Below are 288,358 nucleotides of genomic sequence, written 5' to 3' on the forward strand. Positions count from 1 at the left end.
ATCGCTACTTCAGATATATTTTTCATCGCTACTGGTACGGGGGGGGGGTATTTGCATAAATGGAGCGGGGGCATACATTCATTAATTAAGTTTCAGAGGAAGTAAAGTTAATTAAGAAGACCAACCTAGAAAAGGTCGCAATTATTTCATCTGCGTCTTTTAAGCAGGAAATGTTGATGGATAAGGTAAAATATGTTAAATATAAACCCTGTAAATTAGAACTGAGGGATGTGTTACGCATCGAGACGCCCAAGTAAACGCCTTAACGAGAACAAAGTCTTAAAATGAAATAGTCTTCCCATCTCAGACCATTTTTTCAGGGCCTATAGCTGCATCATGAGTTTCAGCTTAACTATTCTGTGTGCTGTCGTGTTACTTTTTGGTCTCAGTGATGGTGCATGCAAACATACACCTGCTGAATTCCGTATTGACAGAGGTAAGGAAGATATTTCTTCTGATTTTTTTTCTGGAGTAGTGTCATTTCTGACATAATTTATTTTATCAAATAAACTCTGCAATATGACTACTTTGCAGAGTTTATTTGATAAAATAAATTATGTTAGAAAGGACAGTAGCAAACTGTAGGAGAAAATTCTCAATTTTTTCCAGGCAAGGCAATATATACGATAGAGCACAAAATAAGCAGATAAAATGTTATCAACTGATCCAAATGGAAAACAAAGGATGTATTTGTTTTTTTTTTTTAAATAACTTTTTTTTTTCATTTTTACTCTTAATTTTTTCTCTGTAATGTTAAAGCAGAACCTCATATTTTCAGGTAGCTTTTTGATGTGTGTGCTAATATCTATTGAGAAAACCCTATCATTGTGCTTGAAGATAACTTTCAAATAAAACACCATGCATAATTGTCATACATTAAAATAAAAAAATTATTTAAATCCATAACATGTTATCCACAAAAGTGTGAAGATAATTCTTAGGTTTATCAATAGGCGAAAATTCAGCTATCACAAACCCCCTAAAAGGTAAACATTCCTTACTGTAAATATATTATCGAATCTGTAAATTGAATGAAACTTTCGTTAATTTTTCTTCAAATGTGTCATATTACAAAAAGTCAACGGCCGAACTGAATTTTAAACTATTTTTCGATAATGTATGTAGTAATTATTCATTTTTAGTAATAAAACCAAGTCATTCGAACTATACCGAATTGTCATCCTCGAACAGAATAATAGCGTGCCGTGTTTCAGTTTGTAAAGTGGCCAGATATCATCCTTAATTTTTATGATCCAAATACTTAAAAAACAGAAATGGTTCATTATTTAATGGAAACTAACCTAACAAAATAATAACAATGCTCTATAGATACTGAGTATCGAATAAAAGACGATAACTTAGAAGTATACATGAAAATGCCGTTGAAATAAAATTTTCAAACTAAGGTTTATTTTAATTCTTTTTTACAATGTAGTTTGTTCATAAAAATGTTCATTAATTCAGTTTTTTGTTGTTTATCTCGAAATGGCACTGTGCAGAATGAAATTATTAAAAAGAAAATAGAAAAAAAGGAATATTTCTTTATTTGAAGATGTTACGCCTCGTACATTCTAGTAGTTGCTCTTTCAGAAACTGCATGCATTAGAATACTTTATCAATAAAAAAGGAAAAGGTACCCACTGTATAATTTAAGGTTTTGTTGTCTACTGCATGTATTTTGAACAGAAAAGAAGTTTCGTTGGAATTCAAGATTTAGAAAGCTAGTCAAAGTAGCAACTGCATGAAAACAGTTCCTTATATATTGTTGTTTTATTTTTTAGTTTAAAATTTTTAAGTTTGGTAGGTGACATATGTCCCTCCCACAATTCAATATTTTTTAATAAAAATCCCACCATACTCTTCTCTTGAAAATCCTACATCTGCCCTGGTAATCCCACAGAATTCTCATACAAAAATCAAAATGTAATACATTTCAATATTCATGAACTGTTTGATTGTGAAAACAAAGAATATATTTGGGATAACAAACATTTTCTTCGTATTATAAATAATAATTGATATTATAGTTTTTGTATTTTGTTTTTGGAAAATAATTCACATTAACTTATACGGAAAACTTATGTTTTGCGCGGTTGCAATACATGTATATAACGTTACGTAATGTAACGTAACAAGGAAATGAAAAGGTATTTTTTTTAATATCATATGAGACAAAGATGAGGCAAATTAATACTGAAGATTGATAAAAATTTTATTATTATTGATATTTGCACCTGTAATTTAAAAAAAATATGTATAGCACATTCCTCTGTAATTTAACATGGGTTGATCTGATCTGTTTTTCCGAGGAGAAGGATGTGTTGTGGAAAATATGCTATCTTCTCAAAACATTTGTTCTGAGTGTTTAGAATATTGATAGGAATGGAGTAAACGATCATCCTTCAAACTTACTTTTATTTTAAGGGAAAAAAAGAAATGACGACATTGGTGACATTTCACAGCCGAGTGCATGCGCACCGCATATTATTTTTTCTTCTTTTTTTGTAAATTATGTGCCCATTCCCTTATATTGTCCGCATGATGTAATATTTGCATATTCATCTCGATAATTCATTTATATTCTATTGCATTAATTTCCATGAGCATTCTTGGGGATGATGTATCTTTTCTAACAACAAACAACATTAACATATTTCAAAGATAATTTCAACACCTCTGGTGAGGAAAGTGTAACCAAGACCCGAAAAATTGACTTTTTATTGTGTAACTAGCAACATATTGTAAATTCTTCATCAATCTTAAAATGCCAAACTTTGACCCATTATAATACTAAGCAATCTTTAAATTAAAAATAAATCACCTCATTTACAAATCATGACAAACTTTGTCTCCATGGCTTACTGAAGAGAAACATTACATTCAATCAAAATCTTGGCTTTCTTTTTGAAGTTTCTATTTCTGGACAAATTGTTCGACTCGACCCTATTTTTGCGAGAATATAGCTATAATAATATTTCCATTTCTAACTTTTTTTTCTCTGTGATAACTCTGTGAAAGTTATATAGCGGAGTTGTTTTCTTGATAATTCTTCCGGAATGTAAATTAGGCAGGTCGATAGGTCAGGAGCTAAGGAGGTCTAATATGCATGCAAATCTCGTGCGCATCTGTCACTGTGTCTGACGCTAAGGAGGCCAAATATGCATGTAAATCTCGTGCGGCTGCCTTTGTGTTTGACATTGAAATTGGCAGGGAAGTCCTCGTGTAATTTAAATCTCTGACTACATTTTTAAAATCTAAATCTACATTTTTATTTCACAATGAAATGGAAATATAAAGAATCACTGTCTAGTTAGTATAGTATGCCAGGGACATCAACGATAGTGGGAAACATGGGATAATTTATGCATAACGGGCTTCGACCGTTATGCAAATTATCCAATGTTTCCCACTATCGTTGATGCCCTTGCATACTGTTCTAACTAGACAGTGATTCCTTAAATATACTGGTGTAATTACAAATGCATGTATATACTGAAAACATGCCGACCGGTCACACCCGCCGTGTGCACTTTGACACGAGTGGACAAACAAAAAAAATCCGTTGACAATTGAGTGTGTAAAAAAAGTCTAACGATAATTATTGCAAAGCGTCAGTCAATACTCAACTGAATGGTAGACAGTCAGTAGGTGCTGACAAGGTCATTGTATCGACCGCAGAACTTATGAAATGATGAATTTAAACGAGACTCTTATATCCTTATTTCATCAACTTGTTTATCAATAGCTTGTCTCGTTTAAGAAATTGTTCGTAGGTAGAGCATGCTCTTGCGAATCCATTCAACATAAGACATAAACTTTATGCAGCTAGGTGATAAGGGTTTATTAGGCCAGTTGTCGATATTAACGTCGAATTTAGAACGCTTGTCATAAAGGTTGTTGCTAGATTACCATAAACGTTAATAAGTAACAGATATGTCAGACTCTGTGGTATCTTTTATTTATAGGGATTCCGATATACCGGGTATATCGAGTTAAAATCTATAAAAGGAACTTGTTAATTGAAAATATATACGTCGTCTTTTTATCTTTTTTCCTCATGCATTTTGAATAATTCTGCTTTTTATGATTACAAATTTAAAGTCTGCTAAGAACGCAGTTCGGGGGTACAGTGTATATTACATGAACTTATTTGAGACAATTGAATATGCAGAATTGCATGGAACTTAAAATTATTTGAAAACATGATATACATGTACCGGTATTCTTAAGAATGCTAATTTGTCCTTTTATAAATAAAATTTGGTAAAAGATAAAAACGAATATTTCTATTTTGATTACTTTTTTTCAGCCAGGAATGAGTTTGTTGTCTTTTGTTCACACCGAGGGGTAGAATGGTCCCGTGGTTTGGTACATTTTGATGAACACTGTGAGAGATGCTACTGTAGCGGATTTGTCAAGCAGTGTTGCGAGTAAGTACCTCATCAAAGAGAAATTCTTCTGTATCAGAGGTAGAATTTAATTAAGATGACAATTTATTGAAAACTGGACGATATTAAACTTACGCTAAATTTCTATTAATTTCAGACGTAATGATTAATTTTCCTTTATTTTGTCTCTCAATCATCAACTTTAATTCAGTCTACTAACATAATTCTTAAAAGTGGACACAGATTCAAATCTGGACATGTACTTTAAATAAACTCCGAAAATGCTTTATTTCCTTTACAAGCACTTCCGAAAATATACTGTGTACAACATATTGCCAGAATTACATTAGATATGTTAATTTCTTATACTTAAAAAATAATTTCATCTGTTTTTCTCTCTCCTATTTGTAGAGCTCGTGAGGTAGCGGGAGTTACAACGATCCCCGGATGTGTACAAGAGATGCGCGGATGTAAAATGGAGTTCTACAGATACATGTATGGCATTAAAATAAACTGTCGTACAGGCCAACCTTTTGAGGATATAATTGGTTATTGAAAAAAACTCTTCTGTGGTATATTTTCATCTTTTTTAATTGTTTATACATTTTGTTATAGAATAAAGTTGATATTTGACTACTTAACTGCTTTACTTATGTTTGTATTAGTTTCAAAGTCCACCCAAAAACCTGACTATTTGAACATTATGGGTGTTTTGGTGGGAGAGAAAGAGAGAGATAATTTCAAGTCTTTGGCGCCAAAAATCGTCATGGCTCATTATGACGTCACTGCATTGTGACGTATCATTACCTTGAGCAAGGTGTGATAACTTATCCAGATTTCCAAGAAATAATCTTTTTGTGCTATATAAACTTTTTTTAAAGAATAAAATACTTTTAAATACATTTATTGGTGTTTCTCACCTAGATTAGTAATTTAAAAAATGTATCCTTGATTTCAGAGGTATGAAAATTAAATAATGAAACGATTTGATTTTCACTGCTATATAAAAATTTGTTGCTTTTTGGAAACATTTAATTCATTTTGTCACTCTACAACAATTAATGTATAAAACTGAATAAAAACTTTTAAAATAAAAAATAAATAAGAAGACAGCTGAAATTTATTTGCACTCCTTTCGCAATCATTAATATGCACTTTTCTCTTTTTTCTTGATGAATTGCGCAAACATGTTACATGAAAGATTTACCGTAAAGGTTAGAAGAGACGGATGGCGAGACATGCATCAAGGAGAGCAGAGGATCAATAGCTGCTGTTTTAAAAGAGACCTTAACCACGAGGCCTCTTCTGAGGAGGTCTGAGAAATGAACTCACTAAGTTTCAGCTTGTTGGTGCTCTGTACAGTGTCATTATTTTTCTGGCACACTGATGGCGCATGTAGGTTCTGGATGAAGAGGATTCAATTCGGCACAGGTAAGACGTATTCCTAGCACTTCTCTAGATATTACAAGGTTGTAATAATAAAATAAATAAATAATAATAATTTTTGGCTGTCATATGTTTATGGTTTCCTGGAAATGAACCTTAGCTTTTAAAGGACGCGATTCTCTAAAAATAATAATTATAATAATATATATTTAAGGCTAAAAAGCAACAAATGAAAAAAAAATCACTCAAAACAATGTACTACCAAGGCACTTTTATATTCAGCGCAAAATATGATTCATTTAGAGGTAAGAATGAAAAAGGCTAATGAAAATTAAAATCCATCCATAAGGCATGAGAGCAGATGCAGAAATTTTTTTTTCTTCTTTTTTTTTTCATTTTATACCTGAGGCTGAAGCACATGAGTAAGCAATATTGAGTACCCATGATAAACATTGTTAATCTTTAACAATAACTTACGACCAAGAAAACCGCATGGATTAAAATAAACCTTGTTAACTGTACTTGAATTTTGTTTTTTACTTGGCAATCAGTTTTTCTTTCTTTCTTTTTTTTTTACGAAACGCTTACTACTGTAGAGCAGAAAGGGAAGTTTTACTGTTCGTATCGTGGAGAAAAATGGTCAAATGGAGTGATGTTGTTCCCTGAAGTATGCGAAGGGTGTGAATGTAGAGGCAACATGATGATATGCTGCGAGTGAGTACAATAGCAGGATCTTTGGTAACAATGGCCGAAATATTTTGTAACCATGATCATTAAAACTATTCGTAAAAAGTTGTTAATCTATTTGTATGATGATGTATTTGATTAATAAGGTCAGGACAAATTTCCATAATTTAACAGAAGGACCCCAACAAATAATCTTCCTTAAAATTAATTCTTCAATTAAATAAAATATAATAATTTCTTATCTTCAATTTTCCAGTGTAATCGCCTTTAAAATAGATATCATACTTCTACTTATATAAAATTATTTAATGTTTTGTAAACGAAAAATCAAACACACATATTCTTAATCTGTACCGAATTTTGATCAGTATTTTCCTTTTAATCTAACGATTTTATTATATATATATATATTATTTTTGTAGTGTGATTTCTGGTTATTTCTTATATTGCGACATTGCATCGTATTGAATTGATTGATTGATTGTATACTGTTTAACGTCCTCTCGAAAATTTTTCACTCATATGGAGACGCCACCACTTGCCGGTGGAGAGCTGCTTTGTCCTATACTCGGCACTGAGGACCATTGGGCAGGGAGGAATCTTTTTCGTGTCAGCACCTACTGCGACACGTGACCTTGGTTTATACGGTCTCATCCGAAGGACCGGTCTCCACGTCCCACAAAAGAGATTCGAACCCGCGACGTAAGGATCAACTCCTTACTTCCCGACTCTAGAGCAGACGCTCTAACCACTGCTCCACGCAGGCGACGTACGCGTATCGAATTGAAAGGACGACGAAATAAGATGGAAGGGGGGAGGGGGGTAAATTATACAGACTACCTTATTTTGAAGAACGTGAATTTCAAGTGATCTTATCGGATGATTTCTAATTGTTGTTTTTTGTTCTTTTTTATTCCAACTAAACTTGTTTGAGGATGATAATCGATTTGTTATGTACATGATACTTAAGCAAATGTAATTTATTCCTTGGTATCATAATGGCAAATATCTAAAACATCGGTAGGAAGTCTACATTAAGAAATCTTACCGTACTCTCAGAAAGTGGTGGAAATTTGGCTCTAGTTTATAGATCCCTTTGGGGGGGGGGGCATATTTAATCATAGCATCTTATTTCAGTTAAAGAAATCGCTTTTCTTTTTGTGCAAACTACATGCATTAATTAGACTACATCTTCCTGTAGCTATCATCCATCTCACTTTCATGTATCAGAGTTTCATTAGAATTTCCAAAGAATGATACTGAAAAGATCTTACAGTGGCTATATGACTATCTTAAGCCTTCCCTGATTAAACAATCCTGATTTAATTCCTTTATACCATGTCATAAAGATGGTGTTATTTTTTAATCCCTAGCATTGGTACTGCTGCAAATGCCGGGGAATACGAGGGCTGTACCAAGGTGAGCCGAAAATGTGAAGTCCGCTACTACAAGATGGTGAACGGACAGAAGTTGGACTGCTTCTCTGATCTACCATTTGACGAGAACTTCTGGCTTAAATAAATATGATGAAGCCTTTTTGTTGTATTCTAAATATTTTTGCAATTTGAAGTAGATACAATGAAAATTACAAAGCATTTGTTCTTTGATTGTAAGAATTTACCTAAAGCTATTCTCCTGATTTAACACTAACATTAAACATAACGTCCTTTCAATCATAGTTTTTGATGTCTGTTTTGAAAAACATTTTATTCTATTAAAACTAATGTACACTACTAAAAAAATCGAGCTGATCAATGATTTTAAAAAAGTTTATTTCTGAAAAATAAATTTTGTCACCTAGACATTCATAACAAAACCGGTATGTATTGCTTACATAGCAAACAACAGTTACTGTACATTCATTCTTCATAAAAAAGACATTACGGCTACATTGCGAAACAATGAAAAAAATGACTAATGGCCATTCTGGAGTGAATGGCATGATCAAATGTTCATACTCCATACAAGTACACCAATAAATGGATCAAGACTTCAGTATGTACATGGATTTATCAGATTAAAGCTATTTTTGAAGAACTATTGCAAGTGTCACAACAGTATTCAATTTTGCTATATATTCTTACCAAAAATGTGCAACTCTGAGTAGGTGGTATTCATTGAAAACAAACTTTTGAGAAGTTTCCTTTTCAGATCTTGTAGAACAATTTTTTATAAAGATTTTAGTACCAAAAAATACACAGCCACCCAGCTAGGCACGCAAGTTTGTTTTGTTCAAAGTTAAGCAGTGCTTGAAAATCAAGTCCAGGACCTAATCGCTCCCAACTCAAATATAGTAGATAGAAAAATCAGCCCTAAATGATAATGAATCTGGTCAATACAGGAAGTTAACATATTTGTTTTTCATCCCATAAAACAATTCAGTCTCATGCCAAAATATCAAAATCAAAGGGGGGGGGGATTCAGGAATTTTGCGTCAGTCATGATGATCAAGTGTAATAACTGTAATGACACCCCCATGGTCTCATGATTTATGTACATATGTAGCAGAAAAAAACAAATGAAACATCTAACAGACAACAAGGCCTACAGTGAGCAAATTAATACCTTGTTATCTGGAACCATATGGAGCAAAACAATTTTTTTTAAATACAGTCATACTTGTCTAATATGAACACAGCTGGTTCCACAAAAATACATGTAGACTGGATTAGACAAAATTAAAGATCAGACATATCTACCAACTGAATTTACTAAAAGTTATCTCTATATTCAGCAAGATTTCGGAATACACAACACCTGGATTAGTCTATTTGACAAGCTTCTCTGTATCTGAATGCAACATGAAATGAATAACTAGTGTAGATGATTGATTGAACACTCATAGATGGATGAATGGACATTTACTGTTTCACAATCCAGCCAAAATAAAGAAATATCAAATACATCACAGTATTATCGTCTCATTGAATGCGTGCCAGTCTTTCAGGTCAATTCTACTACAGCTAGCCCAGATACAAATAATCTGCTGTCAGGAAAACATGATTTTAAACAAGCCTGGATCTCCAAATTCACGATAAAATAATTTGAATCTTTTGGTCAGTTACCCAGCTGCAGCATCTGGAGATGTTTCTGAACATCTGTAAAATGTAACAATGTTTGTTTTAAGATTGTTATTTATTTATTTCTATAAAATTAATACATCTTACAAATTGCATTATATGCAGTGGGACAGTATATTTCCATGTAGAACCACAGATGACTCTACTTACCCATTCCTGGAGGAGCATAACCTCTGCCTTTAGGAAGTTTCAGCGTCGGATCAACAGTTCCCATGATTCCTCTTCCTCTTCCAGTGACTTCTGAAAGACAAACACAACTCTCCATCAATTACTCTATAAAAGATTTATATTTCATGGCCCTTAACTAGTATTTCTTGAAAACATTTTAAGAAAGTCTTACTGAACTGTGTTAGTATGTCACAGTATCTATTACAGTTATAATACAATATATAATATGTATAATACAATTGTTTGTTTGTTGTTTAACATTCTTCTTGAGAATTCTTTACACAATTGGTGATCAAACACTTGCCAGTGGCCGGCTGCAAATTTCGAACTGTACTTGACACTCAGGGCCATTGAGCAGTGCAAGAACTTTTTGATGCCAGTATCCATTGCAACACAGGATATCAGTTTATACAGTCTCATCTGAATGACCTGTCTTTTTGTCCCACAGTGGGATTCAACCTATTGACATAAAGATAACCTGCTGGTTATTTTTTGCTGGTGGAATAACTAACTTCTCTGGGGTGGAGCAGTGAACTTGTTGCTTATTTGTTGCTTCAGGGGAGCAGTTAACCTGCTGGTTATTTGTTGCTGTGCAATTACTAACCTCTCTGATGTACAGCAGTTAACCTGCTGGTTATTTATTTCCACGGAATTACTAACCTCTCTGAAGTGGAGCAGTTAACCTGCTAATTATCTGTTGCTGTGAAATAACTAACCTCTCTGAGGGGAGCAATTAATTAACCTACTAATTATTCGTTGCTGTGGAATTACTAACCTCTCTGAGGGGGAGCAGTTAACCTGCTGGGTATTTGTTGCTGCGGAATTTGTGGCCTGACTGGAGGTTCCATTGCCTTAAACCCTGGGGGTACAGTAGAGGCTGGTCCCCTAGGGGCTTGAATGTTTTGTAGACTTTGTGATATACTGTTTAACGTCTAGAACAAAGAAGGAGCCATTGTCTAATTAAATTCCATAAAATAAACTTCAGTAGTGAAAATTCAATAATTTTACATTCAATTCTTTTAATCAGAAGTTATCAAACAGCTTTAGAAAGAAAGCTTTTTGAAATGAACAAGCTATACTGCATTCTGAGAAATGGAATCAAATGCAAAACAATATCTTCACCTTTCAAAGACTTTTACACGATATTTCACATCATTTTAAAACAAATATCAATTCTTACTGGTTTGGGGGATTCCTCTTTAACCCAAGCTGCTGGAGGAACAGGAGCTGAACTGGGATCTGGGGCCATAGCTCGCCCTGCAAACTTCTGTCCTGCTGTTGATATAAGAAGTGTTATGAGTAAAACTTGCAGTGCTTTACATTTGCATTTGATTTTCCTTTCAATCTTTTTCTTCAATTTTCAAACCAAAAACATAAAATTTGATGAACATCTTTTCTTGTTTTCATACCTGGCTGCTGGACATGACTTAGAGGAACTCCTCTCCCAATGCCCACTCCTTGTAATCCGCTCCCCCTTCCAAGGCCTGGAAAATCCCCAGCACCGGAGGTAAACCCTACAGCAGTGGCACCTGCTACACCTCCCATACCACGGCCCAGTGAGGGAAACTCTGTCTGGGTAGCTGTAGGGGGTGGAGGTTTGGAGGGAATAGGGGTCCCAGACCACATGCCTCGTCCCATATTTGCTGCTTTAGGCTTTTGCTGTTCTGCCCATGGATCTCTGGGTGCTGGTGCCATATTTACTATTCAAAATATATCAAAGGTTATGTACTTCTTAATCTATGAATGTTGTTATAATGTTCAAAGTTCAAAAGTAATCAATGAGATCGAGTTGAACTTTATGCAGCTGAACATAGTGAATTTGTCTGATGACAACAGAAATGTTTTACCTGGGAGATGAGGACGTCTAAGGGAGGTCATAGACTGATTGTCATCATCACTCTCATCTGAACTTTCATCTTTAAAATTCTTCTGGAAGAGAGTGTAGTATTATTATTTAAACAATAAAATGCTTTCTTTGTTTGTTATTACTGGAATTAACGGAAGCAGCTGTTGCAGAAAAATTACATAACCAGAAATAACGAACAAAGAAAGACATTTTATTGTTTATATTTACATCTGTTTAAATAATCATTTAAAGTAGGATTAAAAAGATTAATTATTGTACATGTATTAATGATGCGAACATCTTTATACGTTTCATTGATGGAACAGCCACTGATCAAGAAATCTGAACAGGCGACATGCCTACTGTAGTTCATGCAGTGATTAATGTAATGGGTTTTCTTAAGAAATACGAGGGGCTATCAAAAAGTTTGTAGACTAGCGCCATAAAATTAAAACCGCTTTAGGTACATCAATGAATTTTAAAATACTTAGTTATCATCATCTTTTCTATCTATAGAATAAACCACAAATCATAAATTTGATTTTTAAATACATCAGTAAAGTTTTTGTAAGCAATCCTATGTCAAGGCGGTGCAGCCTCGAAAACCACGTTTTTCGACCTAAATGTAACTAAGATAAACTATTTTGATATGAACATTTGACATCCAAAAATCCTGTTAATTCAGGTATGTGTTGGGACACTATTGTTCCGTAAAATATGGAATTTTTACCTCATTCTGGAAGTTCTATGAAATTTTATTGTAAATTTTACATGGAGTATCCAAACAAATATTGCCTTGAAAATGACGCCAAAAGGGGGGAGGAGTTTCATTTTTCAACATTCTATAAAGTTTTGCCCCTGGGATAACTGGTATACACCTAGGAAATGTTTAAACTGGCTACGGAGAAATAATTTGCATCCAGATTACTTGTCTTTTTAATGTCAAAATAGATTCAGAGAGAAACGGGGATGTAAAGTTAATATGGAGTCCTAGTCAATGTTTGAAAAATCTATCACGTCAAATAATGACGTTGATATGTGTTTTAGATTTACTGAACTCCAAAAAAACAAAATATGCTGGCACAATCAAGCGAGGATCTCTCCAAATGTATAAATCCATTTGCAATAATATATGCATTGAAAGCTGCTGTTCATGATATTGTAAAGGCGTATTAAGAAAAGGACAGGTTGAAGTCCATACTCAGCTCTAGGGAATCTCATCAAAATAAATGTACGAGGAAGAAGCGGACATTGAAAAATAATGACGTTGTCGGACGTCATGCAACTAAGCGGCGACGGCGCCTGGTGATCATATAATGTCGTTTTTATTTTATAATAATTTGGGAAATAATGAACGTATCAAGCTAAAATTTTCAACATTTCTTTATTTTTTGTTGTTTTATGTTCCTTATAAATTTTGTAAGCTCAGACTACATAGTACTAATTTTATAGCCTCAGTCCACGAACTTTTTGATAACCCCTCGTAAAGGAGAAAATATTCAGTGGATGTAAATATACAGTTTTCATACTTCTGACTAGTATTTACTGATAAAGACTAAGATACTAGAAAGATGCTCAAGGCTTGTAATACAAAGATGCTCAAAATTTCAAATTTTGCAAATACCTTTTGTTTCTTATAACAATTTTAACGTGAAGTACAATAGTCTCTCATGCACAATTATATACAGTAGAGACTCGCTATTACGGTGACGGTTTTATACGATAGAACACTTATTACGTTGTAAATTCAAAGCACAAATCCATTTCTTAACAAATCTATACAAAAAAGAACTGTTTATTACGATGTCCAAAATCGCCAGGTCTCAGTAATACGATGTAAAAATTCTGTCAAAAATCTTTTCACTCCATGTTTATTCAGTGTTGATTGCTGGTAGACACTTAAGGAGACGCTAAATAAACATTGGAACACCTGTGCTCTGAGAGAGTGTTAACTAACAGGGCAGTTTGGTGATTAGTGACGCTTGATTGCACCCACCTGGACTGTTCCAGCGAGCCCAGCAGATTTGGAGATGTGCCAAAGCCATTGTTAAACAATTAAAGTTGACTCATAAACCTAGCTTCTTCTTTATCTATCACTGTAATTCTTTTTTTTTTTTTAATTCTTTTATTCTTTATTTCATACTTAGTTTAATAAATTAATTAAATAAATAAAAGGTTATATTTAATATTATGCATGTATGCTGTACACAGGTACACATAATGTGTAATTTCGTTTGCAAATAAACTGCGTAAATAAACAGCTTGGGTATCAAACATAATTTGGACAAATTTTGAACTCCACTACAAACGTTTTAACAGCTTGGGTAGTGGCTTGGACTACCTCTCAGTTGTCAGCAGAAATACAAATCGATAATTGCTGAACTGCTAATTGACCTCTGTTCAGTAATTAAAAACAAATTATTTTGACAGATTGCTTGTCTATTTACTTTGACCTTTTTATTTGAATAAAAAAAATGTTGTTGTTTATTTAGAAATGACTTTTAATTGAATACAAAGAGAATAAAATAATCAGAATTATGGTTGTTGTTTATATAGAAATGACTATGACTACGAAGACATTGAAATTTTCACGAACGCATTATCTGGACAGAAACGAAAGTGAAAGTACATGTTACAGAAAATGGCGGCAATTAAAGGAAGATTGTCAAAGTTTCTATTAAAAAATGTGCTCTATGCTTTTACTAAGATGGAAAAAGAAGAAATAGCATCATGAAAATAAGTTTTAAAGATAAGTAATCAATGAATTAAGTGTATATGGCATATTGGAGAAGAATTTGAGCATGAAAAGGAGACAGAAGGAGAGAAATATACCCCCTAATACAAGAACACGTTTTCCAAATGATGTTTTACTGGATTTTATAGGGAACTTTTATTACGTTGCCCTCGGTATTACGATATTTTACCGTGACAAAGTGAACATCGTAACAACGGGTCTCTACTGTACATAATTTTAATGCACAGCAAATTTGATAAAAATGATTATTTTCAGCTAACCAAGAGCAGAATGTCTAAAGGCTTACACAGAAATACAAATGATTATTACCTTAGCTAGTGCACTGTAACTGTTGCTCTGTTTTATTGGAGACTTTTCAAACCTCTGATTCTGGGATGGTACTTTCACTTTCATTGAAGACGGTGGAAGAGCTACCACTGGGTTGTCTGTCCGGACGGGAAGATGTCTGTTGGTCAGTTCTATCTTCAACAGGCCACAAAAACTGTCTGAGATAGCATACCTGATCAAAATACAAAGGTCCAAATGAGATAGCATACCTGTCAGATCAAAGAATAAAGGTCCAAATGACATAGCAACAGATGTCAAAAATAAATAGGAAGCTGAAGGAGGATCAATAGGAACCAACTAAAGACTAAACACATCAAAAGCAACAAATTCTGATCCTTTATACTTAAGTTTCACATATTGAAATTTTAGATAGTTCTTCATGCGTAAAAAAAACAACTCACGAATATCTTTGAATAATCCCCAGTGAGCAGTATTTACATTCCAGTTCTTCATGGTAATCACATCTAAAATGTAAAAACAGCGCTACAACAATGGAAACAAGCTTCATCTTTCAACATGTACCCAGTAATTTGAGTCTGTAAATCTTCACTTTTTTACACAATGACAAATGACCAAAAATGTTCAGATGTAAATTGCTGGTAACAGATTTTTCAGTTGAGCTAGTAATTTTACTGCTGTCATTAGCCCAATTTTTTTTAACTTAGCATTCCTGTTAATAATACCTTGTTTTTGGCTCATAATCCCAAGAATTTGAAGTGAGCAATTCTATAACTCTTGTCTTTGATACAGAATGACCTAAGTGTTGATAAAGGTCTGTGACCATGCCCTCCAATTCGTAAACTTTCTTCAGTCGGTTCGGGATTCCTAGACAGGCTCTCCCATGAATCCATTCCAAACAATAGGCCGTTTCTTTGATGTCATTACCCTATAAAGCAAAGCAACATTCATCATTACTTTATGACAACACATACTACAAGCTAAAGACAAACATGAATCACAGAAGTAAATTCAGTGTTTATATCTTTTATTAATCTTTTTCATATCTATAATAATAATAATAATAATAATAAAACTTTATTTAAAGAAGGTAACCTGGTTAGTGCATGCACTATTCTTCCCCAGGGCCCTATATATATATATATATATATATATATATATATATATATATATATATATATATATATATATCAAATACAAAAAATATATACACTTCGTCAAGATACAATTCATCATAATTATATACAATTAAGTAATAGGTTTGAGGAATTACAATCACTGAATTATGAATAGAGTGTTCAAATACAGACATATATTAACAATAACAGTACAATATACAATATTCAAATGATTTTACGACCACTGATAATGTAATTTTCCACATTATGCTTGAATGTTTGTAGAGATTGAGAGAATCTAATGTGTTGGGGAAGTTTATTCCATAGATGTACACCTGAATACTGAAAAGAGGTCTTGAATAAGTTTGTACGAAATTTTAGTAACTTGAGATCATAATTAGATTCAGATCGCAGGTTATAAGAAGTTGAAGACTGAAATTCAAATAAGTTACGAAGATATTCGGGAGTCATTCCACCGAAAATTTTGTATAATAATATGTATTTGTATAGATCAACTAGTTCATAAACTGTTAACCACCCAAGTTTCTCAAACAGTGGTTTAGAAGAAGAATCAGGACTTGCGTCTAGGATAATCCTTGCTGCCCTTTTCTGTAATTTGAATAGTCTGTCCATGTCCTGCTTGGGGGCATTACCCCAAACAGTCAAGCAATAGTTAATAGATGGTAAAATATAAGCATTGTAATAAAGTTTCCTTGTATTAAGAGGGAGAAATTTCTTAATCCTACGAAGCGTAAATAACTTATAATTAATCGTTTTACAAACTGAGTCAATATGATTTGCATACTGTAACTTATCATCAATATGTACACCAAGAATTTTTCCAGTTTCAACAATTTCAATTGTTTTGTCTGAGGCATAAAGTTGTAAATTTGGATTATCTAATTTTAATTTTCTTTGCTTTGTTCCCATTAACATACATTTTGTTTTATCTACATTTAAAACCATTTGATTTTGAGCACACCATTTTTCAATCTAACAAAGATCTGCATTTAGCGTATTTTCTAAACATCGTGCATTATGATTATTTGAATATAGAGTAACATCATCAGCAAACATATCAATATTTGAATTGTTTACATGTAATGGAAGGTCATTTATGTACAATAAAAATAAAAGAGGGCCCAGAATTGACCCTTGTGGCACTCCTGCTGTGACGGGTTGAATATTGGAGACACATGTTCCAAATTTAACACACTGGGTCCTGTCGTAAAGATACGACTTAAACCATTTTATAGCTGTTTGGTCAAATTTGTAATGAATTAATTTCTCTAGAAGAATATCATGATTCACCAAATCAAAAGCTTTACTAAAATCTATAAATGTAATGCCGATTAGTTCACCACGATCCATTGCATTAAGCCAACTTTCTGTTAGTTTTGTAAGTGAAGTTTGACAAGAATGGAGTTCCCTAAATCCCGACTGGGATTGTGTTATATAGTAGATCAAATTCATTAGTGAAGTTTTGTATTAGCTTAGCTACATGTTTTTCTATCAGTTTAGATATAGTTGGTAAAATAGAAATAGGACGATAATTATTCGGGTCAGCTTTGTCACCTTTCTTAAAAATAGGTGTTACTTTGGCTTGTTTTAAATTTGTCGGGAAAATACCACTTTCTATGCTAGCATTAATAAGATTAAGATGTACCAACCAGACAATAAAATGGAGGGTATTCGGGTTTCTCTCCATTAGGATTTACAAAATTCTCTAATTGGATCCATAATCCTCTGTAATTGGAATCGGCATTCTCAAAATTTTCCATCGGAATTTTATGGTAATCCTCACCTTTTTAAATAAATTAAAATGTACAATCCACAAAAATAAACTATAATTCATAACTGATTAAATAAGGTATAAAATTTTTTTGGCAAAAGATTAGGAATAAATTGCATTACAATATTCTTACTTTTTTCTTTACAAACTCCTTTATATCCCAGTGGAATTCTTCCTGTAAAAATAGACATAGGTAGTCAAAGATCATCTCCACAAATGTTACATCTAAGAGAGGCAAAATCTAAAACCATATTTATAAAGTTACAGTAAATTACATCCCTAGATACAACTGCTCCAAAAACTGGGACATTAAGGCCAAGGGTATAGACTAAGCATTTTGGAGGTAAGTTAAAAATGCACTCAGAAAAAGTAGTGAGAGACAAAGTTTTGATATCTTTCTCAAAGTAATGCAGTTAGCCCTTTCATTACCGCTGTCAATCAAACTGCCAAACAAAATTGCCAAAGACTTTTTAATGTTACTCATTCTACACAATTAAGTTAAAACCATTTAAATTTAAAACGATCATGTTTATAAATTCAAAGAGTAAAATGCATTCTATCATCTCACTTAACTGCACACTTTGTTTTCCTATACCGTATAGCGAGTTTTCTTGGCGGGTGTAAAATTTGGCGGTTTGCCTGCTTAAAGGTATGCGAAAAATTTTGGCGTAATTTATTTTAGCAGATGCAGGGTTTCAGCTTTTTGCAGATGGACACTAAAAAGAGAACTAACTATTTCAGCGATTAAAATTTTAGCAGACTATCATCAATACGCCAAAATTAGCACCCCAATAAAATAACCTAAAATAAAATAATATGGTATACACATGTTCTTTACCTGGTTCTATAAATCTGTGGAGTTTTTTACTTATGCCTCGCTTGATGCTGTATTCAATTACGCCGATTTCTGCTGGCAAATAATGGCCATCATCAGTCATACACAGTGTTTGGAAGTTGATTAAATAAAACACCTCATTTGCAACCTCTGAAAAGAAATTGTGTTTAATTTATTGTAATGAAAAGTATAAGATATAAATATAATTAAATCAAAAGTCTAAAATTCTAAGTGCTAGTTTATGAATGTATTGACATGAAACCCTATGAATCTGAACCATAAAGTCTTTATTTTCCTTATTCTAATCCATACATTAAATAAATGCCAGCTGACCTTCTCCAGGGGGCCATTTTTCTCGGACAGACATCCTCTGCTTTAGTCTCAGCTGATCAGTCTCAGCTTCTACATCTACACGTTCCTAGAATGGATCACTTTGTATGTAAAATAATATCATATTTGCTTAGAATATGCAGCATGTTACACAAGGCCAAAAAATGATGATCAGTCAAGAGCTTTACCTCATGTTCCTATACAGCATATAAACCATTATTGCACAGTTTCAGAACACTTACCGAGAGCAGTTTTCCTTGGTTGTCCATTCTGTAGCAATCACCACTAGCTCCTTTCATTTGCTTTTTATATTCCTTAGCCCTTTGATCATATACTGCCCTCTCTTTATCCGTAAGAGCCTATATTCAAAATAAATGCATGATTGAAATTCTGCACAATTAAAAAATGGACATGCAGGGACTGGCAAATAGATTCATAAGGCACTTGTCCAAAGGCAAGTACATGGTCAAGATACACTTGCCCTACCTGAATTTTTGCTTGCCCTACCACAAACTTATACTGTGTTTATAAATTAAAAAAAAAAAAAAGAGGAAGACCAATACTGATGAGTAGATCAAGCAAGCCCCTATGCCCAGCTTTAAATCTTTAGCTTACATATTGATTTTATTTTTGGCAAGTCATAATTAAAGATTAGGTAATCCTTAAATTTTTTTTTTTGCGGTAAATCAACCGACTCACAAAAATCTGCCCAACTCAAACTTGTTTATCACTATTCAAGGTATGAATTTTTTTTGTAGCTGGCTACAAGTAGCTCCTAAACATGCCCAATTTAAACCTTTTTTTGTATACAGTACCCTGATTGGGTTTTAGCTTTGTATGAAGCATGGCAGTACCAAAGTGTAACACTCTAAATAAAATTCAACTCATTGAGTCGTATGGAAGAAGAAGATTGATTGATTGATTGTATATTGTTTAACGTCCCTCTTGAGAATTTTTCACTCATAATGGAGACGCCACCAATTGCTGATGGAGAGCTGCACATTTTGTCCTATACTCGGCACTCAGGGCCATTGAGCAGGCAGTGATCTTTTTCATGCCAGCACCTACTGCGAAAAACCTACTAAACCTCGGTTTATACGGTCTCATCAGAAGGACTGGTCAGGTCTCCACGTCCCACAGTGGGATTCGGACCCGCGACATAAGGATCAACTCTTTACTTCGTGACTTTAGAGCAGACTCTCTAACCACTGCGCCACGCTGGCGACAAGGAGAGGAAGATAAGATAAATAGGCAATGAATTTTTTGGGGGTTTATACCCCACTTTCAATTTGCTTCCGACGCCTATGTTTAGGCAATGTCTAAATTTGAGTAGATTAAAACAACAAAAAACAAAATTTCATGATAGAGGATATAGAATCAACAATTTATCTTTTATGCAGCACATGCCAGGACTGCAAATAAATTAGGCTTATACAAAATTAATAAAGTACCTTCCATCGAGGGTGTGCAATGGGAACAACGTCTTGGATTCCATTAGGAAAAACACGTCCTTCTTTTCTAAGCGATGGCTCGATGTCCTTCATGAAAAAGTAAAACCCATTTCTCGCAGGTTTCTTCGGCATGATGCCTATCTTTATCCTCCAAACCCCGCGTGTTCGGAAAAAATCTTTCGCCTGACAATCGCGGGAAATGAATCAGTGTTACGCTATTGTATGCATGCCGATCCCGATGAGAATTAAACAGAATAGACCCCAATCTCTCACCAGAGGGCGTTTTACGCATCCGCTCCAACACGTGTAAGCGGAGCGCGCCCTCTGGTGAGAGATTGGAATAGACCCCAAAGTCACTTACTACATAAAAAAAAAAATTGTTCATCGATTTATTTAACTTATGCATGCCTTTCTTCTCATAAATCACTGACTACTTTATCACTTTCATAACAAAGGCGCACCAAGATTAAAAAGACAGTCACAAATATTTTTTATGTAGGTAAACTAAAAAGAAACTAGCAATTTACTTTTTATTACTTTAAATAAATCTGTACATAAAATTCATTGAACGGAAATTATAGGTTTTAAAGCTCTTTACTATGGTCAATAAATTGTCAATAATATATACATTACACATGCTCTTTATTCATATCCAAAAAGAAAAAAAAAGATACAGTAGTAAGTTATTAATATATCGAAGGGAGATCCGCTATTTGATTGGGATCTCGAGGGTGATTGGGAGATTCTTCCTGTTTATTTGACCAATCTTTAAGAATAATTCTTAATTAAATCCAAACAAAAATTCAATTTGGTGACATAATCAATTGTAAAAGATGATTTCTTGGGTTCTGTGATGCTATAAACATTCATTTAAATATAAATGAAAATAAATGAATAAATAATTACACATGTAGGTATATTATTCATAACTTTTCAAAAGTTATGGCAAATGTTAAAGTTTTTTTAAAAGCAGGTCAAACCAGGCACGTAGCAACGGGGGGGGGGGGGGGGGGGGGGGCAGGGGGCCTGCCCCCCCCCCCCAATTTTTTTCCCAACATTACCTGTACTATTGAAAATGTTCATTGAATTGTTGGTTGCCCCCCACCCCCCACCCCCACTTCTTACCACAGTAAAGGGATATCAAGGAATTGTAGTATTGTATGCAAAAAAAATTGAAGTCAAAGAAAGTTGGCATTGAAAAAAGTTGGCCACTACCCCCCCCCCCCCCCCCCCCAGCCTCGAAAATAGGATTTTCGAGTTTGGGCAATTCCCCCCCCCCCTTTTTTTTACTTGTCAACTTTTACAGGTAATGAAAAAAAAAAATCATCTCTGGCTCCCCCCCCCCCCACTTTCAAAAACGATGCTACGTGCCTGCAAACTCAGAGGTCAAGTTAAAGAGTAAAAAAAAATATGTCGATCCTTATAGAAAGATCTTGTCACAATAAATATACACGTGACGTATTGATTTCAAGCTTTAGCAATGACTGTTCAAAAGTTTGTGAAAATTTAAAGATTAAAAAAATTGAGCAAAAGTGGGTCCATCTCCAAGGTCAATGCCAAATATATTGGCACCCAGATTTTATTACAAGGAATACATATGTCAAATATGAAAGTCATAGCTCCAACCAATCAAAAGTTATGGGCAAGGTTAAAGTTTTGCGGACAAATAGACAGACAAACAAACAGGCAGACGGTCATGATGAAGACTAACACCCCTCATCGATTCATCGATTACGGAGGCATAAAAATACGGCCGTGGTTACCGTTGGCGGATCTAAGTTACTAGAAATTTTTAATGGGGCCAAACACAACCAAACATTTGATTATTTTAAAATGTATATGCCTGTAATTTAATGTAACCACTGAAAAGCAATATTGTATATTTAGATTCTATTATAAATCCTCAAAATACAGAGAAGATTCTCGACCTCTGAGTCACTTCAAACCTTTCTGTGCAATTTTACAGCAAGCCTCATTTGTTTAATCTATTGTAAAAACAGTATATTTTGTATTGTATAAAATCGTTCTTTTTGAATAGAAAGTATTAATTACAAATATTAAATCTGCAAAATGGATGAAACTGGATCCCCGCTTGAAACTCTTCCTGTAGTAGGTCCAATCAAACAAATGGTTTTGCATATTTATTTTCCTCTTGTTCGGCGCAGAGATCCAATGAAAAGATAAAAATTACGGATGGCTGAACACAGACAAAATGAGCATAATTTATTGACGTGCAGATTTTATGATCCGTTTTGTTTACATTTAAAGCTACTGACTTGACATGGATAGTATTTTGCACCAATAAAAGCAATGTCGTGAATAAATAAACTCAATTCAAACATGGTGACAATAAAAAGATGGAGGTCTATTTTCAATGTGACAAACAGGATGTACTTATTAGGAGTTTTATCCGTTCTTGTTCTATATCAGCTTTGGGACCAGAATCGTCAGTTGTCCAAATTTTCCAACTCTTTCAGAAGGATAAAAAGGGATATGTTCTACTTCTTTAACCCCACCATTCTCGTGAATATTAATACCAGTTATCCAGACCGAAAAGTTGAAAGTCATGTTGACCAACAAAACTACGTCTTTCAGTCCAGTCATATTCGCAGGACAAAAACCGGAAGAAGAATAGCAAGACCTTTTTCGTGTAATTCTTGTTTTGTTCACAACTTTGACTATGTTTTAAACAACAGAGACATTTGTAATACAAATAATGGCGATGCTTCTATTTGGGTTGTTATCCTGATCTTTAGCACACATGCAAATTTTAACAGAAGAAAAGCTTTGAGAGAAACATGGCTTCTACCATCTAGGCGTAATCTAGGCAACTTTCGTTATGCTTTTCTTTTAGGAATGTCTCAAAACAACAGTTTACAATTGGAACTTGAGAAAGAAAGTGCAATTCATAAAGATATTGTTCAAGAAAATTTTATTGACAGTTATTTTAACCTCACCTATAAAGCAGTAATGGCGATGAAATGGGTCAGCACGTACTGCAATGAGGCTCAGTATATGATGAAGACAGACGATGATATGTATGTAAACACGGATTCTCTAAAAATTGCTCTTGATCAGTATGAGGACCTTTTATATGAATCCATTGGAGGATATTGCTGGACGAGGGCAACTCCTCTGAGACAAAGAAGTTCTAAATGGTACGCATCGTACCGGATGTATCCACAGAAGATCTATCCGGGTTTCTGTTCCGGAACCGGATATGTAACTTCGGTTCACATGGCTAGGAAATTGTTTGAGATTTCCCCTCATGTTCCCTTCTTCCACCTAGAGGATGTGTATATGGGGCTTTGTGTCTATGCTCTTGGTCTGACCGTGACTTCGATCAAGGGGTTCAATTTAGACCGGGTCCCCCTAGGTTGTGACTATAAAAGCAAGGCAGTGATTACTTCACACCAACTAGAACCGCCTCATCTTATTTCAATATGGCATTTAAATTGTTAAAAATAAGTTGTCAAAACACCTGGCCTGGGGGCCATAAAACTTAGACGGGCTCACTTTTGATCTCAGTCTTACTTTTACCAAAGGAATATTAAGTGGAAAAGTGAGACTGAGATCAAGTGAGCTCGTCTAAGTTTTATGGCCCCCAAGCCAGCTCTTGCCATGAAAAGAAAATTATAGACTGGTCTGCAGAATTGTTTATGGAATATAGAAAATACTTACAGATATATGTGATGAGAATATACGACAGAGAGGCGGCATAAGACATGGAAAGCACGGCTCTTTGTACATACGTGTATGTTAGTGGCATTTACTATCTTGATTACCTCTAGTCCATGTATTATGAAAACCAAAGAGTCGTTCTCGTGAATATTGCAATTGTCAAAGTCTAAAAGAGTCTTTGCTTTTGACGGTACATAAAAGAAAAAGAAATTCAGAATTGGTTCAGGTTGATTTTTTTTCTTGAACCTCCACTTTCTTCTAAAGCTGGCCCACATGTACGTCTGTCTATCACATTTATTCCTAAAACTACTCTTATTTTAAGTACTCCTTGTTTGGCATTTGATTGGTGATGCCTTCAACATGTGCAAAAAGTTTTTAAATTTTCACTTTTAATCTTGGTGTCAAATGGGCTTAAAAAGAATGCTTTTCTACAAACACAATGGCTCCCTGAACTCCTTACATTTTTCACAGAAGCCAAATCATATTTTGAAATGTGATGTAAAGTGTCCTGAAGCGTGCAACAATATTTTGGGATTTTGTTTGTACCCTAGGGGGTTAATTAAATGTCCTACAAAACCCTCTCCTGAACTCCACTTATTTTTTGGAGTAGTGATTCATATTTTTGACTGTGTAAATTGGCAGTATCTGTAAGTGTGCAATAAGGATTTGGAATTTCGATTTTCATCACACCAGAAGGGTCCGGGGGGGGGGGGGGGGGTCAAAAAGGATCGTTTTTTATACAAAAACCTGGTTCCTTAAACTGCTCTTTCAATTTTGCAAGTTGTCTATTCATGATTTGGAATTAAGGTGATTCAAAGTCTTGTAGGATTTTGATATTAATATTCAAGGGACAGCCAATGGTCGAAAAAAAATGCTTTAAATTCCTTGAACTCTACTTACATTTTTCACAGTTTTGGAAGAAGTCCGAGTGTGTTCATTTAGGTTTCGGAATTCTGATTTTCATCCTGGGGCAACTTGGGTTGAAAGCCTCCCTTTTGTAAACTATATAATTTTTGTGACTTCTTAGTATTGTTATCAAAATAGGATTGTGAATACATTTAAAACGCCGAAATGTGGCTGGGTATTTCTGTTTTATGACTACAACTCTTTTAAGGGTCATTGATACTCTGATAAGAGAGATAACTCTTAATGACATAAATGTCTATTATTCCTTTATAGATTTGCCAAGTTGAAGTGTCTTTTTTGTCCAATTTTGCCCCGCAAGCTATGCTATAATTGTCAGTATTTTGCTTGTATAATATATATATTTCTTTTGGAAAATCAGTAAGGTTCAAGCTGCATTTTTTTATATGAGTGAGCAGAGGGTTTATGAACCTTAAAACTATACAATGTCTCATTGATTCCATTTGTATTCTTAAGACAATCACATTTGTACTATTTTAAATAGGTACAAACAGATAGACAAACTAGACTTGAAATTATGTTTCTCCATTTTTTTTGGGTAAGAAATCTGGTTTCTTGCAACCGGCATCGAATATATGTGAAGCTAAAATTGTCTGAAGCTCTGTGAATAGATTAAACTAAGCTAATTATATACATGACTTTGTAATTAGACCTTGACTATATGAACATTTTATTAGTAACTTTAAATGACAAACTCCATAAATTACTTAATTATTTTACTAGATATGGCATTACATTGTGTAATAATTAAACGGCTTATCAGTCTCGCGTAAGAATGAAGTAAAATGATGTAAGGCGATTAATACTGCAAAGAATTTTTTTTAGAAGAAATAGAATGATTATTTAACCACAAAGTCAATAATATGTATTTTTAAAGAGAAACATTATTGAACGACAAAATCTTTGGAAACACTAATGAACACAGAACACTCTTCAAAATTTTTGTGGAATTACTAAAAAGTAACATGGGAGTTCCGCAAACATCCCGTAGTGCTTCAGACGTCGTACCTCGCAAAAAAACAAGTCGTGAGCTGGCGTATATAAGTGCACTGAACATTAACAAGTCCCATATCGGTAAGTACTCTGTCTCTTTTAGTTAATTAAACCATTTCATAGTACCATGGAATAAAAAAAAATACAATTAACGACTGTAAAATCATATTGAAGCTTACATTTGTCAATTCCGTATCAATTTTTTTTCAAACACTACAAAAATCCCATCTTTTATTAGTACTTTCTCAATTAACGCTTAGGGATATCCGATCTGTAGTCAGGCAGGATAACTCTTCATTTTATGATTTAATTCAAAAAGTATCAGAATGAAGCTTGAAATGGATATCTTTTCATGCAACAACATTCGTCTCAATGTTTTTAATTTAAGTTTTTAGAAACGGTCTTATAAAAGTTAATATTTGTACTCCATAAACATATTAGAAGAAATCAAATTTCCTATAATCTAGCCGTAATATAAGTACCAAAATTTATTAGCTTGATATGAAATTAGAGGTGATTGAGGAGTTTTACAATGATAGAAAATGCTTTATATATACACTAAAGTAGGGAAAATGTAGAAGTCCTTGGTATACGTAAGTTATAAATTAAAATTAAATCCAAGATAAACAAACAAGTTCACGTTTAATTTTTACACTCTGTTGTATAAATCAAATGTAAACTTCGTTGTTTGTTTATCTTGGATTTAATTTTAATTTACACTAAATTATACATGTGTATGCATTTATAATTATTGAAGTAAACAGAAGAAACTTATGTTCCATGCTTAAAAAAAATCATGATTTATTTTTTCAAAAGCTACCTATACTGTATAATTTTTATCCTAAAATGTATTTGTTGATCAATTTGCAGTTGGAAAATGCAAAAAGTATGTGTTTTTATTTGCATTTCCTGAAAATTTATTGGAGATTTACTAATTTTCCCTATATAATATGATTAATTTTAAAAATGAAGTTCGAATTCATTACTTTGAGAATTCAGAGACATTTTTATGTGATTTTTTAAAAATTATTCACTGTCTGATTTTCAGAACCCGGGGATTGGACTACCTTAATAAATTCAGTACAAGTTGTTCCTCCGTGTATTGGTTTAATATGATGATAAAAACTATGCACTCTAAAAATATATCAAATAAGCATATAAATTAAAATTTTAAAAAGTTAATTATATATATAGTACTCAAACGAATTTGAAGAAATCTAGTTTTCTAGCTCTCTTTTGTAGGTGAAATCGTGTCTGGGCGGAATATAACAGAAACTAAGCTACTGGAAACCCGACTGGAACTTCTAGAAAAAGACAAACGAGTTTTGGAAAGGGAACACTTTTGGAAGCAGAGACAATTCTTCATAGACAAAGTGTTTGACAAGGATCGCCGTCTAAAGTGAGTGACAATAGATCCTTTACTGTGCCTTAATCGGCAATATATCAACTAGATTTATGTTTATATAAATAACTTGAATAGTATTATTTTCCCCATTAAATAAAGAAATGTTGTAAGATTTAGTAACAATAAAATAACGTGTACAATAGAACGCAAAGAGTGATATACAAAAATCTGGTATCCCCTACTGAATCCCTTTATGCAGGTGTTCCACAAGGCTCTGTATTAGGTCCTTTGTTATTTTTAATTTATGTGAATGATATAGCTGATAAGATGTCAAGCTTCTGTAGACTTTTTGCTGACGATAACAGTTTGCAGTATGCATTTAAATGTGTCAAATCTATAGAAAGTCATCTGAATGATGATCTTTTATCTCTTGAAGAGTGGTCTAAAAAATGGCAGCTCGGATTGTTACTGGACTAACTATGATTGCCTCTAGAGACTCTTTGAATTTTGAAACAGGCTGGGAACCACTCAGCGACAGACGCATGATCCAAAGATTAAATACCATGTACAAAATTCACAATGATCTAGTACCAGATTACCTATCTGAGATTATACCAGATATGCAATGTAATGCTTCTGCATATACAACAAGAAACTCACAAAATTATAGTATACCCATATGTAAATTGCAAACTTGCAAATCATCATTTGTACCAACTGTAATAAATGAGTGGAATTCCTTACCGCTAAAACCCCTGTCACACCAGGGCTGCGTCCTCACGGCGACTGCACGACGTCCTGAAAAAATGCAAAACGCCGAGGTGATCGCAGTAGAGTCTCCTACAGCGCCGTGACAACGCGGCGAGATCTCCACTGAACGCCGTAGGGTCGCATAGGGTCTCCTAGAACGCCAGTGGACGGCGATCACTTTGGGCATGCACAAAGTACGCGCCGTGTGATCGCGGTCTGATAAGAACGCAGTAGAAACGTAGTATGATCGCCGTAGCAGCGCGGTGAGATCTCCAACAACGTAGTGGGAGCTCCGTACGAACGCCGTGAAGACGCACATGATCGCGGCACGAACGCAGTGATAGTAAACTGCGCTTCCACGGAGACCTCACGGAGTTGTCGCGGAGTCCTTGGAGATGTCACTGCGTTTCTAACTCGTTCTTACGGCGCTTCTAATGAGATTTATCGTCTTGTGAATTTTTCGACGGCGACTACACGGCGACAGCACGGAGTTGTCACTGAGATCATTGCGCGCCCATGGCGTCTCCACAGCGTCCGTTTGCGATCACAATGCGCTTTCACGGCGTTGTTAGAGCGCTGTCAGCCAACTCACAAAAACAAAAGCAATGGGATCATATTTGATCAACAATAATTCAAACGTATTTGTTGCACTGGGAGCATTAATTTTTTAAGGATAAATAACACAAACAAACTTTTTTCAGAAATCAGCATTATTTCTCATAGATTTACATTTAAATTGACAACCTGAATAATGTTTACCAAGTAGAATGGGAGAATTTTTTAAGATTTTGTCATAAAGTTAAAAAATCGTGCAAAATTTTGTATGGAATTATATAGAAGGCAAAATAAAATCTCAAATCTAAGCACCAAGGAAAACCTACGATTTCTTTATATTTCAGGGATTTATTATTTATATCAATACAAATCAAAATCAGTCAAAAAATATATATCAACCCGCGCATGCATTTTTTGTTTGTGGTAAGTACCCTTAAGTGAAAAAAATGGAAGATAGAATTACACCAGAACTTGTTCTGTTGTTTCAATTAAATTTTGTAGAAAACTTTTCAGTGTGTTTATTCATTTATTTATTTTTTTTTTTACATTCACAATAAAATCAAAGAAAATCTAACAACGCATCTGAACCGATAAAATTGAAAAAAAAAGCAGTTTAATCATTAAATTAAATTATTAAAATAGAACATTTTTTGATTATTAAGAATATTTATTAGAAGTCTTTTCATCGTGTAACTTGAGTCTTTAAACAAAAATGTTTTACATTCCTTCTGAATATATATCAATGAATATAGAACGCATTGTGAACGTATTGTGAACGCAACCAGCGCAGTGAGAACGCCGTGAACACGAGGTGAAAACTCCTAACGCGCCGTGAAAACTCCGCGGAAGCGCAGTCAATCGCCGAGAGATTTCCATGGAAACGCAGTAGAACGCCGTGAGATCGCCGTAGAATCGCGTCCGTCGCCGTAGGGACGCCGTGACACCTTCATATTGTGAAAATTTTACATAAATTTGTGCAATTTCCCTGCGATTCCACGGCGATTATAAAAATTTAACAACGCCGTAATGACTCCGTGTGAACGCAGCTTGGTGTGACAGGGCCTTAAATACCAGACTTTCGAGCTCTTTGTCTACTTTCAAAAGTAAAATTAAACAAAAAATAACAGAAGCTCCGCCTTATTTCAATTTCGGTAAAAGACGCAACAATATACTGCATACACGGCTTAGGCACAACTGCTGATCTTTATAGATGTAATATAATATCTAGTCCACTATGCTCCTGATACACATCAATTTTTTTTTCTCCTGACCAACTACAACGAGGCCAGGAAAGAGTTTTTCGATAAGTTCTTGAGATTTAATAAAGTCCATATTGTTGACATTCAGACTTTACTCTGGGGGGATACATCACTAAGTATTGCTGAAAATGAATATCTATTTTCTATTGTACATTCTTATATTCAGCATTCTGGTAGATTTAACTGATTGTACTCATTTTTTAAAATTATTTGTATAAACAGTAGCAGTATATATATGTCCACAATGAGAGTTTATTTGATTTACTTGTAATCTATTTTGTACAAACTGTTGAACACTTCTAATTCATCCTGTTATAATATCTCATGTAGGGAGAGGGCGATTTAAGTTTTTAGAACTTGTGCCCAATCCCATTGTATATATTTAGTACAATAAAATATGTTCAAATCAACGTGCACAATTTGTTAAGGTAGAGAATTCTATTTTTCTGAAGATTACAGAGAATTGTTACTTAATTTGATATCTTCTTTTTTTGACTTAGGTATGCCGGTATTGCCAATAAGATTTCCGAGGAAAAGAAGAAACACGTGAAAAGCATTGAATCGTCCAAAACACCTGCTAAACTTCCTAGCATTTCTAAGTCTGCAAAATATGACGTAAGATTTTACTTCATGTAATTTTTTTTCACACAATTGACATACAGATTATGTATCGCACGATTTATCTTTTGCATTTTTTAATTAGGTTTCACTAACTAAGCATTTCTTTCCGGGAAAAATTGATCACAGAAAGAGCGTTAATTACAAACTGGTACAACATGGACAAGAGAAGCTAATGGCTGCCGTGAGAGCATTTCAAGCTGCACTAGAAATTCGAAAACGTTATTTGGAGAGAAAGAGAAATGAAGGTCTTGAGGAAGAACAGAATAGTGAATTGGTAGATGAAGGTGACGAAGGCAAGAGTAACAGTGAAGGCGGTACTGATGATTCCAATGACAAGTCCATCTCCGAAATTCAAAAAAGCAAGTTCATTAAATACGTTGTGAAAAATTGGAGAAACTATAAAAAATCAGAAACACACCCGACGCCAACAAACAGTAGCTCAAAAGAAAAGACAATAAAACAAGTAAGAAATCGCAAAATGTCCCAAGATGGAGAGATGCTTGGCAACCGGACACGTGACCGTCGACGTCACTCCTTGGTGAGGACTGATGAGGACAAATTGCTACTTAAACTGGCCATGACTCTCCCTCCAAACGTTATGTCGGAGGCTAACGACAAGTTATCAGACCTGAGCTCTGTGTTGGGGTTCTCCTCACGCAATGAGAGACTCCGCCAGCAGGCGGCGAGTGTCCTACACCGACCCGTCCTCACCGACCAAAGATTTGTCAACCTCCAGAAAACGTTAATTAGGTCATCAACAACTCACTACTGATGTTTGAATGGCGATGGAAATAAAACTTAATGATATAAGTTTTGCCCTCATTTACCCATAATATCTGAAGTTTTCAAATAAGAATAATAATCGTTTTAACTGATAAAGTATGAATGTAGGAAGTACATGTATTAACATCGTGTTGTTTTGTTTTATAGAAATGTTTATTAGTACAAAGTTCATAAAACTGTCAGTTTACAATGCACTTTTGGTACTGAATGAATACATTTTAAACTTAAATTCAAGACAATACAAAACTAAGAGCCAACGCATGCAAACCAAAGAGGATATGTATGCATGTTGATGATATGCAAATCAATAAAAACTTTAATTGTGCCAAATATTTGTCTTTAACTTGTTCATGTTGTTTCTAAAGTCATTTAAGCTACCCTTTTGTAAATAATGTTAATCTAACAACCGAGCTTTATGATAAACGTGATGACTAACTTTTCAATCGTCAACTTCCCTTACTTATGCAGCAATGTACCTCTAACACCTGCATACGGGGTTTATTTCTATTAGTTGATTCGATACGCAAGACCATGCTCTACACCAGTCCGAAATATCTTACGTTTCCCAGGCTTTTTTACGATTTGGATATTTTTAACGTGCCAGGAAAACGTCAGAACCGGTTCCATTGCAAAAACTGTGGAAATTTCGCCATCTCAAACCAGAGTTGATTTTCAATACTTTCAAACCGAACTAAATGTCGAAATAAGATTTTATCCAAAGCACATTTCTTCTGGTATTCACCAATATTGATGAAAAGAAAATAAGACTCCAAATTTCGATGCAGGTCTTGCAAGATTTAAAAATGCAAGAAATGAAAGCAGATCTGGACAGTCTGGGAAAATGTTTTAACAGATTGTTTATTTTTTAAATGATTGATAATAATGACGTTGGTAAGTACCAAAAGTATTGTTTATTGTTTCATTGATGAGTTGTGAATTTGACATTTGATTCGATTCGCAAGTCTCGAAAATCGACTCGAGAATGCCGCTTCAGGTTGAGGGCGGCGATTTCCCAGTTTTTGTAATGGCGCCGGTTCTGACGTTTTCCTGGCACGTAAAATATCAAAATCGTAAAAAAAGCGTGGAAAACGTAAAACATTTCGGACTAGCTCTTCGTTTGAAAGAAATTAATTTTTGACAAAGAAGTTGATGAAACAAAAATATCAGCTGTATCGTTTAAGTCATCATTTTGTGGATACAATGACCTTATCAGCAAATGCTGATTTTCATACTAATTGTTAGGCCATAATTTTTACACTGAATTGTCGACGGATTTTTCCATTTTTCCCGATTATTACAAGGAGCGCATGGCGGGTTGACCGGTCGGCAGGGGATGTTAACTCCTGAATGGCACCTGAGTCCACCTCTAGATCTGATGTTTTGAAGGTCCGTGTTTGCTCTGTCCAAATTTTATATTGATTAATGGACTTAAATTGAGCTTGAATACTGTTTGTTTTCTCCATATATTTTATTAATATCCTTTTTTATTTCATCAACATCTATGGACATTTGTTTTGCTCTGATAAGCATAATACAAGTAGACTACCTATACAATAAGGCATATCTAAATTTAAATATGTCATTTTAAAATTGATAATCAGAATACTGACATTTAATCTAGGTTAAAACATATGACATATACATCCTATAACTTAAAGGTTTTTGAAATAATTAAATCATACATCAATTTCAATGGTCGTTCAAATGGAAGAGGAAATTTTACATGCATTCAATATTTTCGAGGAATATAGAATAACACCACAATATTGACCTACAAAAGAAATACGTGATTGAAGGGAAAGGAAGTGAAGTTTTTGAGTGATTAACCTCGATAAGAATTCCCCCGAGATGTCGCCACTTGTTCACCTTTCGTGCAAGATTTAAAATTTACACCTTATCAATTATCATAAGTACTGAGATGACAAAGAGTGAGAGGTCTCAGTCAATCACATGTCTATTAATTGATAAATAAATTATACTGTCATTTCATTAATATATAATAAGTATCGCATGTTTGAAAGAATTCAATAAATATGAAATGTGCATTTTCCCTGTTCAATTTTAAATCCTTCTATAAATTAATTTAAAAATATCGATGCTATGCCGAGAAAAAAAATCGATCTTAAATTCTGATCAAATCCCTAAGCATCGCAAAGACGAAGCAAAGGTTCAGGAAATCTCAGAATTTTTAAACTTGAGATTCTTTAAATTAAAGAACACTCTATGTACACTTCACACTCTTAAAACAAAGGGATCTTCAAAGACCCTCTGGTCACAAAAATGGATTTTCCCCAGAAATTATTTAAAATTTGTCAAAAAAGAAAATCAAAATTAAATGTAAGTTAATTTAGAAACCCACATATTTCGAGAAAAAAAATCATTGTCGAAGATGAAAATAGCAGTGTAGATTTCAATATTAATTTGACTTTAGATCACTCTAACTGGACAAAAATGCAAAGGGAATTGGAACTCTCTAGTGTGTATGATATACATGTACTAGTACGTAGAAGGTCATAATTAAAAAGTCAAGCCGTCAATAAATAAAATCACAGAACCGCAATTTTTCCCCTTCATTTTATTATTAATAAACCAAAACCCAGTTACAAAAAAAGCCAAGAAATCTGAACAGACAAAAAATTAATGAAATCTTTGTCCATTTAAGCTTAATTAAGGAATGTGCATGTACTACTGTCGATGCACTATATTTCAATGATATCATTATCAAAGAATTAAAAGCAAAAATGGATTTTCATTAGCATTGTTAAGCATATTGATGAAAGCACTCATAGGACCCAAAGAATATCTTTGAAAGACAATGTCAATTAATATTTGCAATGTTTCTAATTAACATAAATTTCGTGCATCTAATAACTTTTTTCATACTTTCCCTATACCGGCCTCCCTCTCGTGTCGTACATAAATTAATCACAGAGAAAAAACAAGATATTTAACAGAATAACAAAATCTCAGATGCGCATTTGTTTATTTTGTGTTGAGCATTTGCCATGGAGGGACATAAATTAGTTGCACTACTTTTCCTTATCTGTGTGGATCTTCATTATTCCTTGACCCAGGACACACAACTTCTGGGACCCGCTAACCTTGATAGTAAGTAATCCATGGCAAACATATCCCCCCTGCTGAAGCAAGTGTTATGTAGATTAATAATTTAATTGGAGCTTAATATATGTATCAATATTGAGGTAAGTATGCATGCTATTGTTTTTTCTGGAAAAAAATCCAAATGATCAACAACTGAATTAAAAATTCTTTAACGAAAAATTAAGGACTCTGTAGGATGTCACACAAGTATACTGTAGATTTTTTTTAAACACTCAAATGATTTATCAAGTATTTATTATCTTCATGTATCACAGTTACAGAATGAAAAGCAAAGGTTTTCCCGAATTAATTATTCAAATTCTGCAGATTACATAATGACACTAAGTGGGCGATGACAAATAAATGAAATAATTAAAAGGTTTTAAAATCTTGCTTCATTAATACGAAGGTCGACAAAGAAAGCAGTTTATTTGTAATGAAATTTCTCCAATAAAACCCCACAAACATTCCACATACAAGTAAAGTTTCAATGTCCCTTGTTCACACGAAACATAGTCTCTAGAAACACCATGTTGTAAAAACTAATTGCTTGATTACATTTTAAATCGTTGCTTACACAAGAGAGTTTAAACAAAATGCAAAACTTAATGAGCTGTATGTAGTAACAATGTTACATCACATTAGATAATTGTCGGGCGTTAAATGTCCACAAATATTTTGCTGACCAGACTTTCTGGAAGAAGTACATGTATATGGAGAAAACGAACGTTATTAAAGTTAAAAAGTCTATCCAAACAATACAAATCAGGAGCAGAGCAAACACGGGTCTCTAAAACATCAGAGGTGGGATCAGGTGTCATGGAGGAGTGAGCATCCCTTGCTAGTCACTAGTCACACCTTGTTTGTACTCATTGTTATGATCAAGAAAAACGGTCGACAACTCAGTGAAAATTAAATAATGAACATCAACCTGTGTGAAAAACATCAGTCAGCATTTCACTCAGGGAAAGGTTGTATTCGCTGACAAGGTCATCGTATCGCCTAGCTGCAGAACTGTAGCTCTCAGAAAAAATATATATTGATAGACTAGAGAGCTACAGTGCCACCCATTGAAAAAACTGTATATCTATTGCGCTCAAAAAAGTGCGCTGTTTCTGGATTAATTGTTCAAAATTCTTACCTCAATTGCAAAAAAAGCTAGATTTCAATAAATTCCTTACTCCTCTATCAATTACTTTTGTAGTTTACATCTGTACGAAGCGCGTTGGACCGAATAATCTTGCAAACCAAAATGGCAGTATAGATAGGCGAAATTTTCGATGATCTCAATTTACGGACCAGGAGGGCTATTAAAAACAATTATAAGGAATGTTTTGTTGTGGAAACAGTGAAAGATTATGTTAGGAACACACGGTTAGTAATATTTTGAAATGACGGTTTTAAATACATAGAGAAATAAATCGAAAAGCAGCGCACTTTTTTGTGCGCAATAAATATACAATTTTTCCATGGGTGGCACTGTAGCTCTCCAGTCTATCAATATATATTTTTCGGAGAGCTACAGTTCTGCAGCTACGTATCGCCGCAAAAAAAATGACTTCAAACTAGACTGTTGATATCCATGTTTCCTCAACTTGTTTGTCAATAGCTTGTCTCGTTTTAGAAATTATCCATACATCCTCGAATCACCCGAGACACTTAAGCCCCATAAACAGGTGATAAGGGTATACATGTATTGCTAAATAACTGAGGGGGATTTTCTTACTATTGAAAAGTTGAAGTTAAGACATTTATCATAAAGCTTGATTGTTTTAAAGTTACCACTATAGTCTTTTTTAACAGACTCTGTGGTATCTTATATTTCGTGCTCAATGGGATATATCGAGTCGACATACGAGTAGAAGTAACTATTGTTGATATGATGATACACTGTACATCGTCGATACCATGTATATCTAAATGTCGAGTTGAAGGCCACGACTTGTGTTTTCTTGTTAAGATGTTTTTGAATAAATTTTGCTTCATAGGACTACAAAATATACGTCTGCTTTTTGAGCAGGAGAGTAAAAATTTCTTTAAAACAACAAATTGCTTAATATTTTCAATGATATTCACGTACAGTTTCATATAATTTAATCTACTTGTATTTCATATACTTTTTAAAAATATATATCTATGACAAAGTAATGTGTAAAAAAGCTTAAAATACTGCCTATGATTCACTTAAATCGAAACGATATCAAATTGTACAGTATAATACAAATGAATTGAATACATTTTTAGTTTAGATACAGGCACTTGTCTTTGGAATAAAGTTATTGATTTGAGCACCAGATAATACATTAAAGTAATGAATTAATCATTTATATCTACATCTAATGAAAGCTAACAACTTTTTAAATGATTGAATTTTGAAAAAAAGTGTATGGGAAAATGAATTATAAAAGGTTGATAGGCGCAATTAATCGAAGACAAAATGGCATAAAATTTATGACTTAGCATGTAAATATATAGGTGATTAAGACAGTTTTTTTGTAATCAAATCCTTAATTGAATCTTATCTATCTTTGCTAGATAAAATGATTTTTGTGTGTTTATATGATTTCAAAATTCTTGATATATGTTTCCTAAATATAAAATTTCGTCAAAAATAATGCTAACAATATAACAAAACTGAACCTAAATGTAAATCGTAAACAAATTAAAACAGTTTTTTTTCATTAATCAAAGAAAAAAATATGCAGAGATATATATTCTTATAGTGTTGCCAATGGCTAGTTTACTCAGTCCCCCTAAAATAAACATAGATAAATCACGAATGGACCGTGGTAAACAGACATTTATTCATTTTGACTGGCTTTAGCTTTAAACAGAGAAGTTCGGAGACATCTTCTGTCAACCATTACACGAGAGTTGTCGACCGTGAAACAGATGATAGATTCCATGCAGCCAAAGATGGCAGATTGTCAGAATAAGACGCATGCGCTGTTGGGAGACTGCATCCACTGTGTCAATGATTTATGCCAAAACAGGTTATACAAACTTATGTTTAAAGCTATTAATTCATACATTTGATTTGTTGGTCAAAATCAGCAATCGAACCCTTTCGACAAAAGATTATATCAAAGTTTCTCTTACATTAGAAATGTGACTATTAAAATCAACAGCCTACTAGTATTTTCGTTAATTATAAAAAAGAAATGACGTCATCTAAAATAAGGTTCATTTCCCCTGATTATGTGCATTTGTAAAAATTCTGTTGGAAAACATCCATTCCAGTACCACTTTACTAATTTGACCATTGGCTCAGCAATGATTATGCACATACAATATACATAATTAATTCTCCTCGTTGGAATCCGACCGGCGACACTCGCCCAATAGTCTGAATTGCTAAAATATCGAGGAAATGTCAAGAATAAAGCATAATTTATTTACTAAGATATGATATTTTTTGGTTACAGAATCAGGAAGTGCCGGGGGATCACGAAAGTTGTTCTTCCTGCCGCAGGGGGCGTCTCGGTCTCCAACCACCAGAACGAGGCTGGAGAATCCATAGTTAAGATCTGCAGCATCCTACGCGATAACTCCAGGTCATGCCAGACGATCATGAACCCCGATGGTATCATGGTCTCATCCATTTCTAGCATGGGAAATAATCTACAGGTATATAAAAGAACAGAAATATACAAAACATATTTCTTTGATAAAATTCTTTTAAATTGTATTTTTTTTTTTTGGTTTACCCAACTAATATTTAAAAAAAAAACAAGGTCAAGGGTCAGATATCATAGCATGCTCGGAAATATCTTATTACAGAATATGCAAATGTCAAATATGAAAGCTCTATCTATTGTCAATCAAAAGATGAAAGAAAATAATAGCACTTTTGAAAGATGGGTCAAACGTCAAGGTTCAAGGTCACGGGATCAAAAAATCATTGTGTATTTAGAAAGGTCTTGTCAATGGTAATATACACGTGAAATCCCTATCTCTTCTCATTCAAAAGTTATGACCAAGGTTTTAATAAAGTAACACAATGAGTCAAAATCATGTTTTTCTTTTAAGATATCTGTAGCATAAAAAGAAAGACTTGTGAAAATTTTGAGTATATAGCGAAGATATGACAATAAAACTGCACTGTAAAGCAAGAAAAGACTGCACATTATAAGTGCCAGAAAATCGAAGGTTGTATCTACCGTTTCGTTGTTTTCGTGTATTTCAAGGTCACGCCACTTATATTTTTAGCTCAAACTTGTAAACAAACATTCAACTGGAGCATGCAAAGGTGAGAAATATATTCCAACAACCTTTTTCAAGAGATTGCATCAAATTGTTGGTCTACTTACATTCATCCCTGGGTACTTGAGACCATGGTAACTATGGTAACTTTTCTGCGCACGCGTACAATAGGGAGGAAGAAGTAAATGCAATATTTTCGCTATGGAGCAAACTGAAATTATTTTTACTTTTATTTTTCTCCATAAAAATAGATTTTTTAGGTTCTGAAATCTGTACTTTTCTGAAACCTAATACTTTTAGGAATTGAACAAAATTTACTCGGGTCATGCAAAAATTCTACGTTTATCAATTTTCCCCTTTGTGCGTCACAGTTTCTCTTTAAGTTTTTGAAAAGTAGGCCAAACTTCAAGGTCAAGATCACGAGGTCAAAATCATAGTGTATTTAAAAGGTCTTGTCACTGGTAATATGCATGTTTAATATGAAATTCATATCTCTTCTCATTCAAAAGATAGGAGCAAGGTTCAAGTTTTTGTGACAGACGGACAGACTGCCAGACGTACAGACTGACAGACGGACAGATTAGATTTAATGTCCCATCGCTTTAACGAATAAAATTCGAGAAAGTATGGCGAAAAAACATAAAAGTACATGTTCTAATTTCAAAACATCGAAACAACATAACATTGAATGACAAATGACAAATGAGATCCCTTCTCTAGAAAACACAAGAAACGACCAATCTTATTGTGTAAAATAGATAAAAACAGTACCAACCACATTAAGTGTGACGCAATTCTACATCAAATAAACTGGTTTTAATTATACAAATAAACAGGATGTTAAAGAATTAATCCCGTTTTCTATTCATTTTAATAGGTGCATCTGCAAAGTGCTGTAAATGACCTTGGCGGAAACGTTGGAACGTTTGTCAATGGGATGCAGACTTTCATTGGTGGGTTCAGTCCATCAAAATCCTCCCTCAATGCTTCAGAATGGGAAGCCCTGCAACGGGCTGGAGAACAGTATGGGCGGATTGCCAACGAAATGGGACAACAGGTGAAAAGGACAAACCGCCTTAACTTTCACCAAGCTTTTTAGATATTATTTTTTAAAGAAAAGTTTTCTTTTTGTTTTAAAGCATCAAATAATGAGGAATTTATTTAATCGTAGTCGTTGTAACAGTAATGCCCAAATTTTCCAGTGAAAATGTTATATTTAAACTATTAAAAAATGCTTTAAAATTTCTAAATACAGAACATTACTTTTATATCAGATGGCTCAAATGGGTATGGAAATGGGTCGTTCAATGAACAATTTTGCCCATGGAATGAACCAAGGAATGAACCAAATGGCGATGGGATTAACAGACATGTTCAACAACATGGCTGCCAGTTTTGGACAATGGAACGTTCCAAATGGCGTCCCAAGCGTTGTCAACATCAACTCGCAAATACCAGGCAACTCACACACTGTAGTTAACATTAACTCTAACATAGGATCATATCAAGACCCAGTTGTCCAGAGTCCAGCCAATATCCAGCAGATTGATATGCATTTGCCTGAATATCCATCAGCAGTGAACATAAATTCTCAGATCCACACACAAAACAACATACCCAACTCAGCAAAATCCCTTCACAATACCCAGTCTGTCTCGTCTTCAAATGTCGTGAGGATAAATGATAAAGTTTACCGACAGAAGAATAGCAATGTTCCGCATGTCTTAAATATCGATACACACATTCAGAACAAAAATGGTAAAATTCCACGAAATCAGAACGTCAACATAAACATGGGACAATCTTTTGGACCATTTGACGGACATGCGTTTGCAGCTAATATGAATAATTACATGACCAATCTCTTTAGTAAGTTCCAGTCATCACTTTTTCGAAGATGACAATTTTTATAACGCACAATGCTACAAAATTAGCGTTTTATATACGCGCTTTCCTCTTTTAGGTAACATCTTCGGAAGGAAAAAGCGAGCAGTTCCTTCTTTTGAACCAACATCAACAACTTCTGCTACACCTAGTCTGAAACGGTTTAAAGTATCCAGCAGACGATCGCGAAGAAGAAAATCAAAATCAGGAAAGTCAAAAACGAGGAAGAATTTCTCAACTACCACCACTACGCCTGCGCCAGTCAGCCCAGAAACAGCACCTAAAACTGCGGCGGCACCCACCACAACCCCGTCACAAGCCACTCCAGCAGTAAAAGTTCACTCAGATCAACTCGCCTCTCAACTCGAGCAGACCATTGTTGACCGTTTTACGCAACCAAGCAAAGAAACCCCAAAAGTATTATTACATCCATTTATTATTCCAAAATCAGCTTCAAAAGCATAAATTATGTCTTTCCAAAAGTTGGTATATTGCTTATAAATGCAGTAATATATCTTTTTGTTGATAGGTAACAACCGTTGTAATTGATCCACCAAAGACGTCAGAACTATCATTTGATCCAGAGGTTATTTCACAAAAGCTCGGAACAACAGAGAAAATCCCCAACTCGCACGACGATTCTCCCGCCCTGCAGGCACTGTTAGGCGTTATCCTGCCAGAGGAAGCTTACGATTTCCCAGTGCAGTCCTCTACAGTGGCTCCTATCACGCCCATTAGCCTTGGACTGGAGGATCTGTTCAAGTCTATGACTGTTCCACCAAATGTTGAGAGTTCATCCGATGTTCCAGACTGTGGAACTATAGTTATCGATCCAGATTCATGTGCTAGATATAAGTCTCAATGTGCAACTTGTGCCAACTACATCGACAAAAATAAGGGAGATATTCTTCAGAAAGGTATTAAAAGTCTTTTTGGTTGTTGGTAATTTCATAGACTTTGTTTATCATCAGGTGACAATACTCTAGTATTGTGTCCTGCGTTCTATTTAATTTACTTAACGAGGCAGTATAGTGTTGCATGTTCTGTAATGCAGAATTTTGTACAACTGACACTTTCTACCGTAAAGCGGGTTTTTTTAGCGGGTGTAAAAGTTAGCGTTATATTCGTTAAAGGATATGCCAATAATCTATTTTACGGATATGGAGTTCCATGACATTGCAAACCAAGATATACGTAAATAGATCACATCTTAAGTTAAAAACAAATTCGTATACCGGTGCAGACGGCAGACAAAGTTTGAATAGATCTTTTTTTCACCTAGAATTAATACGCAAAGTTGTGTCACCACCATTTCTTCCACAGAGAAACTATTGTTTCAGTTTAAATCAGTAGCATGTTTTTAGCAATTTAAGCCAAAAAAGTCTGCTTAGTATTTATGAGGAAAAAATAGCCAACTTCTACCAACATTTATTTAAATAACATCAATCGGAATTCTATATCAATGTTTGATAGAAATTTCGGAAAACTTGAACTAATGGCATGATAGAGAAAACTGATTTTACTCAACACAAAATGTAAATCAGACTAAGTTTGACAGCGTTGAATACAATATACGACATTCTAAGTAATAGTCATTTGTCGAGTTTGACAGATCCTTAATTACACGACATTTTTCTAGCTAAATAGTATGAGACTGGTTTTAATTAAAATATACTTTAATAAATTATTGGCGCACTTGGGAACAAGGTTAAGCATCAAGGTATTATCACTCTTATTTTTCAAGACAATTTTTGTTCTTTGAATAAATCGTTTTGGCTTAAATTGCCATATTTTGGACAGTGAGGAGCTACCATGCAATGGCAAAAACACCTTCTATAGATATCAGTATCACAGTATAGGTGTTTAAGAAATAGATATATTAATTTTTGTTGTTTCAAACAGTTTGTGGTACAAGAATCGTAAAGAATGGAAATAAATTGACGGAGAAGCTAGAGAAACTCAACGAAGTTTATGATCAAGTGATATCCTCCTCCAATTTTATCACAGAGGTGAGATTTTCTCCCGATATAATGAAAATGTTCAGTGTAAAGAAGCACTACAAAATATGCCAAAGATCATCTTCGACTGTATGACTTAAAATAATATTTTGTTGGTTTTTGTTTTTTAGGTTGAATTTCAAAGGTCAAACATCGACCCCGTGACCTTAACGGTCCCAGATATGAAGGTCAGGGCACTAGTGAGAGGAAAGCCTCTCCGATTTTCCTCTAAAGCTCCCCTGTATGTGTTCGATATGGCAAAAACTGCGACGACATTATCTAAGCAAATTTGGCAATACTGGTCCCCAAACCACTACAAAACACCATAGCATAGTCAGCGAGAGCATGCGCAGTAGACATGTGAAAGAGACTGCTCGGATGGTTAGGGGTTCCATTCCGTGAGATGGCCCTTATCTTTAAGACACTTTTAAAGATTTATTTATTTTATTGCGAATGTGTAAGTACATGTATTTAAAGTTGTACAGTTAACAAGAGGAAGAGAGACGATTTTATGATGATTCCGATCCTTAAAGGAACAAGGTTGTGTTTTATTGTTTTATGTTTATTTATTTTATTTGTTGATCATTGTATAATAAACATAGAGAACTCTCCACGTACTTTTTTTATCCAGCAGTCAATAAAAATCAGTACTTCTGAATGCTTCAGTATAATTAATTTAATTGAATTTTTCCGATCAAGATTTAGAAGTAAATAATTTTCATATCTTATCTAGAAAAAAAACATTATTTTTTTCAAAATCAATCAGAATAATGTTTCTGTTAAGAACAGTAATTTTTCGATGAACAGAAGTTGAATACAGTTTTTATATTCCTGTAATCCAAGATTCTGGGGGTTAATAGGTCTTTGTCTAGTAGTCTGAATATCTGCAAATTCTTACCCTCACCGTACGCTGATTTTTGAATGGTTGGTGCAAGGGCTTTCATATTTCGTAATGTATTCATTGTGTCTTAAACCCTTCTTCAGGCAACAGTATTTCAACCTCTTCTAGGCCTGGAGTTTGACCTTCTTTAGAAAACTTTTTCCTCGTCTACGTTTTATAAACGGTTGGTACTAAGACTTTCGTATTTCACATGAAAATTCCTTGTGAAGAGACTTTTCTGAGTTTCAATATTTTTGACCTCATGGCTTAGATCTCGGAATTTGAGCTACTTTTGAAAAAAATACTTTGGCTACCATCTGCCATTCGCGAAAATTTTTGCAAACACATCTTGCACAACATGTCATTCGCATGAATAATTTGTGATAGGACTGAAATCATCAAATTACCATCCATATATAGAGAAAATACAGCAAACTGAAATTAAGTGATTTAAAAAACAAATAAACTCAACAGAGCATGTTGAATATCTACATAATATACTTTCATATTCAATTCGTTATTGCCTTGGGCTGTTTAAGTACATTTGAATGACACTTTTTAAGTTTAATTATCCGATCATCTGCACACATGTTAATACTAAATGTAAAAGTAGATAACGCAGGCAGACATTCAAGAATCCTTTATCGGCATGGGAACATTTTTTCGGATTTATTTCTTATCATCCGTTCCGTAAATTCTTATCACTTCTGCTAACCTAAGTACTATATGTGTAACACTCGTAATTTGATAGAATGTGTAAGTATTATTGCTTGAGTCTGCAATGCCCGTCTTGAGAGCTGCTTTGCTGATCGAGTGACAACCAACAATGGCGGCAACATTTTCGGTTTTGGATTACTGCTTGTTCGCTGCCGTTCTTCTTGTGTCTGCAGTAGTGGGACTCTACTATTTTCTCAAAGAAAAGTTTGGGAAGAAGGAGATGACAGCAGACGACCTGTTGATGGGAGGACGAGATATGGGCGTGTTTCCAGTAGCCATGTCTTTGGTTGCTAGTTACATGTCGGCAATCACTGTTCTTGGTTTGTATCCTTCACAGCAACATTACCAAATCATAATGACAGAGATTTTCAGAAAGAATTCGTTATAAAGTATCTGAAAAGAAACAAAGATATCGGTATTTCTTCTTTTACAGGGGTACCAACCGAAATGTACGTTTATGGTACACAATATTTTCTCGTGGGATTTTCCGGGCTGATGACCTATCCAGCCACTTGTTTTATTTTTCTTCCATTTTTTCACAACCTTGGACTCACCAGTGCATATCAGGTATGATAGTGTTGGGATCCATTGCACTAACACAGTAAACGTCCCGAATAGAACTTACTTCCGTCTTTTAAATGGACTGTTCGAAGATACTAAGGCAAGTCCTTGCTTAGATTCTTCAATATCTTCATACTGACTTGTAGAGATATTTTAAATATGACAACAACTGTTGCATCCAAACTTTCCATCATCTATAAGATATTGTTATTTTAGAATGCTTGTTGTCAACATTTCAGTGCAATCTACAGACTTTGATTGTAAAGTTTGAATTGGTTCATGATCTTAAGACTAGTTCCTCAACTATCTGTTGGAATAATTATGGGCACAAATTGTGCTTCCATTTTGTTTTATTTATGAAGTAGAATTTGTTTTAATACTTCTATATTAGGGAAAAAAAAGTCTTTCTGTAGCGTTCTATTTGACATTAGAATATATCGACAACGTCTTACATATAACAATACTTATTTTCATTCTTTTATCAAACAAATATACCGGTATCTCACTGAAATCAAGAAAAACATCCATAGAATCAGCAACAATTCTTTAATATTTGAACGTTTTACTTACTGGCTTAACGTTTATGGCAAAATAACTTTGTGATAAATCGGATAAATTATATTTAAATAACTCTCCATTTCTGGAAACAATAATTCTACAGCCAACTGTATGTCTCCCATCTGATTCGCTGATGTGCCCTTTGTTGTTCTGTTTTTTAATCATATGAGGAAATCTGCAGTCAACCTATGACTGATAATGCAATGTGTCTTGAACTTTAGTACCTGGAGCTCCGGTTCAACCGATGGACAAGATGTCTTGCTTCTTTCGTGTTCGTCCTCGAAATGGTAAGACTTTTTTTTTTTATCAAAGTTAACTAAATTTTCTTAAGTCTTGAAATAAATCCTAATGAATTCTTTCACTTTTAGATTTTATACATGGCTGTGGTTTTATATGCACCTGCACTCGCTCTCAATCAAGGTAGGTACGTTAACTATTTGTTACATTGTTGCATTTGGTTAGTTCCAAGTAAAGCAAAGAAAATCCATCTGCTTCGATATGATGCCTTTTTCAGTCCAGCTCAATTTTCTTTCTTTTGGAGAATTTTCTTTGAGCGATAATAGTTCGATAGGTTGCTGATCATTTGAATGTTCATTTTAGTGACTGGGCTATCTTTGTGGGGTTCTATTGTCAGTGTCGGTGTCGTGGTGACATTTTACACCTCTTTGGTAAGCAGTTCTTTTTTACTTTTCTTTTGGAAAATAGAATATTATGTCAGAAAATGTAGACTGTGTATAATTATTTATTGACTTTAGGATAAAGTTTCTCTTTGATGTGTAGGGTGGGCTACGAGCCGTGGTCTGGACGGACACGTTTCAGACATTTGTTGTTGTCGGAGGACTGATCGGGATCATTATCATGGGTAGTAATAAACTGGGAGGAATAGGAGAAGTGTGGCGGATCTCACAAGAGGGACAAAGGATAAAGTTTTTCGAGTAAGCCTATATAAAAAGATGTTAAAAGGCAGTTTTTAATGCGATTCATAGAATTCAAAGTTTTGTCCAAGAAATAATATGCTTGAGCTAAATATCAAGTCAGAGAACTACTAATTTTGCATGTATAAATAAAGTACTTATAAACGGACTAAATGGAAAATATCAAAATGTTCCTCTTTCGCTACAGTTTTGACTTCAGTCCTTTCAAGCGCTGTACATTCTGGGGCCTCATTGTTGGAAGCTTTATTGGTCAACTGACAATATACGGATCCAGCCAGACCATGCTACAGCGTTATATGAGTATAAGCAATGTGCGCAAGTCACAACTGTACGTCACATCCGGTATTTTTTAAATATGGGCATTGAAGGGTGTATCTATTTCAAACTTAAGTTGACTTTATTTGCTCTTCAGTGCACTGTTCGTAAGTCTACCCACCACTATTCTTCTCGTAGCGTTAGTCTGTGTGGCAGGTCTTGTTATATACGCTACTTATCATGCGTGTGATCCTCTACTTGATGGAAAAATTATATCAAGAGACCAGGTAAAATTTATCGAATTTTTTGTTTAAGTTGAAAAAGTGGAAACAAGTGAAATATCCAAATGTCAAATTCATAAATGTACTCGGTACATACATGTAATAGTCCTACTATTTTGAATTTCCTCTTCCTTTTCTTTCAAGTTGTTGCCTTATTACGTGATGGAGTCACTTGGGGGAATACCAGGTGTCCCAGGCATATTTGTCGCCTGTATTTTCAGTGCATCTTTGAGGTAGCTTTTGGTTTTTAATCACTTTCTAACAAGCTGTTGCCTTATCAAATGAAAAATTAGGATATTTCATCTCCTCTTAGCTCCATCTCCTCTTGTTTGAATGCTGTATCAATCACAATTCTGGAAGATCTAGTCAAGCCAGCCATGGAGTACTTTGACAAGACAATGTGCATGCAAACAGAGGCAAGACTGGCCAAGTTTTTAGGTAGGATAGCCCCCCCCCCCCTCCGCAAATGAAGCCTACAGATATTTAGGCCATTTGAACTTTTATTTCCTTCATTTACTTATAAAGTACTAGTATTCTAAATACAGCTACAATTTTAATTTCAGGAATATTGAGTGGAGTCCTTGTTATAGCATTTGCCTTCCTGTGTACAATTCTTGGTTCTACTGTGTTGCAGGTGTGTCTTTCTCTTGTTTTGATCAATCAATCAATTGATTTGAAAGATTTTCGAGTTTCTTCTATAATTGTTTTCACTTACAGATAATGATAAGTGTCTTTGGATTGGCAGGTGGTCCTCTGTTAGGTGTGATTGTACTGGGAATGTTCTTTCCTTGTGTAAATGGCAAGGCAAGTTACAATGAACAATTTTGATCAAGATACAACAATTTGAAAAAAAAAATTCTTAAAAAATCAACGTATTACTAATCCAATCAACAGGGTGCCTTTGCAGCATTGATCCTTAGCACAGTAATAATGTTCTGGATTGTGATTGGTTCCTTTGTCTACGAAGTACCTATGCCCGTTCTTCCCTTTTCAACAGAGGGTTGTTTAGCTGAAGAAAGCACTGTGTCTTACGTTTTCAATGCATTCACCACTCACATCAGCGATTTAAATCACGTGATTCCTCAAACAGTAACAACGACACTTGCACCGTGGATAGAATGGTAGAAATTTTATTTTGTATTTTCAGAGAACATCTGTTGCTCTTTTCCACAATAATTGCTCACTACATATAACAAGTTCAGAACTTTGATTTTCCCATATTTTTTTAAAAAGTAAATAGTATTACTAGTACCTTTGTTTAAAACAGGATTGTTTTGAATTTCTAATTTACGTGTATCTCAAGAACATCATTACAATTTTTGGAAATATTTTTGACAATTTGAATTGAGGTTTCCCCTCTTTTAGATTTACTTTAAATTATCTTCAGGTCCGGTTTTAAGATGATCTACAGTATCTCCTTTCTCTGGTACCCCACTGTGGCCCTGTTTGTCGCTCTGGTGGTCGGCATTGTCGTCAGCTGTGTCACTGGTTAGTTAATCCTCAACAAGGTCGTGCTTCTAACATCAATTTTTTTACATTTTATATGAGGTATAAAAAGTTAGATAAGATATATATTTACAAGGATTGAAATGATCGCTTTTATTCTGAAGGTTGGACAAAACAGCCAATAAGCTCCCGGTTTGTGTACCCTGTTGCAGAAAAGTTATGTTGCTGTTTTCCTTATCGCGCTAGACTAAAGTGTGATAAGCTTTTTACATATGTAAGACAATTTACCCATTTAGAAGTATATTATTTCATTCGCATTCAATAATGTAAACAAGTTGTGTGGATAATGTTTTTGAATAACAAATATGCAAGAAACTTCTTTGTACTTAGCAGAGCATTCAAGTTTATCTCCATGTTAAACATACTGTATTTGTCTGTAGAATGTACTCTCTCCTGGTGGAGAGGAATTGTTAACAGATGAAGAAGATGAAGATGTTAATTCCTCAAAATCTCTGAAAATGTGTTCCCGGGAGACGGCCAGACTTCTTCCCAGGGAAACAAATAGAATGGACAGTTTTGAAGCGGAATTGGACGTTACGACTCCTGTCTAAAACAAGATTTTTTTAATGTGGTGCTTGACTCGGCTGTTTGTTTGATGATGTTTCTGTGGAAGCTTGAGTTTGTTGATTGAATTGTACGTGTCAAGGGGCTCTTGCGCCAAATATTCTCGTTTTACAGTATGTGAGGATTTTATAATAAATGTGTGTGTGCTTTAAAATCGATTTGAATGTTCACCTGGCTGTTCCCTCACCCCGAGGAAACGAAAGGAAAACTTAAATACACACATGGACATAAAACACAGATATATCTATGTCAAGAATTGATTTTTGTGTCCTGGAAAATAAGATTTTGAATAAAAGAAGATGGAAAGGGTATCAACTTATTTTAGTTTTTTGATCCATCATTCACAGGATTTTAGAGTCGGTGTATTTTCTTTGGCGGATTTTTCGCATTTGGGATCAATTTCTACTCAATACTTGTAATTGACCAATGAAAACTAAAACATATGGACAAATGATGAGCAGTTTTGTGTTTTGGATTGATCCAAAATAATTTACCTCTCATTTATGAGTTCTTGCACTTGAGTAAACTCGGAAATATTCCATTTTTAACTTTGTATATCAACACCTGCATGTACATTGTTTTCCCTTCTTCTTTAAGCTTCTGTCGTAGTTATTTCTGGGGAAGTTTTGTGATAAATAGTTGACAATTCATGATACCTTCTTTTTTTAATAAATACAAGTAAGTAAACTAATGCAAGAAATATCCTTTCCAAATTAAGGGCTTGCCTTTGTGTGCGGCCAAGTGAGAATTACTGAATATAAAAGCCTTCATACCTTTTAAATAAAGGCTTGCTAACACTTAAAATCTGGTCAATCTCTCTTCATAATGAAAATCATCTTTGGGTATATGCAGCCTAATGCATTGACACATCCAGGAATTTGCTGCTATAAAGTGCGCAGTGAATCAAAACCTTTCTTAATATCCAGTCAATGTTTACTTAACTTTTGAAACTTTTGGTGTTTATCGTTAGTCAATTCCAACAGAAACAATATTGCATTCTAGTCCAGTGCAGTAAGTGTAGTTAAATTCTTATTAAGATGAGCAGGATCATTTCTCTGGCAAATGGAAAAATCCACTAGTCAGCAAGGACAAGTTTTCCTTTCTTCTGGATGTTTTGTCCACACCAAAACTTGTCGGTTGATGAAAAATCATCAATACACAACTTTGTCGAAAAGTCTTTCGACACAATTACTGATGATAGTTAATTTTGATTCCTATCAAAGGAAACAAATATTTTTAAAAAATGTGAATTACCAGCAATCCCACCAAGTATGTTCCTTTTCAATTCCAGAACACAAAATAGGAATAATATTCATATTTTGAATTTCATTCCGAAACAAATTGACTGAATGGTCAATTTGCTAGGCATTACAGTGTGTTGCATTCTAGTGCAGCAGAGTGCAGTATCGTTCAATAATACTTTCATTTCAACAAGCACAATTGAAACTATTCCCCCACCATCCACCCTCCAAACACAGCCTATATATACATTTTTACCTTGGGAATGATTGTCAGTTGTGAAATTTGCATAATGTTAGTTTGTTACAAAGTTCGATAATTCAAATTATGGCCCTTTGAACAACGTAGATGAAACGATCTTTGCTCTCTGCTTTATATTATGCAAATGTTCAGTAAATGTTAACAGGTGGCAAGTTTGTAAACTATATAAGACTTTAGAAAGTGATTTTCAGAATGAACATGTGCCAAAGTTAGATTGACTAACAGTAATGTCATGTGTTAAATTAACTTTGAATGTGAGTTCATATCACTAAATAAGTACAAGCAGTATTGAAAAGCGCGTTGGATTGTTCTACACTGAATATCAACGATTTGCTAGATTGCATCTAAAATCTATATTTTAAAAGGAGAATCAATTAGCTTGCAATTGAAAGAACTTAACTCTGCACAAAATTACCTCTTCATGTTTCGTATATACCCAATCAGTTTTTTGATATTAAAAATAAATCAGCAAAAGTAACCATTGTTTTTGATTAGAATTAAAAGAACTTCACTCAACACAAAATTTTCTCTGGATGTTTTGCATATACCAAATTAGTTTTCGATATTTGAAAATCAGCAAAAGTAACCGTTGTTCTGATAAGACCTCAGCTCTAAGTACGAGGGTTGTCCGTAAAGTTCGTGGACACCACTGATGATTACTGACAGACATTGATAAAATATATGAAACAGTTATTTTCATTTAATTCATGTTTCATTTTATAAATATGCAAGTTTTCGACAAAAACAAAGCACAAATAGTTATATTTTTATCAGATACAAAAAAGACACACACTCATACCTGGAGCACTAAAACAAAAATTCTTGACGTTACCCGACGTCAAAAGCTTAATACGAGCATATGTAACTTTTCTATACATAGTCACTGTTTAACAAAATGCATTTCTTATGTCGCTTTAAAAATAAAAAAAAATGTGCACAAAATGTTCAAGTTTCATACTAAAATAACATTTAACAATGCCTATTTCACATCCTGCAATCATCCAATCTCTGTCCGCATAAAGACGATTTTATTTAGGGAAATACGGTAAAGTCACGTTACGAAATTCATTTTTTACAGCACTGCAATCTAGAATGATGGTTTTCCTTCACGCATGTCATCCTGTAAACTGTTCCTTCTGTCCGAAAATATTATATGCCACTTAAGGTCAGACCACACGTTCCTCAAAAATATATAATTTTTCCTAAGAATTTGTCATTGAAATATAGGTACTTAAACAACTTTCCTCACAAAAAATTAGGGTACCTTACCAGGCATTTGGCCAAGATACCACAGGGTCATATTTCTTATTTAGCCTTTATGGGTAATCTTGTAAATTGCCTATAACACAATTTTTGGTGTACTTATATTTAAAAACATTTTGAAAACAAATTAGAATTCAGAAGAGTGTAACAAATATGAATAATTTTTGATGTAATACCAAGAGATACAAAACATATATTTGAGGAACGTGTCATCTGACCTTAAATACTAATGAACGGCTTCTTTTATTGTGTTTTCCCGACTGTTTTGGTCTCTGTAGGTGTTTTTCCGATGTCTACGCAGAATTATATCACTGCTCACTGCTCCACCTATTCCGAAAACATCCCTTTTTTGAACAATTTCGATCCTGTATTAATATGTTGTAACTTTGCTCAGCCAATTTGAAACTTTGAACGTTCAGATTTTGCAGGTTTGACGTGATAACTTCTGTCAACATCAAAATATAAAATTCTTTCAGATTTTTGCAGAATTTTATAAAATACAAATGAAATTTATAAAATGATAAATAATTTTTTAATTAAAATTTTGCGGTGCTCCGGGTCTCCATTCCAAGTCAATTTATGAAGTCATAATTGTAATTAAGCATTTGGAATTGGATAAAATTTTACATTTTTCAATTCACATTTAGTAAAGGATTAGAAATATGCTAATTATGAATATCAATGACACAACTTTTATTTAATTTTTAGCCTGTCCACGAACTTTACGGACAACCCTCGTACTGTTATAAGAATACATTTCCTTTCCCTTACCGGTGCATATCTGCATCATTCTCACAGCTTCTACCCATCAGTCAAACACGAGAATTCTATCTTGTCTTATCAAACTAGTCGTTTGACCACAGAAGAGAAAACAGAAATACGGTTTATCATATCAATCAATCTCGACATAAGTACTGGGTTGTTAATTTGGATTATATCAAAGACAATACGATTACCAGAAAACATGAGTAAAACATTCAAGTTAGTCTGTTTTTCAAATCCCTTTTAAAGAGAACTGAATACATGTATTGGAAAAATGGCCAGTTTCAACCTTATTTTCCAATTATAATGACTGACATTGCATTCTTGTCCAGTGCAATAAAGTGCAATTCTTATTAAGATAAAGTGGTATAGTAGTAATTCTCATGTATATAAAGAAATCTACTAATCAGTCAAAGATGAGTGTTCATTTCTTCTTGAGGTTTACTTATACCCAAACTAACTGTTTGATTAAACAATAGTAATAGGTTACTTTATCGAAAAGTCCTTCGATATGAATTTTGATCGTTAATTTTGATTCATATCAAAGAGAACAAATATTTAGAAATTGTGAATAAAAAAGAAATCCCTATCAAGTCTTTTTTGTTTTGTAAAGTAGCTTTTTTTGAACACAAAATAAAAATAGTGTTGATTTTTCAATCATATTTTAATTGAATTGGACGTTATTTGTTTTGATTGCCATTGCATTCTAGTCCAGAACAATAAGTGCAGTTAAATTCTTATTCAGATAAGCAGGATTATTTCTCTAGCAATTAAAAAAAATCAATTCATCTGTCAAAGACAAATTTTCCTTTCTTCTGGATGTTTTGTCCATACCAAAACTTGTCGGTTGATGACAAATCATCAACACGCAGCTTAACACCAATCCCACCAAGTTTGTTTCTTTCAAATCCAGAGCACGAAATAGAAATAGTGTGGATTTTCAATTATGTTTTGAATTCAATTCCGAAACAAATTGACTGAATGGTCAATTTGCAAGGCATTACAATGTTTTGCATTGTAATGCAGCAGAGTGCAATATCGTTCAATGATACTTTAATTACACAAGCATAATGACAATGTATTGGAATTATTCCCCCACCATCCACCCTCCAAACACAGCCTATATATACATTTTTACCTTGGGAATGATTGTCAGTTGTGAAATTTGCATAATGTTAGTTTGTTACAAAGTTCAATAATTCGAATTATGGCCCTTTGAACAACGTAGATAAAACGATCTTTGCTATCTGTTTTATATTATGCAAATGTTCAGTCAATGCTAACAGGCGGCCAGTTTGTAAACTATATAAGACTTCAGAGAGTGATTACCAGTATGAAAAAATGTCAAAGTCAAAGCGACCAAAGATATTAACAATTGTACAGATCGGTTTGAATGTGAGTATATCTCACTAAACAAGGACTGCAATCATGTAGAATCGAGTGCGTTTGAATGTTATATAATGAAAATCGGCGCTTTGCTTGATTGAATCTAAAAATCGTTATCTAAAAGGAGAATCGATTACCTTGCAATTGAAAGAACTTAACTCAGCACAAACTTTCCTCTGGATGATTCGCATGTACCCAATCAGTTGTTGAAATTAAGGTTCATTGATACTCTGATAAGAGAGATAACTCTTAATGACATAAATGTGTATTATTCCTTTATAGATTTCCAAAGTTGAAGTGTCTTTCTTGTCCAATTTTGTCCCGCAAGCTATGCTATAATTAATTGTATTTTACTTATAAAATACATTTCTTTTGAAAAATCATTAAGATTGAAGCAACATTTTATATGAGTGAGCAGAGGGTTTATGAACCTTAAAAAAATCAGCAAAAGTAATCATTGTTTTTGATTGGAATTAAAAGAACTTCACTGTTAATTCGTGCTATCTGGACGAATAATTAATATCTGTGACGATCAACAACATGCGTTTATTCAGGTATCACACCGGTAATTAATCCAACAACGAACCCGACCCGAATTCCGAACCCGTTCCAAATATAGTAAATAGCATTTCATCAACATCCCCTTTTCTTTAGAAAATTTGTCAGAATTTCATCAAAACATCAAATTTCATAAACAAGATAGACTTCCATCATTTTACACATATAAAATAATAATGCACTTATCTAGCACAAAATGTCATTCACTGAAATGATAAGTATCTGAACTATAGACACAAAATCATCAATTATGGCAAATTACATGTATACAAATGACTAAAAAATCACTTGACTTAATTTCACAATGCAAAGTCCATTAACCAGTAATATAGTCTTTCAGATAAGCTGGTTTTCTCCTTTCGCGAACAGGTCTTCCTTCACGGAGCGGTTCACTTGGCGTTGGTACGGTAAGTTCAACGGACGGCGTTTCTTGTGGGCTTACACTAATGGTAGAGTTTGGATTGTTCACTGGTGTAGAGTCTGTTACAAGGTTTCTCTGTATGCCATCTGAATTATCATCTGGGACTGAACGCATCGGTGAGCGGTCACGACTGTAGAAGTTAACTGCAGTAGGTCGCAAATGAATTCTGTTTCTACGATAAGTGGTTCCATTCTGGTCCTTGACGACGTATGTCCTTGGTCCAAGAATACCATTGATTTCTCCAAGTCTCCAGTTGCGTCCCTCTAGATGCTGGAAGAATACTGCTTGACCCGTCCAATTCACTCTGCTCGCGAGACTTCCTGTCAAACGATTTCTTTACTGTCTGTCTGCGCTGATTCCTCTTCCTGATGGATGCATCAGTTTCCGGTTTCTTGAGTTTCTGTGGAAAATGTGGAATCATGCCACGCACTTTTCTGTTAAACATGATTTCTGCAGGACTAATACCAGTATCCTGTTTTGGTGTATTTCTTTGCTCAAGAATTGCTTCATAAGGATCAGTCTTCTCCACTTCACATTTCCTTAACAATGTCTTCATGATTTTGACAGCTGACTCGGCCTTGCCATTGGCTTGTTGATGCATAGGCGATGACGTCATGTGAGTGATACCCCACTTCTTTGCAAAATCCTGGAATTCCTGGCTTACGAACTGTGGTCCTCCATCAGACATGATTACATTTGGAATTCCAAATCGAGCAAATTGTTTCTTGAGTAAAGCGATTACTCTGGTGCTTGTCAAAGATGTAAGCAAGTCGATTTCAATGAAACTAGAAAAATAGTCAACTGCAATCAAATAATGCTTTCCATTCAGCTCAAACAGGTCAAGTCCTATTTTCTGCCATGGAGTAGATCCTTCTGCATGCTGCATCAATGGAGCATTTTGATATCTGAATTCATTCCAGGCCAAAATATTGTTCCTCTTGCCCTCCTCAGCATGCAATCATATCCAAAGTGAGCCTTGTGAAGTCTGGCCTTCATTTCACTCCTTAAAGATTTAGGGATAATCACAGCTTTTCCTTTGAGCATAAGTCCATCACTGTATGATATAGTGTCTCTAAAGTCAAAGTAATGGCGAATTCTCTGTGGCGTTTCATGTTTCTGCTCTGGCCACCCGTTCATCACGGTTTCCTTGAGAATTTGCATTTCCTCGTCAATCTCTGTTGCTTCCTTTATTTCACTTAGGCGAGCATCAGGAATTCACATGGTTCGTCACTCTTCAATGCCATGATTCTTAGTCTCTCACCAACATTATTCTCCTCACTCTTCAGATATGCGCGACTCAACGTATCTGCAATTGTAAGGTTAGTTCCCTTGACATAGACAAAATCAAAATCGTACCGGTTCCATCTCATCATGATGTCCTGTAGTCGCTTCGGTGCCATTGCAAGAGGTTTCTTCAGGATGGCCTCTAATGGTTTATGGTCATTCTGTATAGTCACATTACGGCCATATGTATACTGGTCAAAACGTTCCAGACCGTATAACACAGATAACGCTTCTTTCTCGATCTGCGCCCAGTTTCTCTCAGACGCTGTCAGTGATCTAGATGCATACTCCACTGGTCTACCGTCTTGAAGGAGAACTGCACCAATGCCGTCTTTACTACTGTCCACTTGTACTACTACCTCCTTTCCAGGGTCAAAGTAAGCTAGTACAGGAGTTTCTGTCAGCATCTTCTTGATCCTCTGAAATGCTGCTTCACAGTCTTTAGACCAATGCCATGCCTTATCTTTGCGAGTGAGTTCTCTGAGCGGCTCCATTATGGTAGAAAGGTCTGGAAGGAACTTCGCCATGTACTGAACCATGCCACACAGTCTCTTAATTCCTGAAAAATCAGTAGGAGGTTGCATGTCATTAATGGCTTTTACTTTCTTGTCATCAATTTTCACTCCATCTCTGGAAATAACATGTCCATGAAATGAGATTTCTTTGAGTCCAATCTCTTGTTTTTCTTTATTCAAGATGATGTGTCTCTCCTCACATCTCTCCAACACTTTTCTCAATTTTAAAGCATGGTCTTGCTCAGCTTCTACATCGTTTTCTCCACAGCCCGCTATGATGATATCGTCCACCACACTGAAAACACCTGTCATGTTTCCAAACACCTCATCCAGTTTCCTCTGGAATATTTCACTTGATACCTTTAGTCCGAAAGGTAGTCTTGCCCATCTATACCTTCCAAAAGGAGTTATCATTGTCGTTAATCTGCTGGATTCTTTGTCCAACTTAACATGCCAAAAAGCCTCCTTGACATCAAGTTTTGTGAAGGTTCTGGCTTTGCTGAGCTGCGGTAGAATGTCATCAAGAACAGGTAAGCGATAATGTTCTCTCATCAATGCTGTGTTGAGTGCTTGCGGGTCAATACACAGTCTTAGCTTGCCGTTGGCTTTACGAGCATTAGCCATCTGGCTGACCCATGGAGTAGGCTCTGTAATCGGAATAAGTACTCCTCTATCTTCAAGCTTCTGAAGTTCATCTCGTACCAAACTCTGGAGTGCGATAGGGATCTTCCTGCAGGGAAGAGCTTTGGGTTTCACATTTGGGTCGACATGTAGATGTGCTGTTCCCAAATCACCTAAGTCACTGCTTGACACACTGGCTATGCATTTCTCGTTATTTATGGTAATCAACTTCAATTTCTGCACTGCTTCAAGTCCAAGTAAACATGTGTAATGATTTGGAACAACAATGAATCTGAGTTGGTGTTTCTCATTTGTACGTGGATTGATGACTGTCAGATCTGCCTCACCAAGTGGTTTCATGTTTGTCTTGTTCCACATGTTCAAGCGGATTTTGGTAGGCTTGCATTGCTCCTTGCGGACATAACGCTGAGAAATTGTATTCACATCTGCGGCACTATCAAGTTGAAATCTAATGTCACACTCATTGATACGCATTATTGCAGTCACTTCTTTGCCACCAGAACTAACAGCTTTCAACCATTGGTTCCTCGTTGAATTCTTCTTCCTGACTGACTGAGTGTATCTTCTTACACTTTGCTTTGAAGTGATTCCTTCCACCACACTGTTCAAAACATTTTCCCCATGCTGGACACTTTTGTTTCCCTGGTTCGTGTTTGTACCCACAGAATTCACAGTCTTTTTTCTTATACTGAGTTTGTTTAGTCTTTGGAGTTTCCTTCTTTTTCTCTGTCTTCTGTTTACTGTGTGTGTACTTGTCAGATTTCTGTAGCTTGTTCACTTTCAAAGTGGTTTCATGTAGTTCCTTCACTTGTCTATTCGATTGTTCATACGCCCTACATACTTGTATAGTTCTGTCGAGTGTAAGTTTGTCCTCTCTGAGTAGAAGTTCCTGTAACTTTCCGGTAACCGTGAACACTATTTTGTCTCTCATCATTCTGTCAGGTTCTTTGAAATTGCAAGATGCTGCACGGGTCTTCAGATCTGTGAGAAAACTATCAAATGGATCTTGGTATGGGAGCTTCCAAAATCTGTGTGATTCGAGTGCTTCATTTGATCTGGGGTTGCAATAAGATTGTAATTTCTGAAACAGTTTATCTGGGTCATTTTTGTCATTACCATTGTCCCACTTGAATTGGTCATAAATTTCTACCACGTGGGGGCCTCCACAACTGAGTATTATGGCTACCTGCACTTCTTTGGCCTTCTCTGTGCCACCGGAAGCTGCGAGATACACCTCGACCTGTCTTTTCCATTTCTTAACATTTTCTGACACATTTCCTGTTGTTAATTCTAACTCAGGCGGTAATCGAAAAGGACAGTTATATACCTGCACTGGGGTTGGTTCTGCTTCGCCCATGTTTCATATATGAAAATGGCGGGAGCACGTGGATGCACAAAAAGTCAAACTTTACAAGTACAAATATCAGTTTGTTATGATCAAAGTCACCTTAAGTATGTCGATATGGAGCGTTGAGACGTTTTCAGAGTCCACACATCGCTGTCACCATGTTAATTCGTGCTATCTGGACGAATAATTAATATCTGTGACGATCAACAACATGCGTTTATTCAGGTATCACACCGGTAATTAATCCAACACCGAACCCGACCCGAATTCCGAACCCGTTCCAAATATAGTAAATAGCAATTCATCAACATTCACTGCACACAAAATTTTCTCTGGATGTTTCACCTACATCAAATCAGTTTTCGATATTTAAAAATCAGCAAAAGAAACCGTTGTTTTGATGAGAACTCAGCTCCAAGTACTGTTATAGAATACATTTCGTTATCTTTCCCGGTGCATATCTGCATCATTATCAAAATTTATACTTATCAGTCAAACACGAGAATTCTATCTTTAGATCTACTCTAGTCGTTTGACAAAAGAAAAGAAAACAGTTATACGGTATTTCAAATTAATATGACTTCCGGAATGTGACTTCCGGTTCCTGTCGAATGGACGCGCAAAAAAATAAGGGACCTTATTTAGTGAATTTGCAGTGGTTTAGAGTATAAATTAGATGTATTTTGTGTTTAGGGAACATCTAAATTGAGTATATAACTCACGGCCACCATCCTGGGAAAAAAATTTTTTTTAGAGGTACGTCATAGAGTTAAAGAAATCATTTTGTGACATTTTGGCGCAAAATTTATACATAGAAAATGCCAAATAACACAAATAAGGACGGTGCAGAAGAAGTAAAGAAACAAAGATCATCTTCCTCATCAGCAAATAAAGGTAAAGGATCCAAGAAAGGAAAGGAAAACTGGAAATGTGAAGTGTGCACACAGATATTCATGAAAGATGATGACAAAGTGGTACAATGTGAGTACTGTAACAAATATTATTGCATTACGTGTCTGAAACTCTCTGATAAGGAATATGACAGCTTTAACAACCCAGCGCTTCACTGGTTCTGTCCAAATTGTGAAACGAAAGTGATGAAAAATTTACGGGTAGATCAAGAAATTGAAGCAAGATGCAAGACATTTTTCAAAAGTATGGAGGATCGAATGATGAAAATAGAGACAGAGATGCAGGAGAAACCCAGCATTTCTAAAGTGGAGAGCATGATTGCTGAAGCTTTATCTTCACAGGAACATACAGAAATGACAAGCAAAAGTAGTGAAACCATCGAGGAGTCAATAAATAGTAAGGTGACTGAGCTAAGAGACAGTGCATTGAGAGAAAAAAACATTATCGTATATGGCATAGAGGAGTCTGAGGGGAAAGAAGCTTTTGAAAGAAAAGAATTTGATACAAATGTATTGATTGATTTATTCAAGGCCATTGAAGTAGATCCAGCCAGTATAAAGAATGTGGTTCGTCTTGGTAAAAAGAAGACACCAGAGGATAGTGAGTCATCAGGGGAAACATCCTTAGCAAGACCAGTCAAGGTAACATTAATGAATGTTGAGAGCAAACAACACGTCATGAGAAATCTGTCGAAGCTAAAAAAACATCCCAGCACAAAGTAAGCTTAGAAAACTGAGTGTTACACATGACATGTCAAAAGCTGAGAGGGACAAAAACAGGGAAAAGGTGCTGGAAGCAAAAGCTTTAAACGAAAAGGAAAAATCGGGAAAAGTGAAGTTCATCGTAAAAGGTCCACCATGGGAGAGAAAGATTGTGAAAATCAGAATAAAGCAGGGAGACTAAAAGACAAAGTAAAAGCTAATGTAAAAAGCTGTGTAAATACGTTAAAAAGACCGTTGGTCAAGATTTTAAAGGGACAAGGGAAAATCTGAAGTGTATTTATACAAATGCCGATCATAGTATTTTAAACAAGTTGGACGAATTGAAGAATAGGTTCCTAACAGTAAGTGAATTACCAGATATTATTTCAGTGACTGAAGTTTTACCTAAAAACATGAGATATGCTGTCAACAAAGCAGAACTTGATTTGCCGGATTATGAACTATTTCCTGGAAATTTTCCTACAGGAGCAAAGCGTGGAACTGTAATTTACGTAAAGAAAAACCTAAATGCTGTTGAAATACATTTGGACTCTGACTTTAGTGAATGTACCTGGATAAAGATCAACTTAGATGGAAATGACAAATTATTAATAGGATGCATTTACAAAAGTCCATCTTCATCGGAACTCAATATGAAGGCATTGAATGAACTAGTAGGCAAAGCCTGTGACCTTAAATTTTCACATCTCCTTATTTTGGGAGATTTTAACTTTCCAGACATCGATTGGTCTTCATGGAGTACAAGAGATGACAAATCTGCAGAATTTCTGGAATGTATTAGAGACAATTACCTGCATCAGGTGATAAATAAAAATACCCGACACAGACACGGTCAGGAAAGCTCTTTGTTGGACCTTATACTAGTGAATGACTGTAACAACATTGGTGATATAGAATACTTAGACCCATTAGGATCTAGTGACCACAGTGTGATAAAATTCAAATATAGTTGCTACTTCAAGTATGAAAATACCAACTGTGAGAGATTGAACTATTATAAAGCAGACTATGAAGGAATGCGCAAAGAGTTAGACATCGATTGGGATTATATTATGGAAGGTGATGATGTGAACACTATGCTGGAAAAATTTATGAGCAGATTTGATAGTGCAGTAAAAAAGTTTATCCCCAATAGCAAACCTAGAAACACAAAGGGAAACATTGCACTGAGCAAAAATACAGCTAGGAGCATAAAAAGAAAACATCGACTATGGGAAAGATATATGGAAGACCGAAGCAAAGAAAAGCATAGAGAATATTGTAAAGCCCGGTATAAAGTCAAGAGATTAACCCGCAAAGAAAGGAAAGAGAAAGAGAGACAAGTAGCAGAATCGGCAAAGACTAACAATAAAAACTTCTGAAAGTATGTTAACTCCAAAAGGAAGAGCAAAAGCGGTGTTTCAGAATTGCACGAAAAAACATCCGAAGGGACATTTGTGGCAAGTAAGGATCAGGACAAGGCAGAGGTGTTGGCGAACTTTTTTAGTAGTGTTTTTACAGAAGAAGATGTGAACTCTTTACCACTAGTTGATATAATTGAAAACACAAGGTCGAATAATGATGAGCTGATTACTCAAGAAGAGGTGAAGAAATTACTTCAGGATCTAAACACTACTAAGTCCCCAGGACCAGATAAGGCACACCCAAAAGTTCTATATGAATTGAAAGCAGTAATTGATAGACCTTTATATATGATCTATAAGAAATCGCTAGAGACAGGAGAAGTACCAGATAGCTGGAAAGTAGCTATAATTACAGCTCTATTTAAGAAAGGTGACAAGAAGTCGGCATCAAACTACAGACCTGTTAGCTTAAAAAGCATACTATGCAAGATGATGGAGAAGATTATTAGGAAGAGATTAATCAAGCATATGGACAGCTTAGATTTATTTAGTGAGAAGCAATTCGGGTTCCTGAGTGGGAGATCAACAACCTTACAATTAATTACAGTACTCGATAAATGGACTGAAATCCTGGATAGAGGAGGCGTTTTAAATGCAGTTTCTATGGATTTTATGAAAGCATTTGATAAGGTTACACATGTTAGACTTCTGACAAAGATGAGAGCTTATGGGATATGTGAACAATTATGTACATGGGTCGAACATTTCCTGAGTGGACGAAAGCAGTTGTACAAGTAAATGGACATAAATCGAAATGGCATAAAGTCACAAGTGGAATTCCACAAGGATCTGTGCTCGGGCCTGTACTGTTTGTGATTTTTATAAATGACTTACCAGAGTGTGTTGAATCAGATGTATTCCTATTCGCAGACGATACGAAAATATTCAAAGAAATTACAGATGAAAACGATACTAAAGTAGTACAATCTGACCTGGACAAACTTTTCATGTGGAGCAAAACTTGGCTTTTAAAATTTCACCCTGACAAATGCAAAGTAATTCAAATACACAACAGTAACAAAACGTGTGACAGTATCTAGTATAGTATGAGAAAATATGAAGGAGGTGATACTACGCTAGAGAATGTGGAGAGTGAAAAAGACATTGGAGTAACAATTGATAGCAATCTCAGCTTTGACAAGCATATACAAACGCAAGTCAACAAAGCCAACCAGATTTGTGGCCTAATAAGAAGAGCATTTATTCATCTTGATATTAAATCATTCTGTCTATTATTCAAAGCTTTAGTGAGACCACATATTGAGTATGCGAGTAGCGTATGGTCACCGTACAAAAAGAAGGACATTGAAACCATAGAGAATGTACAAAGAAGAGCTACTAGAATGCTGCCACAACTGAAAGACCAAAATTATGAAGAACGACTAAAGACTCTTAAATTACCAACATTGAAATACCGGCGTATGAGAGGAGATATGGTTGAAACATTTAAAATCATCCATGGAGTTTATGATAAAAGAGTTACATCTACATTATTTCAATTGAGTGAAACGCATATTACTAGAGGGAACAGTTTTAAACTAGTGAAACACAGAAGTAATAGAGACGTTCGAAAATACAGCTTCACCAACAGAGTCGTGGAACTGTGGAATAGCCTGCCAGACAATGTAGTGCTAGCAAAAAATGTACACCAATTTGAAAATAGACTGGATAAATATTGGGAACACCACCCTCTAAAGTATGATTATACCCAAGAATATGGACCGCACACCGGAAAAAGACCAGTTATATTTCAGCAAGAGAAAGTAGAGCTGCCTATAGAGCACCAAGAGGAGCTGCGGGCAGAATCAACATAAGGTAACATAAGGTAAGGTAATATCTCGATATGATTACTGGGTTGTTAATTTGGATTCATACCAAAGATAACCAGAAAACGTGAATAAGAATATTCCATATAGTCCCTTTATACATTCATTTTTAAAGAAAACTGAATTGGAAAATGACCAGTTCCGATCTTATTTTCCATTTAAAAGATTGAAATTTATTATTTTGACTGACATTGCATTCTTGATCAGTGCAATAAAGTCCAATTCTTATCAAGATAAGCTGGTATAGTAGTACTTCTCATGTAAATAAAGAAATCTACTAATCAGTCGAAGACCATTGTTAATTTGTTCTAGAGGTTTACGCATACCCAAGCTAGTTCTTCTATTAAAAATACAGTAATAGGTAACTTTATTGAAAAGTCCTTCAATATAAAATTTAATTTTCTTTGTTAATTTTGATTCATATCAACTAGAACAATTATTTAAAAATTGTGAATTAAACAGAAATCCCTATCCAGTCTTTAAAAAAAGAAGAAACATTTTTTGAACACGAAAAAAAAAATAGTGTTGATTTTTCAATTATATTTTAATTGAATTGAACTTTATTTTTTTTGATTGACATTGTATTCTAGTATAGAGTAATATGTGCAGTTAAATTCTTATTCAGATAAACAGGATTAATTCTCTTGCAAATAAAAAAAAATCCACTCATCAGTCAAAGACAAGTTTTCCTTTCTTCTGGATGTTTTGTCCATACCAACACTTCTCGGCTGATGACAAATCATCAATACGCAACTTTGTCGAAAAGTCTTTTCACACAATTGATGATAACTAATTTGATTCCTATCAAAGAAAACAAATATTTAAGAAAATGTGAATAAAAAAAGAATCCCACAAAGTTTTTTCTTTCTTTTTTTAAATCCAGGACATGAAATAGAAATACCGGTAATGTGGGTTCATTTCGATTGGTCAATTTGCAATGCATTACAATGTTTCGCCTACATCAAATCAGTTTTCGATATTTAAAAATCAGCAAAAGGAACCGTTGTTCTGATGAGAACTCAGCCTTAAGTACTGTTATATAATACATTTCGTGATCCTTCCTGGTGCATATCTGCATCATTATCAAAATTTCTACTAACAACACGAGAATTCTATCTTTATATCTAGTCTATCGTTTGAAAAAAGAAAAGAAAACAGATATACGGTATTTCAAATTAATCTCGGCTTAATTACTAGGTTGTTAATTTGGATTCATATCAAAGACAATAAGAATATCAGAAAACAGGGATAAAAATATTCCAATTAGTCTGATTTTGAAATCCCTTTTAAAGAAAACTGAATTGGAAAAATGGCCAGTTTCGACCCTTTTTCCACAAAATCACTTAAAAGATTGAAATTATTTGCTTTGACTGACATTGCATTCCTGTCCAGTGCAATTCTTATTAAGATAAGCTGGTATAGTAGTACTTCTCATGTAAATAAAGAAATCTACTAATCAGTCAAAGACCAGTGTTCATTTCTTCTGTAGGTTTTCGCATACCCAAACCAGTTGTTCGATAAAAATTATAGTTATAGGTAACTTTATCGAAAAGTCCTTCAATACAAATTTGGATTGTTAATTTTGATTCATATCAAACAGAATGAATAGTTAAAAATTATGAATTAAATAGAATTCCTTAACCAGTCATTTTTTAACCAAAAAAAACAAAAACAAAACAAAAAAAAAACAAAAAAAAAACAACAAAACAAAACAAAACAAAAAAACAACAACAACAACAACAAAAAAACAACAGAAAACAAACAAACAAAAACTAAACAAAAAAAAAACTTTAGTAGAGCACGAAAAAAAAATATTGTTGATTTTTCAAACATGTCTTAATTGAATTGGACTTAACTTGTTTTGATTGACATTGCATTTTATTGCAGTGCAATAAGTATGGAAAAATTATTATTCAGTGTATATCCTTTCAAGACGAGGTTGAAATAGAGTTGGAAGATTTTATTCATAGACTTTTCATAGACATATTCCTTGTACTCACAGACGTCGAGTTGGATTAAAAGTTTTATATATATAATGCAGTGACTTCATAATGATTCCATAAACGGAACCTGCCAGTGTTAACAAAAGAGCAAGGCTTCAGAGTCCAAACTGTCAGGATGATCCATTACCGTATTGTAAAATATATCTTCAGGCCATTCAAATTTAAAAGATGAACGAGATGTCCATATTCAGGTGACCTCCCCCTTCTGTTGTCTACCTTTTGGTGTCGACACTTAGTATCGATTTACAGGTTTTCTTGTGTCGCACGACGGAGGAATTTATCTTTAGTGATAAGGGATTCAAGAAAATTCGGAAGTATACTTGATATAGATAACAGGGGAAAAGTTAATGTTCAAAATAATTTTCTCGGATACAACAAAGTTTAAAAAAGAGTGTTGACTATTTACAGTCGAGTAAAATCATTTATTGTCATAGATATTTCCATTATGATTTGCAATTGCCGGTTCTTAATTAATTTTCAAAAAATTATATTAAAAAATTGATTTTAATCAAAGTTATTAATATATTGAAGAAAATGATAGCTTAAAATGTTATTTTGAATATTCGTTTAGTGTTGTACTCTCTACACTCGTTACCATTTTATTTCTACATTTTAACATTTCGACCGGCCCATTTCCCCATATGCCCTGATAAAGACCTGTTAAACCTAGAGACATTACGAACGGAGGGCGAAATACGTAGGACAACGATAAACTATCAGCTGAAGCTAATCAACTAAACCTAATCAAGGAATAAATGTTTTCACTTCAGGCAGCTGCACAAATGACATGAAATTTTCAACCACTGTGTGATTACAATTTTTCTCTAGGAAATTGAATTTGCCGTATAATCTGCAATCTGTGATTATAGCATTTTGGACTAGTAGTTGATACCAGTGTATTTTCTGTATAGTCAGTTTGTGGTCTGTGATTATAACATTTTTGGACTGTTTGAAACCAGTGTGAGATTGACGATGGTAGCGGAGACTTGTCAGAAGGTCTGTGAGCTATGCCCGGGGGAGAAGATCGGGTCCTTCGTGGCCGTGGACTACGTCCTGTTCGCCCTCGTCCTGGTCGTCTCAGCCCTTATAGGGGTATTCTACATGATCAAGGAGTACCGGGCGGTCAAAAACATGACTTCCGACGATGTTCTCATGGGAGGTAGGGACATCGGGATTTTCCCCATTGCCATGTCTTTAATGGCCAGCTTCATGGGTGCCATCACGGTGCTAGGGACCCCCACGGAAATGTATAATAACAATACAAGTTACTGGATCGCCGGTATGGCCATGTTGATCACCGTGCCATTGACGAATCACATCTTCCTGCCCTTCTTCCATGATTTGTCTTTGACGTCTGCTTATGAGGTTGGTATTATACCCAAACTTAGAATTACCAAACAAAATGGAATAGAACTGTCACCTAAGAAAAGATTTGATTCAGTTATGCCTAAAATCTTTTTTTTTATTATTTTATCACATTAAATTGAACTGATTTTCAAATAATTACATTGTCCAAAATCAGAATATACCAACACATATCGTTAACCAAAAGACACATCGAAGGGGCTGAAAAGAGAACGTTCTACCCGCAAACAATGTTATCTTGGGATATAGGTTGATAATTTATTAAGGAACTCTTTTCGTAGACACAGACTAATCTGATATAAGGTTATCTATAGGACATTTTGGTACAAGTACATTTTTTAAATAGAGGGAGTGATAAATTATATTTCTCTTTGATCTCGGTAAAGTATAAATACGAGTGGAGGACAACTTATCAACAGAAAAAAATATACACAGACTTTATAAATTAAGTTCATGACATATTCCCTTTACTACATATCAGATTTCAATAAAAACCAAGAGGCCCAGGGGCCACGTCGCTCACCTGAGCACATCGGCTAGGAAAAAGCACAAATCAGATCAGAACTGAAAAGTGAGGTGGGGGGGGGGTCCTACCCTCCCAACCCCAAAGGGCCATGATTTGAACAAATTTAAATCTTCAATACATGAGGATGCTTACATTTCAATATGACTAAACGTAGCTTTTCTATTCTTGGGGGTTTTTCCTTTATTTTTCTATGTAAAACTTTGATACCCCATTGTGACCCCACCCTATCCCTGGGAGTTATGATTTGAAGAAACTAAATCTACACTGAGGAGGATGATTCCATATAAATATCACCAATCATGGCTTTGAAGTACTTGAAAAAAAGAATTTAAAAGATTTCCCGATATATTCCTATGTAAAACTTTGATCGGCCATTATGGCCCCACCCTTGCCCCCGGGGTCATGATTTGAACAAATTTGAATCTACACTACCTGAGGATAATTCCACATGAGTTTCATCTTTCCTGGCCCACTGGTTCTTGAGAAGAATGTTTTTAAAAAATGCCATTAATTTTACACTAATTCATAATTATCTCCCCTTGGAAGAGGGCGTGGCCCTTCATTTGCACAAACTTGAATCCCCTTCACCCAAGTATACTTTTGTAGCAAGTTTGGTTGAAATTGGTCCAGTGGTTCTTGAGAAGAAGATGAAAATGTGAAAAGTTTACGTCGACGACGACGACAACAACAACGACGACAGACAACGGACAAATTTTGATCAGAAAAGCTCACTTGAGCTTTCGGTTCAGGTGAGCTACAAATCAGAAATATTCCAACAGAAAGGGATTGAAAATCTAGCAAGTACAGAAAATTGAATTAAATGAGGAAAGTGTTAATCAAATACAATCCAATCCGTTATGTAACCACACCTTCACCATTACTTAGATCCATGCCAGGTACTATCGCTATCTTGGTATGTCAACCCTATTCACCCAATTTCCACCCCGAATCAACACAGGCTCGCTCTTTATTCTCACATTATTAACTTTATCAGATAAGTGCAACTGATTACAATTGGTGTTAAATATGAAATAGCCAATTGTTCATTTTTTTATACTGAAAGTCTTGCAATCATAATGCAAATGTGATAATATTGTGGTATTAACAGCGTATATAAAAGGATTAATCTTCAACAGTCTGTTTTATATCGGAGTATTAAAAATAATTTATTAATAAAAAAAATGTACGTAATGGTCCAAAATACCATATCAAACAGAAATATCAGTTGTTGTTTTTTCCAAAAATAACATTCATTGTTGTTTTACATTTTAAAAATTTGTTCCTATACAAATCTATACGAAAAAAGTCTAACATGTTTGATGTTTTACTGAGTGGTCTTTAAAAAAATTGATATTTGACCGCTGAGTGAGATGTTGGACCTTTTGCTAAAATGTTGGACCGCTTACGTCACACAGTGGGTGGAACTTCTAGATAACTGGGCGTAAAAGGATTACTTTTTAATTAAAATTGGGTCAGTTTAATTAAAGATAAGCTTTCGGTTAAAATGTCAATTTTTCTGCTCCATTTCCTGAAAGGATGCTACAGTACATGCCTGAGCAATATTCCGTGGCCAAATAAGTGTGTAATGAAATAAAGAATAAATAATGTGAAGTTTGGAAGGGAAAATCTATTGTTGAATGAATTCAAAGAATTACTAGTAATTAAATTATCTAGAGTTATCTGTCAAATCTCAATCTTCTGTGTTTACAAACAGACAAATGCACACCTGTATTTGTCAATATGATAACAAAGAGTGTCAGAATACAAAGTAAGTAATATGGAAACAATGGTAGTATCCCTGACCGATATTCACTATTGTTATAAATTGCTTTGTCTATTAGATAAAAAGTTATTAAATATTATTTTATTCCATCATTATTACTATTTTCGTTTGTCATATGTAATGACTTATCAATCTAATAGATAAAAATCTATAGATAGAAATCTATTTTGTGACAATAAATTATTCTTTTGTTCGTTCAAGTCATATGACAAACGAAAAAAAGTAATGATGGAATTTTAGATAAAAAGTCGAAATCTATTGTGTGACAAAAGTTGATTCTTTCGTTCAAGTCATTTTGACAAGCGAAAATTACGGAAGCCCTGGAGGGACATTGACTTACTTGTTATGACTTATTTGTTATAACTTCTTTGTTGCGTCTTATTTGTTTTGAATTTTTTGTTGCTAGTTATAACTTATGTAACGTAGATATGGATTACGTGTAGCTTGGCTTCCATTTATCATAAAATGATATTTTTAGGCCTAATTTAACTGTTGTTTTTGATTGGTGAATTGCAGTTTACCGTCTGGTACAATTGTGACTACTTAATTCTTATGTGTTATATCTTGTAGATTATTTGATATAAATTGTTTTTTGCTACTTCTTTTTTCTTATTTCTTGATACTTGAAAGTTATTGCTTAATTCTTAACTGTATTCCAGTTTGCATAATGCTTGAAGACATGAACATAACTACTATTTTATCTTGTCGTTATTACTTAATTCAATGACAGTACATGTATATTACTTTCATCTTTTCTAACACTATACGTAACCTTTTGGTTAAGTCAACGAGTGATCACAAATTTAAAATAACAAGAATTAACAATAAAATCATTCATAAGAACTAAGTCAAAACACATAAGAAGTACATTTAAGTCAATGTCCCTTTAGGGCTTCCGTAGTAATGATTAAATTAAATATTATATTTTTAGTTTCTACACAATTTTCTGTTAATGTAATAGTTGAAACTGAAGTTGATAATTTATGAATAAATAAATAAAATATATTTTAAACTGCTATGATAAAAATTTTGAATTTACTGGATAGGAGTAAATACAAATTTTAAAAAATTCCTCAAAAATTCTAAACTCATGACATTTACAACTGGTTGAATGAAGTAAAACAAAACAAAACAAAACAAAAACAAAAAAAAAAACAAAAAACCTTTTACCCAAAGAAAAAGTTGTATCACCATTGATTTTGGGCTGCATTTCATTTCTGGAATTTTTGGAAATTTTCAACTCGTTATTTCCGACATTTCATAGTTTTCATTGAGGGCATTATTAAGTTTTCATCCCCGACATTTTTCATGTAGTACTTTTCTGCAATGAAAGCAGGATTGAAGACTCCACTTATATTTCATGTATAAATTGATCATAAAATCTATAAATGAGTTTTGATTATTTATCAATGTAGCGAAATGACTTTTTTTCCCTTGAGGCACATATACAAGTGTTGTGAACTTTCGCTCATAAGTTTAAGTTTGAAATATATAATATAGGTGACATTTATATATACAAAGTATTTTTGAAAATATGATTTTTACTTAAATTGCAAAAGTGTAAACCTGCAAAAATCCCGGAATTAAAAAAAAAAATTATTGGCGAAAAAGAAAGAAAAATTATCGGAAATGAAATAAAAAATTGTCGGAAATGCTATACAATTTCCGGAAATGAAATGCAGCTGAATAATGACACCCTGTATGTTTTTCAATAGGATATATATTTGGTTAAAAATATTAGGCTGCATTTCATTTCCGGAATTTTGGGTAATTATCAACTTTTCATTTCCGACATTTTTAGTTTTCATTTCCGACATTTTTTTGTTTTCATTTCCGACATTTTTCAAATATATATATATAGTACCTATAGTAACAGATTTGATAACTTTACTTATGACAAATTGAAAGGAATAAATAAATCACTGTAATCAAATTTTGTAAATCTATTGATGTCATGGACATAACTATGCTGCTGTCACTGACATTTAATTTAATGTGTTTTTTTAATATTTTATCAATATTTTGGTATAAATACTTTTAAAATGCCATTTTCTTTTACTTAGAAAACATTGAATTGCCGCACAGGTAAATTCCGGAAATGATAAGAAAATTATGTCGGAAATGAAAACAAAAAATGTCGGAAATGAAATAAAAAATTGTCGGAAATGCTATGCATATTTCCGGAAATGAAATGCAGCGAAATATTAAACGTTAGTAATCAAAAGGCCCATTGGATCCTAATATGAGTTTAATTAAGGATGTACATATCTATAAATCTTTGGAATAAAATTGTAAAAATAAAAAATAAAATCTGTTTTTTATGATAAATTAATAAATAAGTGCATTGTGACTCACTTAATCTGAAATAAGTGGAAATACTTCTATATTGATTAAATAAATGCATTTTTTGTTTCAAAAATTTTCAGATACAATATTCAGATATATATATATTACTATATTTCAGAAATTAACTAGTATATAAACCCCCCTAGAAACCCCCAGAAACAGCAAAGGTGTTGTGTCAATGTAAATCCTTGATCCATATTTAGTCCCCTGTGTGCACTTGATCCACGTGTTTTATTCACGTGCCATCTTTTATCATCATTGTTTTATTATCTGGATATTCTCTTTTATCTGAGGAATGATAAATCTTGAGCAAAGAAGAAAAATCAGATCTTTTCAATCAAATATTTACTTAATTGTAGTTCCGATCAAACCAATTAAACTCTGCTTTCTTCTCATGTACGAGTATACTTCGTCCTAAGGAATAACTTACTTTTACACACAAATACTAGTATGTTGTTCTTCCAAACGAGAAACAAAGTATGTATTGGTCAGAGTTGGTCAGAGCATATTTATTTATATTTCTTCAAAAATAACAGTTACTCATTTTTCTCCGACTTTGGTGACATTTTTTTGTTTAACTTAATTAACGTCCAAAAACAACCGGCCCAAGTCATTTTTCTACGAGGTCATTATTCGCCTTTATACCGACAAACAACATCTTTATTTGCTATAAAAGGTTTCTGTATACTTTTTCCGATAATAAATTATGTTTTGTGAACGAAATGTTTTATGTTATTTTTCATACAATCCCAGTGGTATTTATAAGGACTCGAAAAAATTAGTTACATAGGTGGGCTAGAATCAGTTCTGCATTTCAATTTGCAAGTAGGTCTTGTTTTCGTCAAAAGATGGCTTCATGAAATTTTTAAAACTCGTATGGACAGCCCCCCCCCCCCAAAGTTCCATTTGTCTCTTTAAATAAATTATATAATTGTGGCATATTTACAACATTTTGGCATATTTATTACGAAGTATTTAATAAAAAAAAAAGTCAGAAAATAAACATGTTTTTAGGCAAATCAAATTCAAACTTGTAGTTTAGCAACTTCGGCAGATGCCTCTTGAAAACTGAGAAGAATATGATGCATCACGAACAGTAAATGATGTCGTACAGGTATACCAATGTGGAACTGTAAATGAACGTATACAAGAAGATTCGGTGGTACATTGTATATAATTTTTGCCCTGTCCATCTGTCAGTTTGTTCCGCAAAAATTTAACCTTGCAAATAAGTTTTGATTGGTAGAAGATTTGTAATTTTCATATTTCACATAAGCATTACTCGTGACAAGACCTTTCTTTGGGTAATAACATATTTGACCTTTTGGCCTTGGAGTTTGATCAATTTTTGCAAAAATTTAGCAAACTTTAATCTTGACCATAACTTTCGAAAGGTAAATGCTTGGCGTTATCATATTTACCAGGTGTTAATATATCTATTGGCACAAATCTTTTCTTTGAGTAACAACATTTGTGATCTCTTTGACCTTGGAGTTTGATTGTATTTCCAAAAATCTTAAGAATACTGTATCAATACAAAGTAAGTATATGAAATGAGACCTAGCTGCAGATCTGTAACTTTGGACTGAAAAAAAAGTTGGAATGGACGACCAGCCCAATTTTTTCCCCAATCGAGCTAGATCTGTAACTGAGACCCTGAATGGGCAGTATCTCCCCGATTTTCTTCCTCTCGACGTGTAAAAAAATCGGGGAGCGGATGGAAGATCTAATTTTAATAACATACTTAAAAAAAACAGACAACTTTAAGGGTGGTAATTTGCATGCAAATTCTTTAATTTTTTCAACATTAATTTTTTTTTTTTCAGTATTTGCAGAAGAGATTCAGCAAGTCGGTTAGGGTTTTTGCATCTATGATATTTACATTAAATATGGTGAGTTACATTAGAGCAACAATCATATATTTTAAAAGTTGTTAGTGTTGAAACCTAGTATATTAGGATATATTAGAAAACAATATGACCGGTTTCAAAATGGACATTAATTACATAGCTATAATATAACAGGATAAATCAAGCTTAATATTACCTTTCAGTCCAACTTAGATATTCCATTTGAGAATAACAGATTATATTTTACATATCTTAATTAATATCTTAGAATATTTTGCCACTGCATAATTGCGGGTTTGCCCTATTAGCAAAGTTCTTTTAAAAAATTGACAACTGCAAAAAATACGGTAATCATTGTCATATTTTCTTTTCAGCTTTTATACATGGGCGTTGTATTATATGCCCCAGCCTTAGCTCTTAATCAAGGTAATTATAGTTCTGTGTTTTGCTAATTTTTTTACTCAATATAACGAATGATTTTCTCATGTTTTTTTTTTGTTTCAGTGACTGGTCTTAGCAAAAAAAAAAACACTTGAATGGCATTATCTTTTTAATATTGATTAAATACTTTAATATTTAGTATATTAAAATATATAGCTTTGTGTAGACAAGATGATATGGTCATTACGAATATCACAGGCGCACGATTGGAAATAAAACCACAATGAACTTGTACACTTCTGGGTAAATGTTGTTAAAGTCTCAAATGCAAGTTTATCTTATTTAATGAAGCTTACAGGGAATATGGCACCAAAAGGGAGTTGGGGAATGACGCCACTTTTTGTATGTTTTAATAGCACTAGTTGCTGTGTCATCCAACTCCAAATGAAATCTTTCCTTTGACATGTAAAAAAAAAGGAGCTAAAACTCATTTAATATAAATGGTTAAAAAAACAGACAAAAAATTTGCATGCAAATTCTTTAATTTTTTCAACATTAACTTTTTTTTTTTCAGTATTTGCCCAAAGATCAAACTTTTTTGCAGTAATATTTAATAAATAAGTTACCTTAAACAATCATATATTTTAAAAGTTGTTAGTGTTCAAATAGTATTTATTTCATTTCCCAGAAAGCAGCCCGGTTTTGAAGTTTGGACATTAATTACATAGCTATAATATTACAGGATAAATTTAGTTTTTTCATCAAAAGTTATTCCATTTTAGAATAAAGATTATATTTAACACAATATCTTTTAATATGAATATTTTGCCACTGCATAATTGTGTGTTCCCTATTAGCAAAGTTCTTTTATAAAATGTGCAAAAAATACGGTAATCATCATATTTTCTTTTGCTTTTAATATGGGCGTTGTATTATATGCCCCAGCCTTAGCTCTTAATCAAGGTAATTATAGTTCTGTGTTTTGCTAATTTTTTACTCAATATAACGATGATTTTCTCATGTTTTTTGTTTTGTTTCAGTGACTGGTCTTAGTTTGGCATTATCGATAATATTGATTGGACTTGTTTGTACATTCTATACCGCTTTGGTGAGTACGTCGAAACAGGTGTAACAGAATATCCCTCACGATTGGAAATAAACCACAATTTTGTCACCTGCGAATGTATAAAAACTTATTCAAAGTAAATCTTTACTTTCTTTCATGATCATGAATCAAGCGAGTTGAATGACGCCACTTTTTGTATGTTTTAATCCCCAGTTGCTGTGTCATCCAACTCCAAATGAAATCTTGATCCTTTGACCCAAAGGAGCTAAAACTCATTTGTACGCAAATATAAATGGTTCAAGAAAGAAAAAAATGTCATCCAAACAAGCTCGATAAATGAAAACAAAAAGAAGCTGTAATTGCATCTTCGGTAGCCAAGGTATTCTTAAGAAATAAATTCTACGTACCACAGAGAAGTGTTTTTTTAAGGAAGTGTGTTCATAAATTCCATAGTATAAAAACGTTGAACAAATTGTTCAACACCTCTATAAACTGTTTTGGAAAATCGATCTGCTTCGTCAACAGATTGTGATCCTTAACATTTATTGCCTTTTTTTAAATTGTAGTTGCCTTAGGTACTTGGTAACAACCGATGCAATTGTTCAATCATCTGAACTATCTACACAAAAACCTGTGGCTTATGTTAAATTGAATAGGAAAGTTTAAACATTAAAATTGAAGTTGTTCTAGGGGTTTTCCTCCCTTTCCTTTTACCTAAAACTGTTTCCGAGAACCCCATTTTCGTTCAGCCATCATATATATAAGCCTTGATATATCGGATGAAAAAGGAAGTGTCACTTGTTTTCCGATCAATAGTGCAGTAATAAGATACTTAATGCTTAATTTTACCAGGGAGGACTACGAGCGGTTGTGTGGACAGACACATTCCAGACATTTGTCGTTATGGCTGGTTTGATTGCTATTATTGCCCAGGGTTCTGTAGATCTTGGAGGCTTTGGGAATATATGGGACATTGCTAACAAAGGGGGTCGCATATTTTTCCTTGAGTAAGTCAACATAAATAAGAAACTTTAAAAACAAAACAAAACATTAAAGCACTTTCTCGCTTACAATTCTAATAAATATCAAAACCTGATTCTTAAATTTATAATTATATTGAATTTTTAGTTGGAGTGGAGACCCCACAACACGTCATTCTGTTTGGTCTCTTGTGATTGGTTCAACATTTGGTCAGCTTACAATATATGCAGCCAATCAAACCATGATTCAACGATATCTCGCCATTAAAGAAACTAAAAATTCTCAAAGGTAAATGAAAGAAAAACAAGTCTTTACGTATAAAAAAAAAACATGCATTACTAACTAAATGTTTTTAATAACCTTTTCTTTGGTCTTTTATTCAGGGCACTCTACCTTAGTTTGCCATTGACCCTTATTTTGTCTACAGTGGTTTGTTTGGTGGGACTAGTTATATATGCCACCTATCACGAATGTGATCCCTTCCTTCTAGGTCAGGTACATGCGCGAGATCAAGTAAGTATTCAAATTACAAAACTTACAAAACGGACTTTAAAATCTGAGATTTGACAAAATAAAGGAAATAATTGTTCCTCATGGAAAGCTTTGCTTTAAACATAAGAAATAAATATTTACAAAAGCGTATGAATTTTTTATTTCATAATCTCAATAAAAATTGTGATTAAAATATCTCGATTTGAAACACTTAAAACCAATATACATGGGTTTTTAAACAATCAGCTATCTTTTTCAGCTGTTGCCTTTTATGGTGATGGACAGGTTGACATTTTTACCGGGACTGCCGGGATTGTTTGTAGCTTGTCTTTTTAGCGCTTCTTTAAGTTCCATTTCCTCCGGATTAAATGCCCTCGCCATTGTTATTTTGGAAGACATATTGAAATTATATTGGGAGAAAACTGACACTACCCCATCAGTCACGTGGCAAACCAGAATAGCCAAAATACTGGGTAAAACGCGCTTTATTACGAAATATTGGAAATTTTTATTAATTGATTGTCATTCAGCTCTTTAATCAAAATATTTACCTATTTCAAAAACAACTGATTTTTAAAAAAGGATTTTTTAATTAAAACAATATTTTATTCTCTGATGTTAATGTGAATAGGATTGGGCAGCAGACTCAGTCTATTTTAGTCCTCTCCCTACAAGAAAAAGATTTTTTGACAATATAATCATTTCAGGTTTTGTTGCCGGGGGTTTGGTGATAGGTATAGCATTTATTGCCCAATACCTTGGACAAACTGTTTTACAGGTAAGGGATTTAAAGAATACTCACATATTATGTAAATAGCTAATGAAATTTTCCTAACTTTTCTTTCTATACTTTCCTGTGGCTTTATTAATACAATAATGACAAATCATCTTATTACAGATTATGTTGAGTATATTTGGAATGGTGGGCGGACCTTTGTTGGGGCTTTTCATTTCTGGAATATTTTTTCCATTCATAAATGCACCAGTAAGTACAAAAGCAATAACTCTGATTTCAGCATGTATAATTATGTCTTTACATGTTTTCAAAGACGAGTACAGAAATAAATTAGTATGTATAATAAATTATATCTATCAAACAATTTCATTTTATCCCCAAACGTTTCTTAGTTCAACAATTGTGCAACTGAAATGTTGCTGAGAATCAGTCATTTTTAGGAGTGTAATGTTGTATATACATGTACATGTATTTATTGTTATAACACGGTTTAATTCGAGAAAATAAAATGGAATAAAACCATTAAAGTTAGGTAGAAATATTTGATTAAAAGGGGCCCCCATGTTTCGTGATTGGTTAAGATGCTTCATAATTGTTTGCAATTCATTTCCGCCTCGTGTTGCAGTAGGTTTTTCAAAAAGGTTTGCCCTCTTAAGCAACAATCTTATTCATTAAATGGCATACACCTAGCATCAGGGTGTACATGTATTATAATTGTTTAGTTCTATGTATTCAACGCATTTTAACAGACATTAGCCCTTCCTATTAAAAACAAAACATTAAACAAAACAATAATAATTACAAATTAGAATGTTTGCTTGCACTTTCTGAAATCCATGAAAATATAGAAATACTTTTCAAAGGTTAAAAATGTTAATAAACAGTTGTTCTGTTTCAATTATTGCAGGTTTCCTTTCTTCGTTTTGTCGATACCTTTTAAGATTGAAAATCGTGAATATTGTTAAGTTGTACGAAAATTAGATCAACATAAAATAAAATTACCTTTCTTTCTTTGATTAATGAACAGCATTTTAAGCAATGGAAAAATTGAAAATTGCCACATTGTGAATTTCTACCAAAAACAGAAATTAGTCCAAAGAATTAATGTAAAATACATCACCTCTGTTTACTGCCCACAAAGAAAAACGGTAAAAAATGTAGATATCGTAAATAGAAAATACCGGGTATTGCTTCAAGTAATTAACTATCATATACTAGGAAGAACTTCGTACACGCTTACCTTAAAAGTTTATATATTTTTATTTTCTCTGTTGTTCCATAATCACAGGGTGCTCTTTGTGGACTAATCGCGAGTGCTGTCCTGACGTTTTGGGTCGGAGTTGGGGGTACAGTTTTACTTCCGGTTCCGCCGATAACAGGTGTCAGTACTGCGAAGTGTAACTTGTTCCCCAAAAACTGTAATGGAACTATATTTAATTCCACGGATTTGAACTTTACGTCAACATCGATGGTGAATACTTTGTCAACCACGGCAATGACGACAATAGACACGTCATCTGCAGCAGAGTCATTGGATGATTATTTGTTAGTTCCCCTAATTCTTTTCATTCTTAAATTAGATTTATTTTTTTGAATTGTATTCTAATTTTTAATATGTTTAGTTGAATAAAATGTTTATTTCTGTTTATTTTTCAGATGGATTTATAGATTGTCTTATTTATACTATGCTTTATTTGCTGTGATCGTATCAGTTGTTACGGGGATTATCGTTACTGTCTTATCAAATATATGCACAGGTGGGTCGAACAATGGAGTTATCCCTCTTTGAACATTCTGAACTTGTGAATGCAGATACTAACTCCACTATAATATATACTTTATTTATTAATTTATTCATTGATTTATTCATTTATTTTTTTATTTTAGATATGAACACGCCTAATGATTTTGATAAGAAATACGTCCATAAATGGGTAGACCGTGTTTTTTGCTACTTACCCCTTGGCTGCCAAAAAGTTACCAGACTTCAGAAATACGTAAGTATTTATAAATGAGTAATGATGCCACATATAAAATATGTAAGAAGAATAACATGGTAAAAGTAAATAAATCAAACGAGCAAGAACCAACGGCATACCAAACGTTTCCACCAGACCTATCATAGACATTCTTACTAATAAAACAAATGCAAAAAATTAAGATATTCATTGCAATCTACCGGTATATCTACATGATTATCTTTTATCGAGTAAAATCACATTTATCAAAATATTAACTGTCGTTCATAAACCTTAGTATCTTTTGCCAGACGAATACATTGCAAATATTACAGCAGTATGTCTAAAGTGTCAAAATTTAAATTTACCAGATCTTATAGTACAGTTTAGAGCATCACATGTTGACACAACCATTTATATATTCTTGTATTATAAATTGTCTTCAAACTTCTGTTGAATTTAATTTTACTGGGTGGTCATAAAAATAATCAAGACATTGTAGAATATGACATAAATGTTTGAATCGAATCCAAGTTTCTTTGTCTTACTTTTAGAATGAAGAGATATCCACCATTTCTGGGGGAGGTTTTCATGACAACCCTGTGGCGTATGATTTAGAAATGGAGGTTAAACCTAAGAATGGAGCTCCTTATTCATCATCAGAAATAGAAATTGGGACCCAATTATAACGTTTTAATATAAAACAAAATCAGTGGTATCACTTGATAAGTTTTACTGTGTTTTAATTTGCAACTCAGGGTTGTAAAATGGACAAAGTAACATCTCTCAGGGAAAATGGAGTTGCGCGGTCTGAGGAGATCTGAAAAATGTGATTCTTTTCGTGTCAACAGTGGTTTTGAGGAATGAAGAAAAAAAACTAGCTATTTTACTTGGTCGTCATGGATATAAAAACTGTTACGTACATGTACTACCGTTATTTAGAAATACATTGTTAAATTATTTTTCAAATATTAAAATTGATATACATGTATCTTTCTGAATAAATCAAACATCGCTTTAAATGAAAAAAATCTGTGATATATAATTTTTTTTTTTTATAATTTTTCAAGTATAAATGTTTGTTATTAACAATTGATAGCGTCTATATGGTCCTTCTTGGTGCAAAATGACAGTCATGTGAATTTGTCCTCAAACCTCTCGTAAGTTGGAAACTCTGCGATTTCGAAAATTCAACTGAGAATATAAAGATGGTTTCTAAAGAATCTTTTCTTCTTGTAGGACAATAAATGATCAACAACACCTCCTCGATGCTGTACTTTTGTTAGCGTCCTCACCCTAGGTGTAAAGTATATGTTCATCATAAATACATGTGATAATACATTCAACTGTCAGTACTCCAAGCCTAAATGAAGATAAATTGTGTAAAAAGGACTCCGCCTGTTACCTCCAGCCTGTTACGTATCAAGACTTATCATCCAGTCGTAGACAGACTCGGGGGAATTCTCCATTTTAATTGGACGATGTCGTCTGCTGAAACCTTTGTAGTTCCCGCGCTGCAATAAGTGCCTAGATAAAGCCTCTATCTAATCTTTTAATGATCCTTATTCCTCTCTCCATGTGTGCATAATTGCAAATAATTGTCAATGCATCCAAGTCATAAAGAGGCACGAATGAGGTCCGGTTATTCTATGGCGTTTGCCAGTCGAGTTTTATCGGGGAAACCGAACCCTCCGCGAGACCGCTAAGAAAATATTAGCATAATGATACCACCCTGATGATGTATACGGCCCGGTATCTTCATCAAATGGAAGATTAACGAGAATGCACACGGCTATAAGTATGCACGATAAAAGCTGATGTTAGACATTTTGCGGAGAGTTTTTCTTAGCTATTAAAGTGAAGGAAACTTAATTTATCGAGCCATTCATTTTCCCTGGACAGAAATCACTACGGTCGATTATTTCTCTGGAGTCGAAGAGTGATGTGCTCTATCGCTCGTCTGATAAAACTAGGGATTTGACAAGCATTGCATAAATCATCAGCTAGTTATAACCCCAAAAATTAACTGACGAGAGCTTTTCTACAGTTTTTAAAGATTTGTTAAAATGCGGAGATATTGAAAGACGTTTGATTGTCATTGGGTTTCTATCAGTATCAATCCGTAATGGTTTTGAAATGCACATGCATTACAAAAAGAAATTTGTTGCTAAGGAAGATGACATACCACCAGTATAAAAAAAAGCCAAGCGACCAGTAAATCAACACAAAACCTCTGAAAGCTTAGAACACAAATGTCAAAATATTACAGTTGAGAAAACAAATTTCTTCTTCAGTTCAGATGAAATATAAATACATTATGAATTATTTTGACTGTCTTGCTTTGCTTGTATTCTTCTTGGCTTTTTCTTGTGTCTGATGTGCCATTGCAGACTCTGAGAAGAGAAATGACTCGACATTCGTGGCGGGAAGCGATCGTCGTCAAGTTGTCTCCTCTAAGACGACTGACGCCATGTTTTCACGTTCTGGCGATCATCAAGAGCTTGTATTTCCGGTTGAAGGCAAAAACTGATTTTTCGACAACACGTGTGATATGTGGCAACTTTATCGATTTCTTTCAAAAAGTGCAAACCGTCAAGAAAGAAAAAACTTTATGATGCATTTTGAAGTGCGGTAATTTCCTTTACAATACGATGTCAGTGTCTTCCGAGAGAGAAGACGCAAAAACACCCTGTACCTAGCAGGACTCAATGAAACTTGTTCGCTCTTCCCTCCTGAAAAGATGCAACTATTTATTTAGAAATTTTGTTAATTATCATTAGTAACATCTGAAGAATGTGCTCCCACGGTGAAACATTTTGTTTCTCGCAAAAAATACAAGAAAACACAGAGCACTCATCCGATGAAAAATCGTTTAGAGCACATATCGAATAACGGTTAAATGGCATTGCTTTCCGAGCCGCCCTGCCAATTCCAGCTTTTTCTTCCCGTGAAATGGGCATTTGTCTCTGGAGCGGCTGAGATGTCAGCCAGTGTTCAGCCTCCCCCGGCTCGCTGGCGTCTCTTACATATGTCTACCCCTCGGAAGACACTCAATGCTGCTGGTTACTAATTAGTGCTTTCTCTTCTTCGGAGATACTGCTCTCGGTTTTATGGCGGACTGAAATAACGGATAGTACTAGTTTCGTTGGCAATCGTAAAAGTGTTAATTACACGCTAAAAAAAATATTACATATATTTCAGGTGTACGAGTTTTGAGATGTTTTCAGTAGGAATTTATATAAACTGACATATATTTATTACTGGAGTAAAACTCTTACAAATTGCTTCCAGAATTTAAAATTTATTTTTGCTTTATAAGATTTTAGTGTTTTTTTTTTGGTATCAACAATATTACCAAGCAAAAAGATGTATTTGAGGAACTTAAAGACAAGGCCTCGTTTACATGCATAACTGTTCATAGTAAAATTTAACGGTTGTTAAAAGAAAAACTCTCATACAACGAATCGATGCGTATGACGAGTTGATTTTGTGTCCCCTAGAAGTTAAACATCTCTCGAAACTAATTTTTGAAGATTTCAAAATTTTCATACATTTCAATGCAAGTATTTGAAAATTTATTGAATAAAAAACTTCCATGATAAGTTTAATTTGAGTTCAATAATTCCGTGAACATTATTGGTTGTCTTTAAAAAATATTGCGAATTATATGCATCGCAAAATTCACAGTCCCACAGGACTTCGCTATAAGCAAGTTTCACTGTACATTTTAAAGGCAATTCTACTTAAATTTTACAATTTCCACTTTGTATAGAGGGTTACTTTTAGCGAAGTGATCGAAAAATGTCGCTAAATATTTCTGTCATTTAACATTGCGTAAAAATGTACGTAAAACTGGCATAATATGGAAATAATTACGTTCTTCATTTACTCTATTCCTAAATTTGAAAAAAAAACTTTATTTCATAAATATAACAGAAAATTTCTCCAAAGTTGTCTTTTAAGTGCTGTTATTTAAATTTCTAAAAAAAAAAAAAAAAAAAAAATACTCCTATTTTGAAAAAAACAAATAACAGCAAAGAAATTTTGGTCAAGCATTTACTTTCGCACGGTAAATAAGATTTAAAAAATCAACATTATATTAATGTAACGTATGTCAGAGAGTCATACTGTGTATTTTTTTTCAACACAAGCCTAAAAATTGATAAGATGTTATTATACTGACTTCTGCAGATGAAAAGATCAGGCAGTCACACCAAATATCTACATATATCAATTATACTCGATATGTTTAAAAGGGTGAAAAAATTATGTCTGAAAAATACAATATTTAGAAATCATTATCAACAGGTTTATTAAAGAGCTTGTGGATCCTTTTTTTTCACTTCTCTGAATAAGTCAAATCCAAAGAAGTTTAACTTTTAAAATATATATAATTTGATATACTCCAATAGCACTGAATTTAGACCTACTTTCAAATATGAAAAAAATTAAAATTAAAAATGAAAGTTTTGTTTCCATATCTTTGCAAGGAAGGTTCAGGTTTGTGATAAAAATGCCAGCATCGACTTCAAGGTCACAGTCCCCTTCCGCCATTTCCTGATGGCACCACCTGTTTTGACCTGCGTTATTTTATGGCATAATGTCATAACATAACTCTCCGAGAAACTCTGAATGTGCTGGGAAGAAAATGCGAAATGCGCAACAAAAGAATGTCTTGAAAGAACTTGATCAACGATAAATTCTGTCAAATAGATTTCATCACAAGAACCGCAACATTACTTCATAAAGCACACGGTTGTCGTCTAAAGAAACGCTGATTCTTTTTTCCCCCTTAATTTTCTGTATTCTATCAGTGCATTGCAAGCAAGAAAGAAGAATTTAGGGATTTAAAGATTTGATTGGTATTCAAATCTTCCGCTTATGTCTAAATTTAGTTAATAATCAAATTCTGCTTAAAATTATCAAGAAATGACCTTTTTCTAGTTTAAATTCCCTATTCTTTCCTTATTCACCAACTATGTTACAATCTAAAGCAATTTTTCAAGTAGTTTTCTTTCCTAGGAAAATTCCCACTTATCACAATTTTTGTTCTACACTAGATTTTCAATTAAGTGCAAAACTAAAAAAAAAAACCAAAATACATGTACATTTCATGGGGAAGAAAAAGAAAATCGATATGCAATTAACTTCTGCTTCATATTTTATTATTTTACTACTTTAGACGACAACGGTCAACTACATTGTAACAATTAAATTGTATGACAAACGAGGTGACCAGCTTTTACATTGACAACTTTCCCCACCTGTGTAATAAGATTCCGCTACCACCTGCATATGGTGTTTATGTATCCCAGCTTATTCGCTACGCAAGTATACTCTGAGAATGATCAATTTTTAAGGCAGACTGCTCACAAATAAGTTGATACCACAGGAATTTCAAAAATTTCGTTGAAAGTCAGCTTTGCGTAAATTCTATGTTCATTGAATGACTCAGTTCGAAAAAAAATCCCTAGTATTTGGCTGACTTGTTACATACCAATTGTTAGATCTTCGTTTTTTTTTTTGTTTTTTTTTTACTAAATTTAACTACGATTTGACTACGACCACTTGATCAATGTATAACTGAGGTTCACGGTTCTTATGACCGGTCAACAGGAGATGCTTACTCCTCTATGGCACTTGACCTCATATCTGGTATTCACAGGAGTCCGTTTTTAAGCCCTGCAGATTTGAATAGTTTGAAGTTTTCAAGAGATTGCTATCTTTACTCTTTTTCATTGTTGTCAATATACAACGAAAAAAGATTCAATGACGTAACAAAAAGCATTCAATTTATGCATATTTAATCTAATTTGAAAATATATACATTGTATATAATTTTTTTATGTTCTATTAAGCTTAGCTTTGACTTTTAATTTTTTTTTCAAGGCATGTTGCTTATATTTTTAACTAGCTGATATATTACATAGTTGAATTTTAATTAACTAGGAGTGAACATTATAGTCAATCGTTTCTCGAAATCCCCTCGTCTTATTCTGTCATTTATAGATAAAAAGGAATATAATTTCATTATCTTTACATCTTTTAATATTCGGCCATGGTTGTGTTGGTAAGTAATTTGCTGAGCCGATTAAATTAAATAAAATGTATAAAAAAGAAGACACATGCAGTGCTTTATCACATGTACGTGTATCAGTAATTGCATTCATTGCTGATAAAAAGTACAGTGATTTGGTCCAAGATACATATCAAAACTGAATATATTTCAGTTAGGATAAAGGCCGGTTTATACTATGCATCTTGACACATGCATCTTGGATGCATGTGTCAAGATTCACAGTGTAAAAGCCCCTTGTTTCAAATTAAATGGGTGTTGCATCTTGAACGATGGAATAGAAATTGTTCTATTCCGTGCTTCAAGATGCATGGAACTGACCAATGAAAAAAGAGGTCAGAGTTGATATTGAATCATAAGCCTTATTTTTTCCATATAGTTTCAAAAATAGCTTCCCAAGATACACAAAAACAGAAAATACTGATTAAAAGTACAATTAGAAAAACTTACTTGATTATTATAATATAAAGGAGTTTTTGTTTTGGAATAAATATAAATTATATCTTCAAGAATTATCATAAAAAGGAAATTAAGAATGATTTGTTCAGCTAAAATATATCTGGAAATGAAATTTGAAGGTATTGTTATTTTTTTTTAAGTAGAAAAATTTCATCTTTACAAAGTATTCTAAAGATGCATGCATCAAGACACATAGTGTAAATAAGAAGATGCATGAGGCAAAATTGAAGCATGAGTTTAGATGCATGTGTCAAGATGCATAGTGTAAACCGGCCTTAATTATCATATTTGAATAATAATTTCATTTATTTGCGCCCAAATCTTTGCATACTAATTTAAAGAACAGCGATCATGAATAACATGTAACATATTGATCCATACATTTACATACAAGAAAGTTTCATATTTTGATTTTCTCTCAAATTTATTATTTCTTTTTAAATTTTGGTTAAAGATTTAAAATAATTAAGTATAAAGTGAAGCAATACATATCGCCAAAATGTAGATTTTAGGAAAAGGCATTTCTCGGGAACAATGCATGAAAATTCATCATTCCTGGGTAATTGAACGGGTTGCTTCTTGTGTCTTTGAGTAAATAATATAAATATCATGGGAAGAGATTTTTAAATTAAAAATTAAGATTATCATTTTTTTTTTTTTTGAAATTCTGCAACAAGCTTTCTTTTTAGAATTCCAAAGAATTAAAGACTGCATGGTATTAAGTAACTATGACAAACTGATAAATCATATGATTTTACTAAGGACACAGTTACAAATTATTGTTTTCAAGAAATTAATCAGCTTTTTAACAAAAAATATGATCTGATATTTTTAATCTCAAATCTTCATTTACTCAATTCTTAGTTTGTCATTCAGATATTTTTGTGCTCAAAAAATAGAAGTTCGATGGATGAAAAAGTTTGAAAAGCCTTCATAATTGCTAAATTGCTAAACTACATCATCATACTAGTTATATCAAATATTATTTTAGCTTTTTCTAAATGCATAAATCTACATTTATTGAGGTTCTTTTTTTTGTAGTAAATCAAATGTTGATGCTTTTATTATGTTACTTGAGAAAAACATTAACATTACAAAGAATATTCTCCGGTAATCTTCCGTAACATTTTATATTGCAAAACGCTCAAACAAAAATAAATACATGTCATGTTGCGTTAGTCAATAGAAAGTTTCACATCCGCAACTGAGTGGGCGTGTCTCCTCTGCACAGCGCCTCCCAGCGGGAGGTGGGATAATCCAATCATATGATTGCTTTGTTGTGACTGACACGGCGTTTCTTGGAGGCTGGAGATGTTCTTTCTAGAGGCCTGTGGGAGGGATTCCGTCACGGCCTGCACATGTTCGGATCCCACTACACTCTTGTCGTATCGCCTTTCAAAGCTTTGGCTTACATCTACATATGTTGGGAAGTCACTATGTAGAACAGTTATTTGCAGTAATACCTTTCATTCCGAGGTAGTGACCACAAAAGAAGATTATTTTTTTGTGGATTTTTTACATTATTTTCCTTGCATGAGCTGTGAAGTTACTTTCAATAGGTTTGAGATTTCTGTGTGCAATTCCCTAGCACTTGACAGTCGCCTGAAAACTCTTGACACCCAATCAGAAGAATGAGTACGTACGGCTTAGCATCAACTGAACATCACCATCAGTTTGCCAACAACTTTGACAAAGTTGCAGCTTACCACAATGCTTTACAGAACAATAAAGCTAACTTCTCCGTGAGTCACCTACTGGACTTGGAGGAACTACCCAGCGAAAACTGTGCCATGTATGCCAACACTGACCCCCAGCCAGGACTTCCAACCCAGGCGTGTACCCCGACCCTCAACGGAAATCCCCCCGGAGCGGGAATGACAGACCTAGGCAACAATTCCCCCTCCCCGATACAAGAGAGGATGCAGCAGCCCTCACCGAGTGATTGTAAAAGTCAGAGTGAGTGTTATTATTGTATTGTCCTTGTCTTGTAGTAAAGATGATTCTACTATTGATAGAGTACTTGGTTTTGCTGTAAGGATGAATACACTCTCGGTAGAGATTCTTATTTCTAAGGGCATTTGCGACGCAGATGATGTGACTTTCGTAAAAGATATTTGCGTATATTTAATCAGGGTTTGATAACAATATCGAGATATACCTAATTAACCTTTGATAAGAACCAAAGCGTTAACATTTCATTAAAACAAACGACCAAAATATGTATCAAATTTGTGCAGCAAATGATGTGTTTAAACGATGACAGAATTCAAAGAATGATCTCTTTAAAATGTACATGAAAATACGATGTAAGAGCCCACCATTTTCTGGAATCACCACAGACACTTTGCTTGTTCTTGCATACAAATTTATCAGTTCAAAGCAAATATAGATATTATCAAAGCAAATTATCATTGGGAACAGGCGTTTTATTTTTTCCCGACAGTAGGAATTGGTTGCGATGATTGAGAGGAAACTGTATACAGTGGGGAAACGTTTGTTGCAATAAGCTCTCTAATATCCGGGGTAATACTAACTGGGCATGACAGGGCATTCCGAGATAAGTTAACTGATTTCATTCAGAAAATAGTGTTACTAATTAATATGGCGGTAAAATCTGTCACAACGATTTGCGGAGGAAATTAGCTCGTATGCTTATATTAGTGATGTGTATCTGGTAGCAAGAAACGTGTTTTCATTTATTAGTGATAATTTGTGTATTTGAGAATTTTTTGCCGCTGACGGGTGGTGGTTTTGATTAAGCATGGCAATGGTATACCGTTTTCAATGGAAGCGATGTGGAATGAATTACCTATTCATTAAATACTAATTACCGTTTGTAAACACAAATTATAGTGGTTAGTAAATGGTTGTATCCTCTTTGTTAAACAAGTGTTTTAATATCTCTTTACACTGCAGTTGTTTCTTTTTTTAATTCAACGCTAAAGAACAACTTCTGAAGAATTTAGCATTCCTTAAGCTTAATCAATTTTTGACATATAGATACATATTTTTTTCTTGATTGTATTCTTTAAAAGTTAAATTTACATTTGAATAAAATTTGCTTTCTTAACCAAACCATTTTCACTTATTTAAAATTTAAAGTTATTCTAAATGTAAAAAGTCTCAAACGTATACACAATTTTGTTACATGCAATGATTTTCTGCAGATTGCATCAATAGAACCTTATTTTCCTTCATCAGATGAAGAGTTCTTTTCCGCTAAATTGTCTGTTTATGTACAGTAGTCGGTGTTTTGATTTGACGGTATCTGTCTTTTGTCAGACATCAATTCGTGTGCTCTAAACGTTGATATATGTTGATGAGTCTGTAAAAAGAACACTGCTGATCGATTCATGATATCTGGTTTATATATCATTTACTTTTCAAATTCCCATTTCTTGTTTGCATATTTTGATATTTGGAAGTAAAATTGCGAAAATTTACATTAATTTTTTCACAAAGTAATACAAAATAATTTCATAGAGTTTATTTTCACCTTACTGATGGAACGTATAATATGTATAAAAGCATATTGTATGAGCTTTTTGAAAAATTGAACAATTCATTTAAAAAAAAACAACAAAAGTTTAATGAACTTTTTTTAGGTAACTCGATTGAACTTTTGGTTCAAACAAAATGCAGTGCTTTTACAAGATATTTTAAAATTCAAAAATTATAATTTCAACATAGAGATAAGTTTTCTGTTTAACAATTAAATTGCTCAAGGATTGTCAAACATTAATAATAAATCTAAATAATATAATGTTAGAGCATAAATAATTTATCAGCATAACATTAAAACTAAATATCCAATGAAGAATCTCAATACAAAGCATACCAGTACTTCATGCAGTTGAAGTGAGTTTTTCCCAAGATATAAATTGAAATGAACATTAAATTTATCTCTATTCTATTTAAGCATTCTTGACCTTTTTACACTGTAAGTTAATTGAACACATTTTCATGCTTGCATTTTCCCCCTTTAAGAAGGCATCAGTGATTTTTGTTCATCATTACTATTAATTGTATTTGAATATATTTTCGAGGGCTAAAATTTTAAAAGGTAATTGATAAAATTGATCATTATTCACATTTCTAAGTGAAATAATTTTATGACTAAACGCTTTTTATTTTGTATAGAATCCATAATCATATGAATAGTTTTAGCACAAATTTTAGGAAGTTCCATAGGATATACCAGTGTTGCCATGTATAAAGTCTGTTCAAATGAGTTTAAACCCTAAAACTTTTGTTGTTGTCAGAACTATGTTGAAGCGAAACTATATAAGCGGATATTCGAATAATACCTAAAGACTATTTAATATAATCCAAATCAAATGGTAAAGTTGTAAAGATGCATTCTGCTGAGTTAACTTGAAATAAATCTTAATTATAGCACTTAAATTCGATTTATTCATTACTTGAAAGAATGAACGAAGTATAAAAATATGCGATTATTTTTTAGATAAATATCATTGCAAATACATGTACATGGATGCAACGGGAAATCAAGACTTCTCGGGATTTTTCCTTAGATGATAAATGAAAATTTTCTCTCTTTGATAAGTTATGATCTGAAATTAAACTTTTATAAATGTTTTTAAGAATACAAAATCGAAACTTTTAAGAATCTAAACATAAATAAATATAATAGAAAACATTTAAAGTTTATTTTGATCGATAAAACCAGAGGATTTCCGTAAAAATGGCTGACACTTCAGCATAATCACGAGAGTACACCCTTAAAGACTTTTTCTCTACAAAAAAAATATTTTTGCGATAAATCTTCTGTTCTTTTAAACTTGCGGACATGCATTTACGCATAACTACATGAAATATCTAGATTTATCGACATGTTTTCTGAGTAATAAAAGACCCTACATGAAGTAAATACATGTGCTGATTTCTTTACCGACGATCTCTCCATCCTCTTTCTCGTTATAGGTATCGCTTTCCCGGTTCTGTGGAGTCGTTATGATTTTGTTTTGATACCGCTGTGTTACTTGATGGGTTAGGAAAATGTTTGTCTACATCACATACGGACTGACATGACGGAGCGTTCGAAAGATAACATTAATTACCATTCTGGAAGTCCTGCTAATAATAGCAACTCCTCTCTTTCTCTTAGAAAACAATGTAATATTATTTATGTGTTTTGTACTCTCTGAATCAGCCTCTTGACATTTGCCAAGGCTTCCATATAAATCTTGAAATGACAAACTTGGGGTTGGTATAGTTCATTGATAAAATTAATGAAATAAATGGTGCGAATGAGATGCCCTCCCTAATCAACAATCTGGTGATACCACCATGCTTTTAATTACAAGTTTCAAGTGTTAGCAGAATGATGGACGGGATTACATGAATTTAATTATTGGCATGTCGGACGAGTAACGTTCAGGGGTGATGAACGAGAGCGGAAATTTAAAGGCCTTCCAATCTGGTTCTCCCAATTTCTCATTAGAATTTAAAACTTGACTCATGACAGTACAGGCATAGAAAAAATTGCAACTTTGCAATACAAGGTTAGAAAGAAATCTGAAAAAAAAATAGATCGAAAGTTTTACTTTTTATAAAACTCATAACTGCATCTTGAATTCTTTTGATCATAAGAAAAAAAGGAAAACAAAGCCTGTCGATTTGAAATTCCTCGTATGCTACATAATTAAGAAGAGTGGCCAAAAAACGAGTAAGGAAATACAAACAGCATATATATTTTCAAGGCAAGGCACTTTCATGAACTTGCTCCAAAACTTATTATTATGCTTCATAAAATAGAAAATATTATTAGTTTTGCTGCGGTCATACCGGTAAATTTTGGCATTTATCACATTCTGACATTTGTTGTCTTAAAAAAAAAGTAATCTTGGAAATAGCTAGAGTTATTTGACCCTACTTCCAACAATTTAAAGTTTATCAGAGGCGATAGAAAACGCAGAAAATACTCTGATAATCGGAGATATTTTTCTACAAAATTCTGATTATTACAGAATTTGAAAACGTTCAGGGTACGTGATGAAAGAGAAATTTTCCCTCCTTTTTATCACAAGAGGGACCATACATAATTTTACTTGTCTACCGAGCGAGCCTAACGAGGCTCGTATTTTACAGTTATTTCCATGTTAAATCGTGCTAATGTCAAAACGATAGCCGCTGTAATACATTATTACTTGCTATCACTCCCTCCTCCTGCTTATATTGCTATTGATAGATAAGCAAAATTGTGAATCTTAAAACAGAAAATAAATAATGTTTTCCCATGATAAAGCATTTTTATTACGATTTACTTCTCGTGAATTTGATATCTTGATATTGTACCTTTACAGTTTTTTTTCTCTTCCTTGGAGATATATTAAAGAATTTACTCTGGTACATCCTTGATACACTCTATTCGAGGTCATTTTTGCGGTTGACAATATGTAGACTGCTTGGAGCCTTTGCAAGCACCTATCATACCAAGAGGTTGATTCACATACGCATGACTGATAGAAATTGGCTGAAATGGACAGTGTAATTTTTGAAAATTTTCTCTAAAACCAAAAGAAAGAGTTCATTTTTTGTTTGGTTTTTTTTTTGTTTATCGGTCTAGTTGATGGCTTTAAAGTTTTTTAGTGATAATTTTGAATTAAAGAAGTTTTCAATGGCGATATTTTGTAGTCGTAAAAAACATTTCATTGCAGAAGTCACGAATTACACCGAATCTAATTAGTGTGAACATCTAGTGATAAGTAAACAGCTAATTGAAATGATAAAAGTCTTATATCATTATATATCGATCTACAAGCGATTCCTGATCCGTTTACTTTTTATTTTTTGAAAGGCAGGCCATACTTTTTTTTTTTATCGAAGCCTAGTTTTAAAAAATATTGTTTCAGCTTACCATTGAAGAAAATTTTAATTCTAAAATCATCATAGTTTGCAAAAAGTTACCTGTGAAAGAATAGACAAAAGTCTGTTTCTTTTTTTATAAGGTAAAGAAATCGAATTTTGTTTATAAAATAATGAAAAAAAAAATTAATCACTTTTCATGGAAAGGATCATCAAATGCAAAACGAACATCGATAAATTAAAATTATTACATACCTACGCAAACTGATTTTTTTAAAATTTAGATTATCGTGTAAGTCGAATATGTCCCATGGGGTTTGTTTGTATATGCTCTTCCCTAGCGTACTTCTGACACTCTCAGAAACACATGCTACTTTTATACAAACATGTAAAATCCCAATCTGCAATGATGGACTCTTGGTTGTCAAAAACCTGACATGGAAACATCGCTCAATAGTAGCCGTAAAAGATAGGAAGGAATTCTAGACCCAATGTTTCAAGATTCAGATCAAAGCAACATTAAATTGTCTTCCGAGAGAGGGAGGAATATACACTTTGTCAAGTAGCTGCCATAGATTTTGAAACTTCGCAAAGAGTTACACCGCCTATTAATTAAAACATGTACAAATGAGGTTTCTGTGTTTCAGACCCTTCAGACACTCGGTGCTCTCTAATCTGTTATTTATTACTTCAATTAACCGGCAAATTATTATGCTTGAACAAGAGAAACGTATTACCAGTGAATATATATCGCATAAAAATTCTCAACGATTGAGTGAAAATGTAACAGAGGGGCCCTTTGTCAAATTTTGTAAATGAGTTCTGAAAAGTCAAAATGTCATCTTAGCCACGTGATACGCAAAAACTCTAAATCCTCCACAAGGGATAAACATTTGAGGTGTATCAAATTACCTAAATAAGCATCAGTTATCGCAGTATTCGAGATATGGGCACTTGCTGATATAAAAATTACTTTGGACTATATAAATTTGTATATGTTCGCCAAGTTTTTTTTATTAACCTGAAATTGTGCAATAAAAGAATACTATTATAATAATAAATTTCAGCACCAAATAATTTTTTTTAGGATTCCAGTACTCGACCATTTACTATTTTTGACTCTTCGAAAAATGTTTTTAAAGTGTAATAAACCATTTACCATGTCACATAAACAAATAATGACATTACTTTATCATTTTATTTTACGATTGTTAAAACACCCGATCCGGCCCAAGTTTTTGAAGCATTGCATGTCTACGAAGAGCTCTGCAAGAAAGGGGATACTTCCCTGACTGAGGGGCAAAGATAAACGTCGAATAAATTTCAGTCAAATTTTCTCATATAACAAGTAATTACGCAATAGTGTTTTGTCTTAGAAAATTATACGTGCCATATGATCCTAGGGTGTAAAGGTGTTTATATAAAAATCCAACGTGACACAAAGTTAAAAAAATGTTGTTAAGGTTATTGAAAAATTTTCGAAGATAGTAACAAAAATGTTTACGGCAACATAATTTTTTGGACAAAATATTTTAAAGAAAAATCTCTAATGCCCAACTTTCAAATTACGGGGGAAAAAAACAACATTTTCAACCCTTTCGAAATAAGAAATAGTAGTTGGCATTTTTGTAGAAGATTTGGTAAGGACGTGTATTGCAGGAAAACAAAAATCTCCCAAAACACTTGATGAAGACCGCTGGCGCCTTTGATGTCTTCATTTCGACAACATGACAGGCTCCTCTTGCTGAGCAATATTTGAGCTTACTCTGGGGTTAAGTAGTAGCGCTGCTACTAAGACGCACACGTGGTCCGCTAAAGCCGGGTCGGTGTATTTTCTTAACAAAAGTCAACATTTGTGTTCCTAATGTGCATTCCTGCCGAGCATATTGAGGAATGGTCGAGGAGACGTGAATGACTTCTGCCATAAAATCTCCCGACGATTAACTCTTTCCAAACAATGATTTATTTTTCAAAATATTTTGCTGTGGTGAAATTTCTCATTATCACTTATTCTACGATGTTTTTCTTGCGTTTTTAAGTTTTATCAAATTCTACCACCATTGTTTATAATGTACATTTTTAAAAGTAGATAGATCATGTGAAACTCCAAATCAACATATATTTTATTCCATCTTTCATAACTTCATGCTGCATTCAAATCTTCGCTAAAAAGCAAAGAATTTCCTTAATCTTGTCATGAAAATGAAGGGAATTTAGGTAAAACTTTCGCATACCCTGTTTCCTTTGTTACACATGTAGAAAGATGAACATAACTAAAGACTACTAGTACACCCTCATGCACACGCGAAAAATATCAATCAATGTCCCAAAATAAGGAAAAAATCAAAATTATAACATCCGTCATACAACGAGCAATTTATATATCACATCATAAATGATTTCTCGGTGATCGCTTTTTAAAGGAATAAATAATGAAAGGTTGAAATAATTTGTGACCCACACTTATTGTTATCTCATAAATCTCTCATCAATAGTATTTTTAAAACTTGAATATTTTAAAGCTTTGTCATTTCGAAAAGTATGAAATGTTTCAAGACCAATGACTATTCCAGATGACTCATATACAATTAAATTGAACACTTTTTAATTTAAAGGTGGCAACGAGGATGATGATAAAGATGACAAAGACAGCAAGAGGAGACGAAAGCAAAGACGCAACAGAACAACATTTAACAGCAATCAACTTGCAGCGTTGGAGCGAGTGTTCGAAAGGACGCATTATCCTGACGCGTTTGTTCGAGAGGAACTCGCGAGAAGAGTTAACCTGAGTGAGGCCCGAGTACAGGTGAGCACTGGATTATCTTGAACAAAAAATATTAATTTCAAAATACCTTGCAAAACAAAAGCAAAAAGATTTATCAGAATACTCATCAAGATTTTTTCCTTCAGGTTTGGTTCCAGAATAGGAGAGCAAAATTCAGGCGCAACGAAAGAAATATGATGGCCCAAAGAGGTAACTTGTATGGACGACCAGAGACGACACCTATCGAGCAACCCATAACGCCTAGACAATCTTCCATGGGACCCACCGATACAATGAACTGGTATGCCCCTCCGGCTTACAGTCCCGCTTCATCATCTTCAAGTTGTGCTCTTGCAAATCATTCGTACTCCCCACCCCCTAATATTGGTTCAAGCATAGCGTGTCTCAGGCTGAAAGCCCAGGAATATAACACTGTTATGCATAATCCATATTCTCATCAAATGCCGCAATGACCGGAGAGCAAAATGACCGGGGAACATTAAAAATGTGACACCGTTCTGATGTAATTAATGGTGAAGTGATATTGTGATTGTAATGTGGGATAACTTTACCAACAACATGTTCATACGTGACGTGATTGGAATACATGGAGAAGGCAGTGATATGTCGATGCGATAAAAACTCAGGATACTAATGCTAGTATGGAATACGGCCTCGTCAAGTGGTGAGAGCAAAGAAAGTGAGATGGTACGACAGATTCTGTCACCTACTGGAGGAGTAGATATGCTAGATGTCTGAACGGAAGCATTATCGTCACATCGAATCATTGTCATCAACATCATTATCGCTAACATCAAATAATACTTGTCACAAATTCCTGCAACTTAGTTTTCCCTTCTATTTATAAATCAGTGGTTAAAAAGGACACCTACATATGAGGACCCCAATGTCTGTGTCTAAGTATTTCACAGGTGCGCAAAGCATGATTTTGTCTGTTTGTTTGTAAGAATTGATATTTACTCGTCACAGGTTGTGGTTGTTGAAGTTGTATAATCACGTGATCTGTATGTTTACTGTTATTCGAACACACTTGTTCCCCTTATCCATCCGTCCTAGCGTCGGCACTGTACAGGGGCTTCCAAACTTAAATGTGTAGATTTTTGTTTCATATATCTGTTGAATATTGTCATTTTTACATGCACATTTTATCTGCTTGAAATGAAATGTAAAAGAGAAAAACAGAAGGTTCATAAAGACATAATACTCGTATATGATTTGTTAAAAATTTGAGATTTTTTTTATGTGTTTACAGATTTTTCGTATGAAACAGTTGGAAATCCTGTTGGTTGACTTTCTGAATATTTCTATGCAAAATGAGTTTTTTGTTGTCATATAATTTTAACATTTTTTCACATGGCTGGTGAAGAAATTCTTGACGTTTTATTAATGTTTCCGTCGTAGAATTAGATTTGAATTTACTTAAATTCTCTATTCGTGCCTTGTCAAAAAATGTTTTGAAAAAAAGATAAACAACGAACTTCCAACTCAGATGAAATTTATCACCCCATATTCAATTTTTCTCTTGTTTATGCGTCTTTTCCAGATGAAATTTTAAATAGCGTTTTGTAAATATATTTTGAATATTTTGATACCGTTTAATGTTTATATTGAGATATGCAAAATAAAAATGTTACATAAATGTATAATTTAGTGGATTTTATTCTTTTGGTTCAATTTTATTTAATTCTGGGTGCTGTAGTTTTTTGTTACATTCCAAGTTCTCGTCTAATGTACTTTCTCCGCCTATGTTGTGTTCCATGGGATTTGGAGGAGCGCGTACATGTCTTCTTTGTCACCATGCCAACAATACTGATCGTCTGCCAAACCAAAAGGAAACATTGGACACGTGTGCCTGAAAACAAAAGTTTCTTTTTAAAGATATATACATTGTAGTTGTATAAAATAATGGTGCGTAATATTATTAACAATGATATCAGTAAGAAACAAAAATTAATAAAGGGATAAAATTTTAGGACTATAAAATAATCATGAAAACTAAAACATTATGCAGGCTTTTGCCACGTAAAAATTCGAAGTAACCTTGTAACAAATACACATAAAACATTAAACATTTCAATTTGTATTTGCTAACATTATTCTTTGGATCTGAAACGATATCAGACCGTATGAATTTTGCAAAACATCACGATGAAATACTGATCGCACTTTGAATGATATTTGATGGTTGCACATTAAAAAATAAGCACTTTAGAACTATCGAAAAATCGTGCCACGAAATGTATGTTTGAAATTCATAATTCGTATAAAAATTGTGCTGCGTTATAGTAAAACATTAAGCGGTATTTTTCAGATGCGATATGCATAGAATGCCTCGTCAAGAATCATATGGCGCACAGATGAGAAATCGTGCATGACTTTTATATATCTTGTGAACATATCTTTGGCGAAATGGATAGCCATTAAATGCCGTCCTGAGCACCCTTGCTAAGCATGCTAAGTGTTTGTTTCCGCGCGGTTTCCCGGATCGATGGTATCACAGACAAACGGACGACAGGGTGAGACTTGGTGTGCCCGTTCCTGGGAACAATCTCTGCCTCTTCGTTTCAAAATGTTATCTCTGATTTTTATGGGCTTTTGCTGTTCTTAGACTGATCCTATTTCTCTGACCGGAAATAGGTGATCTCTGCTAGCAACACTGGACAATGCTTACTTTCTTTGTTATTTCTTTGTTTCTCTCTCAACATGAATATAAGGCAAATTTAGAGTATTTATTGGCGTAGTTCTTTTAAAATAAATGTATCCAAGATTCCAAGTAAGCTTTGTTATCCATTTGAAAGCATTGAATCTGTCTGTTTAACTTTATATGTTACACGTTGGAGGCAGATGGAGACTTCCTACTTTAAAACGTCTAAAAGATCACAACACCGTGGTCACTGCTTATTTAGTTAAGGGTCGTCTTTGTGACTTACCAGATAAAACAACCAATTAAACAGATAATCCTTTCGCGTGTGGATTGCCCTCTGCAGGTTAACCTCTAATTGTCAATTACTACCGCGCGTTATAAAATCCGCGGCAAAAACACAGCCTTAGGCCTTGTCAACACTTAGGCCTTTTATTGCATTTTCTTATCTTGAAAATCTGCAGATGCAGTGGTTGTTATTTCCTTGAGAAGGTTCGTTAAAAGTTCCATCTTTCTTTTCTCTGGACATTAATAACACTTGGTCAGCTGTATACACAAAAGAAAAAAGAGAGGTTTAACCAATTTTACCTTATAATAGTGTGCAGAGAGTCACCATTCATGCCATTTTGGTATAGAGTCAAAAATTTCAAAATTATTTATGAAGTCCATAAAAATCGTTAACTTGTTTTTTCCTTGATGTCGTCATCTTCAGAATGAAACATTGATTGTTGGACAGTTGCTGGGAGGAAGTGAGAATTTTTTCGGTGCATTTGATAGGCGAGAACGTCTGACTCCTCCTTACATGATAACCTACTTCAACAAAATATGAAACCTTTATTAATGGGAGTTTATGCATTATTTCACAAGAAGATGATAATTTTTAAATTCTTAAAATTTCCCAAGCGATAAATACACATTTTAGCAAATAAACGCAAAAAGTGGGTAAGAACAAAGAGAAGCAACTCATTTAACAGCAACATCTTTCGAAGTTCTCGCGTTACATTGATTGGAGAATTCACTTAGTACTTAGCTTTAAACAACCGCTTCTAATTGGTTTCTTTTCATATTCAGTGGAAGTAAAATAAACTAGTTACGTAGGTTATTCATTAGACAAGTTGGAAGAAGTCCCTCGGCCTATCCATGTTGGATTCAAGAACTTTTAATAGTGTGTGAGAAACTTACAGTTGGCTCTCACAACAGAACGTTATGAAAACAGGCCTTTTACTATTTTTGCAAGGCTTTTCCGAATAATTAATGATTTATGGCACAAGACACAAAATGTGCTTTTGAAACACTGGTGTTCCGTATGGCAGCTTATGCAAAGGTTAAAGTTTCTCAAATGCATGTAAAACTCAGAGGTTAGGGTGAATATCTCACAGAATATACCTCTGAAATATGAAAGCCCATGCACATACCTTTCAAAAATTATGGTCAAGGTTCATTTTCTTTAAAAATGGGTAAACTTCATGGTCAAATTCAAAATTGATAGTATCCAGAAAACGGCCTTGTAAAATATAAAAGCCCTAGCAGGAACTATTAAAAAATTATGGCAGAGACGAATTTTACAGTGGTATCCAATGACAATCCTTATTACAAGAAATTCATCTGTGAAGTATGAAAAACCCAGCTCTAACTGCTCAAAAGTTAAGGCTAAAGTAAAAGTTAAAAATGTTGGTCTAACTTTAAGATCAAGGTCAAAATTTTCAGACCAGTGGAAAGGTCTTATAGATATATAGGTGAAATATAAAAGCCGTTGCACTAACTAATCCCCCGTAATCAAAGAGTTGGCGGTATATAGTTTTTGTCCTGTGCGTCCCTATGTCTGTTGTTTGTCCGCAATACTTTAACCTTGTCAATAATTTTTGAGTGCGTAGGGTAATGGCTTTCATAATTCACAGATGTATTCCCTGTGACAAGGAATTTCTTTTGACACCACCAAATTTAATCTTGTGACATTGACCTTGGCGTTTGACACCTTGTGACCTTGACCTTGGAGTTTGACCCACATTTACCAATAAATTCCGAACTTAAACCATATCCACAACTTTTGGATAGTTGGTGCAAGGGCTTTCATACTTCACATGTGTATTCAATATGAGAAGACCATTTATTGGGTATAGAAACATTTGAGCATTTGATCTTGACCTTTAAGTATAGTTTCACTTTAAAAAACTTTAATCTTGGCCGTAACTGTTGGAACGTTAGTACTAGGGCTTTCATAATTTACAAGTGTATTCCTTGTAAAAAGACTAGTCTTATCAATGGGTATAAAAATATTTGATTTTTGACCTTGTCCTTAGAGTTTGGGCTACTTTTTAAATAGATTAACTTGGCCATAACTTTTGAATCGTTAGTACTGGGGCTACTTTTTAAATAAATTAACTTGGCCATAACTTTTGAATCGTTATTGCTGGGGCTTCATTTGGATACCAACTATTTTGACCTTGACCTTAGAGTTTGACCCATTTAAAAAAATTAATTTTAACCATAACTTTTGAACCGATAGAACTAGGGCTCTCATATTTCACAGGTGTGTAACTGTTCCTTGTAAGAAGATCTTCCATTGTATACCGACAATTTTGAGCTTGACCTTGGAGTTTAACTTGGATTTGAGAAAGTTCAACCCTCGTCATAAGGTGCCATACCGGGGAATCAGTGTTTGATTGATTGATTGTATTTTGTTTAACACCCCTCTCGAGAATTTTTCACTCATATGGATACGCCACCACTTGCCGGTGGAGAGCTGCAAAGTTTGTCCTTTACTCGGCACTCAGGGCCATTGAGCAAGAAGTGATATTTTTCGTGACAGCACCTACTGCGACACGGGTATACCCCATCGCTGGATAATGTGACTGATACTTTATACGGTCTCATCCGAAGGACCGGTCTCCACGTCTCACAGTGGATTTCAAACCTGTGAATCACTGTTTGACAAACACATCTTTTTGAAGTGGGTCAAACTCCAAGATTAAAGTCAAAGGGTCATGTTGGTAAACAAAGAAAAGTCTTGTCACAATGAATACATTTGTGAAATATGAAAGCCATGCAGACAAACAGACAGCTAGACAGACGGACAGAGAATTGATTGATTGTATTTTGTTTAACGCCCCTCTCGAGAATTTTTAACATACATAGAGACGGCACCAATGGCCGGTGGAGAGCTGCAAATTTTGTCCTATACTCGGCAGTCATGCAGGGCCATTGGGCAGGGAGAGATGTTTTTCGTGCCAGCACCTACTGCGACACGGGACCTCGGTTTATACGGTCTCATCCGAAGGACGGTCTCCACGTCCCCCAGTGGGATTCGAACCCACAACGTAAGGATCGACCCCTTACTTCGCGACTCTAAAGCAGACCTATAACCACTGCACAACGCGGGCGGGGACAGAGCATAAAGTATATTCACAAGAATCCTTGACTGCAGGGACATAAAATTATTGTAGAAGCTTGCGAGTTTGCACAAAAGCAAGGTGTATTACTAGTATTATGTGCACCTCCTTTACGCACCGAAGCGGATTAGTATCAAATTCTGTTTTCAATTAGGTTTTAAATTTTAATGTTGGACTTTTCTACTCCAAAATAGGTAATTCCTACTTTTAAGTTGGTTTATCCAACTTTAAAAGTTGTAATTCTTATTCAAATCTTGGCTTTCAATGTTTGAAAAGCCAAGACCCAAGATTAAAGTTTGAACAAAATTTAGAAGTAACCAATTTTAATTTGAATAACCAATTTTAAAGAAATATATACTGTGGCAAGTATAGCTACAGATCTGCAGCTATGGCAGATATGGTCTGTATATATATATATGCTAATATAAAACGTAAACATTTATATTTCATGACCTTTTGATCCGCGAAATTTACATTCCGGTGAAAAATCAACTCACCTAACTTTCAAAAAGTCGTCACAGAGAAAAAAAATAGAAATGTAAATAAAAAAAAACATTTCATCACTCTTGAAACAAGAGGACATGAATTTTATCATTTTTGTGAGTTGTACACACACTGAAACCATTTGTTGTGGCTTTCCTCAGAACGGAGGACCAGAAACATGGGCCCGGGGGGGGGGGGGAGGTGTTGATGGTTATAGGATAAAATTTACGCATTTTTAACCTATTAAACCTTTTGTCTTTCACATTGCATTTATATATTATTTCATTGTTCAATAAATTTTCTGAACGAATAGATGACTTCCTTAGATAATAATAGCTGTAAAGTATACACCACAGATTGTCAAATTCCTTAAGACAGTTTATAGTCTAACCTTCATGTACACTTATTTCATGTTACCTTACTGCTCTAGAGTCGCGAAGTAAGGAGTTGATTCTTACGTTGCGGGTTTGAATCCCACTGTGGGACGTGGGGACCGGTCCTTCGGATTAGACCGTATAGGATAAAATTTATGCATTTTTAACCTATTAAACCTTTTGTCTTTCACATTACATTTATATATTATTTCATTGTTCAATAAATTTTCTGAACGAATAGATGACTTCCTTAGATAATAATAGCTGTAAAGTATACACCACAGATTGTCAAATTCCTTAAGACAGTTTATAGTCTAACCTTCATGTACACTTATTTCATGTTACCTTACTGCTCTAGAGTCGCGAAGTAAGGAGTTGATTCTTACGTTGCGGGTTTGAATCCCACTGTGGGACGTGGGTACACACACTGACCGGTCCTTCGGATTAGACCGTATAGGATAAAATTTATGCATTTTTAACCTATTAAACCTTTTGTCTTTCACATTACATTTATATATTATTTCATTGTTCAATAAATTTTCTGAACGAATAGATGACTTCCTTAGATAATAATAGCTGTAAAGTATATACCACAGATTGTCAAATTCCTTAAGACAGTTTATAGTCTAACCTTCATGTACACTTATTTCATGTTACTTTACTGCTCTAGAGTCGCGAAGTAAGGAGTTGATTCTTACGTTGCGGGTTTGAATCCCACTGTGGGACGTGGGGACCGGTCCTTCGGATGAGACCGTATAAACCGAGGTCCCGTGTCGCAGTAGGTGCTGGCACGAAAAAGAACCCTTACTGCTCAATGGCCCTAAGTGCCGAGTGTAGGACAAACTTTGCAGCTCTCCACCGGCAAGTAGTGGCGTCTCCATATGCTTGAAAAATTCCCGAGAGGGACGTTAAACAACATACAATCAATCACATGTTACTTTAAAACTTTCCTACTGTCTAGTATAGCACCAATCTTTCATAGGAGAAAGGTAAAAATGGTCATGTTTTTACTATAAATGATCGAACTACTTTCGTATTGTCTGAATTCATTGCATATTATTGCACTTATCTTTAAAACAAACATATATTAGATACAATTTTTTGTGGTAACATGTGCATAAGATCGCAAGTCTTCCATGTTTGCTGAAGTCATGATTCAATAATCTGAGAAAAGAGCTGAGGATACATTGAACTATTTTGAAGAAAATGATGTATAATTTCAAAATTTAAACAAGTATAAAAAAAAAAATTGTGTGTTAAAGCAAAAACAGCAACCAATTTGTGAAAATAATTTTCACGTTTTAATTTTTGTAAACGCAAATATATCTCAAAAGAAAATAAGCCAAGAACGTTTTAGTTTCTTTCAGTTTTTAAAGTCTCGTTTTCAAAGAATAAAAAAAATATTTTGTTTCATACTTGTATGAGTGGGAGGGATTAATGCTAATATTCATGCCTTGCTATGGTAAGATTACCAGTATTAATATGTTTCGCAGGGCTTCTCCTTTCTGAACTAGATTAATTCGAAGTGAAATGAATAATATTTTGCAAAACACATGAAGCGTTTTTAGAATCTTCTGATACATTCACGGTTCGTAAAATGTCATGCGAAATTAGCGGTTACTAGACACCAGTGGAACATCACAAGGGTCGTCGTAAATGAACCCTACCTAGGCAGATTCACTCCGTGTCTCGCTGAGGTATCCTCACGCACAATATGGCGGACCGAGTAATTGCAATGGAGACATACTAATTACTTCCGGTGAAGATCGGTTTTCTGGCAGTGTTGTGTTCCTTTACAACGTTTTGAAAACTTGAGTTATGACTAAATTTGAACACTTATTAAGATATTTAATAATTGCATCGGACAATTTCTAAAGGAAACAATGGGCTTTCTCTAGAGAAGATACAGAGGAGATTCCTGTTGTTGGCAGAGCAAGGAGACACCAGGTCGTCAAACAAGGAACAGTGTTTGAATGGTTCAAGAGGAAAACAACATTTCATGTCATCATAAACTTCTACTTTAACATAGAATCTTGTTGTTATCTTGACAAAGATTAATGCCTTTAAAGTGCAAAATCACGTATCCTTCGCCTTTGTTCGTGTCTTGTATAGCCCATTGCAAAACTATACTATTTTCCAGGGACCTTGATTTTACCGAGTTTAGTTAAACTATTTTTCCAAAAGTCTTCTTTTCTATATTTACGCAGTAAACATTTGATCTATATTTTCTCTTTACTAGATCATTATAAAAAGTCTTCTACTACATATCATAAATATATTCTGCTCTTGATTTCATAATTTATTTACTATTTGCATAAATGCATTGTCCGAAAACAGATATTTCTTTTTGTCTCCGATTTTACATAGATCTATGCGTCAGTTTTAGGAAAACTCAAATACACTGGAATCATCCTTGCATGTAGATCATGATGGCAATATATTCCTAAAAGTAAGACTAAAAGATAAATTCATTAGTACCCATGGAAAAGTTTAACCTTTTATTTTTTGTTTCAATTGGTTGAAAAGATTTTCTTTTCCTGAATGATAGTTCCCAAGCTGAGAAATCAGTTGTAGTAATTATGTTATCGACATCAAACCGTTTAAAAACAGATATCCGATTTTATCTTATACGACACGGTTTCAGTCTGCTATTAAATTGGAGAAAGAAATTCTCCATTTCTTCTGAAATACATGCATCATTCTTCCGCTGGAATGATTGATTTTGTTTCAAAGGAGCCTGAAAAATATTAAATTTCTGTTAATTGAGAGCTATAGTATGCAAGAATTGGTACAAACTTTATAAGATAGATTATTATTTATACTAAAAACATATTTAATTTTTTTTTTATGTACATGCTGTGAAATGAATATTATTTAGCTAATACTCAATTGTATTGGGATATAATTTACAGACAATCTTGCATTCTAATTTTTATTTAATTATTATTTTTTCCTTTTATGAGCGAAATAACTCTTTAATGTATAGAGTAAAAATAACAATTTCAAAATACCTGCATTTCAAACAAATCTCCCGACGACCTTAGAGTATTGCCAAACCGAAGTAAAAGTACGACAGTAGATGTTTGAATCTTTCGACAGTTTCGAGTGTTGTTTCCACTGAAAATAACTGTTGCTGCCAATTTCTGGACATAACACTTGTAAGTTCAAAATGATTTAATCCTGTACTGCATCATTTCCTGCGCTAAAATTTAAAAAAATCTATTAAAAAAGGGATCGTCTTTTAGATGACAGTGGTATTGTTATGGTATTATTCAACAAAAAAAAATCCACTGTTGTATTGTAATGTGACATTGAACCGTTTTTTTGTCCAGCTTTTGTAAATAGTAAATGACCCAAACCTTTAAGGTTAAAATGGTGCTTTTTCGGGTCATTTAGGTGTGGGTCATCCTAGTTCTTTATCGTAAACCGAATTTGCAGGTGACTTATGTATTCAAATGCATGAAAAGGATAAAATAATACTAAAGTATAAAACGACCGGCAAGCGAAAACGGCGATCACACTTAGTTCATCAACAGAGGATTGGAGGCTACCACTTTCCGGCAGGTGGCGCTATATTCTGACGACATAGTTGCTCTTCAAGTGTCTGCTCGAATCAAGTAGCTGTAATGTCTTGGAACGTCCCCCGCCAGTACATTCAGTCATCAAATGGTCGTTAACCCAGAGTCATGCGGTTCCTAAACAGAAGCCGTTTTTGCCTTTTGTTTGTTTTGGTGTCTTTTTGTATAATGATTTTCTGTGAGAACCTTCAGAATCAACCCCAGCCTATATTCTATTTACACACAATACCAAATTAATGAGCTGCTAAATCAGAAACATATCAGGGATGCGTTGACGTTTTCAAAAAGTTAAATATAACTTGTATGACAAACATTGTTTGACAGCCTTAAAAACACTAGATGCACATTTTTCGGATACATAAATACATAAGTATATGTAAATAAAGAAATTTTAGGTAGAAATTTTTCTTAATGAAACTTGCTGCTTTGTTGTTCACGCAATTGTTTTTTCGCAGTGAAACGTTATGTATATAGGGATTTTTTGAAAATCTTGTTAAATTAAAAGCTCCGTTAACTTATATGCATAATTCCAGACTAATTAGTTGTGTTTTAAATAAGTTCTCGCAGCCAAATTTGAAGGATCCATTTCTATAGTAATTTTGGTTTCTTATAGCCAACAAATGAATATCTCATTTCATTAAAATTGTTCAAAAAAATACTCTGTTTTCATAGTCCAGATAAATTATATCCATATCTTTCAGACAAATTTTCAAAATGGATAATTTGTAATGGTGATTTTTTTCTTTTGTAAAACGACAAATAGAATCATGTACATGAAATGACTTGTTCTTGTTCTCGATTATAATTAGAGATTTTCCATTTGAATTTGATTAATTTCATTTAAACACCCTCAAAAATTGTAATGTGGCCAAATTTAAATGCAAATAAGGTTGATATTCAAAATATCAGCAATATGAGAAAAAAAAATTAAAATTGGCTGTATTTACAAAATTCTGCATCAGCCTATTTCAATAACTGAATTAGTAATAAATAAGGAGAAAATTAGAAAAGTGAATTGTGCTCACTGCTCACAGGCGTTAGATTTTTCAAAACCTATGGCAAACCATATTCTATCTCTTAATCTTTGAAACTGAACATGTTATGTTTTGAAACAGATATTTGAGAAATCAAAAAGGTCGATACAATAAGTGTAAAACTGAATTTCTTTTAGGCAAATATGAGACGATAATGGAATGCATAAAAATGTTTTCGAATGCAACCAAAAAAATAGCAATGTTATGATATTCGTATTCGACAGATATCCCTGAAGTGGAAAAAAAATAAGAAGGAATTATATTTGATTAAAGTTGTATAATCTCATAATCTCACACTAACAGAAAAGACGATGCACGTAACCAGCGGAATTAGGAGAATTCGATTGTTGTGCAGCAGCGTTCCAAGATATTTCCTACTTCAAACGCCGATATTCCTTGTCCTATCTGGAGGTAGATAGCGAAACAGATAACCCTTACGGGAAATCACAGACACGAGAAGTAAGCGGTGACGGTAGAAGACACCGCCGCCATATATCACACGCCACCGTAACGCCACGGCCCCAGACCCGCGAACTACAAAGATCTGCGCGCGACTCTACGTCTCTTTACTAATGGCTTCTGTAATTGGCCGAAACATCTTCATATACATTTCTCTGCTCTGACAGAGTTTAGCGCGAATTATTTTGATACCTTTCTGTTTTTCTTTCATTATGCCAATGATATTTAAAGGGTGATATTTACTTTTATTCTTTTAAAAATAACATGAAATAAATTTTAAAATTTGCAGTATTTCTGGTATATATTTATTCAGTAGGTGATCATAAATCTTTTTCTGCAGACCAAATGCATGTATTTTTTTTTTTTTTGCATATATTGGAAGTTAAAGGCATTTTCAGAATAATTCATTCATCACAATTTCATTTCTTTTCAATTTAATACATTTCATTTATTTGGTACTTTTTGTTATTGGTTAATGCATCAAATTAATCAAGCATTGACACAAAAAATAATGAAAAAATAGTTAGAATAAATTTACAAAATTAAAATGCTAAAAATACAATAAAATTCAAGAATTTAAACATATTATTATTGTCTGCATTTCAAACCACAGTCAAAACAAGAGTTCCTAAGGGGTACTTGGTAATGAAATTGTAATTATGAAAAGTGTTTTAAGTATAGTTTTTAATGGAATTTAAAAACTACAACAGGACGGAGAAAATCTTTCTTCTATCTCTACAAATTATTGCACCCAGTGTCCCAAGATAAAACTTGCATCGTAATGAGCTTAAAATTGTAGACCTTTACACAACTCTAATTTTCATGGAGAGAACGATCATAGGCATTTATGCCTGCTGTTCAATCCATTTCTTAATGAAAAAAATATATTTAAAACTAACTTTAATTTTATCATATATACTTTCAATTACAATCCTGAAAATCCTGACTGGAAATCGAAACAGGAAAGTCTTGAATCCATGAAGTCAATTCTTAGTCTAAATGTACAAGTAATGAAATTTCATTATGCCGGGTTTGAAATAATCATTTCGTAGGTTCTATGGTCGATACAATGACCTATAATTTATCATGAAGTCACATACTGACTGACGTGTTACATAGTACTATAATTGTTAAGCCATTATATACTGAATTGTTGACGGATTTAATTCCCGCTATTTTCTGATCATGACAAGGAGCAATCGGCCAACCGGTGTAACCGGTCGGCAGGAGATGCTCACTCCTCCACCTGATCCTATACTTCTGCATGATGTTTTGGCGGCCCGTGTTTGCACTGCTCCTTTTTTGTATTTTTAAATAGAATTTTGAGCTTGAATACTGTTCGTTTTCTACATATGTTTCATGAAGAATCCATTTTAGTCCACATAGATAAATTTGAAAAAGAATGGTCTTTGTGGAAAAACATATTTCAATGAGCTTATTATAAGAATATTATATACTGTTTGTTTTTCATAAAGAGATTTGTCAATATAAATATATACAGAGTAGTAAATATTTGTTCTAAGTAAAGTTGTAATAAGATATATGAATTATTGATTTTTCCCAAACCATTTTGTTATTATTTTCATGATCTAAAGAATGAGACTGTATGTAAGTCAGTAAGAGTGTGTGAATGAAAGCAGTCAAAATGTAAAAAGCTCATAAATTGTTTATAATTTCATACAAATTGTGATGTTGGGCAATATAAATAAAAAAAAAAAAAAAGAATCCATTTTAGATTAGGTAAATTTGCCAGGCGTTATTGGTCGTCTGCATGTTTTTTGGCTTAAGAATACAAATATATTTTTAACATGTATTTCCCTTTTAAAAAAGAGAGATAACTTTGATAGTGTAAAATTAAGTATGTATTCAATTGTCCATATCACTTTAAATATATGATTAGATATTTGTAATCTTGAAATTTAATTACATATTTCTTCATATCATTTAGCAAACTAATATTTTGATTCAATGTTTAGCTAATATCTCTCTTTAATATACATACATGTATAGGGACAAAGTTTTCAGATTCACTTCTCAACAAACGTGCTCTTTCGTTTGAGAAAAAATGTACTCGCAGGAAAAAATACTGTTTTCAAAACGAAAAAAAAAACTCTTGTAAAATTTATAATTTATAGTGCTGCATTTTAATCGAAATTGCAATGAATTGCTGAATGATGAAATTCCAAAGGTTTTGTACTAAGGCATTAATGGTTTATGATACATGTATATGTATTTCATAGATTAAAAGTGTCTAAATTCAATATCTCTTATCTTGATATTTAATTACACGTATTTCTTCAAAGGATATAACAGACTTTATATAATATAATTTAATACATTGTACTTTTTTAAAAATTCACTTTTATTAGCTTCACTTAATGTTTGCAATTCATGCTTATTATTTTTAAATAAAATATGAATTAAAAATTTAAATTGAATACATGTAGTTTTTTTTTTAAAATGAACAGAAAGGTTTTTTTTCAAAATACATGTATGATGCCTATATATTTTTATTCAGAATTTCGTAAAGTTAGCTAAAAGTTTATCTGAAAAACGAATTGGAAATAGTCAGGGTTATGCAGATTCTGATTGATCAAATTGACCGTACAGTTGTTTCAACAATTTCTGTTTTTGCAGGAAGCGATTAAGAGTCACGTGATCAAAATTTGTTTCTGAATTGTAAAACGTGTTGCACAGAAAATTTCAGATCATAGCGAACAACCATTATACGCAAACCTGTTTATCCTCAGTTTTTCCAGACTTTCTGGTGGGTGTCATTTAGCCTTTCTTCAAATAAAATGTCTTCACTCGAGCAATATATAAAAGAATTCCTGAATCATTTTTTATTGTGAAAAAATTATATGCATCGATTTTTGGAAAAATAAAAATAGAAACTATATATTTGACACTTTTAAAAACATAGATATTTTTACTTACCATTGTAGGGACGAGGAATAAAATTTCAGAGAGTTAATAATTTCCAAAATATCAAATCACCTTGAGGTCTTTTAACTTTTCAGCCCAAAAGCTTTCAGAACACCAAGTGAACAAGAACAAGCTTTACAAAACCTAAGTGTTTCGTTAGCCAACAAATTTCTTTAATAGAGTTTAGATTTAATAAAGAAATGCAATTAGTATAACGAACTGATTTACAACATATTACCGTACAAGATACGTATGTTGTACAGCGAAGCTAGTGTTAGCGTAAATAGGTTAATAAGAAATAATTGTAGACGACAAATTGAGATTGGCATCACAATTAAGTATAATATGTCATTATCCCTGTTTTGAGGTCAAGACAACGATTTAGCCACCCGAGGAGTACAGTATTCATTGAGCTTGAAGGGCGAGGTGAACATTGCACTTTGAAGGCGACAAAATCATTTTATTGGGTAAAAAAAACAAGACTTCACTACATGTAATATTAAAAAAATCAAGAATATATCATGAATAAATTATTGTAATCTTAAAATGAGTTTTGCCTTTATATCTATGAAGCGAAGATAATTAAGATTGCTTTTTCCCAAGACACATGTAAGTTTAACTTTCTCTCATGAGTTAAAGTTTGAAATGTATACATACTAGCAGGTCAATATTCAAACAAATTACCTTAGTCATTAATTGACATTTTCTTGTAGAAAGTTTATTACTTTTAAAACATGTATTTTGAGCTCGTTGCCACGATGCTTTCAGTTGTAAATGTGAACATTTTAATTCTAAATCTAGGAGTATTAGCTCAGCTTACATGTACTTTTTATTAAATAGATATATTCATAACTCATACTCTTATCAATTGCTTTACCACTATTTTCATGCTCCCGGCTCGTTTTCTTTTTAACGTCAGGTTCGAAGCCATCTGACATTCTAGAACTTTTGTGAAATCAAATGAACGCAAAGGTTTTTGCACATCTTGGTTTTAAACATTAACCAGAAATTATTTCTTTTATTTCACTTACATCAAGATTTGAATAAATAATTTGTGAATGACGTTTTATGAAATTATTAAACGATTGCTTGTTGTCAGTTTCCCCAAACCGGAACCACCACTGTTCTCAGGTTTTTGCTATTTCGAGGCTGTTAACCGAAAATGGAAGTCCTTTAATTAAATTTACGAAAATTACTATCATGTAAATGAAATCTGAATAAAGTCAATGAAAATCACCTTATACCTAGTGTATTCCTAGAGGAAATAGCTCTGGTGCAAGCGATTTGGACTTTATTTGCATTTTATGAATCCATAAATATAGATGTGACATGTATATACACGGTATATTACATGTACATGTATATTCTTTTTATATCAATTTTGATAATGTATTTTGAAACAAATTCTTTAAAAATTATATTTTCTGCTTCTTGTTTAACATAAAATTTCAGAAGAGTAAACCTGCAAAAATTGTCGGAATGAAATAAAAACTGTCCGAAATTCCAGAAATGAGATGCGACACTTTGAATAATTTTAAAATCATTTGGTTTGTACATAATGATATACGGTAGCGAAATCGGACATGCATGGAAATGCCGCTACCTAATTCAAAAGTGAAGAAATATTTAGAAATACATGTAACTGAATAATAAAAATCATTTCATCTAAATTTTTGTAAGTGTAATATAAGTGTAATGTAGTAAAATATGTTAATGATGATTACTATTCAACTCAACTTCTATGTTTCTTGCTGGCTTGCGAATGCGAAAAATATTTGTGTTTTACGAAGGATAACTCTAAAAAAAAAAAAATCAAATAAGCTTCATAATATATTGGAATGCTTGGTAGTGTAAGTTATCAAAATGTCCATGAAAAAAATTGATCCAAGCATAATTATTCTTTACATAATTGTGTCCATTGGGATTTGGTACATTTATACCTATATTTATTTGCTTAAGGTCACAAATAAAGGTTACACGGCTTTTGACTGCACTGATAAAATGACCTTGTTGGCTATTGAGTACTTCCTTATCTTTTACATGGATTAATTTAAGTATAGACATACGACTAGAATACTTCCACTCACAACAATGATCGGTCTCTACCTCTTATTCCTTCCCTTTGTCCTTGGTAAGCGAAAAAATTAAAACTATTTTCTCCCTAATAAGATACAACCATTCGATTTTTTGTAAATACACATATGTAATTTGATAATATTTGATCAACAAAATGTCCATAATGACCTAACTTATTCAATCCGTCCCCTTGTTCTAGTCCAGGGACTTGATCCGTGCCTTCACCATCTTTCTCATAACGATCCTCACAGGAGTGCGTTATTTCAACCAGAACCAACGGACAAGGAGTTGTGTGACCAACACATGAGAGAGGGTAAAGAGATTTTAAAGCCATTTAACTCTAGTGTTGTTGTACTACAAAAAATATTTCGATTTTGCTTTGAATTCGATTGCATGTTTCTTTGTAAATGTTATTTTATCATCATCACTCAGATAAAAATGTTACACAATTTTACAGTACATACATGTATTGTTTTTTTTTATATAGCAAACCTTCAGTGTTTGTGCCGAGTTATACAAACTACAAGCCATTAAAGTTATTCCCTTTTAACTTGCGAGCTAATGAAAAGTCTTTTTAGTAATAATTAAAAGCCTTATATCATTCACAAGAACTTAAAATTTATAACAGGTTGGTATGTATTTAATGGAGGAAACGACACAATTCCTAATCACTGCGTTACAAAATACCATTGTGGTACCAAGTTCCCAATTTGGATGAAGGGTCAGTTGCCATCTGTGGGGGATGGGGTTGTAAACAGACAAGGTTGCATATCGCTCCTCCACTCCCGCGGTCAGCAATGCTGCGAGCTTTCTACTGACCTGAAAGTCAAAAACTGTGGATCTTTCTATGTGTATTACCTGAAACCAACGCCATTTTGTCCTATGGCGTACTGTGCAGGTAGGCATCTGTATATATATTAAAGATTTCTATTATCTTTTTTTTTTACTGATTACTAAAAGGTTCTTTAATCATTAGCATACTAGTATTATATTTATCAAGGTGAGACATACACTTGCAATGTTGGGAATACTGGAGGACAATGCAAAGGTATGATTTTTTCCTAGTAATTGGTCTTCAAAACAATGACCTGTTCTAAGACCTGTATATTTTTTTGATGATGAAACAAAGATTATTCAGCACCGCCAGCGAAATAAGCAACTCACTGATAAATAATCTGTAAAATAGATCTCTACCCAAAAATGACCCGCTTTCCTGTGCTAAGAAAACCGGAAATAGTTTTGAATTCAACGGTCAGGTTCCCGTGTGATGTGCAGTATCCTACCGGTCAACCGGATGTTGGGTTCGAAGTTACGTGGACTGTTGATGGCCAGACATTGGTGGATCCTGATACAGGGGGACTAATAGTCGAACATCTCACCGGTGATTCAAGGACAGTATACCTTGATTACAATAAACTGAAAGGGAACCTCGGCAAAACGGTAAACAAATTTACCAAGTCCAAAGATTATCAAGAATAGAAAGAAATAAATTCTTAAGACACTTATTTCGTTGTAAAATCTATATAATACGATCTGATTGAAATCTGAAAAATTGCAAACGCCACCAACGTTAAATATATTCCACATACAGTAACACGTATCCTTTACCTTATATGGTACAATAGTTTGAAATATATATAATATAATGGATTTTGTAAGACATTTTCCTACAGCTTGGGTCTAATTTAAAGGAGACAAAGACTACGTCATATTGATATTAGTATAGAAAACCATGCAAGAGGCATTGAATTTTGTAGTATGAAATATATGGAGTTAAAGAACGGTACTCAAGCTCAAAAAATCATAAAACAATACAATTTTGAAGCAGAGTAAACACAGACCTCCCAAACATCAGAGGTGGGATCAAGTGTCACGGAGGAGTGAGCATCCCTTGCCAACCGGTCACACCCGCTGTATGCTCCTACATGTATATTCCTTATGATAGGATACTGTTTTTACCATGTTTTAATGAAATAATTTTAGACTGTTCGTTTTTGAATAAAGAAGTGATTTCACCTGTGAAAAAAATTCAGTGTTATTTAAACATAACTTGACCCCACGACCGGAAGATATCTGGGATCGTTTATAGTAACAGCCACAGAGGACTTTGTCAGCGATGGAACTCAGACATATGAAGTTTCATTTAAACCAATCATTGACTTCAATCACCCAGTATGGACAGGCTATAATGTACAACCAATCCATGTAAGAACGACCGGGCTTCTCTGGTATTGTTAATTGTATTTCCTTATAGTCGCGCACATGTTGCATAGGTTAGAGCGTCATCTAGAGTCGCGAGGTAAGGAGTTGATCGAATCACACTGTGGAACATGGAAACCGTCCAATGTCGCAGTAGGTGCTGGCACGAAAAAGACCCCTCACTGCTCAATGGACGTAAATGCCGAATATGGGACAATATTTTCAGCAACTGGTGGCGTCTCCATATGAGTGAAAAATTCTCGAGCGGGACGTTAAACAACATATCAATCATTTCCTTATCATAAAATTGATCTTTTTAATATGTTCAACTATCATAAATCTTTTTAAAAACTTTAACAAAATTATCTAATTTGTTTTTACATCTGTCTTTTGTCTGATCTTGGTTACGTCAGGTGAAAAGTAACGTTTGACTACCCATCAATATTGTAAGCTCTATCATTAATAGGCAGAAATTCAAAGTTATGGTCAGCACGAACGGCAACTAACAACAAGTTTGTTAGTTCTTTTTCAAAGGTGACACAAGTAAGCAGTGAATATGGACATTGTAATGCCCACGGGGATCCGCACGTTATAGGAATGGACCATAAAAGGTAATTATACATAAGTAATATATGTATCTTAGTCTAAATATGGAACGGTAACATTTGATACCAGATTATTCGATTATTTAAGCTTTTTTTCTAGAATGATTATTTCCTTTTATTTCATAGGAACACCAACGTTTATGTTACTGGTGAAATGACACTGTACGAATGCAAATCAGCCAGCAAACCTCTGCAGGTACTTAGTAAACAGTGAAAACATCCGTGCTTTACAAAGGTCAAATCAGTTGTTCTGATGATATTTTGGTATGAATTATTCATTACCCGTCCAAAAATAACTGTAGATCCAGGTGAAGACTTGGCCTTGTGGAAACTATCACCCCTGTATATGTGCTTTGGTTGCTAGAGAGGGTACTGATGCTGTACGAATTGACATATGTGAGAGACGAAGGAACCAACATGCTGTACCTGAAGTCACGATTTTATCCGATTTGTAGATTTCCTGGATATCCTTTCTGAGAGTGCTACAGTTCTGCAGCTTAAGATCGACAATCATGCAAAACATAGCTACCATTTTTAGATGATACAAAATTTCACCAAATGTCTTCTCACTTGATTTGCAGATAAACTTTCCATCAGGTGCACGCGTCGTTGCCAGTATCTATGTACTAAGTCCCTATGGTCATCTACACGAAAAGGACGGAATGATAAACGTAGATGTCCAGGCCCTTCCTGACAATAAGGGATGTGGTCAGGGAATATGTGGCCTCTGGAACGATAATCCTAACGACGATCTCGTAGGAGCGGACGGAAGGCATTACTCACATAATCAGGCCACCGAATTTGCCAACACCTTGCGGTAATATAATATTCTTAATAGGACAATTCCCAGTTTAGCTTGGAAGGCATTCTCGACGTTACATAATTAGCTTCTGAAATTTACACAGCTTTCCTTCACTGTTGAAATCTACATGGGATAGAAATTCGGGTAAATCCAAATTAGTGTATCGAATAACCAATAACATTGTCTCGTCCGGCAAAGAGGTGGAGCTTAAGTTGTCTCAATGTTGTCAAAAACAATTTAAAGTTCCTGATATTATTAATTATTAATTTCTTAACCAATGAGAATCTATTCGCCATTCGCTAATTACGTAGCGCCGAGAATGCCACGTCTTAAAAGTCCAAGCTTACCTGGGAATGCTTCTAAAATTAACACATTACTATAATGACAAGATTTTTCTGTAATATTTGTTGTTTTATAATTAAGTCATCAGAAAGCCTTTTTAACCAAGTCCTAGGCTATCAGCCGTTTTATTCCACTCAACACACATACTGCACCTGTAGTAATGGCAGAGTTGATTGTACCAAAAAATCAACAAACCCAAACAAAAATGTAAGATATGACAATCAAGTAATCAACTTACTGGAAAAAAGTATTCAATTTTATTATGTTTATAGTAGTCAACCAACGAAGTACTGGGTATTAAAATACTTTCAAGGTTTTGGTTCTGATTAAAAAATGCAAAATAACATTCGTCTTTACAGAATTGCAATGGAAAATGTAAATCCAAATTAAACAGACACCGCTATAGACGTTATTCTGATGATGGCTTAGACGGCGAAGAATGCGTCAATGACGACATCACACTAAAGAGAGGTACATGTATATATTTTACTTCCTAACACAATCTTTTCTGGAAAACAGTTTGATAGACAGAGAGGGGAAAATTCATTTGCAATATCAACTGTCTTCCGTTTGCAGAAAACTACAAACCACGTAACGTGCCCGCTACTGGAACAGGGATGGACGAAGCACAGGCAAAGAAACTTTGTGTTGATGGTCTCGGTAAATCCACTCTGTACAACCGCTGTCATCGTGAACCGGAAATGAATATAACCGCACTCATTGATTCCTGTATGGAGGATGTAAAGGTACTTTTTTAATAATAATAATAATGACCTCTCATATGAGGAATTTGGCGGTCAAATTTTGGCTTCAATTGATGATGAGAAAAAGCATATTAAATTTCATTTTCAAAAAGCGACGGGGCAAAAGGTTGGCATATGAATTACAAGTCAATGGCTGATATTATACCTTTTCTTAATACTAAAGGCCTCCGGAAATGATATGTTCCTTGTCACACAAATGGCCGCATTCGACAGCTGGTATCAGCATGCACGAGGCTATGAATCAAAGTACTCAGAAGTACAGAGAGCCGGGCTCATTTACAGAGTAGAATGGATTTCTTACATGAATCACGTTTATATTCTGATGAAAAAATTATTGTAAAACTATCAATATAAATGATAAGACACTGACAGTGAGTTTTTCAATCCTAATATCACGGTCCGATTTTGTCAGAATCAGAATTAATCCGGTACCGCACCTGAATGTAAACAAACAGGCCAGTCTGGTTCCCTCTCCTGCTTTACCTCGTATGTGTAGAGAACTACGGTAACACTGATTTTCAAAAATCCTTACGCTAATGAACTATGTTCTTTGACTTATGAAGTTTTCAAAGTCATTACTACAAATGTTTATTTTATATAGATAAAACTTCGTTTTATTTTTGTCGCTTTATTTAGCGTTGGTATTATCTCAAAAGCGGTTGAGAGTAAGAACTATATTTTTGCACGTAACTTTAAAATGGCGACTATTGGGTTAACATCCTGCCTTGAACAGGATCACATAAGCCGGCAATTGCTCTTTGAGCAATAAGCCCGGCTAAAAATATTTCAAACTATAAAAATAGCCCGGATGGAGATTTGGTTCCCCCTATCGACGTCACGGATCACGTGTGTCCTAATCAGTGTAGTCGTAGGGGAACCTGTATAAACGGTCAATGTAAGTGTGACTCGGGATATACATCGGTAGACTGCAGTGTCAACGTGAACGAACCACCAAACATTGTGCGGATCAGAGGGTAAGGGCTTATTAATCAATGGAACATTCTTTCAATTCAGTTTGGTGTTTATTTGTTTGCGCAAAAGCAGAAAGCAACATTTGATAGAAACGTTCTCATTTGATAATATTGGTCTGCTACTGCGGAATGATTTTTATTCAAGGGGGAGTATTTATGAACCACCATTATTTAGTGTTTCGATCAATTTTTGTAGTCTTACATCAGTTTTTCAAGATTTTTCACTCATATGAGAACCCGTTAGAAATCAATGAAGGGCTGCAAATTTAGAACTTTACTCAGCATGCAGGAACCTGGAGCAATGGCAGTTCTTTAAGAGAGTGTGTCAATGCCTGTCGTGATACAGGCCCAGGTTAAAAATCTCCCAAGGAAGCACCATATCTTTCATTTCAAAGTACTCTATGCATGGAACAGTTACTACAAATTTGAGTTAAGGCTTGAAATCACGATCTCTAAACCAAGGAGCAAACGCTTTACCTGAATGGGTGGTTCTAAAATCATTGAAATCAACAAATATTGTCTAATGTAATTGTAATAATGATTCCACAGCCTTACTCAGTGATTGAAAAACTTGTCACATTGTCATGACGTACCTATGATTCATCATTATCAACAACGAGGACAAACCATTGTCAACATCATGGTTAAAAATGATTTTCTTCGGGTGGGTTGTTCATGAAACTTCAATTGATTTATGATACAAATTCAAAGCAAGAGATTGACTTTGAAAAATAGTTGTGAACAATATAAGTATAATTTAGAATTTACTTTAGATTTTGAAGAAATAACCCTGTAGGTCTCTTGAACTAGAAAATGTTTTAATGGTAACATTTTTGGCAGATTCGAAAGAGAGTTGACCATTTCTGACAAATCTTTTCTTGTCATAAAAATTAACAAATGGAAAGAAATATAAAACTTAAAAATCTTTTAATTTGTCAATAAACGTGATTGCACATGCGCAGAACGGTGGTTGATTGCATTAAAATGAATTTTAATTTAAAAATATAATCAACATTAAAACCAAATATTGTTTCTTGTATGGAAGTTATTCAATTAGTTTGCGAACTTTTTGATCACCCCTCGTATTTGCCATTTGAGAGACGTTAATTACGTAGCGTCGAGAATGCCACGCCTTACTGAAAGTCCAAAAATGACAGAGAATTGTACTAATTGGTCTGCTACTGTGGAATAATTTTTATTCAGGGGGAGAGGAGTTTTGTGGACAATCATAATTCAGTGTTTCTATCAATTTCTTGCAGTCTTACATCAGTGTACATCAGTTTTACAAGGTTATTTCACTTATATGAGAAGTCACTAGATACCAGTCAAATTCAGAACTTTACTCTACATTCAGGAACCTCATTGACTATCGTGACACAGTCACCAGTTATAAATCTCATACTGAGCACCGTAATTTTCATCTAAAAGTACTGATTGCGTGGAACAGTTTCTAATAAGTTTAAGGCTTGAAATTACGATCTCCAAATCAAGCAGCAAACGCTTTATCGAATGGGTGTTCCTAAAATCATTGAAATCAACAAACACTGTCACCGAGAACAATCATGATTCCACGGCCTAACTCAATGATTGATAAACTTGTCTGTCAAATTGTCATGATGCGTGATAAGAATAAGTCATCATTGTTAACCAAAAAGACAAACCATTGTCACATCAAGGCTGACAATGGTTTTTCTTAGTGTGGGTATTTCATGAAACTTCAATTGATTTATGAATACAACTTTTATTGCAAGAGATGGATTGTGTGATATAAGGAGAAGGGTCTGCGCCAAGACCAATGTAATTGCTACGAATATAATGGAAACCGAAAAGATGACATGTCGTTTCGAACCTTTGACGGTATGTTCTATCTATAATCTTTTACATATATGCAGTTGTAATTCTAATAAATAATATAAATAGGAAATATACAAAGATGAGTTGTAGTTTATCCTTAAGAAATCATTAGCCATATCTATCATCTGGAAGAATAATCTTATAATTAAAAGTAAGTGAGAGTAATGAATCTTTAATCAACGACAGAACACAAATTATATTGGCCATTGCTTATATTACGTTTTGTGAATTGATTTTAGAGTTCAGGAACCCTGACCATTGTACCTGCTGAGCTTGTGTAGGCGTGGAAGGTCCTCTGTCCTGTGCCTGTCCACTACGATGCCCATACAGGTGACAATCATTAGATAGAAGCATTTACAAATGTCTTATACCGGTATTTTGCTCAAATAGGCAAAATGAAAATAGTTTTTCCTTTTATAAATGTACTTTGATAATGAATACGCGAAGGTAGTGATCTAGTCTTATTCATGTTTTGTGTTTATTATCAGGCAGAACGCTGCAGGAGTACAACGTCTCGATCTTATTAGACAATTCTACCTTTAGCAATGAACAAACACACACAGTGTACGACTCCGTTTGTCAACAGTGTGAAGTCGAAGGACAATGTCATTTTAAAATATGAAGAGCCAATCCACATTTAAACAAACATGCTTTTGATATACGTGTATTTTATATGGAGACTGGCTAATTTTGAAAAAAAATGAACTTTTGTTTTCTCTAGAATGACGCCTGTTTGATTGATGGAAACTGTTTCCAATCAGGTTACCTGAATCAAGGGCACAATAAAGTTTGTGACCCATTTAGGTCACAGAACCAGTGGTCAAATCCAGGTAAGTCTCATTAACAAATCAAGAGATCAACAGAACAATGCAACTATAAAATACCAAGAACGAAACAATCACAATATCATTTGTCGAATTTATCTAAAGGAGTCAAAAACTAACGTAAGGAGTGTTATTGGTCAAATCGAGTTGAAACGTTGAATAAAATCTTAGAATCAGATCAATTCTAGGAACATTTGTTAAATTCTAATACATGTATATTTGAAAATCAGATCAACCCACTGTATCATAGATCAAACCAAGATACAGAAATAAAGTATTACAATATTTGTATATGTAAACATTTTGAAATTTTTAATTTTCAATGTGTGAAAAACTAGTCCTATCAAAGGACAGACCGATACCCACACACAGGGAACCCATATATTTTTTTTTCCTGATCCAGGGAAAATAGTCCTCCAAATATCTATGGGAATTCCCAGGGGTACCAATTGCGCCCTGAAATTAGCAGACTTATTTTTTGTATCCATATAAAGCAGAATTTATTCAAAATAAAAACTGTACGTGAAAAGAAGACTTTCTGTGGCCTTCAACTCGACATTTAGATATATCGATAAATATATTTATATATTTACATATATCGATGACGTATTGTCAGTTAAAAATTATTCTTCATTCTTATGTCGACACGATATATCCTGATGAGATTGAAATAAAGAATACCACAGTATGAAACATCGAATATTTTACTAGAAAAAGAACGTTAATGGTACACGTAATCCGTCAAAAAAAATTTTGAGATAACATGATAATTATCGATTCAATTATTAAAGTTCCTTAATTATGCAGCATTATATCCTTATCACCTGCATACATGTCTATATATCCAGTTGATTCGATCCGCAAGAGCAGACTCTTCTAATGAACAATTTCTAAAGAACAATTTCTAAAACGAGACAAGTTATTGAAAAACAAATTGATGAATCAAGAGTTCTATAAGTTATATGGTCGATATACAATGTAATCGTGTAAGCAAATACAATCTATCATTAAGTCAAATGCTGACTGACGATTTTCATACTTACCGTTATTTACACAATATTTACACACTGAATTGTCGATGGATTTTTCTGTTATTTCCTGATCATGACAAAGAGCAAATGGTGGATGTAACCGCTTGGTTGGGGATGCTTACACCTCTATGATACCTGATTATGTTTAAAGGTCCGTGTTTGCTGTGATCTTGATTTTTAAATGGAACTCTTAGCTTGAATGGCCCTGAGTGCTCAGTAAAGGTCAAAATTTGAAGCCCTTCACCGGCATACGGTGACGTCTCTATATGAGTTAAAAATTCTCGAATGGGACATTAAACAATATACAATCATTCAATGTCGTTGATAAGTTGTATTTCTAAATTGTAAGGTGGGAAAAAAGTGATTATTTAGAATTACATTGAATCAGACCCTTGTCCTCGACTGTTCAGAACTTTTTTCTACGTTTCTATGTTTGTTTACATCCTCTACCATTTAGTTAAATTGATATATATTAGTTACTGTTTATATGACAAAATATAAGGTAGTATTTGTGGATGGCTTTGTAATTTTTTGGCAATCCTCTCAAAGGTATCAAAATTCACAAAATTCGTTTTTAGCTCTACTGGTTAGAGACCAGAAGAGCTTATGCGATAGTAATGCGTCTGTATGTCTGTCTGTCTGTAAACAATTTTTCAAAATGCTACTCCTCCTACAGTTTTGGTTTGATTTCAATATAACTTGACACACAAGTAGACTATACAAAGATACATGATTCTTTGCATGGGTTTTTGATTTCGATTAACGGTGTTGTCGTGGTTACTAAAAATAGAATTTTCTGTGAAATGCTTTCAAAATGCTACTCCTCCTACAGTTTTGGTTTGATTTCAATATAACTTGACACACAAGTAGACTATACTAAAAAAAATAATTTTGTGCATTGGTTTTTAATTTCATTACACTGCCATTAGCAATGGCTGCCAAAAAATAGCTAAATTTCTGTGAAATGATTTTAAAATGCAATCACAAATATAGTTTTAGTTTGATTATGATATAATGTGTAATGCACTACAGCTAAGATACATTACTTTAATTTGCTTTTTTAATTTATTTCACTCAAACTGCTTTAGTGACACCTGTCTTAATTAAATTCTTTTAAAAATTTATTAAAATTAATCTTATTTTCAAATTTTAATTGTCTGACGATAAATAAAATTTTTAAAATATATGAAATCTTATCTTGCAGGATCTTTAAGATTGGCAAAGGATATCCGAAGGGTAAAGGTTTTAATTGAAAAAAGTGTCGAAGTGAAACACAAAGTGTTTAGGTTTTGTTTTGTGCAGCTGCTGACAAACTACTAAAAAAATCGAGTTCTTCAAGCAAAACTTACTATCATCAATAAAAAATAAAATTGTTGTTTATTATCAGAAAACTAAACTCTCGTGACGCATAGAGTAAGGAATTTTAAAAAAATGATTTTGTGATATAGTACATTGTAATGCTGTCGCGTGTGTGTGTTGGGGGGGGGGGTGTGGATATTTTGTCCTGGCCTGGGGACCATATACTTTTGTTGCCAGGGGATGCTCGACAAAGCCATGCTTTGAAATCGACATAAATTTCAAATTAAATAACTATTTACTAAAATGTTTTGCAGATTCCATGAAAATTACCGTACAAAACTAATTCCCTGTCAAAAAGGTAATTCAGTTTTATGAACTGACGTGCATCCTACACAGGGATTTATACAGGGAGTTAATTTCATTATTGTTTGTTTCATTGAAATAAAATCACTGAGGGAGCGGGTCGACAAGTCTATTTCCAGAGTCAAAATGTACACCACTGTATATTTTAGAAGTGCCTTTTGTGGTAATAATTCGTTTAAAGAGATATTTATTTCAAAACAAATAATAATAATAAAAAATAAATAGCTAGAAAGCATTCCAGAAAAAAATATACTAGGATAACATGGTATATGCAATAAAATTTTCCACGATGCGAACTATATACTAGTGTATACATGTAGATCGTTGCTTCATGTACGGGATATTTTTCTGCTGATAATTCATTGAAAGAATTCATTCATAAATAATAATAATAAAGAAAGATCAAATTTCTACAAAAATGTACAATACATGGTACGTGCAATACAATTTTCAACACCCTGTATGCATTATCATGCGATACTTAATCATTTTTTAAAAGGATGATGCTAAAATTTGGAAGGTCCCACTTCAATTTTCAAAGTTTTTGTTTTTCTGTCCTTTTCTTTCTGCAACAAGCACGCAAATTCATACAAAGCCAGAAAATTGTTCACAAAAATGGGAATAATTAAAGCAAGAACAATAACTCCACTGACTGCGCACAAAGTCCCAATAATGCGCCCGGAAACTGTGACCGGATACAAATCACCATAACCAACAGTTGTCATGGTGATTATTCCCCACCACCATGCCTGTGGAATGCTGGATATGTTTTTTGGTTCGACAAAGAAAAGCATATTGGCAAAAATGTTTACACCGACAAACAAAAATAACATGAGAATCAGTATTTCCTTAATATTGGTTTTGAAACAGAAAGCGAGTACTTTGATGGCGGCAACATTCTGTACAACTCGAATCAAACGGAACACGCGAAGTTGCTGGAGATAAACCAATATATCAAGATCTCCTCTGTCATAGGTAAAGTTGATTAAAACTTTTTCCAGAACATATCCAAGAATTCCACAAATTAAGACAACAGTATCAATTACGTTCAACACTGACTTATAATACGAACCAATGCTTGGACAAGTTACCAGTCTTAGGATCAGATCTACAGCGAACACAACCAATACAACAAGGTCAATCAAGTCGAACACTCTCAGGCGAGCGCTTTTGTTTGGTGGGCTTATTTTCAGAAGTTTCCATTTTAATTTCATATCATTTATATCCCCCTCGTCCGTTCCATTGGCTTCCATTTCTTTTATCTCTTCTTGAAACGTTTCATCCGTGTAGTTTTCGTACTTCAAATAAATAGATCTGAAAACGTCTTCTGCACTGCTGTCGCACTCCACGTGAATGAAGAAATTCTCAACATCGTCTTCATAGTCATGGTAGTAAAATAATAAATCGCGTGCTTCGCAAATCGTCAGTTTTCTCTGGAACATCGGTAAGGTGCCTAGAGATAGCGAGGCCAAAGACAGAAGAACAAAAAGAATGATGAATCCAAGATAGACCTGCAAAAAACTTCCAGATATAAATATCCTTTTATAATCAGGTGCATTGGTCCATTTCCAAGTAAGACCTACTTGGACGACAAACTTTGCTGGAATGATAATACTTCGGATGCATTCTACCAAATCTGCTTTGGGTCTTTGATCTGATAATTATGCTTTTTCTATGAGTTATCAGTATTATATGATATTCTTTGAGAAACTCTGAAATAAGAATTTCAACTGTCTTGATAAAAGTCAACATTTTTACCAGTTCTATGGTCGATGCATTGACCTTGTCAAAAAATACAATATATCATTAAGTGACTCGAATGCATTCCTCTACGTTTTTATCCCTTTGCCCGATTATAACAAGGACGAAACGGTCGCCAGGGGATGCTTACCCCTCCGCTTGGCGCCTGATCCCACTGCTGATGATTTTAGAAGTCCTTGTTTGCTCTGCTCCCAAAAGGCATTGTTTACATGGAATTCTGAACTTATTACTGTTCGATGTCAATACATTTCTGGACTTTTATATTGTATTTTTTATGGATGATGTAAAATTTGATGGGCACAATTTAATTTTTACAGAGTTTTTGTTTAGCTCTCCTTCTCAACAATACGCAAAAAAAATATAAGCCACAGACCAGAGAGCTAAAATGCCACCCATTGGACAAAAAAAACAATGCACATTGCACATGCAAAACAAAGTTCTATTTTCGGATTTATTTTTCCATACAAATCACCATAAAACAGTTGTCAAAATATTACCAATCATGTGTTAAATAACATATATTTTTTCACAAACAAAACATTCGCTTAAAATGTTGTTAAACCGACAAAAAAAATGAACATGAGTATAAAATTTTTTCCATAATATTGGTTTTGCATGATACAAATTCTACAGAATTCATATAAATACATAAAAATGTACAACTCGAATCAAACGGAAACGAGAGTTGCTGAAGATAATCAATATATCAAGATTTTGAATGTTTGAAAAAGTTGATTGAAAACTTTTAAGAATTTGGAAGAATTGAAAATCCACAAATTAAGACGCAGTATTTTTGCGCAATAAATATACAGTTTTTTTTTCAATGGATGGCACTGTAGCTCTCCGGTCAACTACAGTTCTGACGTTTTGGAATCAGAAGTGTATAGCTAACAAACAAAGGCTAGGAATTAAAACTTTTGAAATTTATTATAGAAATAATTCATATTTTTACCTTCTGTAATTTGTTCCTTTTATGACAAGTTACCAGTCTTAGGATCAGATCTACAGCGAACACAACCAATACAACAAGGTCAATCAAGTCGAACACTTTCAGGCGAGCGCTTTTATTTGGTAGGTTTATTTTCTGAAGTTTCCATTTTAATTTCATATCATTTATATCCCCCTCGTCCGTTCCATTGGCTTCCATTTCTTTTATCTCTTCTTGAAACGTTTCATCCGTGTAGTTTTCGTACTTCAAATAAATAGATCTGAAAACGTTTCTGCATGCTGTTGCACTCCACGTGAATGAAGAAATTCTCAACATTGTCTTCATAGTCATGGTAGTAAAATAATAAATCGCGTGCTACGCAAATCGTCAGTTTTTTGAACATCGGTAAGACATAGCGAGGCCAAAGACAGAAGAACAAAAAGAATGATGAATCCAAGACCTGCAAAAAACTTCCAGATATAAATATCCTTTTATAATCAGGTGCATTGGTCCATTTCCAAGTAAGACGTACTTGGACGACAAACTTGTTTTGCTGGAATGATAAAATATATATTGTAAAAATTTGACCAAATCTGAGGAATGGGTCTTTGATCTGATAATTATGCTTTTTCTATGAGTTATCAGTATTATCAGTATTATGATATTCTTTGAGAAACTCTGAAATAAGAATTTCAACTGTCTTGATAAAAGTCAACATTTTTACTAGTTCTATGGTCAATGCAATGACCTTGTCAGCAAATACAATATATTACATTATTGTAGTAAGCAACTCGAATGCATTTGTCTACGATTTTTTCCCTTTGCCCGATAATGACAAGGACCAAAACGGTCGCCAGGGGATGCTTACCCTTCCGCTTGGCGCCTGATCCCACTGCTGATGATTTTAGAAGTATGTTTGCTCTGCTCCCAACATGCATTGTTTACATGGAAATCCGAAAATTACTGTTCGATGTGGAAACATTTTGGACTTTTATTATTGTAATTATGTATGCTGTAACTTTCCTTGATGGGCAAACTAGCTACAGAAATTAAGCTCTAGATTAATAAAAATATATATAGAAGAGATTACATTTTATAAAATTGGAAAAGACTGTATTTATTGCCACAAAAAACTGCTCTGTTTCTTAACATTAATTTTTCCATGTATTCTAAATTGGTTTAAATCCCTCAAAATATTACCAATCGTGTGTTCCTAACATATTCTTTCACTGTTTCCACAACAAAACATTCCTTATAATTGTTTTAATAGCCCCTTTTTCTAAAATTGAATCATCGCATTATTTTTACTGCCATTGGTCATTTTCAAAATTGCATGATGTACAACATTCCAACGCGCCCCGTGTATCAATTACGAGAGTACCTGATAGAAGTAAGGAATGTTTTGAAATTCAGCTTTTTTGAAAAGGTAAGAATTTGGAAGAATTAATCCTTTCCAATTAAATTTGCATTTTGAAAAGAATTGAATAGCTAACAAACAAAGGCCAGGAAACACTTTTTCAAAATTCATTTTTAGAAATTTACATTCGTGGTTCATATTTTTACTTTTTGCTAAGTTGTTCCTTTTATGCACGAAAAGTAATGCTACAAACAGGCAATGTATATTGATATATTTATTTTTTCAAAGAACACTTTTTGAAATTGAGTATATTTCACATGCGAATCCCATGTGTCCATTGATTTTGTCGAAGTACTTAACCATTTTTCCATTGACTTAGAGTTACTTTTGAAAATCGTAATTTGAAAAAAAGTCAATTATTTATCCCTTGTCACAGGAACTTTATATTAGTATGAATATTTTTTATCCCATGACCTTGACAGTGGAGTAAGTCTACCTTTAAAAAACCTTCGCCATAATTTTTTAATGGTTGGTGCTACGACTTTCAATTTTCAGACATGTATATTGATTGTTACAAGATCCTTTTCGGTACCAACAATATTGAACCCATAATCTTGACATTAGGTGTGGCCCACCGTACATTTGAGAAACTTAAACTTTGGCTTTGAGCTGTCGTAAGGGACAATCAGTGTTTCACAGACATATATATTGTTAAAAGTTGAGTTGAAGTGAGGAATATGTTTTTGACCGTGTGCTAGTTTAGAAAATAATTCAAGTTGGTTTTTAGGAAGTATTCATTGCACAGATGGTACTTACAAAAATATTTGAAATTGAAAAATCTTTCATCTTTTACATTCCCCTTTGTTTAGTAGCAATAAAAAGGTAAATTGGGCATTCAAGAAGTTAACCTTTTCAAACCTTGGCCAGTGGTGATGAGTCTCTATTGTCTACGATTAACCAGAGCCTCTGTCTCCACGAGGAACACTTGGTTGATTCAGGGTCTGACGTTGGGTGTATCGTTTTACGGAATTGCCTTGACATTTCTGCCTGTTGTTTGAACGCCAAATATCTGAAGAAAAGAATAGAAAATGTGAAATAAACAGCATCTTCGTACATTAGTTTGAATCTATAAGATTATGCGAAGTATATAGATTTATTAAATTTTAGCAACAAACAATGATAATTGATTATACCAGCACGCATTTCTTCAATATATATTTTTTAAATTTCGATAACAAACATTTCTTTAATTTTTTACCTGTAAAGACAGCATGGTTCCAGCATTTCTGTTTTTATTCCCCAATATTCCATTTCTTCGGCGAATTCCTCGGGACACATATTACGGACCATATGTAGCTTGCCGGTAAGATAGAAGTTCCGAATGGCTTTGAATGCGTCATCTGGTCGGTTGAAAGAAATCTCATCTGTTTTCTCTGTTAATTCGGGTAACATCTTTTCCAATAAAGTCCCTGGATATTTCAGGATGCTTTTTACAGGAATTTCAAATTTTGTTCCTGACACGGAAATCTCAACAAATGAAGGTTTCGAGTAATCTGTGGAAGATTTCGTAAGACTCTCTGATTTGTCTTCCATCTTTATAAGCTAAACGAAACCTGTTTAAAAAGATGTTCCATAAAATTTTTCTCTTTGGAAAATATTGTTAATAGAAGATGATGCATTTGATTGAATGATTATAAAGCTCTGTATCAGATGTGTCAAAATACTTATCGATTATTCTAATTACAGGATTTAAAGAGTGCAGGAGTCTTTTGTTTTCCAGCTATGTCACTAATGCATTGCGTACTGTCGAATGTAATATTATTAAAAAAAACTATCATGTTACAGCAGTAGTTTACCGAGAATCATTGTTAAATACAGTAAAATTGCATGGTTCCATATAAATAAATTCCCATTGGCCATATAGACTCTTCTTGTCAAAATTAATTTTTAAAAATCGTTGTGTTTCCTGATTTCCTAACATTTGATACGCAGTATCATCATAAATAAATATTTCATGATCAGCAAAATCCATTTAATATTTATGAAATCAATCAAATATATCTTGAATAATCTTCAATGAAATGCATCAATGTACCTTTTTAGTTTTTATAACAAGAAACTTGGGAAAGGGTTGAATTATGCTGGGTTGTTGTTAAGCAAAAAATCCTTTGAAAACTTCCCTCCATGATTTCTCAATGTTAAGAGTTGTTAACAACCCTCTTGGGTACTACATATGCACTGAACTTCCGACCATCGGTAATTTCGCTTTTATCTATACAGACAACAGCCAATTTTGGTGGCTTGTTATAGAAAGGGACCTCTCACCACAGCCCGTAACTATATAACTGCGGATGTCAAGGTGTTCCATATAGCACATATATATGTTGATAATAGGTCTTATGAACTTTCTTCAAATAACTGCTAATCTTCCCTTTAATGAAGTACAATTTGATTAAAGATAGCTCTAAATGAATTAATGATAGGTGTAAAAATGATACCTATACTCAGTATTTAAACCTAGGTTCAAATAAATTACACCTTTCTTTAATAGAATTACACCTACCTTCAAGTTAATTGTAGTGGGATCAATTGAACTATACTGACTTGTCGATAGTAACCAATAAGTAGGAAGTATGTTTACTAATAAACTGCGCATTCATTTTTAAGGAGAGTAGTAATTTTCAGTGTTTTATTTTAGTAAAAGATAGTTTCAATGAAACCACACTTATCCTAAAATCAATAATTCATATCTTTAATTCATGGCATCTGTATCTATCTGCAAATCAACTGTACCTATCTTCAAATCAATAGTACCTTTCTTCAAATTTATTTAACATAGATATTTAAATTAACATCTCTAATTTATTTAAAGATACCGGCAGGTGTAATAAGATTGATTTGAATATATGTGCAATTGATTATAAAATAGTTTCAAATTTTTGATCATATGTTCATTTGGCGCACCATACATGCATTCTATTTCTCCACAGTATTTCTAGCTGCAAACAGTTTTGGAAATTTGCATCATTCCTGGTTATACCTCATTGGTTATGTTTCCAATCAGAAGGGAATAAGAATCGAACAATTTTATTTTGTAGCGAAGATGCTTCAAGTTTGGATACCAATATATCTTAGAAGAGAAAAACACAAACTTCAATTGATGTATAAAATGATTCATGGTTCTGCACCCGATTATTTGTATGATTTGATTCAAGCTTGTTTTCCTGTTCAACATGCATACAACCTAAGGTCTGGATGTAGTAACTTATGTATACCAGTTTGTAAAACAATGTTGTACTACAATAGTTTTATTCCCTCAACCATAAAACTTTGGAACAGTCTTAATGAAGATGTAAAAAACTCTCCTTCGTTACCTATTTTTAAAGCAAAACGTAAAATTGGGGAGCAACTAATAAACCTTGTAGGTACTTTAACTTTGGTAATAGAAAAGAAAATATCTTGCATTGTCAGTTGCGAAACAATGCTAGTAATCTTAATGCACATTTAAAAAATCATTTTTTATCAGATATTCAATCATGTCAAAATTGTGGATTTCATACTGAAGATACTGAACATTATCTTATCAACTGCCCATCATATAATGTTGAAAGAAATTTATTGGTAAAAAAAATTAAATGATATTGATGTTGTTTTTGAACTCGACACTCTGCTAAGAGGAAAATGTCAATACTCTTATCAAACAAATGTAAAAAATTTTCATATGTACAAGAATTTATTAAATCTTCTAAGAGACTAAATTAGGAACACTGTTATATTAAATACTCTATTAAATGCATATTTTTTCCAAATATTTGTATTATTTTAAGCTGGAACAGTATGTAAATAATATGTATACAGTTAGGGGGTTGTTATCTTTTTGAAATATTATACTGATAAATAATACTTGGTTGTGAATCTTTATTTTTCATTATAATTTTATTGATTATATCATGTACAAGTATTATTATTTAATATCTGTAACTTGACCTATTATACAAGGAGAGGGTGTACATAGGCTTTGCCTGTTGCCCAATCCGTATTGAATTATTCAATAAAAATATGTTTAAAGATGCTTCAAGTTCCTCTTGTGTCCAATACAAGAAACATTGTCTCTTACATATGTGGCAACATGTAGTTTCCAGTGGCTTAAATGATTACATTGTCTTTGCATTTATTTTGTTTAAATGTATGACTTTTTAGTACTTTCAATTTTCAGTCTTGTACCGTTTTTAACACGTTGTTAACAAGACACTGTCGCATTCTATTAAAAACATAATGGTCAATTTGTTATTTTGCAAACATGATTCCAAGCATTTCTATTTGTAATTAAAGATAATTACACTTTGCATTATGTTCTTGATATATCATTGTATGTTAATAGAAAAGAAGGTTCATGTTTATTTGTATGTCTGTTAAGATTTCGCCAAAGGCCAACATGCTCAAAAATTTATTTTTACAATACATTCAATACTATGTAGTTTATAAACTTAAACTTTTACAGTTTATAAATATCATTGATTAACAGATAGAAAGTATCAATTGATAACAAATGCTTAAAAAAAGAATATTTATCGAAAAAGAATTCTTTTTAAAAAATGCATATGCTTTTACAAAATACACCTAAGTACGTACATCCGGACTTTCAGTGAAAGTCATCATTGCAGAAACAAACTATGTTTATCGATAAAGGGCAAGTTGGACTTCGATAGCCTCTTTGAAGTTGTTTTCCCTGTTAATTTTGTCCAAATGTTGAGACTTGAAACCGAAAGTACAATGCAAAAGGCAGATTTTATAGGGGTCTTGCCTTTATACATATCATGCTTTCAATAACAACCTTTCAAAGACCATTCACGTCCAACTTGCCCTTCATTGATAAACATACTGTAGAAGTATTTTTTCCGCGTGGTATTAGTTTACGCTATGTACGCGGTCACAAATTTTCCGCGTATTGTCCAAGCGTATTAAATATAAATATAAGGAATATAGTGACAGTCTATGAAATCCTCGTAATTTTCTACCCGCGGATTAAACAGAAATTGCGATTCTGCGGAATCATCACCCCGTGGAAATAAGTACGTCTACAGTATATCATTTCTACAATGATGGTTCTACTTAAGGTACAGCATTAAACAGGTGCACTTGTTTTAATAATATGTAAAATTTTTGATATATTTTTTCTAAAAAAAATATATTTTCAAAAACATTTGCTTTCAAATGATACTTTCTATCTGTTAATCAACGATATAATTATACACTGTTATAGGTTTAAGTTTATACCTCACATAGTTTTGGAGCTAGTGTAAAGATGAATCTTTAAACATCTTTACCTTTGGCAAAAACCTTAACGATAGGTATGATGAAATTGAACTTATCTATCTAAGAAATTAAAGATAGGTATAAATCTTTTCAACCTGAGTCCAGTTATTTAAAGATAGTGTGATTAATTGCCCACAAAAACATTAACCTTACCCATATCTTTTGAATAATTGGTTTAATGGCTTTGATATTCATACGTGTACATGTATTCATTGTGACAAGACCTTTTCTCCTCGGGGTATCAATATATTTGAGTTGACCTTAACTTTGGACTTCGTCCTAGTTTTTAAATAAAAACCTTTCTTCCAAACGGTTAGTGTTATAATTGTTCTTTTAAAATTCACATGTTTTTTCCCATGTTACCAGATTCCTTCTTCTTTTTCCAACTTTTTTTTAATATTTTGACTATGACCTTGGAATTCGATCTATATTATTTGGGCTATGCAATCACATGTCACATGTGACAAGATCTTCCTTTGAGTATCTACTTTTTTGGGGGGACTCTTAGCCTTGATTATACTGGGACAACAGTGTTTAACAAGCATAAGTTGTTCAGACCAGGCGTTAGTAGTAACATGAGAAAAAACTTCGTAATGAACGTGATAGCTTCAACTTTTAGATTGTCAATTTTCTTTACTTATATAGCAATACCTGCACATAGGAGTTATTTATCCCATGAGATTCAATACGCAAAAGCATGCTCTGTGTACAAAGATATTCTAAAACGAGGCAAGCTATTCACAAAAAAAAAAATTGATGTTAAAAGGATATAAAAGTTTGTTTAAAGTTTTAATTTTGCAATCCTTTAGTCGATACAATCGATAGGATGAATTTGTCAGAAACTATAATCGATCATTAAGTAGAATGCCGACGGACGTGTTTACGCTTTAATTAATTTACATACCGAATTGTCTAGAATTATTTTCCATTTTTCCTGTCATGCATGAAAAAGAGCACACAGCACGTGTATTCATTCGATAGGGATTGCTTATTCCTCTGTGGCATCTGATCCCAACTCTGATGTTTTTACCTCTTAGAGCTCCATGTTTGCTCTTTTCCCGAACTGTTTTGTTTCAATTTGAGTGTGACTACTGTTTGATATCTCCATATATCAATCTATATCGATATAAATTGTATTTTTTAGAATTTATTTACAAATATGATTACAATAATTTTGATGTCAGTTTTATAAATAACTTTTGTTATTATGTTCTTGATATAAAATTGTCTAAAAGTAGAAAATGCGATGATATCTTGCTCGATACAAAATCAAAATCATGCATTTTTTATTCACATACACGTGCTTGTATAACACATTCATGCTTTGACCTATTCAAGTCTGGATTACTTCTGTTGTTAAACAAAGATTACAAGATCAATTTATACAAAAATGGCATTCTGATATTAATAGTTCTTCTAAAGGCACTTTGTATAAAACTTTAAAACAAATTTTGAGTGTGAAAATTATTTAAATATTTTACCATTAAAATTTAGAAAAATACTTGTCAAATTCCGTACTACTAATCACCGTCTACCAGTTGAGCTGGGAAGATGGGCATGTATACCATTAAATGAAAGATTATGTACACTTTGTAATGCTAAACATGTTGCTGATGAATTCCATTTTATACTTGAATGTACTGCACTGTCAAACATCAGGAAAATGAATATTAATGAATATTACTTGACTAGACCAAATATTTTGAAATTTTCCCAACTGATGACAAAGCAAGATGCTATGTCACTTAAAAAACTTTGTATGTTTATATTATAAATATATGATTTAGTCTGTTCTCCATAATTTTTTCCCCTCATTTATTTCATTTTATACATGTATCATACGTGGGTTTTTTTCTTTTTTCTTTTTCCCTCATTGCCATTTTCTGATTATGTATATCATATACTTATACCTCTGACCTGAATATATTTATGCTGTAAATATTTTTCATTGTCCTCATGTACCATATATTTTAAATGGTTTTGAGAGAATAAATGAACTTGAACTTGACAAATCGATTCGTGGATTACTGTAACTTAAAAAAGTGTTCTTTAACCAATTGACCAAAATTTTCCCTTTTCAACCCAGAGTTGTCTTATTTGTTCATACATGTATCGCTATACCGTTTTGAATCGCTATACCGTTTTTTTAAGAAAACACAATTTTAAAAAGGTATTCTATCATGCTCCAATTTTAGTTTTCAAAACTCAATCAAAACATTTAATTAGTTATTGAGATATTTTTTCAGATACATGTATAAAAATACCATACAGCTAGCAACAATAGTTATTATAACATGTATGTCTTGATTTTTTAAATCAATATCACTCTTGAATCAATTCATTGAATTTGCTCTCAAATATATGATTGTAGATCACCAAAACAAAATGATTCTTTGCATTCTTCAAGGACAATACCCAGGGTATTTTACCTTCACATACGGGTTTCGTCTCTCTTATTGCATAGTGAATGTTCACTGCAGAAATTGTTAGACTCTTTACTTTTATATAACCAAGAATGGAAGTTGAAACTTAACACTGAAAAAACAAAAATTGTTGTGTTTAGAAATCAAGGAAATGTAAAGATATCTGAAAAATTTATGTACGAGGATAAAGAACTTGAAATTGTCGATGAATTCAATTACTTAGGTATGCTGTTTAATTATAATGGGAAATTCAATATCACTCAGAAGCATGTTGCCGATCAAGGTCGGAAGGCATTTTTTGCAATTAACTCAAGAATGAATAATTATTATCTAAACATAGAAACAAAATGTGCAGTTTTTGATACATATGTGAAAAGTGTTTTTTCATATGGAGCTGAAATAAGGGGTTTTCACAAGGCTAAAGATGTTGAAAAAATTCATAGTAATTTTTGTAAGAAAGTCTTGGGGTGAAATTATGTACTCCAAACAATATGGTGTATTATGAATTAGGCAGATTACATCTATATCTTTCAAGGAAACTTCAACTTTTGAAATATTGGCTTCAACTTAAAAGTACAAACAACTGTATATTGAAAGCATGTTATGAAGAAAGGGTAAGGAATAATGACAAATGGTTTACTGAAATTAAGAATGAATTTGATAAGCTTGGTTTAAGTTATCTCTTGTTCCAAAACTTTGACACTTGTAGAGAATATGTTATTGTTAAGCAAAGATTCTTTGATGTGTATAGTCAAGAAATCCTTCATAGTATTAAGATTTCTACAAAAGGAAAGTTGTATCAACATTTTATAGACCATTTTTGTTTACAAAATTATTTATCAAAACCTATTAAACATGCATACAAAAAATGTATCACAAGCTTTAGACTGTCTAGTCATAAATTACGGGTAGAAGAAGGTAGATATGTTAATGAAAACAGAAATAACAGAAAATGTTTATTATGTGACTTAAATGATGTAGAAGATGAGTTCCATTTTATATTGAAATGTCCTATATATGAAGATCTCAGAATCCAATATATAAAACAGTATTATGTTAAAAAACCTATTGTCTTTAAATTAATACAATTGTTAAGTGTACAAAATGTTAAAGAAATGTCTAAATTGGGAAAATGTTTGTTCAGTGCTTTACAACGAAGAGAAGATTTATTAAACTGTTCGTAGCTTATGATATATATGTAAACATTTATTATACAATTGAAAGATTTGAATATATGTATACCTTGTTTATAATACAATGTACATGTATCTGTCTGATGTGCCATTTGGCATAAGGAAATAAAGAATTGAATTGATATAGCTAATATATAAATTGATTAATTTTTCATTCGTTAGAAAAAATGAGTGCAATGTAAAAATGTTTACAAATGTCCTCTAATTAATCACTCAAATATTAATTGATGTTTTCTATTAAATCAATAACTAACACGCTCCATTACCTATTCGATAAATATTTTATTTTATATTAATCTAAAAAGGTGGGGGAAAATACTGGAAATAGGATATATAATAATATTATTGATATATTATTAATATATTTCTTTGCAGTATGACTTACACTTTACAAATGGATTTGGCTTCTAATGTCATCCTATAAATCCCAGTCTTTTTTGGCACATACATCAATATAAAATGTTGTTTTTTTTTTCTTCTATGATTAAAACAAAACATCATTGATTAACAGGGCATTGTATCTTTTAGACTCCCACGGGTAAAAGCAATGTAAATTATTTTTTTTCATTATGATTCGGACGAATACCCTTACAGAGTTCTCCAGATTTGTGTTTGATATTGGATGCCGGTATGAAGAAAAATATTATTTTTCAAACTCTCGTGACAAGATCTGTTGGTATAGAGTGCAATCAACTACAGACTATCAAAATTCAAGTTTATTGGCGAATTATTAATTTACAATACAAATCACTTGTAAAAGAGTTTTATATAGATTTTTATTGACTATTAGTCCAATCCACACTTTGCAAAAGTTGTTTCCCTTTGCGGGGTCAAGCAAAAGGTCAAAAGGGAAAGAAACGTCATTTCTCCTCTTTATGCTACCAAATATTTGGGCGTGCTGTGATAAATCCATTGTGTTTATTTTTTGTTCGTTCAATGTGTGGGTAGCCCCATTATGGGGCAATCAGTACACAAAAGGCAGAGCTTTTTTAAAGTCGAATGACGAAGTTACAAACCTGAAAACTACAAAGGCTACTGTGTGGAATATATGGGTTTATCCCCTAAGATGGCGGCCAAGGGACATAACTCTTGAAAAGTATGGATTGGACTATTCATTAGAATGGTTGACTTGTAAAACTGTCATTCTTTCATATTACTCATGCATATTGCCTGTGATAAGACCTTTCTAAATATATACTATGATTTTTGATGCCGTGACCTTGAAGTTTGGCCTACTTTTAAATAAATTAAATATTACAGTGAATTGTCCATAACTTTTGTATGAGAAGATAAAAGGTTTCATAGTAAAATGTGCATTATCTGTGACAAGACCTTTCTAAATCCATATATACGTTGTTTTTTTTGTTGTTGTTGTTTTTTTTTTTTTTTTGTTGCGATTATCTACCTTTCACTTTTTTGCGATCAATTTTAATTCGCAATATATAAAACACGCAGTAGTACTACTATGTGACATAAAAACATTACAATTAAAAAAAATCTTCGATTTTATAAAATAAATTACGCAAAATAAAAACTGTACAAATCTACCCCTTTTTCGCAAAATTTCCAACACGCAAAAAAAAAGGATACATGTATGCGGTGCACTATGATTTTTAACCTCTCGACCTATAAGTTTGACCTACTTTTCAAAAACTTTAATCTTGGTCGTATCTTTTGAATGAAAAGAGATAGGACTTTCATATAACACATGTATATTACCTGTGACAAGACCTTTCTAGAAAATAAACTATGGTATTTGACCTCATAAACTTGATCCTTAAGCTTGGCCACTTAAAATAGAGACTTAAAATTGGCCATAACTTTTGAATGAGAAGAGAAAGAGCTTTTTATATTTTTGACATATGCATTTCCTATGACAATATATTTCCGAGCATATTATGATTCCTGACCTTTTGACATCAAACCTTCACCATTGACCTAATTTGTAAAAAAAAAAAAAAAAGTCAACTTGATAACTTCTGAATGACATATGAATTGGCATTCATATTTGACTTAATATACCATTAAAAAAATTACATTTCACTCGTAAAGACACCAAGTAGCGGAGGACCATACTTCTTTGAATTTGTTTGCATTATCTTTGCGAATCACACACATACACTCACACACATACACACATTTATAGAATAACTCTACTTTGTGACAAATTATAGAAAATTAAGTACTACAAGCAAATTCAAAGAATTGTTGTCCCCCGCTTTCGGTGTCTTTGTGGATGAAATGTCATTATTTATGCCTGCTTCCCACTCCTATTATTTTTATTAATAATAAAAATATTGTTTAAATAAAATTAATTATGGCATATTGTGTCAAATATGAACACCCTATCATACGTCATTCAAACGTTATCACCAAAATTGATTTTTTTATTAGGTCAAACATCAAGGTCAAGGGGTCAGAAATCATTCTCGGAAATATCTTGTCACAGGTAATACACATATCAAATATGAAAGCCCTATCTCTTGTCTTTCAAAAGTAATAAGGAAAAATAACATTTTTGAAAAGTATGTCAAATGCAAAGATCAAGGTCACTGGATCAAAAATCATAGTGTATTTAGAAAGGTCTTGTCAAGGTAATACATGTACACATCTGAAAGCTTTACATTTTCTCATCCAAAAGTTATGACTAAGTTTATTGTTTTTGAAAAGTAGGTCAAACTTCAAGGTCAAGGACATGGAGTCAAAAAGCATAGAGTAATTAGAAAGGTTTTATAACAAGTAATACAAATTTTAAGTATGAAAGCCCTATCTTTTCTCATTCAGACGTTCGGCCAATTTAAAGTTATGTTTAAATTTTTGAAAAGTAAAGGTGTAGGTCATGGGGTCAATAATCAAAGTGCATTTAGAAAGGTCACAGGTAATTACTAATACATATACATGTGTATGTAATGTGGAAGTACTGTCTCTTCTCATTCAAAAGATATGATCAAGGCTAAAGTTTTTGTGACCGTCGGTCAGACGAATGAGATTTAAAGACAAAAATTGTAAATTTAAAACAAAAAAAGCAATGCTTTGTATTGTTTTCATGTAGGATTTGGACGCACTTTAAGTTGCAGTTTTTGTTCCTTTAGTACATTATTTTTTAACAAATGTGCAATTTCATACAATGCAATGAAGTTGTTCACAAAAAGTGGAATGATTAAAGCAAGAACAATAACTCCACAAAGAGCACAAAAAGATCCAATGACGCGACCGAGAGCGGTTACAGGGTACATATCGCCATAACCAACCGTTGTCATAGTGATTATTCCCCACCACCACGCCTGGGGAATGCTGGATATATTCTTCTGCTCGACAAAGTACAGCAAGTTTGCGAAAAAGTTGACCCCGACAAATAAAAATAATACAAGAACCAATATTTCTTTAAAATTTTCTCTGAAGCAGAAGGCGAGGACTTTAATGGCGGCAAAATTCTGGACAACTCGGAGCAGACGAAACACTCGAAGTTGCTGAAGATAGACCAGTATATCAACGTCTCCTCGATCATAAGTAAAGTCGATCAACGATTTTTCCAAGACATATCCCAGAATTCCACAAATCAGGACGATCGTGTCTATCACATTCAGCGCTGACAAGTAATATGAACAAATACTTGGACAAGACGCAAGTCTTAGGAAAAGGTCTGCAGTAAAAACAGCCAAAACAATCTTATCAATTCTATCAAACTCTCTCAGGCGAGCAGTTTTATTTGGAATTTTCATTTTTTTCAATTTCCACTTGAACATAAGGTTATCCAGTTCGTCTTCGTAATCTGACGAAATGTTCCATTGACTTTCCCACTGTTCTATCGTCTCGTTAAATTTCTCATCTGTGTAGTATGCATAATCTCCAAGAATGGACTTCAAAGCCACATCTGCATCCTCGCTGCAGTCAACATTATTGTATAGGAAGTCCTCTACGTCATCGGGGACGTAGTGGTCGTAAATTAACAAATCACGAGCCTCGCAAATCGTCAGTTTCCGCTGGAACATCGGTAACGTGCTAAGAGACAGTGAGGCTATAGACAGGAAAACGAAAAGAAGGATGAATCCAAGGTAGATCTGCAAAATAAAAATATCAAAAGATTATTTTCCTAAAATTAAATGCTAAACTTCTGAATTTAAGAAAAAAAATAGTAACGATATACTTTGGAGAAGAAAAATGAAACTAAATACTAGTAACATCCCCCTGTTTTTACAAACCTTGGCTAGAACTGACGACTCTCTATTGTCAACAATAAACCAAAGCCGCTGTCTGCACGAGAAGTTCCCTGAAATAGCCCCGGTTTGCTTGGCCGCTGGAATGGTTTTACGGAACTGCATTGACATTTCTTCCTGTTGCTTAAAACGCAAAAACCTGAAGAAAAAGATTTGAAAGTTAACTGGGAAAATTTCTGAAAATTATTTTTTTTTTAAATTGCTCCTTAGAATATGAAAGACGATATTTTGACGATTGTAGAACGTTTAGAATAGATAAAAAGGCGCGGGACACTATTTTTAACATTCCCATCTTTTCCAATGAAAATGGGAGTTTAATTAAAACAAAACAAATACTACTTTGCAGGATCCATGAAATGTTCTACTAAGCCTTTTACTTTCCGCTAAAATTTTAACAGCAGAAGAAATGAACTTCAGAAGTACTGTTCAACAACATATTTTAGAGGTAATGTAATTCAGGATAAATCTCCAATGAACTTTTAGAAAATCACAAAATTTTACCAAAATCAAAAGATCAAAATGTCCATTCATATGTTGCTTCTGCATATTTCAATGATGTTGAAATAAAATATCCTACAGATTCTGACACATCTGCTTCATACTTGGAATACTACATGTAGTATTTTGATAATAGAAAAAGACTTGAATGGTAACTTTATTACAAAGCTTCATGATGAACGTGATGACTTCAACTTTTCAATCGTCAATTTCTTTTACTTATGCAATATACCAAAATCACCAGAAAATGAGGTTTATGTCTCCCACTTTTAAACTCGATACATAACTGCACGTTCTACGTACAAACATTTTCTACAACGAAGCAAGCAAATGACCAACATGTTGATGAAACAAGGATATCAATAGTCTCGTTTAAATTCACCATTTGGCAAGTTTTATGGTCGATACAATGACTTTGTTAGCAAGTATTTTTTTCATTAAAAGTCGAATGTTGACAAGCCTTTTTTATACTAATTATAAGGTCTTTGTTTACACACTGAATTGTCTATGGATTTTTTTCAAGTTTTCCCGATCATGAAAATGAGAACACAGCGGGTGTGACCGGTCTACAAGGGATGCTAACTCCTAAATGGCACCTGATCCCACTTCTTGTGTTTTTAGGGGCCCTTGTTCGGCCTGCTTCTGATTTTATTTTTTCTGTGGATTATTAAGCTTGATTACTGTTCTTTTTCTCCATATTTCATGCAAAATTATATTTTACAATGACTCAGATTATACCTAAAAATAACTTAAGGGGAAATGTAAAGATGTATATCTCTAAAATAAAAAGTGAAGTCTTTTTTCATATATATAAAATCTCAATTAAAATGAACTAGCCGTGTGTTCTTTGTTATACCAGAAACTTCCGATATGTAACATTACCGTTATGTATGTATAGTCTCCTGGTTCCGTTTATTCATAAACACAATATACCAGTCAAAGAAACATATTGACCACACTTTTTATACAATTGTAAAATAGAATATATCTAAAGAGCATATGAAAAGACAATATGCTGGAAAAATCAAAAATAAAAATTCTTTCAGACTTTCCCCCGGTATTCTTGTTTGATTTAATATTGCTTGAAATATTAAATATGAAGATAATTTTTTTTTTGTTTACCTATATCGACAACAAGGTTCCAGATTGTCTGATTGTATTTCCCAGTAGTCCATTTCTTCGGCGAATTCTCCAGGACACAAGTTTAAGGGCATATGAAGCTTACCGGTGAGGTAAAAGTTCCGAATGGCTTTGAAGGAATCGTCTGAGCGGTTGAAAGAAATGTAAGGATCCTTTTTTCCCTTCACAAGTTCCGGTAGCATTCTCTCAAGCAATGTTCCCGGATATTTTAAAATGTTTTCCTTTGGAATTTCAAATCTTGTTCCAGCCACGAAAATTTCAACAAGGGAAGATTTTTCATGTTTCGTATTAGATTCTAAATGAACAGGAACTTTTTCTTCCATATTTTCGTTCAGAAGTCTTGGACACTATTTCAACAATTTGAACTTCATCAAATTAAAGTTCTACTTTTCGAGAACTTCCTCACCGTGTTTATTCCAGTCAATTAAGCTCGCTTTTAACCCATGATAAGTATTTGAAACAGACATCGTATTGATTATTAGTTGAATACTCACATATACCGGTATTTAGAAATGAAGGATAAAATATTGATAAATTCCAACTACAATATAATTCATCGACTTTATATGATTTACCTTGAACAAAGCAGGAATCTATCCATTTAAACCTTTTCTTTTCAATGGTATTGTTGTAAAGTACTGACCAAATACGCTGATATGAATAATGAAGGTACACTAACTAGTATCTAGCTTTATAACCGGATTACTCCATCTCTATCATTCCCCTTCAAGGTGTACTTCTAAAATTAATTCATTCAATTATTGTTGAAACTATTCAGGGTGACTTTTGTTTCCTTTGTATGGAAATAAATTTCATAGGAATCGACTTTTGATTTGACATTAATAAGAGATTACTACGACGGCGTATTAGTGCCATTTTAACAATGTAGAATTTTTTTTTTAAATCGTTTGTACGATTTAGTAAATCGTTTGTACGATTTAGTAAATCGTTTGTACGATTTAGTAAATCGTTTGTACGATTTAATAAATCGTTTGTACAATTTAGTAAATCGTTTGTACGATTTAATAAATCGTTTGTACAATTTAATAAATCGTTTGTACAATTTGTTTGTTAAATCGTTTGTACAATTTATTAAATCGTTTGTACGATTTAATAAATCGTTTGTACGATTTAATAAATCGTTTGTACAATTTAGTAAATCGTTAAATCGTACAAACGATTTATTAAATCGTACAAACGATTTATTAAATTGTACAAACGATTTATTAAATCGTACAAACGATTTTAAAAAAAATTCTACATTGTTAAAATGGCACTAATACGCCGTCGTAGATTACTGTTGGGAATCAATCTCGATAATTTTCATAGAAGTGCATTGATTCTGACTACCGGTATTATGCGAAATGTTTGTCTTTTACCGTTAATTACGGTAGATTGGTTGGATGTAAGTTTCTAAAATCTTATATACATCTGCAGTATAAACAAAAATTGGAATAAACTCTAGAATAAAGCACAGGAGTCTGAAGTTTTTATCGTCAAAAAAAAAAAAAGAAAAAAAAATCCAAAAAAAAAAATTCCCACCCTTAACAAAAAAAAAAAAAAAAAAAAAAAAAAAAAAAAAAAAAGTTAGTTGAGGGTGATGGAATGCCATATACGACAGCCAACTGCTGACTGCTTACTGCCAACTGTCAGCTGCTTACTGCCAACTGCCACACATTTTTAAATAAATTTTATATTTATATTGATATTTATATGAATTTTCAAAAAGAAGAAGAAAAAAACAGGCGCGGATCCAGGACATTTTTTCCAAGAGGTCACCCTGCATGGTAAAATTAAATTGACTAAATGACTACTATGTTTTAATTTATGTAATATTCAATATATGCCATTGATAAAGTACATTCTTTATTTTTATTTTCTTATTTGAAATAGGTAATAGAATGACTATTTTCTGCTTTTAATCTTAAAAGAAGTAACAACCCCCCCCCCCCCCCCCCTCCCGGAGACAACAAAACCCTTGAAGAGAGAAAATAAAAAAAAAAAAAAAGGATTTGTCGTTTCGCAGAAAAAGATGTTTTGAAAATAAATTTACATTTTCCATTATATTCTATAATAGTTAAAATTTTCCTCAAATTAAAGATGTATATCTCTGTGTGTTATAATGTTTCACATGCAAAGATCTTGGGGGATGGGGTGGGGGCATTTAAAATTTGTACAGTCATGGGTTAATGTATAAACTAAACGAACTAAAACTGGCCTTGGACCCTCCACTTAGAAAACACCGATCAAACATTTATATCTCTTTGTTTTTACAAATAAGATATGTTTTACATGCATAGATCTAGAGAGACAGGTCCGGACACTGGCCTTGGACCCTCCACTTAGAAAACGCCGATCAAACATTTATATCTCTTTGTTTTTACAAATAAGATATGTTTTACATGCATAGATCTAGAGAGACAGGTCCGGAACTCCCTCTGAAAATTGTAAAGTTATTTAATACACAAATAAACCAACTAAAAGTTATTCAATGTATAAAATAAATCAACTAAAAGGGACCTAAGAACTCCCCCCCCCCCACCCGCCCGAAAACGCGGATTCGTGTTAAGTTGGTATAAAAAATGTCATAGACATGAAGGTATGACGCATGAGAACCCCCCTCTCCCCGGCCGAAATAAATTTTCACATTAAGGAAAGGACTTTGCGTTTTTTTTTTTCGTGTCAAGAAATTTCTGGGTTGGATTTTTTTTAACATGAGTGACCCTCTTGGAAAAAATGTTCTGGACCCGCGCCTATGGAATGCCATATACGACAGCCAACTGCTTACTGCCAACTGCTTACTGCCAACTGTCAGCTGCTTACTGCCAACTGCCACACATATTTGAATAAATTTTATATTTTTATTGATATTTATATGAATTTTCACAAAAAAGGGGAAAAAAAGGCACGGATCCAGGACATTTTTTTCAAGGGGGTCACCTTGGTAAAATTGAATTGAATAAAATGACCAATATGTTTTATCTTATGTAATATTCAATATATGCGGTTGATAAAGTACATTGTTTATTTTTTTTAATTTGTTTTCCTATTTGAAATAGGTAATAAAATGACTATTTTCTCCAATTAATCTTTAAAGAAGCCCCACCCCCCCTCCCACGGAGACAACAAAACCTTTGAAGAGAGAATAATAATAAAAAAAAGATTTGTCGTTTCGCAGAGAAAGATGTTTTGAAAATAAATTTCCGTTTTCCATTATATTCTACGACGGCGTATTCGTGCCATTTAAACAATGTAAAAATATTTTTTTAAATCGTTTGTACGATTTAGTAAATCGTTTGTACGATTTAATAAATCGTTTGTACGATTTAGTAAATCGTTTGTACGATTTAGTAAATCGTTTGTACGATTTAATAAATCGTTTGTACAATTTAGTAAATCGTTTGTACGATTTAATAAATCGTTTGTACAATTTAATAAATCGTTTGTACGATTTAATCTAGTAAATCGTACAAACGATTTATTAAATCGTACAAACGATTTATTAAATCGTACGAACGATTTACTAAATTGTACAAACGATTTGTTAAATCGTACAAACGATTTAGTAAATCGTACAAACGATTTAGTAAATCGTACAAACGATTTAGTAAATCGTACAAACGATTTTGTAAATCGTACAAACTATTTACTAAATCGTACAAACGATTTAATAAAAAATTTCTACATTGTTAAAATGGCACGAATACGCCGTCGTAATATTCTATTGTTAAATATTTCCTCAAATTAAAGATGTATATCTCTGTGTGTCATAATGCAAGCACGAAGCATCGTTTTTGAAAGTGGGGGGGGGGGGGCAACCAGAGAAAATTTTTTTACTTACCTGAAAAAGTTGACAAGCCAAAAAAAAAAAAAAAGAAAATAGCCCAAACTCGAAAATCCTATTTCGTGGTGGTGGTGGTGGTGGTGGTGGTGGTGGGGGGGGGGGGGGGAGGTGGGTAACTTTTTTCTAAGGCCAAGTACCTTTCACTTACATTTTTTTCCCACCCAATACTACATATCCTTGATATCATTATACTATGGTAAGAAGTGGGGGGGGGGGGGGGGGCAACCATCCTTTCAATTTACATTTTCAATAGTAAAGGCAGTGTTGGCAAAAAAAGTGGGGAGGCTAGGCCCCCCTCCCTGCCCCCCCCCCCTGTTGCTACGTCCCTGTAATGTTTCACATGCATAGATCTCGGGGGGGGGGCATTTAAAATTTGTACAGTCATACGTTAAATAAACTAAACGAACTACCGGTATAACTGACCTTGGACCCTCCACTTAGAAAACGTCGATCAAACATTTATAGCTCAGTTTGTACAAATAAAATATATTTTACATGCATAGATCTAGAGAGAGGGGTCCGGAACACCCCTCTGAAATTTGTACAATTATTTAATGCACAAACTAAACCAACTAAAAGTTATTTAATGTATAACATAAATCAACTAAAAGGGACCTTAGAACACCCCCCCTTCCGCAACCGAAAATGTGGATTCGTGTTAAGTTGGTATGAAAAATGTCATACACATGAAGGTATGACGCATAAGAACCCCCTCTCCCCGGCCGAAATAAACTTTCACATTTAGGAAAGGATTTTACGCATTTTTTTCTTGTCAAGAAATTTCTGGGTTGGATTTTTTTTTTACCAGAGTGACCCTTTTGGAAAAAATGTCCTATAGATCCGCGCCTTTTTTTTTTAATTTTACATAAATATCAATATAAAAATAAAATTTATTCAAATATGTGTGGCAGCTGGCAGTAAGCAGCTGACAGTTGGCAGTAAGCAGTCAGCAGCTGGCAGTAAGCAGTTGGCTGTCGTATATGGCATTCCATACGCGCCTGTTTTTTTTTTTTTTTTTTTTTTTTAATTCACATAAATATCAATATAAAAATAAGATTTATTCAAATATGTGTGGCAGTTAGCAGTAAGCAGCTGACAGTTGGTAGTAAGCAGTTGGCTGTCGTATATGGCATTCCATAAGGGTGGGAATTTTTTTCCCAGATTTTTTTTTCCAGATTTTTTTTTTTTTTTCTTTTTTTTTTGGTGATGATAAAAACTTCAGACTCCTGTGAATAAAGTATAATGTGCCTGGCAGTTGAAGAGTTGGAGTTAAGGTATCCGACCCATATAAGGACTTATTTTCTTACTTTCAATATGTATCATGTATAAAGTGTACTTTGATATGAATTCGAAGCATTTTAGAGTAAAAAAAGAATTTACTGAGAGAAATTTTAAAAATACCTCTGCAGAAAATAATTTTTAATGGTTGCATTGAAGCAAATGGAAACAAGTAATTTTTGACACTAGAAAAGTGTATATACTTAGAATATCAAGACGACAAGATGGATTTGATCATTAGGAATAGAAAAAAAAACTTATAAATACTATTTTTCCACCAGATGGATTTTCATTCAACAAAATTAAAGGGAGATTACTCTTCAAGGATAGGACAAGGTCAGTAGTTAGGCACGTTCCGCTTCTACATACTGATACTAAAATATAGAAAAAAATATATACATGTATAAATATACTGAATATTCAGCCCAAAAATATCTGTTATGCATTCAATTCCATTGGATTTAATGCTAATATCTTTCGGATAAATTACTGAGGTTTTTGTGTTATTTCAATGTTCTTTTGATAATTTCATTGAAGTTGGGAGCAGTTTTTTTTTCAAGTGGGGTTTATATCTCTCAATTGATTCTGTACGCAAAAGCATGATTTAAGTACGAATAATTTCCAAAACGAGGTACTCGTAAATTATTAACAAACAATTTGATGAATCAAGACCTTCAAAAGTCTCGTTCAAAGTCATCACTTTGCAAGTTCTATGGTCAAAACAATGCATTGTTTGCAAATACAATCTATCGTTAAGTCAAACGCTGATGAACGGTTTTAACACTCAATATTATGCCAACATTTACATAATGAATTGTCTATGGGCTTTTTCGTTATTTTCCGAGCATGGCAAGGAGCAAAGGGTAGGTAGGTTTGACCTATTGGCAGTGGATTCTCACTCATCCATGGCACCTGATCCCATATTTGATGATATGGAAGTCCGTGTTTGATCTGCTCCTGATTTGTATTTTTTGAATATTGTTCGGTATCTCAGTATGTTTCAAGGCAGCAAGATATTTACAATGTGGTATATAACCATGATCAATTTGAGAAATGGAAATTGAAGTATTTTACTCTACATTAATTTTTCATTCTGTTCATACCTATCATAGTTTACAGAATGTTGTTAACATTAATATTTCAAAAGTATCCAGTTCCTGAAAATTCCCTTAAGAATAACATCATTAAGGTCTAATTAGAGAAAGTATCGTTCTTTTTGTTTATTTATTTCTGTTGACTTGATCCTTTCAGTCACTATCATTCAATGCAGAATTCCCTTTGCTAAAATAAGGTCAATGAAGAGTCAAGTTTGGAATAATTGAAAGTCCCAGATCACGCGTTGCACAGTGAATAATGGCCAGAAAACAGGGAATAAATGTATGTAGAACGTTGTGATGTATCGGAAATATCTGTCAAGTAACACTTCAATAAACCTATACTAGCGAAGCTTTTAACTGAATTTGTTAATCGAAAATGTATTTTAATCTTTTTTCCACGGATGTTTCATGAGATTTCGGGAGATGTTTATACGGTAAAATTCCTGGCACATTTGATTTAAAGCATTTGATATGAGTGACTCGTTGAAGAAAATCATCACGCATGTACTTGGATTGGGATTGATAAACCAAACCATACAAAAAAATTGTTACGATATTGCAATATTGTAAAAGACACTTGAACTACAAGTACAAACATGTATTTGAGTAATTCAAAGGATAGGGATGTACGAACCTTAGCCTCTCCCCAAACGTACTTTAGAATTGGCAGAATTAACGGTACATGGTTAATCGCGCCAATGAGAGTTTTTAATGTACAATTCCCTCTAAAAATTTTGGAAAACTAGGTATGGAACAGAAGTTGATTTACTGTCCTTTTTCAATAAATGAATGCTAATGTCATTACTGTTTTTCTTAGTTGCTGGCATATTGTAGTTGAAGAGAAAGAGAATTCAGTCATTAAATTTTGATTAATTTTCATATTTTTAAGTCTTCTTTGAAATAGAAACCAATTACAACTGTAAATGGAATAAATGTGTAATATATATTCATAGGCAAGATGAAATCAAGTGGGAACTTGCTGAATAATTCAACCTTCCTTCAATTCACAATTACATGTACAAGGACTTTGGGTAGATACGTTGTATAGATATCGTCATAGGCAATAAACTAGATCAAATGCAAGCCAGTTCAATTTAAGCAATCCATACGATATTCCCTATAAATCGTGATTCAAAAAAGCTTGCTAACTGCATGGTGACAGTGTTGGATTTACCTCGAAGTTCATTCGATATTTCTTTAACATACAGCATGATAGAAATACTGTTACAGACCCCTTTCAAAGTGTTGCCAATACATATGGTTTGTTTCTCGACATACTGTTAAGTGCATATACTATACGGTTTCTCAAGTAATCATCGGGTTGAAGTGTTGTTTTGCAGGCGTTTTAGGCCTTTAATTTTTTTAAAAGATATTTTACAAGAATTCTTGTGTTTTTGTTAAGATGAAGTATTCGATGTGATATCCTTTTTAATTCACCTAAACTAAATGTTCAAGGGACTTTTTACGACACTTGTCTTTTTTATTATTATTATAATGCTTTATTTTTGAAAATTTTGTCTTTGGTTTGTCCTTCCGTCCGTTGATTCTACACATTTTCATTCTCTCTTTTAGATTATCCGGACTGCATTCAACCAAACAAAAAGCATTCTTTAGTAAAAGGACAAATTACGATTTATGATGGACGTCTTCAAAAAAATCTTATAACGGGGGAGTAAAGTTTAACCTTGGAAATAAAGGGAAAAAACTTCTAAATGGATTTTCTTCGCAAGAACAGCAGAGTCATGATACTAGTAAATAACATTCATAAATAGGCTTCATTTGGGAGTCCAGATTCAATAGTATTCAATCATCCCAAACTGAATGGATTTAGTTAAGTTAAACAATTCTCCTTGGAGTTAGGGTTGAGCCAAAATATGAGATCAAAAGTTTTGGTCGGCATAAAGATAGAAAATAAAATTTGAAAAAAAAAATAATAAACCATTGGAGCCATGGTGACTCGGGTGAGAATTTTAGTCCAAGGGTTTCTTTCCAATGATTTATAATTTCCCGCATTAGACTTTCATCACACTATCTAAACATAGAATGCGGAAGGTACCAAGGCAAGAGCAGAAATGATAGAATATGCGATGTTTGCGATGGTCATCAAATAGAAGACGAATTTCATTTCATTCTCCAATGCCCTAGATATCTAAATCTAAGAAAGAAATATATTAATGAATATTATTACAAATCGCCAAGTACATTTAAATTAATCCAATTATTAGGTACAAACCGCATATCTACTTTGGTTGGTCTAGGAAAATATATTCAACATGCTCTAATATTACGTAACGAATATTTATCAGGTTGACTTACATGTAATTTCTCTATCTTTTTGTCTGTATATCAAAACAGCATTGTTGTATATTGTATTATAACCTTGAATAATTCTGTACTGCTTATTTCAAAATCATTATAATTGTATTCTACAATGATGAGTGGAACTGTGGGACTGAGGAACACTTGACCTGGGGTTTCACCCCCCAGTTTAGACTTATTGAGAGTCGATTGTATTATATGTTGTATGTCATATTTGTCATTTTGTAAACTGATGGGCTGTATTGCCCAAAGTTGTATCCTGAATAAACTTATTACATTATTACATTATAGTTCAATTGTCCTTATTACCCAGTATACACTATATCTATGTTTAATATAAAATTATCAAACGATTTTTAGGATAACCTTTTGTTCCAAAGCTCATACTATATGTTATAAAAGAGCAATATTTGATTTTTACTCTGAATGTTCATGGATGATCATAATATAATGATTAGATTGGTAAAGTGATCGCTCTCTTTGATTTTGTATGTGTATGCAAATACTTTTATGTAATTATGACCACGAATAAAAAAAATCCATAGTGCTTTCGTTTCATGTACTTTAAGTTTTTATTTAATTTTAGCAATAATTGTAGTTTGCATCTGTTCATCGTCAGAATACATAATTCTATCATTCTAATTTTTAAGAAAAAAAGCCAACTGTAAAAAAAAAACAAAAAAACATGTGTTTGCTCTCTCCCGACTTGGACTGAAAATATTGGGTCGGTAGGTAGGTGAGAAATTTTTTCGCAGAAAATTTCAATTCAATGCTAATTTTTAAAATTACATTCCCTATTATAGTACATTTTTAAAAAATGCTTCCTTGAGTTTTGAGTCGGGCCATTTTTAGCCAGTCGGTGGGGAGAGGACAACCAAACAATGATAACATCCCTTTCAAAATGTCGCTAATGCATATGTTTGTTTGTCGACATGCTGTTAGAGCCATACACTAAACAGTTTCTCATTTAATCATTGAGTTGTGTTGATTCGTAGGCATTTTAGATCTTTAATTTTTAAAGGTATATTACAAGAAGTCATCTATTACGATGGAGTACATGTATTCTATATATTTACTTATTTATTATTATGTCCCAGCGCCCTGCACGTGATTTTTTTAACCGCGCCTATTGATGAACCAATACATTGATGGGGAAATAAAGTACATTCGCTATTTGTAAGAAAGACATTGGAAATGTTAATATTTCTTCATAAATGTACTGGTTCATCGATAGGCGTGATTGAAAAAAAGCACGTGCGGGGCGGGACAAACAGAGACAGAAAAAGGGCTTACGTAGCACGTGGAATGGCGGAATCAAGAGCATGTCAGATTTTTCGATTTCATGACGATGATCAATTGATTGGTTTGCATGATAACTTTATGCATAAACGCCAATCGATTGATCACATATCATGAAATCAAAAAATAAGACAGTTATTCCTTAAATATAATGTTGTTGTAAGTCTCTTCAAGTCAAGGTCCCCGGGATATGGGGCCATAAGGGGGAAGTAAGGTTTAACCTTGGAATATAAAGGAAAAATCTCCGAAATGGATTTTCTCTCAGGAACATCTGCCATGATTAGTCATATTCATAAACAAGCTTCTTTTGGGAGGGTATTTAATCAGTCCATGCTGAATGGATAAACTCCTTGGAGTAAGAGATAAGCCAAAATATGAGATCAAATGTTTTTGTGGTCATAAAGAAAGAAAAAATCAACAACTAAAAAAAGGCCATGGAGACTCGGGTTAGCGTTTTAGTCCAAGGGTTTTTTTCCAATGATTTATACGAGGGGCGTTCAATAAATAATGTCATTAGGGCTCGGAAAGACAAAAACCGTTTTTCTATGACTTAGTCTTAATGATTTAACTAAAATATTCTCGTTTAATTAAAACACATGTCCGTCACATTTTCATTCAATTTCTAATTGTTTTCCGAACACATTTTTGAGGATGACCCTTCGTATACTGGAATATGGCAGATCCTGTGATTTGCTGTACTTGTTTTTTTCTTTCTGGTAGATGTTTTTCTAAGTTTGGGAAATGAAACAAGTCAAAGGTTGAAAGATCTGGCAAATTTTGTTGGTGTGACAAAACATTAACTTTCTGTTTATCCCCAAAACCCCTTTACTCTTCATGGCCTGTGGGTTTGGACACTGCCATGAAGAAATTTACATAAGTGAATTCCTTATTCTGTTTCAATCCTCTCATAAACCTTTCCATTTTTTTTCCAAAAAAAATGTTTTCTAGACTCCTCTAGAAATTGAACTTCCTCCCCGAATATGAATTTTAACAACAAGACCATTAATATTTAAGAAAATAGCATATAAAACTGTTTAATGCTCTCGCAATTCTTAGCTCTTCTTAGGCCTTTGCTGTTTTTGTCAAGTGTATCTCATTGTTAATTTGTTTTAGTGCTTAAAGCAAAATGGATTCAAGTTTCATTATCTGTTAGAATTTCATACAAACGTGGATAAGTACAATTTTTTGATTTTTTAAAATAATTGTTTGGATATTCCTACACGCTGTCGTTTTCATTCATTTTTCAAAATATAGGGTGACCTTTGAGTATTAAACTTTTTTACTATAAAATGTTTCTTTAAAACAGTATGAACTACCCCCAATATCATTTTTATCAAATTAGCTATGTGTCTTAACGTCAATAAAACATAATCAGTGATAATTTGTTGAATTTTTGCAAATTTACATCGGTTGTTGTAGGTCATTGTTGCCAAGGAGGGTACCCATTTTTGATGCCCATTATATAATTTTTGTTTATTGAAATCCACTTGTTCACGTGTATATAAAACAGAAATTGGTTGCTGTAAATTTCACATATTCCAGTTAATATATTTTTGGAATATTTACAAGTTTTACAGCTGCTTTAATGAAGCGTTTTATTTTACTCTAGTCTACTGATTCTTGGCCATTGATTTTTAATGCAGTGTCTCGAATGGCCCTTGTTTTCCAGCTTCCCTCAATGAAATAATGCGATGAAAAGTGGTCACACAAACTGTTATCAATTCATTTTAAGATTCAATAATGAGAAAAAGTCAAGTTTAATGTCATATGACTTCTATGTTGTATGTCATCGAGCTAATGACATTATTTATTGAACGTCCCTCGTAGTTCACTTGTCCTTATTGTTATGCACTATATCTGTGTTTAACATAAAATTCTCTGAGCTTAAAATGAAAAACTCCGTTCAAATGATTTTAGATAACCTTTTGTTCCTAGGTGCTTATTTATATAACACTACATTAATTCAAATTTCATTATAAAAGCAGTAATATTCGATTTTTACTCTGAATTTTCATGGATGATCATAATTTAATGATTAGATTGGTAAAGTGATCGCTCTCTTTGATTTTGTATGCAAATCCTGTACATGTAATTATGACCACGAATTAAAAATCAATCCCTGTACTTGAGATTTTAGGTTCAATTTCAGCAATAATTGTAGAAAAATTGTTTAAAAAATCACCAAACAATGATTATGATCACATATCGTGTATTTTTGAACTAGTAAAATCCAATTTCGTATTATTTTGTTAACTCTAACAATTAGTACCAAAAATTCAAATGAAAATCAACTGAGAAAATGAAATCTGGCCGTAACCTTTTGGCGAGTTTTTTTCTCTTCTGCTTTAACCAACAGATGAGTATCAGAAAATGTGGTGTAAACTACGACCTCGGCTCGCGGGTCAGAGGGCAAACTGATAGTTAAGTCACCCAAAAGAGTACAAGAGTCGTCTGACACAGACTCGGGGTTTTTCTCGGTTGATGAATACATCATGAGAATCATTGAAGATTGGTAAGGAGAAACTTTGTTGTAGGTTTTCGTTACCTGGTGTCTTCCTACATCCACTGACTGGCCTACCTCGACAAGTTTATCAAAAAATCCAGCTTCTAAACTTCCGCCCTGGATAGTTCTAGAAAACGGAACATTTCTTTCAGAAGTTTGAATAGGTTTCACAGCCATGAAGCCATAAGTATATTTGCATATTCGTGTTTGTACAGTCAGAGGGGCGTGGCCGTATATGACCGCACCCTTCAGAATCGCCATGGATGGATGTTCAGGAACGACAATCCGTTTGTCTTTGAAGGTGTCTCTGATAGCTTTCTTTAATACCGGAGATTCCGAAAATCCCCCAACAAGAAGCAGGGTGGACACGTCTCGAGATCCATTTTCTTTAAACATTTCCTTCAATTTACTTTTTATATTATCTATGGATACTGAAAACAAACTTTTAAAGCGCTCTGGTTGAACTATAAGTCTTCCGGAAGTCCATTCTACGTCACCTTCCATGGTCGACTGTTGGATGACATCCGTTAGTTTTTCGTCTGATTCGTCCTCGAACATCTTCACCAGAGACTCTGGTACCTTGAGCACCACTTCCTCGTCATTTTCAAGAGAAATAAATTGTTTCTTGATTTCAAACTCGATCATCATTTCCAAATAGTCATAGAATTTTTCATTTTTGAATTTAGTGATAATAGGTGCTCCCACAAGCTTGATGAGGAGGTTAAGAAAGGAGCTGTTGACTCGGGTTCCTCCCCAGTCCCCACCAACAGGCGGATGTATCTCTGTGAGTGCCCGGTTCTCTTCTACTCTGTGAGTTACGATATCAACTGTACCGCCTGTAACGTAAAGAATAGATTAGATGAATAATTTTAAATTCAAAAAAGTCTCACGACTGATTAAGATGTCGGAGAATGTAAGTACCTCCCATGTCTAGCACGGTGTATGACATCCCTGGTGTGATGATTTCTCTACCGTCAGGACTTTGGTTGTGCATGGACCAACAACACAAAGACGCAGCTTCTGGTTCCAGAGCAAGAAGTAATTTGTTTTCGTCAATACCTGCCTGCCAATTTAAAGTAAAACCTATATATACTGGTGATGAATTTTGCTTTCCTATTTTAAGCTTAATATCCATTGTCCTATTTACGTTTCAAAATTAAATGTGGAATTCTTAGACTAAAAATATGCTTTTAAAGCCCACCCTGATTGCAGCCTCTTTCATGAACTCCTTGGCTGGATCCGTCCATATTGCTGGCACTGTAACGACCCACTGTATCTTCTGCATTGCCTCGTCCTTGTCTTTCATGCCTTGTTCCACCAATACGCCAAGCAGGTGCTCTTTAAGGTACCGTATTGAACAGGTAAACACGTCAATGGCTTTGATACTCTTGCCTTTTTCGTCCTCTAAGATGGAACCCAGTGTGAGGCGATCATTGGTTTTCTGTAAATATTTTTAAAAAATTCATATTCAATTGGCTATGATTGACTTAATAACCCCTTTTTTCTCTGAGTGTCAGTTGAAGCAAAGCATCTTCTAAGATCGAGGTCATCTTAGTCAGATTCGACACCAGCATAATGTTTTACCTGTGAAAAGACCCTTCTAAATACATATGATTTTTAACCCGCTTGGTACCTTGACCTTTCTTTGAATTGGCCATAACTTTTGAAAGAGAAAAGGTAGGGCTTTCGTATTTATCATGTGAATAACCTGTGCCGAGACCTTCCTAAATACACCATGATTTTTGACCCCGTGACCTTTACCTTTGACCTACTTTTAAAGAATGTTATTTTTCCGTATAACTTTTGAATTAGAAGAGATAGGATTTTCATATTTGACAAGTGCTTTACCTGTGACAAGATATTTCCGAGCATGCTATGATTTCAAACCCTTGACCTTCAAGATTGACCTGATTTTCAAAACAAAAAACAACTTCGGTGATAACTTCTGAATGACATATGAAAGGGCATTCATATTTGACACAATATGCCATTAAATAAAAGACAACTCACCCACAAAGACACCGAAAGCGGGGGACCACAATTCTTTGAATTTGCTTCTTTGTTTTGTCTTTAATTCACTAAATGCAACGACCAATAAAAAATGGGTAGTTGTATACTTTCTTGTACTTACATCAGCTTCCTTTTGGTGAAGCCGCATTTTGAAATTCCTGAAAAAGTACCAAGTTTCATGTTGATTTCTCAAAACAAGATTCAGGTACTTTTTCTCTGCCTCAAATCCGAACGAGTGAAATGTTTCATCCTTATCAAAGAGAACTGTGGTGGGGGTCTTCATAAACTTATCGCTGGTTCCCGTCCCTGATCTCCAGGCGCTGGTCTTGATGTATGGGGGTTGCTGTTTGAAGTCATTTTTAGAACAATAAGCATACCCCGAGTATGTTGTTCCAAAGTCAATCGCGGCTACTATATCGAACTCGTTCATTCCTGTTTTTGTCATTAAACCGAAAGCGGAAGTGATATTGCAAGATATTGTGACCGATATACTGGGTATCTCAATATACCTTACTTACTTTAAATCGTTCAGTTTAACCCAAATAGTTAAAGGGACTTATTCTCATGCCCTCTTTCGAAGACGGGAGAGCATATTGCTTTGCTGCTGTCTGTCGGTCGGTCTGTCTGTCAGTCCACCATCAGTTTCCGTTCATTTTCTTCGCAGAGGTTGCACATATTGAAATGAAATTTGGTATACAGATTTAACAGAAGAATATCTGGGTCAAGTTCTGATTTGGCTATGATCGGACCTTTTTGGACAGAGTTATGCCCGTTGTACTTAGAAAAATTCCAATAATTTGCAGTTTCCGTTCTTACAATTAATTATTATTTGAGGGAGGGGGCATAAGTGTTTTACAAACATCTCTTGTTTTAATGACTTTGCCAGTAACATAAACTTGGAGTTAATTCCAACTGAAGAAATTCTCGTTACAAGTTTGTCAATATAGAGCGCCAAATTACATAAACTAATGAATATATAGAGATATTGTAAATTAGATATTGAAATGAATTGATAATGCCGGTTAATATCTCTAATATTAGGAGTGGTCATTTATTTGAAGTAACTGTTCTCATTTTATTTACTGAAATCTGCATAGCATTTCCGACATTTTTAAAATTTCATTTCCGACACAATTATTCTTTTCATTCCCGGAATTTACCTGTGCGACAATTTAATGTTTTCCAAGTAATTGGAATAGTAAATGATAGAATTTTAAAATTATTTATAAACAAATATTGATTAAAAAATTTCAAACTCAACACAACATTTGAAAAGGAGATGAGCGATCGTTCACAACACGTACATATCTGCCCGAGGGAAATTTATATATTCACAGTCGCTTCATTTATAGATTTACAAAACTCAGATATTAAATTTCCTTTATTTATTTATTTTTCATAGGTAGAGTCTTCAAATCTGTTACTAAAAGTACTATCTGAAAAATGTCGGAAATTAAAAACAAAGAAATAACGAAATTGACCCCGGTAAAGTTTATTTAATTACATGTATTATAAATAATAAGTCAAAAGATTCTTCTTTCAATTTTATTTTTGAATTCAGAATACGAACTAGAAAATGTGTTGATTTTTAATCTTATTTTGAATTCAGTTACGAATTAAATCAACTATTTGAGCAAGTTGCCAGGCATTACAATGTGTTGCACAGTATTGCAGCAGAGCGCATGCAGTAGTTTGCAATGATAATAATTTGTTTACACAGGTGCTATACCCCGCTATCCACCCTCCTAAGACAGCCTTTGATATATACATTTTTCTCTTGGGACTGGTTGTAAGTTGTAAAATTTGCATGATGTTAGTTTGTTACAAAGTTCCATTCTATAATTAGAGGTCGCGTCAACAAGCTAACAATAACGTTGATGTGAGGATCACGTGACCTGGTGTACACATTACTCAACTTATGGCCCTTTGATTGAACAACGTAGATAAAACGATCTTTGCACTCTACTTTATAAGGGGTGTTAAGAAAGTTCGTTCCATGATGAAATATTTTTGAAAATTTCAAACAACTGCTAATCAAAAGAGATGAATTTTTAAATCTGACAAAGTCAGAAAAGTGTGCTTTAGAAGTATAGCAATTCATTTCTAACAGGAAGTTATAGATCTAGAGTTTTTTCCCAATTGAAAATATATATATGAACATCTTTAAAGCACCCGAATGACAGAAATGCAGGTCATTTTGAGCGACAATTATATGATTATTATAATTTACTTTTGTTTCTTCACAGCTTATCTTGAATCATACAAATCTGATTAGCTTTATAATTATAGGTATAAGAAAGATTCGTCACTTTTTGAAAGAATAGGTTTGTCATTTTGAAATTCTTCACTGACTTGATAATTTTTTGATAGTACCGGTATTTGAAAAGATTTTTTGACTTGTGTGCTAAATATATGTCACAGATATGCTTCATCCTTGATTTTTCTGCACAAATATCATCTGTTTTGATACCCACCCTCCCCTTGGTAGTTTCAGCAAAGGACAATTAAAACACTATCAATTGAAAGAATACATTCTGTGAACATGAAATATCACAAATTGTAAATATCCTCTCATCGTATTTCTTTTCGAAAATGAAAGAAAAATGTGGAATGAACTTTCTTAACACCCTTTATTTAAGAAATAAACAACGTTATTTAGTGAACATGGCGTTATGAATAGCAATTGCTCTGCTGGCATGGAAAATATGCCAGCAGGGCTATTGCTATTCATTACGCCATGTTCACTAAATAACCGTTGTTTATTACTTATATTTGCATTCTTTGATGTTGACAAGAATATCAGAGGAAATCCTGACTTACATAAGGACGTAGCTTTTTCTGTCTTCAGTAAAGAAAAACATACGGCTTTAAAATCAATACACCTGATCAATACTCCTTTTCTCTCATAAATCACAATTTAAAAAGTATTTCCCTCTCAAACACAGTTATCTGGATACAAGCAGCGCCGTCATCACATTCTCTTAATTTTTGTTTTGATGCAGTCGTGACGTCATCGGTCAACGTTATTGAAATCCTCTGACAAAAATCAAAAATTTAACACTATGATAAAAATGAGAATGCTTTTATTATGATTTTTACTCTAGTATGCTTTTCTGTGATTTTTGGGGGTACTTTTTCTATTTATTTTTTCTTGAAACAGATATAGATCTACTACTTAAAGAAATTTTCTCTTTCTGAATGTTATTACCCAAGTTTGAAGAGTTATCGTTCTTTGTACAAGTATGCATGATACGAAAAAATAAAAATATGGAATTCTATTCAATTTTTAAAAAGTTTTATTTTACAATTAAATACATTGACCAAAATTAAATTTTTAAAGATATCAAACAGCAATTTCAAATTGTTCTGAATTCCTTTTTTTCCAAAAAATATTATTAAAAACTTAAATTTAGTCCTTTTACGAAACATTTCATATATATACTTCTCAAAACATTATGTTATTTTACTAGAGCTTGTTCTACACAAGTGAGATAGAGCAATTGCACTTATAGAAGAAGCAGTTGCGTCTATAGTCCTATGAACGCAGTTGATGGCTACATGTTCATAGTGGGAGAGAGCAGTGGTTATGCAAATATTATGCAAATGTTCGGTCAATGCTAACAGGCGGCCAGTTTGTAAACTATAATTATAAGACTTCAGACAATCATGTACATGTACAAAATGTGATCAAACGTCAAATTAAGAGTGAACAATGGAAATGACACGTGTTCAATGTGAAATAATGGTGAGATTCGCCTAACAAATGCTGCAGTATATACAGTGAAAGCAGTAAGTTCTAAGTTTACATTGTATATCGGCGCTTTGTTTGTTTGATTTTCAAACTCTTCATTAATTAGTCACAGAAGGAAGTTCATATGTCTTTCACTGCCTTCCATACCCCAGCAGGTGCATCACAGCAACAAATGTAACTTAATTATAAAGTATTTTGTCAATATTATCAATTGCTAATTCAGATATACAGTAAGAGAGTGACCTCATTCAAGTTTAATTATTATAAATAGTTAGTCAAAGAAGAGTGTTCATTTCTTCTAGTGGTTTTTGCATACCCAAACTAATTGTTCGACCAAAAAAAAAATGTAACATTAATGAAAAGTCCTTCAATATAATTTTTGATTGTTCAGTTTGATTTGTATCAAAGTGAAAAAATATTTTAAAACTGATTATATTTACTGGGTACTCTATACCTTTTTCTCTCATAGTGAATGGCTTAGACCAGTTCAATATAACAAGTTAGCATGGATTGCTTGACAAGTCTGTATATTATATACCTATCATTACTGTTGTTTTCAATCAATGTCATAATTAAGCCACCTTCAAAATACGGTATTGTCCTCCAGTTATTGTATTAACCTCAAAAAACAACAATAACACATTGCCAGTAAAAAATATTAACAGTAAATTTACTCTGAATCTCTGAATCTAGATCATAAATCTCAGTTGAGCTAAAAACATACCATATAAGATTTTGAATAAATGCAAATTAATGATTTTTTCCTTTTCCATTATAATAGGTCCTAAATGGTAAACTTCAGTGCTTTTGACCATTTTTATTACCAGTATTCTTTATTTGCTTAATACATAGGTTTTATCACAATTTCTAGGCCTGTAACATACAATGTATGCATATAACATGTACTGATCAATTCAATCCTCAGATTTTACCGGTATTAATGAATTGAAATTCTGATAAAATTTCAGGCAAATTGACAACCCTCCCTCCAAAAAAAAAAAAAACAAAACAAAAAAAAAGAACAGTATCTCTTGTTTTTTTTATTTGTGAATACTCCTGTTCATATCCAATTCAACATATAAACAACAAAATAACACAATAACCATGCCAACAGCTATCATAGTGTTAAACCACCAAATACAGATATAACATTAAACAAATATTCTAACCAAAAGAAAGTGAAATGGAATGTCTTTACTTTGCAATATGGTAAGTCCTAGTTTGCAAATTTTACATTCTATAAAAAGAATTGTCCCCAATTTACTGTAAACCAATTATTATTCTTGTCATCTTTTATTCGCGATTCGTCAGTTTGAAATCAATCTGTGACGATTCATTTTCACGAATGAGGAAATATTTTCTATAAAAACAAAGCAAAATAAATGGTTCGCTGCAATTAATTTTCACGACTTAAAGTAGGTCACAAAACTCACGAATATTTCTCGTATGCGAATAAAAGTTGGTTTACAGTATATGATCACCTCCATTCCATTGACTTTATTTAAAATGGGGATAACTCATCTAACATGCATTGCACCAGAAAAAGAAATTACTTTGAGAGATTCCATATTGTAATAATATGAAAACTACAGATTTAGTAATATCGTGCAGCATCCTGCAGTATACTCATAATCAATAACCATGAACTATTGACCTTCACCTGTGACCTAAATCATAAATTCTTTACATCCTATAATTAGGTCATTAGTTTAATATAAAAAAAATCTCATTCCTGCATCACATGAATGTAAACACATACATGTACACATCAATAAAACTTATCTTTAAACTCCAAACTTCATTGCACACCATTGGGATACACATAAAGTCATTAGCTGAATAACAATTCACAATATTTTTCTTGCATAGTAGAGCCATCATCTTCTTCTTTACCGAGTTTCCTTAACACCTGAAGTATCTCTCTTTTTCCTACCAGTGTTGCATAGAATGCAGAAATTAAAGTACTGCATTACATACAAGCATTCATTACCATCACAGTACTGACCAGAGGCCTGTTTAACAGAGCGCTCACCAAAATTCCTTATAAGTACCTCCAACAGAAATGTTAGTGAACGCTCAGGTGTAACCTTCACCTTAGCTTGACCCCAAAATTAATGTCCTATAAAGTTAATGTGACCATTTCAAATATTTGATACAAAACATGGAATACTTAAACAGTTCTAATGTTATTGAAGTGAAAGTTAACAGCACAACTGCATACTGAGAATGGACTATCAAGAACAAACACAATTAGCCTAATGAATAGATAGGATAAGCCATAATGAATGCTCTCTAAACAGGACAAGATCACCGGGCTTATCATACCATGACAAAATCATTAAATATTGATAAATTCTCTCATCAAATATAAGCTATAACATTTCAAAATTGCATCAAAATTAAAACAATGCAATTCATGCACACAGAAAAAGCACCATTGTCTAAGAGAAGCATGCCAATGAAAGATGACAAAAGGTGTATCACAGAAAAAAAAAAGTTCTTAATTTAATAATTTTACATCAGAAATATGATGAAACATACTCAGATTACAATCATTTTTTAGGTAGGACACAATTCAGAATTCCATCATAAGTATCTTTGTTTCTATGAATACAACATTATAATATCTAAGAAAAAAATACAGGTATGTGGAATTTAATTATTTAAATTTTTTTATAGCTATAAAAATACTTTCTATAACTACACTGTATTAAATTGTTTACAGTATAGAATAACTCTATCATCAAAGTTGATAATAATCTCTCATGTGTATGAATCTAATCTTAAGCAAATTGAAATTATCAGTAATTTTGAAAATCTTTTTTTCTCATTTTGTGAGTGAGGGTGTGTGTGTGTGTGTGTGTGTGGGAGGGGAGGGGGTGTCCTCTATAATTTTACTTAATCTTCTACTTATTATCAATTACATACAGGACAGTATTGTTCATAATACTTTGAGAATTGTTTATCTATAATGTATCAAACTGGGGAAAATGTCTACAGTGCAACAAGCATAAAGTTTTGTGATGATGGTGCGCACACCCCCCCCCCCCCCCCCCCCCCCCCCTTAATTTTCAAACTTAACCTTTTACTGTTGAAATGTATATTGAGAGGCTTGTTGTCCCCCTTCCCTCACACTTGGTCAAGTAGGAACCTCCCTCAATCCCATCACACTCCTCCATCTCCAAATAAGAATTCTGACTTTGTACATTTTACTTTTTTGGGGGTTTTGCTTGTGAAAGATTTTCCCTGTAGCTTGTCATATAATTCTTAAAATCTACAGTTTATTCACAGATGAAGCATTAAAAGTAAGAAAACAAAATTTAGCTTAATTGTACTGGTCCTCTGTGTATATTACTGACTGATGAGGTAGAAGGCAAACACAGCCAGTACAGCTACAGTGACTGAGATAAAGATAATCTTCCTGTGACTCTGTAGAAATGACGGCTTCTCCTCTTCTTCTGTTTCCTTGTGGTGACGTCTTTTTCTTCCCTTCATCTTTCTCTCATACTCCTCCAATTCTGCTTGCTGTCTTTTCAATTCCTCTTCTTTTTTCTGTTTTTCTTTGTCTTCCTCCACCTATTAGGGAAAATATTTATTTACTATGCTTACCTACATGTACATGCTGTTGTAATATACACCGTGTGAGTGCAGGTCTTTTTTTCAATACATGTTTGAGGTATCATTTTTTGCACAATTATAAAAATTCAAAAAAGAAATACATGTATGTGCTCAATAAATATTTGAATGCAAAAAAAATATTTCTTTATTCTTTGGCCAAAAAGAATATTTTAGGATAAATCATATGAATAGCATTACAGTCCTTATATACAGTACCTTCTTCTTGCGCTCCTTTTCTTGTTGACAAATGTCGTCACAGTCCAATTTTTTCCCAGCCTTGACCTCTTTACACAGGAAGTCCTTTTTCTTGCGGCGACATTTACAGCGGACTGTGACCTTCTTCTCACATTTTCCAATGTTGGGACATTCCCCGGCATGACACACAGCTCCACAAGGATGTCCACAAGGCATCTACAGAGTCACCAGAAATTACAGTTACTAAAATATACATGTATATCCAAAATAATGCTTTTCTTCTAAATTTCTCAGATCAGAGGACTAAGATTTGCTCTCTGAGAGTTTAATGTACAAAAATTCTCAAAGACCTATGAAAGCTTGAATGAACTCTTAACACTTATTAGAAAATATTTATCTAAAAAAATCAAAATAATACGTTTTATTAAAATTTGATTGCAAAGCAAAGATATATGAAAAGATTGCTAAATTTAACATTCTTATTTTCTAACTCCTCAAGTGTATTGAAGTAGGCATCATTTCTGTTTCATATTCAGTAAAGAATCATAAGAAGAAAATAGGCCCAGTCACAGAACATTACCAGTTTGGGACACTCCCCTCCACACGACTGCAGACTTTCTCTTTCCTCTACCTCCCTGATCCACTCGTCACAGCTGACGTGCTGCACGCTGATCTGACAGTGGCACCTCATACGTAGCATCTGCTTACATGGGGGGCAGGGGCCAGGGTGACACTTCATAGTGGGGCAGGTGTGGGTACAGCCCTCGGGGCGGGGCTTCTGACAGCCCAACTCACATTCCTCACAGTTATCTCCACACTGAAATCAGAGAATAGGTACCACATTCTGCTAAATCATAGTAAATATAATACATACTTTTTACCTAGAATGTCTTTTTGTAAAAAATAAAGGGGGTGTATCATGTATGGTACATGTACATGGACATGGCATTAGGATCTAAGCATTTTTTTCCTTAAAGTGAAACATGACTATCGTACCACAAAATTACCCAGATACATGGCCAACTTTGTTTATTATCAAATATTTTTTGGCAAAAAAAGGTTTGAATAATTATGCTGTTAAAGGTATCAAAATCAATGTCCCAATAGAGAGAATATTCAAACTGTGATGTGAAAAGATCTAGAGGATTTGGACACAAAATTTTACAGAGTAATTTAAAATGGATAATTGCTTAATATGAAGTGTATTATTCAGCATACTTTTATACTGTCTGGGGCATTAGTCACCAGATGGCACTCTTTAGAACATGTATGATTCCCACATTCCAGCTGACGGCCACACTTCCTGCCACACGAGTATTTACGAACTTCTGAACATGGGAAATTAGATATCTGTTGATAAAGACAATAAAAGTGAGAAATATTGGTTAAAAAAAGTGTATATATGTAATTACATCCACTAAATATTAAAACACCACTTGGCAAAGCTCATGTATTGATTTCATGAGCAGAGGCTGTTTCATCAGTGAAATGTTTAAATGATGAACATTTCAATCATAAAATATTAAATTTTAATAGTTAATCCCTTTATATGATTTTTTATACAAATATAAATATTTAAGATAAAATGTCCTTCTTTGTTTGTCATGACCTTCTAGCTGTTGCAGAAAAAATTACCTAACCTGCTTATGCAAATGAATTTAAAATCAGAAACTTCAAAATTTTGACAATTTTATAAAAATGTTTTGTGAAAGTTTACCTCATGGAGTCCCAGACACTGTACAGGGATAGGAAACTGACAGGGTGGGCAGGGCTTACACACAATTTCCTCCTTTACGGTGGGTCTACCCTCCCATGGGCCTGCTCTCACAGTCTGAGGGAAATGAGATCAATTATGTTGATTAGAATCATTAACATAAAGAAATCATCTTGATACAAATTTTTTGAAATACAAGAGTATAAAGGTTATCTTTAAAATGTAGGTCTCGTAATAAGTAAGACTTTCCTTCTCTGACAATCACGATTCCACAGTACCTGCAACTTAGCAGAGTTGAATATACCTGGTATATGTATATGTAAATTACAGTTTTAAGCAAGAGGTTTATAAATACTCACATTGTCTCTGATGATCATTTTAACAGCTGAGTGACACTGGGCCGGACAGGAGTGAGGACATCCTTCCAGCTGTTTACCACAGACCAGGCGACATGGGGGACAGTCTCCAAAGTGACATCGATGGGGGATCTGACTAGAGTGATGGCAGATTGGGGGTTTTCTAAAAACATAAAATAAAATTTATAACTAAAAGAAAAAAATATATATTCCTTTGAAATACACCCATAAAACAGTTCCTATCTTGCTGTTTGGCTTAATCCTTTCTTACACTTAAATTTAATGATAAAATCTAAGTCAAAGCATATTGCCGGTATATCGATTTTTTAATGGATATACATAATTAAGTGTATATGTAAATGTATACATCCAAAATAATAGAACCTTAACGCATTATCTATCTTTGCTTTTGGAAGGGGGGGGTTTCATTTAAGTCCTTATCAATTAAATTATCCTTGGTATCGTCCAGTACCCTGTCACTACAAAACTATGTCACTAAAAACACACAGTTATGACCTTGAAAAAAGGGTAAATCTATAGTTGATTTTGTTCACAATAAATATGTTCTTTGGTTCAAGGAATATCCTCTGGCCATTAACAACATTAATAAGTACAAGTATGACCTTTACAACATATCCCAACAATCTTCATCAAGGTTCAAATATCCATTTGATTCAATATGAATTTTGAATACCTGCATGGGTAGTTACATCGAGGTGGGCGAGTGACTTTCTCTTTCCCACATGGCACTGTGATACGAGTTGCTTTACAAAAGCAAGTTATCTGTACAGTTAATGGGCATGGATAACAGGGTCCTGAAATTAAAGAGGAAAAAATATACAAGATTCTGTCAGATAAGGAAAAAATCCCTAACATTCATAATACAAAATTTATTTTAAAAAATACTGATATTACGTTACCTCTATGGCATCCACTAGCACACTTGTGGTTTTTACAGCTTAATAATTTTCCACAAACTTGTTCACAACTAGGGCAGTTACCATCACAACACTGTAAAATAAAACATGAACAGTTACTAATAATAAGATTTTTCCACATAAGACCCCCAGCTTTTCTGACCCAGTGGTTCTAGAGAAGATTTTTCCTATATATTTCTATATAAAACTTTAATTCACCATTGTGGCCCTGTCCAACCCCCGGGGTCATGTCTGTAAAAATTTTTAAAATGCTACTCCTCCTACAGTTTTGGTCTAATTTCAATATAACTTGGCACACAAGTGACTACACTAAGATACATAATTCTGTGTAAAGATTTTTCCTATATATTTCCGTGGTTAAAAAATAGAAATTTCTGTGAAATTCTTTCAAAAAGCTACTCCTCCTACAGTTTTGGTCTAATTTCAGTATAACTTGGCACACAAGTAGAATACACTAAGATACATAATTTTGTTGATCGGTTTTTGATTTCAATGAACGGTGTTGCCGTGGTTACTAAAAATAGAAATTTCTGTGAAATTCTTTCAAAAAGCTACTCCTCCTACAGTTTTGGTCCGATTTCAGTATAACTTGGCACACAAGTAGAATACACTAAGATACATAATTCTGTGTATCGGGTTTTGATTTCGATGAACGGTGTTGTCTTGGTTACTAAAATAGAAATTTCTGTGAAATTCTTTCAAAATGCTACTCCTCCTACAGTTTTTGTCTGATTTCAGTATTACTTGGCACACAAGTAGAATACACTAAGTTACATAATTTTGTGTATCGGTTTTTGATTTCGATGAACTGTGTTGCCGTGGTTACTAAAAATAGAAATTTCTGTGAAATTCTTTCAAAATGCTACTCCTCCTAAAGTTTTGGTCTGATTTCAGTATAACTGGGCACACAAGTAGACTACACTAAGATACATAATTCTGTGTATCGGTTTTTGATTTCGATGAAGGGTGATGCCGTGGTTACTAAAAATAGAAATTTTTATGAAATTCTTTCAAAATGCTACTTCCTACAGTTTTGGTCTGATTTCAGTATAACTTGGCAAACAAGTAGAATACACTAAGATACATAATTCTGTGTATCGGTTTTTGATTTCAATGAACGGTGTTGCCGTGGTTACTAAAAATAGAAATATCTGTAAAATTGTTTCAAAATGCTACTCCTCCTACAGTTTTGGTCTGATTTCAATATAACTTGGCACACAAGTAGAATACTCTAAGATACATAATTCTGAAAATTGAATTTTAATTTTGATGAACGGTGTTGCCGTGGTTACTAAAAATAGAAATGTCTGTAAAATTGTTTCAAAATGCTACTTCTCCTACAGTTTTGGTCTGATTTCAGTATAACTTGGCACACAAGCAGACTACACTAAGAACATAAAGAGACTTTATCAACGATCATTATTCTATTTAATGCTGTTTATAAACTTGTTCACAACTAGCTGCAGTACTTTCTCTTCCTTTGTAAAATAAAACATGAACAGTTACTAATAATAAGATTTTTCTGATGTGCTCAAACCCCCCATCTCATTTTCTCTTAAATTTACAAATTATGTTCCTGAGAATGATATATGAATTATAAGTTTTTTTTTCATACATTTTTCTCAGTTGTCTTTCAAATGTTACATAAACAACATATAAGAAATCTTATTCCCCATTCATCCCCACACAGACCTTTCTCTTACACTGGTGTTTGTTGCAATCCCTCATTGCTGTACATTTGGTTTCACACAAATATTGCTTTGAACATAGGACCTCTTTTTGCTTCTGTCCACATCGACATTTCTTTGTTACTAATTGTAGGCACTACAACAACAACAAAAACAGCAGTAAAATTTGAATTTGTACATATATAGAGGTATGTTACACAAAATATAAATAGATTGAAGAGACTAAATGAATAGAAAAAATCATATTATTGTTCAAAAATGCAATAAGAAAACTAAAGTTCATCTCTAAAACATAATGTAAAAAAAAGTTTGTTTTGAATAAAAGTATAAAATACTTATATAACAATACAGTTTAAAGCTAAGCCAATGAAAGACTCACAGATCCACAATTTCCTGTGTGACAGCGCTGTGAACATTTATGTATCCCACAATCCAACAGTTTACCACAAGTATCTCCACAGGTTGGAACATCCTCTGTACAGGGCAGGTTGTATTCTGAAATAAAAGTTTAAAAAATTAAATTATCCCAGAATTTTAAGGTGTGTAATTAATTTCAATCTAATGCTCTCTAAGTTCTCTAGGGAACACCTCCAGTACCTGTTTTCCCACAAGGACAGAATCGCTGGCCAGATCTTGGACAAGGCCCACAACTCTCCTTGTGACATATCTTCTCACAAAGGTGGTTTCCACAGGAAAGTGTTTTACCACAAGGCTGTAATGGAGAATAACGAAATTTACTCTTAATTATCAGATCATTGTAACATTCAATTTAGGACAAACTTACTGTAATTAATCAGTTTAAAAATGATGTTTAAGAAAAAAGATACAAAAATTCTACATTCTTCATATCACCAAACCAAATAATCTTTTGCAATCAAAAATAAATGATAACGTATCTTTACCTTTTCTTACAGGACTCAATAATTTTACAAGTACATGTAAGTTTACCTGATCACATTTCCAATCTGGGCTGGCACAGGGCCGTACAGTGACTTTCTTTCCACAATAGCAGGATTGCTTGCTTGTTTTAGGACAAGAAGCACATTCACCTGTTCAATGATAAATATTCACGTGTTAAAATGGGTATATGTACTGTATCTTGTCATAAAATTATAGCATATGACACATTACATTATATTTAGCCTGAAAATGTTGAGCTTAGCAACTTTTCAGTTGGTCTTAACTTTGAGGGGATGTTATTTTCAATCTTTAAATACTAGAACTATTAGCATGATTACTCAGGGTCTAGCAAATTGCAAATATTGAAATGATATCTTTTAAGAATAAAATCTCAAAAATTTCTATCAGGAACAATTTCATGCTTTAAAATATACTTTTTTTAAAAAAAAAACTTTGCAGTAAATATTTTGTTTGGAATACCTGCATGACAAGGTTGTTGGCAGTTGTGTTGTCCACATGACAGCTTTTTCCCACATGGTTTTCCACAGGACCACTGTTTAGCACTACACCTGACCACCTTAGGTTTCTGTTTACCACAATGACAGGTCACAGTGACTGTTTTAGGGCAGGGAGGACAGGCTCCTACAACAGTCAAAACATAAAAAATAACCCATTGAACTTATTACAAGATACTGTACATGTATATAAATCGGCGTGTTTAAAATTTACTGGAAACACTGGGTATGAAGTTGTTGGCATGATCATGAATTAACTTTACATACTTTCACGCCATGTATTGTATTTATCAACGAAATTCTTAACAGTATTCATGAATTAGTGCATCATTGTCCAAGCCAAAACAGCTAAAACATGAAGCACACTTTATTAAGTACACATACAATAATCAACTACATTTTTAACTGAAAAGTAGCACAGATGCTGAGAGTATTTTTGAGAAAGAAAAATTAAATGTGAGATTTACTCAATTCCCATGAGTGACATACCTGGATGACACAGCAAAAGACAGGTGTGTCCACACTCTGGCTTCAAGTTCCTGCCACACGTCTGTCCACAGGAATGAGGTACTAGCCAGGGGTCAAACTTGGGGTTCACTTCCTTCCCACAGAAGCACAAGTATTTATAGGGGCAATCTTTTTGCTGGTACTCTGTTCTACATTTAGGACTGTAAGAGATTTGCAAACAGGAGTAAATCCATTGTGCATTTTGACACACATGGAAGGCATTTTTAAAGTAATGACATTTTAAATAAGAAGAAACAACAGTTGGAGACTTTACCAGTGCCAAGGAATGTCCTTGCTGGGAGTTTGTCCATCTGGTGTTTTGTAGGCATGCTGATATATCCCTTCACGTACCCACTTCTGGATACACTGCATATGGAACATAGCGTAGCAGCCACTGCAGTTCCAGATCTGCAGAAAAAGCATTCCATCATTTTATTATAAACAGTGTTAATTTTAGATACGAGTATTTGAATTTATACATTTTTATGTCATTTCAGAGAATTTTCTGAGCAAAGGACAATTGATCAAGAAAGTTCCTTATCACGAATATGCAGTTGTATAATTTTTCTGAGCATAATATTTCCATCTTTACAGAATTTAACAATAAGTATTGAATGCACAAGATTTCAGAGGCGATAATGCAGGACTTACAGCCTCATTCTTTTTAATTGTCTCTATACAGATCAGACAGGCGGAGGAACTAGATCGGTACGAGTGTACCAAGTCCTCTTGAGCTGTTCCCTGGTCTCTAGTAGTGTCCCCTTCATTGCCTATATAGAAGAAGATAAAAATTACCAGCTTCAGAAATATAAACAGTTATGCCTGCACTTCAACATTCAGTATATTTATGTTTTCTTTGCAGAAAATCAAATCAAATGAACATATTAAATAATACTGAAATAAAAAGAACACTGTAGAATTTACTTGGATTAGGCCATTCCAAGTTTTTTCCTATGTTTAGCACCTGTCATGGGCTGTGTGCATCGTACCTTTTTGATATCAAGTTAAATTGATTAATTTGGTAGAAAACTTTGAATTTTGTCATTGTTTTTCTAAATTTGACTAGAACCTGTCAAGATATGGATACATGAATACCTTGATTTTACAGAGGAATATACATGTACATGTATCTTTCTGTGAGAAAAATAAATTAATTACATATACATGAAAAGGAAGGTAGGTTTTTGAATAACAGTTGGATGCAAAGCAGTGTAAACAAGAGGCCCATGGGCCACATCGCTCACCTGAGTAACTTGGGTGATGCAGATCTTTTTAAAAGATTTGTTCTATATATATTTCTATGTAAAACTTGGATTCCCCATTGTGGCCCCGCCCTATGCCCGAGGGTCATGATTTTAACAATTTAATATCTACACTACCCAAGGATGCTTCAACATAAGTTTCAGCTTTCCTGGCCAAGTGGTTCTTGAGAAGAAGATTTTTAAAGATTTGTTCTATATATTTCTATGTAAAATTTAGATTCCCTATTGTGGCCCCGCCCTACCCCCAGGGGTCATGATTTTAAGAATTTAATATCTACACTACACAAGGATGCTCCCACATAAGTTTCAGCTTTCCTGGCCCAGTGGTTCTTGAGAAGAAGTTTTTTAAAGATTTGTTCTATATATTTCTATGTAAAACTTGGATTCCCTATTGTGGCCCTGCCCTACCCCCGGGGGTCATGATTTTAACAATTTAATATCTACACTACCCAAGGATACTTCCACATAAGTTTCAGCTTTCCTGGCTCAGTGGTTCTTGAGAAGAAGATTTTTAAAGATTTGTTCTATATATATCTATGTAAACATTGGATTCACTATTGTGGCCTCGCCCTACCCCCGGGGGTCATGATTTTTACAATTTAATATCTACACTACCCAAGGATGCTTCCACATAAGTGTCAGCTTTCCTGGCCAAGTGGTTCTTGAGAAGAAGATTTTCAAAGATTTGTTCTATATATTTCTATGTAAAACTTGGATTCCCTATTGTGGCCCCGCCCTACCCCCGGGGGTCATGATTTTTACAATTTAATATCTACACTACCCAAGGATGCTTCCACATAAGTTTCAGCTTTCCTGGCCCAGTGGTTCTTGAGAAGAAGATTTTTAAAGATTTGTTCTGTATATTTCTATGTAAAACTTGGATTCCCTATTGTGGCCCCGCCCTACCCCCGGGGGTCATGATTTTTACAATTTAAGCTCTACACTACCCAAGGATGCTTCCACATAAGTTTCAGCTTTCCTGGCCCAGTGGTTCTTGAGAAGAAGATTTTTAAAGATTTGTTCTATATATTTCTATGTAAAACTTGGATTCCCTATTGTGGCCCCGCCCTACCCCCGGGGGTCATGATTTTAACAATTTAATATCTACACTACCCCAGGATGCTCTCACATAAGTTTCAGCTTTTCTGGCCCAGTGGTTCTTGAGAAGAAGATTTTTTAATGACCCCACCCTATTTTCGTATTTTCTTGATTATCTCCCCTTGGAAGGGGTCTTGGCCCTTGATTTTAACAATTTAAATTCCCCTTCACCTAAGGATGCTTTGTACCAAGAGGTTAAAATTCAGTGGTTCTTGAGAAGAAGTTGAAAATGTGAAAAGTTTACAGACGGACGGACGGACACAACGCCGGGTGATCAGAAAAGCTCACTTGAGCTTTCAGCTCAGGTGAGCTAAAAACTTGGAGAAAGTCCTTAAAATAATATGTTATGTACAAAGAGATGAGGTACATAAAAGTTGTACTAGTTTTGACTTACTGTACAGAGAGGAGTAAGATTTAAACACAGTATTGATGATGTCATCAGCGATGTCTTCTTCCTCTTCTTCCTTCTCCTCCTGCTGTATGTGTTGCTGGATAGCCTGCTGGTGAGCCGTACTGGCCTGTAAAAACTTCTCCTCTGCATTCTTGTACTTTTCTGCATTTTTGCCTTCAAAAGAAAATGTACACTTGATTATGAATCAATAAAGAGAAAATCACTGATTTCTTTAAATATTGTGCACAAAAGAAATTTTTTCCTATGGGGATAGAAAACAAGAATTTCATATTTCAAAATATACATCTACAGTTGAACTTCATATCTTCAATACCAATATCTTGAATGCAATATATACGTCAAAGTTAGTTGAAGTCCCAAATTCTTTTTGTCTATATACATGTACCAGTATTTTAACCTTGATACACTAAAACTTGGTAGATTATAACTTTGATACACTAAAACTTGGTAGAATGTTATAGTCAATATAGTGAACACACATTCAATGAATTCATCTGCACAGCAAAGTGATTTCCATTTTGCATGGTGTAGTGTACAGTGTATTTTGTTCAAGATTAACTTTGCCTTATAAAACAATATTTGTTTTCCCTCTTTATGAAAGGATTATTTTTTCAAATGATGAAAAAATATACTCTTTCAGACAACAGAATAAATAGCAGAGCAGACTTTTAACATGTTTAAACATAAGATTTCTTCCTCAGAGAGAAAAATCTATGATAATCTTTGGCCTTGAAAAACTTGTGAAAAAGAAATATGGAAGAGAGAAAAGCTAACAATTGAATTATTAAGTTGCTGCTTAGGAATAAAAAGTCACTATTGAAAATTTACCTGGTGCCAGAGAACTAACATTGGTGTTATTTGTAGCACTGAAGTTGCTCCCTCTTCCTCTTCCGCGACCCTTTGGTTTCAGATGCGATGGAAGATGAGCCATTCTTTATATCTAAAAAGTATGTCAACTTAACTTTAGTGAGTTTATATCAAGTAGTATAGCAGTGCAGTATCAATCCTTTACATAAGCACAGAACATTTTCATGATGGTCTAATGTGTTTCATGAAATGCAAAAAAAACGAAAGTATTTGATAGATGTCTATTAAAGAATTTGTTTGAAATAATTAAAATTGGAGAAATTAATCAAAAATCAAGAGCAACTCATCATGTGTATTGTGTGCAATGAATATACAGTATTATCTATGGGTGGCACTGTAGCTCTTTGGTCATCCAGTCTGACTATTTAAAGCCAGCTCCTATTTCATTTCGTCCGTAGGAACTAAGTGAAATAGTTGGGGATGGCTTATTCAGACCTTCTAGTTGTCCATCCCATTTTTTTCAGTCGATCCAGCGAGCTTAACATCTGATTCACTCATCTAGCAACATTTGGCGGCATAACATAACGGCAGTGTCTATATACACGACCGTCGTGTATATAATTTCAAAGACTATTCGCACGACCGTCGTGTATATAATTTCAATGACTATTCGCACAACCGTCGTGTATATAATTTCAATGACTATTTACACGACCGTCGTGTAAAATATTAAACATGCATTGTATTTATCTTTCCTTGTTTGAGTGCGAAACGGTTCGCCCCCACAGGACCATTCGCACTGAGGCGTTTCGTCCCAATTAAGACGGTTCGCATGTACGACAAATTACTTGGTTACATGTATCCGATGTGATGTATGTAGTAATTGTCACTTGTTGACAGAAATCATTTACTTCTTGATTTTTGAACTTTGTTGTATTAAACCATTTGTTTCAATCAATTAAGGATATGGATTCTGTGGAATAAACAACATGAACAAATGACCTAATGCACTGATTTAATTCAAACATCTCAGTGCCAGTGGTGCCGATATCTTGTATAATTGGGGAAATATTGAGAACAAATGATGCACAACCTAAATAAAATGAAAATTTCTCTCTATATTAGGAAATAAAATCGAGAATCTCTCTTTTTACTATTGTATAAAAAAATGACCTCAGTATATTTTCAAAAGGCAAGTAAAATTTAATTTTCAAAAAACAATTGTCAAACCTGTTTTTTTTATGAACTTATGTTTCTTTAAAAAAAACAAACAAAATTTTATTAATAATTCTCTTTGACTTCACAAGCAGAATCTCAAAATTATAGTATAGCACCTTAATTACAAAACTGCATGAATCAGACGCTAAATAAACGTAATTATACCTGCAGGTGGATAACTATTTTATACGTATACTTAATTTTGATTAATGGAAAGAAGGTGATTTTTTTTTTGTAAGAACCGTAAAGGAAGTGGAAAGTTTCCTCTCTTCATTATATAAAGAACATAAATTGCTTTCGATTATACCGACTCCGTTTTCTTTAACAAAATTAAAAAAAAAAAAAAAAAAAACACGAACGTGCTTTCAACGATGTCATGTTATTGTATGCTCACCAAATTACCTGATATGTGAATTATACAATGTTTTATTTTAGATTTTCCAAAATTCATTGACCTTACTGGCAAAAACCGATAGAATATCAAAATATTTGAGCAGTGCAAGTCGGGCACAATCTGATAAAAAAAAAACATAGGAAAACTATTATAAAATGCGTAGACTTGAATTGATCACATAATTATTATAATAATGTGTGAAATATCCACATTACCATGATTACAGGGAAAAAAGAGTTTTCATATACTATATAGATCTGCAGAAAATGAGAAATAAAAGAATTTGCAGGAAAGATCTTGTTTTTAGGTTTTACGATTATAGGGTGAATTTCGCTTGATTATAAATTTCCATTGAACGCCCGCTGAAATTAGTTAATGTCAATGCACCCATTAAATTGCATCACTTCAGCACACAGCACCTGTCAAACTGGTAAAAATTGTGACAAAAATTCACCTTCTTTGGTCGGCTCTATAAAATGACTGTTCGGACTGTTCAATAAAATAATTTAAATTCTTGGTTTGTAGAAATAAAACATTTTCTTCTTGATGATTACTTGGCTACTTACCGACTTTTTGCAAGCAAAGGTGGTGGTGGTGGTGGGGGGGGGGGGAGGACTGGTGACTTGGCAAGGTCAAAAGTAGATCTATTCACACAATGTGATTATCAATGCTTGGTTATGTTGACAGATTGATTTTTTATTGAAAGGGATGGTATAATAAATTCTTCTGTATGGGAAATATTTTTGATATAATATATCTGATTTTATTTATTTTCCGTCTCCATAACATATTCTTGAAAAAATCTCAATTAAATGAAACTTATTAAAACAAAACACACACACAAGAAAAGGTAAAATAAGAACACAGTAAAAATTGTTTTAATTTGTAGCCCATGCACGTAATTCAATACAACGGGTATAAAATAATAAAATGAAGGTATATTAGATCTGGAAGCAATTTTAAGTAAAAACTGTACACTTTAATAAAAATGGACATAAGGAATAATATAATAAGATATTTTAAGTATTTTTATTTTATTTAAGTTTAATACTAAACTGCAAATTCTGAAAAATAATTGCTGAAAAAGTTGCATCATTGTGATATAATGACGTCTTCGATACGAAGTTCGAAACGTGCTGGTCTCGAGAAGTTTGGGGACGAATTTAGGGTACACGACGATAAATGCGGTCGTGTACATATCTCGGGTAATGTGCAATTGCTATATGCAAGACGGTCGTGTAAATAGATTTTACTTAATATCTATGCACGACGGTCGTGTATATATCTCATTACTTTGCAATAGCTATTTGCACGACAGTCGTGTAAATAGACTTTCCATATAGTGTGCACGACGGTCGTGTATATATCATCGGCCTAACATAACAGCTTGGAAAACTAGTACACAGGTCTAACTATTTACTACTGTTTTTGTGTGTTGAGCACCATGCAAATACTAAATACATGTAGTTAAGAGGTGTTCACAATAAGACTTAAACCTACACCTTTCTGTTTGAGCCAATAGGTTAAATATGTCTCTGTTATTTCTTAGTCTGCCAAATTCTGTCATACAGTTAAACATGGTTAAGTACTTAATTATCTTAAGAATGTTTGACCGTGGCAAGATTTAGACTATCTAAAAGAGAAGAATAATTCAATTAGTTAACTACTGCTAAGATTCAGAGGTTCTCATACTCATAATACTGCACACGTCAGACTCTTTCGTCAATCGTCGGCTTTCATCATGGGCGCAGCCATGAAATCAGTCAACCGTGGAATTAGTTTATTGTCTTCTTTAAAAAATTCAAATAAGATTGCATAGATTAAATTTTACATTTTTTTTTCAAATGAAGAAACTATCTTACTTAGAATTAAAAATTTTATTGTTTTTTTTTTAAATCTCGCTTAAAACATTTGTGCGAGATTTCATAGATGGCGACAGAAAAACAACTGATGTGGTGACATAATCATCTATTCTTATTCCTGCATAAATGAAATGGAAGTATGGACGGCCTAATTCACATCAGATTCTAAAAACTTCGTATGAACCCAGACGAGAAAAATTCTGAACAAAGTGGAATCTCTGCCGCAAGGTATTTAATGTTTTGGCTTTCACATTCATTTCCTTGTGCTACCAAATGGCATTTTAAATGAAAGTAAATAAATGACACCGCTAAAACAAATGTATGATTGCTTTCTGTTTTATATCTACACAACTGTCAAGTTAATGTTCATTGTGTACATTGTCAAATGGTAGGATCCCCCCTCCCCTCTCCCCATACATGACAAGAAATTGGTTCTGTGTTTAGGTTTTACGATTAGGGTACAGTACAAAACCATTGAAAAATGAAATTAGTTCATGTCATGTGTGGTTTGACGAGCCCAATCTATCTAAATTAAAATTGAATGAATATCTGCGATCGCCCATAGACGGTTGCACCGTCAACATAAATGATTCATCTTTCAAATCATTGCAAGGTAACTTTTTTTCTTGAAATTTCTCGTAACCATGGGAACAAAGTTTGCAGCCAGATGCAGATAAAAAATAATTTTGATCATGTGCAAAGTTCCTATTCGCCCTGGCGTTGCTTGATGAGCGGTGCTTTGCACCACTCGCTGCGCTCACTATAAATAGTAGAAGTCTACGTCTGTAAACAGTTTGCATAAAATGATGTATACATTTGAATATTTTCCATGTTTTCTGAAAAAAAGCAGAGAACACAGAAAACTTAGTGAAAAAAAAGTTATTGAGAACAACAAAGATAATTTTATCAAATAAGTAAAAACTGTCATAGTTTAATGTATTACTGTATTTCATTTTTTTAAATGATTGACACATGCTGTAATTTGTTTAAAAGAATGATTATTTACTGGGTATATATCTGTAACTTGAAAGCTTTTCCTTTCAGGGGTCCCAATTCTTTGTCAGAACAAATTCCAGAAAAAGAAGACGGAATGTAAGTGACAGAGAAGAGATGTATAAATTTTAAAAGTGAAGTGAAATTTATTGCCTCCGCATTTGATACTGTAAAAAAATATTGGTTCATCAATGTTGTCATCTAGTTTATGCTTGCTTTGTTCTTAACCTTATTGTATTTAAGAGAATGTCATTTACATGTATTCTTTATAAAACTCTTCCATAGGAAACGTGCGGCAGCAAGGCAGATGATAGAGAAGTATTACTATCAGCTTACAGACGGCTGTGGAAATGAGAATTGTCAGAATGAAGACTGTGCCTCTTGCTCCTCCTTTGCATTTAAAGATAAAACAAAGAATGAACTGGCCATCAAGGCTATTGACTTGTTCAAGGGTAAAGCTGACTTGTGTGGAACACAGCCCAGCAAAGTGCCACGTGCTGAAAATGTAGCAGGACCTTCAAAAGTCGGCAGCGAAGATAAGGCACCAACAGCAAAGGTCGTCACAGAGGAAAAACCCTCCTCCTCCAAAGGGCAAACAACTGCTCTGTTTTCACAACAGTCAACATGTAATGTCATAAAACCTATTCCAACTTCTGGTAGGTTATAAAGTCAACATGCAATGTCATAAAATCTGCTAAGTTATAAAGTCAATGTACAATGTCATAAAACCAATCAAATTTCTAGTAGGTGATGGCTTTCTCAATCTTTATTTTTAAGCCATAGCAGATAACTGACTGTAAAAAAAAAAAAAAAAACATATATTATTTAAACAAATTTATATATTCAGTATGAATTACAAAGCGAAATTTGACTCTACTGAGTTGCATCAACAATTCAAAATTCTCTTCGCTTCACATTTTTTTATTTAGGCATTTATTTGATTCCCTATAGCACATATGCTATGTATGTCTGAAAATGAGGAAGTTCTGAGTATTTTTATTTCTGAAGTTCCTTGTGCTCAGCTTTATATGATATTTTTAAACATTTGTATCATGTTCTTTCACCCACTCTTTCAAACATTCAGGAAAGATGTACTCATGATGTGAATATCCTCAGGTACAAGTGTAGATTCTAATTTTTTAGCAATTTGTAAAAATCATGACCCCTGGGGCAAGGGTGGGGCCAAAATGGCCGACCCAAGTTTTATAGGAATATACATGTATAGGAAAACTTTTACATCTTCTTCTCCAGAACCACTGGGCCAGGAAAGATGAAACTCATTTGGAATCATCATCAGGTAGTGCAGATTAAATTTGTATCATGACCCCCATGGCTAGGGTTGAGCCAAAATGGCCGACCCATTACAAAATATATAAATCTTTAAAAATCTTCTTCTCAAGAACCACTGGGCCAGGAAAGAAAACTCATGTGGAATCATCCTCAGGTATTAGTTTTAGGTTATGTAATGATAAAAAAATGGGGCCAAAAAAAGTTTTACATAGGGATATATAGGGAAACCTTTTAAAATATTCTTTTCAAGTTCTTCAAATATATAGTGATATTTAAAAACAAAACAAAAAAACTAGTTCTAATTTTTTATTTGCAATCATTAATGCTGATTTAAAAAGTCACAAACTGATTTTTTAATACTAATGATGCACAGGTGGAGCAGATAAAACAAATGCTTGTGACTGTTAAATCAGCATTAATGGTCGCAATTAGCAAATAAGAAGATTGCTATTCCCATTCTGATAAAAATTATGCATTAATTTTGACATTCACATTTTAATTTTTTGCATGCTTGATTTTGAAGTTTGCCGGATTCTATTTAGATTTTAAACTAAAAAACTTTCATCTCATAAAAGCTCATTCAACTGCCTCAAATGAAAGTGCAAAAGCCAATCAGAATGCAGATTTACAAAACAGTTGCATTAGAATTAAGATTGATGATTTTCATTGAGCATATTGAGAGAAAATGTATCCTCACCCCTCTCCCCCTAATAACTTTTTGCTATTTGTAGATTTGTATAGTCATTTATTTAATACCTTGTAGTGTTCTTTAATTCTTTAAATCAAAGTAGAAATTTGATACACTTTTATTTTTTTATTCTAGTAAAGAGAGTCAAAACATTCATTTTAATTTGGAAAAAAACAATTATAAAAAGTATTTTAATGCAGAAGTGAAAGATTTGTTCTGTACTTGATTTGGCAATAATTTTAATTCCATATTTACAACTTGCTTTCCAGCTGCTGAAACAATAAACTATTTAACAGAAAAGAAAGTTCTAAAATTAATCAAAGATTGTGAGGAGGAAAATAACTGGTCCAAGTTAATCCGAGTGATTGGTGCCACATTTAATAATGCAGACTCGCTCATCATGAGTTTCCGTAGAAAAGAGGTGACGGCAAATCCCACCAGCCCAGTGAAGGAGAAAGAAGGGTCAGAACAAGAGAGTGTTCAGTCCAGTACCTGTGACAGAGAAACAGCTGTATCTCTAGACTTGGAGGCTGTTCGGAGAACATTTCACGCCTTAATGAAGATTCCAGACCTTCCGTATCAAGGTGCTCTAGTGAATGCTCTGTCTAGTTTGTCAAAGAATGTGGAAATGGAGCTCAGATATAGAAGACCTTTGGATCAAAATCCAAATTACATGAATATATTTTTGATTGTGATGGAAATTCCCCTGGATGAGCATGTAGATTTATTGGAGAATGCATTTCCAGAGTTCTGCAAGGCACTGGGTCACATGGATGTTTCAGGGAAAGCTAAACTTGCCAAAATTTGGTCCACTTTTGGAGCTGAATGGCTGCTGCAAATGACGAGAACTCTTCATCAAGTGATAACTGTCAGAATTGCACAAAACCATGGTCGCTGGGGGCGTATGTACCAACTTAACGATGATGAAGGCATCGCAGGCGCAACAAAAGTGATGAAGATTCTGTTCTATGCTAGCATCATTGGAGGAGGGTTAGACCCAGACGCTGTTCTGGCCGAGGAGAAGGAAACAAACGAGACAGAAGAAAGTTTACAGGACATGTTACATGGGGGAGCGGTGGGCCACGAACACAAAGACCTGATCAAACCCAAGGAAGATCCGCTGGCTCAGGAATTAAAAGTATCAGTCTTAGACTGTCGCAAGCCCTCAGTTCCGTATGATGAGTTTGTGAATGAACTTCTGAACGAATATGTGGACATTGAAGTAGACTATAAGAACAAACTGGAATCCAAGTTTTCTTTTATGAATCACAATTTTATATTAAGTACTGCTTCTAAGCATATGTGTATGTATTATGACAACAGAGTTAGGATGTTTAATGAGAGAAGATCTTCCATATTAAACACTTTCCTTCGAGGACTTCCTCCAACTCCTTTCTTACGGCTTCGAGTGAGGAGAGATCATCTCATAGACGATGCCTTAGTTAATGTAAGTCAGTTAAATGGCTTATAAAATTATATTGCAATCAATTAAAGAAAAAATATTTTAAAGTATGTTATACTTTTTTGTACCTACATAATAAGTCAAACATATGCACTAAATTACGGTATTATTTACTATTAAGATAGAAACTTCAACATTGAAAACATAGTTTTCAACTGTATGCTTTGTGAAATTTAAACCATCCCATAAATACACCTGTATACATGTGGAATAATACAGTCAAATGTATACAGGTGTAACTTGAATTTGAATTGTGAAATAATTGTTTGATTTCATTGATAGTTGGAAATGACAGCTATGGACAACCCCCAAGACTTGAAAAAACAGCTGATTGTGGAATTTGAAGGTGAACATGCAATGGATGAAGGGGGGGTGTCTAAAGAGTTCTTCCAGCTTGTTGTAGAAGAAATATTCAATCCAGATTTTGGTAAGTTTAAACAAAATCTGAAGTGCCCAATACATTGTAGTCTGATTTTGGGCCTGTCTGTCATAAATTAAGAGATGGTTGGTATAATTACATTGCTCTTTAGAGCAACATAATAATTTTATATTTACTATCTTCATTTCTTTTCTTTTGTAGGAATGTTCACATACAACGAACAAACCAGGCAGTTTTGGTTTAACCCAACATCATTTGAAAATGATGGCCAATTTACTCTTATTGGAATAGTGCTTGGACTAGCCATTTATAACAGTACCATTGTAGATATCCATTTTCCTTCTGTAGTGTACCGCAAGCTAATGGGAAAGAAAGGCAGATTTGTAGACCTCAAAGACTTAGATCCGGTAGGCTGCACTTTCATAGTGTTTATTTTAATTTTGAAATGATATTTTGTTTTTCTTCAGATGCTTGCATACAGCATTTCTATTTTGTAAAAGTTGGCAGAAAATGATTTTAGATTGAGTAATTTATAAATATAAGATTGACTTTTACCATGAGTGTACTACTAATGTACTGGGTACACGTGTCTGTCACTATGTTCACTTCTAGGAATTTGGCTTTCTTTTGTACAGACATTGTATACTAGTCTACTAAACATGCTGGAGTATGAAGGAGAGGATATAGAAGATGTGTTCATGCAGCCATTTAAAGTGGGATATAAAGATGTATTTGGATGTGATCTGACTCATGAACTCAAAGAAGGGGGAGGGGAAATCCATGTCAATCATGAGAACAAAGAGGTTAGTGTATATTCAATCCAGACCAAGAACAGTAAGATGTGAGTAAATTTGAAATATCCTTATACGTTTTGTTGGAAGTAAAGGAATTTTGGACTTACTTTTCGAAATTAAAGCTTCATTTCCAGACTAGTGTATTTGTGTTTGTATTAATTATCAAAATATTAATATTAGGCTGTCTTCAAACCCTTCATTGATTATTTAAGGTACATGAGGAAAATTAATTTTTCACCAATTTCCAAAGTGGTTTTACTTTGATTTTGTGAATTATAAAAGTTTGTACATATGTGTATTTATTTGTTGTAGGAATTCGTGGAGATGTACTCTGACTTCATGCTCAACAAATCCATTGAGAAACAATTCCGAGCTTTTAAGCGTGGATTTAACCTGGTGACCAATGAGAGTCCGCTACGCATTCTCTTCCGACCAGAGGAAGTGGAACTTTTGATCTGTGGAAGCACGGTGAGAAAACTTAACTAAGTTTCACTCTCAATGCTTCTTATTAGAGAAAAAAACATTAGGATCAAATGTTTAATAATTTGTTTAAGATGCAAATACTTGTTAGCTAGTAAATTAGATCTAAAATTTTGGTAACTTAGAATTAAAAATACAATATGTAGCTGTGCATCCATAACAATTTTGGTCAGGAGACTCAAAAAGAGAGTTTTTAATAATAATTAGTAACTGTTGTTATCTTTTTGGCAGCATTTTGATTTCTATGATCTACAAAAGTCAACAGAATATGATGGAGGATTTACAGCTGATTCACCAACTATCAAGTAATGTTCATTATTCAGAATCTTTAAAAAATACATGTACTTGAATTATAGGCCTTTCATGTATATAGACATGGCTATTGGCATGAATTGTCTTTTTAAAATGCATTAGTTTATGAGAATGCTGGTAAGTGTTAAAAGAATATTTCTGCAGAATTAAACTAACAATAAGTCTTATTCTATTGAAATAAAAAATGTTTTACATGTACTAGTATTTATCAAGGGAAGCAACTTCCAATATTTTTTACTGTTTTATGTACTTAAGTGTAGCATAAACACTAAATATCTCTTAAAGTGTTTCAAACAAGGAGAAAATGATTCAGTTAAGGACAAAAAAGCGGAACACAAAAGTATTTTTGTGGATTATAGATAAAATAATTAAAACAGCTATAAATAAGATTACTGCATCTTTTAGGTACATGTTTATGCACATGTATGCACATGTATTTATCAGCAGAATAATACAGTGTAGCATGTTTATGACATGTAGATGTGTACATGTACTGGTATACAGGTATTTTAAACTTTGTAGGCATTTTTGGGATATTGTGCATGAATTCTCAGAAGACCAGAAAAGAAGATTATTACAATTTACGACAGGAACAGACAGGGTTCCTGTAGGAGGTCTGACGAAAATCAAACTTATCATCGCCAGGAACGGTCCCGACTCGGAAAGGTAAGCTAAATGATTCCTCTTATACTTTGATCTCTTATACTTTACATTGTCAGCTTTTATAATTTGCAAAGGGTGATTTTGTTTCATCATAGATGTCACTTTGCTGTGCGTGTCAATATGTAATACATTGAGAATGTGCTTCATTTAATATTTTATGTAAAATACATTTTCTTTTTACAGATTACCAACTGCTCACACTTGTTTTAATGTGTTGCTTCTGCCAGATTATAGCACAAAAGAAAAGCTGAAAGATAGATTAGAAAAGGCAGTGGATTACTCTAAAGGCTTTGGAATGCTGTGATATATAATTTACATGTACCTTTTATTGCCACTTCTGTTTATACATCAAATGTATACTATTTGCATCCTTATATATTGCAAGACATGATTTTTATAATTTTATGTGGAACAGTAAAAATGATTTGGGATAAAAATCCCCTTAACCTTACCAAAAGTATTTCAATCAAATATTAGATGTCCAACCATGACGGCTTACATATACGTGTACTGGTACATGTACCAGATGGTGCATGGAATACTGTTTTAAAACGTACCTTCCACTAAATCAAGTACATCTCTAAATGTCTTACATACATGTATATTTATTTAAAGCACATTCAAAGAGCTATAATTCAAATCTGCTAACATGTTAAAAAATCAATTACCTCCAAATACGCCAAATAAAATACATTTACAGTGTACATATGTACCAGTACGTGTAGTTGCAAAGCTCTGTGCAGTATTTATGTTGCGAAACATGAAAAAATAATAGTGTTCTCACCAGAGCATGGAATTTTTTTTGAAAAATTTGCATTCATTTTTTGTTCATTAATTTAGAATTTGAATAATCGGAGTGAAATAACTTTCCACCCATTGAAAATGGTGACGCAGTAATTTTTGCCAATTTGTCAAACAATACAAATGAATGTTTTGACATCTGATTCAAAACTGTAAGAATCTTTAGAACACTTTACATAAAAAAATGGAAATATTTTGGGAAAAAAATTGTGGCTATTCATGGACACTTGCTTACATTTTTTTAACCCAAAATATTTAACTCCAAGAGTCATAAATTTATACAGTGCTGTTGAAATTTTTTTTTTACCTCGTATTTGTGAGAAAAAGTACTTGCTTTATATTTAAATCCAACACAAAGAAGAAGGGGGGATAATTTCAGCCTGTTCCATTGGATTGATTCAGAGATTTGTTGTGTACATGAGGAGTAGGTGCCAGTCATCATTATTGTTGACTCGATGTTGTAAGGAAAGCCTTTTTTTGTTAAGAACTACTCTTTCAAATACATTTGTTGGTTAGTAGTGATATGAATTGTCTCTCTGTTGCCATACATACCTGTAGGAGACTCGGAAAATGTTGCAGAAACATTTTATAAGCTGTGTTAGAGGGTTCTTTTATGCATGCAAAAATAAACAAAATAGCTATTGTCAAACAGGTAATGTTCAGTTTGTGTATTTAGATTCCATGGTTAGAAGTTTGTTGTGGATGAAAAGATCTTCAAAGTCTAGTCCCTTTCACATGAGAATTGTAAGTAGTTCTTTCTAGAGTTTCATAAAATGTAGGGTGACCTCTGGTTTACTGCAGTGTGTTAATAAGGACAGTTTCATTGTCATTGTTGGACAGAGAAGCTTGTTTGTTGTGTGCATTGTGGATTTCTTGTGTATATTTTCTAGACAGGGATACAAAATCTTAGAAATATTGATAAATAAAGTCGCTATGATCAATTTTTCAACACTATTAACGACATTTCAATTAGCTTTGTTACAGAAGATTGTTATTAGTGATTAAAGAAATAGTCCTATAAAATTATTATGATGAAGGAATGACAGGTGAAATCCAATTTCTTTATGAAAACTGAAGCATGAACAGAGTGACATGGAACATGCCTAGATGTCAAAGTCAATAAATTCAAAATGTGAAACATTCTTGTGTGCAGTTTTTATTTTGTCTTGAAAGTTATTAATCACTATCCCTGTGGATTGGGAAAAAATTCATCTGAAGAGCCATACCCAATTTTGAAAGAGAACAATTGAGTTTTCCATAAGTCTAAATTTATGCAACCTTGACCAGACCACAACTCAATAATGGAAAACAATAACAGCTCATATTGGACAGATTGTTTATGAAGTGAGAGTGTCATGACCATTAATGTGCATTTCCTCTTCAACATAAGCCCATTCTTAAAAAAAAGAATGAGAAAGACCTAATGGTAACAAAACATGATTATCGAGCAGGATTTTAAAAGATATATAATGCTATTTTCAGTATTTTGCCATATACATGTAATGCATTGCATTATTACCAGAACTCCTGCACAAGGGATCATAAAAATTCACTTTTTGGAAGAGGCAACCCTGCTGATTATTACTATATGTACTTTATCTGCTAAATAACAAGTAGGTAGCATAAAAAGAGTTAACAAAGAAATAATGCATTTTTCTCTGTATAATTAACAGAACTCTCATATAACAGGGTATGAATTTTTACCCCTTGCTTAACTGAAAGTGAGAGCTATTTTGGTCTATCTGTCCCCCTGTCTGTTATTCTGTCTGTGAAACTTTTGTTTCCACGCGATATCTCAAGAAACCTTTGAGCTTTTGCAATGAAATTTTAAACAACTGCCTGGAGGTCAAAAGGTAAAGGTCATAAATAAAAAAAATTCAGTCTGTTTTAACACTTATGTTTCCACACGATATCTGGAGAAGCCTTCGAGCATTTGCAATAAAATTTTAAAACATAACTACCTGTGGACTAAGGAAGACCTATTTATTTTGAGGTCAAGGTCATATTTTATATTCATAATTTATTCATTGTGTAAGTTTAAAATTCTCATTTACAAGCAATATCCCAAGAATCTTTTGAGCTTTAGCAATGAAATTTTATACAATAATGCCCTATGGCCATGCCTTCCCTTCCTGAAGTCTCTCCTCCTATACCCCTCCTAGATCCACACATGCTCTTTTTTTGGAAGATGCATCCTGGCTTATCATATCACAACTTTAGTTTGCCCGCTAAATACTAAGGACAAAGAAAAATATATTGATCCCCAAATTTTTGCATTTATATAGAGCCCTGCCTTAATACTACAGCCATGACACAGGGACAATGAATTTCATAAGTTAATGAGGAGAGTAGCAAATCAGAAACCCTTGGCTGACGAAGATGTTCCTCCTCTTAACCATGAGCTTCATTAATGTCTAGCTTCGTGATTGGGAGGCCTGGGTTCAATTCTTGTTCGCTGTGCCGCATAAAACCTAAGACATAAACAGGTAGTGGCCGTTCCTTCACCAAGCTCTCGGCACTAGAAGTGAAAGTCACGGGTCTATGACCTTAAAAACGTAGGTCACGGTAGGTGTTTGCACGATAAAGAACCCTCACTGCTCAATGGCCCTGAGTGCCGAGTATAGATCTGACTTTGAAGCCCTTCACTGGCATACTGTGTCGTCTCTGTATGGGTGAAAAATTCTCGAATGGGACATTATAAACAATATACAATCAATCATTTATGCTTAATCCATGTGCATAGTTCACCGGATAAATACCCAGAAACTGAGATTTTCACAGAATTATACATTTAATATCAAGTCAATTTAGCCCAACTAAAACCAGAAATCCAACCCAGAGGCCACAAAATCCATATTTGTGGAGGAGGCACCTTGTTAAATAAAGCAATGCATTCAGTTATTTTTCTTCAGTACCCAGGAATTCCAATTTGAATCCTATTTAATGATTTTTTTTTTTTTGGCAATCCTCAATTTCTCATATGTTGGTTGAATTCTTCAATCTAACTTGAGTTTATCCTTATTTGGCTATCACATACAGGCATTTTATGGGACTCCGACCCTCAGCCAGGAAGGTCAGCTCTTTAATTTATAATTTAATTCAAAAAGTCTTTAAATGAAGCTTGAAAATTAAATATTTTCATGCAACAATTTTCATTATATGCCTCTCAATGTGCTTCAAGGTTCTTTGCAAAGCTCCATAAATCACTTCTAATTTCATATTATGTTAATTCACATTGGTATCTAAAAATGCTTTTTCAGGATAAAAATTTCTGCTTTTAATTAGACCTTTCTGAGAAGTTCAAAGAACCTTGAAGCATATTGAGATCATATAATGAAAATTGTTGGATGAAAAGATTTAATTTTCAAGATTCATTTAAAGACTTTTTGAATTGAATTATAAATTAAAAAGTTGTCCTTCCTGGCTGAGGGTCGGAGTCCCTTATTATATGTACCATAAATCAAGATGAGGAACACCATGAAGTTTGAATCTAATCAGAATGGGTGTTTGTTTGCATAAATCATAACTCAAGATAGAAACACAACTGCTTGCAGATGGCAATCACCAACAACTGCTCCAAAATCTAAATTAATCAAAAAATAAATAATATTTCTGAACATTTAATGATTGTGCACTATTACTCTATGACAATTATTATATGAATGATGGAGGTTGATAAAATTATGAGAAAAATAATAATGAATGATTTCTGAATGATTATCCAATGTTATATACAATCATGGTACATGAATACATTAAAAAACCTTCTAAAAAAAAATACAAATTTATGTTTGACACCAACTACATGCACAACTGACAACTGATAAAACTACATCGTTAGTATTCCAAAGATAAATTTATCTGAAACAGACAAGTCACGGACACCCCTGGTATTAAGACAATCAAACATGTTGTGAACCACAGTTGGATAATGGACTTAATTAAAACAAACAGTTCCTCAAATGCCACAAAACTGTAGGAAAATCACAAGCCATCCTGGTATTACACTGGTTTGGTCCTTTGTCTGGATTTTCACTTTGTCTGTTTTTTTCATTAAGAGAATCACTTTTTCTTCTTTGGTCGACCCCTATTGTCCATTGCATCGGCCTTTCTCTTCTGTCCTTTCGGGGTACCCGTTTTTCCTCGTCGCCTTTTTTCTGCCTTTTCTTTTTCTTCCAGTTCCATGTTCTCTCTTTCTATCAATGTGATTAAAGTATTGCACCTTCTTTGCAACTCCTGAAAGAGAATTTTCAATGATACACAACCAAACTTCCTAAATGGTATTCTTTCCTCAGATACATGTACATGTATCAGACAGCCTATGCCATTTCTTTTTTCCTTTTGGTTAATCAAAGCTTTACAGTATAAATCAAATTGTTTGTTTGTTCTTTTTTGGTCTCAGAACATTCCAACAATAAATGAAGATATTTTTTTCTCCTGCAATGGAATATACATGAAAATCAAGAATAGTTTTATTAGGATATTGCCTACCATTGCTGTCCTTGATTTGATGAACCAGTCAAATCTGAATTGTGGAGCCTGGCGTACTGACGTCCTTAGCTCATCATACACATTCTCCTTGTCAAAGCCGAGCTTATGTAGCATACAAATTAGGAACCTGTCCTCCTCCTCTGTGTAGTTCTTGCCTTTGTTTGTACCATACTGAATCCTCAGCTGGTGGAATGGAGCTCTGTAGCGGGCCATCTGAAATACAGCAAAAAATTCTTAAATATTCCATAAATAATTTTTGACCATTTTGCTTCCTTATAAGTGTAATTCATTATATCCATTAAGTTTACAATATATTTTAAAGTCGTGGGGAATGAAAATCACTTTGCTGTAAGTGCAATTCATTATGTGCGCATTATGGGTAAGCATGTTTTACTGTACAGAGTTCTATATTGGAGAGATTAATTCTCTTCTTTATTTTACCTTAGCATCCAGTGCCTTCTTTATGCTGATCCTGCGCTGAATCTTGGCTTCTCCACGTTCTATCTGAGCCATGATTTTCTCGATGTCCGTGAGTTCATTACACCTATCCCAGAACACCCCTGAGTATTCCATCACTTCCTCTGGTGTCTTTCCCTCAACATCACGGGCAATGCTGTCCAAGTCATCGCGACCATACTTCTCGTTGGCCTTAATAAACTGATTGAAATCTCTTTTGCTCCAATTGGTAAATCCCTGTTGAATATAACATAAATCATTTTTTTAAATGTACACACAAATTCTATGCAATGTCACTTGATGGAAATCTTTCCCAGGTTTTGACACATTCCCCCTTTAAAGCTTCACGAACCTCTTTGAGAAGATCCTCCTTTTCTGCCAGCTCCTCCTCTGTTAGGACATCTGCCTCGTCAATCTTACTCTGTTCTTCCTTCCTTACCCTCTCAGCATCAGCTCCCAGGTCTGGGTTCTTAGGCACCTGTCACACATTAACATTTGCAGTTTAGTACACAGAATGCTTGATCATACAAATTATTATTTTAAAAATCCCAAATTTCCATTTTGAAAGTAATATCATTTAAACATTACTTAACAGGCCTTTACTCTAAACCACAGATTTTAAAATTGATGACTTGTGTATATATTTCACTTTATTTCACGTGTAAAAATGTTCTTTAAATTTAATTTTTATGACCAAACACAATGTACAGTGCATGTCCAATTACATAATCCCCCCCCCCCCCAAAAAAAAACGATTAACAAAGACTCAATGATCATGTCTGACTAAACCAGTATTTCTTTACTTTGAAGGATTAAAATTCTGCACATACCCTGTATCCTATAGACTTCCTGAAGTAGTAGATTTCCTTGTCCAGAATCTCAAACAAGCGGGGAGGGAAGAACTGGAAATCTTGGACATTGGGTTGTTTTGGAGGTCTAGGAGCCTGAATTTTAAGAGAGAAAAGAACATGGTGATTATGGTGACAGTATGCAGCAATTCTTTACCTGGAAAAATATATGCTTTAACTTTTAACTAGCTATATGAAAATATAAACCTATAAAAGCATTCATTACTTACCTTGGGGGCTTTGGGTTCACTGACTCGCAGGGCCTCCCTAAAATAGGCGTCAACAGCATAATTGGCTTTCCTCTCTCGTTTTGGGGGTTCAATCCAGTTGCCAATCCCCTTGTGTCTCTCTCTGTAGTCCTGTCCCTCAAACTGGTACACACTACCTCCCTCTCCCCCTCCAGTATCCATGGTAAACGACCTCAGCGAACCCTCTCCAAGCTTGTCAAACTTAGCCTTGATTTCTTCCGTCTAAATAAAAGATAAAGTTTTAAAAATTTTAAATCAGTACACAAATCTTTTTGAATTCTAAGCATTTACTATAAGGCCTAATTTCTAATCTTTTCCCTACCCTCTTCTCTCCTTTCTCAATGATCAGATCAATGTCTTCATCTGTAATCTCACTGTCTTTGGAAGCAAATACATGACTGGCTCCATGTCGGATCATGCTCAGAACTTCATCTTTTCCAAGTTTGTTTGTACTTGGGTCTACCAAACGACCTGTTGGAGAAAGAAAGACCAAGCTTTAGAATAACGATATCAAAGATCAACATAATATTAGTTTATGATGAAGTTAACGTGTTAGCTTGCAAAGCTAATTCTTTTATTCATCTGAACATAACTTAGGCTTTTCCCACTAATCCTTTTTTTTAAACCCTGAATTTGACTATACAAATACATGTGCCCTTTCATAGATTTAATCTGAATTTCAATCTTAGCTATCCTGGGATATTTGTTTCAGATTGTCAAGGCACATTTTCATGGTCTATATAATGCTGGGAAGTCTTACAACTTACATTGCGGACTAATTCCTGTCCCATAAATTGTCAAAAACTTTTCAATAGAGATGGCAATCTACATGTAATATAGAATTGCTAATGGGTAAACTAAATAACTTTTATTCTTAGCATTTCCTGCACAGGGAGAAAATGAAGGAATCCTGACACTAAAGACTTGAGACAAATCTCCATTGATGGACAATATTTTTTTTCCCTGCAAATTCAGTTTACCTTGCTGAATGACAATGTTATCTAAGCGCAGCTTCATTTCTGCTTTTTCCACAATTCTTTCTTCGACAGAGTTTTCTGTGATGAATCGGAAAACCTTGACCTGTTTCTTCTGACCAATACGATGGGCACGATCCTATGGAAAACATAGTAAGATTGATTATTATCTTTTAACGATTGATTTTTCACATTTTATCAAGTTTCTTATCCATTACACATGAAATCTCAGTTAACCTCAATTTGAGATAAAAAAAAAATGTACATTGACATTGAATTTTCATGTGACATAACAATATTTACTTTAAACTTTTCACTGTTTTGATACAGAACTTTTTTTGTGGCGAGAGATTTCTACTAACCATAGCCTGTAGATCGACCTGGGGATTCCAGTCTGAGTCGTAGATGATGACAATGTCTGCTGTGGCCAAGTTGATACCTAATCCTCCTGCTCTTGTACTCAACATGAAGACAAATTTGGAACTGTTTGGCATGTTAAAGTCATTTATGTAGTTCTGAAATAAGAAAAATACAATGTTCAAAAATTGGGGGGGGGGGAAAATCTCATTTAATCATTTTTTGTTGAATAACATGTACATAGGGTGAATTCACCATGCATCGGATACCCTTGTACTTCAACAAGTCCTAGTGATATCGCTACCGACGGAAAACTATCAAAATGGAGTTTAACATTTAGTATGTGATTAAAATATAAATTTTGGACACAATTATATGCTTTTTATTGAGAAAATATTATAAAAAATCGAGTTTTTAAAAATAACTCAGAATTCACCATGGATCGAACATTGTTTACCATGCATCGGACAGACGGTATTTGAATTGGGAAAATATAATACCTTCATGACAGTGCTTTTAATTCCTTGATATGGATAAACTTTCATCTTTTATCTAAGAAATAACCCTCAACTTAAATATAATTGACGATATCGTTGCACAAATGTAGAACGACTCAAGAAGCCTCACTTTGCCTTAGAAATTCTTAAAATGCTTGTAATGCGGTAATTCGCGCCTTTTTTCTCATGTGCTATCATACTGTGGTTTGTAGAAATAAATTGAGTCAGATTTTAGACTTCATATATGGATAACTTGTATTTTGACTGAAAATTTAGAGTTTTTATTTTCTATTTCCGACAAAAACAGCTGTCAGTAGGGTTCTGTATCAAAATGGTCGTGATTACCTTTACATCGGAAAGTGTCCGATGCATGGTTAATTTGTGTCCGATGTACGGAGAAATGAACATACTAGTAAAAACCAGCTTTAAAAAGAATTATACAAATATCGAAGGGAAAATTCTTTAAAATCTATGTAAAGTTGCCAATCTTTGATAAAATTCACCAAAGTCTGATCTGGTCCGTTGAAGTCGAATTTTAAGAACGATAACTCTAAAAATTGCAAAATCATAAATTTCTGGTTATTCCCCTTTGATGATGTAAAATATGATGTAACTTCAAGGCCATTATCGGAGTATTTTTATCACAACATGATAATAACAATCGGTATCATTAAAAAATTTAAATCTTCATCTTTAAGACAGAATCAAATAAATACACGGAACTCTTAAGTTGAAAGAGAGTTTATTGCCTAAAGTTGTCCGAAGCAAGGTATGTGTCCGATGCATGGTGAATTCACCCTACACCTATCTGAATATGCATGCAGCTGTTCAACACCAGAGCCACATCCTGCTATAAAATATTTATATTTTCATTCGATTTTTTTTTTTTGGCAGCTGATATAAATCTTATGGATTAATTTCCCCAGAATCACTTACCGTCCTGTCTTCGTGTGGAGTTTGACCGTCCAGTCGACAATACTCGTATCCCCTCCAATGGCAGTAATCCTCAAGAATATCCAACATCCTGGTCATCTGACTGAAGATCAGAACTCGAGAACCTGTCAATGTTAACAAAGTACAAAACATATAAATAATACATGTTGATACACAGTAGAGGTTTCCTTTCATATACCTGTACAAACTGTCTTAGACATGTGATTATTTATTTCATGATGCACAACAGTAAGACACATACCCTGAGCCTGGAGTTTTGGTAGAAGTTTGTCGAGGATAGCCATTTTACCACTGTTTTCATACAGATGCTTGTCAGTGGTGTAAGGGGGACCTATAAGAAAAACAATCATTTATCATTACTGGAAAGGTTCCAGTACATTTATAAGTAACCAACTCCTCCTGAATCACATTTATTTTTCTTCACATCGACTATAAATTACATGTACAAGTATTTCTTAACTTACTTAATAATTAAATTTACTTACATGTATTTAACAATGTAATTTCACCCTACATGAGAAATTTGTATTTACCTGGCTCTGCTCCATCAAAGAGATAGGGATGATTAGCACACTTCCTCAGCTGCATGAGGATGTTCAGCAGTCTCATTTTATCTGACTTTCCTGCTCCATTGACTACATCAATATCCTTCATCAGGATCTTTGTGTACCTGTAATAACAAATAGTTGCCTTCTTTTTAAAGTACCTGTCTCATAAAACTAAATTAAAAGTACATATACTCCAGATATGTCTACGACCAAACACTCACCATTCTCTCTGCATCTTACTGAGGCCTACAAAGATCTTGATTTCCTTCTTTGGTAACAAGGCTTTCTCTACGTCAGACTTTATACGTCTTAAAAGGAAAGGTCTTAAAACCTGGAATCATTAAAAAATATATTTCTAAAATTCATTGAACATGTGGATAGCTTAGAAAACATTTATTCTGACTTAATGTCGAGGCCTTCAAGACAGTCAGTGGTTTTTTGTACAATAATACGACTAAACAAAACTAGAACTGTCTAAACGGGATAAAATACCCCCCGCTTGGTTTTTCAGAAGTAAGTTTTTCCATAATAAAGATATGTATCAAACATGAATTATGAAATTTTTCTTCCAGTGACCTTGAAGTTCCCCAAATTACCTTGGGTCAGGGTCACGACACACCCTTGGGTCATGGGCATTCTTTGTGTGAAATGACAACCTACCAAGTTTATCCATAAGAAAGATATCAACAGGACACGAATTATGAAATTTTTCTTCCAATGACCTTGAACTTCCCCAAATGACCCACCCAAGGTCATGACACACCCTTGGGTCATGGGCAGTCTTTATGTGAAATGAGAACCTACCAAGTTTATCCATAAGAAAGATATGGACCAAACACGAATTATGAAATTTTTCTTCCAATGACCTTGAACTTCCACAAATGACCGTGGGTCAAGGTCATGACACACCCTTGGGTCATAGGCAATCTTTGTGTGAAATGAGAACCTACCAAGTTTATTCGTAAGAAAGATATGGACCGGACACGAATTATGAAATTTTTCTTCCAGCGACCTTGAACTTCCACAAATGACCTTGGGTCAAGATCATGACACACCCTTGGGTCATAGGCAATCTTTGTGTGATGAGAACCTACCAAGTTTATTCATAAGAAAGATATGGACCGGACACGAATTATGAAATTTTTCTTCTAGCGACCTTGAACTTCCACAAATGACCTTGGGTCAAGGTCATGACACACCCTTGGGTCATAGGCAATCTTTGTGTGAAATGAGAACCTACCAAGTTTATTCATAAGAAAGATATGGACCGGACACGAATTATGAAATTTTTCTTCCAGTGACCTTGAACTTCCCCACATGACCTTCGGTCAAGGTCATGACACACCCTTGGGTCATAGGCAATCTTTGTGTGAAATAAGAACCTAGCAAGTTTATTTATAAGAAAGATATGGACCAGACACGAATTATGAAATTTTTCTTCCAGTGATCTTGAAATTCCCCAAATGACCTTGGGTCAAGGTCATGACACACCCTTAGGTCATGGGCAATCTTTGTGTGGAGAAGCAGATTATAATGTCCCTCTGTAAGAAAGATATGGACCGGACACGATTGCACAGACAGACGGACAGACAGACGGACAAGGTGATTCCTATATACCCCCCCAAAGTTCGTTTGCGGGGGGTATAATAAAAGTAAAATTCTACATCATTAATAGTTTTACAATCAATGCCTCAATCTTTAAGAATACACATGTACATTGCATTTATCATACTTACTGCATGCAGCCTTTCTACTAAAGCTGTGTCTCCAAAGCAGCTATTGGTATTAAACCATGAATCAAAGTCCTTTAAAAAATTCAAAGACACATTTTTCATGTCAAGGAATATACGAGTAGACACTACAAAAGTAATCATAAGTTATTGTATAATAAGCCCCCTCTCCTTTTCTCTCTTTTCATAATTGTCAAAGAGTGCCCAAGTAAAATTTCTTGAATTTATGAACACAAACTAGAGAAATCACAACTTAGGGGATTTAAATTTTCTACAGTCATCTGTATTTTTCCTAATACTTACCTCTGAGGAGTTGAAAACATCAGGGAGTAGGAAGTTCAACAAGGCCCACAACTCATGAAGGTTGTTCTGCAGAGGTGTTCCAGTCAAAAGCAATCGGTTTGTTGATTTGAATTCTCGGACAATTTCTGAGAGCTGGCAAGGTAACACATATACATGTATATTTATGTAAATATAATGATATCAATGTACAATAGATGTCAGTCAAAGCTGACACTTTACTGTATTACGGTATTACAATTTAGCATATAAACTCACCTTTGACTTTTCATTCTTGATTCTGTGAGCTTCATCAATCACCAGATATCTCCAATTAAATTTCTTAAACACTGATTTTTCTCTGATGCACATTTCATAAGAAGTAATACACACATCCCATTCTCCTGGCATCATGACGTCTCTGATAAAAGCAGTCTGCCAAAAACAACACATCATTATACAGTTAAAACAGAAATGTCGGACTCTTAGGCAATGATACAAAATCTGGTCAAATTTTAAAAAGTTTAAGCCTATTTTTAAAAGACAACAGATATATTTGAATGTTCTATGCTGACTTACTCTTTGATCCTGATTTCCGATGAGACAGACTGCCCTTAGTGATGGACACCATCTCTTGAACTCTGCCTGCCAGTTAGCCAGAGTGGACTTTGGACAGATGACCAAGTGAGGGGAGGGAATGTGTCTGTAGTGTTTCATGTACCCCAGCAGGGAAATCGTCTGTAGAGTTTTACCCAGGCCCTACAACAAACCAATCATATCTCTGCAAAAGGTCTCCTAGCATACATTCTGATCTAAACCAGAAGACTCTGTCGAGACTGTAGCTCTACTGGTTTGTACTTAATAAAACAAAGGAAGAGAAAAGTAGCAGTTGGGACTTGAAACTTTAAAACAGCAATAAATAGAAAAATGATCCTTGACGCTCATCAAAATAAAAATCGATGCACAGAATTAAGTATCTTAGTATAGTCTACTTGTGTGCCAAGTTATATTGAAATCGGACTAAAACTGTAGAAAGAGTAGCATTTTGAAAGATTTTCACAAAAATTTCTATTTTTGGTAACCACGGCAACACCCAGAGTTCTTGAAATCTTTCGGTCCTGTCGGCAAAACCGATAAAAACAACCAAGGACCGATTACTTTCCGTTCTGTGTCAGTCCAAATGACCGGGCAAAATTAAACATGTTATTTTGCGAAAATCTAAATAAAACGTACTTATATTCGAAAAAGTAATCCTTCAGAACTCTTTTGTGCATGTTGTAATTTCTTGATTAATGCAAGTGCAAATTTAGAGACAATTTTCAATCGTTAAAATGAAAAATGTCCTACGGACCCGGTTTAATAATAGAATTTGTTCCGTATATTCACTATGTCACAAAATAAACATGGGCAATAACTCAAACTCAGTACATTTACTACGAAGATTCCAGAAACATGGCATGTAAAACGTTAAGAAAATTAGTTGAATTATCGTCTTTATTTGGATCATAATTTAGGTTTAAAGACATACGCGACCTAAAAAAGGTTTGTTGTAATTAATTTTGAAGTTATTTCCAGTGCATATCCTTTTGTATACTTCAAATTCGTTTCGGAGCATTCTGTAATTATTTGCTACATTGCGAGTATAACTGTTATGAGGACTTGTTCTGAGACACAGATTATTATAACTTGCGCCAAACTATTGGTAAACTGTTAAAACAAGTTTGTTGTCGGCGCTAGGGTAAGAAGAGTGCAGTGTTTATATAGACGCTGTGTTTATTGATAATAAAATTTAAATACAATTTTTTTTTCATGTTTTTATTGAATTTATTTTGGACATAGAAATTGTCTGGATGACAAAAACACATGGCAATCCTAAATACTTACAGCGAAAAAAAGATTTCAAGAACTCTGAACAGAAATTTCTATTTTTAGTAACCACGGCAACATTGTTCATCGAAATCAAAAATTGATGCATAGAATTATGTATTTTAGTGTAGTCTACTTGTGTGCCAAGTTATATTGAAATCGGACCAAAACTGTAGGAGGAGTATCAATTTGAAAGAATTTCAGAGAAATTTCTATTTTTAGTAACCATGGCAACACAGGCTTCACATCAAAAACCGATCACAGAATTTTTAACTTAGTGTAATTAATCGTGTGCCAAGTTGTATTTATAAACAAAACTGTAGGACTAAGTAGCATTTTGAAAAATTGTTTACAGACAGACAGACAGTAGGACAGTCATGACCACTTTATCACATAAAATTTTGACAACTTTTTTTAGAAGCTAAAAATGACAGTTGCTGGATTCAGAGAGAACTAGAGTTGTAAAAGTGGAAATTTATATGTGACGTTATTTAGACTAAACAGGGGATAATAAATCTTTTACTTAAATATGACCATTATCTTTGTATAAAATATTTTAGGAAACAATAACTTCATAATCTTGAAGGGTAAATTTTTTTTTACCATTTCATCTGCCAAGATGCCATTGATTCCATTTTCATATAATGAGATCATCCAATTTAATCCTCGTATTTGATAATCCCTCATCTCTCCATACTTGATATCTATCAGAAATTTCCCCAAAAATTAAACATGTTATTTTAAACTAAATAAAACTGTTCTTATCGTTGTGAAAAAGTAATCAGAATTTGTGATGAAATTTTTACTTACATGAAGGATTGTTTTCAAATCTGAATGTGGCAGCATTAGCTTTTTTACTCTCAGACAATAATTCTTCATCCTCCTCTTGTTCTGTACGTCTGTGACGATGACTGCAACACAATAATCATCATGTTCTTTAGTTTTATTAGAATCAAAGATTTCTTATGTGACTGTAACTCTGTACTTAATTTGCACAGCAACTTAACATTTACAGTATTTATGCATTTTGATTGCTTTACACTTGTGGTAAGCTATTGAAATGAAAACAACACTGTATAAGAGTTCACAAATTGAATCAATTTCATTCAATTACACTGTAAATTTACATTCCATTTGGGATATTATATCCCAAACGGGCTATTATATCCAATTTGGGCGAGTGGTCCCAACCTGTCTAAACTCACAGTCTTAATTCTACAACATAAATAATCTCATAATTTCCTAAACCTTCTGATACATCAAGTTTCATTCAAAAACACATAATCCTAAATACTTACTCTCCTGCGGACACTAGTTTGGCCCTTTCATCTTGTTTTTTGCCCTTGGTTGGTCGACCTGGTTTCATCTTCAGTGGACTTGTGGGTGTTTTACCACTTCCAGTTTGTCCACTACCTGTGTGCATGAAGTGAGAGAAAAGCTCTGTCTGCTTGAGTAAGAACTCAAATCGATTTCCTCTGTCCGTTTCCTGTGAAAATAAACAGGCTTCACATGAATAAAATCCAAATTTTTATAAAGGCCCAATTAATCTCTGATGTAGATTTATAAACATGAACTGTTAACTAAAGCTGTTGCTGAAACAAGTGCTGTCAAGAAGTCTGCAAGTAGGACAGTCATGACCACTTTGCCAATAAAATTGTTGACAACTTTTTTTGGAAGTATCTGACAGTTGCTGGATTTGCATCTATCGAGACTGTCAAAGTGCAGACAAATATATGTTATCCAAAAAAAAAAATCAAGTTTGTTGGTTCAATTTAAACCCATTTGTGTTTAACAAGTTATTGGAATTGCAAAATCTGCAATTACTGTAAATCACTTTTTATTCCTGAGAACTTTATTTTCTCGTAATTACGCGAGACAGTGTGCTCGCGAAAATTTAATTCTCGCGTATAATAGTATTCCTTAAGATTTTATAGAGCAATAACCACAATTTGCGAAAATTTTGTGTCTCTAATCAAGAGTCAATGACCATCTCGCGAAAATAAGGTGTCACGAAAATTAAGTGATCTACAGTATGCTGAGGAAACAATTCAAATTTTTTTTAAAGATAAAATATTTTTAATAATCCTAGCTCCCGTAAAGATTTTATTTTAATATTTACAAGCTCAGTGCAATGAATATAGGTTGATCTACAGCCTGAGCCAATATTACACTCACAATTTTGGTATCAAAATCCTCCTCATCCTTTTCTTCATTATCATTTTTTCCTTTTGGTGGATTCTTCAGTAGGACTGTTGGGCCAACCACAGGCTGAAAAAAAAGTAAGCTGTACTTGTGTCCTTCACATGCAATTCTGATTTACAATCAAACTCATCATCATTAATTAATTATGATACAGTAAAACTTGTTTAGTACTGTACATACACTGATATTGCAAATTTACAGATATCCCCACCTACATAAAATTTCCTTATACAGTATAACAAATAATGGACAACTTATTCCACAGGTCCAAGTGACTTTGTTATGACTGAGTTTTAATGCTTGACAAATTATTGATTTGATTAGTAATGAGATATGGATGTGATAGCACATGATGGGAAAAGTGACAACTGATTTTCAAAGAAGAGAGAAGGAAGTGCGTACTCCAAAACAAAAAGTTAAATATGCGGAGGAAACATTTATTAATTAAACAAAGAAACATAAGCATCAATAAAGCCGCCATTTTGCTAATACTCTTTTTTAAGTTTCTAAATATATACTCTACCTGCACGGAAGTGCCACCTATGCACGTGACGAGCACATGGCTAATTAGCATAATCATATACTGTGATGGTCACTGGGTATTTTATTTTTTTCCTTTTTCAATAATCTTAAAAGATGACTTCATAAAAATGCTATATTCCTTATACTGAAATATGTAATTATTACATAGGAATACGTGTAAATAAGGAGTGATGAAAAACTTATGACTTATTTTAGAAAAACAATCGTAAACCTAATTAAATCAAATAAATTTTAAAAATTATTGAATTGATCCTTGAAGAATAACAGTTTAGTCACCTGAAATTTTTTTATTTTGTTTTCATTTTTCTTGGCCCGTTATTTGCTGCTACATTCGAGCGCACGACTACTGGTCCAAAACAAATATAGCCGACGTAAACCTCACTTGTTTTGTGTCCTGATATTAAATTCAATAAAGCACTTAGAAATATTTTTAATAACAAGAAAATTAGACAATTACACGGTAAGTTAAAATATCAGATGAAATAATCATAAGTTTCATTTAAATTGTACTTAGCAATGATACTCTTTTAAGAGCATGACTACTGGGCACTCGAGGGTATGTGTAAAGTAAAAGTACGACAGGGAAATCAAATAAACCTTGTTTGATTGAACAATCGGTCGAAGCTTGGGCAAGATTTCCCAAATCACATTCAGCTTGAGTGGCTTAGATTCAAAAGAGATTCCAGCACAAAATTTTTAGCCTCTGCAAATGTTGCCAAGATTAATGGAGCTAAATAAATGCGACAGATTAGTATTTTTAGGGTTTGAACAACAAGGACAAGTCTCGGTATCATGTTTTGTAAAAGTTAATGTTACAAACATTGGGGTGAACGTAGATTTATATATTTCTGGTTACTATATAAGTTTAATTTAATTCTATTAATACTGCATATAATTAAACAAAAATCAAATTAAGTATACTGATATCAATTACTGTAATATTAATCATGCTCATCGCAAGGGTAGCAACAAAGTATATTAGAAATGAAAGATATACACCTATATATGGTTAATGAAACATAAAAGGCACTTAAAAGTATTCAAAAGTGATAGTTTATATTCAAAAACGCACAAAAAAACCAGTCATGACAGTAGGGTTATTTTGTTTAAAATGAAAAGAAGCATAAACATACAGCAGTTTCCATTGGTTCCTCTGGCCCGCTGTCTTCTGAATCAGACATGGTAGGTTTAAGATGACAAGTCCTCGCAAATACGTAATTTTCTTTGTCACGTTCTGGAAAATAAAATTTCAAGCGGCTTGGCGGCGATAATGGCGGTCAACGAACAATTCAATTATTGTACGCCGAACCCGATGCTAATAGAGCTTTGTTACAAAATGGCTTTATTATTATAATAATATATATAATATAATTACAGCCAATAAAAACTAGAATACAATATGAGTATTATAAAAATACAAAAATACAAATGTTTTTTTATTCAAAAATATATTTGTTTATCAGATTTCAGCTGGAGAATGCATGTAGCTGCCGCGCTCTTCATCAGTGCTTGTTTTCAGGAGTCTTTAGTTTTCACTTGTGTATTATCATTAATGGGTGTTTTTCTAAGTGTGTCTCACCCTGAACAGACTCCTTAAAATAAAGAAAATAAAAACCCCTGCAAATAGCACGTTTTAAATGCCATATTACTGTACATAAAAGACTACACTAAAATTACATTTTTAAAACGTGCTATTTCAGTGATTTTTTAATTTCTATTTTAATGAGTCTATTATGAAATTCCATATACGTCAGCCAACTACTTACCGCCAACTGCTCATTGCCTAAAAAAATACAACCAAGAAATTTCTTGATAAGAAACACAAAACAAAATCGCTAATCTGTGCATGTAAAAAATGATTCATTTGTAAAAAAAAAAAAAAAACAAAAAACAAAGAGTATGGAATGCCATATACGACAGCCAACTGTGCCAACTGCAGCTACTGCCAACTGTCAGCTGCTTACTGTCAACTGCGACTTATATTTGAATAAATTTTATATTTGTATTAATATTTATATGAATTTTCACAAAAAAGGAAAAAAAAAGACACGGATCCAGGACATTTTTTCGAAGGGCGTCACCCGGGTAAAATTGAATAAAATGACCAATATGTTTTATCCAATCTAATTAAAATCAGACTTCTTAGATCCGCGCCGTATACACTCTTACGCAGAGTCACACTAAGAAGTCTGATTTTAATTATTGAAAACATGCATATTATCGGAAATTTGTACAGTCATACGTTAAATAAACTAAATAACTACCGGTATAATTCAAACATTTATATCTCTTTTTTTGTACAAATAAAATATGTTTTACATGCATGAAATGGAAAGTTATGTAATGCACAAACTAAACCAACTAAAGGTTATTTAAGTTATAAAATAAATCAATTAAAAGGGACCTTAGACCCCCCCTCCCAACCGAAAATGTGGATTTGTGTTAAGTTGGAATGAAAAATGTCATACACATGAAGGTATGAGGCATAAGAACCCCCTCTCCCCGGCCGAAATAAATTTTCACATTTAGGCAAGGACTTTACGAATTTTTTTCTTGTCAAGAAATTTCTGGGTTGGATTTTTTTTTTTACCAGAGTGACCCTCTTGGAAAAAATGTCCTATAGATCCACGCTTTTTTTTTAAATTTACATAAATATCAATATAAGAATAAAATTTATTCAAATATGTGTGGCAGTTGGCAGTAAGCAGCTGACAGTAGGCAGTAAGCAGTTGGCTGTCGTATATGGGATTACTCTGCATTTTGTTGCAGGGAAATAATTTGGTAGCTTTTTGGACGCGGGAAAGGGGGGGAAGTGTCAAATAAGACAAAGGTACAAACTATTAGAATGGTCTTGAAAAACATTTGTTGGTATATGTAGTAGTATTTTTACTAGAAATTACTGAAAATTTATCATAATATATAACTTTTGCTTGGTGTAAAATATCTATAGTAAAATCTTTCGGTGTTTCTTTTTACCCTAGGAAAAGTATTTATCTGTGGAAATTTTATATGTCTTATGTAAATCGTTTCCAACATATACTATATATAGTGAGAACTTAGTGATCCCTCAAAAAGGCGCCTGTGACTTTTATCCCTTTCCAAGGAAATTATGTTAGGTTGTGCCCCCCCCCCCTGTTAGATTTTTAAAAGGTTTTTATGACTTGTATTAGTATATCTGATATAAATGCATATACCAACAAATATAACCCAAGGTCCTACTAAAAGCCCCCCCCCTCTTTTTTCTGATGTATATACACTGTAAGCCTTTCTACTAGGTTCTTTGGCAAACGTACTTATACTAGAAATATTACAGAAAATAATAGTAACATAACTTTTGCCTATGGTAAAAATCTACCAAAATTTTTGTTTCTTTTTCCTGTATGAAAGGTACATGTATTTGTGAAATTTTTTTATGTGTCTTTATGAAATTCGTTTTAAAGGCTTATATGTTAGATCTCATATGGCAAAGCATAGTGGAAGTGGTTAGGAGGTCCCCAATAAATTGTAAAGAAATACTATATGCTACATAGAAGTGCTCCTTAAATGACGCATGTGACCTTTTTTAATTACTTTAATATCAAGGGATTTTTTTTCTTTAGCCCCCCCCCCCTCCCGCGCGACTAAGATCAACTGATTTTTCTTTAAAATTTCTGAATTAAAATGCAAATACCATCAAATGTTACCTTAGCTGCCGAACTGTACCTCTTCGCGCAAAAAGTATATTGACAGACAGACCGAGGCCTGTCATTTTTTTTTTTGAAGAGCTATATACAGCGTTATATGCCTTTAATATCTCTCAAAAAATCTATAGATACTGCGACATTTAACTCCCAACACAATTGTCCAGACTTTTTATATACTATCATTTTCTAAATAAATATATATAAGACATTTCCATAGGAGAATGGTGGGATTTTTAGTCCTAACAACTATCAGAGTGCCATCCTTCTCCAATGGGAGAAAAAGTGTCACTGTCAGATGGTATATTATCTCCCATTGGGATTATTTCTCAAATGAATTAGTTCATATGGGATAAATCCTACAAATATTGACAATGAGACATTCTCTCTCTCGTATACATTGTTAAACATGGAGTATATTCCATACATTATATATGATAATGATATCTCATATGATATCCATGGGATTCATTTTGGACACCACAATTAGAAATGGTAGTAAAACGTCTGCACAATGTTGGGTCCGGATTTAAAAGTGGGAATTTGTTTCAGATTTAAAAAGAGATACACCTAAAGTTTCCCTATTTATTCCTTCCTCTCTTTCGCCATTAAAAAGGGTAAAAAAAAAAATCCCGAAACCATGCACGAAATTTTGTTATTATAGTAATATTCTTGATACAATAGGACTGATTCAAAGCACATTAAGGATTTCACACTGGATTGAATTTGTGGCTACTCAGAGATCGTTATAGATGATTTGAATTTCTTAAATGCAAAACTTTAATGTAACAAGGATACTAGTATTGTACAACACAGGCAATATTCGATCTATCACAGTGGCAGCATGCAGTAAGCAGTGAGCAGTTGGCAATAAGCACAGAAAGTTTGCAGTAAGCAGTTGGCTGTCGTATGGAATTTTATGGAATGCCATATACGACAGCCAACAAATAGCCAACTGTTTTAAACTGCGACTTATATTTGAATAAATTTTATATTTGTATTAATATTTATATGAATTTTCACAAAAAAGGAAAAAAAAAGACACGGATCCAGGACAGAGGGCGTACACGGGTAAAAAATAAAATGACAATATGTTTTATTTTTAAAAAACGTGCTATTTACGCAGAGTGTGATTTTTTAATTTCTGAATGTTTCACATGCATAGATCGGAAAGGGGGGGGGGTTAAAATTTGTACAGTCATACGTTAAATAAACTAAACGAACTACCGGTATAACTGACCTTGGATCCTCCACTTGGAAAACGCCGATCAAACATTTATATCTCTTTTTTTGTACAAATAAAATATGTTTTACATGCAAAGGTTTGGAGAGGGGTCCGGAGCACCCCTCTGAAATTTGGAAAGTTATGTAATGCACAAACTAAACCAACTAAAGGTTATTTAAGTTATAAAATAAATCAATTAAAAGGGACCTTAGACCCCCCCTCCCAACCGAAAATGTGGATTTGTGTTAAGTTGGAATGAAAAATGTCATACACAAAGGTATCGAACCCCCTCTCCCCGGCCGAAATAAATTTTCACATCTAGGAAAGGACTTTACGTATATTTTTCTTGTCAAGAAATTTCTGGGCTGGATTTTTTTTTACCAGAGTGACCCTCTTGGAAAAAAATGTCCTAGATCCGCGCCTTTTTTTTTTTAAATTTACATAAATATCAATATAAAAATAAAATTTATTCAAATATGTGTGGCAGTTGGCAGTAAGCAGCTGACAGTTGGCAGTAAGCATTATTGTCTGCATTTTGTTGCAGGGAAATAATTTGGTAGCTTTTTGGACGCGGGAAAGGGGGGGAAGTGTCAAATAAGACAAAGGTACAAACTATTAGAATGGTCTTGAAAAACATTTGTTGGTATATGTAGTAGTATTTTTACTAGAAATTACTGAAAATTTATCATAATATATAACTTTTGCTTGGTGTAAAATATCTATAGTAAAATCTTTCGGTGTTTCTTTTTACCCTAGGAAAAGTATTTATCTGTGGAAATTTTATATGTCTTATGTAAATCGTTTCCAACATATACTATATATAGTGAGAACTTAGTGATCCCTCAATAAAGGCGCCTGTGACTTTTTATCCCTTTCCAAGGAAATTATGTTAGGTTGTGCCCCCCCCCCCCGCACGGGGGGGATAAAGATTTTTAAAAGGTTTTTATGACTTGTATTAGTATATCTGATATAAATGCATATACCAACAAATATAACCCAAGGTCCTACTAAAAGCCCCCCCTCTTTTTTCTGATGTATATACACTGTAAGCCTTTTTACTAGGTTCTTTGGCAAATGTACTTATACTAGAAATATTACAGAAAATAATAGTAACATAACTTTTGCCTATGGTAAAAATCTACCAAAATTTTTGTTTCTTTTTCCTGTATGAAAGGTACATGTATTTGTGAAATTTTTTTATGTGTCTTTTTGAAATTCGTTTTAAAGGCTTATATGTTAGATCTCATATGGCAAAGCATAGTGGAAGTGGTTAGGAGGTCCCCAATAAATTGTAAAGAAATACTATATGCTACATAGAAGTGCTCCTTAAATGACGCATGTGACCTTTTTTAATTACTTTAATATCAAGGGATTTTTTTTCTTTAGCCCCCCCCCCCCTCCCGCGCGACTAAGATCAACTGATTTTTCTTTAAAATTTCTGAATAAAAATGCAAATACCATCAAATGTTACCTTAGCTGCCGAACTGTAGCTCTTTGCGCAAAAAGTATATTGACAGACAGACCGAGGCCTGTCATTTTTTTTTCGAAGAGCTATATACAGTTCTGCACTTCCTATTACCCCCCCCCCTTTTTCCGACGTTATATGCCTTTAATATCTCTCAAAAAATCTATAGATACTGCGACATTTAACTCCCAACACAGCATTGTCCAGACTTTTTATATACTATCATTTTCTAAATAAATATGATGTCCTATAAGACATTTCCATAGGAGAATGGTGGGATTTTTAGTCCTAACAACTATCAGAGTGCCACCCTTCTCCAATGGGAGAAAAAGTGTCACTGTCAGATGGTATATTATCTCCCATTGGGATTATTTCTCAAATGAATTAGTTCATATGGGATAAATCCTACAAATATTGACAATGAGACATTCTCTCTCGTATATATACATTGTTAAACATGGAGTATATTCCATACATTATGATAATGATATCTCATATGATATCCATGGGATTCATTTTGGACACCACAATTAGAAATGGTAGTAAAAAGTCTGCACAATGTTGGGTCCGGATTTAAAAGTGGGAATTAGATGTTTCAGATTTAAAAAGAGATACACCTAAAGTTTCCCTATTTATTCCTTCCTCTCTTTCGCCATTAAAAAGGGTAAAAAAAAAAATCCCGAATCCATGCACGAAATTTTGTTATTATAGTAATATTCTTGCTACCATAGGACTGATTCAAAGCACATTAAGGATTTCACACTGGATTCGGGAATCAGCTCTGTGGCTACTCAGAGATCGTTATAGATAGATTTGAATTTCTTAAATCGCAAAACTTTAATGTAACAAGGATACTAGTATTGTACAACACAGGCAATATTCGATCTATCACAGTGGCAGCATGCAGTAAGCAGTGAGCAGTTGGCAATAAGCACAGAAAGTTTGCAGTAAGCAGTTGGCTGTCGTATATGGAATTTCATATATAGTTCTATTTAAATTTTTATAAACATTTTTATCTTCTTTTTTTAAATACAGCTTTCTCGCCCGTTGCTCCGCCTTCATATTATAATATGACTTAAAACATCATCAGTAAATTTATTCATATGTAAAAGTTAATTTGCACCTAGTCTGATCAGATGTTAATTTTGCACTGGGGGTCAAATGTGTAACCCCCCTTTTTTAATGTGCGCACAGGAATTAAGTAATTTATATGCAAAAATTCTGTATACGTAAAATCTGCATATTTTGTGTAAATAGTTACATTCGAAAATGATGTTTTACTGAAAGAGATTAAAATGCGGTCAACAGAATGGAGTAAATTTAAAGTTCTATGTAGAGCTTTGTGCTGTTCATCCCATTCATAAATTCCCTGTTTATAGGTGGCGCTCTTTTCTAGACGGTCACATGACTATTTACGTCACTCATCAAAACAATGTTAATGTAATGCGTGACGGGAAAGGTTGTATGTTTTCATGAATTTACAAATGTGTTCTCATATAAATGGCGTAATCTGTTAAGAATTGAAAATTTGGATGATTAGATTTCTAAAAATGTATCCAGAGTGTGACTTCAAGATGACAGAAAGGACGAAATTCAGCTCTAGATCTCGTCAGAACTGTCGGATTAGCATTTCAAGATGGAGGTCGCACTTTCCTCTTACATATTATGTGTTCTTGTGCAGTATGTTAATTTTTCAAAATGTGATTTTTGTAAGTTGTGAAAACGCCATATATACAGCTAAAGTTAATGTAACTTATTACGATGACATAAAGAACAGCAAATCTTCTGTTTGGGAGATGGGGGTGTTTGGAAATGATGAAACCTCAAGGGTACATTCAGCGCCTGGACTTTTGGTGCATGTGCGTACAGGGGATAATAAAACAGATGCATGTAACCCAATAACTAATGCCCCCAGTAATAAGCGATGGGTGGCCTTAGTTCAGAGAGGGTCATGCACTTTGCCACAGAAAGTTCAGACATGTTATTTGGCAAATGCATCAGCAGTTATCATATATGACAATGAGGAACCCAAGTCTTCAAGTGACTACTCAGCTTATAATCTGAAAGGTAATGTCATATTTATTGAAACAATTTCAAAGTAAATAAGAACATGGCTTACCATGCTCATGGTATGTTCGAAAGGCCGTTAAAAACTGTTAAAATTAGGCTAATTTAAAACAAATGAAAAAAAAGTACCCATTGTATGTGAATTATAATTTTAAATTGCATTTATTTTCAAAAATGATATTTTTATTTAGCTTCTGTGTTTGTATCCCCTTGTTAAATGCTCAAGGATGGAAAAGCATATCCAATAGGGGTAAACAATATAGGGGGAAATGATATGACTGAAGCATATCTTGATACTATGACACTGCATCAAGATATGTACCATAATGATATGTCACAATAATATGGCCAGGGCATATAGTGTTTGTCCGGTCCATCCTTTTTTCCTCCATCCTCCTGTCCTATGATGAGCACACTTGCTGTTGATCAAACCACATCAATATGTTAAACTTTGTCCTTCCCTTTGACCCTGACCTGCGGTAGTCTCAAATATTTGTGTTTAGCTCACTTTACTCAGTTTTAAAGAAACTATCCAAAATAATTTTATTAAATTATATATAGGCCAATACATATTGAGGAAAGCTATCTAGGTGTGTTAACATTTATTGACCTTGTCCTTTCTTTTAACTTTTAAAAATTGTAAAGTGACATTGACCTCCTTTCTCTTTTTTTTTGTGTTTAGCTGTGTTTCAAAGAAAATTTTTTTTTTCTCTTGTTTAACCCGATATATATTGGCAAGAGCTATTCAACTTCATCAACATTTTTGACCTTGTGTTACCTTTTTGATCTTGACCTCACATTTCTATAGATTTTGATTTCATAGGTTCAACCAAAAAAAAATTGTTTAAGATATTTTAACAAACTTTATATGCATTTACATACGAAAGATAATCAACTGATCAACATTACTGAACCTGACATTACCTTTGACATGAGACTTCACTTTTCTTAATTTTACTGTTTAGCTATTTTAAAATTGAAAATATTAAATAAACATAAAAATTATTAATATAATATACTGATCAAATTTTATTTGTTGCTAAATTTTGGTGAATGCTTATAAGCTAGCTTCATCTATTAGCTCACCTGAGCCGAAGGCTCAAGTGAGCTTTTCTGATCAAAATTTGTCCATTGTCTGTCGTTGTCATTGTTGTCATCATAAACTGTGAGCAAAGCAGACCTGTTTACTCTTACGATTTCCCCGTATTTTGTACGGATTTTTAGTCCAAAATACGTCTCACGTTTTGTTATCATGGAAATACGGAAATAAAAAATACACTTGTTTAGAAATGGGAAGGTAGATTTTGTTATGATTTGTCCTAGTTTCACACTTTTTAATCGCTAGAAAAGATTTCAAACACAAAAGATATGTCTGTTTGCCAAAAGGTTGTGGTATATAATGACCAATAACATGTTATTAATCCATGTTTTAGTTATCAAAATCAGTTGTTCTCCATTAATATACGTAACATCGATAGAAAATGAAATATTACTGGCAAATGCCAAATCTCACGGGCAAATCTAATCAAAAATACTGAGAGACAATGATTAGGGTAAACAGGTCTGGCAAAGCCATGGCATGATTGGTGATATTTATATGGAAGCATCCTGAGGTAGTGTAGTTTCAATATTGTTCAAATCAGAATTCTTTGGGGTAGGGTGGGGACACAATGTGGGATCAATTTTTACAAAGGAATATATACTAAAATATCTTTAAAATTTTCTAGAGAACACCAAATCCATGATTTATTTAGTTATATTTTATATGGAGCTAATCAAAGCATCCTCAGGTGGTTTAGATTCAGGTTTGTTCAAATTATGACCCATGGGGTTAGGATGTGGCCACAATGAGGGAAGTTTTGCATAAGAATATAAAGGAAAAAATCTTCTCCAGAACAGAAAAGTTTTGTTTAATCAAATTGACATGTAAGCATCTGCAAGTAGTGAAGATTTAAATTCATTCAAATAATGTTTTTCATTTCCGAGATTAAAGAGTCAAGAAGTATCCCGAACGCAAATATCGTCATTTACAAAAAAAACAATTGCTGATTGGTCGACTGATCGAGAAAAAAACCCCCATCTTCTATGAACACTGTATGCCAAGGGTTCATGAGGAGAGTAGCGTATCAGAAACCCTTGGCTGGCGAAGATGTACTGTGTATTTTAACTAGCCCATGTGCTCAGGTGAGCAATGTTGCCCATGGGCCTCCTACAGTTTTGGTCCGATTTCAATATAACTTGGCACACAAGTAGACTACACTAAGATACATTATTCTGTGCATCGGTTTTTGCTTTGGATGAACGGTGTTGCCATGGTTACTAAAAATAGAAATTTCTGTGAAATTCTTTGAAAATGCTACTCCTCCTACAGTTTTGGTCTGATTTCAATATAACATGGCACACAAGTAGACTACACTAAGATACATAATTCTGTGCATCGGTTTTTTATTTCAATGAATGGTGTTGCACACGTGTTTTTGTTACGGTGTTGCCATGGTTAAAAATAGAAATTTCTGTGAAATTCTTTCAAAATGCTACTTCTCCTACAGTTTTGGTCTGATTTCAATATAACTTGGCACACAAGTAGACTACACTAAGATACATAATTCTGTGCATCGGTTTTTGCTTTAAATGAACGGTGTTGCCGTGGTTACTAAAAATAAAAATTTCTGTGAAGTTCTTTCAAAATGCTACTCCTCCTACAGTTTTGGTCTGATTTCAATATAACTTGGCACACAAGTAGTCTACACTAAGATACATAATTCTATGCATCGGTTTTTGCTTTCGATGAACAGTGTTGCTATGGTTACTAAAAATAGAAATTTCTGTGAAATTCTTTAAAATGCTACTTAATTTTTTTATTTTGATGAGTGGCAAGGATCATTTTTCTATTCATTGCTGTTTTAAATTTTCAAGTCCCAACTGCTACTTCCTCTTCCTTTGTTTTAAGTACAGTGATTGGGATAAGCACGCGCCCTGCGCCATAGTCGCATTAAATTTTAAAATGTCACATTAAAATTAAAAACGCTGCGCCATCGTGGCGCATAGAAAATCATGCACTACATACTTTTAAACTTGGAACTTTCCCCCAAGCGTTTGTCTTTCCCACAACAATCGCTGTCAATTTACGCTTGAAAAAACACCGTGTTAAAGCGTTCTTATGGCTTTCTTTTTTCCAGTATCTAATCAACAGTTACGTGTTTTCTGATTGGCTATCGCGCACGAAATAAACTGGTGTCAGGAGTGCAGCATGCTGCCTAAGAAAATAGTACCTCGTACCGATAAAGGGCAGACTTTTCTTAATTTTAACAATCCTAACAAATAGAATTCAAGTAAATTGGTAGAAAATGACTCGGAAGAAGTATAACATGCTGACAGAACGAATGGAGATGACGGTAAGACCAATGATGTAGTCTCGGAGGAAAAACCAAAACGAAAATTTAACATGTGGAGGGAAGCAGTATAGATCTAAACCAGGCTTTAAATCATTTTAAAGATGTCAAACATCGGAGACAAAAAATAAAGAATTGAAATTAAATTGCGGTGTTTATTTATTTTCTGACACTTGTGAATCTAAATATACTAATTTAGTATCTTTTAATGTCGTCATTCAATGATTTGACCATTTGAATTAAGTAAACTCAACTGAATAATAACAGCAACTAGGTGAAAGTGTACATTATATTGATTGCAAGTTTGTAACTAGGAAATGTCCCATTAAAAAGTCTGTTCGGCGCATTGAATTTTGAAATGTCACATTGGCACTGATTTGGAGTGTGCCATTGTCACATTTACTCCCTAGCTTATCCCAATCACTGTAAGTATAAACCAGTAGAGCTACAGTCTCGACAGAGACTTCTGGTTTCCAATTATCATGATTTAATATTACTTTTATTTATAAGCACTTAATATTTTTTCTCATCATGCCGCAGTACATAAGAACATCGAGCATTATTGCCCTACAGTGGCCAGCACTGTGATTTTTGCATTCAAAATGAAAAACAAAACAAAACGAGTAGATACAAAGCAAACAAATTGATGGTTACTAATATGCAATTTTCTTGCATATATTTTTAATTTGTTTATAAACATAGGTTCTTATCTTCTTATGCAATCAAGTACTTTATCATGACATCATTTGACTGGATATTGATAAATGAAAAAATTCGGTGAGTAGAACTTGACCCACTGACTGATTTTCTTCATGGGATGGTACTCACAAAGGTTACATGTACAAATAGAAAAGAAGGTTAATGTTTAAAATACATCATTTGATGCACAATATTTTAAAGAAGTTTATCTGAATTTACCAAAAAAAATCTTATATGATATCATCTTGTCCTGTAGTGTGCTGTTGAGTGACTGACCTACAAATTTTGTTGATCTTGTTTGATGGTTGACAATATATTATGCCAACAAATTATAATGCATGTATATAACTTTAGGCATAGTATGATCTGTTTCTTTAGATATTGAATAATTGATTTCAAGAAAAAAATGCCTTTAAACCTAAAATGTCCAAGTTTATTCTGTAGGTAACATATTGGCCATCTTTGTCACCAAATCGGATGGGCACAAGCTACTGGGTATCATGAAGGATCACAAAGAGGTAAATGTGCAGATTTTGGAGGGTCATTTGAAGAATGTGAAGAGTAATACGGACCCCTCCACCCCTACCAACATCAGCAAGACCTCAGTCATGTTTGTCTCCATCTCCTTCGTGGTTCTCATGATCATCTCCCTGGCTTGGCTGGTCTTCTATTACATTCAACGATTCCGATATGCACATGCCAAAGAAAGACTTTCAGTAAGTTTTTTTCTAATTTATCTACTATGTTTTTCAATATTATAGTGTATAGAATGCGAGGTTAATTTAAGGTATAATGTTTTTGAAAGAGTCAGTCAGTCCGTCAGTCAGTCAGTCCTCTTTTTTTTGTCAGCGCAACTCCTCATAAACCGCTGCACAGAATTTCGTCAAACTTTGCAGGTATTTAGGACACAATGTGTAGATGTGCATATTACCAGGAAATTCCGATTCCATTATTTTTTACGGGAATTTCCGAACTTTTTAACTTAGGCATTTGGCCATACCTTGAATATAGAGATTAACAGTTTGTCAGCGCAACTCCTCATAAACCGCTGAACAGAATTTCGTCAAACTTTGCAGATATTTAGGACACAATGTGTAGATGTGCATATTACCAGGAATTTCCGATTCCATAATTTTTTTCCGGGAATTTCTGCACTTTTTAACTTAGGCATTTGGCCATACCTTGAATATAGAGATGAACAGTTTGTCAGCGCAACTCCTCATAAACCGCTGCACAGAATTTTGTCAAACTTTGCAGATATTTAGGACACAATATGTAGATGTGCATATTAATTTTTTTTGCGGGACTTCCCGCACTAAAAACTTAGGTTTTTGGCCATACCTTTTATATAGAGATGAACAGTTTGTCAGCGCAACTCCTCATAAACCACTGCACAGAATTTCATTAAACTTTGCAGATATATATAGGACACAATGTGTAGAAGTGCATATTACCAGGAAATTCCGATTCCTTTATTTTTCCGGGAATTTCCACACTTTCCAACTTAAACTTTTAGGCCATTTTTTGAATATTGAGATGAACAGTTTGTCAGTACCACTCTTCTTAAACTGTAAACAGTTGTACATAGTTTCGTCAACCTATGCAGATATTTAGGACATATTCCATTATTTTATCCTAAAGAGTTTTGCCTATTATTCAAGAAATTTCTCCCCCCCCAACCACTATAAATGAATGTTAGGATTTGTATAATGCCAAGAAATTTTGATTCCATTATTTATCTAGAAACTTCATTCCACATTTAAATGTCCTCATATGCAAGACATTTTGATGTGAAGATTTTTTTGCAATTATTGCCCTTTTTGATCTATACTATGTATTTAAAGTGCACTGTGCCTTTCATTATGTGTTTCACCGTCAAGTTTTGGGGGAGCGTGGGGTATGTGAGCTAGCTCACTTTTTCTTTCATTAATTAAAGATCTAGTGAAGTCTACTTAAAAGAGTACACTTTTATTTGATGTCTAATACCGGGTAATGGCCTTTGTATACAAGTACTGTGAAATAACTATATAATCACTGCGAAATGTAAAATTTCCTATGCATTACTTGTAAACATTTTCCAACCACGAAATCAACCCCCCACAAACCAATATTTTTTCCTCAAACTTGGAAAAAATTTACCTCACAAAAATATGTGATTTTTCAGTACACTCTTGCCATATGGGTCATTGTTCACATAAACATTGTTGGAAATGCTTAGAATTTTAATGTCTAAGGCCATCTTTAAAAAAATTGTTTGATTGCCCTCTCCTGAGCGGCCAATCTAATTAAAATTAGATGTTAGATCTGCTCGCATACTCACAACACTAACTAGTTAGTATAGCGAGTATACAAGCGAATCTAACATCTAATTTAATTAGATTGCTGAGCGGTTAAAAACTTGTCAACTCTAACTTTTTTAGTAAATTCCAGGACACAATCCCCTTGCGCAACTAGTTGCGATTATTTTTTGCTGCAATTTGATGCTCAATGATTTAAAAGGAATTTTAAAAAAAAAAAATCATAATCAGGACCCTTTGACTTCACAAGTGAAGGGTAAATAAGAGAGAAATAACTGAATATGTACATAATTATTGTTGAGCAATATTTTATACTTTGTTATAAAACCCCTCATAAAATAATTGTGGTGAAGAAATTAATTATGCTGTATATATTGAGTCTTATTAAAATATCAGTAGACTGGAGTGGGAAGATCTATCTAAATAACAAAATACGTAACATTTTTTTCTATAGCTCATTGACATTTACATCGATAATTAGTAAATTAAGGTTTTCTAATCATTGTCTGTGTATTAAAAATAATATATATATTTTAGATGATTTGATGAATCTTTTATTTTTTGAGCCCTTTAGTTATGAAATAAAATATTTGTTTAGTATTGTGATGACATAAATACTCTTCAATCTTTTGTGTAGCTGGTAGTTATATATGATGAATTGATTAGATATGACAGTGTTAGGGACCTGTTTTAGAGGTTGTTGACAATTTACATGTATCAGTGTTGTTTCTCTGCTGCGTGCACAATAACTACCTTTGGTTGCTATGGCAGTGCGTTTTCCTTCACAAACTGAGGCCTTATTCGATGGCATTAAATATCTCTGGGAGAGGGTAGACATATTGATTTCTAAGGAATGATGGCAGGAGTTATAGACAATGCTGTGTACATAATTTGATGGGAGCTTAGCACTGCAAGAGGTCAATACCCTCACATCAATTTGCATTTCATTGTCTTCAGAGTTCATTGTAGAGATTACTTGATATATCATTAATGTAATCAGAAAAGAAGTATTGCTTGTTTGTCAAGACCCTCTGTACTAAAGTCATTCTGATCAGAATTTCCTGCTGGTGATATGTCTGTGTAGGCTGATTTTTCCCCTTGAAGTATATCAGATAATATAAAGTGAAAAAGCTTACATGTAGATAAACATGAGAGATACAAAAGAGGCTAAACATGCTGTGCTCGGTGCACTATATTTTTTATAACCTCTTAGTCTTACATAACTAGGATTTCCTTCCCTTTAAATGAATAAGTAAAAAGTAGATATTTATAAATTTAAAAAAAAACTGAGGGGATGGATTATTTTAGTCTTCATTGATCTCTGTTTTGTTGCCATTTTAATTTTTTCCTGCTCACTACTAAGTTATATCACAAATAAGGAGAAACTTAAAGAATAGGACGAAATAGTTCAAATACGATGGACACTATAGAATTCTCACATAATTTTAGTCATAATTGCATACATGAGAAATAAAACTATATTCTGAACCATATTCTTATAGTTAATTAGGGCCCCGCAAGGATTTGGCCCTATAGTAATCACTCTGTCTGTCCGTCTGTCCGTCTGTCTTTCTTCCGTCCACAAATTTCCTGTTTTTTTAATAAATGGTTGCCCAATTAAGATCAAATTTGGTATGGTAGTTCAATAGGCAGAAAGACATATTTTGATGCTAAAAGCTGGGGTGGTGGGGTATATTCTTTAACTTTATATAAGAATGCTTTAGCAAAGAGAGATAACTGCTGAAGATGTTTCCATTGTAAACTGAATGCTGCTATGAGTCCCTTGGGATTAATTAGCTTTCCTCCTGAAGAAAATCCAAAGCATTATCTTTATCTGTCACATTGTTGCAAATGAAGTTTGTTTTGAAGTTCAGTCAATTTGGAATGCTATAAACACTCTGAAATGTGGATTTAGATATAAATGTTTTTTACCTACACAATGAGTTATGATTTATCACAACATATCTTTTATTTTTACTTTTTTACTTTATGTAAATTCAAGAAAGTTAAAGCCATTCTAATATTAATACTGAAAAAGTTCTTATTGTAACTTTAGAAGAAAATGATGAAATAAGATTAATTATCTAGCCTGCTGAAGAAAATTTAGTAATCTTTATCTGTCATTTTAAGATTAATGAAAAACTTTGTCTGCAACTGCTGTTTGTTTTGAAGTTAAGGTCAAGCCTTCATGATACATGTATTTGCATTCATTGAAGACTGGCATTTTATATAACACAAACACAAACTTCATTATTGTTTATATATACATTCAATGTTAGGTTGTTCTTTACTGCCAGTGCCTAATGATACAAGGATATTATTTACAGGTTTTTGGATATAAAGAATACTATATTTTTAATTTGTAGTTTGTCTAAAATATCACTTTAAGAGTCTTATGTATTTCAACGTTACAATCAGTTTGACTTGTATAAGATTTTAAAAGTTATTAAAGTATTTCTAAGTCAAGAATATATTATTGTAAGCACAGGGCAGTTTTGTTTAGTATTTTCTGATGTGGGGATGTTACACTGACTTGTTTTTTTTGTAGAGACGTCTAGCCAGCGCTGCCAAAAAAGCCATTGCCAAGATTCCTCAGAGAACTCTCAAAGGAGGCGACAAGGTATGTAGATACATCACATCACTTGAAATGTATTACAATAATAATCCTAGACTGCTAATAGTGCAGTACGCGGTAGGGATATAATCATATTCAAACAGGGGAACTTTTGCATCACAGCCACCAGTATTTGATGCAGAAATGGCATTTATTAGCTTCTTCATGGTACAAAAAATATGTCCCTAGGACCCGAATGCCCTGTTCAGGACCCGGATGTTCTGTTCAGGTTTCATTAGAAAAATATAGTAGAAAATTAAAAATGGACACAATAAATTCTCACCAAACAATGTCTCAGTGCATAAGTACAAAGAGAATTTTGGTATACATTGTTCAGATTGCAGCTGAGAGGGTCATTAATTTTGCATCTACTGCAATCCAAAGTAACACATAGGATCTGACCATCACTTTTTTGTCCAGTGTCTGTCTGATTTGTCCATCTGTCACCTCTCTCTTTTAAACTACAAAGGGTACATAGGCATCAGATATTTTGTGTAAGGCTATGAACATACAGTACAAATATTACTGAATACACTGAAAATGGATTGTATATAATTTAGCATAATAAGCATATGATCTATTTTTCTGAGTAGAATTCTTTAAAACTTGATATTTGATAATTTGATGAATTTGGTTAAATAGATATTCTTTGCAGCAGTTTGTTTTACAAAAAAAAAAATAAATAAATAAAATAAAAGAGTTCATTTATTTTATTTCTTGGCCATTTATCTAATAGTCATGCAGCAGCTATTTTTTCTACAATTTCCTCTGTATCTTATACTATTTGAAGACTGTTGCTTTCACTAATATTTTTTACTGTATATGTAAAGTTTGTTTGAATTTTATATCACATTAGAGAGCTTAGCACAGGGAATCTAGAAGTGCAGTAGAATTTGGATGCATTTTGTAATTGATTCAAGCAGGGCACATGTTTACAGTATTTTCAATTAAATGGAGGACTGCATTAACTATATATTGACATGGCAAGGAAATATTAATCTTACAATCAAGATTTACTGCATGTAATGGATCATAAGTTGAGTATGCTGTTATTTGTTTCCTTAGGACATGTGTACTAAACTTTTGCGCATTGACAATGTTGACGGAATGGGTTGCTGTGATAGAAAATCAATAGAATATCTGACAAGCAGCTTAGTTTTTGTCTTGATATAGTGAGTATGGCATACAAGCTATTGGATAAAATTGTCTGCAGGAAGACAGACCGTTCGGTTTTTTAGATTGTAAAAGCGGTACTTGCAGGGCTGACTTATTAGTAATGGGGAATATTTATCAGTTATTGACTCTATCAGACATGTTCTGTAATGACTCCATACAATCCAGTGACTGCAGCAATAAACGGCATGGATGGACTGTCACTACACTTACTTAAGCTGACATACAATGTAGTGATTATGTACATGTGTATATGTCATGTTGTCAGATTCAGAATCCTTTGACCAAGTCTAGCAGCAAAAAAGTGATTTTTGTGTCCTCATGATCCAGATGCTTTTGGAGGGGGGTGGGGGAGGAGGGGGGGGTGATGGTCATCTGATTTATAAGCATTTTGATCTCTTATTCAATTGACAAAGCGGGGGATATAATTAAAATATGGTTCACATTTGGAACTCAATTTTGCTAATAAAATACTTTGAAAATAAAATGAATAAAACTATTCTGTCTATACATATCTATTTACTAATACATATAAATAATTCAAATCTCAGCTGTGACTGACCTAAAGCATGTAAAGTCGATAAGAAATGGGTAGCAACTGTTCTTTTGCCATGCACTCAGCACTTTGAAGTGGAAGTTGCGGGTCCTTTGTATGACACCTTAAAAACTGAGGACACATGTAACGGCAGGTCCCTCACTGCTAAATGGCCCTGAGTGCCAAGTAGAGGTCAAAATTTGAACTCCTTTACCAGTATTTGGTGACATACATCTCTACATAAGTAAAAAATTCTTGAATGGGATGTAAAACAACATACAATCAATCAATCATATAAATATTTTACATTACTGCAAAAGTTCTTGCTGAAATTTTGTTTACTCCCAGAGATATGCTGATTCAGAAATCAATTACAAAATTGACCGGTTTTCCAGCTTGGGCCCGTGGTCATTCACATGTATACAGACGGTGTTTGAACTATACAGTTGCGTAATATTTGCATAATATTTGCATATATAATATTTGCATATTATATCAACATTTATAATTTGATTTTTTTATTCCACTTCGCAATTCTCTACTTATACAACATTATTATGATTATAAAATGTCTGATTCAACAGCTGTACAAGTACAACCATGTTTTTTTTTTTACTGTAAATCACTTTTAAAAATTTATTAGCATTAAGAACTTTATTTTCACGTAATTACATGAGACAATGTGTTTGCAAAAAATAGTGTTCTCACATATTTTAGTATATCAAGAGATTATAATAGAACATAATCACAATTCAAGAAAATTTTGTCATACTAATAAAGAGTTTATGACTATCTAGCCAAAATATGGTGTCTTGAAAATTTAGTGATCTACATTAAGCAAATGTTTGGAGAGTATAGAATTAATTCCTTGAAAATTTCCTCCCATCATTTCCACTTGATAATTAGGGTAGATGATTAGATGCCCAAGCTTATTTCCAGTACGGAAAACTAGATCAATTCAGCATATTCTCAGAATTCTCAAATGATAATGAGAAGTTCTAAAATTATTAAAATGGTTTTTTTCCCCTTTTGGTTTTTGTGTTTTTCTCATGAAAAAGGTAGATTTTTTTTTAATTTAGGATGGATACTAGACAAAGAAAAAATTTGGAATGGTCTAAGTAGAATAATTTGATTATTTTTGTTAATATTCGTTCAGAATAATCCCATTTAGAAGTTCTTTGGTTCATTTTAATCTGATCTGTTTACTTGACTGAAGTAGTTTTAGTAAAAGAGTAGTCAAATGATAAACAACAAAACGCTAGTATGTGTTTACCATGATGAATACATGTATGTATGCATATGTTTATCAGAACATTCTTGTATGCATATCTTTTGCAACAGGCATAGCCAAGGGGGAAACGCTGGCATGTTTGCCTCTAAGTTTTCTGCACTGGATGACTCAATGAAGGCTAATTAACACAGAATTTTATTTAAGGCTTTTTTCCCAGACAGTCCAATTACAAACTGAATCGCTGTGTAGTTGTTGTAGATATGCAGAAGTACATACTTCAGAGAGTCTGTTACTTTTGTCTGTGATTGACTGATGTATTTCAGAAAAAAATATTTAGTATTTTTTACTGATACGATGACAGCTTTGTTTCTTGAATGTGAATTCTTGACATTTCTTTTTTTTTATTTTGGTCATAACAGGGCTCTCTATTCTTTAAATCTGGGGCCGATATTCGGCCCCATTCCCAATGCAAAAAAGGTACCTTTTTTCCCAAAAGAAAGGTATAAATTTCCCAATTTCCATAGCAAAATATTTTTTAAAAAATAAAAGTCCATGAAACTTAATCGCAAAAAAAAAACAAACAAAACACACTTGCAAATGATAGTAAAACTGTACTAGGCTTATATTTTATTAGTTCGCGCCAAATGCATTCAAAAACTGGTTCGGGGAACAGGTTATTGTTTTTACAAAAATGTGTATGGTACTAACTATGAGTGCAGAGCATCTTGTCATGAAGTTTCGCCAAAAAAAAAAATCATTTTGGTTTCAATCATTTAAACATTAGTAAGCTGCACCTAGAAACATGCTCACGTTTCGGCATGTTCAGTCTCGCGCTTTATTGGTAAGCAAAGTTGTCCCATGTGATCGAGGAAATTCGGGACTATGTGATTAGCGACTGTCACTCAGAAAGACATATAACCGCATTATCAACACTCAAAGATAGTAATGACAAAGCTAATGTACTTACTTGAATAGCTACGTACCCACGTTTGTTCTGTTTAACTGTTTATTCAAAACCAGAGTTAAATTGATGACAAAATGCCAGAAAAGCAAAATTTGAGGATTTTTTTAAAATGAATTTTGGTTATCTAACTTTTCCCAAAATGACGATAATTTTCCCAAATCGAACCGCCTGGGCCCTAGTCCCAAAAAGTGGTGTGAGAGCCCTGCCTGCTCAACAAAAACAGAAAAAATCAGACAAAATAAGTTGCATGCATTTCACAGAACAAGTCCTAAGGTTTTCTTTTAGTGTGCTTTCAGGGTACATTTTCCACCTCTTGAAAGAGCTACATTACCTGCTAATTGATCATGCAATTCTGCACATGTGAAAACTGGATGCTATTAAAAAGTCTCACAATTTTTTTTTTTTAAAAATGAATGCACATTTTTTTCTTTAAATATTAAGATAAGACTCTACTTTATGCGAATAAAAACAAAAAAGATGCAGTTTTCATCTAGACTCCTATAAATAGCAGGAAAATCCCTACCCAGCATGCTTCTCTCTGGGAAAAACCCCCTGGATTTTATACGAAACTGTGTTTAGCTACCTTAAAGGAAATAATTTTTTTTTTGCAATTCACTTTTTTGTATTTAGGTGCAAAGAGACATTCCAAACATTTTGGTGCATAAATTGTTGAATTTGGTCCAGAAATGGGCAAGTTATTGTAAATTTAGTATTACATGTCTACGACATTAGTCGACGCATAAAACAGGCCTTCGAAGAGAAATTCAAACCTAACCGAATCAGCTCACACAATAATTTTATTTTTCTTCAATTTAAAAAACACAAAGTATGAAATATACAGTATTTGAATATCAATAAAATGTTACATTATAAATTTTTTGAAAAGCTGCCAAACAATTTTTACAGATATTGCTAGTTTCTGTATAAACAAGGGGGGGGGGGGGTCTAATTGGAAATAGTCACTGTCTTAAATCAGAAGATTGCCTAAAACATCTGGTGTGTACTCAATAGGTCTATGTCACATGTATATCTATACAGAAGATACATATTCTGATTTGCGATCAATTAAATTGAAGGTCATGACCTTGCGAAGCTTCATTTTTGACATGACGTCACACTTTGATGTCACAATGCTGTTGCGTCATAATGTAAAATAACAACTTTAGCCCCTGAATCCTTATCATATGTATAAATTCTATGGAACATGTATCTAATAGGCATTATGCCTTACACAGTGTCAACCTGAGATTATATTGTATGGTTTACTACATAATTTAAAAGAAATAAAGCAATTTTCTATGAACTTACAGGCAAATAAATGTGGGAAATGTCATCAAATGCTACTCCTTAAAGGAAATAATTTTTTTTTGCAATTCACTTTTTTGTATTTAGGTGCAAAGAGGACAGAATTCCAAACATTTTGGTGCATAAATTGTTGAATTTGGTCCAGAAATGGGCAAGTTATTGTAAATTTAGTATTACATGTCTACGACATTAGTCGACGCTTCGAAGAGAAATTCAAACCTAACCGAATAAGCTCACACAATAATTTTATTTTTCTTCAATTTAAAAAACACAAAGTATGAAATATACAGTATTTGAATATCAATAAAATGTTACATTATAAATCTTTTGAAAAGCTGCCAAACAATTTTTACAGATATTGCTAGTTTCTGTATAAACAAGGGGGGGGGGGGGGGGTCTAATTGGAAATAGTCACTGTCTTAAATCAGAAGATTGCCTAAAACATCTGGATCTAGATAGATAGGTCTATGTCACATGTATATCTATACAGAAGATACATATTCTGATTTGCGATCAATTAAAAAGGTCATGACCTTGCAGTTTTTGACATGTCACACTTTGATGTTTATTAAAATAACAACTTTAATGATCCTTATCATATGTATAAATTCTATGGAACAATCTAATAGGCATTATGCCTTACACAGTGTCAACCTGAGATTATATTGTATGGTTTACTACATAATTTAAAAGAAATAAAGCAATTTTCTATGAACTTACAGGCAAATAAATGTGGGAAATGTCATCAAATGCTACTCCTTAAAGGAAATAATTTTTTTTTGCAATTCACTTTTTTGTATTTAGGTGCAAAGAGGACAGAATTCCAAACATTTTGGTGCATAAATTGTTGAATTTGGTCCAGAAATGGGCAAGTTATTGTAAATTTAGTATTACATGTCTACGACAAATAAAACAGGATCGAAGAGAAATTCAAACCTAACCGAATCAGCTCACACAATAAATTTTTTTCAATTTAAAAAACACAAAGTATGAAATATGTATTTGAATATCAATAAAATGTTACATTATAAATTTTTTGAAAAGCTGCCAAACAATTTTTACAGATATTGCTAGTTTCTGTATAAACCTAATTGGAAATAGTCACTGTCTTAAATCAGAAGATTGCCTAAAACATCTGGATGGTGTCACCCTAACTAGATACTCAATAGGTCTATGTCACATGTATATCTATACAGAAGATACATATTCTGATTTGCGATCAATTAAATTGAAGGTCATGACCTTGCGAAGCTTCATTTTTTTCACACTTTGATGTCACAATGCTGTTGTATAAGTAAAATAACAACTTTAGTGAATCCTTATCATATGTATAAATTCTATGGAACATGTATCTAATAGGCATTATGCCTTACACTTGTCAACCTGAGATTATATTGTATGGTTTATACATAATTTAAAAGAAATAAAGCAATTTTCTATTAACTTAAATGCAAATAAATGTGGGAAATGTCATCAAATGCTACTCCTTAAGGGTGCAAAACACAGTTTTATTTTGAGGGACATTATAAAAAAATAAAAAGGCTTGTTACAAAACCTGCATATCAATGGAAAGATAAAATTGTGAATTTTGTAAATATCCAACTTTAATACATTCATCAATTACTACTAGGGGGTATTTGACACCTGAAATAAGGGGGATATTGGGTTGTTTACGCATCCATTTTCAGTGCACCTATGCATTTTTAACCCCCCTGCCAGGGCTCTCTATTCTCCCGTATAGCCCTCCCAATGCAAAAAATACAAAAGAAAGGTATAAATTTCCCAATTTCCATAGCAAAATATTTTTTAAAAAATAAAAATTGAAACTTAATCGCAAAAAAAAAACAAACAAAACACACTTGCAAATGATTAAAACTGTACTAGGCTTATATTTTATTAGTTCGCGCCAAATGCATTCAAAAACTGGTTCGGGGAACAGGTTATTGTTTTTACAAAAATGTGTATGGTACTAACTATGTGCAGAGCATTTGTCATGAATGCAAAAAAAAATCATTTTGGTTTCAAAAATAGACATTTCATTTAAACATTAGTAAGCTGCACCTAGAAACATGCTCACGTTTCGGCATGTTCAGTCGCGCGCTTTATTGATAAGCAAAGTTGTGTTGCGCCATCATGTGATTAGCGACTGTCACTCAGAAAGACATATAACCGCATTATCAACACAAAGATAGTAATGACAAAGCTAATTTTCACCCACGTTTGTTCTGTTTAACTGTTTATTCAAAACCAGAGTTAAATTGATGACAAAATGCTAGAAAAGCAAAATTTGAGGATTTTTTAAAAATGAATTTTGGTTATCTAACTTTTCCCAAAATGACGATAATTTTCCCAAATCGAACCGCCCCGGCCCTAGTCCCAAAAAGTGGTGTGAGAGCCCTGTCATAAATGTTCTTACATAATAATAAAACATTTATTGCCTTTTGTAAAGGATCATTTACTTGAAAAGGAAATGATTCATGATAAAATGCCAAATGTGCCTCTTGTCAAAAGTGTTTAGTTCTTGATGTACTTTAATTCATACATCATAGAAAGTGTCAGTGGTCATTAATCATGGTATGGTCATATAGTTAGCAAGGCTTGTACCAGTGGAATACTTAGAAGATTACCTTATATTGCCTAATGACCAGCATCTCTTATTTGTATCTTATAGCAGCTTATACTCAGTTATTGAATCAGATATGGGTCATCTGTGTTAAGATCGTAATTTCTTTGTAAATTTAAGTAATACATTACAAAGTAGGCCCATACATTATAAAAGAAGCTCATGGATTACAAAATAAACACATACATTACATACCGATAAAATAAACTTTTTTAAGCTTTAAACAAGAAGTGTGTTTTTATAGATTGGATCTTTGTATTTGTTTTTGTTTGCAAAACTGTTTGGATAAGATATGCTATTAAATAAATGTGTTTATTAAAATTTGGCACAAAGCATTTGTGGGTTTTCTAAGGCAATGGGGGTCACTCAGGTGAACTTTTGTTCTTTTTTTCCATTGTTTAAGGTTACCTTTACCTTTTCATTTCTCGGAATTAATTACTAGATGAATTGAAATATAACATCCATTGAGATAAGGATTCAAATTTCCTAGAATAAAGAATTATGCCCCTTTACAATGGTGATGCTGGAAAAATTGCCAGTTTTTACATGTGTTTTATTTAATCTATTAATGACCCAAATCAAAACAAGTTGCACATATATTGTTATTACTCATTGACTTGTGAGTCACCCATGTATATTGTTTGTCCACATACAAGTATCTAATCTAGAATTTAAGGAATCAGATTTTCTTTGTACTATATCAGTATATGCATGTCTTGCAATGTTTCCAATTAGTTCACTAAATGGTTTGTATAATTTTAAATGTAACTGTAAGCTTTATCTCTTTGTGTTTTGTAGGAATTGGATCCCGAGTTTGATCAGTGTGCAGTGTGTATTGAAGGATACAAGACTTCAGATGTTGTCAGAACATTGCCATGCAAGTAAGTTTGTCTGCAGGAAATCACACCTTTGTCTGCAGGAAATCGCACCATTCCACGTGGCTGGCCAGTAATTTATATAATCTAGTAAACAGCTATACCAACACCCACCCTGTTATTTCATTGAGCATGAATAAATAATATACAGTAGTTCATATGTCAGATTATTCCAACAGAGAGTTAAAATGACACAGAATAATGAAAGAGATGATGATGAGTAAAAATTGTAATTTATTCAGACAAAGAGATATTTTTGTTTAATCAGAACTCCTGTACTATTTATCTACCCATCATGGATCACTTGCACATTGTGGAATGTTTTTTTCCAAAAATGCCTGACTTCCAGAATGTTCCTGTGTCAGTTGAGTTCATGTTTTAAGACATGGATAGGAGTAGGTAGATTCCAGAAATACAAAAATAAATGAAGTAGTTTTTAGCAGTTTTAATGGGGGTAGGGGCCGAGGTGGAAGGGGGGCCTAATCTTAATTAAGCAAAGGAATGTATGCTTATTAATAATTTTTGTTCTTTTTTTGTTTTGAAAAAAAATAATTTTGTGGGCTTAAGTTGCCTAATTTTCATAAAATTATGCAGATATATTTTTTTTTTATAAATCAGTCAAAATTGTAAATAAAAGTAATGAGCTTATCTTTTTAAATTATTGGAATATGAATATCAAGTAAGGCACTGCAAGGTGGAGCATCCCCTTGCAAACAACATATCTGTAAATCAAGGCAGCTTTCAACATCGATTCTGATGCAAATTATGTCACTTCCATTTTATGCAGAATTAACACCCCAACAAATGCACGCACACCATTGCATTACTATATCCCCTCCAACTCCATTGTGAGGGAACAAAAAGCCCTCTGGGCTTTATGGACTTTGCTCACTTGACCCTCCCTTATTTATCCATCCCAATTAAACATTTAAATTGATAGCTTATTTCTTAAATAGAATTATCAAAGAGAAATTAGTTGATATCTAAACTTGATTTCAAGTTTCAATATTTATTTTAATATTAAGAATATATGTCTGATGGTTTTTGACGTGTCAGTAATTGTATTTCCATCTATTCATTGAAAAAATTAATTCAAGTGAGGGTTGTTTTTGTTTCAGACATATTTTTCACAAGTCCTGTGTGGATCCTTGGTTATTAGATCAAAGAAGCTGTCCAATGTGTAAGCTGGACATATTGAGGGCGTACGGGATGCACGTTAGTCATGTAAGTATCCAACCAAGACAAAAACCTAAATACATCTAGAAAAATAAAGTAAACAAATATTTTTTCCTGGTTATATCAAAAGATTGTGAAATTCATGAAGTAATTAGTAGAAATATATCTAATTTTTCAGTGAGGACTTTAAAAAAAAAATTTTCTCTTCTGTATTTTCAAGTTAGAGCATTAGAAAATGCAATGACACTGCTTTGAACAGGAAACATTTGCTTGCTTTGATATTTCACTTCAAATGTCAAATATTTTACATCTAAATATTGCTCGAAAAATATGAAACAAACTATATTTTTGGGAGTGATATGTGTACATCACCATCTTTGTTTCTTTGAACAGTTAAACAGCAGCCAAGAGTCTGTGCATGCTGAGCCTGATAGTAATGAGCTAACAGCTTCTGGACTGGATGGCGATCCCATCATGATATCTTCCGAGGACCGCCACCACCACCACAGGGAGGGAGTGGAGGTCCTGTTGATAAGTCATCCATCAGTGCACTATCATGGATCAGACACTTTCTGTGATGACAGTGGTGAGTGTGAAGCTCTCACTGAGCCCCCCTCTCCTACCGAGAGTGAACACGAAGTCATAGACATTGAGCCGGACTCAGACAGTGAGAACGAGTGCTCAGAAAGAAACTCCTTAATGTCAGGAGAAAAGTCACGGTCCTACGATAAAATGGGAAGATCGTCAAGTCTTCATGACACAAGTGATGTTTAGAGGTTGATCAGTATGAAGTAAACCTTGCGTCACAATACCAAAGAACAAAAGAGGGTAGATGAACACAGAAGAGGCCAAAGAAAAAGACAGCGGCTATCTTAGATAACATGTATCTGTACTGAAATCTCATTTGTCTTGCTTTGTATGAATATCTGTTTCTTGCATTGAATCAATTATTCCCATTGTAGGATCTCTCATAGGTACAAAGCATGCAACTGGTTGTTAGTGGAGCTTAATTGAACACAATTTTCAATTCTTGCACGATTTTTTAACTCAGCGTGAAATGTCTTGCATAACAACATGATTAATATTTGGTGATTTTGATATTTTTTCATAGTAAGTTAAATTCAATGCCTCTTTTACTCATTTGGTAAAATGTATTTGTTGATTATTGGCAGGCAAGCCAATGCATCAGTAAATGAATATATATATTTATGTTGTCTCTGCTTGTTGCAGTGTTTATAATGCATATAGTCACAGTTCACTCATTGTATCAACCAAATTAATTCACATATGTGAAAGTAATCATTGTCATTATCTGTTATATATAGGTATGTACTGTAAATATGTTGTGATGCTGAAAGAGTATGTATGTACAGTTTCTTTTATTTCAAAGTTTATCTAAGGAAATTGAGACACCTCTTTGATTGACATTTCAATATTTAAGTGACATGCATCCTTGATCATTTTAAAGACACCATATGCAGTGTTTTTCTTATTTTTGTACAAGATCATGTCAAAGCAGCATGGGATGTAATTACATACTGTTTCTGTTTATAAGTAAATATTCCATTATTTTGACACAGTCCCACCATCAAAATACATGCATAAAATTTGGAAATAATATTAATGAAAATATATTAATTCACAGTGTATATCAGGTTAGCATTATATCTTGCTTGAAATGTCTTAAAAGGGTTTACAATTAGAGACAGAAAAGAATCAGGACAAGTTCAGACTGAGTGTGGTATAGTGAAAGTGAAGAATTATAGTAAAAGTGAAAGTGCTGTGTATTAAAAGTAAAAGTAGAGGAGCATCATTGAAATGAAAGTGCTGTGTAGTAAAAGTGAAAGTAGGAGCAAGGCTCCCGATTATATGTTGTTAGTATATTGTGTTGCTCTTGTTCAACAGGATATTATTTGAATGTTACTTATTAATGTTGCTGTGCTACAGTTGAAATTATTTCCATGTATAGTGTAGCCCTGCAGACAACGAATTTAAGTCAATTGTGCTATGTTATATGTAGGCTTAATTATTGTATGATGGCGATCAGATGGACATATGTTGCACTTGTTATCAACTCTTCACAAAATAGCATGAAATCTTTCTTTAAATTTAGGATAAGAATTCAGAACCGTTTTTGAAGCAAATATTTATATATAAATCTGGTCTAGAGAATTTATTTATAAAATTCTCATAAAAATGATGGAATTTTAATCTTTTGTTAAAAGCATTACATGTTCTTGATAAGAAACCACAGTAGAAATATCTTGGGTTATGTCTTTAGCACAGCAGCTATGTGATATCTTGTTGATGTTGTTTATTTATTGATATTTACACAATTTAAGGAAGTTCTACCTTTATTTGACTTCAATATTATGTGTTACATATTTATGTTTTATGATAGTGCTCTATGCCTCATTATAAAGATCTACAGGTTAATTTATTTGTGTTAAACAATGCATTTTTTTTTTTTGCAGTGTGCTTTGCAAATTTATAAAGAACATATAACATGTGATGCTACCAAGTAAATGCAATCAGGTCATTGGTTGCTTTATTAATCAGTGATTTTAAGACAGATTTTGGTTTTGGGTGACGCTAAGATCTAGGGCCCAATATAGTAGTGCTTTTGCATTTACCGTGTATTGTAGTTTTATTTAAGGCAGCTTAAGTCGTGTTCAGTTAGAACATCTACAAAAGGTGGCATATTGATTTATCATGTGTTTTATTATAACCCACATTCTTTATGATGTCAGATGATTATGTGAAGTAATTCATTGCTTTGGACTCTTTTTTTTAAAACTATGATTATTTATATTTAAATTATTTCAAATTTTTAAACATTTTTCAAAATGTAAGTTTGATTTGAAATCCCAAGGCAGTACATATACCATGTTTCATTCTAAATTTTTCCTGGTTTGGTCCAAGTTGCATCAAAGTTTAATACATAACCTAGCTTGTAAACTGCAAATGACCCTTACTTAATTTATTAGGTTGTGCCTTGTAAGAATTACAAAGCAATTTAAATTGTGCCTGGTTTTTTTTTTCTGCATGTGTCTGTGGTTTGTTACCTAACCATAAGTATAAACAAAAGTCACAAAAACTAAGTGTAGAGTAGAACAGTGATAAGAACGTCAAAGGGGTGAGCAATTATTGATATTCACAGACAAGTTAAGAATTCATGGTTAAAGCCCAGTGTAAAAGGTTTATCACTAGTAACACCTGTAAATACAACCCATCACACAGTAACACAGTCACAGGGAATGTTCACTAATGGTCCCCTAACACTAACAGCACTGGTTACACACCCTTATCTGTTTAGGGCAAAGCGCTGATATAAAAGATTTATTGAAGAGTTACTGGTTAATAAGATTCTTTTCATCTGGTCGATGTATTAATGATTATGATTTTGCAGATAACATTTTTTGTTGCAGATTTCAGAACATTGCGTTATCATTTCCATTTTTCCATTCTTCAACAAGCATAATCTGAAGCTTAGGTATACAAACAAATTGTTTAGCATCCATTTGATTTTATTATATATCATACTGTTTGCATATAAGTACAGCACATTGTAGGAGTGTCTGACTATTGAGTAAAATCATGATGCTAAAAGTTTGTTTTTCTCGACAATTGTATGAATTGTGGTCATTTTTTGTTTCAAGTAATAGTACATGATGAGATTTATACTTGCCAAAAAATGTATACTTTCACTGTAAATTATACTTTCAGAAATGTTATTGTGTGTATTTTCAGTGCCCTGTAAATAAATCTTTCTTATTACTCTGTTAATGTCTGATAGATGTGGAGTATCATACAGTGTTTATTAAAAGTAACGTTATTGTAAATGTCACTTGTTATTTATCAACACCTGCAAAACAAGATCTGGTATTGACTAACACATGACTTTAATGAGAACCCTGCAATAAAAGACCCGGTTTCAGTAACCATGGGAACACAATTCACCAAAATCAAAAACAGATATATGGAGTTACTGTATGTATTTTAATGTACTCTACTTGCATGCCATGTTATACTGAAATCGGACCAACACTGTAAGAGGAGTAGCATTTTTGAAAAACTGTTAATAGATGGATAGTCAACTAGACAAGTTGCAATCTTCAAAGTCTCCTTTAATCTAGAGGACCAAGCAATCAGGAATGCCTGTTCAGTAATTGTAAAATTCAGATCCCTGAGTCATTCTGTTGTTAGGAAGGGGCTCTATTGATCACATCTTTATAGCAAATATACATACAAGTAATTCTTCTAAGCAGAATACTCAGTACACAAATGGGTAAAAAAAAAAACAATAGGACTGCATTTCTTGAAAGTATGAAATCCATGGTCAGGGGTTCTGGCCTTTAAGTTTTAGTAGCATGTCAATTACCAAGTAACAAATTCTTCCTGGACCAAACTTGCATTGATGCATCTAGGGCTGGACTCTACCAGACTTGCTTCAAATGCTGGATGTGACCTATATTTTCCAGATGAGAGACCAGGTTAAAGGTTTTGGAGCAGGTCCATTACCAAGGAACTATAAATCCTACTCGGACCATACTTGCTTGGATGATAACTTTAGGGATGAACACTGCCAGGCTTGCTTTAGATGCTGGATTTGACCTTTATTTTTTCAGAAGAGTAAATTTTAATCATACTATTACCAAATAAGTATGGATGTTGATTTTACTGACATCCAGAGCAGCTTTGGATGCTGAGTCAGACATGTTTTCCAGACGAGTCAACAGGATAAAGTTTTTGGATTAGCTAAAAAATTTTATGACCTTGTAATTAAACTTGCATGGATGATGATCCATAGGATTGACACTTCCAGATATGCTCCAAATGTTTGAACTTCAAGATTTTTTTCTTGATTAGTGAATAGTTTTAAGTTTTTGAAGGAGGTCCATTCTCAAATAACTATAAGTCCTAATTTAACCAGTCGTGTATTGATATTGATTTGTGGATGAAAGCACTTACTACAAAAAAAAACAAGATTGTTTGTAAAACACCTGATGCCCCTGTATGGCATCTCATCGCGAAGATTGAAGTTTTTCAAATGCTATATACTTTCGAATCTTCGTTTACGGGGGCATATGCATAATGTGATATATGCCTTAATAATACATTATATTCTCGGAGATGAGCTTCGTAATCTTTTAGGTCTTGTCACAAGGAATACTCATGTGAAATGAAAGCCATAGCCCCGCCCATTGAAAAGTATTTTGCAAGGTTTAAGTTTTTGTAGACAAACAAATACATGTATATAGACAGACAGATAGATAGAGAGACAGACGGACGGACAGGGCAAAAACTATATACTGAGCTTCGTAATCTTTGATTACCTATGTTTATACAGGGGGAGAAATTAGGAATGAAAGTACATGTATCTATGCATTTTCACTTTACGTTGAATAGAGCCCTACCCTAACTCAAGAAACCCCGAATCCTAGGACTGGACTATCATGAATTATACAATTTTGATGGAGGGCTCACGGCTTATTTCAATCATGCCAAAAGTTTTACTTCTTAATGTCCAGAAGTAAATGAGAGAGCACTGATTTTAATGGTTTAAGCCATTCTCAGGCCTTGACGATGGGGTGCAGGCATCCTGATTTTAAAACCACAGTTTTTATTTCCTTCACCCATATTTGCTTTATACCAAAATTATAGTTGAAATATAGGTCGTTACGCACGATACACTGTGCACGAAGAACAAGTCGCCCGCTTGGCACAGTGGTTAGAGCGTCTGCTCTAGAGTAGCGAAGAAAAGAGTTGACCCTTACGTCGTGGGTTCGAATCCCACTGTGGAACGTGGAAACCGGTCCTGCGGAAGAGACCGTATAAACCGAGGTCCCTTGTCCTAGTAGGTACTGGCACGAAAAAAGACCCCCACCCCTGCTCAGTGGTGGCCGTAAGTGCTGAGGACAAACTTTGCAGCTCTCCATCGGCAAGTGGTGCCGTCTTCAGATGAGTGAAATATTCTCGAGAGGGACGTATCAAACAAACAAAACAAATTAAGAACGACGACGGACGAAAACAGATAGCTAAAGATCACCTGAATTACCTAAATAACTCAGATGATGCTCAAAATCGAACGAACATGTAAAACGTGCTGAACAACAGCGTGTGGTAAACAAATCCGATTTTGAAATGTGTTCATTAGCGACTTCATTTCTGTCCGCTGTGTAATGCTTACGGTTACATGTTAATTGTTTTAGTCTTTTCATGTCAAGATAGGATTGTCCAGGTCATCAAACCATATATTTTCAGGTCGCCCATCCCTCAATTTTTAAAAATAGAAAGTTAATAATAAGTAGCTTAAACATGTTAAAGTCACAGAATTCTTAAAGTGATATTTATCATCCCTTTCATTTTTCTTCAAATTTTGATTGATTTTTCATATTTATATAAATATGCCAATTTTCATAAAACATTATTTATATTTTGGAATATAAGATATATAAGGAAAAGAGTGAGTGATAGGTCTTTTAAAGTTGGTATTTATAGGAATCAACGGAAAACGGTAATTTTATTTTTAAAACATACCCCCCTCCAAATAACAATTCCTTTCTACAGGTATTATGAATTGTGGTTTCACAAATTTAACCCTCGCCATAAGCTGCCATACGGGAGCATCAGTGTTTCTCAATACATGTATTAAGATAACAAAAAAATATAATATTGATATAAGTTTTAAGGAGTAACAGTGTCGTTTGGCAGCGAACAGTAAGCAGTTGGCCGTCGTTTAGCTGCAGGTCTGTAGCTCTCCGAAAAAAAAAAATTATTGACAGACAGGAGAGCTACAGTGCCACCTATTTTAAAAACTGTATATTTATTGCGCACAAAAATTTGCGCTTAGTTTTGGATTATTCTTCCAAATTCTTACCTCAATCGCGGAAAAGATAGATTTATTAAAAAAATCCTAAACTCCTCTATATTTTCGATTATCTCAATATCAGGGTCAGGAGGTCTATTAACAAATTAAATATAAGGCATGTGTTGTTGTGGAAACAGTGAAAGAATATGTTAGGAACACACGTTTAGTAATATTTTTAGATGACAGTTAAAAAACATGCAGAATTAAATCGAGAAACTGCGCACTTATTTGTGCGCAATAAATATAGTTTTTTTTCAATAGATTGCACTGTAGCTCTCCGGTCTATCAATATATTTTTTTCGGAGAGCTACAGCCAGGTCTGCCGCTATCTGTCGTTTAAAGAATTCCATATGATTAATTGATGCTGTTTTTAAAAACTTTTTGTCCATTATTATATAATTTTTCTTTGCATTCATACAATTTTAAAAGGCCAAATTGCGATTTACAGTAAAACTCGTTTAGTACGAACACGGATATTGTAAAGAATATAGCGAACTTATCGTGGATCCACAGCTTTATAAATTTAACGGATTCCTTACATGGATATAACGATTTACGGATATAGCGAAGTATAATTTCACAGGTCCCGGCGACTTCGTTATAACCGAGTTTTACTGTATATGTATATTTAATGGATGTAATGTGTAGGTGGACATCTAGAGTTAGCGTGCGTCCATGTAGTTCTTGCAATAGAAAAAAATGTAGATTTGGGAATTTTTTAACTTTATCAATGCGAGAAAGGAGTGTATCAGAAAAATGAGTATTTCCTCTTAAAAATGAATCATTTAATTTTTCCCTGTAGACAAATAATTCAATTGCCTTTTGAACGCAGACAGGCGGAGGGGGGGGGGGGGGTTCACATACGATAAAAGAAGAAACTTTTAGTGGGGACTGGGTAATGTTGTGTTTTTGTATATTTACGAGAAAACTGAAAATAAAAGAGGCCTAACTTTTGCCTCTGATAAAATATTTAGCGATACTTTTTATTGTTTCACTTTTTCATTTCGAAAATGGTGTTGACTTGGTTAATGAAATAGAAATTTCTCTTAAATACAATCAAAATTCTACTGCTAGTTGTTTTATGCAAACAAAATGTTTATGCGATGTCTATTTGTTTGTAATCTTACGAGAGATCATGTAGTTCAGACAGGCGAGGACAACCAAGAACAATGTTTAACAGAATTGTCTCTCTTAGTCCACATAGGCCTATATAATTTCAATGCAATCCATCGTCGAGTCCGAAATTTATGACGTTTTTCGGGCTTTTTCACGATTTTGATATTTTACGTGTCCGGAAAACGTCAGAACCGGTGCCACGAAAACTGGGAATTCGCCGGCTCCAACCCCAAGTTACGTTATATCGTATAACATAAGTTTAAACAAGCTTCATTCTTTATAATTTTTCACGACAAATATATGAAACCATAACGCTACAGATCTGCAGCTAACGTTTTTCGGACTTTTTAACGATTTTGATATTTTACGTGTCCGGAAAACGTCAGAACCGGTGCCACGAAATGGGAATTCGCCGGCTCCACCCCCAACTTATGACAATTTTTCCTCCGGAAAAAGGCTTCAAATTTTAATTTATTTTAAAAGTGACGTCAAGCGGAGTAATACGTTTTTGACGTACTCATTGTGACTCATTGTGACGTAGGCAAGTTATGGTATACAAAATGGATTAAAAGTTTTAATCAAATATGACGTGTTACAACTATAACTAGTGCTAATTGTAACGGGGACCGTTACAGATGTTCCCCAAACGCTCCCCAAATCCCTTTCTTTGCCTAATTCCTGTAAGACATTTTTAAAAATATTATCAGTATTGAAGGATTTCATCAAAAAATTATAAAGGCTACAATGCTATCAACTATATGTCATTTAATGCATTGTACGCACACGCAAGTGCATGCACATGCAATATGATTATGGCATAAATATCTAAATATCGTGAGAATAAATAAAAAAATTCTGAACAATATACATTTTACTGTTTTTTTTTTAAAAATATATTGAACATTTTGCGTATTTCGCGCGCGCACGTGCATGCATGCATGTTCGTGCATTCATTTTGATAGTACCGTAATGTAGGAATCTATTATACCTATTCATATTCTAAATTTTATCCCGTTTCCTTGAAAATTGAGAAAGTTGTATGTATACATTTAAAGTTTCAGCCAATCAGATTGCAGCACACGTGCATGCGCATGCTTTTCATGATAATTCTTATGTAACATGCTGTAGATCTTTTTCATGTATAACCATGTTCAAAATTTCAAAGGATTTAGTCGAAAAACAAAAAAGATGTTGAGATTTTAGTTTCAGCCAATCAGAGCATAGCGCAGGTGCATGCGCGTGAGATCTTGCTATTTTGACCATGTCCTCTTGTCTAAGCTTTTAATATATTCTTATATTATGAGTTCCAAAGCATTTCATCAAAAATTTAAATGGTTACGTCTACATCAATTATACTGGACATTTCTCGTGTTCCACGTGCGCTCTTTGCAAGCACACGTACATGCACATGCTTTCATGATAATTCTTATATATCAGGCTGTAGATCTCCCAAATGTTTGACTATGTTTAAAATTTCAAAGGATTTTATCAAAAACAAGAAAGATATAGAGAGCTTAGTTTCAGCCAATCAGAGCAAAGTGCACGTGCATGCGCGTGAGATCTTGCTATTTTGACCATGTCATCTTGTCTATGCTACTAATATATCCTTATATTTTGAATTTCAAAGCATTTCATCAAAAATTTAAAAAAAGTTACGGCTATATTCATTATATTGGTCATTTCACGTGTTGCACGTGCGCGCTCTTGCAAGCACGTGCGCGCAAAATGACCTTTGTTCGGCAAATCTACATAACACGCTGTAATAAAGTTGATTCAATTATTGTTTAGTTTTGCGTGAATGCATGGGTGTTTAGTTTTGGTTTATCATTTTTGTTGACTATGTTTTGACGGTAGTGGGTTACCATAGACGGGTATAGTGTGTAAGTTATTTTTAGTGTGAGGCGTGAGTATAAAAGTGACCGGTTAGGCCAGAGTGGTCAGATAAGGGAGTAGTAGCAACACCAGCCGGATGCCACGTTTGTATTTGTCCTATACGTTCTTGGGGTGTGGCGAATACTACAGTTTATTGGGACTGTTTAACTGGTAGCCATAAGAATACGGAAGGCTTGTTTGGAATGGCATATTTTTCTGTTTTCCCTGTCTCACTAGCCGTGCGTACAGTGTAGTAAGGCGTGAGGAGTGTTTGGTAAATTTACTCGACGAAGACCTATAACACCCCTACTAATGTTATTGTGATTTAAATTCAAGACACGTGGTTTAGGCTGACCTATTCAAGGATTATAGGGTAGAACCGGTTTTATAAATAGAATTGGCAGTAAACAGGAAATTGCTATAGTCTTTTTCTTTTGAAAACATGTCCTGTAAAAATGTGATTCCAGACCTTTTTGAAAGACTTGCATGATTTTCAACAGAAATAGGGTGGCTAAAGGGGGATGGGTTGGGGGTGGGTTAAAATAAAAATGTATCATACATTATGGCGAAAATTAGAGCTCACTAGCGACCGATGCGCTGGTAAAAAATGTGTGTAATTTCATCCACACTGACAAACCTTTATTTGCCATATATGGCTATTGTTATAAATGCGCACAGAGGATCTTACCACAAGCAACTGACCAATGAATAGCAACGTTTACGCCAAATTTATGTTTACTTCGAACACGTGGTTCAGGTCAATCTATGATTGTGTCAATGGAGTGCAAAATAAAAAAAATATTCTTATGAACAAAATACAAAGATTAGAACCTATGAAAGATTTGTTGTTAGCTAGAAAAAAATATGTTTAATAAAATGTAGTTTGTGTCTGCTTTAGAACACCAGCGCTTCAAGTAAGCATCTAAATGGACAGAACTTTGTTTACATAACTATACTCGTGATCACGTGGCCGGGGAATCCACCTGACAATTGTATTCACCGATAGTACAACAAAGGAATTAAGACAGCACAAAATCGCTTTTTTGCAGTATGACTTTGAGAAACCTAGCCTTCCACCATTTATTCAAATGACTTTTTTGTCATTGTGAGCATGAAAGAAATAGAATTTTAAGAAATGCTTTTCATTTACTTCCATGGTTTTCTTTTCTTTCAAGTGTAAAATTCCTTTAGTATTCGTAGTAACCCATAATGCAATTCTTATTCAGCTGATTGGTCATTCAAAGTCATGTTGGTGCCGCTTTTGCTAATCTGACGCCAAAAATATAGTCCCGGTTCCCATGCAAAATTTTGTCCAGAGAGAAATTTTAATTCATTACTGCAGAAAAGTGAATTATAGGGAATACTTATTTGAGTTTGAATGAATGTAAGAGAGATCGATTAAGTACAATTCTACAGATATTATAGGGTGGTGAAAACTGAAATGCAACATAACTTTTCTGTTTACCATATCTCCACGTGCTAGTCACTTCCTAGCCACATTTCCGTGAATAGTTTACCCTATCTCGCTGTAGTCTCGCTAACTCTCGCCAGAGCCACTGCCAGGGCTACTCAGAACACATCGGGCTTTATAATTAAAAATAAAAGGTTCCGAACACATTAGTAGGGGTGTATAACAGACCTATACGTGGTGTGAAGTTACAGTATGGAGGGTCATGCGGGTGCTGAGGGTGTATGGTATTTAAGGACCTAGGACGTTCTTTCCAAGCCGGAGGGTGAGACCAGCGAGTCCGGGCCTCCAACTACCGTGGTGAATCATCTATTGTCGATTTGTCCGCATGTGAGTTTATCGGGGCGGATCAGCATGTGGTGGCGGGAGTCCTTCAGCGTGACTAGTGTCGTGAATAGTGAATTTCAGTGAATTGTGTTTCGAAATAAAATTTGAGAAGGAAATTCCAAAAACTATTATACTCTTTATCTATTAAAAAAAAAACTTTTTCTAATTCTATTAAAGAACAACTGATTGTTAATTTCTATATCTGATACGTGAATTGAACAAAAAAGACTGTTGATTTAAAGTTAATTATATTGTATCAGATATTTGTTAAACTTATTTCTGTTTCATTTTATTTCTAGTTTGAGTGTGGTGTGAAAGGAGGGAGAGAGAATATTATCATTATTTTTTGTTGTTGTTATTTTCTTAAATAACTTTTTTTGTTAAGTTTACAATTTGTTCTTTTATCTCGGCCATACAAAATTCCAAAGAACTCATTACATATGGTGGCAGCGGTGGGAATTTGTAAGGCAGGCTGAGTAATACAACGTCATGTTTTCTGGTTTAGAAACGTAGAAAAAGTTCAATATTAACTGTATTTCTAATTTCATAGTTTGTTTTTTAGCTACTAGTCACACACTGAAAGGCTACTCGTTGGTTGGAGGTGGTTGTTGTTTCTAGAATTTCATGATGTCTTTACCTGGTTGGGTTCAGGAGGCTGTTGAAAAGGGACATGATTTGTCTAAGTGTATTGAGTTGTGGAAACACGCCAGTGCAGTTGAGCGGGAGGAGAGAATGGTCAGACGAGAACAGGAGAAGGAGGAGATGGAGCTACAGAAAATGAAATTGGAGAGAGATGCTCAAGAGAAGAAGATGCTTTATGAAAAAGATTTGGAGGAGAGGAAGCTTGAGGTAAGAATGAAAGAGTTACAATTGCAGGAACAAGCGATGAAAGATAAAGCGACTATGCAGCAACCTGGTACAACTGAGAAGGAGACGAAGCACGAAGTCAAGCATATCTTGCCCAAATATGTTGAAGGTGAGGACATAGATGTTTTCTTGAGATCCTTTGAAAGGCTGGCAACACTCCACAAATGACATAAAGCAGAATGGGCTTTGAGATTGGTTCCACAGCTGACAGGTAGGGCACTTGACACATATGCACGGTTAGGTGAACATGAATCGAATGACTATGACGTCATAAAGAAAGCTATTCTTAAGAGGTACAATCTCACGGCAAGTACGTACAAAGATAAGTTCAGAGGTTGTAAGCAATATTCTAATGAGACATTTAGGGAGTTTTGTAGCCGTGCTATAAATTACTTTGATCATTGGTGCCAGATGGAAAAGGTAAACAAAAACTACTATACTTTAGTAGATGTTCTTATGCGTGAACAACTTACTAACAGTTCTTCCAGAGAACTACAAGTCTGGTTGAAAGAAAGACAACCGAAGTCGGTGGAAGAAATGTTAGAATTAGCAGAGGCTTACCAAACTGCGCATCAAAGTTCAGTAGTAATGAGTAAAGGACCATTATCCCAAAAGGAGGTAAGAAACAAAAGTAGCGGAGTCAGAGGCAATATTAATCCAGTGGTAAGTCAGAACCATGTAGAGAAAAGATGTTTTCAGTGTCAAAGAGTAGGTCACTTGATTAGCAATTGTCCTTTACGGAGGCAAATGCCTAAGAATAGTACTACTGCCAATGTACGACAACCAGTTGTTGCGGAAAAGAGAAGTACAACACCGGGTCATTCAGGTAAAGATAAGGCAGGTTTGATTCATTCACCAACTATATCTAGGAAGGGAGTGGTTATGGAAGTCCTAGTTCTAGTAAAAGAAAACGAATCTATTGGTAAGTTTGATGGTCATAGAGGACTAAAGATTGAAGCAGGTACAGTGAATGGTAAGAGTGCTTCTGTATTAACAGATACTGGCTGTACTTCGATATTAGTATCAGAAAAACTTGTTACAGATGAGGACAAGACAGGAGCTATGAGTGAGGTTACATTGGCCAATGGAAGTTCGCAAAGATGTCCAGAAGTTTGGATAGAGATAAGTACACCTTATGTGGAAGGTAAGGTTGTAGCTTTAGTAATGAACTCTCCATTTGCAGATTTGATAATAGGGAACTATACAAGGGTTGACATTCCTGTGGAGAAGTCTTGGAATGTTGGTAAGTCCTGTGAAGAGAAGTGTCAGGCAGTTGAAACCAGATCCTCAGTAAAACACAAGAAACAAGAGGAGGAAAGTCTTGATGTGAAGTCTATGGATTGTGATATAGTTTCCAGAGAGGAATGGATTGAGGAACAAGGTAAGGACCCTAGTTTAGAGGTGTGTAGGGAACGGGTAATTGAAAGTGGTACAGAGGAGGCAGATAGTTATATCACGAAGGAGAAGGGGATGATGTACAGAGTGTTCAGAACCTCTACAGGTGATGTACTAAAACAGGTGATCGTACCAGGCAAGTTTCGAAAGCAGATTTTAGCATTAGGTCATGACATTCCTTTAGCTGGTCATATGGGAATCAAGAAGACTAGAGACAGAATTCTTAGAAATTTCTTTTGGCCAGGTATATTTCAGGATACTAAGAAATATTGTCAGTCATGTCCAAAATGTCAGAAGGGAACGTCGAAGACAAAGGTGAGTAAAGTACCGTTAGTTAGCATTCCCCCTATTGAAGTCCCGTTTCAAAGAGTGGCGATTGACATGGTAGGACCTTTGCCGAAAACAAGACGAGGTAATCAGTATACCGCATAGAGGGTTTTCTTGGCGGGTGTAAAATTTGGCGTTTTTTGCCTGCTCAAAGGTGTTAATAATTTTGGTGTAATTTATTTTAGCGGACACGAAGTTTCAGCTCTTTGCAGATGAACAATATGAAGACTACTGAATATTTTAGCGATTAAAATTTTAGCGGGCTACTCTCAAAACGCCAAAATAAGCCAAATTTAGCACCCCGCTAAAATTATCCGCTATACGGTATTTTAGTGTTGTGTGACTACGCAACAAAATACCCGGAAGCAATTCCTCTCAGAAGCCAAGACGCTGAAGTAGTAGCCGAAGCAATGATGGAAGTTTTCACGAGAGTCGGTGTACCCAGAGAAATTCTCTCAGATCAAGGTACGAATTTCATGTCTTCCTTAATTACAGAACTGTGTCGACTGTTGAGTGTAAGTAAGTTGAATACTACACCATATCATCCACAAGCGAATGGACTCGTTGAAAGGTTCAACGGAACTTTGAAAAGGATGCTTCAGATTTATGCACAAGATGAACCAAGTAAGTGGGACAAGTTATTACCTTACTTGCTGTTCGCGTACAGAGAGGTACCCCAAGAAACAACTGGATTCTCTCCATTTGAACTACTTTATGGGAGGTATGTAAGAGGTCCACTTGCTATTTTGCGAGAGAGTTTAGAGGACAGCGAAGAAGATAGCGAACGATTGCAGCCATCAGTACTGAGTTACATTATAGAGACGAGGGAGAAGCTAGCTAAGATGGCAGACATTGTTGCAGGAAATGAGGAAGTAAGTAAACGAGAGCAAAAACGGTATTACGATCGGAAGGCAAGGCAGAGATCTTTAAAGGTAAATGACAAGGTATTAGTTTTACTCCCTACGAGTACCAAAAAACTATTGGCCCAGTGGAAGGGACCAGCGAGAGTTACGGGAAAGGTGAGTCCAATTGACTATCAGGTTCAGTATGACGATGGGGTGAGTAAAGTCTACCACATTAACATGTTGAAGCGATGGATAGAGAGAGAGGACGACAATGTGGTGATGACAGCCGTATGTAACGCAAAGTCTGCAGATGATGATGACTGGATTGGAAATCCTTTAATGCATGCTCGAGATACAGTGAAAGATGTTAAAATCTCCCAAACACTTACTCCAGAACAAAGAGGTGAGTTACAGGTTTGTTTAGAGCAATTCAGTTCGGTTTTGACCAATGTTCCGGGATGGACTAATCTGTTGAAACATCATGTGGTAACTACAAATGAGATACCAGTTTGTCAGAAACCTTATCAGATACCACATGCTTTGCGTGATGAAGTCAAGAAAGAGTTATCAGTCATGGTGGAGGCAGGTATAGTAGAAGAGTCAGTAAGTCCATATGCGTCACCAGTGGTGATCATTCCAAAGAAGGACAAATCTATAAGATTTTGTGTGGATTATAGAAAGCTTAATCAGGTTACTCAATTTGATCCAGAGCCTAACGCACAAATAGAAGACATTATAGATAGGTTGGGAGAGGCTAAGTATCTTAGTAAACTAGATCTAACTAAGGGATACTGGCAAATTTTGCTGGATGATGACGCAAGAGAGAAGAGTGCATTCATCGCACCATTTGACCATTATCAGTTTACTGTAATGCCATTTGGTATGATGAATTCAGTAGCTACTTTCAACAGGTTAGTGAGAAAAATTCTTGTAGATCGTCAAGAGTTTTCTGATGCATTCATTGATGATATCATCATTTTCAGTAAGGACTGGGATAGTCACATTAAACATATAAAAGCAGTGCTCAAGTCAATCAAGGACGCAGGTTTGACAGCAAATCCAAAGAAATGCGAGTTTGGTGCTACAGGAATGGAATTTCTTGGCCATGTTGTTGGCAATGGTAAGGTAAAACCCACATCAGACAAGGTTCAAGCTATTTGTGACATACCCATTCCGACTAAGAAGAAAGAGGTATCTTTCTTAGGCTCACTCAACTTCTATAGAAAGTTTATAGCAAACTTTTCTGAAAAGTCAGCTATTTTGTCTGATCTCACAAGGAAGTCTAGTCCGAACAAAGTCATGTGGACAGATGATCACGAAAAGGCCTTTAATCAACTAAAGTCAGACCTAGTAACTGCTCCAGTTTTGTGGAATCCGGATTTTTCCTTAGCATTTTCCTTACAAACAGACGCCAGTGACAGAGGACTGGGGGCGATTCTACTACAAGAGAAGAACGGTGAGTATCATCCTGTAGTATACCTAAGTAAGAAACTTTTAACCAGAGAGCAGAAATTCGCTCTTGTTGAAAAGGAATGCTACTCAATCGTATGGGCTGTGCAGAGGTTACAGAAATATCTATATGGTAAGGAGTTTGTAATAGAGACGGACCACAGAGCATTACAGTGGTTAAAAACTATGAAGTCCAAGAATCCAAGACTATTACGATGGAGCTTGATTCTTCAGGAATACAAATTCACAGTGAAACATTTCCCTGGAAAAGACAATAAGATGGCGGACCTATTGTTTCGATCAACATAGAGGTTCTCATCAACTTCATTTGTGATTTATTTACAATGGACATTGGTAAATAAATTGGGGCGTATGTAATAAAGTTGATTCAATTATTGTTTAGTTTTGTGTGAATGCAGGGTGTTTAGTTTTGGTTTATCATTTTTGTTGACTATGTTTTGACGGTAGTGGGTTACCGTAGACGGGTATAGTGTGTAAGTTATTTTTAGCGTGAGGCGTGAGTATAAAAGTGATCGGTTAGGCCAGAGTGGTCAGATAAGGGAGCAGTAGCAACACCAGCCGGATGCAACGTTTGTACTTGTCCTATACGTTCTTGGGGTGTGGCGAATACTACAGTTTATTGGGACTGTTTAACTGGTAGCCATAAGAATACGGAAGGCTTGTTTGGACTGGCATATTTTTCTGTTTTCCCTATCTCACTAGCCGTGCGTACAGTGTAGTAAGGCGTGAGGAGTGTTTGGTAAATTTACTCGACGAAGACCTATAAGAGACCTATACGTGGTGTGAAGTTACAGTATGGAGGGTCATGCGGGTGCTGAGGGTGTATGGTTTTTAAGAACCTAGGACGTTCTTTCCAAGCCGGAGGGTGAGACAGCGAGTCTGGGCCTCCAACTACCGTGGTGAATTATCTATTGTCGATTTGTCCGCATGTGAGTTTATCGGGGCGGATCAGCACGTGGTGGCGGGAGTCCTTCAGCGTGACTAGTGTCGTGAATAGTGAATTTCAGTGAATTGTGTTTCGAAATAAAATTTGAGAAGGAAATTCCAAAAACTATTATACAGTTTATTTCTTAAAGTGAACTTTTTCTAATTCTAATAAAGAACAGCTGATTGGTAATCTCTCTATCTGATACGTGAATTGAACAAAAAGACTGTTGATTTAAAGTTAATTATATTGTATCAGATATTTGTTAAACTTATTTCTGTTTCATTTTATTTCTAGTTTGAGTGTGGTGTGAAAGGAGGGAGAGAGAATATTATCATTATTTTTATTTTTTTTGTTATTTTCTTAAATAATGTTTTTTTGTTAAGTTTACAATTTGTTCTTTTATATCAGCCATACAAAATTCCAAAGAACTCATTACACATGCCTACTGATCCTAAAAAGGTTTCACATAAGTCGGATGTGTATTTTACAAGATCACTCAAGTACAAAAATTTCCCAGAAGAAGAAGAAGAAGAAGAAGAAACAGAGTAAAAACAATATGTTCCCCAACTTCGTTTGGGGAACATAATTAAATAATTCTGAATTAGATGTCTAAATCACAAGTTTTCAATAGTACAATACTTTTAGTACTTATTTATATCGTTTTTATGGTTCATTTATTAGATATACAATCTGATGCAAACTTTTTATCAGACTGTCGAGATTTGTGTTAATTTCGTGCATTTTAAAAATCTTGCAAGTCCTGGAAGGAAATGTGGAGTGATATTTTCTTTTTATCGATATTGGTGAGTACTATAGTGGAGTGACAATCCTAGAAAAAGATGCTTAGTTTTCGAGTTTAATGGACCGGCATACCCTACGGCTGAAAGTTATATTTTATAAAAGAGACATCCCTCCTCATACATTTTCACCCGGTCGTAGAGTTTTCTTAAGTCAAATTTTTTTTACTTGCGATGAAAGTGAAAAAAGGGGGGGGGGGTATTTAAGTCTTTTATTTTAATTGCTGATAATATTATTTTTTAAAGATTAATCATTAATTTAAAAAAAATACTATATCGTGTGTGATAGGATAGCTACAGGTATCTAAATTTACAATGCAAAATTAATCAGGAATATTATCCCCCCCCCCTGTAAAAAAAAAACAACTTATGTTTTCTTATAGAAACTGCGTTAATTTCAACAAAATATATTCAATACAATTATTTCATGCAATATAAATAACGAATGTTTACTTAAGCGTTAAAAAGATTTATAAGACAACGATTTCTGTTCAAATAAACCGCACTTTTTTAAAGACATCTTCACAATAAGTCTTGTATTCTACTTGATCTAAAATGTTTTGTGTAACTGGAAACGGATTGTAGAATCCCATTATGTCTATGACAGTGACGCCATCGATCAAAATATTGTTAAATATATTAAATTGGCTTCCATTATTATTAAGATAAAGGTAATATTCAGTTTGAATTTAAATTAATGAGCATTTAAAAGTAATTAATTTTCCTTTTTTTTCAATTTAAACAAATACGTAAAGGACAAACATGTCACTTTTCATTCACATTCTTGTTTGAATAAGGTATCTTGCATGATTGGATATTGCCTTTCTACTTCATAAGCAATATAGTCTAACGCAAGTATGAAACAGAAAGAGAAGAACGATTTTCGTATGTCATCAAAAAGACTGTCCATCACTTTACAGAAACTATTTTTTATTTCCCTCGAAAATATATTTAGTGTTTTCTACAGCAAAAACATGGACTTTGTCATTATTCAAACTAAGGGATACATATTTTGTTTACGCATTTCCTCATTTACATGTACATACTGCCAAAAATTGAACTATGTTACTACAATCCTTTATGAGCGGGGGTATCGTATTTTGCTTACAGTACTTAAGTTTTCTTTTGAAGAGACGTACCAGAAAGGAAGATATGAATCAAACGGAACCGTAAAAGCAATCCACTTTTGTTTTTGCTTGGAAAACTCATGGTTTGTTCTGTCATAAGAAAGCTTTTTCGATATTTTTCCTTTTGAGAAAGAATTGTCAGTTTTGCTTCAAATATTGTCTAATATTAATCTTACAAATTGCAATGGAGACAGAAGACAAAGTACTATATACGGTATCTTTAACAAACCACAGAAACAACAAGGAGGTTTCAACATTCTTTTTAGGACTTCTGATGAAGTGACAAAGACTACTGAGTATTTAGGCAATCAGCCTTTTTCAAAATTCAAAGATAATTCCAGTCAGCAGATGAAAAAAGCCACGCACGACAAGCATTTATTGTAAATATTGCCACATGATCAACATTTTGCACTGTTCTAATTATTGTCTTCCCACCTGAAGTATCTTTTTAAGGATCGGCTATCATTACTTTTACAGTGTAGCTCTTTTACAAAGTTTCTACTTTTATAGTTTTCAATGAAACATATTTTTGAAAAGTTAACAATAAAGATATACATGTACGTGCACATGAAAACCAATGAATAGAAATTACAAGCACTAGCAAACGTATTACGTCATTAATTTAACTCTTCGCCCCTTTTTCAAAGAATTGCAACTTTAACACCAATACGTGTTAAAAATCTTTCAAAACCTCAAAATCTCTACAATATAACCTGCTTAATTTATGAATAAAAGCTTATTCAAAAGTTCATCAAAACAACGTAAATTTTCAAATCATAGACAACATTCACTGATAAAAAATTGACCCTTTTAACAGAGAAATTAATAATATAAAGACTTTTAATATTCTGTTTTCTGTCTTTTGGATGAGACCGGAGTACCGAAATTCAGTGTGAGAGCAAGGATGACCTCTATCAGAAGTTTTACAAAAAAACTACTTAGTATTTTTAAAAAAGCGTTGAACAATTTCTTTAAAAAATAATGAATCAGACGAAAAAGGCTTAATAAAAACATAACATTTAAAAAAGTGCGAAATTTATGGTCATATTTCGGTTGCTTTTATGGGTGGGGTGGTGGTGGTGGTGGTGGTGGGGGGGGGGGGGGTAGGGGTGATGGGTGTTGTTGTTCTTGTTTTTATTTTTCTTTACTTTGTGTACTAAATATTACCTGATAGTACGTAAAGAATAACGTACAATAGCATTAAACCTTTTAAGTTTAAATAAAATACTATAAGACAAACCTTTCATTTTACAGACAGACAAACGGGCATTCTTATTCAATTTTTCGTTGCTTTTCCATGAAATCAATATATTCACCGAATAAATAAAATTCCTATACAAATATACATTTTTTTCACGAATTCCTTTAACTTTTCTTTATATGTACAATATTATGGTCAGATTTTGTTCATTGATCTTTGATCTCCTTTTATTTTAAATTTTGACCATAGAATTTTCTACGACCGGGCAAAAATTATTGCCTGATAATATATCTGTCCAAAAAAGTACAAATTAGCCGTAGGGTAGGGTGGTCCATTAAATTCAAATTTTTGATGGTCTAGTCACTCCACTACTAGACGCATTGTGCTATCGATAAATTCTGATTTTGGCATATAGTTCGGTTCGCAAGTGTCGAAAATCAACTTCAGTTGGAGACTGCGAATTTTCCAGTTTTTGTAATAGCGCCAGTTCTGACCTTTTCCTGGCACGTAAAATATCAAAATCGCGAAAAAGCCTGGAAAACATCAGATATTTCGGACTATCCATCGTCTTGCATTATTATTTCCTTCTTAGGATAGAAACGAATGTTTGAGAGCCGATGTCGTTTCTTGCTTTTAACATATTTTATTGAATAAATTGTGACACGATAACGATGTTTTTCTTTGAAGCTTACTGTTCTGTGTAATAGTTATTGTATATTTATTATGGTGTATCCTGAGTTATTTGGACGAAGGGCGGTGACGAGTGCGAAGCACGAGTCTCCGCCCTTCGTCCAAATAACTCAGGATACACCATAATAAATATTCAATAACTTTCTTGTATCATGGCCAATCAAACGTCATGTCACAGATTTTCAGCATGATTTTTAATTACACCAATAGAAAATGTAGTTTTTGTCAGGTGACCGCATGGATAATCTCTCCTTCCTGTCAGAATTTTTAATAAACATTTTACGCGCGTGTGTTCATGAGAAATTAAGGACGTCGGATTGCAGCAACCCCCCCCCCCCCCCCCCCGGATTTTAGAGTGTGGTGCAAAGGGTTTTTTCCTTGTCAACTGTTTTTGGAGGCCCCCTTTCTTTTAAATGTAGCCACGGACTTAAAGTGGCCGAGGTGTGATTCTGTGCATGAGTGCTGGGGGCACCGACCTGGAGCCTCCCCTCTTTCAAAATTTGCTGGATCCACCCCTGGATTGTTAATGAAATTCACAAGAAAACCTTTGGATATCAAAGAAGAAAAATTCGAAGTTGAAAAAGGTAAATTCAAGTGTTATTCGAAAATCAAGAAAAAAAGATACTCGTTGATCATTTGACATATTCGAGAGCTGTCACATTCACGAATACGCTGTGTCAGGGTCAATAACTCTTCATCTGTGGATGCAGTACAGCGTAAGCCCTATAATACAATAGGTGGGATATTTAATATATTTCTGTGTGGAATTCATGTCAAGAATTTGATTTCTCGTTGCTGTGGAATGAATATTTGAAGAGCTCCGTAAAATCATTTCCTAGTTTGGGTATATACGTACTGTAATTTATGTGAAATACTTTTATTTCACTTGCAGAAATTTTGCATTTGTATATTACAAAGCCCATTCATTCTGTAATTTTGATTCAATATACATGAACTTTAAAATGATGAAATTGCCTTGGTGTTCAATAATTTATTTACACGGCACAGTTTTTGCTGGCTCCGCCCATCGGTGTATCTCCAGTTATTGTACACTTGACTTCAAAGGAAAAACACCGCAGCCATGATACAAATTAGCAATACAGAACGGGACTATGGTGGGCGGAGCTACTTTCCGTTCTGTATTGGCCCTGTATACCGTATTGTATTTGCCAGCTATTCTGTATCTAAACAAGAGGCCCATGGGCCTCATAGGTCACCTGAGTATCATGCGACAACTTTCCAACAATTGAATTTGATTCTTGTTTTAAACCAGAGGCCATGAAATTCACAATTTTCAAAGATGCACCATTGCTTATCATATCTATACACTGCATGCTTACTCTGGTTACTTAATACCCAGAGGAAGATCAGAGTAACAAAGAGAAAATGCATTTCCACTTTTTGTGTATGTCAGGGCCCCTGGGTCAGGGCTTCTGGTGTTAGGGTGGGTCCACATTTGTGCACCCCATCCCACAGGAACCACTGATCCTGGAGCCACATCTTTCAAAATTTTGGAAATTTAATAAATTTTATTTCATCATGTTGTTGATTAATACCAAAGTGCAAATTTCAAAGCATTAAATTATTTTCAGACTATGTTACCCCCCCCCCTGCCCCCCAAGTACCTCTTACCTCTGTCCCAGGGGCCAGGAAATAAACCGTCTTTGTCATAAATATATACTAAGATCATAAGCATAATACCCAGGAACAAAAGAAAAGATTTTCAAAGAATTCATGCATTTTTCACTATGATTATAATCATTAGAGCCCCACCCTAACACAAGAAGCCCTGACCCAGGGTCCCTGAAATTCAAAAAATCTGAAAGAGGCATCCTTCCTCCTCATAACTTTGTACATAGTTTATTGGTTAAATACTCAGGTGCAGAAAAGAAGATTTTTTAAGAATATATATACATTTTCACTATATAATCAATAAAGCCCCACTCTAACACCAGAACCCCCAACCCAGGGGCCATGAAATTCACAATTTTGGAAGAGGCAGCCATATTCAACATAACTATGTACTTGGTTAGTTTATTTAATACTCAGAAGCAAAGAAGAAGATTTTCAAAGAAATAATTCATTTTTTACTATATTACCTATATAGCCCCGCCCTAGCACTAGAACCCCTGACCCTTGGGCCATGAAATTCACAATTTTGGAAGAGGCAGCCTTATTCAACATAGCTATGCACTTGGTTAGTTTATTTAATGCCCATGAAGGGAGAAAAAGAATTCAAAGAATTTTGCATTTTCACTATATAATCTATATAGCCCCACCTTACCACTAGAACCCCTGACCCTGGGGCCATTAGACTCACAATTTGAGAAGAGGCAGTCTTATTCAACATAACTATGTATATGTTTAGTTTATTTGATGCCCACGAACAGAGAAGAAGAATTTCAAAGAGTTTTTGCATCTTCACTATATAATCTATAAAGCCCCACCCTACCACTAGAACCCCTGACCCTGGGGCCATTAGATTCACAATTTTGGAAGAGGCAGTCATTTTCAACTTACCTATGCACTTGATTAGTTTATTTAATGCCCAGGAGCAGAAAAGAAGAATTTCAAAGAATTTATGCATTTTCATTGTATAACCTATTTAGCCACGCCCTAGCACTAGAACCCCTGACCCTGGGGTCATGAATTTCACAATTTTGGTAGAAGACTCAATGATGATTACAATTTTACCTACAGTTTGACTGCTTGATGTCTAGGAGTAGAGAAGAAGATTTTTAAAGATTGCACTAATTTTAGTGGTTTTTGCCCCACCCCCCAGGCCCCAGGGGGGCAGGAATCATGAAATTCACAATTTTTGTTCCCCTTCACCCATAGATGCTATAAGCCAAATTTGGTTGAAATTGGGTCAGTGATTTCAGAGAAGAAGCTGAAAATGTTCAAATGTTAACGCACGACGGACGACGACGGACGAAAACGGATAGCAATAAAATACAGTACGGTCTAAAAATAAATCTGATTCAATTTAGCGAAAGCACGTACAAATAGTAAATGCTGATGTTTTCCTATTATAAATTTTGGAGAAATACCCGGTATTTTCCTGAGAATGTAAAATGTCAAAAATTCTCAATCACTTTTTAAAAACTTATTCCACACAGAATCTACACGTAACTTCGATCCAAACGAAAAGGAAAGTTCTCAATAACGGAAAACATCGACTCTCCTCGTGCTAAATCATTTTTTGTTAATCCTTCTCGCTGACAACAGCCGCACGTCTCTTTTTTAATGTCGAGAAAATAAAAATCCGTGACATAAATATTCACAGAAGAATTTTCTGTAAATCCTGTTTTTGTAAATCTAGTTAAACCGGGATTTTAAGACCCCAGAAATATATCATAATCAATCTCCATCTACAATAAGATCACAACAATTAGGGTTAAATCCTCCACCTTATCCATTAAAACTGACTATCACTCGATTACGTCTACCCCGTTAAATTGTCAAAACTGATCTGACCGAATCTTACGTTTTCCGTGGAAATATATATACTGCGGATGCATACTCCCCGTCGGGGCCTCATCTACAGAACTCTGGTGGAAGTTTGGATGCTGCACAGTTATAAAGTGGGAGGAACTATTTTTTATTGATCGTGTCACAAATCATTTAGAGAACTCGACAGGTTCTGTATCGTACATACAAATTTGGGGGTGGAGACTTGTGCTACGCACTCGTCCACCCCCAATTTTGTATCTACGATACAGAACGCGTCTCGTTCTCTAAATAATACTTATCGGGTGTCGCCTGTTATTTTATATGTTGCGGCCACCGGATAAATATTTGTTCTACCTACCTTCTACTGGCTTCTGTATTTCATCATCATGACAGTAGACATACGTCTAATAGCTGTTTACAATATTATAACAAAAAAGACGAAAATGGACGCCCAGCTACCGTCATTGTCAAACCCTATAGTCCATGAGCCAGGCCATGAATTTTTCGGTATCGGTACCATCTCGGGTGAATAATTTTCATTGTTAATTTTTGAAGGACATATATCTCTACCTTCAGAAAATGTATAATAGCATTCAATTGATTGTAGCTTTAATGGTGTATCAACTGTTCATATACAACAACCCAACTTGTTCGTTCTCTCAGCTGTGTCTTTGAAAGAAGAAGGTTGGTTTTTCAATACGCAATTTCTATCTTATTTCGGATGATTTTCTTGAAAATTCTTTTGAATGCAGACCATGCTATTACCCTGTTCAGTTATTATTCAATATTGGCTCTGTAATGAGCCGTCTAAATTATATAGGAATATAATTCTACCCTTGATCATAAAAGCGGAATACGCAATTTTGAAATTTTGATCAAAGGAAAGAAATTACTACTGTGACAATTTTCACACCAAAAACATATTGCATGGTCATTTCATTAAAAAAAATTTTATCACGTATTAGCATTTCAAAACATTATTTCCGTAACAAATATATATACATGTAACTTGATTTAATAGTAAATCTTTAGATCCCTATCCTAAAAATGAAAAATGAAGGAAAATTCCCTTGATTTACCCTGTACGTATATTCTTTATCTACTTAACAAAGATATTGTGAATATGTCAGACCTCAAGTAGAGCCTTTACGTAAAATGTTTTATCTATTTAATCTCATGCTAAACCATGGTGATAATCGACACTTATATGTTCATCTAAGTTAAACGTGTAATATATTATATTTTTTGACATCAAAATTAAGCAACATATTGCACAATCATATATGTGCTTTGTGGGCTGTGTCTCAACACCTGCAATGGCCTAACGCCCCTTCCCTCCACTAGTCCGGGTAGAGGGAACCCGTACACTCTTAAGAGAAATCCCTCTAGGAAAGCACTCTCTACCCTAAGCGCCGACGGGTCTCAAACCCTGTTGATTGAGGGCTTGCCTACCTATAACCCATGTAAAGACTGTGCACCGGCGGACTCTGCGGAGGAAACCGTCATGGTTCAACGGAGAAGAAGGCGGACACAGCAAGCACCGTGGAATGCTTGGAGCAAGGCAAGGCAGATATAGCACGTCTTGGTCATTCGCTGTATCTGTCTTCATCTCCAGATGTCCTGACATCTGTCTTGCCACAGATCTAGATGGTTGCGGGCGAGAGAGTGAGGTCAACGACGCGCAACCCTTCTTCATTTTAATCAAACTCATCGCGCAAGTCATTGATCATCTTCCATCCCTTCTATCATCCACCCCAAAGCCCTGTGGCGACAGGCGAGCAACGAAGGTGACAGGTGCGGGTTCACTGGAAGTCGGTAGTCGCAGACCTGCACAGAGGCGGCACAGGCCATATGGTCGCTCTTCACCAACCGGAGCAGCGTTGGAGGTCGGCAGCCACATGTGCGACTGAGCAGCCCTCTTTAGGAACGCACTGCTCACCTCCATGGGGAGAGGAGCGGATTAGAAAAGGTATCCCAAACTTTGCCTGCTCCACCCTTCCCTAGCCAGTTTACCGCGGCTGATGGGGACCCTACACATGCGGTCGAAATAACAAAGAGAACAAGAAGAAAACAAGGATCAGGACTACGTCATTGTCAGGAAGAGAGACAGACAGACAGTTCGTTTGTTCACCAAGGTTATGTGCGGCACGGAGTGCTGGACAGATCATCATCTCACAGTCTCTAAACTTCACCTCTCAACTTCAAGATCAAACTCAGGATACGTCCTCAGAAGACTAAGGCTTCAAAACGTCTCAACGTTGGTAAGCTCAAGTTGCCTTCCACCTCTCAGTACTTTGCTGACACCCTGGAAGAACACCTGAACTCCACCGTGCTGGATGACCATGACGTGGAAGCAGCATGGAACACACTTCGTAATACAGTGTACAATACAGCCTTCGAGTGTCTTGGGCCCTTCACCAAAAAAAAAAAAAACACAGACTGGTTTGATGAGAACCGTGCCGAGATCACGCAGCTTCTAGAGGGCAAACATCGCGCTTACAAGGCTCATATAGATGATCCCACCTCCACAGCCAAAAGGACGCTCTGAGGAACGCTCACAGCATAGTACGGCAAAAGCTTCGGGATATGCAGGACTGCTGGCTGAATGCCAAAGGTGACGAGATCCAATGCTACGCCGAATCTCATGACAGGCCTAGGAAGAACTTTTACTGTGGACTTCGGGAAGTCTACGGGCCAACTCCATCAGACTCATCCCCTCTCCTCAGTGATGACGGGTTAACATTCATCACAGAAAAGGAAAAGATACTCGACAGGTGGGCGGAACACTTCAATGGCGTTCTGAACCGCCCTTCTACCATCAACGACGAAGCCATCAACCGACTGCCCAGGTTCCCATCAACCAGTCACTGGACGCCGTTCCCACGTTGGAGGAGATCCAGAAAGCAATTAGTCTGTTGTGAACTGGCAAAGCACCTGGCGGATACTCCATCCCAGCTGAGATTTACAAAGAAGGGGGCGTGGCTCTAGTCGAAAAACTCCATCATCTGCTTGTGCGAGGATCGGCCTGACCAGTCACCTCCGCACCCACCGTCCAGGTCATCCCCCTCCCCCATGAAGATGAGACAGTGGTCATCGTCGTCACCGACGGACGAATAACTAAACTAGTATATGTGCGTTGGTACTTACATGTATCTATCTTTATACAAATTTTTGAGGTACATGTATTATTGTAATTGTTGAATAAAAGTGGTAAAAATAAGCAATTTTTGTTAGAATCACGGCTAGTAACTCAGTTAATGCTCTTTTAATATGTTCATCATATCTCTGAGTAATTCTGGTAGAACTTTCTATCAGGGTTGGCAACTGTGTGACAAATACTTTGCAGATTGCAAATATATTTTGCTCAAAATACTTAATTTGAGCAAATAACTGTGTCTCCAGCATTGAAGCCACAACAGATTTGATGCTATCATACATTTTCTCACTAGTTAGGGGTATACCTTACCAAATATCACTATAAAGTTTATTCACCCAAAATGGTACCGACCACCCCCAGTGGCTCATGGACTATCAAGGTACTGACAGATTTAACTAAATGTGCACATTAACATTCTAAATGCTTGATGGAAATGGAAATAGAGCACTAGAAGTACAATACGTATAGATAAGTTGCTAGAATGTAAGAACACAAGTAAAAGAAATTGCATTTTTAAAGTATTTTACAGAAATTTCTATTTTTAAAAACCATGGCAACACCATTCATTGAAAACAAAAACCGATATAGAGAATAATGTAGCTTAATGTAGACTACTTGTGTGCCAAGTTATACTGAAATCAGACTGTAGGGGGAATAGCATTTTTGAGAGTATTTCACAGCATTTTGAGAGTATTTCACAGAAATTTTATTTTTAGTAACCATGGCAACACCGTTCATTGCCGAAATCAAAAACCGATAAACAGAATTATGTATCTTAGTGTAGTCTACTTGTGTACCAAGTTATATTAAAATCAGACAAAAACTGCAGAAGGAGTAGTATTTTGAATGTATTTCACCAAAATTTCTATTTTAGTAACCATGGCAACACCGTTCATGGAAAAACACCGTTCATGGAAAACAAAAGCCGATACATAGAATTATGTATCTTAGTGTTGTCTATTTGTATATCAAGTTATATTGAAATCAGAACAAAACTGTAGGAGGGGCAGCATTTTGAATAATTGTTTACAGACGTACGTACGTACGACGGAAACATTACTGTCGCATAAGCTCTTCTGGACTCCGTTGCTAAAGACTCGGATAAATATTTTAGTAGAATGTACTAGTATTTCACGAGAGACAACTCTAAAAAGAGAGAAAAAAACCAAAATAGCAAATATCCAATCTAATTAAAAATTAGATGTTAGATCTGCTAGCACACTCGCTACACTAACTATCTAATTAAAATTAAATGTTAGATCCTCTCGCACACTCGCTACTTAGTACAGTCGTTTGGCCAGTTCCGGACTTTGGCCAGTTCCGAATAATTAGTAATTTAAGGGTACTTACCACAAACAAAAAATGGATACGCGGGTTGATATATATTTTATGACTGATTTTGATTTGAAATGACATAAATAATAAATCCCAGAAATATTCAGAAATCGTAGGTTTTCCTTGGTGCTTAGATATGAGATTTTGTTTTGCTTTCTATATAATTCCATACAAAATTTTGCACAATTTTTTAACCTTATGACAAAATCTTATATAATTCTCTCACTCTACTTGGTAAACATTATTCAGGATGTCAGTTTAAATTTAAATCTATGAAAAATAATGCTGATTTCTGAAAAAAGTTTGTTTCTGTTATTTATCCTTAAGGACTGGTTATTAATAAATTCAACGGTGTAAAAATAAATTGATTTCTATGGTAAGAAGGCTTATTTATGATTGTTTGAATTATGTGAAGTTTTGAGTTTTTGCCCTCGCTTTGGTTTCGTTATCGTACTTGAAACAGTCGACATACTTTTACAACGCAACAAATCTGAATCTCTCTGAATCACCGCGACGCGTAAGTCTGCAGAAAAACCTCTGTAGATACATTAATTTTTCACATAAAACCACATTCCAGGTATCAAAAGTAAGTTTGATATGTACTCTAACATATACTAAAAACTTGTCAAAAATAAATATTTAGAACACTGTAAGATATTGACATATTTTCGTGCTCTTATTTTACCAGTTCCGAATACCCATTTTAAACACTATTATAAATTCACTCTTCGTTGTTTTCTTCATTGTAAACGTGTCTTATTATACCCCCGCTAGAAAAACAGGAAGAAGGGGTGTATAGTAATGGGATGTTTGTCCAACCATCCGTCTCTACGTCCGCCCGTCCGTCTGTCTGTAAGTCCGCCCGTCTGATATACTCTGGGGTATCCATTTCTTATCCGCAACCCATCTTCTACCACTGAATGAAGTTTAATGAGGCCTCACAGAATTTAATGAGTCTTTCACAGAATCTTTGTTTAACAGTACCAAAGTGCACCTATTTTATTTTTGGATCAGGCACATACTAGTAATTCGGGCTCCCTGAGAAAAACATAGATATAATGCCATTCTTTGTAATATTGAAAGGTATACCCATCTCTTAACCGCAATTCCTCCAATACCACTGAATAAGTTTTAATGATACTTTCACAGATTCTTTATTATATTGTGACATTGTTACCTTTTATTTTACTTTTTGATCTGACACTTATTTCGGGTCTCCCAGAGCAAAACATGGACTTTGTCATAAATAATTATAAAGAAGGTGTGGGGCATCATTAAAATGAGCTCAGTGCCCACAGTACCTCTAGTTTCTCTTCAACCTTTGGAAATACAAATAATTTATTGGTAAGCAATTAATTTAACTTTTCTTAGGCATGCCAATAGATAACGTCTGGGACGTATATTTTTAATTTAGGGTTGAAATGAATAAGAATCTCTAGCCTATCCGGAACTCGTCGGCTTATTCATAACTGGTAAAATGGACACCTATGGTAACTTGCGAAATAATTTTTTTGGAGGGAAGGCTGAACTTTTGTGAAACAATATTTAATTCCACAAGTCAACGTACTACACTGTACGTTGACAAAACACTTAGATTTTGAAATAATGCCTAGTATATTTATAGCAACGCCGAATCGGTTTCTTATTCGGAACTGGCCAAACGACTGTACTAACGTTAGTGTAGCGAGTGTGCGAGTGGATCTTACATCTAATTTTAATTAGATTGTCAATAATATGAAAAACCATTCCAAACAACAAACATGCATGTATCTCAATAATTTGATAATTGACCCCATGTAACATGTATAATGTTAATACCATTAGAATAAGGGCAACAAATGTAACCTGAGGCTATAAATAATTTAGAGTTCTTATCATTCAGATTTTTGTAAAAATGGGAAAAAATAGGAATATGACAGAGCAACTTCAGTCTGTAATAATTGATAAGTCTATGGCCCCAACTCTAATCGTTTATTCATATGAAGCAACCCTGTTCCGTTGCTATAATATTTCACTATTTAAAGTTTTGTAGCTTTTAATACTTTTTGTGAGTAAAGAAAAATTGGCCATAGTGTGAAAAATTGAGGTAGATACTCAGGGGCCACTAGCATGAAAAGTAGGTCATTGACCTGGTTATTTGAAATTGAAATACACAAGAATCATAGGTGTACAATGTGCAATAGGTAGTTTTGTTTCTTATCAGTGGGATTTTTTGTCATCTGAGTAAAGGCATAACTTAAGCACTCAAGAGGAAAAGAACAGCTAAAAGAACAGCAATGGCATAGATGTAAAGGGAAGTTTAGAACAAAACTAGTAGTCCATGAGCCACTGGGGGTGGTCGGTACCATTTTGGGTGAATAAACTTTATAGTGATATTTGGTAAGGTATACCCCTAACTAGTGAGAAAATGTATGATAGCATCAAATCTGTTGTGGCTTCAATGCTGGAGACACAGTTATTTGCTCAAATTAAGTATTTTGAGCAAAATATATTTGCAATCTGCAAAGTATTTGTCACACAGTTGCCAACCGTGATAGAAAGTTCTACCAGAATTACTCCGAGATATGATGAACATATTAAAGAGCATTAACTGAGTTACTAGCCGTGCTTCTAACAAAAATTGCTTATTTTTACCACTTTTATTCAACAATTACAATAATACATGTACCTCAAAAATTTGTATAAAGATAGATACATGTAAGTACCAACGCACATATACTAGTTTAGTTATTCGTCCGTCGGTGACGACGATGACCACTGTCTCATCTTCATGGGGGAGGGGGATGACCTGGACGGTGGGTGCGGAGGTGACTGGTCAGGCCGATCCTCGCACAAGCAGATGATGGAGTTTTTCGACTAGAGCCACGCCCCCTTCTTTGTAAATCTCAGCTGGGATGGAGTATCCGCCAGGTGCTTTGCCAGTTCACAACAGACTAATTGCTTTCTGGATCTCATCCAACGTGGGAACGGCGTCCAGTGACTGGTTGATGGGAACCTGGCAGTCGGTTGATGGCTTCGTCGTTGATGGTAGAAGGGCGGTTCAGAACGCCATTGAAGTGTTCCGCCCACCTGTCGAGTATCTTTTCCTTTTCTGTGATGAATGTTAACCCGTCATCACTGAGGAGAGGGGATGAGTCTGATGGAGTTGGCCCGTAGACTTCCGAAGTCCACAGTAAAAGTTCTTCCTAGGCCTGTCATGAGATTCGGCGTAGCATTGGATCTCGTCACCTTTGGCATTCAGCCAGCAGTCCTGCATATCCCGAAGCTTTTGCCGTACTATGCTGTGAGCGTTCCTCAGAGCGTCCTTTTGGCTGTGGAGGTGGGATCATCTATATGAGCCTTGTAAGCGCGATGTTTGCCCTCTAGAAGCTGCGTGATCTCGGCACGGTTCTCATCAAACCAGTCTGTGTTTTTTTTTTTTTGGTGAAGGGCCCAAGACACTCGAAGGCTGTATTGTACACTGTATTACGAAGTGTGTTCCATGCTGCTTCCACGTCATGGTTATCCAGCACGGTGGAGTTCAGGTGTTCTTTTAGGGTGTCAGCAAAGTACTGAGTATTGGAAGGCAACTTGAGCTTTCCAACGTTGAGACGTTTTGAAGCCTTAGTCTCTTGAGGACGTATCCTGAGTTTGATCCGAAGTTGAGAGGTGAAGTTTAGAGACTGTGAGACGGTGATCTGTCCAGCGCTCCGTGCCGAACATAGCCTTGGTGAACAAACGAACTGTCTGTCTGTCTCTCCTCCTGACAATGACGTAGTCCTGATCCTTATTTTCTTCTTGTTCTCTTTGTTATTTCGACTGCATGTGCAGGGTCCCCATCAGCCGCGGTAAACTGGCTAGGGAAGGGTGGAGCAGGCAAAGTTTGGGATACCTTTTCTAATCCGCTCCTCTCCCCATGGAGGTGAGCAGTGCGTTCCTAAAGAGGGCTGCTCAGTCGCACATGTGGCTGCCGACCTCCAACGCTGCTCCGGTTGGTGAAGAGCGACCATATGGCCTGTGCCGCCTCTGTGCAGGTCTGCGACTACCGACTTCCAGTGAACCCGCACCTGTCACCTTCGTTGCTCGCCTGTCGCCACAGGGCTTTGGGGTGGATGATAGAAGGGATGGAAGATGATCAATGACTTGCGCGATGAGTTTGATTAAAATGAAGAAGGGTTGCGCGTCGTTGACCTCACTCTCTCGCCCGCAACCATCTAGATCTGTGGCAAGACAGATGTCAGGACATCTGGAGATGAAGACAGATACAGCGAATGACCAAGACGTGCTATATCTGCCTTGCCTTGCTCCAAGCATTCCACGGTGCTTGCTGTGTCCGCCTTCTTCTCCGTTGAACCATGACGGTTTCCTCCGCAGAGTCCGCCGGTGCACAGTCTTTACATGGGTTATAGGTAGGCAAGCCCTCAATCAACAGGGTTTGAGACCCGTCGGCGCTTAGGGTAGAGAGTGCTTTCCTAGAGGGATCTCTCTTAAGAGTGTACGGGTTCCCTCTACCCGGACTAGTGGAGGGAAGGGGCGTTAGGCCATTGCAGGTGTTGAGACACAGCCCACAAAGCACATATATGATTGTGCACATATGTTGCTTAATTTTGATGTCAAAAATATATAATATATTACACGTTTAACTTAGATGAACATTCAAGTGTCCATTATCACCATGGTTTAGCATGAGATTAAATAAATAAAACATTTTACGTAAAGGTTCTACTTGAGATCTGACATATTCACAATATCTTTGTTAAGTAGATAAAGAATATACGTACAGAGTATATCAAGGGAATTTTCCTTCATTTTTCATTTTTAGGATAGGGATCTAAAGATTTACTATTAAATCAAGTTACATGTATATATATTTGTTACGGAAATAATGTTTTGAAATGCTAATACGTGATAATTTTTTTTTTAATGAAATGACCATGCAATATGTTTTTGGTGTGAAAATTGTCACAGTAGTAATTTCTTTCCTTTGATCAAAATTCCAAAATTGCGTATTCCGCTTTTATGATCAAGGGTAGAATTATATTCCTATATAATTTAGACGGCTCATTACAGAGCCAATATTGAATAATAACTGAACAGGGTAATAGCATGGTCTGCATTCAAAAGAATTTTCAAGAAAATCATCCGAAATAAGATAGAAATTGCGTATTGAAAAACCAACCTTCTTCTTTCAAAGACACAGCTGAGAGAACGAACAAGTTGGGTTGTTGTATATGAACAGTTGATACACCATTAAAGCCACAATCAATTGAATGCTATCATACATTTTCTGAAGGTAGAGATATATGTCCTTCAAAAATTAACTATGAAAATTATTCACCCGAGATGGTACCGATACCGAAAAATTCATGGCCTGGCTCATGGACTATGAGGGGAATGGGAGAGTTTTTAGGTCACCTGAGTAAACTCATGTGACCTATTTCTATCCGTTTTTGTCCGTCGTCGTGCGTCGTGCGTTAACATTTGAACATTTTCAGCTTCTTCTCTGCAACCACTCAAACAATTTCAACCAAATTTGGTATAACGCATCAATGGATAAAGGGGAACAAACTTTGTGAATTTCATGGTCCCTGCCCCGCTGGGGCCTGTGGGTGGGGCCAAAACCACTAAAATTAATGCAATCTTTAAAAATCTTCTTCTTTACTCCTGGACATCAAGAAGTCAAACTGTCTGCATGATTGTAATCAGCATTGAGTCCTCTACCAAAATTGTGAAATTCATGGCCCTGGGGTCAGGGCTTCTAGTGCTAGGGCGGAGCTAAATAGAGTATATAGTGAAAATACATTATTTCTTTGAAAATCTTCTTCTCTGCTCCTGGGCATTGAATAAACTAAATGAGTACATAGTTATATTGAATAAGGCTGCCTCTTCCAAAATTAAGAATTTCATGGCCCCAGGGTCAAGGGGCTTAAGTGCTAGGGCGGGGTTATATAGATTATATAGTGAAAATGCATTATTTCTTTGAAAATCTTCTCTGCTCCTGGGTATTTCATAAATAAACCAAATACATAGTTATGTTCAATAAGGCTGCCTCTTTCAAAATTAAGAATTTCATGGCCCCAGGGTCAAGGGTTCTTGGGTGCTAGGGCGTGGCTATATAGATTTTATAGTGAAAATGCATTATTTCTTTGAAATTCTTCTTCTCTGCTCCTGGGTATTTCATAATCAAACCAAATACATAATTATATTGAATAAGGCTGCCTCTTCCAAAATTGTGAATTTCATGGCCCGGGGTCAAGGGTTCTTAGGTGCTAGGGCGGGGCTAAATAGAATATATAGTGAAAATGTATTATTTCTTTGAACATTTTCTTCTTTGCTCCTGGGTATTTAATAAACAAACCAAATACATAGTTATGTTGAATAAGGCCACCTCTTCCAAAATTGAGAATTTCATGGCCCCAGGGTTAGGGGTTCTTAGGTGCTATGGTGTGACTATATAGATTATATAGTGAAAAAGCATTATTTCTTTGAAAATCTTTTTCTTTGCTCCTGGGTATTTAAACAAACCAAATACATAGTTATGTTGAATAAGGCTCCCTCTTCCAAAATTATCAATTTCATGACCCGGGGTCAGGGGTTCTGGTGTTGGGTGGGGCTCTATTGATTATATAGTGAAAATACATTAATTCTTATCTCCTCCTCTGCTCCTGAGTATTAACCAATGATCAATGTACATAGTTATGATGAGGAAGGATGCCTCTTCCAGATTTGTGAATTTCAGGGCTCCTGGGATGGGGATTCTGGTGTTAGGGCGGGGCTCTAATGATTATATAGTGAAAATGCATGAAATCTTTTCCTTTGCTCCTGGGTATTATGCCAGTATTAAGTACATATTAATGATGATGAAAGGTGCCTCTTCGAAAATAGTTAATTTCACGGCCCCTTGGTCAAGGTACTTGGGGTGGGGGTTACATAGTCTGAAAATAAATTAATGCTTTGAAATCTGCTTTTTGGTATTAATCAACCATTTATGATGAAATAAAATTTATGATAAAAATTTCAGAATTTTGAAATATGTGCCCCCAGGGTCAGTGGTTCCTAAGGGGTGGGTGCACAACTGATTATAAAGTGGAAATGCATTTTCTCTTTGTTACTCCGAACTTTCTCTGGGTATTAGGTAACCAAAGTAAGCAAGCTAAGTGTATAGTTATGATAGGCAATAGTGCCTCTTTCAAAATTTAGAATTTCATGGCCTTTGATTTAAAACACGAACCAGTTCAATTGTTGGAAAGTTGTTATATGATACTCAGGTGACCTATGAGGCCCGTGGGCCTCTTGTTTTTTATATCTTATATGGGCCTTGTAGTTAAAAATGTACAAAAGACTGTATGCAGAAAAAATGATTAAAACAGAGATTTCTTAAATCTTAATTGATCTGTAAAAATTAAGAATAACGAACGTCTACTTCATTATAATTTGTACAATACCATATGGATCATATGTTCATTAATTGACATTTTCTTTCTCATCAAGTTCATTTCTATATACAAGTATTTCGAGTTCGTTGCCAGGAAGCTCTCGGCAAAAATGTACATTTATTGGTTAATTAATTTTCAGTTAAATTTACAAATAGTCTTTCGATAAATACATATTATATTCATAATTCATAACTTACAGTTTTATCAATTGTTTTTCAATAATAAAGTTCTTACAATAATTAATCGATTGCTTGTTGTCATTTTCATTACACAGTGCACGGTCAGTAACTTAGATCCGCCAATCGCATCCACCAAACTACTCTGTTTTTGTTTTGTTTTTCTTTTGCTATTTCAAGGCATAGTATCGAATCAGAAAGACTTTTACTAGTAAATGAATTTACAAAAATTGGTATACAAATAAAATATGAATACACTATAGTTTACGGACATCATATTATATGCAGTTTAACATTGCAGATAAAGTATGAAGTACAAGCGTTTCGGTGTTAATTTAAAAATTAATTTATACGTACTTGTATACATATACTGTAAATAACAATTTATTCGCGAGAACTTAATTACGCGAGACTGTTTGTTCGTGAAAATATCTATCTCGCATATAATTTAATTGTGCGATATCAACTCATTTTCTAAGAGTTATTACGGAGAAATATTTAAATAATAAAATGCTTTATTTCATTGTTAATACGGAATCAATGGTTGTTCCATCAGTTATGCATACAATGACATATTCATCTTAAATACAATATTTAACAAATTTAATTTTACTTTGAATGGTTTTTCATACAGATATAAAAGTTAACAATAAAATGCTTTCTTTGGTTGTTAGTACGGGAATTAACGTCGCGGCTGTTGCAGAAAAAACACATAACCCGCGTAAAGTAAAATTAAAATTGTTAAATATTGTCTTATAGATGAATATGCCACTGTAAGCAGTTAACTGATCGAACATGCAGCCATTGTTCAAGAATTCTATACATGCAGATGGCATGTTTTAGAGTCGTTTATAGACTGGTTTACGGCAATGGTCTTCATCAGAAATAAAGAAATAATATTCAGTGGATGTAAATATAATACTATAAAATACTACCGTGCGGAAATTAAGTATGGTTTTTGTGTGTCATATTTTGTGTATTTATTATGAGAACTTATTTAGAAATGAAAAAAAAACTAAACTAAACAATTTCTTCAGCTTAATAATATTTATACTTCAAAAATGCAATATTAGGAAACGTACGTACATTTATTTACTCGCGAAACACTATCCCTGATCCATTGTTATCAATACAGAGCTTTATCATCACATCAGCCATTCCGCTCGAAATTTAAATTTTCATTAAGATTAGTATCATATTTATGATGCACGACTGATGATAATGTAGTGGCTATATAAACCATTGGATCCTAAACCGCCATCAGAAATCCAAAAATGGAGCTCCTGGTTAGACTGATCTATTTAGCTAGCCTGTTGGCGGTTGGTGAGCCTCATGGGTACATGATTGAGCCCCCAATGCGATCCTCCATGTGGCGAGTCTACCCGGGATTCCCCCCTAATTACAACGACATGGAACTCTTCTGTGGGGGTGTAACGGTAAGGTTTTATTTGACGAAAACCGTCAAGTGAGTGCCGTAAAAAATACCCCCCCCCCGTTCCATTGCTTCGCTGTTTTTATCTTTTTCTTCGTGTCGCAGTGGTTAGAGTGCTCTAGAGTCACGAAGTAAGGAGTTGATCTATACGTCGCGGGTTCGAATTCCATTGTGGGACGTGGAGACCGGTCCTTCGGATGAGACCGTATAAACCGAGGTCTCGTTTCGCAGTAAGTGCTGGCATGAAAAAGATCCCTCCCTGCCGAGTGCCGAGTGTAGGACAAAATTTGCAGCTCTCCACCGGCAAGTGGTGGCGTCTACATATGAGTGAAAAATTCTCGAGAGGGACGTTAAACAATATAAAATCAATCAATCTATTTCCTCGATTTTAAGAACTTTAGAGGAAAAGTTAGAAATGTAAGTCAGATGCAATTTAATTATATATACTCGCTTTTAAAAATATGTACACGTGGTATAGATAGATGTAAACGTGATTCATTTACATTTAAATATGGTTTGCAAAATTAAGCATCTAATGTAGCTACAAGCTATAAATTTAGCCGTAATGATGAGGTATGCTTATTTTCACATAAAATTATCTTGTATAACTAATGTTTGTACTATTAAACAAAAGGAAAAACATAAAATATGAAACCAGAGTATGTAATTATAAGGACAGTGGTTATCCTATGCTAGGAATGAAGATTAGGCTGACGGTGTTAAGAAATAATTACGTAGAAAAAAAACCCAGCTTGATTTCTTTTAGCATTAATTGTGTTGGGTAAAAATTATACTGGCTTTGGTACGAATGTGGTTTGTAGTTTATATTAAAAATTCTTATGCGAGAGAGAAGAATCCTTCATAACCCCAACCATATTAATTCCAACCTGGGACCTAATTTTTGAACAACCTAATTCTTATAAACTTAATTAAATGGGTTGAACTGATGCGACTCTCCGTCTCACTCAGAGAATACAGAAGCAAGCTCTTCTGCAAGGTTTACATTTATTTTCATATGTCAGCCATTTACTAACTTTATAATCACATCCCTTGGCCTTTTGTAGGCAAAGGTTTCTTACAAAATAACATTATCTCAGAGTAATGACAATGTACTATTTTACTCTGAACAAATAAATCTAAAAATAAATATTAGATATTTCAGCGACACGATTTCAGTGACCATGTAGGTACAAAATAATTGCATGGATCGTCGGTTTTATCAGTATAATTACTTTATATAAGTAAGAATGAAGGTTGTGAAATTCTAGTTATTTGTGTCGTATTGTTATATTTTTGTTCTATTTTAATGCAAGCGACTTCAGGAATGTCATTGTATACAACATTCGGACACACAAGTGTTCTTTTTTAAAGCCTGCTTTTCTTTTGTTCTATTTTGATGCAAGTGACTGCAGGAATTTTGGTATCATGATGTATCATATTCCACATTCTAACATACGATGAATTTTGGTATCATGATGTATCATATTCCACATTCTAACATACGATGAATTTTGGTAACATGATGTATCATATTCCACATTCTAACATACGAGCAAACCAATAATATTATTCAATGTAAAAATGGTCTTCAATTTTTCTACAAGCAATTTCTTACTTTATCATATAGTACCCAAAAAAATTCAGGTTAGGAAAAAAATGTCTAAAAAAAATCATAAACATCTTGTAAATGGAATGCAATTGCAAATTTCAATTTTTCCAATTTGTTTTTAAAATTATAACAAATATATTTTTAAAAAGTGTAAAGATGGTATTAAAATTTATTTTCATTTGTCAATAAATACTTCAACAACGCTATCTAATTTATAAGCTTACTCTTGAACATGTAAAAAGCTTGACGAGGGCACGGGAAATAAAAGAGGGTAAGCTTAAAGAAAGTCATCTTTTTAACAATTTACTTATTGTTTGTGTTCCTCTCAAACTGATCCAAGCATATTAGTTAAAAAAATTATCAAAGTTTGTTATTTATTAATATTTCTTTTTTTTTTTCAAAAAACATAAAACAACTCATGGGCTATATTAATGTATATTAAAATGCTATAAAGAAAAGGTTGTAGATCCAGTATATCGGGTTAATTCGGTTGTATTACATGTATATCGATATGACAAAACTATTATAGAAAATGAAAGAAATGAAATGAAACTTAAGGGGAGAAAAATCACCTTTTGATGATTGTTAAGAAAATCCGTATTTGGAAATAAACACTGTATACATGTAATTATAGATCTTTCTCCTTTTCCCTGTCATTATAGAAAAAAATGTTATGAATTTTCATATGGAAAAAGCTTAACATATACAATCATTGTTCTCTGAAGTAAGCGATATATTCCTCTTATTTTAAATTTTAGTACATTTTCACAGAAAGTCATAAAATGTAATAATTACGATGAATCAGCCCCAAGCATTAATTTTTCAGATTGGAAATAAACAGATACTGATCTGTAATTATAATTTGACGTGTATCAGGATTTTATCGGAGTTGGTAATTAAAAAATCGCCGCAGAGTACAAGATCGTCCACATATACAGCGAAATGTCCCCTGTCCCTAGACATTCCGCATGTTAATTTTCTCGCATTTGTTCCCTAAATTTAGAAATTTTATTGCTACCATCAACATTTGTCCAATTTTGTGCGCAGAAAATCCCACATTTTTTTTCTTAAAATAGGTCTATATAATAAAATCTTCAAATGGTTGCATCTTGTGTGCCTTCTTAAAAGCACTTTTAATGGATATGATTAGCTCTTCAACAATCGCATTAAAAAATAAATAACATTTTAAAGAGTAACGAAAAAGTCGACGGAAAAGTTAGAGATAAAAAAATCTTATTCAGTAACACACACACATATATTAAAACTACATGTTGAAGAAGCTATATACAGCTGCAAATACTTATGTCAAGTTTACTGCATCTGAATGTATCTGAAGTGCAAACTTTCCGGAAAATTTTTTCAATAAATTGTTTATGAAAATGGATGCATAAAAAATTTCACTCAAAATATTAAGAATAATAAACACAATGATATTTGCATCTGTGTGATTTATGGTAGTTCTGAGTCAAATGAAAAAAAAGTCCTGGCAATAAAATTTTTGAATCTTGATTTTCCTACAACTGTGAAAAAAGTTCAGAATTTTGATTTCCACGGGGGAAGGGAAGGGGTTAAAAATGTTTTTGAAAAGAGTTCGGCATTTTTCACAGTGGCCCGGTCATACAGTATTTTGGTTAAAAAACTGGATGTATCCTGTGGGTGTGCTTATAGATTTTTACCCTGTGGTTGATTTGAGGTTTAAACATTTTTGTAAAATATAGTTATATTTAGCTTTTTCCCTTGTTACCAAAATACGAAGGTGATTACATTTAGAGGTAAACACCTATAAACACCTTGGGTATAACCGTCTTATGTAATTTTCAGATGTAGACACTATATATCAGTATACATTGATTAAGATTTCTAAACTGTATTTAATAGCCGTTGTTTTTAACATGTTGTCTTATCAAATATGGATAAGGTCCATATTTTATTAAATTTTGACATCACCTTGTGTGAATGGTCCTTTGTATATGCTTAGAAACAATGGGATGAAATGGATGGAAAATGTGGAACTTGTGGCGATGCTTACGACGCAGAAGTTCGTGAAAACGAGGCTGGTGGAATGTATGCTACAGGCGCCATTGGTCGAAATTACACACGTGGACAAGTAATCAAGGTAGACCACCCAATACTTTAGGGAACTTTTAAGGGAAAAACGTTTGATAGATATAAAGTTTTCTTAATAATTGGATTAAACAGTGGTTCAATCGATCTTTCCATGTTTTGTGCTTTATTTATTTATTTGATTTAATTACTGGTACTTAAATTGAAAGATGAAAGATAAAAAGTAAGTATTTATTATTATAGAATCTTAGGAAACATTCATCTGTACTGTTACAGGTTGGAATTCAACTAACAGCATCTCACTTAGGCAACTTTCAGTTCAAAATTTGTCCTCATAACAACCCAACCGTGCGAGTTTCTCAAGAATGCCTTGATCAACATAGACTTAATTTAGCGGGAACCGATGAGCATCACTTCTATCCGAAGGATACCGGATTTTACGAAATAGAACTTCAGCTTCCAGAAGACATGGTCTGTTCACAGTGTATCCTTCAATGGCACTACACAGCTGGTAAGAGAACTCACAACACTTAAAATTCGAAGGAACAAATGGGTTATCTAGCGCCAATTAGTAGACAGATTAGTAAATGGATAATTTTGGGCCACTTTGCCAAATTTATATATTTCACTAGTATCAAATGCAAATGATATATACATAAATCATATAAGTAAGTTTATTAAACAAAACTAGTTATAGGCAAGGCTGAAAAATGCAACAGTTTATCATAAAAAAATATCTACCACAAAATGTTTCGAAGTCATGGGATACATAAGTAAAAAATATGGAAACCTCCAAATTTTATGCAAATTTTCATCGATTTTACGGCACATTTTGTTTTCCAACCTAGCCAAATTTATATATTTCACTTATATCAAATGTAAATGATATATACATAAATCTCAGATAGGCAAAATGTAAAAAATATCTCAAATTTGACGAAATTCCACCAGAATTAAAGAAATTCGGGAAAATGTCTTATTTCTGCGCCCTTTTGTGGTCTCCGCGTAAGCTTTGGATCAAAATCAGTGCTGGTTGTAAAACAGGCATAATTTTGAGTTCTTAACTACAAAACTACAACAATTTTAACTGCATTCTGATTTTTACATCAAATAAGGGACCAGATTCGGCCTTTACCATGCATTGTCCTTTGTTCATATACATGTACTTTACTATATTATTCCACTGTATAATTAATACACTACATCAGGAGTTGACAATATTTCTTCGTTACTTTTTTAAAATGTATAACAAAGAATCAAGATTACTATGCATCAGTTTAATTTATAAATTCCAAACGAACAAAAAAGTGTGAAATCGTAATAACAGTGCACAATTTTATCCCTTCTTGTCAAATTGATAAAGTACCACTATAAATATGAAATTAAAATCCGTAACAAGATAAATTGTTTTATGATTAAAAAAAAAGTTTATTAAGAGTTTTATTTAGATCTAAAGTTAATCATTAACATCACGTTATACTTCGTATACTATTCATATCGTGATTAGGTAACACATGGGGCTGTACAGAGGACGGAGATTGTTGTCTTGGTTGTGCCTCTAAACAAGAGACATTCATTAACTGTGCAGATGTTACCATCTTCGACAACGACGAGACGGTTCCTTCCACCTCTGCACCATCCACTGAAAAACCTACAACCAAAGCCCCTGAAACCAACGCTCCAACGACCCCTGCCCCAACCAATGCCCCAACAACACAAGCTCCAACGACTCCTGCCCCAACAACACAAGCTCCAACGACTCAAGCCCCAACTGAGGCCCCTACAACAACTCTGCCAACACACGAGACAACATCTGCTGAATCCGTGTTGATGGACTGCCCACCTGATTATACCTTGATGTGTGACGGCGTGGGAGATTTGGCGGGAGACCTTACTCGACAGCAGTTCTGTAACGACCACTGCCGAAAGAAGACATCCACGTGTACCTCAGAGTTCTGTACATGTACATGTCAGAAGATATCCTGCAAGTCGATTGGTCCGTTCGAGGGGTCGAGGACCCATGACGACTGGTGTCAAATGATGTGTACACAAGATTTCAACGGCTGTCCAGAACTTAGCAGCGAGTGTGAATGTACCGAAGATGCTTAATGCTACTATTGTATAGCTTCAGGATTGAGTCTAATTAAATCTTATTTAATATATACATGTTTTTTTTCTGACCAATGAATTATTATTGATATCATCATAGTAAATCCGGAAGAAATACTAATAGTCCTCTGAACTTGTCTCTGTCTAATGAACGACATGCTGGTATATTCTAGAAAGACAGGCAAGTAATATGGGGAGGGTGGCTCCTCTCCCTTTTTTCAGAATTTACCTATTGAAGATGTTCATTGAAAGACTAATCAGAAGTTGGAACCTAAACCCTCTCACGAAATAGAATTTTCCACGGGTACTTGTTGACAAGGCCCCCTCCCTTCCCCCGGATTATATATCCCTGGGTACCACCACTATGATTCTTTAATAAAACGTTTATTCTGCATTAATTTATTTTTTTTTCATATGGAGTACGTTTTAAATGTGTAGTGAAGAAATAATTTATTAAAAAGGTAAGATAAAAATATCCTTTGACCCGGAGGTATATATATTTACGGAGGCGGAAGGGGTCCATAAGTACCTGTGGGATTCTCGTGTTTGAAAATTTCTCCTTTTATTTTGTCAATTTTTTCTGGTTATGTATGTTTTCTTTTTTTTATTTTTCCCCACACCCCTCAAAAGGATACTACGTGCCTGTGGGGTATTGCCATATTAAAACTAAAATCCAGTACATACACAATTTTAAGGAATCCGTGTAATATCGAGTGTTTGGACTCTGATCTTTACCAGATATTATTATATTATTGAAAATCAAATCTCTCTCTCTCTCTCTCTCTCTCTCTCTCTCTCTACCCGTGTTTTGTAAACTAGTTTTTCGATGATATAGAGATTTTAGTGAATGGGAGTTGATTGGTGAGTCTAGCTAACCTAGGTGTTGTTGAATACTGTCGTATGTTCGACACAAAAAGAGTGAAGCATTATCAGTAAGAGTATAAAAAGGATGTTTAATTGAAATAAGATAAAAATAATAAATAAAAATAACAAAATTATTGAATTCATACAAATAACACAATCACAGCTCCTCACAAAACCAATAGTCCATAAATAGTGATTAAAGCACCAACACTAATGTTGATAAATTATTAACATTGATTAATGCACACGGAAGTCGATAGGGCTTTGACTTTTAGGAGGTAATTGTAAGCCTGGGAAGGGAGGATTTATTTTTTGTGGTACTTGCGGAGTCTCTCCTGCGATTGCGAAACCAGGCGAAGGAAAACTCTGTTTCTGTGGTTCAAGGTTTCTTTGTTGTTGTTGTTGAAGTTGTTGTGAGTTCCATGATTGTCGGTTCTGTGAGTTCCAGGCTAGTTGTTGTTGTTGTAACGGTGACTGCTGTACCTGTTGTTGTGAAAGTGCCCAGTTTGGGGGTTCTCCCCATTTTTTGGCCTCTTGAACAGGTTCTCCCCATTTTTTGGCCTCTTGAACTGGATTCCAGTTCATTCGTTCCGGACTACTTTGTACTCGGTCTTGATAGACGACTTGCTGTGGAGAATTTTGAGAGTTCACAACAGCAACTTGTTGACTAGGAGGTGGCTGTCCGCGCATACTAGACAGAGATCCCAGGGAGTGTACTTGATATGTTGGAGCGATTCGACTTACTCGCTCATCAAAATGCCCAAACTGAATTTCACTAACAGGAAGTTGCATCCTCGAAGGTCCGGCTGCTGGAGGACGGTAGGGTTGGACGACTTCGACTTGTTTTGGTCGTGGATTTGGCGTTACTGTGTATAGACTTTTTTTCATGTAATTTGGTTTAAAAGCATCAAGTAGGTTTTTAATAGTGTTTCTTTTGAAAGATTCACTAAAAGAATACGATGGATTAACTTGATTTTGAGAAATAAGTGACTTTACAATACTTTGAGCTGAGTTGTCAAGTTTTGGACGTTGTACATTGTACGTCGATTTCTTTGGAGCCGTTTGTTGTTTTTTCGTTGAAGGCCTTTGTGTAGTTTGAAGTGTTGGTCTCGGTTTTCTAGTGGAGGAAGGGGCTCTTGTTGTTGTTGTTGGCTTTTGAGTTGTGGTTGATGGAGTTGTTGTTGTTGGTACTGTTTTTATTGTTGTAACTGTTTTGGTTTCAGGTTTGCTATTCAGACTAGTTGGAGCGTTTGTCGTCTTAGGTGTTTCTGGATTCTTTGGCTTTTTTGAGTATGCTGTTCTAAAAAGTGGCAAAAGTCCACGATTAGATTTCGATTTGGTTGTCGTCGGCATAGTTGTAGGCGCATATGTAGTTGTTATTGTTGTTGGTGTTGTTGATGATAACATTTCAGTCGGAAGGCTTGTGGTAGATGAAGTTTCCTCGATGGTTGTTGTTTCTGGGGTCGTGGTTTCAGTAACTGTAGTTTCTAAGATAGTCGTTTCAGGTGCACCCGATGTTGATTTAGGCGTTTTTGAGGCTGTTGTTTCCGTGATCATTGTCTTCGCAGAAGTGGTTTTATTTACAGTTGTTTTCGAGTAATCCAGTGTGCTTGGTGTGTTAGTTTTAGCGTCCAGTTCTTTCGTTTCAGTCAAGAATTTTCTTTGAATACCTCTAGAACCAAAGTCATACGGCACCTTACCGAAAATGATATCATCGAGTGTAATAACCTCTGATTTTGTCAACTGATTAATTTTCCGGGAATCTATCGGGCTTTTTAGAACTTTGTTTATTGGAGGTTCGTTTGACTCTTTTAACGTCATCCTCTGTGCCTTTCGAAAAGCAGACGGAGTTACACTTAGGTCATTAGGAGAATCGGTTCGTACCGTCGCAGTTGTCGGTGATACCGTGCTTTCTATCACTGGATTAGAGGAGTAACTTAGTACGGGCGGTACAGGTGGCACCGGTGGTATAGCTACCTTCTTTACAATAGGTAATTTCTGTTTTATGGGTAAAGACTTGGAATCTGCTTCCGATTCTTTAATAGTTTTGCTTATAGGACTCTTTGAGTCCTGTTTTGTAGAAGAGTCCACATTCCTGAATGGCGAATCTAGTAACTCCTGTGGAACACTTGGAGGAATTGTTTCTGTTTTTATTACAGTTTCAGTCTTGGGTTTAAAAGAAGCCTCCAAATTTCCAACAGCAAGATATTTCTTTGATGGATTACTTGTAGGAGAACACGTACATTCACATTTCATTTTAGATTTTGGTACCAATGCGAAAACACACGAAATTATTACAGCTAGCAGAATTAAATTAGTTGTAAGATGTTCCATATTGTCTTTCAAGAAGTAGTTCCCTTCTACAGATAAAAAAAATTATACAAATTAGACCATTTGCATAAGAGAAAAACTATTTGCCATTCTTTGACAGGAAAACAAATGAGTTATAAGAATGATAGACGATGTCATTTTTTGTGTAATTTCGGAGTAATTACGTCTAAATGAAATTCGGGTTTCTCATAAATAAGAAAACAACATACGATAGGACTTTAAACTCGTTTTTTAATTTCATAACGTAATATGTTAATAGAAAAATTTTGGCATGAGAATAGCAAAAATGTGTTAAATAACAATTTATATGTTTATATCTTTCATAATTATATCTTCTTCCATAACTTTTTGTGAATTAAAAGTAACTTCTTAAAGAGCTAATCAGAATTTTGTTTGAAATGCATTTGATATCGTTATAGGAGAAAAAAAGCATAAAATTTCCAGAGAAAAATAAATGCTAAAAACCTTATTAAATCGTTTTATGAAAAACTAAATAAGTCAAAAAAGAAAATAATAAACAAATTATTCATGAGATTTTTTTTTCCCAAAGAGTAAAATAGAAAAAAACTCAGTCGATTAGTGATTAGGTGACGGGGAAAAAAAAGCTTACCTGTCTCGTTAGAATCCGTCTGTTCTCCTCCGATCTTAACTGTAAATGGCACTAAGACTCAATTGTACAATTTGAAATTCATAGAGAGGCCAACCGGGGCATACAAGACCCGTCAACTTGTCAGAAACAGAATAAATGATGCGCGCTGTCACGCGAAAAAAAAATTATGATATGCTGATTGTATGGAATATATGATTTTGACCTGGTCAGATAATCTGAAATATTCATTTAGTTTTGGGAAATTTAAAAAAAAGTGTTCCCCATGTTTGTTTCTCTTTTGTACATGTAAATAAGGTCACAAAGCTAGATCAGATGAATGTTGTTTTTAAACATTTATTTGAAAATGGGAGGACTTGATTTGATTTTCGTCATCTTTTGGTAAAGCAAATGAAGCCAGCTATAACTTCGTCATAGAACCACAAAGTACCTATAAAATCGAGTGAGACAAATGAATTTGAAATGAAGCCTTTTAAATCTCAGATTGATGCAAGTACGGTTTTCTACAACGTGTCATATAAAGTATCTTGTGATAAAGTGTTATGTTCGCCAGGATAAAAGTTAAAACACTTATGTGCATTAACATAAATGGACAATTACTTGTTTTAAAACTTTAATGATTGTAAGACTTTTAATTCTAAAAATGAGGTTTCGCACAAATTTGGAAAATTCTTCATAGTCTTAATTCTATACATTCTTGACTCCAGAAATTATTGGTCAACTGCCGGTTATTAGTTTGATTTGAAAATCTTTTCTTCTGAATTCGGATTTTTCGACAACGACTTTTTGGATTAATAACATTTAAAGACCACAAGATGCAAAAAAAATGGTGCAAAAGGTTTTACGGTGAAAAGATTGCAAATTACCTTGTTCTTTTCACATAATGATGAAATTTGTATTTTACGTGCTTGCATCTGTACATTAAAAAAAAGAGAACCTGTTACAAATTATATATCTATTCTGTGAAATATTATAAACGTTTACTTAAAAAAAGAATACAAGAAAAAATAAAAATACAAAGAATAGAAAAATGAAAATAGAACAAAATTTAAATAAACCGATTTCATTGGTTCTTTGGAAGAAGAGGGTTTTTTTCTCTTCTCATTTATATGTTTCTGGTATTTCATTACAAGGTTAATATTATTTACTTTAATAAATGTAAAATCATGGTCAGTGTAATTGTGATATATTAATATATACAAATAATATTAAATGTTTAGTTTTATTTAGCGTGTTTTATACTGCATTAACATATCATTTATCTTATTAGTCCGAATCTACTAACTTTTTCAATTCAATCTAAAATCACAGCCATGACAAGGGGGAATCTAAATTCGAACATTAAGGATAAACATCAAATAGTTGACCTTTTCTGAAAATTTCTCACTAGAAATTAATGCAACAGGATATCGTTATAACTTTGCACGTTCACAAATATATAAATATATTATTAATTTCTTGAGAAAGTGCAATTACATTGTATAATAAATCACAATGCAACGACTGGAAACAAAACGAAATACCACGGAGTACAGAAATTTCAATTACTTGCAATTTTTTCGGCGCTATTTCTCAAATGGCAAATTAGGTGTATCTAATGGGGCAAAGTATAAAATCAATTATCTACGTGCAATAAATGGTCACATTTTTAAAACATTTTCATATTTGATTGATATTGTCCTTAATCACCGGTAAGCATTTTTTTCACCTCATGTATTACCTTACAATCCAGAGAGTGAAGGTTTTTGCAAACTTTTTCGATAATCACCGCAAAAATGACTAACGTTTGACAAGTCATTGCCACCAAACTGGCACGATTTTTCAGACTTCAAAAGCAAATCCGTACCTGACTTTTCGAATTTCTGATTTTTGCGACACTCAATAAAAATCGACAACATTCAGGATTTCATAACTTTGGGTTTTATATTCCCTTTTACAAGAAACGGAAGCTTTAGTGAATAACTACTTAACCACTTTTGCTAATTAGAATTGACATCATTAATGAAAGCAATAAACAATTTTGCAGAGATTGGTTTTGTCTAATTGATCATTCGTGGTCTCGTTATATATCTTGCCCAAACCGCAATACAGTTACATGTAAATACAGAATACATGAACGAGAAACAAAAATAATTTGTTGGAACCTAAAATTGGTTATTTCAAATTTTTACATGAACAATTAACCATTAAGCGCTGCAAATGACACCTAGAATGTATTTAAAATGGTGACAAATTTCATATGAATACTTAATTTTAAGGAGTTGTTTGTACGTGCATAAAATATAGGTGGATAAGTTTGTTAGAAGACAAGTAAAAGTAATAAAATCGGATCCTCTCCCAGATGTTGATAGCCTGCAGGCAGATAAAAAGTCATAGATAAAACACCTATTACAACGACAATAACAAATTTAAAACAATGTTCTAGTATAATTTTACTTCCGTCAAAAATTAATATGAAAATTTATAAGTTGAATAGATAAATACAATATTTCCATCGCTCTCGTCAGTTAAGTCATGATTTATGGCCCTGATGTAGATTTTCAAAAAAATATTTGTTAATGATACAGTTAAGATTTTTTTTTATTGTCTACGCGAAGCATCTCTTTTAGATTGAACCATTCGTACTATGTAAAATTAGTTGACAATTTAAGCGGGGGAGGTGGGTTAATTATAGATTAGACAGTTCCATCTCAAGATGATGATTTTTTATTTCATACTGTACACAATAAATGTTTAAGGATTTTTATAAGTCATGAACATGTTCCATAAATATGGAAGGTCAACATTATGAAAAGATTTTATTTTCCCATTCTGCCTCGTGATAATATTAAAGATTGGTTTAACCTCAACCTTGTTACTGAAAAAGGTTGCCTTATTGTAGTTACCTGTTATGATAAATATATATATACAATATATATTTCAGTACATTACTTTTTCAGGTAAATGTTATTTTCTTGGCTAAAAAGCCTTTTCTCTAGACCTACGTTTGCACATTATAAATTAGTGAACTTAAAAAATCTGGTATTTTTCTTGAAGTGCACTACTTGTGCTAAATCTGAAAATGTAAGGCAAAGGTAAAAGTAACATTTTGTGATTCCTAGAACTATTTTTTCGATAACTAAGCAGTGTAATAATTGTTACACATAAGTGAAAGATTTGGGAACTTATTCTATAAATCTTTGTTCAAAAGATGTCTTGCAAAATTTTATTGAATCTGGTCTCTCGGGTTCAATTTTTTTTTTTGGCCTTTGTGAATGTTATAAATCTGAGGACAACTTGACTGGAAACTTCATCCACGTTGTAAACTTGTTAGTTTTCATCTGATTTGCAAGACCAAAACATGTAAATGCATAAATTATTTATTTTCAAGTTGATTAATGAACTTTCTGCCTAATTATATTTATATAAAGCTGGGTTTTGCAGATTTGTGGTTAAATTAAGATCCAGAAATTCTTGTGAAAACTTTACTTAATTTTTATTTTTTTGCAGTAACTCGAAAACGAATATTCAATAAAGCATTACAGCTTGCTGCATTATTTTGCGACCTTGAAGAATTTGAATAACATACATGTACAATGTCACCTTTCTGAATCAACTCGGATATGTGTCCATTATCATCATCGGGAAAATTATATCTACTAAATGCAAAACAAGATAAGACAAAATTTGAAAAATGTTTATTATACTTTTTCCAAAACTATTTATCGATACAATCGAGTGGCACACTGAGTTTAGGTGCTGTGGTACATCCATCCAATAATTTCCAAGCGTGTTGCTAAGGAGGCGTTGCTATGGAGGCGGCTGCTGCGGTTTGATATGGTGATTCCGTTTATGACAAAGTCTGGCAGTTAAAATGAAGCCGGCAAGACCGAGAATAATATCACATACAGATATCAACAGTATGATTACCTGAAGAGGCAAAGCGATTTCCCCAGAATCCCGCCGAGTGTAAGTTTCCGTGAAAATAAATAAAGCGTTACAACAAGAGGTGACCTTAAAGATTGCTAGTATCCACAGTCGGTAGACCGTCTTTAATTCATTCCTACAACAACACATGTTAATAAACGTTATAGAGACGATGAAAGAAACACAGACTGCAATCCATACAAAGAAGAGAAGTGTCCGCGCATCAGAAGAAAACTGGATAATTCCGGTTTTCCAAATCAATGCCAACTCCAAAGAGTCAAAACTGTAACCGATCCATATACGGAAAACCAGAAACATACCCGGGCAACATAATGCCGGACGTTCTTTCAAAAACTTTTGACTGAAACATGTAAGAATAGCCCCACAAGCAAAAATGGTTAAGTCAGTGGGCTTCTCAAAAAATTCTTTCAGCATGTTGAGAGTGGTGTTTCCCCGCTGTCACCCATTTGTCCGTCAATGGCCGCTGCAACCAACAATTGTGATAATTTGAGGAGAATTTGCACAAAATAACGTCTATTATATCGAAGTGGGAATAAAGGTGCAAATGGCTTACAGGGACATTTTGTGATAATAGCTCTGAGCTCGTAGGGACAGTGGAGTTTTGACTTCGTGTTTGAAATCTACTCTAACGTCATGTGCAAAGGTAAGGTCTGAGGTCGTTTGGCCGAAGGCAGACAGTTTGGTTCGAGGATCGACAAAGCGCATTCTGCCGACAACTTAGTCAATAAATGTTTTCTCATACCTTTCATTTTCATTTTTTTTACTAGCTACAGATCCAAGCCTTGTAAAAACCTTCGATTTACGCCGACGATTTTTTTGTCGCTACTTTAGGTATTTATTTCGTTTAGTTTAAGCTTTCTCTGGCTTTTAGAATGGTATCCTATAATAATTCAAATATTTAACTCTTATTCTTGATACTTTATTTACCTTTTAGCGGTCCGAAACAGTCCTGTATATAGGTTTGTAATGTCAGTTTACACAAACAGCCATTTGTTAGCGTTAAGAGGTAAGTAAGTGATCAGGAATAGAAGTTGAATGAATGATTAATTATTAAATACCATTTAAAATTATCATCAAGGCTGGGGAAAGAAAAAAATACACGGAAAAAAACCCATAGTAAGCGACAACAAATCGTCGACGTAAATCGAAGGTTTTTACAAGGCTTGGATCTGTAGCTCTCTGCTTTATCTGTCCGAATTTTCTCAAGCAGAGAGCTACAGTTCTGCAGCTATTGTTTTTTACATACATGTATTTTGTACTGTCTTCCGTGAATTGTTACCTCAGGTCCTTCACTGTTGAACACCAACGAATGAAAATGAGATTAAGCTCCGCCCTTTCTATGACGTAAGAGGTCCAACATCTCATCGACCGGTCCAGCATCTCACTCAGCGGTCAAACATCGATTTTTTTTTATCCCGGCTCAGCAAAACATAAGATATGTTGGACTTTTTTCGCATAGATTTGTATAAGAACAATTTTTAAAGGTAAAACAATTAGCGTTTGGACACCTTCACGACACATACACATAGAAAGGGGATGTTTTCATAATATTCTCGGATAGCCAATATAATATGTTTTATGAATTAAAGTTAGGTTTTAAAACTGCAACTCGCAGCTGCCTGATACGTTTGATATTTCCTTGTGACACTTTTTAATCGTTAAAAAGACTTTACCAGAAAATGTATTTACAGATGAAGCTTTCATAAGTTATTATCATGATATACTGTATTTATTGTGACATATATTGCTATAACTTTGGTCAATTTCATGTAATGGCGCAGATTAAAACGTATATAAAATTTAGTCATTGCTTACGTATTAAATCAGTCCTATCAAATGTAAGTTCTTTACTTCCAAACAACGTGACCAAAGTAAAACCGCAGACCTATTTTCCTTGTAAAAAAAACCATTCAACATAAGTGCTGGAAACCACAACAGGTTATAAACAGATAATTGGTCCAACATCTGAATTTATTGCTATGGATCATCATAAAGCCGAGTATCGCTTCCTCAGAATCGCATTGTACAAAACCCAATAACAAAAATCAATCGCGGATTACCAATAAAACGTTAAATAAGAGATTCATTGTCTTAAATGAAAAACAACCAAGAATATATATATATATATATATATATATATATATATATATATATATATATATATATATATATATATATATATATATATATATATATATAAAGCACTAAAAAACCAACAACACTGTATATCCTAAATGTCGGATCTACCAAGTAGATACAAAGTCACGGATGGAAATTTATATAAAGCACTAAAAATGACCAACGACACGAACAATAAAAATTGTCAAATTTTCGGGACGCCCTGTCCCTTCCTCAGGACAAAGAACAAAGTTAAAAAGTCATAAGAACAAAGGAAAAAGAGATGTTGAATTGGAAATTTTTAAGAACACTAATAAAGAAAGAAATCAGGACCGCTATGAAATGCGTCCGGTCTATCGGGTATACTCGGGTGAAGTGCGATTTACATAATTGAACGAATCGATTATGCTAATTAATTACGACAATCAGTAAATCGTACATTGTTTCATTCTCTCAAAATGGCGTAACTTTACTTAATAAAGAATAATCAAAGAAAAATAATATAGCAGGGATATTTAAACATATGAATTATGATCAATTATAAATTTTGAAATATTTAAGGACTTATTACCGGGAAAAAATAATTAACAAAGGCGTAAGCAATACATAGTTATGTGGGTTGTTCGAGAGTTGGTGACGAAAATTAACTGTAGAGTTTACACTAAATTGAGAGAATAATTTTGTTTAGTATCATCAGGAATTGGGTCTAGTTTACGTTCATTCTGGTGAAGTCATTCAGTTTGTTAATACCATTAGGGCGGAATGACTTCAATCTATGCATCCAGAACTTTTCTTTGCTTTTTCTCTGAGCATCTGTCCATCTTGGGTTATGGTCAATGACCACTACTGTCATGTCCTCCCATTTGTGACCCTCAAGGTTGAAATGTTCCCCAACGGGTTCATTGAGTTTTTTGGTCCTAATGGTCGAACGGTGGTTATTGACTCTCCTGCAGAGATCTCCTGTTTCACCAATATACTGTTTGGAGCAAACTTTGCAACTGATGAGATAAATGCAGTTGTCAGTATGACAGGACAAATTCCCTAGTATTTTGTAGCTGCGGCCTGTACAGGGCTGTTAAAACTGTCTGTGTCAGTGCTGTGCTTACAAAGAAGACATCTTCTGTCAGAGCAAGTCTTAAAGCCCCCGTTAGGTAATGGGTTGTCCAGTCTGGTTCTTACTACCATGTCCTTTAGGTTCCTTGGGCGTCTGTATGCAGCCAATGGGGGTTTCTTAAAGACCTCTGCCATTCGTTTGTTTGAATGGAGAATTGGTAGGTTCTTTTGAAGGATACCGCCAAGGTTCTTAAGGACGGGATGGTATGTGGTTACCAGAGGGACCCTGCCGCTATTGTCTTTCTCCTTGTAGCGTAATAGGTTTTGCCTGTCATGTCCCGCCATCTCATCAATAGCTGTTTGTACGGTGCGGGCCTTGTAGCCTCTTTTGCATAAGTGGGACTTAAGAAGACCACTTTGCTCCTGATATAAGGCAGGGGACGAACAGATGCGTCGAATTCTGGTGGCTAGACCCTTAGGCACTCCCTTAAAAGTGTGTGTGTGTGTGGGGGGGGGGGGGGGTGACAGCTAGAGGGCATAAGATATAGGTGGGAGTCTGTGGGTTTGGTGTGGAGACTGAATTCGATTTCACCATCAATCAGGGTAGATGTAGTATCTAGGAATACGTTTTTTGAATTAGATACGTCTACTGTAAATTTGATCGATTGATGAAAGGTTGGCAAACGTAATGAATGCCGCGAGGCTCTCGCGACATTCCACCCACTTCATCTCTATATCGTCAATGAAACGCAACCAGCTATGGGGCCTAAATGGTGCTTGAAGTAACAAGTTGCGTTCCAGTCTGCCCATGAAGACATTGGCATAAGACGGTGCCATTTTCGTACCCATAGCAGTGCCATTAACCTGCAGGTAATGTTCTCCATTAAACATGAAGTTGTTGAACTTGAGAACATGATCAAGGAGCTTAGCAAGGGACTCGGTAGAAGGAATTTGTATGGATCTACTATCCCAGACTTCTCTACAGGCTTCGATACCCTCATCGTGCGGAATATTGGTGTACAAAGATGTGACGTCCATAGTCACGAGGAGGGTATGATTTGGGAGGCCAGTAGAGGGCGTCTTGTTAATGTAGTCCGTCGTTTCCTTGAGATAGGATGGCAAATTCTCTACGTGTGGACGGAGATGTAAATCAATGAATTCAGAAATTTTCTCCGTGGGGTGTCCAATTGCGCTGACTATGGGGCGACCTGGCATGCCTTCTTTGTGTATTTTAGGAAGCAGATAGAATTGTCCTGGTCTACAGTCAATAGGATTTAAGGTCTCATAGACGTTGATACCAATCTCATTTTTCTCAAACATATCGTCAAGAGTTTTGGTAATGGCGGTGGACTCCCACCTATATCTTATGCCCTCTAGCTGTCACCCCCCACACACTTTTAAGGGAGTGCCTAAGGGTCTAGCCACCAGAATTCGACGCATCTGTTCGTCCCCTGCCTTATATCAGGAGCAAAGTGGTCTTCTTAAGTCCCACTTATGCAAAAGAGGCTACAAGGCCCGCACCGTACAAACTATTGATGAGATGGCGGGACATGACAGGCAAAACCTATTACGCTACAAGGAGAAAGACAATAGCGGCAGGGTCCCTCTGGTAACCACATACCATCCCGTCCTTAAGAACCTTGGCGGTATCCTTCAAAAGAACCTACCAATTCTCCATTCAAACAAACGAATGGCAGAGGTCTTTAAGGAACCCCCATTGGCTGCATACAGACGCCCAAGGAACCTAAAGGACATTGTAGTAAGAACCAGACTGGACAACCCATTACCTAACGGGGGCTTTAAGACTTGCTCTGACAGAAGATGTCTTCTTTGTAAGCACAGCACTGACACAGACAGTTTTAACAGCCCTGTTACAGGCCGCAGCTACAAAATACTAGGGAATTTGTCCTGTCATACTGACAACTGCATTTATCTCATCAGTTGCAAAGTTTGCTCCAAACAGTATATTGGTGAAACAGGAGATCTCCGCAGGAGAGTCAATAACCACCGTTCGACCATTAGGACCAAAAAACTCAATGAACCCGTTGGGGAACATTTCAACCTTGAGGGTCACAAATGGGAGGACATGACAGTAGTGGTCATTGACCATAACCCAAGATGGACAGATGCTCAGAGAAAAAGCAAAGAAAAGTTCTGGATGCATAGATTGAAGTCATTCCGCCCTAATGGTATTAACAAACTGAATGACTTCACCAGAATGAACGTAAACTAGACCCAATTCCTGATGATACTAAACAAAATTATTCTCTCAATTTAGTGTAAACTCTACAGTTAATTTTCGTCACCAACTCTCGAACAACCCACATAACTATGTATTGCTTACGCCTTTGTTAATTATTTTTTCCCGGTAATAAGTCCTTAAATATTTCAAAATTTATAATTGATCATAATTCATATGTTTAAATATCCCTGCTATATGATTTTTCTTTGATTATTCTTTATTAAGTAAAGGTACGCCATTTTGAGAGAATGAAACAATGTACGATTTACTGATTGTCGTAATTAATTAGCATAATTAATTCGTTCAATTATGTAAATCGCACTTCACCCGAGTATACCCGATAGACCGGACGCATTTCATAGCGGTCCTGATTTCTTTCTTTATTAGTGTTCTTAAAAATTTCCAATTCAACATGTAATTAAGTATGTAAATATCTAGTGTTTAGTAGTTTAGTAGTAGTGCTAGTTGTTTTTGTTTCTCTTTTTCCTTTGTTCTTATGACTTTTTAACTTTGTTCTTTGTCCTGAGGAAGGGACAATCCCGAAAATTTGACAATTTTTATTGTTCGTGTCGTTGGTCATTTTTAGTGCTTATATATATATATATATATATATATATATATATATATATATATATATATATATATATATATATATATATATATACATTGTATATATACTTATCTACTGGTACTTATTCAATCTAGTTCCTACTCACTCTCACGCCAATTTCACACCAGAAAACATATTGCTACACTGTATATTGGTTTCATGCAGTTTCCTAATCGTTGAGACTTGAAGAGACATGGACACAGTTTCAGCTGAAAATTTTCAAATTTATTTTTACATTTTTAGACGGAGGCTTAGCCTCCGCTCTATTGGTACCGCTCATCTGAGGCGGAAGGGAATTTGCGATCGCCATCTAGCGGCAAATCACGTTAACTTTGATTAGCCTGGTCCCCAGGCTCATACTTTCCAAGGCAGTAGTCTCGTTTACCCCAGACTCTCGCTCTCGAGACTTAGCCCGAGAGTCTGGGGTAAACGAGCAGGAGTACACGAAGCAAAACAGGGACAGGGAATCAGGCTAAATTTTGATAAACTGGCCTGCCTGTCTGATATCAGATATGCGCTGTATACAGACAGGTGATCAGTGATGTATAGAGTCTGCTGCTGACACGCTCATTGGCTGATAAAAACTCTCGCTGACACAGAATTTAAATTGTCGGGGAAACCAGAACAGATCACCGAGTGCAGTTCTCTGCATCTGATTTTGATGCAATTAATCTAATTCGGTCACAATATTTTCCAAAAACAATACATAATTCTTTTTTTTCCTCATGAACCTATAATTATCTGACCTCGCCTGAGGGCTTTTAAATTAGTTTGCGAAGGTCCTATCACATTAATACCCTACATTACCTAGGTAAAAGAAATCTGCATCATTGTTTAATTGAAACTGACATATTTTAAATGTTCACTCACTGACTCAGCAGAGAGCTGCGTCTTATCTGTTTATAGCACAGGTACAGATTCTCTGCTGCATCTATTTTTAGAATTCCTTATCACATATTTCAGAAGATTTTGCAAACTATTTAGATGGGACAAACTGACCCACATGTTTCTATGTTTACGTGACCAAAACAGTGGCTTGAATCTTACTTTGTGGTGTAAATTAATTAAGTAATATTATGGCTAATCTGTGCAAAAAAAGGATGCATTAAAACACTGTTGTCATGGAATCTGCAATAGTGACTCAAAGTATGCCCACAAAAAATATATGCAAGGAGTTAAATTTATTAGGTTTCCCAAACCTTGGAGAGGTATTGAAAAAGTGTCAAAGATGGGTGAATGCTTGTAAGAGGTTCATTGGTGGATCCAAAGGAGGGTACGTATTTTCCGGGGTTGGAAGCCCCCTTTATTTTTTGTCAAGTGGAGAGAGAGAAAGAGAGAGAAAAAACATTTTAATAAATTAAAATACATGTATTTGTACGTCTAACTTATGTATTAAATAGATAGATTCTCACACATTAAGTTTCTTCCACTCACTATTCCCTTTTATATGAAGAATATAGAGTATACAGTACAACCCTGGAACTCCCCTTTCAAAAATGGCTGGATCCACCTCTGAAACGGGAAGGATTTTCCACGAAATTGGGTATTATCCGTAAAATCACATATAATACTGGATATGAGGGTATCGTTGAATCCATGAGATCTAGTATTAAGGCGTTGTAATCACTTTATTAAACTTAAACAATGGGATGGCACATTTTGCGGTACGTGTCAACTTTCACCTGGATGCAAATGTTTTCTTAAGGTATCACCAGTCAAGTAAGAATTTGGAAGTCAGGATTAATGCACACTGGAAAATAAAAGCTATAGAGCTTAGTACATTTCATGATCTGGACCAAACAGGCGTTTTTTCTGCTTAATATTTTTCATAATGTTTGAAATATTTGCATCCTCTTCATGTTCATTACCCAACACAACAGAATTGTTAATCAAAAGTTGAATGTGCATGTTTAGATCTATGCATTGATATATCTGAATGCTTGTATCTCAGCTCCTTTTAGTCCTGAAGAGTTAGATATACTAAAGTACTTTTGGTTTTCTCACATTTCAGGAAGCTCTTACCATGAGTCAGTAAAAATTCAAATTAATATAGCTTATTGCAATTAGAGTGGTTTGTCCTTTTGATGAAAAATGGGAATTCAGTAAATTACATAAATAAACATTAGACCACGATAAATAAATGAAGAAGATGTATTTGTGAAACATTCTGCCCCCCCCCCCCCTTTCCCCGTGTGGCAATATAGCGAAGATGCAAATTTAATATATTGGTACCAAAAGTATGGTATTCTTACTGGAAATACAATTGTGAAATAAGAAAGTAGGCTAAGGCTAAAGT

The 288,358-nt window shown here is 34.1% G+C and overlaps 17 protein-coding genes, 1 long non-coding RNA gene and 1 pseudogene across 22 annotated transcripts; 11 read left to right on the top strand and 8 right to left on the bottom strand.

The window, feature by feature from the left end:
* Positions 1-299: 299 nt before the first annotated feature.
* On the top strand, positions 300-5,024 carry LOC134269976 (uncharacterized). Its single transcript, XM_062752146.1, has 3 exons — positions 300-436; positions 4,310-4,430; positions 4,800-5,024. The coding sequence occupies exons 1-3, from the start codon at positions 337-339 to the stop codon at positions 4,942-4,944; spliced, it is 366 nt and encodes a 121-aa protein (XP_062608130.1). The 5' UTR covers positions 300-336; the 3' UTR covers positions 4,945-5,024.
* A 637-nt stretch (positions 5,025-5,661) lies between these two features.
* On the top strand, positions 5,662-7,997 carry LOC134270004 (uncharacterized). Its single transcript, XM_062752176.1, has 3 exons — positions 5,662-5,819; positions 6,371-6,488; positions 7,835-7,997. The coding sequence occupies exons 1-3, from the start codon at positions 5,711-5,713 to the stop codon at positions 7,980-7,982; spliced, it is 375 nt and encodes a 124-aa protein (XP_062608160.1). The 5' UTR covers positions 5,662-5,710; the 3' UTR covers positions 7,983-7,997.
* Positions 7,998-8,569: 572 nt separating this feature from the next.
* On the bottom strand, positions 8,570-20,333 carry LOC134270003 (protein maelstrom homolog). 4 transcript variants are annotated; one of them, XM_062752173.1, is made up of 15 exons: positions 20,122-20,332; positions 18,913-19,029; positions 18,674-18,758; positions 18,344-18,490; positions 17,639-17,680; positions 17,384-17,517; positions 15,321-15,523; positions 15,039-15,101; positions 14,620-14,809; positions 11,557-11,635; positions 11,119-11,409; positions 10,890-10,984; positions 10,485-10,641; positions 9,692-9,781; positions 8,570-9,559 (listed from the first exon to the last, which is right to left on the bottom strand). In XM_062752173.1, the coding sequence occupies exons 1-15, from the start codon at positions 20,251-20,253 to the stop codon at positions 9,519-9,521; spliced, it is 1,866 nt and encodes a 621-aa protein (XP_062608157.1). In that variant the 5' UTR covers positions 20,254-20,332; the 3' UTR covers positions 8,570-9,518. The 4 variants fall into 4 exon arrangements, with proteins under 4 accessions (XP_062608157.1, XP_062608158.1, XP_062608156.1 ...); XM_062752174.1 differs by having other exon boundaries at positions 10,890-10,981; positions 11,557-11,638; XM_062752172.1 differs by having other exon boundaries at positions 11,557-11,638; positions 20,122-20,331.
* A 2,012-nt stretch (positions 20,334-22,345) lies between these two features.
* On the top strand, positions 22,346-23,599 carry LOC134269977 (beta-1,3-galactosyltransferase 1-like). Its single transcript, XM_062752147.1, has one exon. It carries the CDS (start codon positions 22,462-22,464, stop codon positions 23,581-23,583), a length of 1,122 nt encoding a protein of 373 aa, XP_062608131.1. The 5' UTR covers positions 22,346-22,461; the 3' UTR covers positions 23,584-23,599.
* Positions 23,600-25,691: 2,092 nt separating this feature from the next.
* Positions 25,692-31,131, top strand: LOC134270053 (uncharacterized). Its single transcript, XM_062752237.1, has 4 exons — positions 25,692-25,800; positions 26,962-27,118; positions 30,129-30,243; positions 30,332-31,131. Exons 1-4 carry the CDS (start codon positions 25,692-25,694, stop codon positions 31,019-31,021), a joined length of 1,071 nt encoding a protein of 356 aa, XP_062608221.1. The 3' UTR covers positions 31,022-31,131.
* A 2,811-nt stretch (positions 31,132-33,942) lies between these two features.
* On the top strand, positions 33,943-48,794 carry LOC134270005 (uncharacterized). Its single transcript, XM_062752177.1, has 24 exons — positions 33,943-34,140; positions 36,959-37,127; positions 37,560-37,761; positions 39,215-39,394; positions 39,612-40,206; positions 40,301-40,638; positions 40,751-41,138; positions 42,124-42,230; positions 42,350-42,528; positions 43,939-44,135; positions 44,249-44,382; positions 45,156-45,221; positions 45,303-45,354; positions 45,535-45,602; positions 45,715-45,869; positions 46,057-46,197; positions 46,282-46,411; positions 46,550-46,638; positions 46,719-46,843; positions 46,969-47,039; positions 47,300-47,526; positions 47,793-47,893; positions 48,016-48,125; positions 48,292-48,794. The coding sequence occupies exons 1-24, from the start codon at positions 34,038-34,040 to the stop codon at positions 48,460-48,462; spliced, it is 4,098 nt and encodes a 1,365-aa protein (XP_062608161.1). The 5' UTR covers positions 33,943-34,037; the 3' UTR covers positions 48,463-48,794.
* Positions 48,795-65,681: 16,887 nt separating this feature from the next.
* On the top strand, positions 65,682-79,381 carry LOC134269978 (sodium-coupled monocarboxylate transporter 1-like). Its single transcript, XM_062752148.1, has 14 exons — positions 65,682-66,385; positions 72,867-72,932; positions 73,265-73,316; positions 74,312-74,379; positions 75,190-75,344; positions 75,466-75,606; positions 75,702-75,831; positions 76,070-76,283; positions 76,518-76,588; positions 76,709-76,795; positions 77,835-78,091; positions 78,203-78,303; positions 78,434-78,543; positions 79,059-79,381. Exons 1-14 carry the CDS (start codon positions 65,993-65,995, stop codon positions 79,191-79,193), a joined length of 1,980 nt encoding a protein of 659 aa, XP_062608132.1. The 5' UTR covers positions 65,682-65,992; the 3' UTR covers positions 79,194-79,381.
* Positions 79,382-86,395: 7,014 nt separating this feature from the next.
* Positions 86,396-96,291, top strand: LOC134270006 (paired mesoderm homeobox protein 2-like). Its single transcript, XM_062752178.1, has 3 exons — positions 86,396-86,995; positions 94,483-94,673; positions 94,778-96,291. Exons 1-3 carry the CDS (start codon positions 86,671-86,673, stop codon positions 95,102-95,104), a joined length of 843 nt encoding a protein of 280 aa, XP_062608162.1. The 5' UTR covers positions 86,396-86,670; the 3' UTR covers positions 95,105-96,291.
* A 2-nt stretch (positions 96,292-96,293) lies between these two features.
* Positions 96,294-97,778, bottom strand: LOC134270007 (uncharacterized). Its single transcript, XR_009992706.1, has 2 exons — positions 97,583-97,778; positions 96,294-96,504 (listed from the first exon to the last, which is right to left on the bottom strand). It is a non-coding gene; the product is annotated as an uncharacterized LOC134270007 (long non-coding RNA).
* Positions 97,779-111,560: 13,782 nt separating this feature from the next.
* LOC134270054 (von Willebrand factor D and EGF domain-containing protein-like) lies at positions 111,561-119,992 on the top strand (annotated as a pseudogene).
* Positions 119,993-123,171: 3,179 nt separating this feature from the next.
* LOC134270055 (potassium voltage-gated channel protein Shaw-like) lies at positions 123,172-128,374 on the bottom strand. The gene is made up of 3 exons (XM_062752238.1): positions 127,970-128,374; positions 127,630-127,780; positions 123,172-124,176 (listed from the first exon to the last, which is right to left on the bottom strand). The coding sequence occupies exons 1-3, from the start codon at positions 128,302-128,304 to the stop codon at positions 123,172-123,174; spliced, it is 1,491 nt and encodes a 496-aa protein (XP_062608222.1). The 5' UTR covers positions 128,305-128,374.
* Positions 128,375-137,692: 9,318 nt separating this feature from the next.
* LOC134269980 (potassium voltage-gated channel subfamily B member 2-like) lies at positions 137,693-141,992 on the bottom strand. Its single transcript, XM_062752149.1, has 3 exons — positions 141,481-141,992; positions 139,846-139,999; positions 137,693-139,704 (listed from the first exon to the last, which is right to left on the bottom strand). Exons 1-3 carry the CDS (start codon positions 141,819-141,821, stop codon positions 138,688-138,690), a joined length of 1,512 nt encoding a protein of 503 aa, XP_062608133.1. The 5' UTR covers positions 141,822-141,992; the 3' UTR covers positions 137,693-138,687.
* Positions 141,993-153,512: 11,520 nt separating this feature from the next.
* LOC134270010 (heat shock 70 kDa protein 12A-like) lies at positions 153,513-156,319 on the bottom strand. The gene is made up of 4 exons (XM_062752181.1): positions 155,970-156,319; positions 155,040-155,279; positions 154,760-154,901; positions 153,513-154,674 (listed from the first exon to the last, which is right to left on the bottom strand). The coding sequence occupies exons 1-4, from the start codon at positions 156,291-156,293 to the stop codon at positions 153,623-153,625; spliced, it is 1,758 nt and encodes a 585-aa protein (XP_062608165.1). The 5' UTR covers positions 156,294-156,319; the 3' UTR covers positions 153,513-153,622.
* A 4,305-nt stretch (positions 156,320-160,624) lies between these two features.
* LOC134270012 (NF-X1-type zinc finger protein NFXL1-like) lies at positions 160,625-177,041 on the bottom strand. Of its 2 annotated transcripts, XR_009992708.1 has the most exons (20): positions 176,914-177,041; positions 173,631-173,742; positions 172,785-172,955; positions 170,682-170,800; positions 170,305-170,438; positions 170,013-170,191; positions 169,489-169,650; positions 169,057-169,157; positions 168,706-168,820; positions 168,488-168,603; positions 168,113-168,244; positions 166,403-166,493; positions 166,177-166,297; positions 165,486-165,645; positions 165,130-165,243; positions 164,631-164,762; positions 163,993-164,229; positions 163,434-163,628; positions 162,510-163,175; positions 160,625-162,417 (listed from the first exon to the last, which is right to left on the bottom strand). XR_009992708.1 is itself a non-coding variant. In XM_062752183.1 (19 exons), exons 2-19 carry the CDS (start codon positions 173,731-173,733, stop codon positions 162,951-162,953), a joined length of 2,607 nt encoding a protein of 868 aa, XP_062608167.1. In that variant the 5' UTR covers positions 173,734-173,742; positions 176,914-177,041; the 3' UTR covers positions 160,625-162,950. The 2 variants fall into 2 exon arrangements, 1 of the variants encoding a protein (XP_062608167.1); XM_062752183.1 differs by having other exon boundaries at positions 160,625-163,175.
* An 83-nt stretch (positions 177,042-177,124) lies between these two features.
* LOC134270011 (ubiquitin-protein ligase E3A-like) lies at positions 177,125-185,594 on the top strand. Its single transcript, XM_062752182.1, has 11 exons — positions 177,125-177,311; positions 178,128-178,175; positions 178,362-178,732; positions 180,324-181,501; positions 181,799-181,943; positions 182,097-182,302; positions 182,531-182,698; positions 183,002-183,157; positions 183,401-183,474; positions 184,004-184,147; positions 184,328-185,594. Exons 1-11 carry the CDS (start codon positions 177,262-177,264, stop codon positions 184,446-184,448), a joined length of 2,661 nt encoding a protein of 886 aa, XP_062608166.1. The 5' UTR covers positions 177,125-177,261; the 3' UTR covers positions 184,449-185,594.
* A 2,800-nt stretch (positions 185,595-188,394) lies between these two features.
* LOC134270013 (SWI/SNF-related matrix-associated actin-dependent regulator of chromatin subfamily A member 5-like) lies at positions 188,395-202,221 on the bottom strand. The gene is made up of 22 exons (XM_062752184.1): positions 202,072-202,221; positions 200,369-200,461; positions 199,492-199,679; positions 199,004-199,104; positions 198,797-198,897; positions 196,907-197,086; positions 196,607-196,762; positions 196,352-196,483; positions 196,055-196,123; positions 194,540-194,649; positions 194,304-194,440; positions 194,012-194,101; positions 193,753-193,874; positions 192,325-192,477; positions 191,969-192,101; positions 191,311-191,459; positions 190,971-191,210; positions 190,723-190,836; positions 190,245-190,370; positions 189,878-190,129; positions 189,437-189,649; positions 188,395-189,181 (listed from the first exon to the last, which is right to left on the bottom strand). Exons 1-22 carry the CDS (start codon positions 202,117-202,119, stop codon positions 189,008-189,010), a joined length of 3,081 nt encoding a protein of 1,026 aa, XP_062608168.1. The 5' UTR covers positions 202,120-202,221; the 3' UTR covers positions 188,395-189,007.
* A 6,505-nt stretch (positions 202,222-208,726) lies between these two features.
* On the top strand, positions 208,727-232,101 carry LOC134270014 (RING finger protein 150-like). Its single transcript, XM_062752185.1, has 6 exons — positions 208,727-209,375; positions 213,911-214,182; positions 218,312-218,383; positions 227,007-227,089; positions 228,202-228,307; positions 228,653-232,101. The coding sequence occupies exons 1-6, from the start codon at positions 208,841-208,843 to the stop codon at positions 229,031-229,033; spliced, it is 1,449 nt and encodes a 482-aa protein (XP_062608169.1). The 5' UTR covers positions 208,727-208,840; the 3' UTR covers positions 229,034-232,101.
* Positions 232,102-266,355: 34,254 nt separating this feature from the next.
* Positions 266,356-272,310, top strand: LOC134270057 (uncharacterized). The gene is made up of 4 exons (XM_062752239.1): positions 266,356-266,532; positions 270,116-270,253; positions 270,478-270,712; positions 271,709-272,310. The coding sequence occupies exons 1-4, from the start codon at positions 266,371-266,373 to the stop codon at positions 272,308-272,310; spliced, it is 1,137 nt and encodes a 378-aa protein (XP_062608223.1). The 5' UTR covers positions 266,356-266,370.
* Positions 272,311-273,243: 933 nt separating this feature from the next.
* Positions 273,244-276,173, bottom strand: LOC134270016 (uncharacterized). The gene is made up of 2 exons (XM_062752186.1): positions 276,116-276,173; positions 273,244-275,534 (listed from the first exon to the last, which is right to left on the bottom strand). Exon 2 carries the CDS (start codon positions 275,506-275,508, stop codon positions 273,412-273,414), a length of 2,097 nt encoding a protein of 698 aa, XP_062608170.1. The 5' UTR covers positions 275,509-275,534; positions 276,116-276,173; the 3' UTR covers positions 273,244-273,411.
* Between the last annotated feature and the right edge of the window lie 12,185 nt (positions 276,174-288,358).

This window comes from Saccostrea cucullata, unplaced genomic scaffold (assembly GCF_032062105.1).
Source record: "Saccostrea cucullata isolate Sc308-1 unplaced genomic scaffold, CSIRO_AGI_Scuc_v1 ctg261, whole genome shotgun sequence".
In the NCBI taxonomy this organism is placed as follows: Eukaryota; Metazoa; Mollusca; class Bivalvia; order Ostreida; family Ostreidae; genus Saccostrea; species Saccostrea cuccullata.

Excerpts from the sequence above, each read along its gene's own strand:
- LOC134270014 (XM_062752185.1), top strand. The coding sequence starts at position 208,841 with ATGATTAGATTTCTAAAAATGTATCCAGAGTGTGACTTCAAGATGACA. Across the intron at positions 214,183-218,311 it reads ATGCCAAAGAAAGACTTTCA|AGACGTCTAGCCAGCGCTGC; the intron begins GTAAGTTTTTTT and ends TTTTTTTTGTAG. Across the intron at positions 218,384-227,006 it reads CTCTCAAAGGAGGCGACAAG|GAATTGGATCCCGAGTTTGA; the intron begins GTATGTAGATAC and ends TGTGTTTTGTAG.
- LOC134270005 (XM_062752177.1), top strand. The coding sequence starts at position 34,038 with ATGGAGGGACATAAATTAGTTGCACTACTTTTCCTTATCTGTGTGGAT. Across the intron at positions 39,395-39,611 it reads CCAACGAAATGGGACAACAG|ATGGCTCAAATGGGTATGGA; the intron begins GTGAAAAGGACA and ends CTTTTATATCAG. Across the intron at positions 46,844-46,968 it reads AAGACTGGCCAAGTTTTTAG|GAATATTGAGTGGAGTCCTT; the intron begins GTAGGATAGCCC and ends TTTTAATTTCAG.
- LOC134270016 (XM_062752186.1), bottom strand. The coding sequence starts at position 275,508 with ATGGAACATCTTACAACTAATTTAATTCTGCTAGCTGTAATAATTTCG.
- LOC134270003 (XM_062752172.1), bottom strand. The coding sequence starts at position 20,253 with ATGCCGAAGAAACCTGCGAGAAATGGGTTTTACTTTTTCATGAAGGAC. Across the intron at positions 18,759-18,912 it reads ACCAAGGAAAACTGCTCTCG|GAACGTGTAGATGTAGAAGC; the intron begins GTAAGTGTTCTG and ends GATCCATTCTAG. Across the intron at positions 18,491-18,673 it reads AAAATGGCCCCCTGGAGAAG|AGGTTGCAAATGAGGTGTTT; the intron begins GTCAGCTGGCAT and ends ATTTCTTTTCAG.
- LOC134270057 (XM_062752239.1), top strand. The coding sequence starts at position 266,371 with ATGGAGCTCCTGGTTAGACTGATCTATTTAGCTAGCCTGTTGGCGGTT. Across the intron at positions 266,533-270,115 it reads TCTTCTGTGGGGGTGTAACG|AAACAATGGGATGAAATGGA; the intron begins GTAAGGTTTTAT and ends GTATATGCTTAG. Across the intron at positions 270,713-271,708 it reads TCAATGGCACTACACAGCTG|GTAACACATGGGGCTGTACA; the intron begins GTAAGAGAACTC and ends TATCGTGATTAG.
- LOC134270012 (XM_062752183.1), bottom strand. The coding sequence starts at position 173,733 with ATGGCTCATCTTCCATCGCATCTGAAACCAAAGGGTCGCGGAAGAGGA. Across the intron at positions 168,604-168,705 it reads CTGTCCTTGTGGGAAAACAG|AATACAACCTGCCCTGTACA; the intron begins GTACTGGAGGTG and ends CTTTTATTTCAG. Across the intron at positions 164,763-165,129 it reads AGTGTCTGGGACTCCATGAG|ATATCTAATTTCCCATGTTC; the intron begins GTAAACTTTCAC and ends CTTTATCAACAG.
- LOC134269976 (XM_062752146.1), top strand. The coding sequence starts at position 337 with ATGAGTTTCAGCTTAACTATTCTGTGTGCTGTCGTGTTACTTTTTGGT. Across the intron at positions 437-4,309 it reads TGAATTCCGTATTGACAGAG|CCAGGAATGAGTTTGTTGTC; the intron begins GTAAGGAAGATA and ends ACTTTTTTTCAG. Across the intron at positions 4,431-4,799 it reads TTTGTCAAGCAGTGTTGCGA|AGCTCGTGAGGTAGCGGGAG; the intron begins GTAAGTACCTCA and ends TCCTATTTGTAG.
- LOC134269978 (XM_062752148.1), top strand. The coding sequence starts at position 65,993 with ATGGTAGCGGAGACTTGTCAGAAGGTCTGTGAGCTATGCCCGGGGGAG. Across the intron at positions 76,284-76,517 it reads CAGAATAGCCAAAATACTGG|GTTTTGTTGCCGGGGGTTTG; the intron begins GTAAAACGCGCT and ends TAATCATTTCAG. Across the intron at positions 78,544-79,058 it reads TTACCAGACTTCAGAAATAC|AATGAAGAGATATCCACCAT; the intron begins GTAAGTATTTAT and ends TCTTACTTTTAG.
- LOC134270013 (XM_062752184.1), bottom strand. The coding sequence starts at position 202,119 with ATGTCTGATTCAGAAGACAGCGGGCCAGAGGAACCAATGGAAACTGCT. Across the intron at positions 199,105-199,491 it reads AAACTAGTGTCCGCAGGAGA|TCATCGTCACAGACGTACAG; the intron begins GTAAGTATTTAG and ends ATTGTGTTGCAG. Across the intron at positions 196,484-196,606 it reads TCAAGAATGAAAAGTCAAAG|CTCTCAGAAATTGTCCGAGA; the intron begins GTGAGTTTATAT and ends TTACCTTGCCAG.
- LOC134270011 (XM_062752182.1), top strand. The coding sequence starts at position 177,262 with ATGAACCCAGACGAGAAAAATTCTGAACAAAGTGGAATCTCTGCCGCA. Across the intron at positions 178,176-178,361 it reads CCAGAAAAAGAAGACGGAAT|GAAACGTGCGGCAGCAAGGC; the intron begins GTAAGTGACAGA and ends ACTCTTCCATAG. Across the intron at positions 183,158-183,400 it reads TTTTGATCTGTGGAAGCACG|CATTTTGATTTCTATGATCT; the intron begins GTGAGAAAACTT and ends TCTTTTTGGCAG.
- LOC134270053 (XM_062752237.1), top strand. The coding sequence starts at position 25,692 with ATGGGAGTTCCGCAAACATCCCGTAGTGCTTCAGACGTCGTACCTCGC. Across the intron at positions 27,119-30,128 it reads GACAAGGATCGCCGTCTAAA|GTATGCCGGTATTGCCAATA; the intron begins GTGAGTGACAAT and ends TTTTTGACTTAG. Across the intron at positions 30,244-30,331 it reads CTAAGTCTGCAAAATATGAC|GTTTCACTAACTAAGCATTT; the intron begins GTAAGATTTTAC and ends TTTTTTAATTAG.
- LOC134270006 (XM_062752178.1), top strand. The coding sequence starts at position 86,671 with ATGAGTACGTACGGCTTAGCATCAACTGAACATCACCATCAGTTTGCC. Across the intron at positions 86,996-94,482 it reads GAGTGATTGTAAAAGTCAGA|GTGGCAACGAGGATGATGAT; the intron begins GTGAGTGTTATT and ends TTTAATTTAAAG. Across the intron at positions 94,674-94,777 it reads TGAGTGAGGCCCGAGTACAG|GTTTGGTTCCAGAATAGGAG; the intron begins GTGAGCACTGGA and ends TTTTTCCTTCAG.
- LOC134269977 (XM_062752147.1), top strand. The coding sequence starts at position 22,462 with ATGGTGACAATAAAAAGATGGAGGTCTATTTTCAATGTGACAAACAGG.
- LOC134270010 (XM_062752181.1), bottom strand. The coding sequence starts at position 156,293 with ATGACAAAAACAGGAATGAACGAGTTCGATATAGTAGCCGCGATTGAC. Across the intron at positions 155,280-155,969 it reads TTCACCAAAAGGAAGCTGAT|AAAACCAATGATCGCCTCAC; the intron begins GTAAGTACAAGA and ends AAATATTTACAG. Across the intron at positions 154,675-154,759 it reads CACCGTGCTAGACATGGGAG|GCGGTACAGTTGATATCGTA; the intron begins GTACTTACATTC and ends TTTACGTTACAG.
- LOC134270055 (XM_062752238.1), bottom strand. The coding sequence starts at position 128,304 with ATGGAAGACAAATCAGAGAGTCTTACGAAATCTTCCACAGATTACTCG. Across the intron at positions 127,781-127,969 it reads GAACCATGCTGTCTTTACAG|ATATTTGGCGTTCAAACAAC; the intron begins GTAAAAAATTAA and ends TCTTTTCTTCAG. Across the intron at positions 124,177-127,629 it reads ACTCATCACCACTGGCCAAG|GTCTATCTTGGATTCATCAT; the intron begins GTTTGAAAAGGT and ends AGTTTTTTGCAG.
- LOC134269980 (XM_062752149.1), bottom strand. The coding sequence starts at position 141,821 with ATGGAAGAAAAAGTTCCTGTTCATTTAGAATCTAATACGAAACATGAA. Across the intron at positions 140,000-141,480 it reads GAACCTTGTTGTCGATATAG|GTTTTTGCGTTTTAAGCAAC; the intron begins GTAAACAAAAAA and ends CTTTTTCTTCAG. Across the intron at positions 139,705-139,845 it reads AGTCGTCAGTTCTAGCCAAG|ATCTACCTTGGATTCATCCT; the intron begins GTTTGTAAAAAC and ends TTTATTTTGCAG.
- LOC134270004 (XM_062752176.1), top strand. The coding sequence starts at position 5,711 with ATGAACTCACTAAGTTTCAGCTTGTTGGTGCTCTGTACAGTGTCATTA. Across the intron at positions 5,820-6,370 it reads GAGGATTCAATTCGGCACAG|AGCAGAAAGGGAAGTTTTAC; the intron begins GTAAGACGTATT and ends TTACTACTGTAG. Across the intron at positions 6,489-7,834 it reads AACATGATGATATGCTGCGA|CATTGGTACTGCTGCAAATG; the intron begins GTGAGTACAATA and ends TTTAATCCCTAG.